Genomic DNA, 288358 nt, shown 5'->3' with positions numbered 1-288358 from the left:
GTGTATTTCTCACAATGCCCTAAGAGGCATTCTGAATGGGCCGGCTCTGCGTCCTGCAAACCATGCCTGTCAGCCTGCCCCAATGCACATGTGGCTGCAAAGCTATAACCCAGGCCCAATTTCCTGTCAGAACTGCGCATCAGAAAAGGGCAATGGACTAATCTGCCCCCAAAATGGGCTAAGTCAACAATGATGACCTCAAAACCAACTCCCCCACAACTCATGCCCTTGCACGGGGGAAAGAAGTGACAGAGAAAATCTCTCTCTCCCCCTTCTCAGCTGACCAGTGGGGTGGGTCCTGTTAAACGTGATCCATTGCTGATTGCTTGTTTGCAGCTCACCAAGGCTGCGAACCACGAACCCACATTTTAATCATGTTCCCTTCCCACCCACCCCCACAGGCTACAAGGAACAGGGATTCCACAGCAGCTGTAATGGCTGGGACAAGGGTGTTCCAAGGAACATGGCGAGAGGTTGTGTTTGGCAGCTGTGGCAGAAGGACTTTCCATTTTCACTTTTCTTTTCTCTTGTTTTTTAAACCAATGCGTGCGTCTGTTCAGCGGAGCGGAGGTGCAGAGCAGCAGATGGAGACCTTCACTGATCCCTTTTAGAACCAGCGATGAGGCAAACATGACGTGGGTTAGGACTGGCACAGCCAGCACGTCGTGATGGGCGGCCAATCCCGAGGAGGGAGGAAAACATTGGTAGAATGAGATGCTACTGTGGAAGATGGCACTTCGACCGGCGGTGAGAAGAGTGGAGATGCTGCTTTCTCCAGCCACTGGGTGTGAAGCAGCTGGAGATAATTGCCCTTCTTGTAGTTCACCATTAAAGGATACCAGCTGTGAACATCAAGATGAAGGATATATTTATAGATATATGTCCAGTATGTAAAAGCCAAAGCTGAGTGGTACCTTGTCTTCTGAGAGTCCTTTCTTCACTGTTTTGTGATAACAGGGGCTCAGCTCAGCCTCTCCTTCTGTGTGTGTTTATGATGCTCACTGAACCTCTGTCGTTGCAGATGCTCTGACGTTGTGCTTGTGGCTGCTCTAAATCATACTTTACTGGTGACCCAGGCTGTGAATATGCCCTACCTGCTTGTACCTGCTGAAAGAAGAGAAAAGACTGGACCTGCCATGGGCCAGCAACAAACTGGTTCTTAGAAAGAACTGGGACACTGTGGTGTGACGTGTGCTTTGTGTGGGGGGTGGGTGGGTTGAGGCTTGTGCTGTCTAATGCTAACGGTTTTAAACTGCTATTTACAGAGACTAAAATGCCCATGAAAGAGACTTGTGGATAAATAGCACCATAATGTGGAAGTTAATATACTTACCGTGTGTGTTTTGTTGCCCATGTTGCATACTATAGTGGTCTCGGTCTCTCTCCCAGTGGACAAGTGCCCATATTTCAAAGGCCACTGCAACAGATGGCACTAACTGGACACCATGTTAGCAGTCTTAGCCACAAGGCTAAGGGTGTACTGGGGCACGGAAAATTAACTACCCTTTCAAGCCTAGAGTGGTGGTCCCTCCAGGTCAGGGTTAAGCCATACTGATATTGTGAAGCACTGCCACTGGCTAACCTTCAAATAGATGCAGCAGAAAGAAAGGGCTTAAGTCTCCAGGCCCCTCCATCCAGCACACCAGAATGAAATTCATGTGAAGACTGATGGCCTGATGTTCAGAGGGGCTGTGGGTGTTCAGCAGTTCTGAATATCAGCCCCTTAGGGCATTGCGAACAATGGACAGAACCATGTTTGCCAGTCACTTTCCATCTATGAGAAGATGATGAGAGGAGCCATTCAGCAACAAAATCATACTGCCATTGCCACCTTTTGGGAACTATCTTTTCAGCAAACTAGTTAAAAATTCCCATAGCCTTAATCGAGATGCCTCAAAACAGAGACACGTCCAAGTGCAAGATTGCTCAGTAACTCACTCTCTCTCATACACATCCCTCTTTGTTTCATAGGTAAGATAACCAGTGGGAGAGGGGCTAGGGCATGAAATCCCACCTCCACATAGCTTTCTATCCAGATCTCCCACTCCCTGTTTGCTTTTGGATCATGCTGTCTTTTTTCAAAGCCAACAGATCTGTTCACTTAGAATGACCTTTATTCTCGTTATAGAGAACAAAGAACAAAAGTAAAGTCTCTATGATGGAGCACTAGTGACAGATGTGGACACCCTCTATAAAAGTCTGCACTGGACTGAACACAAAAATGGCTGCCTGGCTCTGCAGAGAGCCAAGTCCTTTCAGATTTAAAGTGGTAGTGCTCAGAAAAACCAAGAAATAACAGTTACATCGTTAGATACACCACAGCTAAGCCCCTCTCTCCAGACTCAGATGAGGCCTGCATTTTGTAGACCTGTATGTAAATAACTACCACAGGTAGCATGGGAGGGACAGTAACCTAATTTCAACACTATTGTCACTACAAAGCAGGTAGCTCAGACTGTCTCTAATCTCAAATGTTCTTCTCCCAGTTGTAACTGGGCGGCTTGTCTTCATTGAAGGATGTGTTCATTTTTCTTCTGAGAAGCCAGGATTTCCCTCCTCCCCCCACATCACCCTCACATCCTCCTGCTCCTGTCAGGGTTTCACCAGTGCATTTCATTCATCTTTTTCTGGATTTCAGAAATAACTAAGACAGCTCCTCAGTGCATCCGTCAGAAAGCTGTCAGAAGGGGAGACACCGGTCTACTCGCTGCACTTCTCTCTACTCAGAAAAAATCACTTCTCCCACGGTCATGGAGCAGGCATAATTTAAGGCAGGGGTCGGCAGCCTTTCAGAAGTGGTGTGCCGAGTCTTCATTTATTCACTCTAACTTAAGGTTTTGCATGCCAGGAATACATTTTAACGCTTTCAGAAGGTCTCTTTCTATAAGTCTATAATATATAACTAAACTATTGTTGTATGTAATTAAATAATGTTTTTAAAATGTTTAAGAGGCTTCATTTAAAATTAAATAAAATGCAGAGCCCCCCAGCCCGGTGGCCAGGACCAGGGCAGTGTGAGTGCCACTGAAAATCAGTTTGTGTGCCACCTTCGGCACCCGTGCCATAGGTTGCCTGCCCCTGATTTAAGGTCCTACTCCCACTGACTTCAACAGAAGCTGGAGACAGATTATTATTTTCTTAGTACCAATCAAAATAATTCAGGCTTACCCATCATCTACATCAAAACCTTCCTATTCCACAGAGCTGATCCATCTCTCCTTCGGTCCACTCTCTCAGGCAGGTCTACACTGCATTCTAAAACCCACAGCAGCCAGTCTCAGAGCCTGGGACTACACACTCATGTTCACACTACAGCGCTAAAAACAGCTGTGTAGACATTCGGGCTCAAGCTGGAGCTTAAGATCTGAAGCCCATTTCCCTCCCAGCCTGAGCTGTAATGTCTACACTGCTGTTCTTAGTGCCACAGCATGAGCCCAAGTCATAGACTTTAAGGCCAGAAGGAAGCATAATGATCATCTAGTCTGACCTGCACATCACAGTCCACAGAACCTCTAACCATTGACTCCTGTAATAGGCCCATAACTTCTGGCTGAGTCACTGAAGTCCTCAAATCTTGATTTAAAGACTTCACGTTACAGAGCATGCCCCATTTACTCTCATTCAAACCAGCAAGTGACCCATGCTGCAGAGGAAGGTGACACCCCTCCCTGACTCCTTCACAACTCCAAATGTAGCAATCAGTTTGACTCACCAGCCAGTCACCTGGGAAAGAATTCTCTCTAGTAACTCAGAGCCCTCCCCACCTAGTGTCTCATTTCCAGCCACTGGAGATATTTGCTGCTAGCATTCACAGATGGGCCATATGCCATTGTAGGTAACCTCCTCATACCACCCCCTCTCTAAACATATGAAGCCCAGTCTTGAAACAAGTTAAGTTTTGTTGTCCCCAATGTTCCCCTTGGAAGGCTGTTTCAGCACTTCACTCCTTTGATGGTTAGTAACCTTTGCTTAATTTCAAGCCTAAATTTATTAATAGCCAGTTTATATCTATTTGTTCTTGTAGCAACATTGGCCCTTAACTTAAATAACTGCTCTCTCTTCCTGGTATTTATCCTTCTGGTGTATTTACAGAAAGCAATTATATCTCCCCTCAGCCTTTGTTTTGTTAGGCTAAACAAACCAAGCTCCTTAAGTCTTCTCTTATAAGGCAGGTTCTCCATTCCTCTGATCATCCTAGGAGCCTTTCTCTGTGCCTGTTCCAGTCTGAATTCACCTTTCTTAAACATGGGAGACCAGGATTACACACAGTATTCCAGATGAGGCCTCACCAGTGCCTTGTGTAACGGTGAGAACACTTTTCTATCTCTACTAGCAATACCTCGCCTAGATCTGGGCTCTGAGACTTCCTGCAGTGGGCTTCAAAACACAGTATAGACTTACTCAGACACTAGGCATGGGAAAATAGATCAGCATTTCAGTCAAAAAACTACCCTGATGGGCAATAGGTTGAGGATCTGTCAGACATGGAAAGGAAGGAGAGTGAGTTCAAGACTCCAGGAACCTTCACTGAAATTTTCTAAGTCTCTTCCATTTAAACCTGGGGGCTGCTAGCTCAAGTACTTTAGCTGATCTCAACTGCCTTGATATCACACATGGAGATTGCAAGGAGACTATCTACCAAATCCTTAATATAAACAATGGATTTTATGTAGTTATATATTTATTAGGCCCAATTTTTGCTGGGCTGATATATTTTAGGCACACACAGACATTACCTGATGTGTAAGTACCAAGCTAGGAAGATCTCTAACCAGCCAACGCGCTCACACAAATGCAGGGTTTACTTGTGAAAATGTAGATGTTCAGCTGAAAATGTATCTACATCACATGGGGAAGGGGGACGCAGCATTTGATTAACTTGGGAGGGTGGACAAGCCTGTTTCGTCTGGTTCTTCAAGCAAAACTAGCACAAATTCAGAAAAAGGAGTAGTACTGGGGACAGATCACTCAGGATAAGATCAAACAGCAGTGCATTGGCAGAAGATCAATCAGATTAGCTTTTCTTGCCATAACAGAGCTGCCTGAGCTAGCCCTTCACATGGCCTGGCTGAATTCTAACAATAACACTATTTGCCTGTAGATCTCAGAGCACTTAATGAATGTAGGCATCATCTCCAATTTACCAATGAGATACTGAGGCACGGGGAAGTCAAATGACTGACCAAGATTATACAGCAAGCCCATGGCCTTGGCCTGATGCCCTATGCATTGGACCACACTGCTAAGCTAAACACCTAGCATTTTATACCCTTTATTAAAGATAAATAAATATCCTTTATTAAAATGGGGCTGTTGTGCATGGCTAGAATTTGCCTCTCAGCTCTGTACTGTAGAGAAAAGCTCTGCAGAGTGGAGCAGAGAGGGAAGTTTTGCCCTTAAAATTTTGGAGGAAGGTAGATTTAAAAACCAAAACACAAACCCTAGAGAGGTTTAGTTTTGTTTTTTTTCAGGTTTGTTTGAGTGACAGGTGCCAGTTTTTGCTTCTCCTTAACACACTGCTAGGAGTGATTAACAAAGATTAACACGCTGCTAGGAGTGATTATGCAACACTCAGAGGTAGAGAGACGGTTACTTCACTTTGCAAGTTCCACAACAGCAGCATGTTAAAAATCAAGGCCTAGTTAATCATTGGCGAACTACACTGGAAATGTTACCAAAGTATCATGTGAATCACCTGCATTAATGCCAAGTGATAAAAGCATCAGGACTATGATTACTACAGGAATTACCCACAGGAATTCTCCTCAGAATTTGTGTCTTTCTGGTAATTTATACCAACTAGAATACATTACTGCATGGCGGCTCGTTATTCACTGATCAATATTATAATAGTCCCTTGCACTTCTTAGCTTCTTCAGTCTCACAGAACTCTACACATATTAAAGAATTAAGCTTCAAAACACCCTGCAAGACAAGTGTAGCAGTGTGGATTTAGGGCTTGTCTTCACATACAGGGCTGCAGCTGCACCACTGTAATACTTCAACGAAGACATTGCTATGCTGAGGTAGTTAATCCACCGCCCCGAGAGGTGGTATCTATGTCGGCAGGAGAAGCTCTCCCGTTGACATAGCGCTGTCTAAACGGGGGTGGGGGGGAGAGGGGTAGGGGAGGGGGTAGAGAAATGTAACTATTTCACTCAGGAGTGTGGCTTTTTCACACCCCTGAACAATGCAGTTATACTGATATAGGTGTGTAGTGTCGACTTGGCCTTAGTCCTCACCTACTGTGCTACAGAATATGATCCCCCTTTTACAGCTGGGAAAACTGAGGCCTTGACCTCACCACGGTCAGAGAGTGAGTCTGTGGTGCACCCAAGAACAACTCCACTGTCATGTGCTCTGGCCACTGGGAATAGCTCTTGGTCTGGGTACCTAGCATCATTGCAACTAGTGGTTGGCCCAGTTCAAAGGGTCAGTGATTCAGCTGAGGTGAGGGATGTAACTTAGAGCCCTCTGGTTGTCAAGAGTTTCACTAGCTCAGAGATGAGACAATAGTACAAACCCTCCAGATGCTGCTCTTACCTTTGGAGTCTGAATTTTGCATGCTTGCTTTGGAAATCAGTATGGAAAACCTCAGTGTTGTAAACAGACCAGTGTTGCCACAGGACACTAAATTGTCCACAGACATGTCTCCTGTGACACCAGGTACCAGACTCTAGATCCAGCCAACAGATGCCTCTGGCACAGCTGTTGGGTCTGACATGCTGGAGTTCAGGACACCTCAGAAAGTCTTTTGGTACCAAAAGGTGAGAAAGGATTTAGCGGCTTGTCTGCGTTGCTGAGGTTTGGCGGGTCTCTTTTTTGTCTAACGTTCGGTGTTTTCCATCAGTGCATTCTAGCAAGGACAGGAAAATGGGATTAATCAGGGGATAGTTGCTATGGAAATGCTGAACTCGGAGGGGCTGCCTTGTATTTTCTGAGACTGCAGCTTTTTAATTATGCCTGTGTCTTGGCTGCTTTTATTGCGTTAGTGATGTTGGCATAGACAGCATCATGCATTGCATAAGCAGGCTACAGGATGTATAATTTACATGCAAGTTCTGAAGTATTTAAGACAAGGCGACACTGAGCCTTGCTTGTGACCCACAAAAGGCAATTTTTTTTTTGCCTAGCACCTTAGATTTGCTTAATCAGTTTTAATCAGATCATTGGTCAGATCATTCCAGCTGGTGCCGTTTATTGTTGATGCTATTGATTCTCAATGGCGACTAGAGAACAAGCACAGAATTGGATTTTCCTCAAAGTACCACAGTTCAAATAAATAATCGCCTCATTCCTATCTAATTGCTCTGACTAAAAAATGAGTCGGTCTTGTTTTGGAGACAGTACAACCTGAAGGAATGCAGCCAGGATGGGAGTTAGGACACCCGGAGTTCTGCCACTGATTAATTATGTGGCCTTGGAACAATTGCTTTACTTCTCTGTCTCATTGTCTCCCTCAGCTGTAAAGTGAGGCTAATACCTCATCGACCACTTGTGAAGACTGACTAGATAGGGCCAAATCTTGCTTTCAATTATACAGCTCCAATTCCCATTGCACCATTAACCCTCCAGAGCTGAACTTTCCCAAAGTTGAGATCTGAGGTTTTAGTCTGGGCCACTGTATGGGGCAGGGCCAGCCATGAAGTTTGGGTCTGGATCCAGATGTCCCAATGTTTAGAATGGAGGGTTCTAGTCATTCCCATCTCCCTCCCACTCCCCGCAAAAGAACACTGAGAAGAATGAGCCTAACAAAGTAGCTGCACAATTCTCCCTTAAATCTAGAAGCAGGATCTGAATGATCCCCAATAGCCTTCCTGTCCTGTCCAGCTAACTGCAGCATTGTGAATTTCCTATTCAAGCTTAGGTAGGGACTAAGCTGCGTGTTCTGCCATACAAACAACGGTCTTCGTAATCACAGCACTATCCCTTCAACTCCCTTCTGAACTGGGCTTCTTTGGTTTGCAATTGATATTTGCAAGGCTTTCAGTACCCCCTGCAAGACCAGCAGTGACAACCTTCCCTTCCAGTATAGGATTATTAGAACAAGGAGAAACACTGCTTCCTAAGAGTGTGAGCAAGGAATAGAGCCTAGCAGAACCAACCCTACTGTATGTAGTTCATTGGAAAGAGCTGAAAACCACTCCCTTTTTGGATAGCACTCAAAATCCTCCCTTAGGCCAGGAGTCCTCACTGAACCCCACAATTTCTAAGCGTTAGGCTTTCATCAAAGTCCCAACGTTGCTCATAAACAGAGAGAATTTCAAATACTCACAGAAGGGAAGCTAGTGTCAACTCATAAATGAAAGCTAAATATTGATCCTGGATTAAATTCCTGTAATGAAAAGAGTCATACAGGGAAAACTCTTATAGAAGTGCTCAGTTGGAGGGTGTTTTTTTTTCCTCCACATGAGTGAAGAGGGTGTTTTTTTGTTTGTTTGTTTGGTTTTGGGGGGGGGGAGCACGAGGGCTGGATTCATCACCCGAAGCTTTTATGCCTCCTTCTGAAAAAACTGCAGCAGAGGAAGGGTGCCTCCCCCAACCTTCCAGCAGGCAATGTGGGTTTGATCTTTCGCCTTCTTGTTAGTGGGAGAAATACAAATGCTTCATTGCACTAACTCCTGCCACACCATGTTACTAAGGTTACCTGCAAAATGCCCAGCTCCTTGTGAGAAAAACTAGGAAACAGGAACCTCAGTCACATTTTTAGTGCTTCCACCAAAACTCTGCCAAATATTTCCTGAGACTATAGTCTCAGTGAAGAAAATTCCAAAAGCCTATGACTTTGTCTGCTGTTGATCTCTGTATAATCCAGCTGTTTATCTGATCTACATTTCTTATGTGCATAGCGCCAGGGTATATAGATGTCATTTTCCCCTTTATAAATACGAATGTGTTTGTGATAAAAATTTTACAAGGTGGACAGCATTTGTATCTTCTGCATCACCATTTGCTTGAAGGCATAAGACTGCACCAAAATGTTGCCTGTTGATATTTCTTAACATAAAAATAAGGGCTTTCAAAGGAGCTTTATTGCCATGGTTCCTTGGTATTTGTAACTCTAGTTTCTTTTTGCCTATCCCAATGGTCCTGTCTACAAGGGATCACAGTGCCACTGTTGCCACCTCCCATTCAGTAATGAATGCTTGGACCAGACATGGATACGGTGGTGTTCCAGATTGCCATCTCAAGGTATTCTCACATCTGAATGGCAGGTGGCAGCCACTGACTAATATAAGAACTCAGTGGATCTGGACATCTGGCAAATTAATCCATTTGCCTGAAAAGGTTGAGAAGCACTGTTCGAGCACACAGGAAAATGAGAGCAATGGTTATAAGTGTAGGATCCCTCTGTCCGTGCTACATCCTGGACTTTCTTTAAAAAAATGCATGCACCTTAAGTTTGTGAAAGGAGATGCACAACTGATTAAAAAGCCCTCTAGGTGCTGATGTAAATTGTCCTTGTGCTCATCTCTCTCCACTGCATGAAGCACGCAAGATCTTTTGGGAGAACTTCTGTTTTAAAGCACTGCAAAGATCACATATATTTAAGCTGGAGAACCACAAACCAGTCAAAAAGCCAGGTTTTACTCCAACTCCATTTCCATCATATTTATTTGGGGCATTGCAGCTGCATATCAAAATACACTGTGCCACTCCATTGTAGTTATACAGAATATCATAGCAAATGATAGTGAGGGTAGAAGTCAGGACCTTCTGTGCCACAAACACAAGTCTTTTCCCATTTGAGCCAAAAGAACACATCTGTTGGATGTACAGCAGTAATAAGGGCTTAGAGACACTTGGGATCCAGCCACTAGAAGACATAACCTTAAGACTCAAATAGGTGAGACATTCCATCCTGGAGAAAACAGTGCTTTCTATTATTGACAATATTTCAGTAAACTTGTACATCCAGCTTTTCTTCACATTCAAGCAGACACCTATACATGTCCAGGTAATGCTGCAATTCATTGTCCAAATTAGGACCACAGTATGTGTTATGTCCCCTCATGTGCAACTGATCTGATGTGAAATCAGACTGTACCCACAAGTCAGTTTTCAATGATTTCTAATGACCTCCACTGTACACCTAAGACCCATACCTTTTCCTCTTGATCATATGTATTTATTGCTAGGGCTAAGCTAGGATTAACTGATCGGTATTCCTGTGCATCAGTGAACAAGCCAAAAGAAAACTATATGTCCTGTTTCCTTTCCAGGATGAAAGAATAAAATGTTGGGGGGAAAATCTACAGTGAAGACAAACAAATAACTATTAGGAAGGTCTCCACACAGATTCAAATTGTGCTTTCATTTACACTGATAATTCACTGAACCAAATTCTTCTCTCAGCTACAAGGATGCCATTCTGAGTTGATTGGGAATAGTATGCTTGCAACTCAGAGAAGAATTTGGTCCGTTTACTTCACTGGAGTTGTTCTGGAATTACGCTAATATAACTAGTTGCAGAACATGGCCTATAGTGGGCCTTCTGAAAGATTAACAAGAGCTCCTGAAGTGAATGCCTTCAGCAAGTATTTACGCAAGTGCTGCGGCCCTACATGGGAGAGGGTAAAATTCTTTGCTACCAAATAAAAGTTGGATGCTGCTCAAGGAGCATCAGGAAATAGTCTTTTAATCTGCTGTTTCATATGTTACATCCCAAAAGGCAATGGCTGGGTATGTCTGGTTTCTCCTCTCTATAACCCTCAGGAAGCTAAGAGGTTTGCAATGCAATGGTTAGTCTTGATTTTAATTCATATATATATTCTCATACACTCTGTACATATAAAGGGTCCAAACTGATTGCATAGAGTGCCAAACGGTTTGAAAAAAATTGTATGCCTATTTATATCACAAAGTATGTTACTGTGACTTGCTGTGTTTTGATACTGTGGATTTTTTTAGTTAAATATATTCTCTTGCTGTACAGTTTGAATGGAGTGGAAGAGATTCTCTCTATACAGCCTTGAGACACTGTATTCTTATTGGGTTGAAGTTAACATGAGCCCTTCTCTTCCTACCCACCAGTTATAAACATGGTAGCTCTGAGTAAACATAAGTATACACCCATGATGTCTGAAGGGAGACTGGGGACATGGCCCAGCGTTCTCAGGCATTAATGAAATGAGGCCATTGGGCGAATGCAGACTTGAATGCTGGGTGGCCAAACTGCCACACAGGGATACTTTTGCTGTTTCCCTCCCATCTAACATAACCTGAATCCACAGCCTAGAAATCAAAGATTGAGAAAGACCCATTAGCTTACCTGGTCCATCTCCCTTGCGGACGAGGGGGTGCTGGGGTTCAACCCTCCCTGGGGAGGAGGGGAACCACACCGGCCTCGTCTCATCGTCCGAGGGCCTCTGCCCTCGGGACAGCAGTCCACTCCGGCGGTTCGGGCCCTGTGTGCAGGACCGAACAACGACACAGTTAAATAATCGGGGCCCAGCCCTTGGGTCGGGTGGGGCACCAACAAACACAGTAACAGTTAGCTCTGGCCTTTGGGGCAGGGCAGAGCAGTGGCAAAGTCAATGGGGGCCCAGCCCTTGGGTCGGGCGGGACACCAACAAACACAGAAGCAGTTTATCAGCTCTGGCCCTTTGGGGCAGGGCAGAGCAGTGGCAAAGTCAAAAGGGGCCCAGCCCTTGGGTAGGGAGGGGCACCAACCAACACAGTTACAGTTAGCTCTGGCCTTTGGAGCAGGGCAGAGCTCTTGACACTAGGTGGGAAGAGGGGGAGTCTGCCACCTGGTTACGAGTGGCAGGGGGAACGCAGGCCCTCCCACTCCTCTGCGTTCCAGCCCGGGGCCCTGGTAGCGGCCGTCACCGCTACCGGTGGTCAGTGGGGATCCTGACTGAAACACACTGACATAGGCGCAGGGCCTTCTGCAGCCTGATTGTAGTCAGCTGCCCCCGGGCTACTTCCAGCCTCTCCCCTGGTTCCTACCTGGTCCGCTGGGGCGTCCAGCACCATGGGTTCCTCCCAGTCAGGGCCGGGCGGTAGGTCCGGGAATACCTCCGGGACGGCGGGCCAGGTCTGGTCTGGCGGCTCCTCGGGGCCGTAGTGGGGACGGGGTAGTTCTGACAGCGCCTCGTCATAGCGACTGCTGGGCAGCTCTGGTAGCTCCTCGTCGTAGCGACTGTGGGGTACCTCCGGCAGCTCCTCGTCGTACCGGCCTCAGAGGCTTCCCGGTGATGAGGGTCAGCAGGCACGTCTGCTCCTGCCGGCGGCCGAGCCCTGACAGAGGGCTGGGGCCCGGCTTTTATCCTTCCGGGTCGCCGCCTGACCCTTCGAGGGGCGGGACTTCCTCCCAGCGGTTCCGTCCTGGGGGCTGATTGATGGGGCTCAACCCTCCCTGGGGAGGAGGGGAGCCACACCGCCTTGCTACACCCTGATAAAGGCAGAATTGTTCCCTATGGTGCTTTCATTGTTGATTTGTCCAGCTTTGAAATAACTCCAGCACTGGGGCTCCCTTCCCATGGGAGATCAGTCCACAGTCTTACTGAGCCATCTCTCTGTAGGAAGATTTTCCTACTAGCCAACCTAAGTTTACCATTGCTCAGCAAACAAAGACAGGCAGGGGGCTGTTTGATTGGTGATTGTCACAGTTTAATGAATCTGTATATAGGGAATGTTCAACTATCAGAGTTGTCCATAACAACTCCTTATCAAAGATCCTTGTCCACAGTAATGTCCATATTAACATACAGTGTTTATTAGGCATGCTCCAGACAGGCAGCAAGGAATTCACCTTCCATTAAAGGAAAATCCACTAGGGAGCCTAAATAGGTTGACATGGACCCTTCATACATAATTCACCTTTTGATCTGTGAAACTGATTTTCGTGGTCATGTACAAAGAGTCGTGTCTTTGGGCCTAGTTCGCAACTCGCTTGCATCTTGCACGGTCACTTACACAGGGCAAAGTGGATGTAAAATGCTGATTTGGTACCACCTGGTGCTCCTTTTGCACAGGTATAAATGACTACATAGGCTGCAAGGCAGTGGAGAATCAGGGCCTCCATGACTAAATATAGACATGGAAGATGGAAAGAGCCGAGGTCCACCAATGCCTTGCGCTTGCACAGAAAAAACAGTCAGGTGTGATCCCCTGTTTATAGTAACTAATTATCCTTATTCAATGCATAGGGGAAAGGGAGTAAAAACCTAGAAGATATATTGGCAGGGATCTAAGACCTAGCAAATGTTTTGGCTCTTAAATACTCACACATGATGTCTCTTGGCTGCCAGTTCTCATGTGGTTGTTTGGATGGCCTTGAGCCTGCTCATAACTTTGGCTGTCTCTTGCCCTTGGGTATAGGTGCCACGCGACTATAGGTTTAAACAAGCTGCTTGCATAACAACAAAGGTACTGCCTTTGCAAGAAGTATCCCCACCTCCTAGCCCCGATTCCTGCATGTGAGCAGGAATTGCTACCGTTCAGTGTATCATCCCATACCCCCAGGCCAAAACTTATGGAAAGGTCTTTCTCAACAGTGTTGCTGCATCACTTCCGGTTGCTTGGAGTGCTGTTGTGAATCGATGAGTCTCTTCTGGCAGTTTTGCATTTCTCCAAGGGCTTAGGTTTCTCATCACAGAAATGATTCCTGTATGTGTGATGGGAAAGAGCTTGTGACTGACACACACACTTTCATACACAATATCCCATTCAACAATACTACATTAAAAGAATGCTAGGGGGGCAAATGAAGCACTCAAAGCTGCCCCTGCAACCTTAACTCAGCCCTCTTGTGCGTATGCATTATGATAACCTCTTTAATCACGCTATCCTGTATTATTTTTCCCAAAGAAACCCTGCCCTGTTTGGTTTGCAGAATGACTGGTGCTCAGGGAACAAGGCAGTTAGTTGATAATTCCTTTTGTCCTCATTGGTGAACATGTGGTCCCATGCCTCCTGCTTTTACTGCACACCTGTGCAGAGAATGAGGCAAGTGTGATATGCACACCAACCTCATTCACACTGTACTATACAACTGGAGCAGTGAACAAGCCAGGCAGCTTTGAAACCTCGACCAATTTGCTACACAATTTACTTCAGAGCCCTGCCTGATTCCACAATCACCTCAACTGATCATAGATCACAACCAGGGGTGGCAAGTTATATGGGCCCAGTGTGCCTGGGCTACAGCAAATTCAGGGCCCGGGGACCTGGCTTCACCAATGTTCAGAGTCAGGTCTCTCCCCCAGCCCCTCCTGCTACCTGGTGCACCTCCCCCAGAGCATCCCTGGGCCCCACCTGTGTGAAAGTAGAATGAATTAAATTGTAAAAATAAGAATGGATTAAAGAAATGTTTTATGTACCTTTAAGCAGAAATAAGAAATGTTGAAATACAGGTGCCAGGAAAAGACAAATTAGGCATAAACAAGGGTGCTAATGGCGAAACATTAACAGAGGATCGGTAATAGTGAGTAAGGAAATAAGATATGCATGCCTAACACAGGTAAACTTATCAGATTCTGCTTCCTTTGTTTTCTTGTTAAGTGCTCGCCCTTTTATCTGTATAAATAAGATAGTTTGTGTCTTGCATGGTGCTCACATTATCTGGGTGTTATTGGCGGGCACTGTGCTAATAAAACAGAGTGGTCTGACAAATTGTGAGTCCTGATTCTAACTTTGACAATTTGGAGGTTCCACCGAGATGGCAACCGTCTTCACTGGGGCTGTGTGATTCCTGACCATTTTTGTAGGATGACCGTGGTAGCCGGCACCTGGGCATTTGGCCCAAGCGGTCCTCCACTAGAGCAGAAAGGCGCACAGCCACAGTGAGGTCTATGCCATCGAACCTGTTGGTTCCCACTCTGTTCTGGTAGGGATCCCGGGATCTGACATCAGGAATCTGGTCAGGTAATTATTTCTGTGTTTTGTCAGGACTGAGGACTGTCCTGTCTCTGTGTCTATCTGTCCTCTTGTGGAGTGTTTGAGTCTGGGTGCCGTCTCCGTCCGGGGATAGGCCAACCAAGGGGTTCCTGTCTCCGCGGTCTGAGTGAGTAGAATCTGCACAGTCGCAGCCGCACTGCACTCCCTGGTGTGAAAGCAAGGGTGACTGAGGCAGTAGCCTGTGGGCTCCTTTTATGTGTTGCACAGGGCATCGCTCTGACGAACCCGAATTTCCTTCTTGTGTGATTGGTGTGTGAAGTCCTCCTGTATGGGTAACCAGACACCTAAGTCGGGACAGTTCCCTAAATGAACGCCAGCTCATTTTATGTATTTAGGATGGGTCCGGACTCCTGTAAAAAAAAAAGGGTCCAGACTCCTGAAAATTTCTGGAAAAATGGTCTAGGCTAACTCAGGGGGATCCCAAAACTCAGTGGCCACTGTTAAAATCTTGGAACAAAGACTGAGTATACGTCTTAAAGGACAAACTCAGCCCACCTAAAACTAAATTGGCTAAAGGAGAGGTTAATTGTTTCATGCAGTGGTGGCAAGAGGCAAATCATAGGTGGACAAAATCAAAACTCACCTCTCAATTATTCAAATAATAAGTTAAAAGCTTTATTAAAAGCCTCTTCTCCCACCACCAGACTGAGCGCTCCCCTTTACCCCGTTCTCCAAACCCCGGATCGATCCAACCCACTTCATACTCCCATCTCATTGTAAAAAGGACAAAAAGCCCCTTGTTCTGTTCCCCTTTGTTGTCTGCCTCAGAAACTGATTCTTTAGTGTTCCACTACCAATTCAGCAAGGAGGGTGGGCTCCTCAACTAGCCCCCACCCTTCCTGGTCCCTTTCCTTGAACATTTCTTTCAAAATTGTGAAATGACCACAATATCACTCACAAACGGTTCATTGGAAAAAGCAGGATCAGGCCCAGACAAGCAGGCAAGCAACAGATAAAGAAACAGGTTGAAAGCCCTAAGGGAATAGTGTCAGGCCTAAGAAAAGCAGTAAGTGCAGGCATGAACCTCTGGAAAAATACTTAAAATGGTGAAATCTGAGGTGATAAAGGTGTCATTTTGGGACATAAACAAGTGATTTAAGAAAAGAGAATGAAAAATTAACTCTACAGAGGCTGAAGAGAATAAAGCAGTTAAACTTTGTGGAAAATGTTAAAAAGACCATGTTAAAGAGAGAGAATTCTTGGTTTCTTTGCAGCCATTCTGAAGGGAAAATGGGCCCTTTTCCAGAAGAGTGCCTGTAAATAATCCATATATATATATATACAGCTATGCAAAAACAAAGCAGTGTAAAAAAAATGTTAAGGAAAAGAAAATGTGTATATATCTATTTGTCTGTGAAAATATGTAAAGTTCTAAGAATCTAAACCAACATATCTGGTTTGTAAAACTCCTGTTCTGTAGGTGTAAGATAAATTGATTTTGTTTTTGTTTTTAATGCCACTAAAAATTCATTTGACTCTTTAATTCAAAGTTGCAAAACTGACAGACCTTTTTGCAAGACACAGGTAATTAGTGTTGTTTGGCTTTGGGATTTAGCATTTAACCCTTAAGGGGTAACTTGATTCTTTACAAAAATTAAAATGTTTTTTAATAAAGACCAAGTCATGGCTGCAATAGGGCAGTCAAAATCAGGAGAATAGGTAGAGATTCTGGAGTCTTTTTGTTTGTTTGGTTTGTTTTTTTGTAACAATAGCCGATAAGAGCTGTAATGAAAGAATAAGAAATTAACAGTGACCCTCTGAAGCAACAGCAGAGGTAAGGTGCACAAAACAAAAAGAAGCAATGTTAAAAACACTGAGCCTTAAAATGACTCTGTGTAATCAGACTGTCACTTTGATAAGAGTACATGAAAACTTTGTAAGAACAAAACAAACAGTTACACCTTATGTAAAAATTAATATGGCTAATGTTTTTGAAAAGTTATAGTATAGAAAGAATGTGTGTTTTCCCTAGGACATGTGCAGTGTATATTGTAGAAAGGGATGTAAAAAAAAATGCAAATGAAACGTGCTGCTGAATTAAAATCCTATTAGGGCTTCAAGAAGAGCCGCAATAGGCTGTGTTTTCTTTTTCAGGCCATGTCTACATCTAAAATTTTGCAGCGCTGGTTGTTACAGCTGTATTAGTACAGCTGTATAGGGCCAGCGCTGCAGAGTGGCCACACTTACAGCAACCAGCGCTGCAAGTGGTGTTAGATGTGGCCACACTGCAGCGCTGTTGGGCGGCTTCAAGGGGGGTTCGGGGAACGCGAGAGCAAACCGGGAAAGGAGACCAGCTTCGCCGCGGTTTGCTCTCGCATTCCCCGAACCCCCCTGCAAACCGCAGGGAAGGAGACCTGCTTGCTCGGGGGTTCGGGGAACGAGAGAGCAAAACCGGGAAAGGAGACCAGCTTCGCTGTGGTTTGCTCTCGCGTTCCCCGAACCACCCTGCAGACCGCAGGGAAGGAGACCTGCTTGCTCGGGGTTCAGGGAACGAGAGAGCAAACCGGGAAAGGAGACCAGCTTCGCCGCGGTTTGCTCTCGCGTTCCCCGAACCACCCTGCAAACCGCAGGGAAGGAGACCTGCTTGCTCGGGGTTCGGGGAACGAGAGAGCAAACCGGGAAAGGAGACCAGCTTCGCTGCGGTTTGCTCTCGCGTTCCCCGAACCACCCTGCAAACCGCAGGGAAGGAGACCTGCTTGCTCGGTGTTCGGGGAACGAGAGAGCAAACCGGGAAAGGAGAGCAGCTTCGCCGCGGTTTGCTCTCGCGTTCCCCGAACCACCCTGCAAACCTCAGGGAAGGAGACCTGCTTGCTCGGGGTTCGGGGAAGGAGACCAGCTTGATTACCAGAGGCTTCCTCAGGTATGCTGGGATACCTGCTTATTCCACGGAGGTCAAGAAAAGCGCTGGTAAGTGTCTATACTTGATTACCAGCGCTGGATCACCAGCGCTGGATCCTCTACACCCGAGACAAAACGGGAGTACGGCCAGCGCTGCAAACAGGGAGTTGCAGCGCTGGTGGTGCCCTGCAGATGTGTACACCTCCTAAGTTGCAGCCCTGTAACTCCCTCACCAGCGCTGCAACTTTCTGATGTAGACAAGCCCTCAGATCCCTGTGTGTTAAGACAGAGTCTCTGAGCTCTGCTGATGGCTTTGAATCCAAAAGCCAAGCCTGTGTTGATGCAAATTACTTAACTGATAAAGAAAGGTGAGAACTGCCAGCACAAAAGAAGCTGCAAATAAAGAACATACCTGGTCAGCAAACAAACTGCCTACATAAAAGGAACATTAAAATAACTTTAATGTTAGTAAGTACCCCTGCAACAACTTGTAGTGTGTATGATTTTTGGAAAAATCCTTTAAAGTAATATGGTAATGATGCTTCTCAGCTATTACCTGTGAATAAACTTAAAGCTTAACGCAGCAGGAAAAACATTACAAACTTGGTCTGCTATATCAGAGGAAAAACTTGAGGTACACCACCTCATGAATTTAATAACTAAACAGTGGAATAATTTCCGCATAACCCTTAAAAAGTAGAACCCATTAAAACCTGGCCTTCCTATAGAAAAAAAACACACAAGAAAATATGGGGGTAATTCCTCTGTTTTGCCTGCAATCAGCAAGGGTATTTGTAAAGGAAAGGAATCTTTTATGTACTAATCAAGGCCACCCCAAAAGGGATAGAAAAATGTTATTTTTGTCTTTCAGATAATCCAAAGTACTGTATAATGGGCTATGTGTATGTGTTAATTCTTGGGGAAAAGTGTTTAAAAAGTGTTAGCAACTTACCAGAAGACAAATGTAAATGTAATGTAAGTACTGTGTTTACCAATAATCACATTTACTATTTGCCACAACAACAACAACAACAAAAGAGTCTCAGCTTACTGTCAGCACTGATTTAGCTGAGTTCTCTATCAATCTTGGCATTGAATGGCAAACAGTTGCCAATCATCTGTTAAAAGGTAAAAAGGTAACATGGTTCCTAAAAAAAAATAAAAAAAAATGTGGAAAACGGGACTATTCATATTATACACGCAAATGGGGACATGTTAAGAATTGCCACTGCAGAAAAGCATAACAGCTTACCATTGGTATAACATATTTTCTGGATGGTCTCCCACAACTACTGGCATACTAATGTAACTACCCCTAATTGTTTTTGGTTTCAAATTGTATGTGTTTAATTGAAATGTTTAAAATGTGCTGGTGGATAAAACAAATGTATATAAAGCTAAAGCCACAGGCCCAAATCACCTCCCAGTATTTTCTATTACGTGGACTAAATAAGAAGTGACACTGGCGATTAATAATCTTAGTGTCAAAAGGGGGATATGTAGGTTGATATGTAGGAGCAGGATTTTATAATGTCCCATAAGAATTAATGTATAATTTGATTTCATCCTGCTAGCCACCTTTTTTAAATAGCAGAAAGAAATGACCCCCTGGGACTATAAGATTCTGTTTTCTCATATGCATTACAAATTGGGCCCTCTCTAACTCTTTGTTTTAAGATTTAGGTAGTAAGAGACAGGATTCTCTATTGTGTCTATGTTAAGTAAATTAGAGAAACATTGAAGGCCTGGGTCTCAATGTAAATTGTCTTAGTTATCAATTGTAAAACTTAGCAAGGTTTAATTTGCAATGCTTTTTTGTTCTATATAAAATACTACTGTTTGTATTCTCAATCTATTTGTGTGAATGAGGAATGTATGCATCAGGAAAAGATAAGGTGTGAAGGCCATTGTTACAGCCAGAGTCAAGGGACGGCTGTTAAACTGTCTGGCATCTCAGAGTGGATACATGCTTCGCAGTGTAAGAATGCACCACCCCCAGTGAACCAATCATCACCTCAGGACCACGCAGAGTCAATTTTTGACTCCAGAAGAAGACGTAGACGAACAGCCTGCGATACCTTACAATCTACACTCTCGTAAGGGTTGCCGGAAGCAGACTACATAAAGCAAGGCCCAAGAAGAAGCAGTAGTGAGCCTAGCGCCTGCTGCCTGGTGGACATAAAACTGTGACTGCAGTTCCCTCAGTTGAGGTTGTCAGAACCAGAAGGGCCCTGCCTCCAACATGCGCCTCTGGTGGTGCCTGTTCCTCGGCTGTTGGTGTCTTAAGGTCTGGGGAGTCCACAATAACAATTCTTTTATCCAGCAGCAAGTGTGGATAGCTCAGACCCTTATTATTTCTAAATGCTGGGTCTGCAGCCACATCCCAGCCCACTCTCAAACTGGTGTTCCTGTCCTGGCTATCCCACTCAATTCCCCAGACCTCACTGGAGGACCTTGTCCATTTAACACAATATGGAACAGTAATGACACCTGGGAAGAGGCTATTGGCAGTTCCTTTATCTCACTTGGGGGAGCAATACACCAGGCAAAAAGGCTCCTAAGGTTACAATCAGTAGTTAAAATAATGGCAAATAAAACCAGAGAAAGTTTAAGAGCCCTGGCCAAAGAAACAGGGGCGATCTGACAGGTGGCCCTCCAGAACCATCAGGCATAGTGCTGGCGGCCAAAGGAGGGACCTGTGCTCTCATTGGAAAACAATGTTGTCTGTTTATACCTGACAATACCAATGAGGTAATAGATCGCGCTAGCCACTTAGAACAAATTGCATATCTTTCCCAAGTAGAGCTGAGTTCTTTATGGAAGGGGCTAAGTAACCTGTTCAATTTCTCTGGTATAGGAAACTGGTTGTTTCAAGTAGCCCTAACTATCCTGTTTGGAATCTTATGATTTTTGTATGCTTTCAGTTAATCTCCTGTTGCATCCAAAATGGTGTAAGACATGCCACACAGATAGCTGCCCCAAACCAGAGTGCTAATAGATGATTCTAAATATCACTGATGAAGAAATAAAGAATGATTGATTTGTGGAACCGGTAAAATTTTGGTCATGGCATGAGCTTGACCAAAAGGAGGGATTGTGAAAGTAGAATAAATTAAATTGTAAAAATAAGTATGGATTAAAGAAATGTTTTATTTACCTTTAAGCAGAAATAAGAAATGTTGAAATACAGGTGCCAGGAAAAGACACATTAGGCATAAACAAGGGTGCTAATGGCGAAACATTAACAGAGGATCGGTAATAGTGAGTAAGGAAATAAGATATGCATGCCTAACACAGGTAAACTTATCAGATTCTGCTTCCTTTGTTTTCTTGTTAAGTGATCGCCCTTTTATCTGTATAAATAAGATAGTTTGTGTCTTGCATGGTGCTCACATTATCTGGGTGTTATTGGCGGAGCGCTGCGCTAATAAAACAGAGTGGTCTGACAAATTGTGAGTCCTGATTCTAACTTTGACACCTGCCACCCCCATGAGCTTTCCCCAGAATGTCCCTGCCTGCCCTGGGCAATGGGCGGCTGCCCTGCTGCTCCACGCTGTGCTCCCTTGTTGGAGCAGCGCTGGAGGCAGGCTGAGGTGGTGCCTGTGCCACCATCTGCAGAGGGAGGAAGGGAGGAGGTGCAGACATGATGGCAGCCCTCCCTCCCCCAGCAACCACCACAGGGGAAGCGAGGGGGCTTCCTGGACCTGAGAGGGGCCCGGCTCCTAGGAGCACATCCAATGACAGTGCCGGGTGTGTGCTTGTGGAGGGGAAAAGGGGGCTCCTCTCCCAGAGCTCGCTGTTACCATGGGGGAGGGGGCAGGGGGGAACTGTGGAGTCCTCCTCTCTGACCCCAGGGCATCCTGCCTGCATCCCACCCCAGCCCCACTCCACCCAGAGCCTGCATGCCCAGCCAGAGCTCTCAGCCCCCCCCACCCTCTGCCCCAGCTCTGAGCCCCTCCCACACCCCAAACCCCTCATCCCCAGCCAGAGCCCTCACACCCCCACCCTAATCCTCTGCCCCAGTCCTGAGCCCCCTCCCACTCTCCAAATCCCTTGGCCCCACTCCATTAATTTTGTTATGTGCACCAATATGCAGGTGCGGAGGGGTGGACTTGGACCCGTTCTGGGCACCACCAAATATTATACAAACTTGCCACCCCAATCACAACTATCTACTCATCAGACCTGAAGTGTCATGTTCCACTTCATTTATCCCTCATCCACATCCAATAAATCTTGAGACATCCTCTATTCAACAGAGATTTCCACACCTTTAAAGCACATGCATCATCAAGGGCACATTGATGGAGTTTTAGTTTTTTTATTTAGCATAATCCAGTGTGCCCGTGTGAAATACTACATTTAAACCATGAGAACAACATCAAATCTAATCTAGTTTTCACTGGATCAGAGAAAGGCATTTATGCTATAGGGCACAAATTAGGCTCTGATTTATGAATGTTAGAAAGAAACTTTCCTTGCAGGCAGGCAATTCCGTAACAGTCTCCTGCATGGTTTCTTGCACCTTCCTCTAACACAGCTGGTACTGGCCACCAGGGCTAGCCTTAGGGGAAATGGTACCCTGGGTGCTTGTATTTTGGCATCCCTGGTCCCCACAGAAACCCCTGGCTCTCCACCCCTCCATCATCCCAGACTCTGCTGCATCCCCCCGGTGCTTAATTTGTATTGAAGTTAAGCACTGACTGGGCAGCCAGAGAGTAGCAGCTGCAGGCAGGGCACCCAGCTCTGAAGGCAACACTGCCGCCAGCAGCAACACAGAAGTAAGGCTGATATAATATATGGTTTATTGCCACCCTTATTTCTGCACTACTGCTGGTGGCACTGCTGCCTTCAGAGCTGGGCGCCCGGCCAGCCGCCACCACTTTCCGACCGCCCAGCTCTGAAGACAAAAAAACTGAGAACTGCTAAGTTACAAGAAATTTGTTCACAATGTGTCACGTCATGTGATTTGGGCAAAAAACATTTCAAGCTCAAAAGGCTATACAGAACCACAGATCTTTCTGTACATCATAAAAGATGCCACTTCCTAGAGCTAGTCTCTTATGTCTGCTCTATTCGACTAGTTTAATACAATGCCACAAGAAAGGATCATTTATAGATCGGCTTTCCTTCTTGCTGGTCTGTTATAGCAGAGTTAATATTTTAAAACAAAGAGGATAAAGACTTATTTTACCTGTTTTGTTTTTGTATTTGTAACTTTAAAAGTAGGATGTAAGTACAATAACTCCTTGCTTAATGTTTTAGTTATGTTACTGAAAAATGCGACTTTAAGCAAACCGATATGTGACAGGGTCAGGCCAGATGGATACAGGACTGTGTTAGAAGGCAGTTATATTAGTCCCAGATTAAGTAGATCCCTTTTCCCTGGGTAAGGTAACAAGGGCAGTTCCAGAACAAGCAGGAACTTGCTGGAACCAACTAAGGCAAGCAGGATAATTAGGACACCTGGCACCAATTAAGAAGAAATTGCTAGAATCAGTTAGGACAGGCTGGCTAATCAGGGCACCTGAGTTAAAAAGGACCTCATCTCAGTTTTTACTGTGTATATGAGGAGCTGGGAGCAAGAGGCACTAGGAGCTGAGAGTGAGAAGATGTATTGCTGGAAGATTGAGGAGTACAAGCATTATCAGACCAGGAGAAAGGTCCTGTGGTGAGGATAAAGAAGGTATTAGGAGGAGGCCATAGGGAAGTAGCCCAGGGATTTGTAGCCTTTGTGCAGCTGTACCAGGAGGCACTCTAGATAGCTTCAGTCCACAGGGCCCTGGGCTGGAACCCAGAGTAGAGGCAGGCCTGAGTTTCCCCCAAACCTCCCAACTCCTAATCAGACACAGGAGGAATTGACCTGGACTGTGAGGGGAAAGTCTCTGGGCTGTTTCCTGACCCACATGGTGAATCTCTGAGGCAAGCAAATCCACCAATAAATACAGGACCCACCAAGGTACAGGAGGAATTTTGTCACAGATGTTAAGTGAATCCAATTTCCCCATAAGAATTAATGTAAATGAGGGGGTTAAGTTTCAGGGAAAAAATTTTCACCAGACAAAAAACTATATATTATATAGATCTACACACAGTATATGTTTTAAACAAACAGTTTAATACTGTTCACAGCTATGATGATTGTGAAGCTTGGTTGAGGTGGTGAAGTTAGAGGGTGGAAGAGGGAGGGATATTTCCCAGGGAATGCCTTACTGCTAGATAGACTGTTAAATGCCCATCAGGGATGGTCTAGACAGTATTTGGTCCTGCCATGAGGGCAGGGGACAGGATTTGATGACCTCTTGTGGTCCCTTCCAGTCCTAGAATCTATGAATCTATGCTAAATGATGAACTAGCACTTGGCTGAGCCCTCAAGGGTTAACACATTGTTGTTAATATAGCCTCTCACACAAGGCAGCATGAACATGAGGGAGGGGAGACAGCATAGCAGACAGAGACAGACACACACATTGTGTGTGGGAGAGAGAGATGCACACTCCCCCATTAAGTAATCTGACCCACTCTTAAGTGCATTGTCTTTTTAAGTGGATCAGGAAGTTGAGACATCAGCTGCTGCCCCAAGCTCTCTCTGTCTCTCTCAGTCAGTGTCCCTGCCCTGCTCTGTATGGAGAAGGGGTAAGTGGGGTGCAGGAGCAGGGGGACACCCTGACATTAGCCCTTCCCCCACTCCCCCGCACAGCAATCAGGAGTCTCTGGGAGCAGCTCCAAGGCAAAGGGCAGGAGCAGCATATGGCAGTGGGGGGGAGGGACAGCTGAACTGCCAATTGCTAGCCTGCTGGGCGGCTGCAGCACAGGGAACTTAGGGGAGCGAGGAGCTGATAGGGGGACAGCTGGTCCACCCTGGTTACAAGCCCCCACCAGCTAGCTGCAACAGGCTGCTCTTCCTGCAAACAGTGGACAAAGCAGGCAGCTGCCAAATGAAGTTGGAAGGGAGCATTGCACAACTTTAAACGAGCATGTTCCCTAATTGATCAGCAATGAAAATATGTTAACCGGGACAACTTTAAGTGAGGAGTTACTGTAATCTAAAACAGAAGCACACTCTTTCACACATTCCAGTAAAATAGGATGGACACTGCTTCATCTCCTACAGGAATTTCCACTGTCTATAGCTGTGGAATTGGAATCTCAAGAAATTAAGACTTAGAAAACATATTCACAATAACCAGTCAAACAGAGTACAGAACACACAGCACTTGCTTTGCCAAGGTTCTGCTGTTATAATTGTATAACTTAGCAACCACAGAGCAATTTCTCTGTTGGCTAAAAAATAAAAAAGCAATAATAAAATATATAAACAAGTACAAAAACCATAGCATAAGTGGTATAAATTTTGAACTTGGACATACACTGTCTGCTGTTAAACAATTTTTACAAAAATAATAATTTGATTAGGCTAATCAGTATTGCAAAAATCGATTCTAGTGCTCATTCTGAAGAAATTATCTTTATTAGGAATTAATTTGTCAGGAAATTCCTCTTGTGCAAACCCATACATTCTAGCTTTAACGACATTACACATCTTCAATGTCTGTGTCAGAATCAGCAAGAAAACATGTTCTCTCTCACAACACATGCTATATATAGCCAACAGGAGTCTGCCATATGTGATTGTTACTTCAGGATACAAAGACTGTATGGTAGAACATAGAATCATTCTTTATCCCTCATGACAGCAACAAAACATTACAATGTTTGCAGACAAATCAACACAAATATAGTGCTGCTCCAAAACTCTCAACTGCTAAACTACAGCAGGAGCTGGGGACAGATCCTGCAACTTTCATGAGTTTAATGGGATTAAGTGTATGTGTAAGGAGTCCTGGCAGAGTAAACGTTTCAGGATCAAATCTTTGGTTCCTGCTGATAGGTTGCTGCATGCTCCCAAGAATAAAATAAGGGAAGGAGAAAATCCAGGCAGACAGAGGGGAAGATGGACCCATCTTGTACCAGTGCAGAGAAGCTGAGAGACGGTAGTCGCTGATAAAATTGAATGTGATTTCAGGCATCAAATCTGAAACATATGTCTGAAATTATTAGTAAAATATACAATAACAATACTCCCCTAACCCCTGCATTCCCCTCCTGTGCCCCCTTCCTCCTCAAGCCCTCCTGTGCCCATGTGGGGGAGCAGAGGAATGTTTGGAGGGGAGGGGGGCGAGCAGCAATGCCAGGTGCTCTGAGTCACCACTTACACTCCCACCCCAAACGATCCACCATGGGGAAGAAGCAGGGAGAAATCTGGGTGCTCCTGCACACGTCACCTCTGTGAGTGCTCCCCCCCCAAACTCTGCTCATGTGCAGCACTTCTGTGTGTATATCTATGCTGCACATGGCATTCCCCCAACCACGCGTCCCACCCCTAAGGCCAGCCCTGCTGGCTACAACCAGAGAGAGGTATGGTTGTGACTCAGACCTGTGGTCCATCTATTATCCTAGGACTTAGGGACTAAGTGCCAGATTTTAAAAAGGTATTTAGGGCCCTAAGGATGCAGATAGCTGCTATCTGGATTTTCAAAAGCATTTAGCATCTTCAGGAGCTAATTACCTTTAAAAAGCTGGCCCCAAGTGCCTGCCAAGTTTTCTGTTTATATTATCCTAATGTGTTAGAGCTGTTAATACAAAACACGGCCACGGCAGAAATTATTTTTCACTCCTTATGTGCTTGAAAATGGTTGAACTATTTTCGATAAAACTTTCTGAAAAAGCTCATTCCCTGACTGACAGAAAGTGTGTCAAAGTTCAGGCCAAAAAGGTGAAACTTTGAAAAAGTTGTAAGCTACAAAGTGACCCTTCACAATGGAAACACATAAGCAACTTTAACAATAGGCATTGTTAAAGTGTCATTTGTTACAGAGCTACATGTGTACACACACATACCTGCATAGCATTTCTTGGTGGGCTCTGAGTTGGTGAGTTTTTTTTTAACATGACTGTTTGAATACCTTTTGCTTTGCCTTCCCTGCATTTATACGTAACAAGCCTTAATGTCACATTTTGGCTGGGGCAGCAGTTTGTGGCAGTTTTCTGAGCCTTCTATGGGGTATCTGATGTGGGATATTTAAAAAAAAATCTATTCCTTTGAAAGTGCCTCAGCTTGATCTCACCTGTAGCTTCTCTTCCGCCTACCTGTCAATGTTCTCAGGCAAAACCATCCAGGTGATTAGAAATTTGCATACATTTGGAATTAGAGCAGTTGCTGATGGGGCTTGCTGCTCAGCCCAGTGAGAGTGGAGGGAGAGTACCGTACTCTAGTTCTGATTTGTGTGAATAAGGTGGTCATTGTAGGGGGTCCTGGCCCTTCTCCTCTAGGGCGATAGTCTTCCTATCTCCTTCCAAACTTCTGCTTCATTTTATTAAACAGGGGGTGGCATGGAAAAAGTGGCTTGGGTAAAGCAATAAAGGGAAAATCTGGATAGGGAGGAAAGAGGGGATTTGGAGGAGTGGCAACTAGATTTTAGAGGATTTCCTTTCTCCCTCCATCCCCCTTCTTTGCTCCAGAGTCAAATTCTTCCTCCACCACCAAACACACTGATGACACACCACATCCTATGAAAAGGACCACACAGATTTTCTCCTCAATTACTGGCACCCTCTCCCCATACAGAGCCTCTCCCACCAGTCATTACTGGTTCCCCCAGAAACACAGATCCTCTGTCTCCATCAATACTAGCGTCCCTCCCACATACCCATATTAACTCAAAGGAGAGGGATCAGTGTGTATCTCCCACTCTGTTAATCCTGGGGTCACTCCCACTCAGATTCCCTCTCTCCATTCCCCCGTTAATATTGGAATCCCAGTCATACACAGACCACACCAGTTGTGGGGGGTCCCCAACTCCATTAAAAAAAAAAGCCACTTTCAGATTCTGCTGCAGCTCTCTGAGCTTCAGGTTCCTTTCCAGTTGTTCCTTTCCCTGACTCTCGTCTTTGTTCTGTCTGAGGCCAAGGAGGGTGGCGGCTCAGAAGAACATAAGAACGGCCATACTGGGCCAGACTTAAGGGTCCATCTAGCCTAGTATCTGGCCTTCTGACAGTGGCCAATGCCACATACTTCAGAGGGAATGAACAGAACAGGTAATCACTAAGTGATCCATCCCCAGCTCTTCACTCCCACCCTGAGGTCATCCTGGACTTTCTTACATGCAGCACTGAGAGTTGGAGAGCAGAGAACAAGACGGAGTACTCCCAGAGCGCTCCCATTCCAGCCCTTTACCAAGGAAAGGGAGCTCTGCCTGTTCCATAAGCTGAAGGAGCAAGATATCTCTCAGCTTTTCCCCAGAAGACAGGGGAGAGGAGAAGGCATCCCTACCGCCCTACGCCTAGAGGAGACTGGAGATCCCATAGAGTTGGCAGCCCTGCGTTTGTAATGCCAGGGGTGACTCAGACTTGCCTGCAGGGCTGGCTGTTTCCCCCGTTTTAGTCCTTGACTGTTTCCATGCTGAGTTCTTGGTTCCTCGGCTGCTGGGTTGTTTCCTCTCAAATTGTCATTGATTGTATTTATTTGCCACGTTCCCCCACAGTGCAGGAAGTTGCTGGTGAGAGGTGGCATGTGACTCTGGCACAGGCTGGGAGTTCAGGAACTTCCTGCCATAAGACCCAGAGCAGGTCCCTTCTGAAGAGCAGGTTGGGTGCTGTGGGCAGGCAGTTGGGTTGAGGGAGGCTGGCTCAACTGTCTGGTGGAAATGCTCTTCAAACACACTGGGAGGAGGGGGGAGGAGAAGATGGGAACATAGGGTGGGCTCATTTCACAGAAGGAGAGAGCTATGCTAGTGTAGGCCACGGGTGAGAAGGATTTGGGGGTAGTGGGCATGTGGAAGTTTGCTCACCCTTGATATCTCCCAGTAATTTAGTGAGGATATTTATATTCATCCTTAAGTTTCTACAAGATAAGACAGGAATCCTGCAAGTGAGGCTGAAAGATTCAAGATGGCCTCATCTCAGCAGTGAGTCAGAGGGAGAGCAGCAGCCAGCGCTGTGACATGCATCTGCTTGCTGCCCACCAGCCATCTGCTTGCATGGACTCAGCTGGGAGGAAGATCAAGCACTCACAAGGGGGAGGAAGACTGTCCCACTCTCCCAGCTGTGGTCTCTAAGAGTCCACCTAGGATGGGCTGGAAGTAACACATTATCTGGCAGGCTCTGGAGTTTTTTGATGGTGCGGACCCCATTTAATCAGCCCTTGCAAGCGGCACTGGAATGCAGACTCTTCAAAGAATGTTGTGGATTGCTGGTCATCAAGACAAGGCTCCAGTGTGAAAACCAACAGAGGCTCAAAGACCCCATAGAGTGGGCTGCTTAGGAAAAGGCTCCTTGGGCAGAAAGTCTGATACTCTTCTTCACTAAGAAAACTAACGGAGGAGAGGGAGGTGCAGACTTTAGGAAACCCCAAGTGTCCCTATAAGACAGGATCAATTCCAGCAAGCAAGTCAGAAAGTCAAATTGCCCACCTTGGATCAAAGTGTTTAGTAGAAAGTATGGTGTGACCTCACAATGCTGTAAGTGAAATCAAATTCCACATTAGACAGAAGCCCCAGAACACAAGCTAACCTCCGACAAAACCCAAAGTGCCCAATTCAGATCTGGTGTAAGTAAATGCACTTTCACTAGAACAGTCCTCTAGCTCTCTACTGCTTTAGGAGAGTTTTCTGTTCTTTGATTCCTATAGATTGTTCACTCCACAAAGGGCTTTCGCCCAGGTCTTGCACAGGGATTCAGTAATTTCCCCTTAGTATCTAAAGTGCTTTGGGATCAAATTTGATATATTAATATTATTGCACTTTTAAAACATCCCTACGGAAACACAACAGAATTCATTGCAAGGTATAGGAATGGTTATCTTGAGAGAGATTTTTTAATGTAGTACCAGTTGATTATTTCCCCCTGAAGTTATAACATGTATATGATATGCCAACACCAGAGCCGGCGCTTTCATTTAGGCGGCGGGCGGCGTTTTGCCAGAGGGAGCGGCAGGCAGCTCCAGTGGACCTACTGCAGTTGTGCCTGCGGAGGGTCCACTGGTCCATGGCTCTGCTGGAGCTTCCACAGTCGTGCCTGCGGACGGTCGGCTGCTAGCGCGGCTCTGGTGGACCTCCCGCAGGCACGACTGCAGCAGCTCCACCGGACCCACGGGGCTGCGAAATTGCTGTGCGCCTAGGGCGCTAAAACCCCTAGCGCCGGTCCTGGCCAACACTAAAATCTAAAGATAGTGGTGGAGTTGATAGAATATAATATATATATTCTATATCTATTATACGTACACACCCTGTCAGTTTCACCTGTGTGCCTTTGAAAAAATTGTATGCAAAATTATTTGAAGAAAAAAAGAACCACTTTAACATGAAATTAACTTGCAAGGCCATACTTAACTTGATGGTGGTTCTCTGTCTGTAATGCACCTGCATCCCTCCTTGATGGGAGGAGGTTCTCATTATCCTGCAGACTACATCACATGTAACAGGGTCAGTCACCTCGCAAACACCACCTCATGGCCTAGGGTGCCACTGCAGTACCCTGCCTCACTTTCCCCTTCCCTCGGGCTCCTTAATAACACCACAAAGGAGTGTGTCCAATAACAACACCCCTTCTTACAGTCTGGTTTAACAACATAAAATAAAGTCTCTTCTCTCCCAGTCTCACACTTGTCACAGCCCCTCCTCCCTGGCGTCTCTCCATCTTCAAGCTGGGCACAATTTTTCAGCCCTCTCCAGGCTCCGGTCAGCATCTCCCCTCAGCCCACTCTGAGTTCCTTCAAACACCCCCTGTTCTCTTCTGAGTATCCACTTTTAGGCCTTCCTATCTGTAGTCTTTCCCTGCTCCTTATCTCTGCAGAAACTCCTGGGCCTTTCTTACCTGGTAATTCCCCCACACACACACTTATTGTGTCCAAGTGGGCCTTTGCATCTAAATCTTTCTACCAAGCCAAACATCTCATGCTCTCTGCAGCCTCTGCTACAACTGCCTCTCTCAGTTCCCCAAAAAAGACCAGCTGCCCACTATCTGTCTCCCTTGCAAGGCTATTCATGAGGCACAGTTGTGCTAGACCAGCTGCCTCTTAAAGGGTCCAATCCACCCTGTGACACTGGGGGGAATGAAATGATACAATGAGGGCTTGAGGGGGGCATATAGACCCCCTGGCACTGGGTTAGCAGAAGCCAGGAGCTTCTGTAATTCTCTCTAGAGCGAAGAACCGGTTTATGGCAGAAATAATCACCTTCTAGCATACCAGAACTCTTCATTTTAATTTTAAAATGTTGACACCTGCAAAAAAGAAAGAAAGTGCCTCACTCCAGGTCACCCAATGGGGCATTAAGAGTATCCGTGGATATTTTTGCAGATAAAACCTGTTACTCATAGACTAATAGGTCAGAAGGGACCAATCTGATCATCTAGTCTGACCTCCTGCACAAGGCAGGCCACAGAACCCCACCCATCCAATTTTATAACAACCCCTATCCCAGGATCGAGTTATTGAAATCTTCAAAACTGGTTTGAAGACCTCAAGCTGCAGAGAAACCACCAGCAAGCGACCCGTGCCCCATGCTGCAGGGGAAGGCGAAAAACCTCCAGGGCCCCTGCCAATCCGCCCTGGAGGAAAATTCCTTCCCGACCCCAAATATGGCGATCAGCTAAACCCTGAGCATGTGGGCAAGACTCACCAGCCAGCGCCCAAGAAGGAATTCTCTGCAGTAACTCAGTTCCCATGTCATCCAACATCTCCCTGCAGATCATTGAGCAGACCTATCTGGTGGTAATCCAAGATCAATTGCCCAAATTAACAATCCTATCATAACATCCCCTCCATATACTTATCAAGCTTTGTCTTAAAGCCAGGAAAGTCTTTTGCCCCGACTACTTCCCTCGGAAGGCTGTTCCAGAACTTCACTCCCCTAATGGTTAGAAACCTTCGTCTAATTTCAAGTCTAAACTTCCTAATATCCAGTTTATACCCATTCGTCCTCGTGCCTACATTAGTACTAAACTTAAATAATTCCTCTCCCTCCCTAACGTTAACCCCCCTGATATATTTATATAGAGCAAGCATATCCCCCCGCAGCCTTCTTTTGGCCAGGCTAAACAAGCCAAGCTCTTTGAGTCTCCTTTCATAAGGCAGTTTTTCCATTCCTCGGATCATCCTTGTAGCCCGTCTCTGAACCTGTTCCAGTTTGAATTCATCCTTCTTGTACATGGGACACCAGAACTGCACACAGTATTCCAGATGGGGTCTCACCAACGCCTTGTATAACGGTACTAACACCTCCTTATCCTTGCAGGAAATACCCCGCCTGATGCATCCCAAAATCGCATTTGCTTTTTTAACAGCCGTATCACATTGGCGACTCATAGTCATCCTGCTATCAACCAGCACCCCAAGGTCCTTCTCCTCCTCCGTCGCTTCCAACTGATGCGCCCCCAACGTATATCCAAAATTCTTATTATTAGTTCCTAAATGCATAACCTTGCACTTTCCACTATTGTATTTCATCCTGTTCCTATTACTCCAGTTAACAAGGTGGTTCAGATCTTCCTGAATAGTATCCCTGTCCTTCTCCGTGTTAGCAATACCCCCCAGCTTCGTGTCATCCGCAAACTTTATTAGCACATTCCCGCTCTTTGTGCCAAGGTCAGTAATAAAAAGGTTAAATAAGATCGGTCCCAAAACCGATCCTTGAGGGACTCCACTAGTGACCTCCTTCCAGCCTGACAATTCACCTTTCAATACGACCCTCTGGAGTCTCCCCTTTAACCTGTTCCTTATCCAACTAACAACTTTCGTATTCATTCCCATCTTTTGCAATTTGACTAACAGTTCCCCGTGTGGAACCGTGTCGAACGCCTTACTGAAATCTAGGTAAATTATATCTACCGCATTTCCTTTATCTAAGTAATCCGTCACCTTCTCAAAGAAGGAGATCAGATTGGTTTGGCACGATCTACCTTTAGTAAATCCGTGTTGCAATTCGTCCCAATTACCATTGACCTCTATGTCCTTGACTACTTTCTCCCTTAAAATTTTTTCCAAGACCTTGCATACTACAGACGTCAAGCTAACAGGCCTATAATTACCCGGATCACTTTTATTCCCTTTCTTAAAAATAGGAACTACATTAGCAATCCTCCAATCATACGGCACAACCCCCGAGTTTACCGACTGCTTAAAAATTTTCGCTAACGGGCTCGCAATTTCACGCGCCAGTTCCTTTAATATCCTCGGATGGAGATTGTCCGGGCCCTCCGACTTCGTCCCATCGAGCTGTTCAAGTACGGCCTCTACCTCAGTTGCGGTAATATCCACTTCCATATCCACATTCCCGTTTATCATCCCTCCATCATCCCAAGGTTCACTAGTCTTATTAAAAACTGAAGCAAAGTACTTGTTTAGATGTTGGGCCATGCCTAGGTTATCCTTGATCTCCATTCCATCCTCAGTGTATAGCGGCCCCACTTCTTCTTTCTTTGTTTTCTTCTTATTTATGTGGCTGTAGAACCTTTTACTATTGGTTTTGATTCCCTTTGCAAGGTCCAGTTCAATGCGGCTTTTAGCCTTCCTCACTTTATCCCTACACGTTCTGACCTCACCAAGGTAGCTTTCCTTGCTGATCCTGCCTTTCTTCCACTCCCTGTAAGCTGTCTGCTTTTGTCTAATCCCCTCTCTGAGTTGTTTGCTCATCCAGTTTGGCCTACGACTCCTGCCTATGGTTTTTTTCCCCTTTCTTGGGATGCAGGCTTCCGACAGTCTCCGCAGCTGCGACTTAAAGTAATTCCAGGCCTCCTCCGCATTCAAATCCACTAATTCCTCCGTCCAATCCACTTCCCTAACTAATTTCCTTAACTCTTTAAAATTAGCCCTCGAGAAGTCAAAAACCCTAATCCCAGATCTACATTTGTTTATCCTTCCATCTAGTTTGAACTGAATCAGCTCATGATCACTCGAACCAAGGTTGTCCCCTACCACCATTTCTTCTACGAGGTCCTCACTGCTCACCAACACCAAATCTAAAATGGCATCTCCTCTCGTAGGTACTTCAACTACTTGATGAAGAAATCCATCCGCTATCACATCCAGAAAATCTGACCCCTATTATTCTTGCAAGTACTCGTCCTCCAGTCTATATCTGGAAAGTTGAAGTCCCCCATAATCACACATTTCCCCTTTGTGTTTACTTCATTAAAGACATTAAAGAGGTCTCTATCCATATCCCAATCAGATCCCGGCGGTCTGTAGCACACGCCAAGCACTATCTCAGGGGAAGCTCTAGTTGCTTTTTTACCCAATGTGATTTTCGCCCAGACAGACTCCGTCTTATCCATTCCATCGCTTCTTATTTCGCTACAGTTAATGTCATCATTGATGTACAAGGCTACTCCACCACCTTTGCCTTTCTTTCTGTCTTTCCTAAACAGCACATAGCCTTCAATACCCGTGCTCCAGTCATGAGTACTATTCCACCAGGTTTCAGTTATCCCTATAATATCCGGTTTCACTTCCTGCACTAGTAACTCCAGTTCCTCCATCTTGTTACCTAGACTCCTCGCATTAGTGTACAGGCCTTTTAATTTTTGGCGTTTGGCATCAGTGACATTCTTTCCCCCGTCGTGCAGAGACCTTTTACCACCAGCATCACCCGCTACTCTGGTTTCTCCACTATTCCTCCTTGGATCAAATCTTGGGACCACAAGGGTATCCCCTCTCACTTTGTTTACTTTCCTTTCCAGGTTACATTCCGGCGTGGAGATCTCCCGAACATCTCCCAACCATCTCCCCCAACTTCCTAGTTTAAAGCTCTCTTGATGAGGTCGGCGAGCCTCCATCCTAGAATTCTATTTCCCTCCTTGCTTAGATGAAGTCCATCCTGAGCGAACAGTCGTCTATCCGTAAACTCTTCCCAGTGACCGTACATCCCAAAGCCCTCCTTATAACACCACTCCCTAAGCCATCTGTTGATCGCCATAATCTTGTCACTCCTTCGTCGCCCCGCTCTAGGAACCGGCAGAATCCCACTGAAGATCACCTGAGCCTCGATGTCTTTGAGCCTCTTCCCCAGTCTGGCATAGTCCTCCTTGATACAGTCCAGCAAGTAACTAGCCGTATCATTCGTTCCCACATGAAGGATAATCAACGGATTCTTTCCCGCTCCCGCTAAGATCGTATTCAGCCTCAGGTCCACATCCTGTATCTTAGCCCCTGGCAGACAGCACACCCTTCTGTTCTCCCGATCAGGTCTAGTTACAGGCCTATCCACTCTTCTCAGTAAAGAGTCTCCAATCACGTAAACTTGCCTTTTCCTGGCGACAGTGCGATTCTGCAGTCTATCCCCCACAGCAGGTGGTCGCAATTCCTTATGATTTGTATTCGCCCTTACAGTCCTCCTAGGGCTCACACTTGGTGTCGCCTCCATCGACTCCTCCCCTCTTTCTGCAGGACTAGCTGCTCGCCTCTTCTTCCTCGCCCTTTGTCCTTCAGCAGCCTGCTGTGCTCCATCTTCATTTCCCAACTCAGCAAACCTGTTCCTGAGTTCTATGTCTCCATCACTGGCCCGTCTTTTCCTCTGCCTGGTTCTCCTAGTCACATGCTGCCACCGTCCACTTTCCTCACCCAGCAGCCCCTCCTCAGAGTCCTTTGGTCTTGCTTCTATCCGCTCGTCTGAGCTTGTCCCCTGTGCCTCATCATGTCTGTGTTCCATCAACTGCTCAAATCCCCTTCTAAACTCAGCCAGAGTTTCCACTTGCATCTCCAGTCCTCTGACCTTTTCCTCCAGCAGCTCTATCAGGCGGCACTTCATGCAGGTGAAACTCCTTTCAGGTGCTCCCTCTAGGACCATGTACATGCCGCAGCTACCGCATCCAGTCATCCTCAGTGTGTCTGCACCTGCTACCTCTGCCTCCATCGTAGCGCTCCAACTGTGTGCCTGGCAATCCACGCCTCTCACCACTCTGCAGGCCACCAACGAGGGTTGGGCTGCTCGCAGACCCCTGCCTCTTCCCTAGTCTGCCTTCCTGGTTCCTCTGCCTTGGTCTCCCCTGAAACCTCCCCCTGGAAACTCCCACTGAAACTCCCCTGTTAGCCGCTCTGTTCGCCGCCTCCTGTGCCGCTGCAGCTGACTGTGCCTGGTGTTTGTGTGTGAGTGAGTGTGTGTGTGTGCAGGCTGCTAGGGGCTGTGTGCTGGGAGCGAGGCTGAGCCCTGAGTTGGGGGCGGGGCTTACCTGATTAGGGGTCCTATCAGGTAAGCCCCGCCCCCAACTCAGGGCTCAGCCTCGCTCCCAGCACACAGCCCCTAGCAGCCTGCACACACACACACTCACTCACACACAAACACCACAAACTACACAAACCACAAAAACCTGCTCCTCCAACAGCACTCCCACTGAAACTCCCCTGTTAGCCGCTCTGTTCGCCGCCTCCTGTGCCACTGCAGCTGACTGTGCCGCTGCAGCTGCCTGAGTGCCTGGCTCCTTATATAGGACCCCTAATCAGGTTCATCTTGTTGGTATTTGAGGCCATTTTCTTTATGTATTCACCAGCACTATGGGTGTGCACATTTTTATTTGCAAGAATAGTCAGGGAAAACAAAAGCATCCTGCACATGTGCAAGAATGAATGCCTGCGAGAGTACACGTGCTAGAAGCACTCATACCTAGCCCTAGGAGGTGGGGACAGAGAATGTTTCCCCCATCCTGGAAAGCTTTTTGAGATTTCAAACATCCTGCATCAGGACAACCGTTCAACCCTTTCAAAGTTTCTTGTGAAAAAACAGAGAGGAGACCTATCCCAGAATATACCACAGCTCAGTAGCTGGAGCACTCACCTGAAATGTGGGAGATACAGGTTCAAGTCTCTGCTATGAATCAGGTAGTAGGGACTGAAGCTGGGGTTTCTCACCTCATAGCTAATTGGTCTAGCACTGAACTATTGGCTACTCTCTTTCCCTTATGCTCTGACTTTGATCAGAAATTCCATCCCGGACCTAAGATCCCTTTCCCAATGAGAGTTTCATCAAAAATGGTATGTTACCACCAAAAGCTTTGCTTTCACTGAATAAGCATTTCTGAGAAAATAAAAGTTTTGTCAAAAAATCCCTGACCAGTTCTACTCATATCTCTGTTCCGCACAGTGGATTCACACAGTTACCAATTCTCATGGATATTTTGTAAACAGAAGGGATTCCCAACTATTTCTGAATCTGAAGTTATCCAGTCAGGGAACGGAACTATTGCTGTGTGACTGCAGTAATCAATCATCTGGCTCAGATAACAAATAGCCAATGACCGAGTGACCATTGCTTGAAACAATGTTTGGTTAAAACTCATTCATGCTAATAATCCACCGAACAATTATGAACATTGAACAAACTTGTACAAATCACAATCTGTTTGTGGATAATTTTCTAACAAAAAAATTAGCTGTAATGATGAAAGTACCAAGTTCTGCTTTGTACCTTGGCATCTGCTTCCTGTGTGATTTCATAGTTAAACTACCTGTTTACTGACAAAAACAACTGTCTACTCCTGTTAGCCCTGCTGAGCCAACATATCTCTAGAGGAATGAGCTGGATTCTATTCTCATCTGCAAAATGGCCGGCTAAGTTCTGATTGCAGAGCTCTATTAGTTGTGGTAATGCAGAGGTAGAAAAATACAAGCCTTGATTATCAGATCCCAGGCTGTGTGTTTGCAGGACTGGAAATTAGAAAAATCATCATTGACACAAACTGAGAAAAACTGATGCAGAAGCCATTTAATAAACACGGGACATCTTAATGGTTTTCTAAGATGGCTGCCCTTTGCAATTTGGTTTTCATTTTCCACACTCCCTAGCTTGAAGGACACAAAAAATCCCAACCTTAGTTCAAAGAGGAAAACACAAGGTACAACCCTAAGATGGGTGGGTCATCATCAGGATTTGAACCCAAGACCTTCAGCAGAGACTTCTACCATGTGAGTTAAAGGAGTAACTCCATTATCAGAGAGCAGAAGTAGACTGTTATCCTCTAAGACTATAGCTACAGTGGAGCTAGAAGCTGTAATTTCCTACTTGGGTAGACTTATCCACAGTAGCTCTGATCAAGCTGGCTTACTGAAAATAGAAGTGTAGTTGCAGCTGCATAAGGGGCTAGCTGCCAAAATCTATGCCTAGGGTTTCAGACAGGATTGTACTTGTGCTGCTGCAGCTACACTTACTATTGTTAGCTTGTGAGAGCTAGTGCAGGTACATCCCCTGAAGCTGGAATTTACACCTTCTAGCTGTAGTGCAGACATACCCTTTGTGAACCAGCCACTAGAGGAGGGACGTCATACATGCTGTGCAAGTGTGCTACAGAAGCATAGACTTTCCCATGGGCAACAAAACAGTGACTCATAAATTGGTCAAACTAGCACTGTGTCGTGATGTTGCATTGTTAAATAGGAACCTTGCAGTTTTTTGTCTCACATTCTTAGTATCCTAAAGGTGTCAGCTGTTAATGTTTCCTTCCCCAAATCCAGCTAACTGACCCTTGATCAACAGGGATATTTAAAAACAGAGAACCCAACCCTGCAAGGTCTCCTTGCAGAGACCTCCTGTGGAAGACTCTAGGAGCTCAGCATACTGAGTGCTTGGAGGATGAGGCCCCAGAGGCAGGGCTCTAGGCCCCAGCATGCCAAACACGTGCTTGGGGCGGCATGCCGGGGGGGAGCTCTGCCGGTCGCCAGGAGGACTTAGGGTGGTGAAATGTCTAGAGCCGCCCCTGTGAGGCCCACATGTGGTATGGATGAATTATGGTGTACCTAAGTCACAGCAGTTGCCAGAATACCTGGGGCAGTGAGGGAAGAGATGTATTTAAATTCTAAATAAGCTGTTGTGCAAAAGTTATGAGCTGAGTTTATAGACCTAGTGCTGGCATTACAGTCACTGCGCACAACCTGGCCTCATAATGGGGAATTTCAGCTCCAACCATTTAGTACTTGAGGTGGTTATTGTTTATTGAAATGGAACAGTTGTCAGTTCAAATTACATTTATGGAGCGCTGCCTGGTTTTATTGTGTTATTAATTTCCCTCCGCTGCAGTCACATACACAGAAATTCCAGGGCCTGCCTCTCTTTCACTGCCAGCCGGTCTTTATTTATTGTTTCAACTTTTAAAAAAAAAAATTATGATTTTACTTTTCATCAAGACAAAGAGTTGGGCCATTAACCACCTTTTGGGTGAGGACGTATGCAACAGTATCCTACGAAAGGCACGTCTCAGAGCAAGACGCTCTAGGCAGGGGCGGCTCTATGTATTTTGCTGCCCCAAGCAGAGCAGTCAGGCGGATTTTGGCGGCGTGCCTGCAGATGGTCCGCCGGTCCCGTGCCTTCAGCGTACCCACCGCTGAATTGTCGCCAAAGCCGCGGGACCGGCAGACCTCCTGCAGGCATGCCGCCGAAGGCAGTCTGACTGCCGCCCCTGCGACTTGCTGCCCCAGACACACACTTGGTGCGCTGGTGCCTGGAGCTGCCCCTGGCTCTAGGTTACTTGTTTATGTGTATTACAATAGCATCTAAAGTCTCTGTCTGCGATCAGAGCCCCAGGAAGCTAGACACGGTACAAACACAGAGCAGGTGACAGCCTTTTTGCCAAAGAATCTAAACAGACAAGGCAGATAAGGGAAGTGATATTACAGCCCCATTTTACAGGAACTGAGATGCAGGGACTTGTCCAAGCTCCCATAGGAAATGCGGGCTGTGGCAGAGCTGTGAATTGGACCCAGTGGTCCTGAGTCCCAGTTTAGTGCCCTAATCGCAGACTCCCTATGCATACATGTGCATGGTCCTCTTCACCTCATCACAGGACATTGTGTACTGCAGAGGCTTCCACTAGGCCTTCGTTGATTTTATTTTTCAGTTCCTTTGTGACCCAGTTCCTTATTTTAACTTTCCTTTCTTCTGAGTCAGGCATTTCTACTTCCTCAGTGACTAACACCAGACCAGGATCTTTATCCCGAGATGCAGAACAGTGATCCCAACCACTTGGGGTCATTAAAGATCCCATGGCATTTTTGCAACAGTAGGAGAGTTAGCTCGTGTATCCCTATGGGCGATAATATTCTGCCTACTTGAATTCCCTCTGCACGTTCCCTAGGATGGGGCATTCTTCTTCATTCTCTCACCTAAACTGCTGTAGTTCATTGTTAAATAATGCCGTGTTCCTTCCCACAGTTGGCTATGTAACCTCAGTGGCAGAGTGGATGTCATCTCCCTCCTCTCAGAGCTGGTCTACTAGGAGATATTGTAACAACCTATTACTGTAGCCTTCATCACTGCAGCCCAAATGCTGCTGGCAGCCTATAGGCAGAGCCGCCACATCTCCATTTTGTGAAGACTAAAATGGCTGTAAGTTAATAGGGGCCTCTGCCCCCAGTCTAGGCTGCAGGGCCCGTCCATTGGCATTTTCTTTGTGCTGTAGGAGGAGCTAATGCTCATTTTTCTCCTGTTCCCTTGGCAGTCAAAACACGACTCCCACAAGCACTGGTGGACTAAGAGAGGAATTGGCCCTCAGCAAAGAAAGCCCCTAGCTTTGGAAAAGCAGGTTTGGAATAGTCTGGATCCTCCCCCACCCCTGGCTTTGACAGAAATAGAACCTAAGTTCTCTGGAAGACACCAGGCAGCCTTCTTCTCATCCCTTGGGACTGAGGCCCAATGCATGCCACACATTTAGTCTTAAACCAGCTGTAATCACAATCATGACACTACAATGGGGATATGTTCCTTTTATTGTGCTTATTCCTAGCATGACTCTGTGCCAGGAAACTTGAAGAAAATTGAATTAAAAGTTCTGCATTCCTGGCCACTACCAAGACCTTTTCTATTCCTTCCCCCCGAATGGAAAATGTTTGCCGTATGCAAAGAACCTCCCTTCTGTCTAATTTTAGAAACAGAGCATGTTTGTCCTGGCTTCCAGCTGTCTCATACTCAGTAAGTCTCATATAGGCAGCCCCTGTGAAAGTTCCAAACTTGCTGGCTTTCTTTCCCTCTCCCCTTTTGAAACCCAGTACAAGAGGTTTATTAATAAAAACATCTCATGGGAGCTTTATGTGAAAGGACATTTGATTATTAGCAATTTAAAACTGGTTGCATATTTATAAAGAAATTGTGTCTTGGCTCCAGCTCCATTAAACTGAAATTAAATTCTGTTTTGTTATGTTAGCTTTTAAATAGCTGCAAAGTGAGTTTCAATAATACTAAGACCATGAACACTCCTAACTGGTATGAATTGGAGAAAATGGATGCTCCATCTACAGGATCTGTCTAAAACAACGAGGAGTCCTTGTGGCACCTTAGAGACTAGCAAATTTATTTGGGCATAAGCTTTCGTGGGCTAGAACCCACTTCATCAGATGCATGGAGTGGAAAATACAGTAGCAGGTATAAATACACAGCACATGAAAAGATGGGTGTGACCTTACCAAGTGGGAGATCAGTCTAATGAGGCAATTCAATTAACAGTAGGATACCAAAGGAGGAAAAATCACTTTTGTAGTGGTAATGAGAGTGGCCCATTTCAAACAGTTGACAAGAAGGTGTGAGTAACAGTAGGGGGAAACCAGTATGGCTACTTACCAACGGACTGGAGATTGAAATCTTCTAGCCATAAGCATAAACCATTACAAGTATAACATGGCTGGCCATTTATCACAGTGGCATGTGAATGCCTACAGAGTTAAGAATTCAGGTTTGCAAAATCTAGATGTCTTGAAGTCACAGGCTCAGAAACCACAGGACCTTGTAACCTTCTGAGGCTGATCATTATCATTTCATGCTATTTACTAATGAGGTGCCTTTCCAGCAATACCCTGAAACCAGAGGACCTGTCATCTCAGATCAAGCCTTGATACCTCTTTTTGCAGGAGTAGGTTTTTACTCTGGTGGCTAGAAATTTCCCCTCCTGCCCCTGGCGCAGGGCAGGCCCCCACGAGAGTTTTTTGGGGCACCTGGAGCGGTGTCCTTCACTCGCTCTGGAGGCCCCGGAAAACTCTTCTGTTCCGGGTCTTCAGCGGTGAGGGGTCCTTCCGCTCCACGGCAGAAGGACCCCTCGCCGCCAAATTACCGCTGAAGCGGGACCTCCTGCCAAAGTGCTGGGTCTTCGGTGGTAATTCGGTGGTGGGAGGAGCCCCCACCATGGGTCTTCGGGGCACTTCAGTGGCTGGTCCCGGAGCGGAAGGACCCCCCACCGCCGAATTACCGCCAAAGTGGGAGCTCTCTGCCACCGAAGACCCTAGGCCCCCTGAATCCTCTGGGAGGCCCTGCCCTGGCGTGGCTGCCTGTCTCCACTCCAGAAGAGGCTATATTTATGGTTATGGAGCCAATTATGTCTCAGTTCTAGAGGGGATCTCTCTCTGTTAGAGATAAGTTGTAATTACAGAAGAAAGTTACAGCAGATGCTTACACTGCACCTGCATGTGCCTATGCTAGGGCTAGAGGGTGCCAGTCTCAGGGCTGGAAATAAAGCATCCTTCATTATCAGTAATGCCACTTTGTTTTTCATCTTTCTGTAAAAAAAAAAAAAAAAAAAAAAAAGCAAGGAGAGACATTACAGCCTGCCCTAGGTTCTGCTGCTAGCAGCTGGTTACATTGGATGATGTACAGGAGCTCTTTAGCACATTCGTTTTCAGCCCCTCAGGAAGCTCTCAGTAACTCACCATGAGCTCTCTTTGTTCTGTGTTTGTACAGCACCTAGCACAGCGGGGTCCAAAACTAGGTCTCCTAAATCCTTGAGGGGGACACTTAGGAATCTGGGGCAAAATCAGTACTTGGTCCTGCTAGTGAAGGCAGGGGGCTGGACTCAATCACCTTCCAGGGTCCCTTCCAGTTCTATGAGATAGGTATATCTCAAATTATTATTTATTTAAATGCTGCTGCAATACAAATAATAAATAACAACAACAACGGTAATCTGATCCCAAAAGGAAAAAATTCTGGGTGATCCTGTGTTATAAATAGGGAGATTGCTTAGTTCAATGATTAGAGGGAGGGGTGGGAGTGGGAGCTGCAGGACTCCACAGTTCTGCCACTGACTCACGGAGTCAATGAATACCTCTGGCCCTGTTTACACCTCTATAACATGGAGAGAAAAACTAGCTTGCAAAAGTGTGTTGAGAATTTGTTGAAATGATTGTTCCTAAAGCACGTTGATGTCCTTGGATGAAAGGCACCCTCTGTAAGTGCAATGTTTAATTTCCACTGCACCTAACTGAGCCGCAGATTGCAATTTTTCAGGTCAAATTTGAGCCACCTTGCCAGGCACCCTGCCGATCTTGGGTATGGCTGGTCCAGATTCAAACTTTGCAGCCCAGGCCCATCTGTGTTGTTATTGTTTATTATTTGTATTACAGCAGGGCCTAGGGGCCTGTGTCATCACCAGGGCTTAAATAACTGCATCCGTTTGTTTCCTGAGCCTTTCTTTTCTCTAGCTCAAAAGGGCCCATCTGGAGTTCATCCGAAGGTCAGCACTTCCTCAGCGGGACACATTGTGAAAATGGATTAAGCGGCTAGAAGGATGATTAAAACCGAGGGCTTGTCTACATCACAAAGTTGCAGCGCTGGTGAGGGGGTTACAGCGCTGCAACTTAGGAGATGTACACATCTGCAGGGCATCACCAGCGCTGCAACTCCCTGTTTGCAGCGCTGGCCGTACTCCCGTTTTGTCTCGGGTGTAGAGGATCCAGCGTTGGTGATCCAGCGCTGGTAATCAAGTGTAGACACTTACCAGCGCTTTTCTTGACCTCCGTGGAATAAGCAGGTATCCCAGCATACCTGAGGAAGCCTCTGGTAATCAAGCTGGTCTCCTTCCCCGGTTTGCTCTCGCGTTCCCCGAACCCCTGTGCAAGCAGGTCTCCTTCCCTGCGGTTTGCAGGGGGGGTCGGGGAACGCGAGAGCAAGCCGCAGCGAAGCTGGTCTCCTTCCCCAGTTTGCTCTCGCGTTCCCCGAACCCCCGTGCAAGCAGGTCTCCTTCCCTGCGGTTTGCAGAGGGGTTCGGGGAACGCGAGAGCAAACCGCGGCGAAGCTGGTCTCCTTCCCCGGTTTGCTCTCGCGTTCCCCGACCCCCCCTTGAAGCCACCCAGCAGCGCTGCAGTGTGGCCACATCTAACACCACTTGCAGCGCTGGTTGCTGTAAGTGTGGCCACTCTGCAGCGCTGGCCCTATACAGCTGTACTAATACAGCTGTAACAACCAGCGCTGCAAAATTGTAGATGTAGACATACCCTGAGAGACGCCCACTTGGAATGAGTCGTTCCCAAAAGCCTAGTGATCCACATTCCTATTGAAATGATGGATATTTATCCTGTCGCTGCTGGCCTCTGTCTGCACAGGGACAGCCTCGCTTGTCTGGCATGGGCTTTGAATGCTGCAATTTGGATTAATCAGTGATGGGTATATTACATTATAATAAGCAGGCTCTCCTTGGCAGTACACATCTGCTATGTGATTCAATAAATACTGTGTCTGTGGTAATGTGAGGAAAAGTCCTTCAGGAATCCCTCGTGGCATCATTTTCCCTGTTCCACTCACAGTAGTCAGTTGTCTGTAAGTTATACCTTTGCTTCCTTACTGCCAGACTGCTCCACCTTGACATGCTGAAAGTAACCTACTGCGCAGGCAGGAAGCCCCATTGAAACTAATGAGACTCCTCATGGATTTAGGTTTTAAATGTGAGTGGGGTGGCAGAATCTAGCCCTTTATTATTATTATAGCACCCCAAGGTCCTAAACAGGATGGGGACCTGCTGTGCTAGACACTGCACAAACACAGGAAAACACAGGCTAGGACTCCAAGGAGCTTTCAAATTAAGATAAGGTGGCCAGACAGCAAGTGTGAAAAATCGGGACGAGGTGGGGGGTAATAGGCTTCTATATAAGACAAAGCCCCAAATAGTAGGACTGTCCCTATAAAATCAGGACATCCGGTCACCCTAGATTAAGAACATTGACAACTAAAATCTGAAAAACAGGAGTTACACTTTCTGCCTTTTCTGGTGACTAAATGCACTTTTCATTTCATAGAACGTGGAGATGGTTGGAAAAATGTCTACCCTCTATTTGATGGGAAATATTGTTGCTTTCTCAGTGTTCTGTAAGCACTGTACAGCATATTTGCCGTGTGGTCTGGCTTGCCTTTCTGCATGAGAAAGACCTTTCTCCTGGAAGCAAGAGAAATTCCTAACGGTATATTCTACCTGGTTTTCCTGAAAAACTGAGATGTAAACTCCAGGCCTTGATCACTTGTGGTCCTTAAAACTCTCAGGGCATTTTCTGCAGGACTAGGGGTGTTGGTTTCAGTATCTTGGACAAATTCCAATATAGGTGTAACGACTAATTGAAAAATTTCCATCAAACCCGCATTCACAAGCAAAATAGGTTTTCACCAAAGAAATGTGCATTTCATTGAAAAACCAAAGCCCCAAACCCTCCAGTTTGGCAATGCTGCCATGGTGCCTCATAGGAGCTGCAGTTCAACAGCCTCATGCCCCCAGTTTTCAATATGGGCCAAGTTCCCTGACCAGATTTCAGCTTCCATGAGTCACTATGACCAGTTACACTGCAGTGACTCTGCAAGAGAGGAGACTGTGGGCTGGTCCAGACTGGGGGGGGGAAATCGATCTTAGATATGCAACTTCAGCTACGTGAATAACGTAGCTGAAGTCGAATATCTAAGATCGGATTACTCACCCGTCCAGACGGCACGGGATCGATGTTCGCAGCTCTCCGTGTCGATTCTGGAACTCCATTGGGGTTGATGGAGTTCCAGAATCGATATAAGCGCGCTCGGGGATCGATATATCGTGTCTAGATGAGACGCAATATATCAATCCCCGAGCAATCGATTTTAACCCGCCGATACGGCGGGTAATCTGGACGTGGCCTGTGGTGCACCATGGTAGCTGCAGCCCAGCCAGGAAACCCAAGCCCACAGGAGAGAATAGAGCCTTGGAGCACCTTTACTATGGTTCCCATGAGACACCATAGCAGCACTTCCAAGTAATAATTTCTGGGTTTTGGCCTAAAGTTTTTGATGTTTTCAGCCAAAAAATTTCAGATTTGGATGCTTGGTCACAAAAAGTCAAAATTTTCCACAGAAGAAAAACCCATTTTCTGACCACTCCTAATAGGTCACCACACCTTTCCTACCTAAAGTTCACCTGAAGAATTACATATGGAGGGGCTTTGATGGTGTTCCCAAGAGCAGAATTTGGGCCATTGTATTCATCTATTTATGGGATTTTTCTGCACTTCCTTGATTCAAATGTGCACTGTTAAAAAGTAGCTTCATTTCACCCCCGTGGCTGCTTTTCAGTGGTTAATAAAGCTTCTTCTTTCTTCCTTTATTATTAATTTATTATTATTATTATTATTATTATTTTATTATAGCTATGCAGCCCTATCACCTTATGCTGTGAGCTGAGAAGCTTAACAATGTCAGGCTGAGTCAGCATTAAACTTCTAAGGATACAGCCACACAACCAAAAAAAACCCCACAGCCACGAGTCTCAGGGCTCAGGTCAGCTGACTCAGGCTTGCAGGGCTTGACCTGTGGGGCTAAGAATAGCAGTGTAGACATTTGGGCTCAGGCTGGAACCCAAGCTTCGAGACCTTCCCCATCACCAGGTTTCAAAGACCGGCTCCAGCTTGAGTCCGAATGCCTACATTGGTATTTTTAGCCCTGCAGCATGAGCCCAGTGAGCCTGAGTCAGTAGACGCAGGCTGTGAAACTCACTGCTGTGGCTCTTTTTTCTGTTGTTTAGATGTACCCTAAGGTGCTACAGCAAATGGTGGTAATGATTTAATAGGCAATATTCTTTCCTATGATTTAGTGCTTAACCAAGGCACCAGCACAGGGCTGTTCTTCAGATGAGCTAACCTGGTCAGTGAAGGTCCCTTTTTTTTGTACGAGTTTAGCCCCTCTGTCCTAACCAAATTCCAGTTTGGAGAATAACATTTTGCCTATTAGATTCTGCAGAATCTAGCTGGAAAAGCTATTTGTCCATTTCATATCCTAAGATGCTCTCTACTCTTGTTGTGCATGATTAATTGCTATGCTTCACCCCATATGTGGCTGCATTTCAGTGATGGATGAAGCATCCCTCTGCAGTTTGAAAAGTTCTGTGGCTTCCTTCTGGATGCAAAATATTATATGAATAAGATTGTTATTGTTAAAAATAATAATCTGGCTAATTTAAATGCAACAACAGTGCAAACAAAAAAATAAATAAACTCAAGCTGTGATGAAACATCACAGGGAGAGAATGACAAACATGCCAGCCTTTAGCCTGGCAGATTGTCTCCAGGCATTCAGACAAGAAAATAGCACTGTTAGATGCAAAGGTTCAAGAAACTGAAGAAGCAGATGAGAATTAAGGAACAAACTCATCAAGTGTGCAATAAGAATCTTATTTAATATCATGAGCTTCATCCGTTACAAGCTCTGCTCTTGTGTCTGTGATTCTGCACTGGACACCTCTCTCTTCAGTGGCTGTCACCACTGGGGCTGTTTTACGCCCCAATAATGCCGCCACAGCTGAGATCAGGACTGTTGCAAACTAAGCCTCCTTTTAGGTATCAACTCCCCTTAGTTGGTAGTTAACATCGTAAGGGCCCAGTAGAAAGGAAAAAGAGGCATTGGTCACACTTTTTGGCATGGGCCCGGAAAGTTCCAGGCTGAGCTGGTAAATTTTGCAGCAACACTGAGTAGTAATGAAACCCAAGCCTATGAAAGTGTCAGAGCCATCAGTAGAAGGGAGGGAGGAGTGTTTGTCTTGCATCAGTGTTTCACTTAATTCAATATATTAAGCTACATAAAAATCATTTCCCACTCAGGCAGAGATCTCTGTCTATGGTGCATTCTTCAGATGAGATTAACTGGTATCGGAAGCACATTCCATTGAGATGTGACAGCTGGGGAGGTGACACATATTCTGCACAACAGGACTGAGAATTAGCCATGTTCACTAACATAACCGACTTCCTCCCTCACGTGTTTAATAGCGCTACAGAGTCCACAGCTCACAAATTGCCAAATCTGTTAGCACACCAGAGTCCCACGCTGATGTTAACAGACAAATAAAAAAAACAAACCTCCTGAATAATATAGCTCTATAGTTACCTGCCGTGCTTGATATTATAGTTCTCCCTTGGCATCCAGATGTTCTTTGCAGCCAAAGGATTTTTTTGATACAACAATATGTATTTTGTAGAGTCAGACTGCCAGCGTTAGCCCTGATGTACTAACGGAAGTCAAACAGTTTGTAAAGGTATGGCTAGACGGCATAGTAAATCCAGAATCATGTCACCCACACTTGCAAACCCTTGTGTTTCCAGGCTCCCACTTGAGCAGCCACACTGCATTGCTATGCATGCCACATACTGGTGCAGCCATGAGTCAGGCGCTGCGGCTTCTGGGGGTGTACCCAGAGTTCTTCCCTCCCTGATTAGCTGTAGCCATTCTAGGACTTGATTCATGGTGTATTGTGGGAGAACTTTTCTGTCCACCCCATGGCTCTCGACCCAAAGTGCTCTTAACCAGCACTTGCAAAGTAAAATATCTACTATAAGTGACTTGGCTCTGTGAAACCTTTTAGTGAGAGAAAAAAAAATAAAATTCCAACCCCCTTCCAAAATAATGGTTGTAATATCATGGGAGCTACTCTTGGATCGTTGTTTAAGAATCTCCTTTTAATGTTAGCCCACTGTGCATTTGATATGAAAATTTTCTACCAGCACCAGGCGATGGATCCAGAACTGGTGGGTGACCGTCTCTTGCTGTCATTTCCCCAAAGGAGGCTGGCTAAAACAATGTTCCCAAAATAATTGCCGGCTGTGAGACAATACGCTTCCCAAATTCCACTAGGGCTGTCAGTGGGACTCATGTGCCCACAGTTTGTCCTCCACAAGAAGCAAATGAGCACACAGGCCACAGAGAGTACTACTGCATCATTACACAGGCTTTGGTGGCCACAGAGGCAGGTTCATGGGCACAAACATGGGAGGTACTGGCCGGATGCATGTTGCCAGGCTTTTGCAGAGACCTTCACCTTCATGGACAAGCAAGGACGTTATTCCCTCCAGAAGATGAGATTATTATAAATGTAGCCTCTGTTCTCACTGTTATTCAAGAGACCTCCACATACCCTCTTCTGCCATGGTTTATGAAACGGTCCCTTGGCCTCAGAAGGCCTGGCAATGCAAAGTTCAGTTAAATGCTCAGTAGCTGCTGCAGGATGGCCGTGGAATACACATTTGACAGGAGGAAGTCAAGCTGGTGCTACCTTCAGAACCATTTGGATGCCAATATTGCCAATGTCATCCACCATATTGTGGCCTGATGCGCACTGCACAATTTTTGCAAGGTAAAAGGTGAACCATTTCACCCAGAATGGATCAAGACACTGCTGGATTGGAGCAATGTCACATGCAGACAGAAAGTACACCTATCATTACTGGAGTGGGATGCCCACAAGGGCCTTTTGCACCCACATCATGGGTCTGCATGGTGCTGTAGACATGGAGAAATGATGTACTATAGTCTTCTCACATTTATGTTATCCCACACATATCCCAGAATTTCTAGGGCCAAAGCAGCTGATGAATTTAATTAAAATGGTTCATGTAACCTTGAGAATTGTTCTTGTTTGCAAACAAAACACTTTGTTATTTAAGAGCATGTTTCAATTAACAAACCTTAATGGCAGACCAGCTGCCAACAAGAGGCAAAAGCCATTAAAACAAAATAAGTGCAGAATATACATCCCAAGCACAAAAAGTGCAAAACTGCCAAACTATGCTACAGTCTCATGAGACATTATGACCCCTGTGTTTTCTTTACCCTTTCTGGAGCATTTTGCACATATGGGACTTGGTTGCACAGGAGCAGACTGTAGTTCTGGGTACATTTCACTGATCCATGAACTGGTAATGTGATGGGGACTGAACACAGAATGTCCTGCTGCATTTCATCCTTTATTCTTTTCTTTCTCCCATATAGGTTGAGCATCCACTCCCCCAGATTCCTAGTCCCTCGATTCTGGCAGGGCCTGCCAAGGAAAGTGAAAGAGCACATTATTGTCTGGCCAAGAGAAAAAACAGGACTTCTATCATTTTTAGAGGTTGTGTCACTGTAAAGTCACAGGAGGAGGCTTTTTATCATTTGGTTTTATTTTATTCATCCTTTTTCAACTGTCCTATTCGGAAGCTCCAGAAAACCATGACCCAAGCCAAGAAACATTATGATAAGAAGAATAAAATTAATTAAATTCATATAAAAGTCTCATTAAATTATTTTCCCATGGCCAGGCGGAGGTATCCTGTGAAGGAATCTGAGGGGTAGCCGTGTTAGTCTGGATCTGTAAAAAGCAACAAAGAGTCCTGTAGCACCTTATAAACTAACAGATGTATTGGAGCATGAGCTTTCATGGGTGAGTACCCACTTCGTCAGATGTATGTGGTGGAAATTTCCAGGGGCAGGTACAAATATGCAGGCAAGAATCAGTCTAGAAGGAAGGAATCTGTTACTAGATTAGCTTTTACCATCCTTTCAGGCAGGGCAATCTCTGGAAGATGCTTATCTGAGTGGCAGTGAGGGCTTCTGTTCCAGGCCAGCGGAGGAACACCATCCATCTATGCTAAGGAATTTTTGTTGCATCTGGTAACTAAGCAGCACACCTACAAATGGAGGGGCTCATGAGCTACTGAGCCTGCCCTAGTAAGTATGCCTTACCCTGGAATGTAACCAACATTTCTGAGTGAGAAGTTTGCCTGCATCCTTAGTCAGGTATGGGTGAAAATTGGTGACAAAATCAGTAAGATGCTCATGTAGGATGGAGACATATACACTGCTGCAATTTGGACTGATAATCCAGGCAGCCCAGGATATTTCAGCTGTGCTGAGAGGTCAACTCAGTGGGGCTGACTTATAAACAGAACCATACATGCGGAAATATGAATCAGTGCTCAGTAAGGCTAATACCCCAACGTGTGCTTACAATCGAAAAGTTAGTGTGGAGAGGAAGGGTTACATGCCGAATAGCTGTGACTGAATGAGGAGGTTGCTTCTGGTTCCTGGAAGTCGAGTGGGTAGTTTGGGAACAGAAGGGCCGGGATCCACAGGCCCAGGGGACTGTGGAATAGCACTGACGAACTCTTAGAATCTGAGCATGGCATCCCAGGCTTCTGCCACCACTACACTGCAAAGCTAGTGGGCTTGCACATGTGCTACAGGGGGACACAGACTCTGACCCATACCTCTGGGTGAGTAAGGGTTCCACTTGTGTCAGAGAGCTCTCTGTGTGGACAGTGGGGGGGGGGGGTTGGCTGGAATAGAGTCAGAGCCTGGGTTCACTATGCAGCATAGACATACCCTAACAGAATTCATTAATGACGGACATTTCCACACAATAGGTCTCATCATCCAAGACTTTGTCTATACAAGATGTTTTGAAAACACCAATACGGATGCAGTCCACAAGTGATAGCAATGATGGGAGCCCTAATGTAGACGAGGCCCCTACACCCACTAGTGTTGTTAACACCATGTCATTCAGATATGTGCTGAGCAGGGTTACTTGCTATGGTGTTAAAATGCCAGCAGCAGTAGAAGCCCAGTGTGCACCAGAGCTTCCAACATTGTTTCTGCCAGCGGAGCTGTACTGGTGTTACCAGCAGTTGGAACTTTTAATGGAAAAAGTCTGGTGTAGATACAGGAAGGCGGTCAGGGGATGCTGGAAACATTTTACTGATATGCAACACAAATGTGCAGGGATCTTTTCACCCATCACTGAAGTGCAGCCATCTCTGAATGGGAATGCGGCAGCTGTTAACAGCAAACAGCAACATTACACACCATTGAGGAGAGAATACTATAGATTACTGCCACACACTCTACTTGAGGGTACCTGGCAGCTTCAGCTATTGCAAAGTGAAGCTGCCTGCCTTAAAATAGGTCAGACTAAGACGACACATATTACTTCTGTACTCTGCACTGGCTGCCAGTGCACCTTCTGGTGTAATTCAAGGTACCAGTTACTGTCTACAAACCCCTCAGTTGTCTATTATCCCAGAGCTTCCTTTTCCCCCATTCCTCACGCTGATCCGTGTGCTTGAAAGGTATGCATCAGCTGCTTGTCCTAAAGCTACCGTGTGGGGGTGCCAGGAGAATGGGGAACACCTTCAGGTAGGAATTGACTCCCATTAGAAACACATCTGAGCTAAAGCCTGATCCTGTTCAGATAGATACCCTGCAAAATTGTCTGTTCAGTTTTCCTTCCTGCCCCCGACCTCCTATTTTTGTCCTTGGCTATTATTGTTCTGCTGGCTTCCCTGTGCTGCTCATTGGACTGGGCAGTGCCCTTCTCAGCAGATGCTTGGATGCTCACTCGCAGACCAGGATGTTCCACATGGCCACGTTTGGATACCCTTGTTGCCCCATTTCTATTTCTGACAAGTGCCAACAAAGCCACCCTTTAGCCAAGTTAACTTCAATTGAATACCTGACTCTTTATTTAGGGCAGGAGATTCCTGATGCCCTCTGTGAGTAAACCAATCTCTAACATCAGGGGAGCCAAGCACAGAGCAGGCAACTGCTTTGGTGGCTGGATCAAAGACACAGAGAAGACTGCGATCTTTATCCATTCCAAAGCAGCGTCACATAAAAGCTGGTAAGGATCATTGTAGTTGACAGTCCCCAACTACATATACACAGGGGTCTACTAAGAAGCAGCAATTCAGAATAACCACAGGTGTTCTGTTACACAATGCACAGTATGATCAATTCTGCTCAGCTCTGATGGTCTTGACAAATAACCACAAATGGGGATTCTTTCCTACAGTGCTCAGAATGGATGTATCTGAAGTCAATGGACCATTAAAATAATCTGTCAGGTATGCAGCTGGTGTCACATATGCTAGAATCAGAGCTTGGTCTGGCCAATGACCCACATGCAAAGCTGGGTATTATTATCACTTCCAAGATGGAGCTGGAGGACCTAGTACATTGCACTGCTGCTCTGCAGAGGCTCAAGAAAATGCTCTGGGTTTGCAGTGTTGAATTTGTGCTTGTTTACACAGGCACAGTCAGGAAAGTTAAGGCGAGCCAACCATAGCGTGAGGAAGTCAACGTGTAAGTTAAAACACATTAACTCATTCAGGAGTAAAGTGCTCTTAGTTCACTAATCCTTCTCCAAGGAAGAGAGCTTCTACCTGTTAGTTAATGCACTTTACCTTATTTACATTGACTTCACACCTTTAATTGATTTGCCTTAACTTTTCTGAGTATCCCAGGTAAACAAGATGAAGAGAGCAATGAGACATATGGAGAGGGTGAGGAAATATCCATATATGTCTAGTCAGGGCTGGCTCTGGCTTTTTTGCCGCCTCAAGCTAAAAAAAAGCGGGGGGGGCGTCTGGGAACAAAACAAGAACACAGCACGGCTGGAGCGGCAAAGGGGTGGGGGACGGCGTGGCCAGCAAAGCAGGGAAAAACAAAACAAAAAACCCTACAGGGTGGCTGGAGCCGGGGAGCAAAGGGACTCCCTGTGCTGCAGAGTGAGCGCCTGGTCTAGTGGGAGGGAGGGGGAAGGAGCGAGGGGGAGAGAGAGAAGGGGGGTGGCCAGCGCTTCAGTGGGGCACTCACCCTGCAGCCCCTCCTGCCGCGCCACCTGCCAGAAGGGCTCTGCACCACTCCAGTCGGGGGAAGGGAAGGGCACGGGCTGCCCTGCCGAGTTTGCTGCAGGGCGCTCCCCTCCTCCACTCTGCCGCCCCCTACAGGGCAGCAGCAGCAGCACACAAAATAAAAAAGCATCCTTGCCGCTCAAGTACTGGGCGGAAGCTGCCCCGTAGAATCTGCCGCCCAAGCACAAGCTTGCTCGGCTGGTGCCTGGAGCTGGCCCTGTGTCTAGTTGCCATAAGAAAAGACCATGCAAAGAAGTAATTCTATAAGGAATCAAAGCCATAGAAGAATCACTTTGACAGTACACTCAATGAGTTCTCAATAATTAGTATATGCTAGTTAATTTTCATTTCGCTTTCCATTTGCCAGTACAGTTTTGGTCCAATTCCATTAAAGTCTTCAGAACAATGAAGGCTGTGACAGAGATGCCACAGAAGCTCTAACTTACAACTAGCTTACCTCAGCTGGCAGACAGAGGCACTTGTCATTTGTGCTTCAGGGGAAGACTTTAGACATCTTTTGTTTTTAATGACACATTTTATCATTGGCCATTTATTTAAGTATCTAGAGGTGCATCCATCCCAGGTCATTAGTGATCAAAAGCTGTTGCCATCTGACAGCTGTTTGGTGTCAGTCCAGCTCATAAAAAAACAGCGGCTCCATGAACACCAATTGTAAAGCTTGGTATCAGTCTCCAGAGAGAGGCCATGGCACAAAGAAACCCATGAGAATGAACCACCCTCCATATTTAGAGGCAATTGCTCCAGATCAGGTGCTTTGGCGGGGGCTAGGGTGACCAGATGTCCCAAATTTATAGGACCAGTTCTGATTTTTGGATCTTTTTCTTATATAGGCTCCTATTACCCTCCACCCCCATCCCGATTTTTCACACTTGCTGTCTGGTCACCTTAGCGGGGGCAGGGCAAAAACGATGTCTTCAGGAAGGCCGTACTGCTGTCGCACATACTGTAGCTGTTCTGAAGTTAAACAGAAAACTAGTTTCCTGGGCCCTCAGCCCACCACCATCACCTGCCTGTCTCTTGACCCGATTTTTCACATTTACTGTCTGGTCACCCTAACATCCTGAAAGTCTGCAGGGACACAGTTAGGCCCCACCCAAAGTTTAACTGGATCTCCTGACTTGGTTATAGTTGTATTTTAGATGTGGCCTGAAGAGAAGACGATTTAAGTGGCTGTGTTCATTAGGTTTGTGCATTAGCACAAAGGCCTGTTACAGTTTCCAGAGGGTCCAGCTCTTTCATTTAGCATCACATGGAGGCCATGCTTCTCCTGTGGCCCACAGAACGGGATATTTTGGCAGCAACTGCATTCTGACGCCCATGAACCTATTAGAATCACACATCACTTGAGATGCAAAGCAGTTATCTGTGTTCAGTTGTATTACGTGAACCATTAGTAAATGAAATCAAGCCATAACAGAGGCATTTCTGTTACTGTGGCAACAGTGCTGCCAGCTGGAACGAATGGGGCTAACCGACGTGTGTGAAAAAGTGACACACAGATAGAGCAAGCATGAGCATGTCTGTTTATGAAGTCATATTTAGATAGACTTGAGACATGCCGGAGGAATGCTACGGGGTGGCTGTTAAAGTTGTCCGAGGGTGTAAGAGGTGTAAAGATCACTCTCCAGAGAAGAAAGCAGGGCTCAGTGAACACTGAGCAGAACAGAGAATTGCTTACTGCTGCTGAGACAAACTCTGGGTTCAGCAGTGTTCAGCAGCCAGAATGAAAAGAATACTGATGTACTCAAGCTCACCTTGTGTCACCACCACAACCGGGGCAGAGTAGAAACGGTTGCTTTAGCTCTGCCCATGCCATACCAGGCCAGTGGCAATAGCAAGACATTTTCCAGAACTGCCACGGTTTCCCAGCACTAAATTTACACAGAAAAATTATGCTGTGGGGGAGAGACAGGGCTGAAAAGTTTAAATAAAAAAAAAAATAACAACCACCTTCTCTCTCTGTGTTCCAGAAAAGGGTAAGAAAAGAAAACCTTTTGTTTACAGTCATTTTTAATTGTCTTATGAACCTGACAGAGTTCTTCAGGCACACATGGTACCACCCTTCACCAGACTTGGAGTCTAGGGAGCGCATTTTCATAACCTAATGACTACATTTGAGCCATCACTTTTGTTCTTTGTTCTCGAGTCTTTGTTTGCCTGGATACTGCAGCAAGCGCCTTTGTTTCTCCCCAGAAGGTCTTGTCTTGTCAGGGCGGGGGAGGAGCAGCAGAGTAAAAATAGACAAAACCAGGACCTTAGACTCAACTGGGAAAAGAAATAAATATGTCACTAGGCCTGGAAGCTTGTCAGATAATCACTGTTAACTCCGCGAGTGGGAGCCTAAACTACCGGATGCGTGTGTGTTTATCAATATTGTGGTAAGGAACAATAAAAAGGAGACATCTCCTCCAAAGCACAGAGGTGCCAATGGCTGATGAGTTTCACAGGCATGTCCCCATGTCCTCAGCTGCCCCTCACACTTCCCTTCTGCCATATCCAACAAGATGCTCCTCCATTCTGTTTTGCTGGAAATGCCAGATATGGGCTGTTCCATCTCTGCTGCAACTTATGAACCTCTCACCTCTGTTTGAAAACTGAATGCTGTCGACTTTGTCAGCATGGCTTTCCAGTTCAACTATTTGTTCAGGTGTTTCAGAGCCAAAAAAATACATGCTGATATAATAATTGGAGATATACCAATCTCCTAGAACTGGAAGGGACCTTGAAAGGTCATTGAGTCCAGCCCCTTGCCTTCACTGGCAGGACTAAGTACTGATGTTTGTCCCAGATCCCTAAGTAGCCCCCTCAAAGACTGAACTCACAACCCTGGATTTAGTAGGCCAATGCTCAAACCACTGAGCTATCCCTCCCTCCCCAACATGAGCTGTACTGCCTGTTGCTAGAAATGGACTACCAATGCTAAAAGAAGAACAAAGCATCTGAACTCCAGGCCTGGATTTTTCTGTAAACTTCACTGGCCAATTACTGAATTTCATGGAATCTGCATCCCATTGCCAAAAGCAAACTGTTCCATCTGCTCCAGTAGACACCATGTAGCGCATAGAGCCTTTGACCACTGGACTAAACTGTAAAGATGCAGTGGATCCCGTGTGTCCCTGGAGCACAGCAACTGGTGCACAAGTTCTCAGACACCATACCCTGATCATTTTATCACAGCTTCCAGCTGCAACCATAGTGTTTTCATGATTCACAGCCATATCAGAAATCTTGGCTGAATGACCTTGTAGTGTGACGAGCAACTGGCCATTGCGAGTAGAACAAATTTTCACCAAGCAATCATCTGAACCAGTACATATTCTGTGTCCAGTCCTATCAAATGCAACACAGTAGACTGCAGAGAGCTGGCCAAGAATCTGCCTATGCATCCTTACGTGCAGATACATACTTTCTGGAAATAATGTTCTATATGTTGCATACTCAGTTAATTGTTTTGCACGATTTTCTTCTGCAAGGTTTGGTGGAGGGTCACCCTCAATCCCCACTTTGGAGGCAGTACACAATGATAGCAGGTCTTTCTCTTCTCTAGCAAACATAGATCTCACCGTGACAAGAGCTTGTTAATCCACATGCTTCAGGGCACAAGCAGATCACCGAAAACTGGCAGGGAAACAAGATCCCCTCATTTTCCTATTACACCCATAAGAGCCATCTTCTGTATTTGGTATAGTGTCAGGACAAGATAGCTATTCCAATGGACCAGAGGCTGTAACTGCAATGCATGTGGGACACCCACTAATGTCAAGTGGAGCCATGTGGAGGAGTTCTGGCCAGAGATTAGCTTGCTGCAGCAGGCACTCTCTCCCCCCTAAAAAGGGTCCAGTTCTTACTATTCTACAGAGATACTAATATCCCTTGGCAGCCTATGGGAAGCACTTTGCATTGGAAGAGGTGCACATTTGGTTCCCATGGGCCCCGGGACAGCAGCAGACCTGCTTCAGTTCTTTGGCACCTCTAGTGACCTTTTTGGATGAACAAGAAATAATGCTCAACTGCAGAGATTGTCCTATGGACCCCATTTCAGCCAGAGGACATTGGCTGGGCTAGAGGGGAAGAAGTGAGAAGACTCTTCTATATAGGACCCTTCTATGAACAGTCAGGCTACACACTCACTGCATCATGGAGGTATTTGATATGCGGGAATTTTAAGTTGTTTTTAAAGGGACATTATCAGATTTAAAATCATGTTGGGTCACAGCATGTTACCTTTTCTCAGGCAAATGGTCCCACTGGCTCCAGTAGGACTATCCACATGAGCTAGAGGTGCTCATCTGAGCAAGGGCTGCAGACTCAGGCACACAGGTTTTGGGGTTTTTTTTCTTTTAAGCAAATGCTCCTACCTGTAACCAAGAGCATCTTCAGATTGTTAAAACTGAGGGAATCTTAAACAGCTAGTTTATGTTTCACCAGTTATGCTGGTTGCTTCCTTTGTGGGGTTTTCTCAGCTCCAAAAATGAAAATAAGCTCCTCAGTTTCACTTTTGTCTGTAGTTTTGTTTCAGTCCAACCTGAGCTTCCCATGCACTAACATGTTAGCTGTTTGGGACGCAAGACTGCCCATGAATGTTTATTTTAAAACTTCTTTCCAAGTGGATTTTATTATCGGGTTTTCCAGAAACATTTTTATGGATCTAGTGTTTTGTAAATTTGACATAACAGTGTCCCTTTTGTTTTATTAATTAAATAGCCAGACTAGAACAGTCCATTAGTCCATTGAGTCCAGTGTCCTGCCTCTGACAGCGGCTAATGTTGTAACTATCAGAGGAAGACAGGTCTCAGATTGAATAATCAGGAAACTCCTCCATTTTCAGTTTGTATGTACAACTTGATTATTCTAACTCCTACTAAGCAAAGTAAAATTTCTCCAAAGAGTCAGAGGAATCATAGAACTGGAAAGGACCTTGAGAGTTCATCTAGTCCAGTCCCCTGCACTCAAGGCAGGACTAAGTATTATTTAGAGCATCCCTGGCAGATGTTTGCCTAACCTGCTCTTAAAAGCCCCCAATGATGGAGATTCCACCACCTCCCTAGGCAATTTATTCCAGAGCTGGACAGTTAGGAAGTTTTTCCAATGTCCAACTTAAACAATCCTTGCTGCAATTTAAGCCCATTGCTTCTTGTCCTATCCTCAGAGGTTAAGAAGAACAATTTTTCTCCATCCTCCTTGTAACCACCTTTTATGTACTTGAAAAATGTTATCATGTCCCCTCTCAGTCTTCTCTTTTCCAGACTAAACAAACCAATTTTTTTAATCTCCCCTCACAGGTCATGTTTTCTAGACCTTTCATCACTTTTGTTGCTCTTCTCTGGACTTTCTCCAATTTGTCCACATCTTTTCTAAAATGCAGTGTCCAGAACTGGACACAATACTCTAGCTGACACCTAATCAGCGTAGAGCGGAATAATTACTTAGCATGTCTTACTCACAGGACTCCTGCTAAAACATCCCAGAATGCTGTTTGCTTTTTTTGCAGCAGTATTACACTGTTGACTGATATTTAACTTACGATTCACTATGACCCCCAGATCCCTTTCCGCAGTACTCCTTCCTAGGCAGTCATTTCCCATTTTGTATGTGTGCAACTGACAGTTCCTTCCTAAGTGGAGTATTTTGCATTTGTCCTTACTGAATTTCATCCTATTTACTTGAGACCTTTTCTCTAGTTTGTCAAGATGATTTTGAATTTTAATCCTCTCCAACTCATCCAAAGCACTTGCAACCCCTCCCAGCTTGGCATCATCCAAACTTTAAATGTACTCTCTATGCCATTATCTAGTTCCTTGATGAAGATATTGAACAGAACCAGAACCAGATCCCTGCAGGACCCCACTAGTTATGCCCTTCCAGCATGACTATGAACCACTGATAACTACTCTCTGGGGATGATTTTCCAACCAGTTATACACCCACCTCATAGTAGCTTATCATACAGATTTCATAGTGGCTTTCCAAAACTGTTTTCTTTGGAACAACCAGCTCCTCCACACAGCTTCATGGTATTCAGACTAATTAAATACAGGTGCAAGCTAAAACACTGGTTGCAACAATCTGTCATCTGACATTGTTGCAAGGCACATCTAGGCAACAGAAATACAGCAACTTATATGGACTTCAATTTAGCCCATGTTCATACACTCAGATAATTAACCTGCTTAGTAAATGCATTAACAGGTTGCACGCATCATCTAATTATCAGTGTAAAATAGTTCTGTACTGCCACAAGGCAAGTTTTTTTCTGACCTCAGTTGTGATTAACTCATGTCCTGAACCAGGAGGAAACGAGAGGCCTTGTAATTTTATCTTGTAACTGCACATGCTATTCTTATGCACATCCGTGTCCTAAGCCTTTTTTATATCTCACTAGGCCAGTCACACATGACAGAACATCTCAGGAGTTATTAAAAGCTTTGCCAAGTTCAGACCCTTCTACTCCTCTCACATTCCAGGCTCTGTTTTCTTTTCCTCTGACTTCCTTCTAATTGAAAGCAGCTTTAGCCCCTGGAAGACAGTTCTGAAAGAGCAAGAATAATTGTATGTGCTTGTACCAGAGAGGATCATTGGTGCCAGCTGGCAAAGGGTTCGCTGCTCTGTGTCAGCAACTCTTGTCGGGCCTGACAAACTCACTACACCTAACACATAGTATTTATCTATAAAGTGCCACTTGAGATCTTAAGTGAAAGCCAGGATCACGCTGATCATTCATGTCATTGTGAAATGTATGTCCTGATGGTATTTAAAAAGTTATGTCTGTGAACTGAAAAAATGGCCTTATAGTCTGTGTCAAGGTGTTACTCCACAGCAGAGGTGAAAAACTGGTCTTCTGCCAGACCAGAGATGTTTAGCCACCTATCTGATGAAATGTCAGTTAGTGTCTCCCTCATAATCACTAGTCTGAGCTAAATGCAGATGAGCTTTAACATGAAGAGAAGAACAAGAAGGGGTTGGGGGAGCTTTGTCTTGATGGTGCACTTCAAAGGTTGGTGAGATTATAACTGGGAGACAGGGACGGCACCCTGTTATCCTGCACCTGAAGAAGCAATCATCTTCATCTTACATCTGTGAAAACAGGATCCCAACCTGTCCTGGTTGGAAATGGTGCAAGAAAGCTCTGGGTGAGATCAGACTGCTGTCAAACAGATGGTTAGCCTGTTGAAGTGGAGTTTAGTCTATAGGAAGCCTGCTACACTTTTATTTTATATGCAATCATTTCTATTTCCACTTATTATCCTTACTCACAATCTCTTAAATCCTTGTCTTTGATGATAAAGGTATGATGGTTTCACTGCATGTATGCCTCAGTGCTGTGTTGTGATAAAAGACCTGATTCTGAGTTGTGCCAGTCAAGCTATGTGTGCGCTGTTCCTCCAGGGACAGCAAACCTGGTGATTTCAGTGAGTGTCCAGTGACAGGTGCTGGGTACTACAGAGGGATGCTTTCAAAGGGGCTTGGAGACTGGGGTACCTATTATTACCTACAAGGCAATGTAAGGGCTGGCAGAGCCCTGAGGAGATCGTTTGAGTGGCTAACAGGCTGATGGAGTCAGGGACCTGACTCCCAACTAAGCACAAGCAAATCTCTCTCTCATTGAGGTGGGAGTAATAAGGTGACTCAGTCTTGGGAACCCTGAGAAGCCATCAGAGTGCTCCAGGCCACTGTACTGTCACCAGTGGGAGAAAACAGAAGGTCCTTGACATTTCTGGTGGAATCCCCCTTGTTGTAGTTTGGTGGCTTTGGCACCTGCATCCTCATGTACTCCCAGCCCGTGCCCAGGCACAGTTTCCATTGTCCCTCTATTTCTCCCTGCTCTCATCTTGTTTCCATGTTGTCTGAGTTTCTTTCTCCAATTTTTGGCCCTTTTTCTTCTTTTGTTCCACATCCTCCACTGACTGCTTCTAGCCCCAACTTCCCTGCTCACCTGGGGCCATGTGCTGCTAGGATTGCCGACTTTCTAGTCACACAAAACTGAACACCCTAGTCCTGCACCTACCCTAAGGCCGTGCCCCTTCCCCGCCCCTTCCATGAGGCCCCACTCACTACATTCCCCCTCCCTCAGTGGTTCGCTGTCCCCCACCCCCACTCACTTTCACTGGACTAGGGCTGGGGATTGGGGTGTAGGAGGGGGCTCTGGGCTGAGGCAGGGAGTAGGGGTGCAGGAGGGGTGAGGGCTCTGGCTGGGGGAGTGGGCTCTGGGGTGGAGCCAGGGATGAGAGGTTTGGGGAACAGGAGGGGGCTCCAAACTGTGGGGTGCGGCTGAGGGATTTGGATTGTGGGAGGGGGCTGCAGGTTGAGGCAGGGGGTTGGGGTGTGGGAGGTGGTGAGGGCTCTGGGGTGGGGCCAGGGATGAGAGGTTTGGGGTAGGGTGACCAAATGTCCCTATTTTATACGGACAGTCCCTATATTTGAGGCTTTTTTTTAATATGGGCTCCTATTACCTCCCACCCCATCCTGATCACCCTAGTTTGGGGTGCGGGACGGTGCTCTAGGTTTGGGGGGTTCAGGGCTGGGGCAGGGGGTTGGGGCTCGGGGTTGGGGCATTGGCTTACCTCAGGCAGCTCCCAGTCAGCAGTGCAGCGGGAAGGAGGCTAAGGCAGGCTGCCTACCTGTCCTGGCACCACGCTGCACATGCCCTGGAAGCAGCCAGCAGGTCTGGGTCCTGGGGGCGGGGCAGGAGATTCCACACAGTGCTCTCACACACAAGCACCAACCCGCTCCCCAGCTCCCATTGGAGTGCGGAACAGGTGCATGGGGCGGGGGAGGCACACAGAGCCCCTGGCCTCCGTGCTTAGGAGCCAGACCTGCTGGCCGCTTACAGGGTGCAATGCGGTGCCAGCCAGGACAGGTAGGGACTAACTTGCCTTAGCACCATAGCACCGCCGACCGGACTTTTAATGCCCCAGTCGGTAGTGCTGACTGGAGCTGCCAGGGTCCCTTTTCAACCGCATGTTCCGATCAAAAACCAGACATCTGGTCACCCTCTGAGTGTTGCCCACTGTGGACTATCCAACAGCGGCTCCACGGGGAGGTCACTCAGCATGCATGTGCTCCTGTGACTGGACTGTGGGCTGAAGTGAAGCAGAGCTTGGGCCAGCAGATTGAGCCTGAGCCTTGTACCCATGAGGTGCTGCTGTTGGCCACAGTGCTAGGCACTGTCAGTGTAACACATCCCTGTGCTGCAGACAGACACAATTACTAGATAAACCTCACACCTGCAGACACCTGCAGAGGTAGGACAAGAAAACTGACCTTCAACTCCAAAAGCATAGGTCTGTACATTTAGTCCTCTAAGCAACCTACTAATGTTGTTAGTTATTTATAGGCCAGCCACCAGAAGAAACCACGTCTTCCCTCCCCCTGCACCCAGTATATATTAGAGCAGGAGCAAGACCTGCCACATAACGCACATGGTAGGGCATGTTCACAATGGGCCTGGATTAAATCCAGTATCAGTCAGTTTTCCTCTGCCCTTACTACTACTTTTCTGCTCTGTACCAACTCTGTCCCCCTATAAGTCCCACAGAGACATGCAGGCACAGCGTGTCCCACATTCCGCTCTGCATCCAGCTCCTGGGGGTTTCTCTTGGAATCCAGCCTCTCTGCGGTTCTTGGCTAGCTGTGAGGCTGATCCTTCTCAACAGAGTCTGGCCACCTCGTGGTTCAGAACCCTTCCCCTGACCTGGCTAAGGAAAAGGATATGCAGTGGGGAGGGAGCGCATGGGAGTTGTAGTTCCTTGCTTAGCAGATCCAGTGCATATCAGTGGCCCAGTACTATAGGTGTGCACTGCAAAGCACACCTTTCATTCTGCTCACTAAAAGCAGAGGTTCCATGGCATGCAGGTAACTCTGGCCCCAATCCCACTGAAGCCAATGGGAGGAGTTTTGCCATTGACTTTGACGAGACTGAGATTTGGCCCTATTAGTCAGTTCCACGGTAAAATCATTGAACCCCAAATTCACTCAGTTCCATGGCATGCACTTAACTCCTCCATAGCATTCACTGTCTAGTCCACCAAGCTTTCCCCTTGGGGCAGAGGCCTGCATACAGCAAAACCATCCTCAAGAAGCCACTACTAAGCCAGCATCAACATTGCACATCTGCCCCCTTTAAAATGGTGCCCTGACCCTACCACCATATGTTGTTAGCAAGTGGAGAGAATGCCAATTCCAGCCCTAACTGCAGCTTTTTTAAGATGGCTCTGTTTTCATTTCAGAGGAGATTGGTTTAACTCTCGCATACATCACTGACAGGACTTTTAAACAAGAAATATTTGTATGTATTTTGGGGGAAAAAATGCATGAGAAGAAAGGGCCTCCAAGCTTTCTGAATTCCCACGGATCATCCAAAGTGAACCATAGGGCGTCAGCAGTTGTCTTTGGAGGGATCATTTCCCTTAGAATTAGAACCTGAAAATCACTCCTAACTTCAACACAACCTATTTATTGGCAGTACCTGGGGGAACTGCTGTCTGAGAGAAAGACAAGGGGCTTTGGCTTTAGGGCGTGTGTTTCTAAAGAAGCCAAAAGTTGCATCTGTACGGCATGGAAAAGGTAGAGAGGGGAGTGGGGAGGAGAGGAAGAAGGTAAGAGAAAAAAACTAGTTTTTTTCCTTCTCTTGCACGTTCAGATGTTCCATGGCAGTTCATTTTCTACACCCTCATCCGCGTGTGGGAGCGTTAGTCCTCCCTGCAGCAAATACCTTGGGTAAGTAGCGTAAGCCTCAGCAGACTGCAGTTCCAAGAGCATCTACAGCTCTTATTTCTTTCTATATCTTCCTCCGTTTGGTTCACTTCTGAAACATCTTATTTTAAAGTCAAGATTACAAATAGAACATATCGGTCATTCTCATAATTAAAGCTATTGTAGGCCGCCCACAAGGAGTTACCTCCCTTCAGGAGATCTGCTAGAGTGGGAACAATCACGCCAGCACCATGCAGAGCCAATCACAGGAGTACTTTCTTTCCCACTCCCTTTTTATAATGCACAGATGTAGTGCTGGTGACAGGTGCTGCACTGACAGTGCCGAAGAGTAATGTCCTTTGTTATCCCTAGAGTTGCTCTTTACTAAGGAGAGACACACACCACGTTCTTTCACTCTCTCTCCCACAGACCTTAATTTTGTTCCTTCTTATTTTCTTTTGAAAAAGGAGGATCTTGTTGATTTCTGTGTATAACAGAATATTATATAGAAATCTATAATAATATATAGAAATATAGTATAATTCCAGTTATCCAAATTCCCTTTATTCAAAGTAATCCTAGTTACCCAGATCCGCGGTGTGTTGCCCACGTTGGTTAAGGGACACTTCCATTTATCTACATGCCTAGTTATCCAAAAGTTTTGGATCACCCCCAGGCCCATCAGATAAACAGGCGTGTGCTGTATATAACAAGAGGGGAATTCAGAGATTCCAAGTCTACCATTCAAATCAGCATTCAAAGCAGGTTAGTGAGGCAGTGTGATCTAATGGATAAGACAAATTGAACTGGGAATCAGGAGACCTAGCTTTACCACTGGCCTGCTGTGTGACCTGCAGCAAGTCATTTAACCTCACTGAACCTCTGTGTCACCTTCCACTCTTTGTCTGAGATTGTAAGCGCTTAGGGACAAGGCCTCTTTGTGTGTGTTTGTACAGCTCCTAGCACAATGGGGTTCTGATCTCAGTTGGGGCCTCTGGGCATTACTGGAATAAATTACAGGAGACAGGGCAAAGCACTAGAAAATCAAAAGCATCAATTGTGTCCTGGCAAAGGAGACAGGATTATGGAATAGATCAGTGGTGCCCCACCTTATTACACAGGAAGGCCACATAAACCTAAGCGCAACCTTGAGTGGGCCAAACAGATTCTACCTATTTTACTAAGATTTAAAGTCACCTGTATTGATTTATATTTATATTTAACTGACGCCTGAGCCCTGCTGGCTGGGACTGACAGCCAAAGCCCAGCTGCCTGGGGTTGACAGCCAGAGCCCCATGAAATACTCTGGTGGGCCCGTGGGCCATAGGCTGGGCACCCCAGGATGAGATGATGCAAGAGGCTGATAGGTACCTCCTCAGATGTTTTCTCCAAACCTTCCCATGATGGAATTTCAGCACATGCCTCTTAATAAACTGCTCCATAATGAGCACAACTTTGAAAATGTTTCTTCTGGGGCCAACCTGACATTCCACATTTCCCCATCACTAATGGAAACCTGCCTCAACTTGCACTCTCTGGGCCCTTGCTAGGAATTCACACCAAACATTGTCCGGAGTTGAGGTTTGTGTTCCCCAACCCCATTGTTTGTCCCCCCTCCCCTCTGCACAGCTGGGTTCTGACTGAGACCAGAAGCAGAGGAGCCAGGACACTACCAGGAAGGCTTTTGCTCCCACCATAGTTCCAGTAGAGCTGGCTGAAATTCTCATTTTAAATATTTTTTGACAAAAAAAACCCATCAAGTTTCTGGAGGAAGTGTCAGGTTTTAATTACATTTTTTCAGATATTTCCATAACTTTGTTTCTGTTTTCAGTAGTCTGGTTGTTGTGGGAGGCAGCCATCATTTTGAGTTGGGTTCAAAAGTAGCCTACCTCACTGGTAAGAGACACCATGCTCTTATGGAAACTTTGGTTCTTTTTCCTTGACTTAAAATTAAACAGTCAGACACATAGACAGTACGGCCCATATCCTCTAAGGGGTTTAAGCATCTAACTCCCACTGAAATCAACGGGAGTTAGGCACCTAAATACTTTTGAGGACCTGGGCCTAGCTACCTGCTGAATGAGTGAGCACCCGTGTGTATAACACCAGTTCACATCCCCATGTCTATCTAGTGGCCCTCAGTTGAAGCGCTTACTGTGAAGATTAAAGAACATCTTGCAGCTTCATGTGAGACCAAGGGAAGTCCATTCATCTCCATTCACAAGAGTCACTGGCATGCCACATGTACTGAGATACTGTAAAGCTGTGTAAGGAGAATACCACCGTGGAGTCCACAGTATCCCATGGGTAAAGGTCTGTGATGGGGTGAACTCAGCCCGCACTGGATGGGGAAGGGTTAACTCCTCACTGTAGGTAGAGGAGCCATGCCCCCACATCCCTACCGGGCATGCTCCAGGAGTAGCAGCAGTATAAGAGGGAGCAGCCCAGCTCGATCTGAGCTGACTCATAGGCACCGACTCCGTGGGCGCTCTGAGGCTGGAGCACCCACAGGGAAAAATAAGTGGGTGCTCTGCACCCACCGGCAGCCAAGCTCCCCTCCCTGCCTCACCTCACCTTCACCTCTGCCTCCACCTCCTCCCCTAAGCATGCCACGTCCCTGCTCCTCCCAGCACTTGCTGCCACCAAACAGCTGTAGCAAGCTCCTGGAGGGAGTGGTGAGGAGCGGGAACATGGCATGCTCAGGGAATGAGGCAGGGCCAGGGAGAGGATTTGGGGAAGGAGTTGGAATAGGGGCAGGGAGAGGACGAAGTTGGGGCAGGGACTTTGGGGAAGGGGTTGGAATGGGGGCGGAGTGGAGTCGGGGCAGGGCCGGAGGTAGAGAGGGGGTTGAGTACCCATCAGCACCAGTAGAAGTCAGTGCCTATGGGCTAACCGCCAGAGAAGAAGGATGCTCTTTGCTGGCTCCTGCCCAAGAACCACTGGAGCCCCAGGACTGCGGACGCCAGAGGCACCGAGACCCTCACAGATGCCCAGCTACCTGTGGACACCTCAGGGAGGTCTGAGCTACAGGGAGTTGCACCGGCCGAAGAACCCAGAGACCCCAAATATGCCCAGATCACAGACTGGCATGACAAGGTAGGAAGTAGCCCAGGGGGAACAAGCCATTGTCCTGAGGCCGGTCAGAGTGTTGCAGATGGATCCCAGCTGACCCAGTGACGGGCTCACTCGCCACTGCAAGGTCCCTGAGCTGGGAGCCAGTGAAGCAGGGAGGTCCTGGGTCCCTCTACCTGGCCGCCACCCCTTCCCCCCTGGGTGGCGTCCCACACCTCCCCTATCCCAAGCAGAGCTTGACCATACAGCCTCACTTGAAGGGCAACTTTATTGACTCTGGCAGGTAGGCCATACAGTCATGCCCAGAAGGCAACTTTATGGACTCTGGCCACTAGGCCATACAGCCACGCCTGGAGGGGTTTCTCCATCGACTTGGGCCGCTGGACCTGGCTGCCAGAGAACTCAGTGGATCATTAATGACTCTGGCCACTAGCCCTTACTGCCCTGTAGCCCCAGGGTATCTCTATTGACTTTGGCTATTGGGTCTTGCAAACCCCAGGGTACCTCTATGGACTCTGGCCACTAGACCTTGCTGCCTGGCAGAGAAGGCCTACCACCCGGACGTGGGTCATGTGACCTTATTGCCCTGTGGAGCAAGGTGATTCCATGGACTCCAGCCAGTGGGCCTTAAAGCCCTGTGGATCAGGGCATTTCTATGGACTCCTGCCTTTAGGTCTCATGGTCTGGAGACCGAGGGTCGCTTAAAGGACAGAGTGAACTCAAGCCAGTTGATTCTCAGAACCTGTGATGCAAAAATAGTCCCCCTGAGGGTGGAGGGAGAAGTGTAAGACTGAAGATAAAAACCTGCCTGTAGAAAATAGACACACCCACACACATCAGCGGGTTGCTCAGAACAATAAAAAAGACTAAAATAACCCCACCTTGTAACTTGTGAAGTCTGGTATTCAGAGAGCTATGCACCGGCTGGGATTGCTCAGCCCTGAAGCATCTGGGCTGCAAGCATAGTGCCTCAGTGCATCTCGAGCTAGGAAAAGGTGAGAGCGCAGCTGAGGCAGCCATTTGGCCTACGGGAAGGTCTCATATTTTCCTGCACCAGATGTTGCCAAAGTGCAGCTCACAAGCAAAAAGGCCCTGTGTTCTACATGTGGCTACCACAGCTTTGTCACGGAACATGGCCTGTGAGAGACCACAGGTCCTGACATGAAGTACTGCCACCTCCAGAGGTTTAAACAAAAATTTGGAATTTGGCTTAAAAATCTCAACATTAGAAAAACTTTTGGGGCTCTATTTGATTTCTGGTTTGAGCCCTTAGGTGTCCCATTACAAGCTTTTTCTAGTTTTCATGACTGTAGAAAACTTTCTTTTTTAAAGAAAATGAAACATGAGAGTCTCACATAGTCACATGACTCCAGGACCCGGGGCTTTAAGAAACGCACCAAATAAATAGAGCGTGCTTTGCACTGCAATGGTGAGGGCTGGCAACACTGACAACACAATGCTTCAGCAGGACTGGAACAGATGAGGCTGTGTGCAGCTCCATATGATGTAGCCAGAAGGCTTCCAGGAAGCTGCCAGTATGACCATTAGTTGGGCAAAACTGCCTACCTGCAGGGGAAGGACACCATTCTCCAGCCTACTCAGAAGTAACATTGACAGGCCCCATGTAAGAACCAGATCCATCCCGTTACAGACTGGAGGATGAATTTGCCCAAGTAGCATCCACTTTTCATTTTGATCTACCCTTATTTTGCTACTGATGGGCTAGAAAGATCCACACGTCACACAAACAGCATTTCAGAGATGAAAGAAAGTCAGGTGTCCGATTTGAGGCTGGACTAGAGTGCAGAGTCACATAAGGAGGGAATAAAATTTATGAGAGAAAGATGGTCACTCCGACCCCCATGTCCAGAGGGCTCTGGTAACTCTACCAAGCTAGGTATTGCACAATAGATAGCAAGGTCCAGATAGAGGGGACGTTCTTGCTCTCTCTATTGCCTCCAACCGGTACAGCATAGCAAAATAGCATCACCTCCCAAAGCGCAGCACATGTGTGCTGGTCACAGCTCTAGCAGGAAGCCAGGCAGGATGGGGGGTTGGTTTTGTACTAGGCAGAAGCTTTCTAGTGAAGCAGGGAGGTGCTCTCAGGATACTATTTCTTCTAGTACAGTGCCTTGTTCAGAAGCAACTGTGTGAGTCCTTGTCGTTGTCACATGACACCTTCCATTGTGGCCTCTGAGGACAACTAATGCGCTCAAGTGAGTGGGAGGGAGAACCTCTATGGGCAGGAGGACAGCTTAGTATTGGTATTCACTCAGATCCAAATCCTCAGTGGTATTCACGCTCCTAACGCCCATTGAAATCATGAAAGTTAAGTATCTAATGACCCGGAGGATCTGGGCCTCAGCCCTTGGCCTCTCACAGAACATTTAGCAGCTGCAATCACCTTTGGCCATTACTAACCTAGTCAGGATATAAGCTGGGGCCTTGCTGGTGCCACACTCCAATGCCAGCCCCTAAACCATCCATCCTCATCCCTTTTTTTTATAGGGACTTACAATACCAAACTCATGTGCTCTCTCTTTGGAGGGTCACTCCTGTTAGCTGGGCACTCCAAAGCTGCTCTCTGGGCAATCCTAGGCCATTAGAGGGTATACTCAAAACTGATATGGGGGGCATTTGATGTCGGGGAGAGAAAGAAGAGAATGGAGGTTGATGAGAGGGGAATGTGGAACATAGGAGGGAGAGCAGCTGACTACACAGAGAATAGGAAAGGGGGAAGAGAAGGGGGAAGACAGGCAATACACTGTTAGAATGAGAAATTCAGTCTCTACCTTCCCCGAACTGGCAAGGGCCCTCTGCCACTTTCCAGACATCTGGGATCTTGTGTAAATCAGGTGTGGTTCATGCATTCCCGAGGAGACTAGGGACTCCTTTTAGTCCAGAACTATGAGTTTATCTCAGCCAGGTGAATTCCATCATCATTTCTTTCAGCCCAGGCCCAGAGTAAGGGATGAATGTTTCAGATCACAATGCCTTGGTAGATATTTTCATGGGTTAATACAAATGAAGCATTGCCATCTCTTGGCTTTACTGTGCAACAGCAGACATCTGGGAGGAAGTGTGCTTTAAGCCAGCAGGGATTATGGATCACTGAAAACACATCATGGGTCAAAAATGCCATGGGCTGGTGGACATTTGATTCAATTGCAGATGGGTCAAAATGCCCAAGTTTCTCCTACTCAGCTGGAAAAGCGATTATTTTTAACATGTGCTTTTCTAGTTTTTTGCTGGGTTTTTTTTGGGGGGGTGGGGTGGATGGTGAAGGGTGTGACCAAGTTTCTTCCACCCTGGGCCAGGCCCCTGCACTCCCCCAATCCTCTGGTCTGCAATAAGTGTTCCACCTCATCAGCCCAGTCATAAAAGGTTCAGCTCCAGACAGTCTGACCTTTCTAGGATTGACCCAAACAAGCTTCCGCACAGGTGGTTTAAGGCTCTGCTCCTTTGGCAGGCTACTGTTAAGCTTTAGCCCCAGCTAGGTTTACAGGCTAATGTGGAGAAATAGTCCCACCAAAGGTGAGTCAGCAGCATTAGGCCCACCCTCCAGGCAGGGTCGAGCATGCAGCAGTCACCCAGGACCCTCTTTTCTTTAGCCAGCCATGTCTCCAGAAGCAGAACACTAGTGGTCTAGTCCCCCATCAACTTTGCTATTTCCCCCCCTTTTTCAGCTTCTCCCTCCAGCTCTGTGTGGCAGGGTGAGACCACCTGTGCCCTCATTAACCCTGTGTTACCCAGTGTGGGGTTTATATACTCCAACAGGTTGGGGGAGTTGTGAAAGGTGTTATGGCACATTATTAGGCGGCCAGGGGAAGGAATACCACACTTCAAGCCAGACTTGCTGGTTCAAAACCAAAGAGTGTAACTGACGTGTTACCCCAGCGCTGGTCATACATACCAGGAACCAAAAGGTTAAGTTATAAGGCTTTGCCAAGCTTGCTAAAGTCCTCTTATGGAAGGTGCCTTAGGAGCCCTAACCCCTCCACCAAACAGTTACGTGTCCTCCCTACTTTACAGATCACAAAACTAAGACACAAAGGTTACGGCCTTGTCCCATGTCACCCAGTGGCAGAGTCAGGACTAGCACTCAGATCTCCCAACACCTATGCCGACGCTGTCCGCTTGGTTTTAAACACCCTAACAGCACCTTAATGAAAAGGTCTGAATGTTAAAATAATCTGAAACCCCCTACACTCACACCACAGTTCTAAGGGTGTTTTCTTCCTTGAAGGCTTTTGGGTGGGGCCACTACCCAAATCTGCTCAGCCCCCACTCCCCCACCCCGTTCTCTGTGCACGTGTGGGCCTAGGAGCTGCCCACATGCCACCCTTCTGAAAAGCAAAGTAAAGGCCCAGCGCTTTCTGATGGCAGCGTGATGCCCATATTCAGGGCACTACTGACAAGCCATTTGAGTTCCCATCTCCCCACTCCAGCCATGTGCCAAAGGGAGAGGGGTTTCTGGGATAAAAGTGATTGCAAGCTGCACAATGCCATTCCTCGCCAGGTACAACAGTTGTGCCAGAGACACAAGTGACTGATGACATTTCATCTAACAGTGGCTTGAGTGAAAGCATTAAAGGCACTGTAGCCCATGCCTCAACCAAGGCATGAGGTGCCTCTATGCCACACTGCTTCGACAGTCATGTCTACACACCAACCCCTGAGGAATCTGCACTTGGGAGTCAGCGTGAGCAAAGATGTTAGATCAGCTGGTTGCTCCATGGGTAATTACAAGTGACAAGCTAAACATCACCTTGTCAGCTTCAATTTCCAAGTAAGATGCTGTTGGCCAAGAGAGTCAGGGCTCTCTAGGTCATTCTACACTCTCAGCTTTCAGAGTTAGCCTGACTCAAGGCTCGGACAAAGGCAGCCCAATACAAATAAGCCCTACAGTTCCACTGGTGGGGGGGAGAGTGATAAACACTTCCCAGTTATATCAGCGCAGCACCCATATTCTCACAAGTTTTTAACACATATCACAGGCTAACCTGCTAGCTTCTCCCCCTTCTCTCTTACACTCTGAATGAGTGCCTGGTGCCAACCTCAGGACTGTTTAAGAGGAGGGGTTTTAAAACTGTTTGTTTCAGCTTTCTAACTAGAGAGGGGGGTTAAGAACGACTGTAAAATTTGCCTGTTAGTGGAAATGTAGAGCAATACCCTCAGTTTTCAGGAACTTACTCTATAAGTCTTCCAGTATACTTGGCCAGAATTTAACAAGGTGCATGAGGTGTTCAGGCAGGCTGGAGATTTGAGAGAGACAGACAGCTGAAACTTCCCTTTGGAGAATGCAGAGGATCGAAGCAACTACAGGTAGGCATGTTTTCTGCCCTCCAGCTGCCGCCTGCTCAAAACTGCAGCCTGGGCATCAGATTTGTACGTAGCACTTTGCATTTTCAATTTCCAGCATTACCAATCCAACCTGAGTCAATCTCTCCCCTCCTTCAAAACAATCATGATGGAAAAATCTCTCATGATGTAGTAAAATATAGATTTAAGGTTTTTTTATTTGCCATCTGGTTTGAGCCTTTAGGGTGCACTTCACATCCTTTTCCAAGCTCCTCTCTACAACTATGAGGTCAGGAAACTTTTTTTTGAAATGAAAGCTGAGATTCTCACCTGTTTCCAGGAGCTATGGTTATAAATAGAGCATCAAATATCCCCAGACTTGTGCTAAAGAGTTGGCAATACTGATATATTAGTAATTCTCAGGGCCTGCATGATGTAGTTAAGTACTGTTATTCCAGAGTTCACTATATGGTGTGTTACACAGTTTTACAAGTTTCTTCTTAGCATGCAAACAAGTTTGCAGTTGTTGGAATAAATGCTGTGTTAATTTTCTGATACAATTTTGGGGACCTTGGCAAGCAGCAAGGGAGTTTGAGCTCTCAGTGTTTTGAACTAGAGTCAGTCCTTGAGGCAGAATTGCTCTCAGGGAACTGAGTATTGGTGTTTTGGCCAAGAACCCTAAAAGGCAACTGCGTGCATGCTGTTTTTGATCACCTCTGTTCAAGGACTGGTGTATATCAAACAAGTTGTACTAAGGATACCCAGACTGCATCACTGATTTCGCCTCCAGTGGGAGCACTTAGTAGAGCAACAGTATTTTTACCACTGTTGCACAGATGGGGAAAGAGAAGGGCTAAGGGGTTTGTGTAAGGGCATGGTGATCTAATGGATTGAGGTTGGAGCTAGGAGTCAGGAGATTGGGCAATCATCCTATTCCCAATGCTGACCACCTGAGAGCCCCTGAACACTGGTGCCTCCTCAACACAGTGAGGCTTGTTCTGCTTATTGTGACAGACCCAGACCAGTGGGGTACAGGAGTCTGGTTCTATTGGCTTCCAGGACCTCCCTCCAGCCTAAGGGGAAGATCCACAGGTCTGTAGCACCAAATGTTTTCGTGGGAAAACTAATGAAAAAAACAGGATCAGAGTGAGGTCATAGGGCTAAATGAAGGGAACCTAATGGGGACACCGAGCAGAGAACCCCGGACAACGCCCACTGCTCCTCGAAGGCGTCAAGGGAGCCAGTGGACGCTGCCCAGAGGAACTCTGCCTGGATGCGTGATCGGATGGAGGAGCAAAGATAGGCCCCACAGTCTCAGGAAATCCTGTCCGCCAACCTCCTTTCCCTGGTTTTATAGATGGCTAGTTTGGCCAGGGCCAAGAGGAGGTTGATAAGGAGATCCCGCGACTTTGTGGGGCCACGGATGGGGAGTGTATAGATAAACAGGTGAGGGGAAAAGTGCAACCAAAAATGCAATAAGGTATTCAAGAGGAGCCGGAAAAGGGGCTGCAATCTGGCGCACTCTAAATAAATGTGCGCCAGGGTCTCCATCATGCCGCAAATGGGGCAGGTGTTAGGGACAGGGGCGAACCACGCCAAGTACACGCCTGTGCTCACGGCCCCGTAAAGGAGTTGCCAGCTGACATCCCCGGCAGGCCTAAGGACCAAGTCAGAGTATAAGCTGGCCCATCGGGGCTTCTCACCCTCGAGAGGTGGCAGGAGGTCCCGCCATTTGGTATCAGGGCGGGACGCAAGGGTGAGGTAGTGAAGAGTGTGGAGCACAAGCATGTACAGATGTTTCCGTGGCGAGGTCTGGAACAGAACCGGCTGCAGATCATGTAGCCGGCTCTGTCATAAACAGATAGCTAAGGGTTAATGTCTCTTTCACCTGAAAAAAAAAGTAACCTGAAGCACCTGACCAGAGGACCAATCAGGAAACCGGATTTTTTCAACTCTGGGTGGAGGAAAGTTTGTGTCTGAGTTCTTTGTCTGTCTGCCTGCCTCTCTCTCAGCTTTGAGAAGTGATTTCTGTTTCCTGCTTTTTAATCTTCTGTTTCCAAGTTGTGAGTACAGAGATCATAAAAACAATAAGGGTTATTGTTTTTCTTTTGTATTTACATGTTTATAGCTGCTGGAGTGCTTTGATTTGTACTCTTTTTGAATAAGGCTGTTTATTCATATTTCTGTTAAGCAATTGATCCTGTATTTGTCACCTTAATACAAAGAGACCATTTGTATGTACTTTTCTTTCTTTTTTATATAAAGCTTTCTTTTAAGACCTGTTGAAGTTTTTCTTTAGTAAGGAACTCCAGGGGAAGTGAGTCTGTACTCACCAGGGAATTGGTGGGAGGAAGAAGTCAGGGGGACATCTGTGTGGGTTAGATGTACTAGCCTGACTTTGCATACCCTCTGGGTGAAGAGGGAAGTAATTCTGTTTTCCAGGACTGGGGAACGGGGAGGGTGGAGTCCCTCTGTTTAGACTCATGGAGTTTGCTTCTGTGTATCTCTCCAGGAACACCTGGGGGGGGGGGGAGAAGGGAAAAGGTTTATTTCCCTTTGTTGTAAGACTCAAGGAATTTGGGTCTGGGGGTCCCCAGGGAAGGTTTTTGGGGAGACCAGAGTGCCCCAAAACACTCTAATTTTTTGGATGGTGGCAGCAGTACCAGGTCCAAGCTGGTAACTAAGCTTGGAGGTTTTCATGCTAACCCCCATATTTTGGACGCTAAGGTCCAAATCTGGGACTAGGTTGTGACAGGCTCACAGTGAATGGGCGGGAGGGCCGACTGGGTCCACGGGGTAGGGGCCCGATAAAAATGTCCACGGGGCCAGGGGTGGAGCGTGGGCGGGGCGTGCCCTCTCGCAGGACCTGGTCGAGGTAAGTCCAAGCAGCAGGCAGTAAAGCAGCCTTCACCTCCTGAAGTACGTGCTGGGGAGTATGAGGTCTGGAGAGCCCCATGTGCTGAACGAGCATCAGGGGATCCAGCCAGTCTCCCCGGTCGTAGTCCAGGAGGTCTCCGACCCTGGTGACTCCCGCCAAGACCAGCCTCTGGCGCACCATGGGGGACTCCGCCACCTGCACACAAAGCTGAGGATTGTGTAGCAGGGGCTCCGCGAGGAGGTCGGCCCCCACGGTGGCCGCCATGGACCTGGTCGTTGAAAAGAGCTTCCAGGTCCGGAGGAGGTCTTGGTAGAAGACTGGCAGCCCAGAGAGGTCTCGCAGAAGACCTCTCGGATGGAGGTAAAAGAGCTGCCAGTCGTATTGGAGCCCTCGGAAGCAGAGGAGGAAGGTGTGCGCCAATACGCTCCAGGCCGGACTACTTGCACCATACAGGAGTCTCTGCAGGGCCTGGAGGTAGAAGACATGGACCTGAGTGCGTAGGCACTTCAGGCCCTGCCCCCCCTCCTCCAAGGGCAGGTGGAGGACCCCTCCAGAGACCCGGTGCATCCCTGGCCAAAAGAATGCCAGAATCGCCGTCCAGAGGTTGGCCAGGAAATCCAGGGCCGGGACCAGGGTGTTGAGCCGGTACCAGAACATGGACAGGACCAGTTGATTAAGCACCAGTGCCCTCCCCCGAAGGGAGAGGCACTGGAGTAGTCCTGTCCATTTCTGGAGCCGCTCCATCACCCTACCCTCCAAACCGTGCCAGTTCTCCGGCAGAGAAGGATGTGTGGCAGAAAGGTAAACGCCAAGATAGAGCAGCGGACCCGTGCTCCACCGGATGGCCTGAAGCGTGAGTGGGAGGGAGCTCGCCTGCCACCCGTCCCCGACCACCAGGCCAGAGCTCTTGACCCAGTTGACCTGGGTGGAGGAGGCCGCCGAGTACACAGCCTGGCAAGCCTCCATTCGCGCCAAGTCGCCCAGGTCCTGGACCACGAGGAGCACATTGTCTGCGTACGCCGACAGGACCAGCCGCAGCTCCAGCTCCCGAAGCACCAACCCTGTCAACCTCTTGTGGAGAAGACAGAGGAAGGGCTTGATCACCAGAGCGTGCAGCTGGCCCGAGAGGGGGCACCCCTCCCACACTCCCTGCCCGAAGCTGACCGGCTCGGTCAGGGTCCAGTTGAGCCTGACCAGACACTCCGCAGAAGCGTACAGTACCCGGAGAAAACCCACAAACTGGGGTCTGAAGCCGAACGCTCGCAGAGTGCTCAGGAGATACCCGTGATCCACCCTGTCGAATGCCTTCTCCTGACCAGGGACAAGAGGGTGAACGACAGACCATCCCTACACCCAATTCCAGAAGGTCCCGGACCAAATGCAAGTTATCAAAGATCATGCAGCCCGGGATGGTGTAGGTCTGGTTTGGATGGACCACATCTGCCAGCACAGACCCTAGCCGCATCAAGATGGCCTTCGCAATGATTTTGTAGTCCGTGCTGAGGAGCGAGACGGGACGCCAATTCCGTAAGTTGCGGAGGTCCCCCCTCTCTGGCAATAAGGCGAGCACGACTCGCCTGCACAAGAGAGGGAGGACCCCGCTCTGCTAAGACTCGGCCCAGATGGTGACCAGGTCTGGGCCGAGGACGTCCCAGAACATGAGGTAAAACTCCATGGTCAGCCCGTCCATGCCTGGAGATGTATTGGTGGGCATGCGACGGAGGGCTTCCAAGAACTCGGCCAGAGTGAGAGGCAGCTCTAGCCGGTCCCGGTCGCCCGAGCTGACTGTCGGGAGTCCGTCCCAGAGCACTCTACAACCATTAGGATCGGTCAGATCCAGGGAGAAAAGAGTTGCGTAGAAGGCCCTGGCCCTCTCACACATCTCCGCCGGATCTGTGAGGGGGGTGCTGTCCTCCGCCAGGAGGCAGGTGACGTGCTTCTTGGCCCCCCTCCTTTTCTCCAGGGCGTAGAAGAAGCGGGAGCCGCGATCCATCTCCCGAAGGAGGTGGATGCGGGATCAAACAAAAGCATCTCGGGCCCGATGGTCTTCAAGGGCCCGGAGCTCCTCCCGCTTCTCCCGGCACGCTCCGCAGAGGGATGGATCCTCAGGGCTGGCGGCCAGATGCCTCTCCAGCTCCAAGACCTCCCTCTCCAACTGCCCTATCGCCGCATCCCTCCGTCGTCTGGCGCCCCAGGTGTAGTCACGGCAGAAGAGCCAGGCGCGCACCTTTCCCAGATCCCACCACCGCCGCGTCGAGGAAAAGGCGCGCCTCCACCCTCGCCAGGCCAGCCAGAACTCCCGTAAGGATGCCACGAAGCCCACATCCTCCAGCAAACTATTATTAAGGTGCCAATAGGCCAGCCCCGGCCTCTCTGCGCAGAGAGAGGCCGTCACGGTGGCAAGGTGGTGATCCGAAAAGGGGTCCGGCCGAACGCTGGAGGAGTGGGCCCGTGAAAGGTGGAAACGTGACAAGTAAATACGGTCCAGCTGGGAGTGGCGCAACCGATGGGCCTCCACCCGGACGAAGGCAAACGTCGAGACGTCGTCCGGGTGGTGGTCGCACCAGACGTCCACCAGGGAGTGGCATTCGACAATCTCCCGGAGGACATCCGCGGTGGCCGGGCACTGCTCGGTCCCCGAGCGGTCCCATTCCTCGAGGGTGGTGTTAAAGTCCCCTCCCAGGACCAGGCACTCACGAGGATCCAGGGAGCCGAGGAAGGCGGACGCCTGCTGATAAAAAAGCAGCCTCTCTGGGCACGATGTCAGGGCGTAAACATTGACGAGATTAACCACAAGCCCCTCCATGCGGACCCGGAGGTGCAGCAGGCGACCCGGCACAGCCTCGGTGACCCCCAGCATCTTGGGCCGTAGGTCGGGGGAGAACAGGGTCACCACTCCAGCCGCGCAGACCGAGAAGTGGCTAAAGTAGGCCCCGTCCCCCCACTCCAGCTGCTAGCTAGCTTCAGCAGCCAGATCCGTATGGGTCTCCTGCAGGAAAACCACAGAGTACCCCCTTCCCGGAGGAAGGAGAGCACCTGGCTCCTGCAGAGACCCATCCTACAGCCCTGGGTGTTTAAGGTGGCAAGGACGATCGGCGCCATGAGGAGGGCTGGGGGGGATCCTCGCCAGCAGACACGCCCACGGCCTCCAGCAGGCCGCGCAGCAATCTGTGACCTACCCCATAGGTGAGTAAAGAGTCACGGAAGACACGGATCTGCCGGTAGGCCGCGGCAGCCTGCTTCCCGGTCCTCTTACCCTCCCCCATGAGGGCCCTCGAGGCCCGGAGGACCTGATGGAAATCCCCCCACCGCTGGAGCGCAAGATGGACTTTGTTCTGGGAGCCACGGACGTCCTCAAGGAACTCCCACAGCTCCTCCCTCGCGCATGGGGGGGCGGGATCACTGATCGATGACTGTCCCCCAGTGGGGCCCCCGTCACAGCCCCGTGGCCCACCGAGGTGGGCAGGCAGGGGGCAGACCCCCGACGTGGCAGCAGATGAGCCGACGCGACCCGCCCCGCTCCCAGATTCAAGAAGGGGCGGTGGAAGGAGAACAGCAGCCCCTGGAGGGTCAGGACAGGAAAAAACTAGTGAAGCTGCTCCCTGGGGGGTATTCCCAGGGGCGGCACTGGCATCACAGGAGGTGGGGGGGACAAGGACAGGGCTAACAGGAGTAGGGCGGGGATCAGGGAGAGAAGTCAGGAAGGAGGTAGAGGCAGGATCCGGAGCCTCTATATTTGAGCCGCCGGACAGTAGCTCCTCCTGGCCAGGCTCAGGGATCTGGAAAGTGAGAAGGGGATCCCTAACGATGCCGGGCTCAGCCACTGTGGCACGTGCGGCAGCCTCGGCATCCAGAGATAGATGTTGGTCAATGGGGTCCCTGCTGAGGAAGGAGGGCGGGCCCTCCACAACCAAGAGGGACACCCCCTGGGAACCGGGTCCCGGCAGCGGGGCACTGGCCGTCGCCCCAAGGGGCTCGGTGGCCGTCAACAGAGTGCCACTCACAGCCAGGTTGATAGAAAATTCCAGGGGACCCTCAGAGGTGGGAGCAGAAACAGCGGGTAGGGGAAGGGAACCCGGGGACAGAGGGGATGTAGTGAGGTTGCCCAGATCGAGGCCTGCCGGCAGAGGGTCGTCCTCCCCCTGCGTGACCGGGGTCAAACCCAGGGCCTCGATCTCCATGTAGATGGGAGGGAGATCACCGGCAACCACCCCAGGGCCCTCCCCGCCAGCACCCGAGGCGATACCCACCGCGGCACTCGCAGAGGTGTTGAGCGGGAAGGCGGCGAGAGAGACTCCCTCGGGGGCTTCCACGGGAAGGTACCCCGGAGGATGGGAGGTGTCACCCTGCGGTGCTGCCACGGCGTCCCCAGCCGGCACCACAAAACGGGAGTCATCAGGGGGCAAGGCGGAAGACTCGTCATCGGTGCTCCCCTTCCTGCTCTTCCGGGGGCCCTCCGAATCCGAAGGAGGTAAGGAAACTCAAGCCTTCTGCTTGCCCCGTTTCCCCTGCACTAAGGACCAGCCCTCCATGGCATCATCCGGGGGCTAACAGGGGTCAGCTCGGGGGGCAAGGGCAACGGCTCAGGGACTCGGGGAGGCAGTGGTGGGACAGCAGAAACTGAGGAGGATTCCCCATGGGACGAGCCCTCTCCCACGTCCGGCGGTAGCCCTGCCACACCCTCCTCCACAGAGGTGGACCGAGAAGGAGGAGGAGGGGCAGCTTCGGGTGCCGGGCAGCCAGGGGGACCGGCGATGACAGGGCCGGTGCCTTGCCAGAGCTCGAGGGTCCTGGACGCTCCACCATGCTGGGCCAAGGGACAGTCCCTCCGGACGTGCCCCATCGCCCAGCAGAGGTAGCACCGGGCCTCCCCCATTGAGTAATGCACCCGGTAGTGGGCTCCCTGGTAAGGGACCAGAAAGGACCCCTCAAGCGCCTCTCCGCCACGCGCCGCCGGCAGCAGTTGAAGCTGCACTTGCCGGCGGAACGAGAGAACATGACGGAGGGCGGGGTCCTTGCAGCCCAAGGGGAGAGGGCTGATGGCAGAGATGGGGTGTCCCAGGGCAGAAAGGGCGGGCAGCAGGGCTGCATTGGGCAGGAAGGGAGGGACGGAGGTCAAGATTAAGCGGACACCTAGCTCTTCCAATGGCTCCAGGGGAACGAACACGCCCCCCACCGCCAGGCCCGTCTCTACCACCTCCTGGGCGGCAGCCTCCGATGCCAGGAAGAAGACCACCTTCCCGTACATTTTGGAGGCCGCCACGATGGCCGTGGGCCCCACTACCCTGGCCAACGCCCGCACGTAGGTCTCCACGTGGGGCGAGGCGGGCACCAGGAGGCAACGTGCTTCCTGGTCAAAGTGGGAAAGGGGCCCCGGCCGCTGTAGATGTTGGCGGAAGCAGCGGTCGGAGGAGCAGCAGCAGGCGGGGGGGTCGCCGCCACCTGGGCGTACGCCCTGGGGGCCGGGGGAGGGACACCTGCAGAGCTGGTGGAGGGAATAGCGGGGAGGGATGCCGCAGCCGGTAGCGGGGCTGCGGCAGCGGGGGCAGTCTCCGCCATGGAGGGCCTGGCCTTTCTAGCGGGGCCCTTACCCTTCTTCCCACCCCGACCCTTCCCACCGGCTGGGGGGGCTCCCCCCGAATCAGAAGGGGCGAGAGAAGTGGCAGCAACGGAGGTCTCCCCAGTACTCGCCGCCGCCGGTGCCCCAGCAGGGGCGGTGGTAAGTGGATCAGCAGCGGCGGTCGAGGTAGAGGCTTGGGCAGTGGACACGGGGGCAGGTGGAGGAGGGGCCGTGGGAGCATCGCGAGGGGTCTCCCCTGCCGTGTCCCCCGCCATAACGAGAGTGGGAAGGGGGACAAACAGACAGGGGAGGGGAAGAAGAGGAGGCAGCCACCCCTCCCCGTTAGGCTGCAGGCAAGGGAGGAGGGCGTCAGAAAGGGAAGGCTAAAGGGGCGTGGGGAGCAACCAAGGACCTAAGGGTGGGAGGGTTTCAGGGCACCGACGCAGAGGGGGTTCCAGCTCCTCTAGTTGCACTAGGGGATCAGGGGGGACAATGGCAGGGGGGGGGTGCAGTGAACAAGGGGAAACCAAATGGGGAAGGGCACAAGCACCTGGGAAGGGGCATGGGCGCATGGGGGGGGGGACCGATCAGGGCTGGGGAAGCACAGGGTGGGGGGGCGGGAAGGGCAAGCTGGGAATGCGGTAGAGGGACCACGGGGACAGCTACAGGGCTGGGGCAGGACTATCAGGGCCGCAGAGGGAAATGGGTGGGGCAGACAAATGTGGCAAAGGGGAGTGGGTCAGCCCAGGGGGCAGGGGGGATGTGCTCACAGGCACTTGTGCCAAAAAGTCAATGGTTGGCTGCTGCTGCTGCAGGCCCAAATGGTGGAAGTGGGCATGGTGAGCCAGGTGAGCAGCTCAGACCCAGAGGCAGGAGTCCAAAGCAGAAGGAAAACAGCCAGCGGGGGTGGTGGAGGGGGCAATGATGGTGGTGGGGGCGGAAGTGGACATGGATGGACCGGGGGCAGGCTCCACGCCACACCCCTGGTGCCCCAGCAGACACCGTCCAAACCCCCACCAGAAGAGCACAGTTCGAAAAAGACTCGGTCCAGAAAAGCCCCCTCCACAGTGGTCTGCATACGGTCTCCAGCAGCGGGTGGCCCTCTTCTCCTTCCTCTATTCCTCCAGGCACCAACAGCTCCCTAGCAACAGCCACAGCAGCTCCAGGTGGTGGTAGTCTGGTGTCCAGGCAGGAGGGACCCCGTTCAGAGGGTGGTGTCCTCAGCAACAAGAGCTGGGGTCCCTCACTCCCCTCCTCTCTGGAAAGCAGGCCAGCAGCCCCCCCGCCCTCCAGGGGCTGTAGGTGGAGTATCAGCAGTAACTGAGGTGGGGGGAAACCACTAGCCAGCCAGCAAACTGACAGCAGAGAAAGGGGCGGGTGGTGGTGTCTAGCCCAGCCAGGGGAGCAGCAGGAGCAGGAACAACAACAGCAGCAGCAGCAAGGACCCAGTGCCCAGCAGGAACAGCAGCAGCAGCAGCCCTCTCCCTCCTTCCTCTACAGCAGAACGGCTAAGGGAGAACCACTACTGGCCTATTGGCATCCAGCGGGGCCTCCCCCAGCCTAAGGGGAGGACCCACAGGTCTGGGACACCAAATAATTACGGGGGACAACTAATGAAAAAAACAGGATCGGGAGTGAGGTCATAGGGCTAAACGAAGGAAACCCGATGGGGACACCGAGCAGAGAACCCCGGACAACGCCCACTGCTCCTCGAAGGCGTCAAGGGAGCCAGTGGACGTCACCCAGAGGAACTCAGCCCGGATGCGTGAGCAGACGGAGGAACGGAAATAGGCCCTACAGTCGCAGGAAATCCCGTCGGCCAACCTCCTCTCCCTGGTGTTGTAGATGGCCAGTTTGGCCAGGGCCAAGAGGAGGTTGAGAAGGAGATCCCGCGACTTCGTGGGGCCACGGATGGGGAGCGTGTAGATAAAAAGGTGAGGGGAAAAGTGCAACCAAAAACGCAGGAAAATATTCAGGAGGAGCCGGAACAGGGGCTGCAACCTGGCGCACTCCAAATAAACGTGCGCCAAGGTCTCCTTCTCCCCACAGAAAGGGCAGGTGCTAGGGACAGATGTGAACCGCGCCAAGTACACGCCCGTGCTCACGGCTCCGTGAAGGAGCCTCCAACTGATATCCCCGGCGGGCCTCGGGACCAGGGCAGAGTACAAGCTGGCCCACCGGGGCTCCTCACCCTCAAGAGGCGGCAGGAGGTCCCGCCATTTGGTATCGGGGCGGGATGCGAGGGTGAGGTAGTGAAGGGTATGGAGCACGAGCGAGTACAGATGTTTCCGTGGTGCGGTCTGGAACAAAACCGGCTGCAGATCATGCAGCCGGCTGGCAGTGAAAGGGTGAGGGGGCCGATTGGGTCCACGGGGCAGGGGCCCGATAAAAATGTCCACTGGGCCTGGGGTGGAGGGTGGGCGGGGCGTGCCCTCTCGCAGGACCCGGTCGAGGTAAGCCCGAGCAGCGGGCAGTAAAGCGGCCTGCACCTCCTGAAGTACGCGCTGGGGAGTACGAGGTCTGGAGAGCCCCATGCGCTGAGCGAGCGTCAGGGGATCCAGCCAGTCTCCCCGGTCGTAGTCCAGGAGGTCTCCGACCCTGGTGACTCCCGCCGAGACCAACCTCTGGCACACCATGGGGGACTCCGCCACCTGCACACGAAGCTGGGGATTGTGTAGCAGGGGCTCCGCGAGGAGGTCAACCCCCACGGTGGCCGCCACGGACCTGGTCGTTGAAAAGAGCTTCCAGGTCCGGAGGAGGTCTTGGTAGAAGACCGGCAGCCCGGAGAGGTCTCGCGGAAGACCTCTCGGATGGAGGTAAAAGAGCTGCCGGTCGTATCGGAGCCCTCGAAAGCGGCGGAGGAAGGCGTGCGCCAATACGCTCCACGCCGGACTACCCGCACCAAACAGGAGCCTCTGCAGGGCCTGGAGGCGGAAGACATGGACCTGAGCGCGTAAGCACTTCAGGCCCTGCCCCCCCTCCTCCAGGGGCAGGTGGAGGACCCCTGCAGAGACCCAGTGCGTCCCTGGCCAAAAGAACTCCAGAATCACAGTCCGGAGGTTGGCCAGGAAACCCGGGGCCGGGACCAGGGTGTTGAGTCGGTACCAGAGCATGGACAGGACCAGTTGATTAAGCACCAGTGCCCTCCCCCGAAGGGAGAGGCACCGGAGTAGTCCTGTCCATTTCCAGAGCCGCTCCGTCACCCTGCCCTGCAAATCCTGCCAGTTCTCCGGCGGAGACGGATGCGTGGCAGAAAGGTAAACGCCGAGATAGAGCAGCGGACCCGCGCTCCACCTGATGGCCTGAAGCGCAGGTGGGAGGGAGCTCGCCTGCCACCCGTCCCCGACCACCAGGCCAGAGCTCTTGACCCAGTTGACCCGGGCGGAGGAGGCCGCCGAGTACACAGCCTGGCAAGCCTCCACCCGCGCCAAGTCGCCCGGGTCCTGGACCACGAGGAGCACATCGTCGGCGTATGCCGACAGGACCAGCCGCAGCCCCAGCTCCCGAAGCACCAACCCCGTCAACCTCTTGCGGAGGAGACAGAGGAAGGGCTCGATCGCCAGAGTGTACAGCTGGCCCGAGAGGGGGCACCCCTGCCGCACTCCCCGCCCGAAGCTGACCGGCTCGGTCAGGGTCCAGTTGAGCCTGACCAGACACTCCGCAGAAGCGTACAGCACCTGGAGAAAACCCACAAACAGGGGTCCGAAGCCGAACGCTCGCAGAGTGCCCAGGAGATACCCGTGATCCATCCGGTCGAACGCCTTCTCCTGATCCAGGGACAAGAGGGCGAACGACAGACCATCCCTACACCCCAATTCCAGAAGGTCCCGGACCAGATACAAGTTATCAAAGATGGTGCGGCCCGGGACGGTGTAGGTCTGGTCTGGATGGACCACGTCCGCCAGCACGGACCCTAGCCGCATTGAGATGGCCTTTGCAACAATTTTGTAGTCCGTGCTGAGGAGCGAGACGGGACGCCAATTCCGTAAGTCGCGGAGGTCCCCCCTCTTCGGCAATAAGGCCAGCACGGCTCGCCTGCATGAGAGAGGGAGGACCCCGCTCTGCAAAGCCTCGGCCCAGACGGTGACCAAGTCTGGGCCGAGGACGTCCCAGAACACGCGGTAGAACTCCACGGTCAGCCCGTCCAAGCCCGGAGATTTATTGGTGGGCATGTGACGGAGGGCCTCCGAGAACTCGGCCAGAGTGAGAGGCAGCTCTAGCCGGTCCCGGTCGCCCGTGCTGACCGTCGGGAGCCCGTCCCAGAGCACTCTGCAAGCGTTAGGATCGGTCGGATCCGGGGAGAAAAGAGTGGCGTAGAAGGCCCTGGCCCTCTGGCACATCTCTGCCGGATCCGTGAGGGGGGTGCCGTCCTCCGCCAGGAGGCAGGTGACGTGCTTCTTGGCCCCCCTCCTTTTCTCCAGGGCGTAGAAGAAGCGGGAGCCGCGATCCATCTCCCGAAGGAGGTGGATGCGGGATCGAACAAAAGCACCCCGGGCCCGATGGTCTTCGAGGGCTCGGAGCTCCTCCCGCTTCTCCCGGCACGCTCCGCAGAGGGATGGATCCTCGGGGTTGACGGCCAGACGCCTCTCCAGCTCCAAGACCTCCCGCTCCAACTGCCCTATCGCCGCATCCCTCCGTCGGCTGGCACCCCGAGTGCAGTCACGGCAGAAGAGCCGGGCGCGCAGCTTCCCCAGATCCCACCACCGCCGCACCGAGGAAAAGGCGCGCCTCTGCCCTCGCCAGGCCAGCCAGAACTCCCGGAAGGACGCCACAAAGCCCGCAACCTCCAGCAAACTATTATTAAAGTGCCAATAGGCCGGCCCCGGCCTCTCCGCGCAGAGAGAGGCCGTCACGGTGGCAAGGTGGTGATCCGAAAAGGGGGCCGGCCGAACGCTGGAGGAGTGGGCCCGTGAAAGGTGGAAACGTGACAGGTAAATACGGTCCAGCCGGGAGTGGCACGACCGATGGGCCTCCACCCGGACGAAGGTGAACGTCGAGACGTCGTCTGGGTGGTGGTCGCGCCAGACGTCCACCAGGGAGTGGCGGTCGACAATCTCCCGGAGGACATCCGCAGCTGCCGGGCACTGCTCAGTCCCCGAGCGGTCCCGTTCCTCGAGGGTGGTGTTAAAATCCCCTCCCAGGACTAGGCACTCACGAGGATCCAGGGAGCCAAGGAAGGCGGACGCCTGCTGATAAAAATGTAGCCTCTCCGGGGCCGATGTCGGGGCGTAAACGTTGACGAGATTAACCACAAGCCCCTCCACACGGATCCGGAGGTGCAGCAGGCGACCCGGCACAGCCTCGGCGACCCCTAGCACCTCGGGCCGTAGGTCGGGGGAGAACAGGGTCGCCACTCCAGCCGCGCAGACCGAGAAGTGGCTAAAGTAGGCCCCGTCCCCCCACTCCAGCCGCCAGCTAGCTTCAGCGGCAGGATCCGTATGGGTCTCCTGCAGGAAAACCACAGAGTACCCCCCCTCCCGGAGGAAGGAGAGCACCTGGCTCCTGCGGAGACCCATCCTACAGCCTCGGGTGTTTAAGGTGGCAAGGATGATCGGCGCCATGAGGAGGGCTGGGGGTGATCCTCGCTGGCAGACACGCCCACGGCCTCCGGCAGGCCGCGCAGCAATCCGTGACCAACCCCGAAGGTGAGTAAGGAGTCACGGAAGACACGGACCCGCCGGTAGGCCGCGGCGGTCTGCTTCCCGGTCCTCCTACCCTCCCCCATGAGGGCCCTCGCGGCCCGGAGGACCTGATGGAAATCCCCCCACCGCTGGAGTGCAAGATGGACTTTGTTCCGGGAGCCACGGACGTCCTCGAGGAACTCCCGCAGCTCCTCTCTCAGCGCATGGAAGGGTGGGGTCACTGATCGATGACTGGCCCCCAGTGGGGCCCCTGTCACAGCCCCGTGGCCCACTGAGGCGGGTAGGCAGGGGGCAGATCCCCAACGTGGCAGCAGATGGACCGACGCCACACGACCCGCCCCGCTCCCAGAAGCAAGAAGGGGCGGTGGAAGGGGAACAGCAGCCCCTGGGGGGTCGGGACAGGAAAGAACTAGTGAACCCGCTCCCTGGGAGTGATTGCCAGGGGCGGCACTGACATCACAGGAAGTGGGGGGGATAAGGACAGGGCCAACAGGAGTAGGGCGTGGATCAGGGAGAGAATCCGGGAAGGAGGTAGAAGCAGGATCCGGAGCCTCCATAGGTGAGACGCCGGAAGGTGGCTCCTCCTGGCCAGGCTCAAGGATCTGGGAAGTGGGCAGGGGACCCCTAACGATGCCGGGCTCAGCCACTGTGGCACGTGCGGCAGCCTCGGCACCCAGAGAGAGATGGTGGTCAATGGGGTCCCCGCTGAGGAAGGAGGGCGGGTCCTCCACACCCAAGAGGGACACCCCCTGGGAAGCGGGTCTCGGCAGCGGGGCACTGGCCGTCGCCCCAAGGGGCTCGGCAGCTGCCAACAGAGTGCCACTCACAGCCGAGTCGAGGGAAGATTCCAGGGGACCCTCAGAGGTGGGAGCAGAAACAGCGGGTAGGGGAAGGGAACCCAGGGACAGGGGGGATGTAGTGAGGTCGCCCAGATCAAGGCCCGCCGGCAGAGGGTCGTCCTCCCCCTGCGTGACCGGGGTCAAACCCAGGGCCTCGATTTCTGCGTAGATGGGAGGGAGATCACAGTCCACCACCCCAGGGCCCTCCCCGCCAGCACCCGAGGCGATACCCACCACGGCGCTCGCAGAGGCGTTGAGCGGGAAGGGGGCGAGAGAGGCTCCCTCGGGGGCATCCACGGGAAGGGACCCTGGAGGAGGGGCGGTGTCACCTTCCGGTGCTGCCACAGCATCCCCAGCCAGCTCCACACAACGGGAGTCATCAGGGGGCAAGGCGGAAGACTCGACATCGGCGCCCCCCTTCCTGCTCTTCCGGGGGGCCTCCGAATCTGAAGTATGTAAAGAAACTCGAGCCTTCCGCTTGCCCCGCTTCCCCTGCACTAAGGACCAGCCCTCCATGGCATCATCCGGGGGCTGGCTAACAGGGGTCGGCTCGGGGGGTAAGGGCAATGGCTCAGGGACTCGGGGAGGCAGCGGTGGGACAGTAGAAACCGGGGAGGATTCCCCCTGGGACGGGCCCTCTCCCACGGCCGGCGGTAGCCCCGCCACACCCTCCTCCACAGAGGTGGATCGAGAAGGAGGAGGAGGGGCAGCTTCGGGTGCCGGGCAGCCAGGGGCACCGGCGATGACAGGGCCGGCGCCTTGCCGGGGCTCGGGGGTCCCGGACGCTCCTCCGTGCTGGGCCAAGGGACAGTCCCTCCGGACGTGCCCCATCGCCCGGCAGAGGTAGCACCGGGCCTCCCCCGTTGAATAATGCACCCGGTAGTGGGCTCCCTGGTAAGGGACCAGAAAGGACCCCTCGAGCGCCTCTCCGCCACGCGCCGCCGGCGACAGTTGAAGCTGCACTTGCCGGCGGAACGAGAGAACATGACGGAGGGCGGGGTCCTTGCAGCCCAAGGGGAGAGGGCTGATGACAGAGATGGGGCGTCCCAGGGCAGAAAGGGCGGGCAGCAGGGCGGCATTGGGCAGGAAGGGAGGGACGGAGGTCAAGATCAAGCGGACCCCCAGGTCTTCCAACGGCTCCAGGGGGACGAACACGCCCCCCACCGCCAGGCCCGTCTCTTCCGCTTCCTGGGCGGCGGCCTCCGATGCCAGGAAGAAGACCACCTTCCCATACATTTTGGAGGCCGCCACGATGTCCGTGGGCCCCACCACCCTCGCCAACGCCCGCACGTAGGTCTCCACGTGGGGCGAGGCGGGCACCAGGAGGCAACGGACGCCGTGCTTCCTGGTCAAAGTGGGAAAGGGGCCCCGGCCGCTGTAGATGTCGGCGGAAGCAGCGGTCGGAGGAGCAGCAGCAGGCGAGGGGGCCGCCGCCACCTGGGCGTACGCCCTGGGGGCCGGGGGAGGGACACCTGCAGAGCTGGTGGAGGGAATAGCGGGGAGGGATGCCGCAGCCGGTAGCGGGGCTGCGGCAGCGGGGGCAGTCTCCGCCATGGAGGGCCTGGCCTTTCTAGCGGGGCCCTTACCCTTCTTCCCACCCCGACCCTTCCCACCGGCTGGGGGGGCTCCCCCCGAATCAGAAGGGGCGAGAGAAGTGGCAGCAACGGAGGTCTCCCCAGTACTCGCCGCCGCCGGTGCCCCAGCAGGGGCGGTGGTAAGTGGATCGGCAGCGGCGGTCGAGGTAGAGGCTTGGGCAGTGGACACGGGGGCAGGTGGAGGAGGGGTAGTGGGAGCATCGCGAGGGGTCTCCCCCGCCGCATCCCCCGCCATAACGGGAGCGGGGAGGGGGACAAACAGCGAGGGGAGGGGAAGGAGAGGAGGCGGCCACCCTTCCCCGCTAGGCTGCAGGCAGGGGAGGAGGGCGCCAGAAGGGGAAGGCTAAAGGGGCGTAGGGAGCAACCAAGGACTAAGGGTGGGATTGTTGCAGGGCACCAATGCAGAGGGGGGTTCCGGCTCCTCCAGTTGCACTAGGGGAGCGGGGGGGCAACGGCAGAGGGGGGAGTGCAGTGAACAAGGGGAAACCAAATGGGGAAGGGCACAAGCGCCTGAGAGGGGGCGTGGGCGCATGGGGGGGAACCGATCAGGGCTGGCGGAGCACAGGGTGGGGGGAAAGGGCGAGCCGAGATTGGGGTAGAGGGACCACGGGGACAGCTACAGGGCCGGGGCAGAACTATCAGGCAGCAGAGGGAAATAGGTGGGGTGGACAAATGTGGCAAAGGGGAGGGGGTCAGTCCAGTATGAGGGGGGAGGTGGGGCACCCACAGGCACTTGTGCCAAAAAGTCAATGGTTGGCTGCTGCTGCTGCAGGCCCAAATGGTGGAAGTGGGCGTGGTGAGCCAGGCGAGCAGCTCAGTCCCAGAGGCAGGAGTCCAAAGCAGAAGGAAAACAGCCAGCGGGGGTGGTGGAGGGGGCAACGATGGTGGTAGGGGCGAAGGGGGACACGGATGGACTGGGGACAGGCTCCACGCCACACCCCCGGTGCCCCAGCGGACACAGTCCAAACCCCCACCACAAGAGCACAGTTTGAAAAAGACTCAGTCCAGAAAAGCCCCCTCCACAGTGGTCTGCATACTGTCTCCAGCAGCAGGTGGTCCTCTTCTCCTTCCTCTCCCCCTCCGGGCACCAACAGCTCCCCAGCAACAGCCACAGTAGGCCCAGCAGCTCCAGGCGGTGGTGGTCTGGCGTCCAGGCAGGAGGGACCCCGCTCAGAGGGTGGTGGTCTCAGCAACAAGAGCTGGGGTCCCTTACTCCCCTCTTCTCTGGGAAGCAGGCCAGCAGCCCCCCCCCCCAGGGGCTGTAGGTGGAATAACAGCAGTAACTGAGGGGGGGGGGGGAACCACCAGCCAGCCAGCAAACAGACAGCAGAGAGAGGGGTAGGTGGTGGTGTCTAGCCGAGCCAGGGAAGCAACAGGAGCAGGAACAGCAGCAGAAACAGCAGCAGCGAGGGCCCAGCGCCCAGCAGCAGCAGCAGCCCTCTCCCTCCTTCCTCTACAGCAGAGTGGCAGAAAGGAGAGTCAGTACTGGCCTATTGGCATCCAGTGGGGTGGGCGGGCAAAGCCCGCCCACTTCTAAAGGGCCTCCCCCTAGCCTAAGGGGAGGACCCACAGGTCTGGGACACCAAATAATTACGGGGGACAACTAATGAAAAAAACAGGATCGGGAGTGAGGTCATAGGGCTAAACGAAGGGAACCCGATGGGGACACCGAGCAGAGAACCCCGGACAACGCCCACTGCTCCTCGAAGGCGTCAAGGGAGCCAGTGGACGCCGCCCAGAGGAACTCTGCCCGGATGCGTGAGCAGACGGAGGAACGGAAATACGCCCCACAGTCGCAGGAAATCCCGTCGGCCAACCTCCTCTCCCTGGTGTTGTAAATGGCCAGTTTGGCCAGGGCCAAGAGGAGGTTGAGAAGGAGATCCCGCGACTTCGTGGGGCCACGGATGGGGAGCGTGTAGATAAAAAGGTGAGGGGAAAAGTGCAACCAAAAACGCAGGAAAATATTCAGGAGGAGCCGGAACAGGGGCTGCAACCTGGCGCACTCCAAATAAACGTGCGCCAAGGTCTCCTTCTCACCACAGAAAGGGCAGGTGCTAGGGACAGATGTGAACCGCGCCAGGTACACGCCCGTGCTCACGGCTCCGTGAAGGAGCCTCCAACTGATATCCCCGGCGGGCCTCGGGACCAGGGCAGAGTACAAGCTGGCCCACCGGGGCTCCTCACCCTCGAGAGGCGGCAGGAGGTCCCGCCATTTGGTATCGGGGCGGGATGCGAGGGTGAGGTAGTGAAGGGTATGGAGCACGAGCGAGTACAGATGTTTCCGTGGCGCGGTCTGGAACAAAACCGGCTGCAGATCATGCAGCCGGCTGGCAGTGAAAGGGTGAGGGGGCCGATCGGGTCCACGGGGCAGGGGCCCGATAAAAATGTCCACGGGGCCTGGGGTGGAGGGTGGGCGGGGCGTGCCCTCTCGCAGGACCCGGTCGAGGTAAGCCCGAGCAGCGGGCAGTAAAGCGGCCTTCACCTCCTGAAGTACGCGCTGGGGAGTACGAGGTCTGGAGAGCCCCATGCGCTGAGCGAGCGTCAGGGGATCCAGCCAGTCTCCCCGGTCGTAGTCCAGGAGGTCTCCGACCCTGGTGACTCCCGCCGAGACCAACCTCTGGCACACCGTGGGGGACTCCGCCACCTGCACACGAAGCTGGGGATTGTGTAGCAGGGGCTCCGCGAGGAGGTCGACCCCCACGGTGGCCGCCACGGACCTGGTCGTTGAAAAGAGCTTCCAGGTCCGGAGGAGGTCTTGGTAGAAGACCGGCAGCCCGGAGAGGTCTCGCGGAAGACCTCTCGGATGGAGGTAAAAGAGCTGCCGGTCGTATCGGAGCCCTCGAAAGCGGCGGAGGAAGGCGTGCGCCAATACGCTCCACGCCGGACTACCCGCACCAAACAGGAGCCGCTGCAGGGCCTGGAGGCGGAAGACGTGGACCTGAGCGCGTAAGCACTTCAGGCCCTGCCCCCCCTCCTCCAGGGGCAGGTGGAGGACCCCTGCAGAGACCCAGTGCGTCCCTGGCCAAAAGAACTCCAGAATCACAGTCCGGAGGTTGGCCAGGAAACCCGGGGCCGGGACCAGGGTGTTGAGTCGGTACCAGAGCATGGACAGGACCAGTTGATTAAGCACCAGTGCCCTCCCCCGAAGGGAGAGGCACCGGAGTAGTCCTGTCCATTTCCGGAGCCACTCCGTCACCCTGCCCTGCAAATCCTGCCAGTTCTCCGGCGGAGACGGATGCGTGGCAGAAAGGTAAACGCCGAGATAGAGCAGCGGACCCGCGCTCCACCTGATGGCCTGAAGCGCAGGTGGGAGGGAGCTCGCCTGCCACCCGTCCCCGACCACCAGGCCAGAGCTCTTGACCCAGTTGACCCGGGCAGAGGAGGCCGCCGAGTACACAGCCTGGCAAGCCTCCACCCGCGCCAAGTCGCCCGGGTCCTGGACCACGAGGAGCACATCGTCGGCGTATGCCGACAGGACCAGCCGCAGCCCCAGCTCCCGAAGCACCAACCCCGTCAACCTCTTGCGGAGGAGACAGAGGAAGGGCTCGATCGCCAGAGCGTACAGCTGGCCCGAGAGGGGGCACCCCTGCCGCACTCCCCGCCCGAAGCTGACCGGCTCGGTCAGGGTCCAGTTGAGCCTGACCAGACACTCCGCGGAAGCGTACAGCACCTGCAGAAAACCCACAAACAGGGGTCCGAAGCCGAACGCTCGCAGAGTGCCCAGGAGATACCCATGATCCATCCGGTCGAACGCCTTCTCCTGATCCAGGGACAGGAGGGCGAACGACAGACCATCCCTACACCCCAATTCCAGAAGGTCCCGGATTAGATACAAGTTATCAAAGATGGTGCGGCCCGGGACGGTGTAGGTCTGGTCTGGATGGACCACGTCCGCCAGCACGGACCCTAGCCGCATCGAGATGGCCTTCGCAACAATTTTGTAGTCCGTGCTGAGGAGCGAGACGGGACGCCAATTCCGTAAGTCGCGGAGGTCTCCCCTCTTCGGCAATAAGGCCAGCACGGCTCGCCTGCACGAGAGAGGGAGGACCCCGCTCTGCAAAGCCTCGGCCCAGACAGTGACCAGATCTGGGCCGAGGACGTCCCAGAACACGCGGTAGAACTCCACGGTCAGCCCGTCCAAGCCCGGAGATTTATTGGTGGGCATGCGACGGAGGGCCTCCGAGAACTCGGCCAGAGTGAGAGGCAGCTCTAGCCGGTCCCGGTCGCCCGTGCTGACCGTCGGGAGCCCGTCCCAGAGCACTCTGCAAGCGTTAGGATCGGTCGGATCCGGGGAGAAAAGAGTGGCGTAGAAGGCCCTGGCCCTCTGGCACATCTCCGCCGGATCCGTGAGGGGGGTGCCGTCCTCCGCCAGGAGGCAGGTGACGTGCTTCTCGGCCCCCCTCCTTTTCTCCAGGGCGTAGAAGAAGCGGGAGCCGCGATCCATCTTCCGAAGGAGGTGGATGCGGGATCGAACAAAAGCACCCCGGGCCCGATGGTCTTCGAGAGCCCGGAGCTCCTCCCGCTTCTCCCGGCACGCTCCGCAGAGGGATGGATCCTCGGGGCTGGCGGCCAGACGCCTCTCCAGCTCCAAGACCTCCCGCTCCAACTGCCCTATCGCCGCATCCCTCCGTCGGCTGGCACCCCGAGTGTAGTCACGGCAGAAGAGCCGGGCGCGCACCTTCCCCAGATCCCACCACCGCCGCGCCGAGGAAAAGGCGCGCCTCTGCCCTCGTCAGGCCAGCCAGAACTCCCGGAAGGACGCCACAAAGCCCACATCCTCCAGCAAACTATTATTAAAGTGCCAATAGGCCGGCCCCGGCCTCTCCGCACAGAGAGAGGCCGTCACGGTGGCAAGATGGTGATCCGAAAAGGGGGCCGGCCGAACGCTGGAGGAGTGGGCCCGTGAAAGGTGGAAACGTGACAGGTAAATACGGTCCAGCCGGGAGTGGCACGACCGATGGGCCTCCACCCGGACGAAGGTGAACGTCGAGACGTCGTCTGGGTGGTGGTCGCGCCAGACGTCCACCAGGGAGTGGCGGTCGACAATCTCCCGGAGGACGTCCGCAGCTGCCGGGCACTGCTCGGTCCCCGAGCGGTCCCGTTCCTCGAGGGTGGTGTTAAAATCCCCTCCCAGGACCAGGCACTCACGAGGGTCCAGGGAGCCAAGGAAGGCGGATGCCTGCTGATAAAAACGTAGTCTCTCCGGGCCCGATGTCGGGGCGTAAACGTTGACGAGATGAACCACAAGCCCCTCCATGCGGACCCGGAGGTGCAGCAGGCGACCCGGCACAGCCTCGGCGACCCCTAGCACCTCGTGCCGTAGGTCGGGGGAGAACAGGGTCGCCACTCCAGCCGCGCAGACAGAGAAATGGCTAAAGTAGGCCCCATCCCCCCACTCCAGCCGCCAGCGAGCTTCAGCGGCCGGATCCGTATGGGTCTCCTGCAGGAAAACCACAGAGTACCCCCCCTCCCGGAGGAAGGAGAGCACCTGGCTCCTGCGGAGACCCATCCTACAGCCTCGGGTGTTCAAGGTGGCAAGGACGATCGGCGCCATGAGGAGGGCTGGGGGGGATCCTCGCTGGCAGACACGCCCACGGCTTCCGGCAGGCCGCGCAGCAATCCGTGACCAACCCCGAAGGTAAGCAAGGAGTCACGGAAGGCACGGACCCGCCGGTAGACCACGGCGGCCTGCTTCCCGGTCCTCCTACCCTCCCCCATGAGGGCCCTTGCAGCCCGGAGGACCTGATGGAAATCCCCCCACCGCTGGAGCGCAAGATGGACTTTGTTCCGGGAGCCACGGACGTCCTCAAGGAACTCCCGCAGCTCCTCCCTCAGCACATGGGGGGGTGGGGTCACTGATCGAGGACTGGCCCCCAGTGGGGCCCCCGTCACAGCCCCGTGGCCCACCAAGGCGGGCAGGCAGGGGGCAGATCCCCAACGTGGCAGCAGATGGACCGACGCCACACGACCCGCCCCGCTCTCAGAGTCAAGAAGGGGTGGTGGAAGGAGAACAGCAGCCCCTGGGGGGTCGGGACAGGAAAGAGCTAGTGAACCCGCTCCCTGGGAGGTACTGCCAGGGGCGGCACTGGCATCACAGGAAGCGGGGGGGACAAGGACAGGGCCGACAGGAGTAGGGCGGGGATCAGGGAGAGAATCCGGGAAGGAGGTAGAGGCAGGATCCGGAGCCTCCACAGGTGAGACGCCAGAAGGTGGCTCCTCCTGGCCAGGGTCAAGGATCTGGGAAGCTGGCAGGGGACCCCGAACGATGCCAGGCTCAGCCACTGTGGCACGTGCGGCAGCCTCGGCACCCAGAGAGAGATGGTGGTCAATGGGGTCCCCGCTGGGGAAGGAGGGCGGGTCCTCCACACCAAAGAGGGACACCCCCTGGGAAGCAGGTCTCGGCAGCGGGGCACTGGCCGTCGCCCCGAGGGGCTCGGCAGCTGCCAACAGAGTGCCACCCACAGCCGAGTCGAGGGAAGAGTCCAGGGGACCCTCAGAGGTGGGAGCAGAAACAGCGGGCAGGGGAAGGGAACCCAGGGACAGGGGGGATGTAGTGAGGTCACCCAGATCGAGGCCCGCCGGCAGAGGGTCGTCCTCCCCCTGCGTGACCGGGGTCAAACCCAGGGCCTCGATTTCTGCGTAGATGGGAGGGAGATCACAGTCCACCACCCCAGGGCCCTCCCTGCCAGCACCCGAGGCGATACCCACCGCGGCGCTCGCAGAGGCGCCAAGTGAGAAGGGGGCGAGAGAGGCTCCCTCGGGGGCTTCCACGGGAAGGGACCCCGGAGGAGGGGCGGTGTCACCTTCCGGTGCTGCCACGGCATCCCCAGCCGGCACCACAAACTGGGAGTCATCAGGGGACAAGGCGGAAGACTCGACATCGGCGCCCCCCTTCCTGCTCTTCCGGGGGGCCTCCGAATCCGAAGCATGGAAAGAAACTCGAGCCTTCCGCTTGCCCCGCTTCCCCTCCACTAAGGACCAGCCCTCCATGGCATCATCCGGGGGCTGGCTAACAGGGGTCGGCTCGGGGGGCAAGGGCAATGGCTCGGGGACTCGAGGAGGCAGTGGTGGGACAGCAGAAACCGGGGAGGATTCCCCCTGGGACGAGCCCTCTCCCACGGCCGGCGATAGCCCCGCCACACCCTCCTCCACAGAGGTGGACCGAGAAGAAGGAGGAGGGGCAGCTTCGGGTGCTAGGCAGCCAGGGGCACCGGCGATGACAGGGCCGGCGCCTTGCCGGGGCTCGGGGGTCCCGGACGCTCCTCCGTGCTGGGCCAAGGGACAGTCCCTCCGGACGTGCCCCATCGCCCGGCAGAGGTAGCACCGGGCCTCCCCTGTCGAGTAATGCACCCGGTAGTGGGCTCCCTGGTAAGGGACCAGAAAGGACCCCTCGAGCGCCTCTCCGCCACGCGCCGCCGGCGGCAGTTGAAGCTGCACTTGCCGGCGGAACGAGAGAACATGACGGAGGGCGGGGTCCTTGCAGCCCAAGGGGAGAGGGCTGATGACAGAGATGGGGCGTCCCAGGGCAGAAAGGGCGGGCAGCAGGGCGGCATTGGGCAGGAAGGGAGGGACGGAGGTCAAGATCAAGCGGACCCCCAGGTCTTCTAACGGCTCCAGGGGGACGAACACGCCCCCCACCGCCAGGCCCGTCTCTACCGCCTCCTGGGCGGCAGCCTCCGATGCCAGGAAGAAGACCACCTTCCCGTACATTTTGGAGGCCGCCACGATGGCCGTGGGCCCCACTACCCTGGCCAACGCCCGCACGTAGGTCTCCACGTGGGGCGAGGCGGGCACCAGGAGGCAACGGACGCCGTGCTTCCTGGTCAAAGTGGGAAAGGGGCCCCGGCCGCTGTAGATGGTGGCAGAAGCAGCGGGCGGAGGAGCAGCGGCAGGCGGGGGGGCCGCCGCCACCTGGGCGTAAGCCCTGGGGGCCGAGGGAGGGACACCTGCATAGCTGGTGGAGGGAACAGCGGGGAGGGATGCCGCAGCCGGTAGTGGGGCTGCGGCAACGGGGGCAGTCTCCGCCATGGAGGGCCTGGCCTTTCTAGCGGGGCCCTTACCCTTCTTCCCACCCCGACCCTTCCCACCGGCTGGGGGGGCTCCCCCCGAATCAGAAGGGGCGAGAGACGTGGCAGCAACGGAGGTCTCCCCAGTACTCGCTGCCGCCGGTGCCCCAGCAGGGGTGGTGGTAGGTGGATCGGCAGCGGCGGTCGAGGTAGAGGCTTGGGCAGTGGACACGGGGGCAGGTGGAGGAGGGGTAGTGGGAGCATCGCGAGGGGTCTCCCCCGCCGCGTCCCCCGCCATAACGAGAGCGGGGAGTGGGACAAACAGCGAGGGGAGGGGAAGGAGAGGAGGCGGCCACCCCTCCCCGCTAGGCTACAGGCAGGGGAGGAGGGCGCCAGAAGGGGAAGGCTAAAGGGGCGTAGGGAGCAAGCAAGGACTACGGGTGGGATTGGTGCAGGGCACCAACGCAGAGGGGGGTTCCGGCTCCTCCAGTTGCACTAGGGGAGCGGGGGGGCAACGGCAGAGGGGGGAGTGCAGTCAACAAGGGGAAACCAAATGGGGAAGGGCACAAGCACCTGAGGGGGGGCGTGGGCGCATTGGGGGGAACCGATCAGGGCTGGGGGAGCACAGGGTGAGGGGAAAGGGCGAGCTGAGATTGGGGTAGAGGGAACACAGGGACAGCTACAGGGCCGGGGCAGAACTATCAGGCAGCAGAGGGAAATAGGTGGGGTGGACAAACGTGGCAGAGGGGAGGGGGTCAGTCAAGTATGAGGGGGGAGGTGGTGCACCCACAGGCACTTGTGCCAAAAAGTCAATGGTTGGCTGCTGCTGCTGCAGGCCCAAATGGTGGAAGTGGGCGTGGTGAGCCAGGCGAGCAGCTCAGACCCAGAGGCAGGAGTCCAAAGCAGAAGGAAAACAGCCAGCGGGGGTTGTGGAGGGGGCAACGATGGTGGTGGGGGCGAAAGGGGACACGGATGGACCAGGGGCAGGCTCCACGCCACACCCCCAGTGCCCCAGCAGACACAGTCCAAACCCCCACCACAAGAGCACAGTTTGAAAAAGACTCAGTCCAGAAAAGCCCCCTCCACAGTGGTCTGCATACTGTCTCCAGCAGCGGGTGGTCCTCTTCTCCTTCCTCTCCTCCTCCGGGCACCAACAGCTCCCCAGCAACAGCCACAGTAGGCCCAGCAGCTCCAGGTGGTGGTGGTCTGGCGTCCAGGCAGGAGGGACCCCGCTCAGAGGGTGGTGGTCTCAGCAACAAGAGCTGGGGTCCCTTACTCCCCTCTTCTCTGGGAAGCAGGCCAGCAGCCCCCCCCCAAGGGGCTGTAGGTGGAATAACAGCAGTAACTGAGGTGGGGGGGGGAACCACCAGCCAGCCAGCAAACAGACAGCAGAGAGAGGGGTAGGTGGTGGTGTCTAGCCCAGCCAGGGAAGCAGCAGGAGCAGGAACAGCAGCAGAAACAGCAGCAGCAAGGGCCCAGCGCCCAGCAGCAGCAGCAGCAGCAGCCCTCTCTCTCCTTCCTCTACAGCAGAGTGGTAGAAAGGAGAGCTAGTACTGGCCCCAGGAGAAGCAGGTGTCTGCTCCCTGAGTGACCAGAGCAGGGGCTGCACTAGAGTAATCAGGAACCTGCTAGAACCAGTTAAGGCAGACACGTTGATTAGAACACCTGCAGCCAATCAAGGCAGGCTAATCAGGGCACCTGGGTTTAAAAAGGAGCTCACTCCAGTCAGGTGAGGAGGAGCCAGAGGAGAGGAAGTGTGTGTGAGGAGCTGGGAGCAAGAGGCTCAAAGAGCTGAGAGTGAGAGGGTGTATTGCTGGAGGACTAAGGAGTACAAGCGTTGTCAGACACCAGGAGGAAGGTCTTGTGGTGAGGTTAAAGAAGGTGTTTGGAGGAGGCCATGGGGAAGTAGGTAAGGGAGTTGTAGCTGTCATGCAGCTGTTACAGGAGGCTCTATAGACAGCTGCCATCCACAGGGCCCTGGGCTGGAACCTGGAGTAGAGGGCAGGCCCGGGTTCCCCCCAAACCACCCAACTCCTGATCAGACACAAGAGAAGTTGACCCAGACTGTGGGGAAGATCACTGAGGTGAGCAAATCTACCAATAAGTGCAGGACCCACCAAGGTAGAGGAGGAACTTTGTCACATTACCTACTGCAAATGGGTTGTGTGTGTATGTACAGAGGGAAAGTGAGAGGACAGACAGATGTGAACATGTTAGAGTATGTGGTCTACAAAGGAGCGCTTGGTTATCCATGGTTTCTCCTTGTCCAAAGCAGAGATCAGAGACAAGGGTATAAAGAGGGGATTGACAGGAGCCGCAACACACTGGGAAACAGCTTGAGTGGCAGTTCCTTTGATTAGGATTTTTCCAGACAAACCATACTGGGAGGTTGTGAGTGCAGTAGCCATTGTCCCTGACTGTGGGCGAATGAAAGCTCTAATCCCCACAACCCAGACATCTGGCAGCCAAGATCCCTACAGGTTTGGCTTCGGTTTGCCTCCCAGATGAAGTCTGATTTCCCTTTAATGTAAGCTCTTCTCCATCCCCCAGTTTAGGGTCCAGTGCTCCTCTTACTTACACCCAGTGTTACTCCTGATACTGGTGTATCCAGGAACAGAATCAGGCCCTTAATGAGCAGGTGCTCACCGCAGGACAGGTCCCGACCCTTCAGTTACTCCAAGGTTTGATGACCTGGAATGAACACTCCCTTTGCAAACAAACATGGCTGGTTTTCATATGCCTTTATTTGGAAGTTATAGGCTCTTTACAGCCACTGTGCGTTGGTGTTTCAATACAGTTCAGATTTACTCTGCATCAACCAATGACCAAGGGGAGGGGGCAAGGAATACCTCACAGCAACAGTTCCAGCCTCCAGGAAGGCATAAGACATCCGGGGAAACAATCTGCTTCTTTCGAAGCCACAAAGCAAGGAATTGAGTTTACAAAACAGACTTTAAAATAATATACATATACAGGAGCAATGCGAAGCTAAACTACAGCTAAACTGGTACATATCTAGGCTGCTGCTTAAAGCCCTTTCCCCAAAGCTGGAAAAGGACATTTTAAAAACTAAAAATACAGGGTTGTTTAAAAAAAAAAAAAGATTCCATGCATTAAGTTGTAGTGTTTTGTGCAATTAAAAAGGAATGAAAATAAATATAACTTAAAAACCTTTTCCATGACACTAATGGAATAGGGACAAGTTCGTAAGGCACTTCCACAGGGGCTACTCTAAGCAGCATAGGAAACCTGGGCAAAAAGCTGAACAGTGCAACCATTTACAACTGTACGCTCAGAACTACAGACCTGTGCCTGGTGAGATATGAACTGAGAAAGTCTGACGAGATTTTAACTTCCATAAGAGAGACTTGTGCATGGCTGGGGAACAACAGATGACCGAGTTGCGCCCTCCCCCGGCCACACACACACACACACACACCTAGTGCCGCAGTGAAGGTTCCTTCCAGACAAAGAAAGTTGCACTCATCTAATTATTGCAGAACAGGCTGATAGCATCACTACCGGGGAAAGAGATGAGACAATGGTCTTTCAGAGTTGGGGGGTGGGGGGAGAGAAAGGTTCATAAATTCTGCCAGACTCCTAGCTAGCTTGTATTATTCAGGGAGAAAAAGCTGCAGGATTGTTCATGATCCAAGCTCAATACTGTCCTTATGTCCTAAGTTCTGGAGAACTCCAAGCTCTCCAGGAAGACCAAGAGGCACCAACGGCCTTCCCCTCCCACGTCAATATCTGACCTTTAGCAAGCTAACTCTGCTGCAAGCATGCTGCTTAGCTCAAATGTTCCAGGAAGCTAAAAATGAGCCTCCACCCTAAATAGAGAACTGGTTGTTTTCACAAGCCTTGAAACAGAAAGGCCACGTCTACATCCAATTTAGGTAGAGCAGATTAGGGAACTATTTGTGAAAACCAGAGCTGGATTTACTGAGCTACGTGGGTAACAAGGAAGGTGTGTGTGTGGGAGGGGGGGTTGCCTTAAATCCTTGCGTCTTACCAGTAAAACTGAGGCGATAACCTTGAGAGCTGCCTCCCTGCCCTAACTCCCTCCATATACTGCTGTAGATATAAGAGCTCTCAAACGCACACCACTAGGGGCAGGTTCTTTGCACATATGAACAGGGTTGACTCTGGCTTTTTTGCAGCCCCAAGCAAAAACAAGGGTGCAGGGCGGCTGCAGCGGCAAAGCAGGGTTAAAAAAAAAACACGGCACGTCTGGAGCGGCAAAGCACGGGGGGGGGGGAACCACGGCGCGGCCGGAGCCAAGGTGCAGGGGGACTCCCTGCACTGCAGACGAGCCCCGGCTAGCGAAGGGGAGGGGGAGGGAGCAGGGAGGAGAAGGAGAAGGGGGGCAGCCAGCGCTTCAGCGGGGCACTCGCCACGTGACCTCGACTGCTGCGCCACCTGCCAGGAGGGCTCTGCACCGCTCCGGTGGGGGGGAGGGAAGGACGCAGGCTACCGTGCCGAGTTTGCTGCAGGGCGCTCCCCTCCTCCGCGCCGCCGCCCTCTACAGGGCAGCCGGATTGGCGAACAAAAACAAAACAAAACAAAACCGTGGCCGTGCCACCCTAGGATTGGGTGGAATGCCGCCCTGTAGAATCTGCCGCCCCAAGCACAAGCTTGCTTGGCAGGTGCCTGGAGCCGGCCCTGCACATGAAAGAAACCTTTTAGATCAGTTAATGCAATTCTGTTTGAGATGTAGCCAGGACTGGTTCTAGAAGAACCCATAAGTATGCCTGGCATTTGCCAATCGTAAGGGCTTGTAACAAGGATACTACAAAAGATGCTCAAAGGCATTGAAAAATAATGGAGACCACTCCCCTTGTGAACTCTCTTCTGACCCAGATTTACCAGGGGTTCCCATCCCTTTCTGCACACTTAGCAGTATTAGCCTTACACAGCGCAGAGGACAGCTAACTTGATAATTGCTAGGAAATATCCTCCAACATTGAAGCCTTTTTAAAGTTTCACAATGGTCTCTATAGCCACTTTCACTCTCCTTCAGCCTCATCTGAGGCTTCAAGACACATGGTAGGCCACCATCCCAGGTTAGGAGGGCTGGAAGTTGCTCCTATAATGGGAGCAGGATCGCTGGAGACAGAAGAGAAATCTCTTCTTTGTTGTCTTGGTTCAGACTATTGGTTCCACAGTATTCCCAGTCAGTGCTGGCCTAGGAGGTCTGAGCATCAGTCTCAGATCTTCACATGCCAGCACATTGCCCTACTGCTAAGTTGCTCAAAGGCGATTTCAATTTGAAGACAGGCCCATGATAAACATCTACAGCTGACAACGCCAGCCCACCTCAGTGGTTAGAGGGAAGCTCATCATCCAGCACCAAATAGGTTAGTAAGAGCCACAGTCACACCAAACTTGGTTATTGACAAGAACAGACTTCGCAGTTCCAATGGCCACTCGAAAATAACAGAACAATCACAAGTGGGTAACAAGGTTGCTCGAAGAGAGAGAAACCTAGATCTCCTAAGGATTCCAAACCTCTAGCTTCCTAGGACGAAGGATGTTATTAAACGTAACTAAACCGCTCCCAATCTGGTATCCCTGCCTTCACCTTCTCCAGAATCTGTGTCTTCCTTATTCCATAAACCCTAAGACACTTAAAATGGCAATCTAAAAGCTATGAAGCCTTGACTGCTTTGAGGATGGTGTGTTACCAACACCAGCCACTAGAGGACAGATGATCCTTACAGCTGAATAAATTCTGTCATTCACTTAGCAGGAAGGGCTTTAATTACACAGTTCAGGAGCAACAGAACTCAGGGTTCGGACACCATCTTTGTTCAACTGGAGGGCGCGTCAGCTGCACAACTGCTCACTACGTACGTTCTTGTTCAAAAGAGATTGACTAAGAGCCAGAAATGCTATGGAAAGCGCATGCGTTCACCTAGCCAACCAGACCACAGCTGCTCGCTGCTCAGGCGCCTGCGACGAGCGACACGATCTGCTCCCATCTATAGAGCAAAGCCAAGGTTTCAAGTTCAGCATTTGTTCTGGCAGGTGATCTACATATGTACAAAAACTAAAAACCACCTTAAATAGGAAAGTTATAGCTTTAACATGGGCAAGGGGGCCTTGGAAAGTGTCTTGTAGTGCAGTTCAGAAGAGTCAGTTTGGGGGGCAGGATGCTGGGTAGTGGTGGAGTTGGCCATATGGCTTTAATGCAGGTCCTCGCTCTGTGACAATTCCATTAGGATCTCAATGAGGTTGTCCAGCCCCCAGAGGTAGCCGTCCTCTCTGTTCCCTTCCACCCACGGCACGTTGTGCTGGAGGAATTGTCCCTCTGGCAGTGGTGTGGTTTTCCCAAAGTCGATCATCCAGACTTTGGCCTGTTCCTTTTGGTCATGAATGAAGAGGAGGGAGCTCCCAATTACCTGCAGAGAGAAAAGACACCAGTATTCATGCTTCCAGTTTTAAACAGACATATATGCCAGTCAGGATATAGCTGCTTTTGCCGTCATCACACTCCCATTATCTAAAACTGCACCTGCAATATTTTACGCTTGAGTTTTTGCATGTGCAAAAACTTGGATTTGTGCACACCAGCTGTATTTGCACATGCAAATCAGAAATGTAAACTACTGGATTTACTCACAAGTCACAGATTTTGTGCATGCAAGAAGCTTTGCCAAAGAGAGGAGCATGAAACTTTGGGCGCATAAAATTGCAGCTACAAACTTCAGAAGCCAAGTGAAGGTTCCTGGCAGGGGGAAGACATAGAGCTTGTCTTCATGGGGACACTCAGGGAAGTTAAGACTGAAGATAGGAGGTTAACGCACATCAGTTAAAGTACACAAAACCACTGAATGAACGCTGCCATTCAGAAGTAAAGTGGCCTTACTGCCCTTAATCCTCCTATTTCTAGAGTCTTCAAAGGAGGATAAAGCTACAGCAAATGTAGGCCACTTTAAACGAGAGCATCCACTCAGGAATTCATGTGCCTTCATTTACGCCCATTAACATCATACTTGCATTTGTCTTAATTTTGGGGAGTCCCTGTATAGCCATGCCCTTTGCACCAGCATTTAGAATAAGGCTCTCCACAGCCCAAGTTCTTTATGGATGATCAGTGCCTGGAATTAAGCTACACTCGCTGGGTCTGTATCCTATGATATACAAACACCACCTCAGCAATTGTGCTTAAGTTCTTGAATATAAGTTATGCATGGACAAAATGTCCCCTCCCTGACTGATGCTTCATCTAGTAACACTTAGAAAAGAGACTGGGGTAGGTTTCACCAAGGCTTGTGGCCTCTGTAAGTCTATCCGGATAAGTTACAGGACAGTAGGGTAACAGTCCTCCCTTCTGTGAGCTGCTGCCACTACTACAACAGGCTGTTTCACATTGTGATAAGCCTTTGGACAATTAAATCCTGTCTGTCCTCAGCGTGCGTGCGTGCACCTCTCCCACTGAATCCAACAGGAGTTTGGGAGGGCTTCCGTGTGTAGAATTTGGCTGTGTGTTACTTTAAGAAAGCCTGCCTGAAGAAGGTAATCCTGCTGCAGCTTCCCCTCCTGGGGGAATCCCTACCAGACCAGCCAAGGAGGAGGTGGAAAAGAGCTCACACAAACTCATGCAGAGGAATGGCCCCCTCTGCACTTCTCCTTCCTTTAATACCTGGCCTTATTTCCAGTTTGGCTAGGTGCTGAATATTCACAGAGCTCACTGACTCCAGTGGGAGCTGTGGGTGCTCAGCACCTCTGAAGAGCCTATGATAGTTGCTTCCCCTACTGGGCCAAGACAGCCCAGGTATGCGGATTTTCAGATCCCACTGCCTGCTCCGCCTAAGGTATTCCCCAAGGTTCTGACCCAGTGCCGGGTTTGAGTCTGTTTTTACATCAATACTGTGTTTCAGTTGTGCACATGGACGCCAGGATCACATTTCGTAATCCTCACTGCATAGTTTTGCCTCACATAGCTTCTGCTTTCCCAGTTAAAAAAGAATTCAGTGAGTGCAGAGGCCTCAATTCAGGAAAACACTCAAGAAAGCTTTCCAAACAGAAACATTTTACAGAGTCAGGGCCATAATAATGTGTCTCCCATAAGTGCAGTTGTTTGATGGACTCTGTACTGACTTGCACTATTGCTATTCATGGTAGCAATGGCTAGCGCAACCCCTACAGGAGCAGCAAAAGTGGGCACTTTCAGCTAGCCCCTCGAATAAGAGACAGGGAATGCAGACGAGACTTGGAAGCTAGCAGAGAAAGACTCAGCCAATTGTAAGAAGCCGTTCTTGAACCACGAAAGGGACTGAAGAGAAATTTGTTAGCTGAAAGGGTCCAAACAGGAGAAATTAAACTAACAAGACCATCTGACCAGTCACCAGACTGGTCAGAAGATGTTCCCTATTAATCACCAGTTCGAGACAGCATTGGGGAATGGGGGGAGTGCTGGAGCCTAGCATGTCCCCTGAAGCAATCCCCAGGAAAGAACAGTGATGCAGTTCTAGAAGAATTCAACCAATGTCAGCATTTCAAACAGAAGTGCTACCACGTTTGAAGCATCACCCATTTTAGGTCTGCCTATAGAAAAAAAGGTTTTAAACGGAAGCACGTAGAGTTTGTACAAGTTGTTATGAATTTACATTTGTGAGGAGGCTTTCTCCCCTCAGTGCATTGGAGCTTTCCTAGAGACAGACGGGTCTGGGAATGAATGCACATCAGCAGCACTTCTTTCCACTCTCATAGCCTCCCTTTGCCCTGAAGGACCCATTTCGCTTTAAAGAAGCTATTCCTGCATAAGTGCTTCAGTTTCATCTCTTTGGTAACTGGGTTTTGAAAAAGGCCATGGAAAATGCTGACTTTTCAATATTTATTTTAGTCCCAAACCAGATTGTTATTTTGAAGTTTCCTGTGAAATGAAAATTCCAAAAGATGTCTATTTGGAAATGTCAAAAGGTTTTGTTTCAACATTGGCTCAAAAAACAAACAAACAAACACACCTGACATTGCTGCAATCTAAATATTTAATTTTGGTTTGTTGAACTGACCCAAAACTCTTTGTTTCAAGTAATTTAAACATTTCAATTGCCCTGAGACTTGTGATTCAGGTGCAAAAATGTGTAGGGAAAAATATGGAAACTATTTTCTGACAGAAAATCATTCTGACAGAAGACTCCTGACCAGCTCTTGCCAGCAAGCTCTATAAGTGCTGTTTTGAGATACTCTCCCAGCATCCTTTCAGGCATCTGGAACCATGTTTAAATAACTCATGATGCTGGAAGCCAACCATTATCTGGAACTTGCACTTACGTAGACTTTAGCATAGAGATATCATATTATATTTTCTATGATAGAATAGCCAGGAATATTCCTGAAGTCACATATAAGCATAAAGATATTGAACAAACATTTAAACATGAGCTCCTGGACTAATAAAAATTGATGGTCATATAATTTAAAGGTAGCTTTCACTTAGTGTCAGATGTGACAAGGTTACATCAAAGTCGTAGGTCATATGATCTCTCTGCAGGTATTAAGCAGACAAATCTATGAAAATACACATTTGAGAATAAACTCAAGTTTTAGAAATGTATGAGTTCTAACACTGACAATATCCTTTTCTTGGACAGAAGCTACACAGTACCCATAGGGACAGATCTAGCTAAGCATTGTCTCAAGAGAGAAAGGCAAGTTCTACCTCGTGGCATTTAAAGAATGGCGATGTTTCCAGGGTGTCACGGATCCCCTTCAACCGATTAAGGTAACCGTTCTGGAATGATAAAGAAAATAAGCTATAAGTACTACTACAAGTTTAAGTCTTTTCAAGCAAGTCAGTAGTAAGACCTAGAGAGGGGCGTATTAGACTAGTAACATGGTGAATTTCTGGAATTCTTCAAAGTCCCCTTGCTAATCACAGCAATGTTCCTGGTTTAATCCAAAAAGCAGGCTAAATTATAAATATTCTAATACATACAGTACTGGCTAACCATGCTGCCAGCCCCTCTTCTAAGAGGAGTCAAAACAACCGCTCAAACTCTGTCTCTGGTGGGAGGTTGCAGAGGGGTGGACTTCAGGAGGTTAGCAGTTTGACTGATTAGATTCACCTCTCATTAGCCCAAGCCTTAAACAGTGTCAAAGTGATTTGAAAGAACTTCAAGTCCGCCTGCGTACATGGGAGCAATTTGGCCAAACCAGAGCTGGGCAGCGTCATTCACAGAACCAAGAATAAACTCCAGTTAGCTAATGTCAAAGTAAACAGGCAGGTTTGAAGTCGGCAGCGCTAAGAGTCAGGCCATATAGAGTCACTCGCTAATAGGCTTCATATGGTAGGGCCTAAAATGGAGCTAGTTTATCAAATTGTATATTTCACCCAGTGTATGTAAAACATGTACAGCTAAACAGCTAGTTCACCTAGCAACACGCAGCAGCACCATTTGGCATATGCAGGATACATGGGTTTGCAGCACTCAGGCCCAGGAGAGGGATGGCTACAGACAAGATGGTCCCCTCCCCAATGCCCCTGGATGGCAGGGATACTGGGCACCCTTACAGCCTGCCTTATGAGGCAGCTCACAGTATAGGAAGGAAATCTTCTCCAGCCAAGCAGCCAGAGATCAGAAGTAAGAAACAAATGGAAAGGTCTGGCCTTTCTTCACCAGCCCCAGCCACTACTGATGGGAGCTTGTTCCTCACATCCCATGCCTGCAGCCTCTTCTCCATCTCTACAGCAGACTTCCCCTCCCCTCGTTTAGTCAACCAGCCTACCCTTCCGCGTCTGTCCTCCGGCAGTGGATGGTTTCGTAATCCTAGTAGCTGTCTGATATAATCAGGCTGCCTAGTGCAAAGTCTGAGTGTTGCCATTACAGCTAATAGTGTGTTCTCTCCTAGCCTCTGCCTACCCCTGCACCTTCTCCAGGCTAGGAAGAGGTCTCTACTTTGCCCTTCTGGTGCTATTTTCCAATAGGCTTGGCACAGCAGTGGCAAGATTAATTCTGTGGTCCTTAGCATTAGGCAATACATCACCAAGGCAAGAGCCTAGAGGAGGAAGGAGTCCACTCTCGCACCTGGCAGGCATTTGGGCAATGTCGTCCTAATGCAACTGCTGACTCACCAGAATGTTACGGTTTCCTTTAGTGAATTCTCTGAAGGCCTCTGTGACCTGTTCCTTTGTTCTTGTCTTCTTGAAATCCCGGTTCACTGTGCCATCTTCTTTCTTAAAAAGGGAGACAGAAACCCAGACACATTGTCATGAGAGCGGGCAGTTAGAGGAGGTGACTTGTGTTTGAAACACTGTTGGGCATGTCATGAACCAGACTGCAGACTGGCCTCCTTGAGGGCAAGGGGACAGGTAGTCAAGATTCAAGTAAGTGCCATGAAATAATAATAAACACCTACTCTTTCATAGCACTTTTCAGCTCAAAGTTTTTTTTATAGAGGGAGATAAATATCATTATCCCTATTTTACAGATGGGAAAATAGAGGCACTGAGACGTCACCTAGCAGGGCCAAAGCCAAGATTTGAACCCAGGTCTCCCAAATCCCAGTCTAGTGCTCTATTCTGTAGGGCACAATAGTCCTCTGCTTAGAAAGGGTCAGATGTAGTGACTGTTTGCCTTACTGAAGAGGTCAGCTGACATACTGACCTGCTGTTCAGCTCTTGCAGCCAGCCCATTACTTAATAAGGAATCTGAGCAGCAGCTCCCCAGTGTCACAGAGACTTACCAAGGCCACTAATGACATAGGCAAGTTACCATCCGGGGACCGTAGCATTGACTAACCCCAAGTGCAGGTCCTAGAAGTAAGTACCACTCATTTTTTGCTATGTAGCTCCCGAATTCCTTCTCCCCGCTTTCTCTGACCAGAATGTCTAATAGCCAGCGGCTGCCTCCTATTGTATTCTTGCTTCAAGAAGAAACAAGCATTAAAGTCATGCTAGAAAACATCTGAAGATGGAGGAAAGGGAAACGTAGACATTTCCTAGAAGGGGACACAAAAATCCCTGGGTAGCCAGTCTGATTTGAAACACTAGGGCAGCTTTTGGGTGGGAAGGCATAATGCAGGCTGCAGCAGCTCACACATAGGCCCTGGGCAATACCTGCAGGGCCGGCCTTAGGATTTATGGTGCCCTAGGCGAGATTATTAAACTGGTGCCCCTGTGCCTGATCTGCTCTTAGCAACACAAACATAAGCTTACAGTATTGGAAAACTTGCCACATTCACGTTATTAAAACCAGTTTAACTTAATGAAGCACACTGTAATGCTGATGGACTAGCACTAAAGAAGCAGCACTATAGAAAAAATTCTGATATGACAGAATGATGCAAATAATATTTTTTTTTAATTTATCAAAATTTTATTGGAAATTTATATGAAAAGGTATTGAAACAAAGATTTGTTTTTAATTAAAAGCAATCTTTCTGGCTTTTTTGGCTGCAAAATCAGTAATAATGTCATCGTATGACAAAGACAAAGTCGTGTCTTGTTCGATTGGAAGAATAGCAAGACCAGTTAAGCGTTCCTGACTCATGGTAGAGCGGAGATAGTTTTTAATGAGCTTTAGTTTTGAGAAACTCTGTTCTCCTGATGCTACTGTTACAGGAATTGTCAGTAGAATACGAGTGGCAATATACACATTAGGATATATGTCAACAAGTTTGCGGGTATGAATAAACTGTACAATGTCCATCACCGATTTTGCATGTGGCAACATTGATGACAGTGTACTCAATTCTTCGTACAATTCAAGTCCATTTAAATCAAAACTATCACCGTGCTTCAGGAGGCTCTCTAGGTTCTTGCACTTTGTCATTAGTTGCTCTTGTTTTCCTATTTCGTTGAATTTAGTTATGTCATACAAAAATCCAAACTGTTCATGGTGTACTTTCAAGGTATTAAACCTTTCATCAACAGCAGATACTGCTTTATCCATCACAACATTAAAAAATTCAACCTCAAATTTCTTTTCTGGATCGTCTATGGGAATGATCTGTTGTACAGATTCTTCACAAAGAAGTGTCCCTGGCCTTTTAAACTCATATTAACTATGTATTTACTTTATGAAAGTTGGAGAAAACATTGTGAAAACGTAAAACATTGGCTGCCCAACTTCTGGGCTGGCAAAAGTTATACTGACTCACAGGGAAAAAAAAAAGCAGGAGAATCTTAGTACAACATATGGTCACTTTATACCAGAGGTCGGCAACCTTTCAGAAGTGGTGTGCCAAGTTCACTGTAATTTAAGATTTCTCGTGCCAGTAATACATTTTAATGTTTGTAGAAGTTTCACGGAGTCACCGGGCGATGCTCTGGAACTGCTCCCCACAAAGCCAGTCAGGACTTTGGGGAGCCTCCTGTTCCTTGGAGCAGACTTGTTCAGGGCAAGAAGCTCACACGTCTTCATCTCCTGGGTCTCTCCTTGGAGCATTCAGCATCCTCTGTCCCTCCGTGCGCTTCCCACAACGAGCCCGCCTCAGTGGGGTCGTGGGGAAGCCACCGGGTCCTGCACCCCCACTTTGCAGTCAGATGTGACTCTTAGCCAGCCAGTAAAACAGAGGTTTATTCGATGACAGGAACAGGTCTAAAACAGAGCTTGTAGATACAGCGAACCAGACCCCTCGGCCGGGTCCATTCTGGGGGGCAGTGAAACAGACCCCCCATGTCTGCACTTCACTCCTCGACCCCAGCCAGCTCCAGACTAACAACCCCTCCCAGCCCCTCCTCTCTCCTCAGCCCCTTTCCCGGGCCAGGAGGTCACCTGATCCCTTTGTCTCCAACACCTTCAGCTGGCACCTTTGCAGAGAAGGGGTCTAGGCCATTAGTTGCTAGGAGACAGAGTGCCAGGCATTTAGGTGCACTGTCCCTTTGCTCTTCAGCAATCACATGCCCTTATCCCACCACCTAGATACTTAAGAACTGCATAGGGGACACTGAGGCACCAACACAGTATTCAGAGGAAACATCAAGAACATTCCCAGTTCGTCACAAGAAGGTTTCTCTCTATGTCTATATTATATAAATAAACTATTGTTATTATCTGAGGTCTTGGCCACCGGTCCTGCTCAGGCCACTGCCAGCTGAGTAAATGAAACCCCAAACTGGCAGCGGGCTGGTGGCTGGAACCCTAGACAAGGATCCCAGGCCCTGCTCAGTCCGCTGCTGGTCTGGGGTTCTGACCACCAACTCCTGCCAGCCAGGATCCCGGCCGCCAACCCCCCCTCAGCCCGCTACCAGCCTGGGATTCTGCTCACCCAGGCTGGCAGGAGGCAGAGTGGGGCTGGCGGCTGAGCTCCTGACTGGCAAGGGGCCGGCAGCCGGAACCCCGGAGTAGCAGTAGGCTGAGTAATGCTGGGACCCCAGACTGGCAGCAGACTGAGCCACTCAACCCTCCACCGGCCCTGCTCAGCCCGCCACCAGCCCACTCAGCCCGCTGCCGGCTGAGTGAATGGAACCCCAGGCTGACAGCAGGTTGAGTGGTTCAGCTGGCCTGCTCAGTCCACTGCCAGCCTGGGGTTCCTTGAGGGTCCCCAGGCCAGCAGCAGGTGCTGAATGGGGCCGATGGCTGGTATCCCAGCTGGCAATAGGGCAGCAGCCGGAACCCCAGAGCAGAGATGGGCTGAGCCGCTCAGCCTGCTGCTGCATACCATCAAAAATCAGCTCACCTGCCACCTTTGACACGTGTGCCGTAGGTTGCCGACCCCTGCTTTATACACTAGTAAGAAGATGAGCATATTACAGTTGTTGGAGGGTTCTTATCAGGAGTAACAGGCTATATGAAAGTCAGTCAACATTTTTTGTTTCTCTGATGAAAACTGGCCCACTCCCTGCCTTTAACCAAACCTGTCACTAATAATTGTCAACAACTTAATTTTCTGTTTTTGGCTAAGATATTGATTTTTAAAAAAAAAAAATATTGAAATTGGATTCAGGATTGTTAGCAAGAATTTTTGGCAAACAAAGTTGTTAAATGACAATCTAAATGGCAACACAGTACTGCTTTCATGCTTGGCTCACCCCCCAGCCTGCTGGTCCAACAGCTGCATTAGACCCCAAAATCCACCTCTTGGGGTGCAGAGTGGCAACAGAAGCAGCAAACCCTCAGGTGCAATCACACGCCAATGGGCACCACCACCAGCCTTACGGACCATGGTGAAGTTAGCACAGCATCTGATCTCAGACAGGTCACCCATGGAGCCACAGCAGCTCATCTTGCCCTGTGCAGCTCCCCCCCGGATGAGATGGATCGCTGGCAGCTGCCAGCCCGGGGAGAGGTGCTTCCCAGCTAGGGTGGCCAGATCCAGATGTCCTGACTTTATCGGGCGAGTCCTGATATTTGGGGCTTTGTCTTATATAGGCACCAATTACCCCCACCTAGAGTGACCAGACAGCAAGTGTGAAAAATCAGGACAGGCAGTGGGGGCGGGGGGAGAGGGGGTAAAAGGAGCCTATATAAGAAAAAGACCCCAAAATTGGGACTGTCCCTATAAAATAGGGATATCTGGTCACCCCACCCCAAGTCCTGATTTTTCACACATCTGGCTAACCCCAGCCAAGCCCTGTGTGACATTACAATTCTGACTGCCTGCCAAGGAAGTGAGTTACTTTCACTTTCATTCCTCAGCAGGCAGGCAGCCAGCTGCCTCCTCTCCCCTCCCCCGCAGCACCTCACCCAACCCAGCCCTGACGGAGGGGAGGGAGGAGAGAGAGGGGTGCTCCTGGGGAGGAGGGAGAAAGGAGGGGGTGCTCCATGGGGCGGGGGGAGAGAAGAATGGATGTTATGGGAAACAACAAAGGATACTGGTTCCAGAGCCACAGAGCCTGCCTCACCTGACCTCAGCCGGGGGGAAAGAGTCACACTCACAGGTGAGCTCCTTTCCCACCCCCACCCCCTCCCCTTCCCAAAGACCCCAGCAGCCAATCCCATTCCTCAGACTGTGCTGCATTCGGCTCTCTCTAGGACCCAGCAGCCCTGCTTCTACACTGTCTGGGCTGCCTGCAGCGTGGTGCCCCCAGGGAGAATGAGGCCCTACGCCGCTGCCTATTCTGCCTATGCCTAAGGACGGCCCTGAATACCTGCTTTTCTCCCTACTGAAAACCACAAAAAACAGTGGGTCTGCAGGAGACCCGGGTCCCCAGCCCATTGATAATGGCCAAGAGTCGTAAAAGACACCTGCCTGTCAGCTGTTTATGATCACCTCTGTGTTCAAGGACTGATACGTACAATGTAAAAACTCAGCAAGCTGTGTACACTCTTCCCTCCCGCTCCAGCTGAGCACCATGGCTACCTGAACATCTCATCTGCTCAGACTGCACCCAGTCTAGCCCTAGAAGGGACTCAGATGAACTGGCCTGCTTTCATCTGCTCCTGCTCAGCAGAGGAAACAGGCACATGGCTCAAGGCCAGATTCCCATCACTTGGCAGCGAGCGATACTTTGTTCCAGGAAGGGTCCCCTTGAAGTCAGCTACTCCACACAAGCAAGGATGTTAGAATCTGCCCTGGAAAGATTTCTTTAAGCGACATTGTCAGACAAAGGTCCACACTGAAGGCTTCTGACCTATGTAGTTGACCGTGGGTTGAAGAGTCAGGTCAGGTCTATCATTCAATACCTTCTCTCCTCCCAAAAGCCACAGAGCAGGCAATAAAAGGAGTTGCATGAAAAAAAAGACACAGAGGTCATGAATATGCATCTCCAGCTTTTACCCTTGACCTAAACAAAGTCCGATGCAGTGAAGAGGTAAGTGTTTTTCCTTAAATTTCTCACCATTGCTATGAATGGTGCAGCTCCACAGTGGTAGGAGGTAGACAGATTGCCAGCATGTTTCTCATTCGGTCATCTAGGCCTGTTCTAAGTGAGGTGGCTGTGGGGCACCCATGGCTGAGCTAGTCTATTGAGATTATGGAATCCTCATCACTGAAGGCTTTTAAGAACAGGTTGGACAAGCACTTTTGAGGGATGGTCTCAATATACTAGGTTCTGCCTCCGTGCAGGGGGCTGACTAGATGGCCTCTCGAGGTCCCTTCCAGCCCTACATTTCTGTTATTCTATCAATAGCAATGGTGGGAAATTTGAAGAGAAAAGGTTTATGCAGACACAGCCCAAGAGCAACATGAATACATCCCAGGATTAGAGTTAGCCATGGTTAAGTGCTCCATTTAATGGAGCTCTGCGCACAGCACGACAGAAATAGCAAGAAGCCTCTGCTCCAAGGAGCTTACAGGCTACCAGGCAGCACAGACACATGGAGCGCAGTCTGACAGCAAGGCAATTGTCAGATGTCAGGCACCAATAGTGAATGAGCACAATATCCTTGCATGTCTGCATCAGATGTGGGATTACAGCACACTTCCCAGTAGAACTTTGTCCCCAAAAGGTTCTCTTCTCCTATTATTCTGTTCCCAAAGGTCTTAGGGAAGGAAGTATGCAAACTACTGGAAGTTAAAAGATTGGGGTTCCATTCCTGCTCTTCTACAGACTTTCTATGGGATCTGTGCAAGTCTCTTAACCTAACTCTGCTTCTGTCCCTTAGCTACAAAATGGGAATGAAGAGTCTCACAAACAAATTAAGAAAGCTACTGTGATGCTAAGTCACTTTGAGAGCCTCAGACGCTCTATAAATGAAGAGCATAGATGGGGTTCTTTCATTGTTTGTCCAGGTTCTATAAACCACTGGGTAATCAGAATTCCCTTTGGGACCTGCACTTCCTGGCTGTAGAGGCTAGTTTTAAAGTGTGTCCTATACACACAGCTTTGTTTCCATAGTCTAGTGCTCCATGAAGGATGACTTGTTTGCAACGGATGGGAGCCGGAAAGACATCCTGTTATGCTGGGGAAGATGAAGTAAGAATGAAGAACTGGATCAGAAGATGAGGGAAGGAACAGAGTACAATGAATATCCTGTCCTGTAGCTTTAGACATCCTTATAAAGCCTTCCCGGGGCGTTCCAAGTAATCAACTGAGCACCATTCCCAAAGAAATGGAAGGTGAAAAATGTGTGTGTACAATGCATGAATTGTGGGGGCGAGCAGACTGATCATGTAAATCAGTGTGCCAAATTTAGTCAGTAAATGATATGCAAATGTAACCCAAGAGTATGCACATTATGTAAACTGACTTAAGCAATACTAAAACCTACAACTAAAGATGATGAACAATCTTGCTTGCTAAAGTATGCTCAGTAGAGTGGATCTGTGGGACGTTACACCTGTGCAGGAAAACTACTGTTTGTGTGAGTGCAATTGGGAGCCATTTATAATGCATAAAGTCCTAAGTGCTTTGGGACATGACAGCCTGAGATCATCTCAGGGCCTGTGCACCGTTGCAGGTGGCCAAGATCAGAGAAACTGTGCTGACAGAATGTGTGCTCTCCAAGAGTGGGGAAGTACCTTCAGAGGAGGTTTGCTTGCTCAGGAACTTAATCCGTCTTGTTGTCCAGAGGGAGAGTTCCCTGGCTGCTATGCTATATATGCTATACCTCCCCCGACCCTGCCCCTTGGAGATGACAGATACCAACCTGGAGAAGGGCTATCATACTAGTTTCACATGTAAACTACAGTACAGCCTTGCACAAAGCATTCAAGAAGGGAGGTATATGGTTATGAGTGGAGTCTTACATGGGGCTATAAATAAATGAAAGAGTGGATGGGCTTTGAGATAAGGCATTAGCTCAGTTTCAGGAAAGCCAGCTAGAATATTTATAATGCTGCTCTTATAATTATTCCCCTCTTGAAGTTTTCCCTGAGCTGCCAGGCAGTGCTGTGGTGTTTTCCACAGGCTTGACATTTACAGGTGTTCTAGCCCCAGGGAGTTAATCTTTACAAAGAAGAAATGTAGGGCTGGTTGATGGGCCATAGCAACTGGGCTTTCCCTGCCACCCACCCCCACTTTAGCACCAGTTTTGGCCTATGGTAACTTTAGCATCAAGGCTAACTTGTTTCTTCTTTGGAATTCTAGAACTTGCAGTCAGCAAGATCAGGTAGCCAGGTTCTTTCTCGAAGGGTGTTTGGGTGAGATTTTCAGGAGTCTAAGGAAGTTAAGTCAATGGAGTTTGTGTGACTATATAAATGTGCATACAGCAGTACAGCAGTGCACTATGCGGGGCATATACTTCTGAGAGTCACTGATGCCTCAGGGTAGTTTTAACTACCAGTAGAAATGGGATCCATCTTGAGTTTTACCCTGGTTATTTTGATAAAATCTGGCATTCCTAGCCTTTTCAATGCAGGAAAGCACCACTGTCCCTATTGTCCAGACAGAGAGATGCAGAGTGGGTAAGTGACTTACTTACAGTCACCCAGCAAGCTGGGGACGGAGCTAGGAATGGGACAGGAACTGGTTTCCCAAATCCCAGTCTTGCGGTCTGCCTACTAGACTCCATTGCCCTCCTGCTGAAACTTGATACATTCACTAAGGCTCTCTTCATGCAAGTCTCTTGCTCCACCCCACAACACTCTGCCTATCGGTACTTGTAGCACAAGATCCTCTGTATCAAGATCTCCACTACAGACAACTTACAGGGTAGATTACTCCAGACAATCCTGTTTTTCCAGGAAGATGTCCATAGTGAGAAAGTAGAGAAGGAAAAACCAAGAACCATCTCTCAATAAAACTTTCCTAAGGCCATGTCTACATCTAAAATTTTGCAGCGCTGGTTGTTACAGCTGTATTAGTACAGCTGTATAAGGCCAGCGCTGCAGAGTGGCCACACTTACAGCAACCAGCGCTGCAAGTGGTGTTAGATGTGGCCACACTGCAGCGCTGTTGGGCGGCTTCAAGGGGGGTTCGGGGAACGCGAGAGCAAACCGGGAAAGGAGACCAGCTTCGCTGCGGTTTGCTCTCGCGTTCCCCGAACCACCCTGCAAACCGCAGGGAAGGAGACCTGCTTGCTCGGGGGTTCGGGGAACGAGAGAGCAAACCGGGAAAGGAGACCAGCTTCGCCGCGGTTTGCTCTCGCGTTCCCCGAACCACCCTGCAAACCGCAGGGAAGGAGACCTGCTTGCTCGGGGGTTCGGGGAACGAGAGAGCAAACCGGGAAAGGAGACCAGCTTCGCCGCGGTTTGCTCTCGCGTTCCCCAAACCCCCCTGCAAACCGCAGGGAAGGAGACCTGCTTGCTCGGGGGTTCGGGGAACGAGAGAGCAAACCGGGGAAGGAGACCAGCTTCGCCGCGGTTTGCTCTCGCGTTCCCCGAACCACCCTGCAAACCGCAGGGAAGGAGACCTGCTTGCTCGGGGGTTCGGGGAACGAGAGAGCAAACCGGGGAAGGAGACCAGCTTCGCTGCGGTTTGCTCTCGCGTTCCCCGAACCCCCCTGCAAACTGCAGGGAAGGAGACCTGCTTGCTCGGGGGTTCGGGGAACGAGAGAGCAAACCGGGAAAGGAGACCAGCTTCGCCGCGGTTTGCTCTCACGTTCCCCGAACCCCCCTGCAAACCGCAGGGAAGGAGACCTGCTTGCTCGGGGTTTCGGGGAACGAGAGAGCAAACCGGGGAAGGAGACCAGCTTCGCCGCGGTTTGCTCTCGCGTTCCCCGAACCACCCTGCAAACCGCAGGGAAGGAGACCTGCTTGCTCGGGGGTTCGGGGAACGAGAGAGCAAACCGGGGAAGGAGACCAGCTTCGCTGCGGTTTGCTCTCGCGTTCCCCGAACCCCCCTGCAAACCGCAGGGAAGGAGACCTGCTTGTTCGGGGAACGCAAGAGCAAACCGGGAAAGGAGACCAGCTTCGCCGCGGTTTGCTCTCGCGTTCCCCGAACCACCCTGCAAACTGCAGGGAAGGAGACCTGCTTGCTCGGGGGTTCGGGGAACGCGAGAGCAAACCGGGGAAGGAGACCAGCTTGATTACCAGAGGCTTCCTCAGGTATGCTGGGATACCTGCTTATTCCACGGAGGTCAAGAAAAGCGCTGGTAAGTGTCTATACTTGATTACCAGCGCTGGATCACCAGCGCTGGATCCTCTACACCCGAGACAAAACGGGAGTACGGCCAGCGCTGCAAACAGGGAGTTGCAGCGCTGGTGGTGCCCTGCAGATGTGTACACCTCCTAAGTTGCAGCGCTGTAACTCCCTCACCAGCGCTGCAACTTTCTGATGTAGACAAGCCCTAAGTTTCCCCTTGAGGCTTCAATAGCAGCTTCAAGATACTGAATGCCTGTTCTCAGCAGGGGATGCTTATCCAGCTATGAAGCAAGCAAAGTAATACAATTCAGCAACATTTGCTCTGTGTAAAACTTCAACTTAAAGGCAGAGGGAAAGATCTATGCCAGTAACCAAAGTGAATGTCAGTTCTCTAGATTGGGGGTGGGAGGAATCTAGGAACTGAGGGATTTAAGGAGAATTACAGTAATTAGAGGCAAAAGACTCAATTAGATGAGTCCATCCCCTTGCAGTATCCCTATATATAATCCTTTAGACCAAGCATGCAGCCCAGAAAACTATCAACAGATAAATACACTTAATCTTAGCATGAGGACAGAGAGAAGCAACAGACAAATCACCATATGCAAGATTTAGTCCTAACTGATCCAGCTACTTTTTAGTTTTAGTTTCATAAAGTGCACCAGCTAGACAGTGACAGTTACAGCAATGGAAATGGGTGAAGGGTTGTTCAGATTAAGGGCTGATATAGGGAACTGTCTCACTGGGTGGAGGGAGCAAAGAGGAGGGGATTTAGTGGTGTTTTGAAGAGGGCTCGGAAAGTCAGTGAAATGGGACAGTTCTCAGTAAGGTGTCAGTTAAGAATCAGCCTCCAACAGAACTGGAGGGGAAGGGGAAAACTGAGCAGTGGTCAGAACTGATGGAACAGATGAAGGAGTATGGATTGTGGCCAGATGACAAAAGTTTTTTAAGGGATAGGTAGCCACTGGTGGAGGCCTCTCAGGAAGGCGGCTATGTTGCAGCACATAAACCATGCTGAAAAAAATGATTATTCTTACTTTAGCCCCTTTCAGTCAGTCCCTGAGTGACACAGACAGATACAAATGCAATAGCACCCGCTAGTCATGAATCTTGTTGCATTGATTCAGCCTCAGAAAGGCCTCCTCTTCTCACAGTGGGATCGCCTTCATTGCTCAGCGTTTGTCCAAGGAAAAACATTTGCTAGGAGCATGGGTTGAAGTGGTCCAGTGACAGCAGTTCAGTAAGAAGGTGCTTTTCAATGGGGCACTGTCTTTGCACCAGAATGTACACTTGCATTTAGCCCAGCACTTTCCAAGTCTCTCAACCTTGTGGTTGCGAAGCCCTCCCTAATGTAAATGGACGCAGTGACGTCTGCCCAGTTATGCAGACAGCTTGAAACAGCAGCTGTGAGAATGTTGACTGAGTTTTAAATCCAATGACTAATGACAATACAAATAATCTCCACGTCAGCCTTTTCCCTGCTGATCAAAGAGTGTTAGGAAATGGAGCTGTTATTAGGAGGATCTCCACAGAGTACTGAAGGAGCAGCTGGGGTGTGGATGTCAGTTGCAGCGAGTGCCACTATTCATTTTAACCACCACTTACCACTTGTTTTAACCTCAGCTTGTTTTCATCAATCTGACCACTGGTTAGTGGAGCTGAACTCTTAATCCCTTCTGCCCTTCTCCCCAGTTCAAAGCAGGGTTTCCTTCATTTTAATTCAGTTCTACCGCTATTCAGTGTTTATCTCTAGTAAAGGGTTTGAAAGCACCTAAGATCCATTAACTTGCCATGAAACTTAGGCTTCTAAGGCCTGATCTACACCTAAAAATGTCATCAATCTAGCTACATCGCTAAAGGCTGTGAAAAATGTTGTGCCCTGTGCCATGCAGTTAGGGTGATATAACTTCCACTGTTGAATTCTTCCATTAGCCTAGCTACCACCTTTTTGGAGAGGTGGATTACCTACATTGATTACCTACCCCTTCTGTTGAGGCAGGATGCATCTACACTATGGTGCTACAATGGCATAGCTGCAGTACTGTAGCTGTGTCGCTGTAGTGTGGACATACCCTCAGTCACTTAGGGCTTGCCTTCACTGCAAAGTTGTAACTTGTTCCCCATTCACACATACTAACCCTTCACTTGAGTGTGGTGCTTGTAAATCAGGTTGGCTGGCCCATAAGGGGGCTCAGGCTGCAACTCGAGTAAGCAGAACTCATTAGTTGCTAACATGACCATCCTATAGTGTGGCTGAAGGCTAGTTCCACTCATGTGCCACTTGTCCTCCAATGCCTTCCCATAATTCCTCTCCTCTAACCACCAGTCCTCATGAAGGGACAGACAAGTTCTTCCACAATTCCCTAGGAGCTAATTCATAGAGTGGTTCTGCTTACTGCAGTGCCAAGGACCGTGAGACAGCCCCCAGAATTCTTAGACCCTCACACGAGTGAGTGCAGCACCTGAGTGGACAAAGCAGCTTGCATGCTATTTTGCAGTGTGGCTGCTCTCACTCAAGCTAGGCTAAAATTGAGAGAAGTAACTCAAGCACAGATAACTTAAATTAATTCTGCAGTGAAGTCCTTCAGCACTTTTGCAAGAGTTACCCATCACGTTTAAAGAGACAGAGCATCTCATTACATGGGAGAGGAATCTCCACAGCCCCTGATCATGATCATGCCTTGATACTGCAATCTGAGATGGGCACAAACTAAAACCCACATTCTGGTTTGGATCAATATTTCAGCTCAGAACTTTAACATAACAATTTCAGACACCAAAACAGATACCCTGAGCTTTGGTAAAGTTCAGATCCATATAGGCTTTTGCTTCTCTTCATTATAAAGACTGTCTCATGTACTAGAAGGATTGGATCATGTTTTTGTCTGTTCCTCCCCACCCCTCTCCCCCAATCTACTATAGTTTTAATTTCATAGATGCAATTAGGATCACAGCCTCTGCATTCTGAGAAGTGCTGCAAAGTCAGTTAGACACGCTGCCTCTAGAGGGCAGCTTTAAACTCCTAGGATGTTACACAGCAACTATTAGTCTAGGGCAGAGGTGGGCAAACTGGCGGCCCATGGGACCCTCCTGCCCCAGGAGGTTAGCTCCTGGCCCCTCCCCCGCTGTTCCCCCTTCCCTGCAGCCTCAGCTCACCCCGCTGCTGACACAATGCTCTGGGTGGCGGGGCTGGGAGCTTCTGGGGCAGCACAGCTGCAGAGCCCAGCCTGACCTGGTGCTCTATGCTGCATGGTGCGTGGCTGTAGCGCCACCAGCCACTGGTGCTCCAGGCAGCGCGGTAAGGGGGCAGGGAGCAGGGGGGGGTTGGATAGAAGGCAGGAGAGTTCAGGGTAGTGGTCAAGGGGCAGGGGTGTGGATAGCGGTTGGGGCAGTCAGAGAGCGGGAAGCAGGGGGGTTGAATGGGTGGCAGGGGTCCAGGGGGTGGTAGTCAGAAAGGAGGGGGGTTGGATAGGACGGCGGGGGGCAGTCAGGGCCAGAGGTTCCAGGAGCGGTCAGGGGACAGGGAGCGGGGGAGGGGCAGATGGGGCAGGGTCCCGGGGGTGGGCTGTCAGGGGGCAAGAAATGGGGGAAGGCAGGCCACGCCCCCCTCCCCTAACTAGCACCTCCATACAATTTCCAAAACCCGATGCGGCCCTCAGGCCAAAAAGTTTGCCCATCTCTGGTCTAGGGCCTGGTCTACACTTACAAGTTGGGTCCGCATAACTACGGCACTCGGGGTTGTGAAAAATCCCCACTCCTGAATGCCATAGCTAAGCTGAACTAAGCCCCAGCAAGACACGGCTATGGCAATGGAAGAATTCTTCTGTCAATCTAGCTACTGCTATTTGGGGAGGTGGATTACCGACATCGATGGAAAAAATCTCTTCCATCACTATATGAAGGATCTACGCTACGGCGCTACCGTAGCAAAGCTACATGGCCTAGCTTTTCAGTAGTTAGAGTTCCTAGCCCTCGAGTGCCACCCGGGACGATGGCACTCAGTGAAACATGAGTAAAATGTGCAGAGTTTTTACAGAGGACTTATTTGTCAGGCAGATTTTCCCAGTTTACTTGTGCCTTTATCACAACATTTCACTCCTCTCTTATACAGCCAGATCTTGAGAGATTGGAAGGGGAAGGGGCAGAAACAAATTCTGCTTTGAATTTTCAGGTCACGGAGTTGGATCCCAATTTTGTTTTTTGAAATTTCTCTAAAGTTTGGAAGGGACTCAGTTCTCTGTTATTGGGGCAAGTTAGGACCCAAAAGTTTAGTCAAAGTTTGCATGCTGTTTTGGGTGGAAAGAGCAGTTTTCCAAGGCTCTCCCTCAGAAGCCATAAGGTGGCACAGGACATCTTGAAATGCCATGAGCCTGCCTCAGAGAGATCGTTCTGCATGCACATTTCATGAAATTTGGCTACAGAAACTTCATGCTACTAATAGCGGTTGCGGGAAATTAATACTTCTCCCAGGTTGGTTTTCTCATGAACCCTGCCAGTGACCAGTGTTATGACACAGAGACAGGTCAAGCAACCTCACCTTTATTCCCTCGATTCTGAATCCCAGGGTTGCTGTAGAACTAATGGTCTCCCTCCACTGCATGTATCGGGGCTTGGTTACTGCATGCAGGGCATTCTCCTCCTCGGTCGGGGCATTGGGGTCTACTTCAATCATCTTCTGATACATGTCCTTCCGCAGGCTTGGCTTCTTTCTGGCCTTTGTTAGCTCTTCCTCCAAATACGTTCTGCAAAGGAGGTGGAAAGATTATTAGCAGTTGATGAGTGTGGTACAGTTCCAATGTATTGTGGTCACTGTCTGAATATGTTAATAGCACTAAGAAGGGATGGCTCTCCTTACTAAGGGACTGATCCCCCAATATAGTCTGTAACAGGAAGTACAAGTGCCTTCAATTCCCACTGACTTCACTTGGAAGTGAGGGCACGCAAGGTCCTCACGGGACTAAGACCTAAAGAGGCAGTGTCGTATGGGCAATTTCCAAAGAACAAGAACCTCCAACACCTGGGGTTGCAATAAATATGTATAGAGACCTCCCATGCCCAGGAGCCTCAGGTCATGTAACCCATGAACAGATGTTACAAATAAAAACTCAACATTAGCGACCTTAGACGAGGTACAAGAAAAGTCCATCAGCTACCTTCAGTTACACCAAGAAAGAAGATACAGAAGGCAAATGCAGCATGCACAGAAAAGCTTTTTTATTTCCAGAAATAAAGAAATGTGAAGACATTAACCTACATAAAGACTTGTTTAACTGATCCTGCACAGTTTAGTACCCCAAGCTTCCACCCTGTTGCAAATACTTCAGACATTCTGAATTTACTCAGGATTCAAAATTAATATGGCTAAAATCAGATTAGTTTCCCCGCACTGCCTATCCTTGGGGCCCCACAGTTCCCTCCTGACAGGTGCGAGTGGGCTCTGAAGACCCAGGCAGGCTGGTAACACCTCTGTCAGATCTATTCCAACACAGATACCCTCCTCTCACTGCTAAATATCTAACAGGACTCTGGGACATTAGATGGTGTCTTCTTCTGATCAATAGGTAGAGTTGATGTAACAGAGAGGTGACTCTGTTGGGATTTGCTGAAGCAAGTCAAAGATATCAGAGAAACAAATGACCAGGTTCGGTCCTGGATAAATACTGGATAAGCTTAGGATGCCGCTGATGTGGTATTTAAGAGTTGTAGGTTTTCTCCACCAACGGACCTGTCCTGCGAGGTAGTAAGCACCTCTCCTGCACGGTGCAACGTCCAAATCCTGACACGTCTTCCTCTCCCTCATTCCAAAGATCAGCCTTCAGCTAAAACTGTCTGGGCCCTCACCACTCCAGTTACTGTAACCTCTTCTGTGGCCCTTCCCACAACATCCCCTCCAGCCAGGGCTGGCGCTTCCATTTAGGTGACCTAGGCAATTGCCTAGAGCGCCAGGATTATTGGGAGGCGGCATTTTGCCGGGGGTGGTGGCAAGTGGCTCCGGTTGACCTGCCACAGGCATGCCTGCGGAGGGTCCACTGGTCCCGCGGCTCTGGTGGACCTGCCGCAGGCGTTCCTGTGGATGGTCCGCTGGTCCCGCGGCTCCAATGGACTTCCCGCAGCCACGCCTGTGGTAGCTCCACCAGAGCCGCAGGACCAGCGGACCCTCTGCAGGAACGCCTGCGGCAGGTCCACCGGAGCCATGGGAGCAGTGTGCGGGGCGGAAAAATGGCCATGCGCCTAGGGCGCCAAAAACACTGGCGCCAATCCTGCCTCCAGCCCATACAGAAACGCAGCCGGCAGGATCATTTTCCATGACCATTGATCTGGCCACTGCACAACTGCATGAAGTTTTTGCAATCACCTTCAAGGCCCTACCTAACTTCCACTCAAGCTTCAGACACCAAATCAGTGTCACCAACAAGAGGGAGAGGTTTTCTCTCTCACTCAACCCTTCTCCTCTGGAACAAGTTAGGAGCAGATCACTCAAGGTTTGTCTTGGATAACTAGTTTGAAATGCTGAGCAAACCTAAACAAGGAGTTATTCTCCCAAGCTAAATGAAGCTTTCAAAATGTGCTCTGTCAACTGACCATGTACCATGGAAACTGGCACAATTCAAAAAGCGCGAGAGAGAAGTTGCTACATCTCGACACTTGACTGTTAACAGCAGCTGATGTTCCCTTTGAGAATCAGCTGACATGCTCTGACTTTTGTTGAAGTCTGTCTTGTTCTTTTTGGTACATGACCCTGCCCCCTCACCGCACACCACGGTGTGCTGCAGCAAACAGGGTATTAAACAGGATGTTTTCACACAGAGCTGTTTTGAGATAGCTTAGTTCGTCTGGCGTTAGTCTGTTTCAGTTGGACTATCAAGGAGGCACAACCTTCTTCCCACTCCTGTAAAGTACAGAGCAGATGAAGACGTGTAACTCTGAACAGGTCTGTATAATTCATAATGGAAAACAATGAGACAACTGGGTGGGGCTGGAGTGCGTGTTCCTCCATTGGACATATATGTCCTTTTCCATAGATTTTATTATTCTGGGTCCCATTTATCTGAAATCCTGTTCTCTGAACAGACATACAGAGTGTTTATTACCCTTGCTGTGGATTTTGGCCAGTCATCCACAGTGATAACTGTGATAAATCAGGGGGACTGGCAATGAAGTCTTACAGCTGTTTCAAGTCAGCCTCCAGACAGATGTAAGCTGCCACTTCCTAGAGAAACCTGCGGGTGGGAAAAGGGCAGGCCCCTATAGGACAGGGTGGAAATGCTGAGATAGCATCTGTTCAGTCACAAGCAACAGCTATGACCTGCCTTTGGATAAGTCTCTCTCAGAACAAATACTTTTGCCACCATCTGTTGAACTAACAAGATCTGCTAAGGAATAAACTCTGTGCAGGGTCTGGCATTCCCACTGCTCTTTACCACGGCCCTGTTGTCACAGTTCACAGCACTGATTTGTGCTCTATAGGTAGGCTTAGAAGGATTTTTATCGGCAAACGTCAATTTCACTGTGCATGCGCGCACACACACACATACACACACAAACTGATAAAAAAAATCTTTCCATCGACAATCATCAAAATTTACAGCTCAGCCAAGTAAGAAAAATGGCGCTTGAGAACTTACTAAAGTCTGATTTAAGGATTTTTACTTTACATATTTTGCCGTGTGATGTTGACAATTTGTGTTTTAATGGTTATGAAGATCGAACTTTCTGTATCTCAATATCTATTACCATTAAATAATTATTTCTGACATCTCCATTTTTGCCCTACCCCCGGCCCCAGAATTTCACACCTCTGTGAAAATTTAAATAGCTAACAATTGAAAAAAATGCTTACAAATACACATTGGTGATATTATCCATCAAAAAAGACGGTTACTCACCTTTGTAACTGTTGTTCTTCGAGATGTGTTGCTCATATCCATTCCAGTTAGGTGTGCGCGCCGCGCGTGCACATTCGTCGGAAAACTTTTACCCTAGCAACTCAGTGGGCCGGCAGGTCGCCCCCTAGAGTGGCGCCACCATGGCGCTCCATATATACTCCTGCCGGCCCACCCGCTCCTCAGTTCCTTCTTGCCGGCTACTCCGACAGTGGGGAAGGAGGGCGGGTGTGGAATGGATATGAGCAACACATCTCGAAGAACAACAGTTACAAAGGTGAGTAACCGTCTTTTCTTCTTCGAGTGATTGCTCATATCCATTCCAGTTAGGTGAATCCCAAGCCTTACAAAGGCGGTGGGGTCGGAGTGAAATGTGGCAGAATAAAACTGCTGAGCCAGAGGCTACAGCCTCTCTTGACTGCTGAACCAGGGCATATTGCGAAGCAAAGGTATGGACCGAGGACCAATGGAGCTTCGCGACAGATCTCGTGGGTAGAAACACGAGCCAGCAAGGCGGCAGATGAAGCCTGAGCCCTGGTAGAATGCACGGTGATGTGGCTTGGGGAAATATGAGCCAAATCATAACAAGTGGGGATGTCCGCCATCACCCCAGATGAGATCCTCTGAGAGGAAAACAAGCAAGCCCTCCCTTTGGCCCGCTACCGGGACAGAGCTGGGGCACCTTAGGAAATGGTTCTGTCAGCACAATATAATGCGAGCACTCCACAGATGTCCAAGGAGTGCAACGGTTGTGCCCATTGCGTTGAGCTGTGGGTAACATGAAAGGCCAAAACCACCTTAGGGAGGAAAGCCGGGTGCGGTCATAACTGCACCTTGTCTTTGTGAAACCTAGTGTACGGCGGAACCCCCGTAAGAGCTCTGATCTCAGAGACCCGTCTGGCCAAGACTAGGTTGAGGTCCCAGGTCGGGGCTGGGCGGCGCACCCGAGGGTGCAAGCGCTCCAAGCCCTTGAGGGACCTCGAACCCATAGAGCGTGAGAACACTGAACGACCATCTTAGCCTGCTGGAAGGTAGAGATGGCTGCTGAGTGTATCCTCAGCGATGATACCGCCAGGTCCTGCCGCTGAAGGCCAGAGGCAGGCCAAATAGAGGGGATCGAGACCTCAGCAGGAGCAAGATCGAGCGTATTGCAGCTGTAAAAGAAACGCTTCCACCTGGCCCGGTACGTTGACCAGGTGGAAGGCTGCCTGCCACCCCGACTCAGGTACGCAGCAGCCACCGTGAGGCGAAGAGGCTGCAGGTCCGAGAGACGAAGCCTGTCGTTGCCCTGAGTGATGAGGTCTGGGCTGACAGGCCGAGCAACGTGGTATGTCAGTGCTGCCTGGACCACTCTGGAGTGATCATGATGATGCGCGCTCTGCCCCTGCGGAGTTTGAGCAGGACCTAATGAACCAGTGGGAACAGTGGGAAGGCATAATGCAGTTGGCCTTTCCACGGCATCAGGAATGCGTCCAAGATCGATTCCGAGGAGAGACCTTGGAAGGAGCAGAACACCTGGCATTTCCTGCTCTCGCGGTGAGCGAACAGGTGTGTGTGAGGAAACATCTCCACTTCCGGAAAGCGGGACGCCTCACATGGGGCAGAGTGATCACTCGTAAGACAGGAAAGACCTGCTGAGTCAAAGAGTCAAGACGTTCCGAACGCCTGGGAGAAAGGACGTCGCCAGCTCCATCGAGTGGGCCATGCAAAAGACCCGGAAATGGATGGCCTCCTGACAAAAAAGGGGGAGGACTATGTCCCCCCTGAATACTTATGAAGCACCTGGCCGTTGTGTTGGCTGTAAACACCGAGATACAACGGCCTCGCAGCTGCCGCTGGAACCCCTGGCATGCCAGGCGGACTACTCTCAATTTTTGGGGCATTGAGGAGGAATGCCAGCTCCCTAGAAGACCAAAGGCCTTAAGCTCAGAGGTGACTATGAACACTCGAGCAGAGAGATGAGGCGTCCGCCGTCAGGGGCAGTGAGCCGGACTTGGAGAGGACGGAGGCGGAGCTTGGCGTGTTTGGTTACAATCTTGCGGGCAACCATGGACCCAGGAGACTGAGACAAGAACAAGCTGAGGTCGTCGGGAAAGCCTTCAGACCTCAGATGATTGTTGCCATCGCCTAAAATCTCAGTTGCGATAAGCAGGCTCCGGCTAGGTAGGAGACCAGGATAGCCCCTAGGGAGCCCAACCTCTGCGTGGGGACCAGAGTGGATTGCTCTATAATAAACAGCAGGCCTTGACCTGTGAATAAGACCGTGGCGATGCCCACGCGCTGAGTGGTTTGTGTCTCAGAGTCTCCGTGGATAAGCGAATCGTCCAGATACGGAAAAACGCATATCCGACATCAGCGACGGTAGGCGGCGACTATGGCCGTAAACCGGGAGTATTGACAGTCGGCTATAGAGCGGAGGCATCTCCCGTGCGGAGGGAAGATGGCATCGCGAAAGTACGCGTGCTTCATATCCAGGGCGGCACAGTAGCCCCCAGGAGGCAAGGATGGAATAATGATTCCCAGGGATACCATGCAGAACTCCAACCTTATCCTAACCCGGTTGAGTCCGTGCAGGACCAAGAAGGTCTGAGACCTGTGTTCGAGTGGGGGACTAGGGCATAACGGGGGTAAAACCCCTTACCCCTTTCGTCCGCTGAAGTGGGACAGGGCTGGAGCAAATTAAAGGTGGTACCTATGCTCCATCGTGCGCAGGACCCAGCGATCTGAAAGTAACTGGGGCCATGCCAGGAGAGAGCGGGATCGGGATCCCGTCCTGCGACTGGTACACCGCCCTCAGGTGAACCTTGGAAGGTCCGTCTTTGGTCCCAGTGGTAATTGCGAGGGACCTTGACTTTGGCTCTTTAGGGGTCCTGACGTTCGTCTGCGACCACCTTGGCCCTGCCGTTTGCCAGAGTTCTGCCTCTGGCTAGGCACAGAGTATGGCGGCTGGGGCCAGAAAGGCCTGCGTTTTGTCGCTGGCGTATACATGCTGAGACGCATTAGGACCCTATTGCCCACCAGACTTCGCAGTCTGGGGCTGTCTCTGCCGCGAAGATGCCTTTACCAACAAAGGGTAAATCCTGAATGGCATACCGCAGCTCCGGCCGGAGGTTTAAAACCTGAAGCCATGAAATGCACCTCACGGCGACACTCAAGGCCAGAGTGCCGGCCGCAGAGTCTGCTGCGTCCAACGAGGCCTGGAGGGACGCTCTGGGAACCTTCTTTCCCCCCGTCCTCCAAGACGGCAGCGAACTCCAGGTGGAAGTTTTGAGGGAGAAACTCCTTCACTCAGGTGCTATAATTATCGCAGCTAAGCAAGGCTTGTTGCTTTGCTACCCCGAGCTGCAGGGCCCCTGCAGAGTACACCTGGCGGCCAAGCCTGTGCATTCGCCAAGCCTCTTTCTGCTTCGGGGCTGGCGCCCGCTGGCCATCATATCAGGATCGTGGTCCTGAGCATAAAATCTGCGCATATGGGATGACACGGATGCGTGTCCGGACGGCCATGGAGGTACTAAAAGAAGGCACAGGCAGAGTCTCTGACTCACTCGGACCTTGCCCAACTCGGCACCGGGGACCGGCACCGGGAGGCGTATCGGTACCTGGAACGAGATCCAGACCCGCAACCAGAACGGTGTCGGGAGGTCGACCGAGATCTCGAGGCTCGGAGAAGGGCTACAGGAGTCAAGGTACCTGCCCCGGTGCCAGAGGTCGGAACGGTGCCGATAGCGGGTCGGCGAACGGGATACCGACCGGTGCAGCGAGTGTGACCAGTACCGAGGAAAACAGCACCGGGACTGCCAGTGGTGTCTGGCGTGCCGACAGGACTTGGAGTGTCTGCGGGACCGTGATCATGAACGGTGCCGCTCTGCTGTGCTGACAGGGGACAGTCCCCTGAAGAGACTGTATTACCCGTACCGGCGGTGCCCGGGTCAGGCAGCACTGACTCTGTCATGGCACTGAGAGCCCTCGCCGTTGGTAACATCTCCGGCGTGAAGGGAACAGCAGGCTCAACCACAGTGCGTACTGGGGAGCTGTCAGGCACCGGATTCGACGGCCCTCGTGGGACCGGGATCCACGGTACCGAGGTCATCAGAGCTTCGGTAGGTGTCGGTGCCGGGCGAACCGAGTTAGATAAGCTGTCTGGCTGCGGTGCCGTCAGCACTGAAGCAGCGGGAGTAATACGCTCAACCACGGCGCGTGCCGGGGAGCCGTCGGGCACCGGATTCGATAGCCCTTGTGGGACTGGAATCGACGGTGCCGATGTTGTCGGTGCCTCAGAGGCGTCGGTGCCGGGCAATCCGACTTAGACTAGCCCTCTGGCTGCGGTGCCGTTGGCATGGAAGCAGCCGGAGCAGGAGCTCAACCACGGCGCGTGCCGGGGAGCCGTCAGGCACCGGATTCTACGGCCCTTGCGGGACCGGGATCGACGGTGCCGACGTCATCGGTGCCGCAGCAGGCGTCGGTGCCGGGCGATCCGACTTAGACTAGCCCTCTGGCTGTGGTGCCGTTGGCACGGAAGCAGCCGGAGCATTAGCTCGACCACGGCGCGTGCCGGGGAGCCGTCAGGCACCGGATTCTACGGCCCTTGCGGGACCGGGGATCGACGGTGCCGACGTCATCGGTGCCGCAGCAGGTGTCGGTGCCAGGCGATCCGACGTAGACGAGCTCTCTGGCTGCGGTGCCGTTGGCACGGAAGCAGCAGGAGCAGTAGCTCAACCACGGCGCGTGCCGGGGAGCCGTCAGGCACCGGATTCTACGGCCCTTGTGGGACCGGGATCGACGGTGCCGACGTCATCGGTGCCGCAGCAGGTGCCGGTGCCGGGCGATCCGACTTAGATGAGCCCTCTGGCTGCGGTGCCGCTGGCACGGAAGCAGCAGGAGCAATACGCTCAACCACGGCGCGTGCCGGGGAGCCGTCAGGCACCGGATTCTACGGCCCTTGTGGGACCGGGATCGACGGTGACGACGTCATCGGTGCCGTAGCAGGTGTCGGCGCCGGGCGATCCGACTTAGACGAGCTCTCTGGCTGCGGTGCCGCTGGCACGGAAGCAGCAGGAGCAGTAGCTCAACCACGGTGCGCGCCGGGGAGCCGTCAGGCACCGGATTCTACGGCCCTCGTGGGACCGGGATCGACGGTGCCGACGTCGTCGGTGCCGGGCGAGCCATCTTAGACGAGCTCTCTAGCTGTGGTGCAGTTGGCACAGAAGCAGCAGGAGCAGTAAGCTCTACCACGGCGCGAGCCGGGGAGCTGCCAGGCACCGGATTCCGTGGTCCTGGGGGACTGGAATCGACGGAGCCGAAGTCATCGGTGCCTCTGCAGGTGTCGGTGCCGGGTAACGCAACTTAGGCGAGCTCTCTGGCTGCGATGCAGGTGGCACGGAAGCAGCGGGAGCAGGGGGCTCAACCACGGCGCGTGCCGGGGAGCCGCCAGGCACCAGCAGGAATCGTAGGCTCTCTCGACCTCGGGAGAAGGGAGCGGTGCCGAGTCGACATCGGTGCCGGCGACGGCCGGTGCCGAAAGGCCTTGGTAGTACCGGCGGGGTCCGGTGCCGAGGAGGCGCTTCTGCCCGCCGCTTGAACATCGCTCGGCGCCCAAGGTGGAGGGGTAAGTGAAAGTCCCGCACCTTTTTGTTCTCGGCTTAAAAGCCTTGCAAATGGGGCACTTATCTGTCAAGTGTGATTCCCTGAGGCACTTCAAACAGGAGTCATGTAGATCTCTCTTCGGCCGCGGCTTCTGGCAGGCCGGGCCCCTTTTAAAACCCGGTGAGCCATGCATGGCTCCGGCACTGGGCTCATGGAAGGGGCTACTTCCTGAACCCCGCTAACTAAACTAACCATGTTAGCAAAGAAAACACGTATAACCATACAAATATATATATAAAAGGGTTATAACTGCATAATTATATACGAGAAAACGAGTAGCTAGGGAAGTGGAGGTCAGCTAAGCCGCGCTCCACTGTTCCAATGACCGACACGGGCGGTAAGAAGGAACTGAGGAGCGGGTGGGCTGGCAGGAGTATATATGGAGCGCCATGGTGGCGCCACTCTAGGGGGCGACCTGCCGGCCCACTGAGTTGCTAGGGTAAAAGTTTTCCGACGAATGTGCACGCGCGGCGCGCACACCTAACTGGAATGGATATGAGCAATCACTCGAAGAAGAATTATAAATACATAAAAATCAAATCTATCCCTTCTTCCGGTAGCAGACATTCAATAACCTTCACCTTTTGCTGCTTCCCAAACAGAGGACTTGTTCATGATATCAAGCCTTAATCTTCCGACTCATGGATTCCCCATCCTTACCCACAGGCCTTGCCCACAGCAGTAAGTTTCACTCTAGAAATACATATGAATCAGTATTTCACAAGCTATAATCCTCAAAGCCCGTTTGAAGTAGTAAAGATTCTAAAAGAATCATTTAACCTACCTGTGAAAATGCATCTAGCTCTGGGGCAGCCATTTAACAGTTTAGGAGAGCAGGTGGAATGCCACCCAGTTGAAATGCAGTGGGAATTCAGGAAGGCAGAATGTAATTACTACAATGTGAATCTGGCCAGGATACAGAGGTTATTCATAAAGTCGCACCACATCTTTAATAGCTACAAGGGATCAAAACCTTGATTTTACATCTTCAGAATAGCAGAACAGGGCCATCTACACAATGGTAGGAAATTGCTTTGACACAGACTGAGAAAAAGTATCACCTTCTGAAATTCCACTCCCTATAGCAGAGGTGAGCAAACTTTTTGGCCCGAGGGGCACATCTGGGTATAGAAATTGTATGGCGGGCCATGAATGCTCATGAAATTGGGGTTGGGTGTAGAATGGGGTGAGGGCTCTAGCTGGGGGAGTGGGCTCTGGGGTAGGGTCAGAAATGAGGAGTGCAGGGTGCGGGAGGGGGCTCTGGGCTGGGGCAGGTAGGGGGGAGGGCTCCAACTGGGGGTGCAGGCTCTGGGGTAGGGCTGGGGATGATGGGTTTAGAGTACAGGAGGGTGCTCTGGGCTGAGACTGAGGGGTTCGGAGGGCAGGAGGGGGATCAGGGCTGGGGCAGGGAGTTGGGTGGCTCAGAGGTGCAGGCTCTGGACAGCGCTTACCAAAAGCAGAGACATGTCCCCCCTCTGGTTCCTACACAGAGGTACAGCCATGTGGCTCTGCTGCACGCTGCCCCGTCTGCAGGCGCTGCCCCTGCAGTTCCCATTGGCCGTGGTTCACAGCCAATGGTAGCTGTGGAGGCAGTGCTTGGGGTGGGGGCAGCATGTGGAGTGGAGCCCCTTGGCTGCCCTTATGCATAGGAGTTGTAGCGGGGTCATGCTGCTGCTTCCAGAAGCTGCGTGGAGTGGCCCTGCTCCCTGTCTGGAGCTCCAGAGCAGGGCAAGCCCCAGATCCAGCGGGAACTCGAGGGCTGGATTAAAATGGCTGGCGGGCCAGATGCGGCCTGTGGGCCATAGTTTGCCCACCTCTGCCCTATAGCATAGTTTTTGGAAGTCTCTCTGCCAGCTACTGTCTCAATTCAATCCTGTTTTGTACTAGGATCCTGTCAGAGTCCAAGTAGTTTGGTATGGCAGATTGGATACCCCAGCAAGACACAATGCAGCAAATAACCCTGCTGTATCCCTTCACTCTTTAACATTTCACATCCAGAGACTAGTTACAACAAAGCTGTTCTCTTAGGCAGCTAAGGACTAGCTCTCTGCAGATGGGCCATGCTTTCTTTCTGTTTTGCCTATGCCCAGCCAGTGGTTCTCAATGAGCGCTTTACTTCCATATCTCAAGTAGAACCCAAAGGGGCGTGTGCTAGAGAGAATATGTGAGACAGGGTTATGTATATTTCTCATGGGACCTTACTAGGCCAGTTTATATCTGTTTCAGAAACCAAGACAGGACATTACCAGAGCCTTCTCTCTTTTAAAACCTCACCTAAAACAAAGTGGCGAAGGGCTGTGGCTTCAGTTAGCACAGGGGTAGGCAACCTACGGTATGCGTGCCAAAAGCGGCACACGAGCTGATTTTCAGTGGCACTCACACTGCCCGGATCCTGGCCACCAGTCCAGGGGGCTCTGCATTTGAATTTACTTTTAAATGAAGCTTCTTAAACATTTTAAAAAACTTATTTACTTTACATACAACAATAGTTTAGTTATATATTGTGGACCTATAGAAAGAGACCTTCTAAAAACATTAAAATCTATTACTGGCATGTGAAACCTTAAATTAGAGTGAATAAATGAAGACTTGGCACACCACTTCTGAAAGGTTGCCGACCCCTGAGTTAGCATGTAACTTTTGGGTGCGGGGAGGGAGCAGGCAGTGTGGTCTGAAATACTCACCCTCTGAGCATAGCGAGAAGTCCAGAGTCTCTTCATCTGTGGATACCCTTCCCTCCCCGTCTCAGTCTCCCCTAGGCTTTATCCATCACCTGTGCCCCTACGAATCTGACTTTAGGCTGAAGGCAACTGGAGGAGGCCGATGCCTTCCAAAGCAAGGCAGTATTGCATCCCGCTTGGAAAGAAAAAGGGTGGCAAGGCGTAAACAAGCACTCTCTGCCTGCACCCACAACACCGTATGGAGTACACTATCTTCACAGCATTGCCAGAATGGGAAAACCCACAGCTCCTGCTTAGAGGAACGCTTTAACCTTCTGGGGTGCAACATATTTGAGGAGATAAGCCTGAACCAAAATCCCATTTCTGACAAGCCAGAGTATACGTCTCAATCCTTTGGCTTGGACCCTTGCTCTCTAGATTCCTAAATCCTCTGCTAGCCACTGAACATTGTAAGTTTCATGTAGCAGCAATTATGGCTATAAGCCTTGTTTTGTATTGTGGTAACACCTAGGGACCCTGAGCAGCTATGTGTTAGGAGCTGTATACAGCTGGAAGTAGACAGTTCTTTCTTTATTATGCTAGCATGTGGAGGCCACAGTCAGCAAGCCAGGTCTGATGTAACAAACAGCAGTCACAGCACCCCAGCTGTCTAGCCACTGTCGAGATCCTGCCCCGGAGGCATTAGGAGTTGAAAATGCAATTTGCTTTCTTCATTGAATCTTCGTTGGTAAGCTTTAGTGTGCACCTTGTTGCACCATTATGTATATTTTAACACAAATGCTGTTTTGACTCCACTGCATTGCAGATCTCCCCTGAAAGTCAAGCTCTACCTACCTGCTTAGCAATCACATGCAGATGATTTTGCCTAATTCCACCCACCAATAACAGTGTGGCAAAGGGATATACAGCCCCTTTCACAACTTCTTGCACTGCTGTAGCCTCCCGGCTTGTCAACGACACCAACACAGACCAGGCCTACCGTCACTGCCAGTGCAAGCAAATTTTAAGAAAATGATCTTCCGTAACCTCCTTGATGAGGATGTGCTCTTTTGGGCAAAGCATTGGTTAACCCTGCTCAGAATATTTTTCTACTTGTTCATGCAGTAACTTGAACTTCATTCCCCTTCTGTGAAGCAGAGGCCAACCAAAACAGTGCAGCAGAACAGCCTGCCTCATTTCAGAGATACAAAGAAAAGCACATGGGCAGAGTTACTAGGACAGTGGGTTTTCTTGAGAACAAGATTTAATTGTCACCCCAGGGGACAGACCCAGTCTCCATTTCCTCCAAGTTACACTTCAACCCATGCCCGAGTGCTGGGGGATGAAGTGGGGGAGATGCTGCTAGCTTGGAGACCGCCAGCATTCCATTACCTGCATTCCTCCCCCTCTGGAGGGGAGTATGGGTTTTGTGTCTGACAGTCTAACATGCCAGTTCGTGTTTCACATCAGGATTTCAAAAGGGGAAGAAGAAAGAAAACAAGAAATTCCTCTCTTCCCACAAGAGCTGTCAGCTTTTCCAGAAAACATAAGCATCTCTACCACATCTAAGCTTTAAGCCTGTCCTTTATGGGGATCTAAAACCCAAGCTAGCTAGTGGTTTATATCTGGCCTGAATCTGCATACTGGCTTTGGGTTTCAACATAAAAACTTAAGAACCTGATCGTGCAATGCTTGCCCATGTGTAATCCTTACTCGTCCAAATAGTCCCAATGAAGTCAACAGGACTAGCTCCATGATTAAGGTCTGCATAGCTAAGTGTTTGCAGGATTGAATATTAATAGTTCGTATATGGATTCCAAGAAAGACTAGGATACGTATGCTCACCCTTTATGAAAGGCTTCAGGATTCATTGATGAAGGACAGAGTAGAGCAGGGGTTCTCAAACTGGGGGTCGGGACCCCTCAGAGGGTCGCAAGTTTGAGAGCCATTGGAGCAGAATATTATACGCTGTATACCAAAGAGCATGCAAGAGCAAGTGAGAAATAAGGGAAAGGACTAAAAGCTGTTAGAAGAGGAGCGCGTGAGGCAGAGAGATACAAGAAGGCTGTCAGCTAACACCAAGTCCTTCACTGCAACTTGAATGGGCTAGAGCCCCACATGGAATACACATATGCCCTGATGTTTTCATTGGGGCATCTCCCAGAACATTGGCTGTCCAGATAGATCTTGTCCCAGCATGCTAGAATGTACTTTGATAGTGTAAAACATAGGGGGTAAATGCTGTTCTTCCTTCAGAGAGGGGTGCAACTCCCTGGTGCTCTTCACCCCAGAGCCAGAGCTGGGTATGTGACAGCACTGCTTGTGTTTTGGTCTAGGTGTGTGATGGCTAAGAAATGCTACCCCTCCTTGGACTTATGGCAAACTTATGGTGGGAGCTCCCAAGCAGAGCTCTCTCTCTGTGTCTCACCTCTTCTTAAAGCTGCTTCATTCAAGGGTCTCTATTCTGACCCCTATACAACTCCTGAAATGCCCCTCCCTCCTTAGATTGGTGCCCCTCGTGGTTAAGAGAGCAGGGCAAGGTACTGTCTCAAATGCTGCCATCCCCAGACCCTTGGAACAGCAATGGGCTACTAGTGCAGACTGATGCAACACCAAGCAACCCACTTTCACAGTACACCACAGAGTCACCACCATGTGACTGCAGGAGTCTGTTCCACCATTTCTCAGGCCAGGTTTCCTCTTGTGTCTCCCACCTCCACTCGCTTGGCTTCCCTTTCTTAAGCCCTGGGCAATAGTCATCCATGGCCAAGTGAGCCTGTCAGAGTAGCCAGTTTGCTCTGGATATTCTTTACTCGGATATTATGTTGCTTTAAGCACCGGATTTGGATTCTTGAACTCAGGCTGCTCCTTTCTGCTCAGTTACAAGCCAAGGCACCTAGCGGCACTAACCTGACTCCCATCTTGCAGTCCATAACGCAGGGGGAGTCAAATTCAGCCAGCAGGTCTTCCATCTGATTGTACCGCTCCCCATCCTTCACCACATCCCCATGGTAGGCAGGAACAAAGGGCTTAAGGACATCGTTCATCAAGTGGTCCAAGCAGCGCTGCTCAGATTCACAGTGCTTCTTGAGTATCCTGCCATTGGCTGCAGCCTTGAAGCTACCTGAGAGACAAAAGGCAACACAGTGTTTACTTGGGTGCAGACCATTCACAGAGCGGAGCAGGCAGATAGTCATGAAACCTCCTGCCCCTGCTGACATCCTCACCCAGAACAATCAAGGTATAATCATAGATCATAGATTATACCTTGGGGGGTATGGGGGGGGAGGGATAGCTCAGTGGTTTGAGCATTGGCCTGCTAAAGCCAGGGTTCTGAGATCAAGGTATAATGAACTGCTATTGAGTGTTACATAGTGTCAAAGGTTAACAGGATCTGACATGACAGACCTCAAGTGAGAGTCAAAGCTACATGTACTACTCATTTGGGGGGGACTGCTATCACTCCTTCCCTGCCCCCTCAACCACTGCCTCTAAGCATAGTAGCTTCCAGGGACTGATAAAGGAGAGTAACACCCCTGCACATTGCTAAGGGGCAGGGTTTAAACTTGGAACCTTCATCAGCCGAGCACAAACCTTTACTGCTGGAATGATAGTAGTAAGTCCAGCATCTGGCAGCAGTGATAGCACTACACTTAACAAGCATGCTACACTGGGATCTCCTTCATCTCCACACTATGATTCAAGGTGAGCACTTAATGAGCGTCACAGAGACAACTGAGGCCAACACAGGGAGCTGATTAACTGAACAATCAGGAGACTTCCCAACACTTCATTAGTCTCACACCCTGGAGGGTTCCCTTGATAACATGGCACAGCTCAACCTTCATACCTGCATGCCCTGCTAGTTGAATCCAAGGATACTTTTTCTTGAAGGACATAACAAAGGGAGACCACTGCACCATATTTTTGATCTTCCGCCATGACTTGCTCTAAGGAAACAGAGAAAGGCATATAGTGGGTCAATTTTTTGCTGTTCATAAAGCTGGCTTAGAGAGCAAGTTTGTGGATTTGGGGAACCAGGGAAAAGAAGGCCAACACAGAAAGGTGAAAGAGAAAGAAGCACAGGGAACACTGCTTCTCCCGTTTTTCTTCTGCCCCTGTGCCAGGCTGGGCTAGAAGCAAATAAGTCATTGGATCTCTATTATCAGCTCACATTGGCATAAGTCAAGAGTGACTCCATTGAAGTGAATGGAATTTCAGTTTTACACTGGTGAAAGCAAGATCAGAATCAGGCCCACTGGCTCAGGAGAGCACCTATCTGCATTATATACAGCAGAGTCACCTGCTATCCTTGGACAGGCTGTCAGCTCATTTCTGGGGTGCACCTTGGACAGCTCGTGAGTTAGAATTCTAGGAGTCGTCGTAAGATTTTACAGGTATGCCAGCATTAGTCAGGCTGGCAAAACTCCACTTCAGATCCACAAGTGAGAAGCCTATTTTTGTTCCCACTGAAAGACAGCTGCTTTGGTCATTAAGTATTGAGTCCATGAATGTCTGACTGACGAGCCAAACCCAGAGTCAACACATTTGAGAGAACAGTTTGCTTCTGACATATGGTATTTGTTGTTAGATAGATTTATTAGTATAAATACTTGTGTGTACCAAGCAGGATTGAATTCAAACATAGGAAAGCCTCTTTCAAAGACGCAGTCTTTCCTGAAGAAAGTTGTTTTCCCTAGATTGTTCTGATGGAACACACAGCTAATAAGAGGCAGAGATATTTCTTATCTCAACACCAGAAGGCTGTGCAAACAATCCGTGCAGTCTATATACAACAACAACAACGGAAAAATGCCTAATTGCACAAGATGAGACAACCAGTGCTTTTGTCCTGGTGACTCGAGAGCAATTGAGTTCAGCTTGGAAGTGCACATTAAAGTTACCTTCATTTGCTCAACCTTAAAAATGCACGTAGGAGAGTATCTACCTCATTCCATACAGTCTGAAGAACCAAGCTTCATTCCCTATCCATCTGCAAAGGGTGAATGAGTGATCCAACATCCCCAGTCCTTAGGGCATTTACTTGGGGTGAAGTCACAGGCCAGAGCCAGGCAGCTAATATTGTAGCCAATGCATTTGAGGAGAGGGAATTGATCTGGGTGCAGAAAACAGATTAGTTTTTAATTTCCTAAGCCATCCCACTGAAAGTTACCATTATGAGTTTGGGGCCACTGCACTCATCATGGTTGCTAAGACCATTTATGTGAAGTCTTAGCAACAGAGATACACAGATGTGGGGTGGCCACTTATCTGAAGCTCTGAACTCAGTTTTCAGACAGCAGGTTCTCCTACTATCTTGGTGTGACTGTACAGAGTGCAGGGGCATGTGGCATTAGAAGTTTTAACATTAAACTGCAAGAAGCATGCACTAAATTATGCCATTTCAGCATGGACCCAAGTAAGGGGAAGTGTGAAGCTGCTTTGCCTCCTGGGGTAGCCATATGCAAGAGAGAACAGGCTGCACCAGATTTTAGACTGACCTTCCAAAGGGAGTAAGGATGAGGTAGGGCCAGGTACCTTTGCAGGACACAGTGAAAGAGCAGTCCCTGCACTCCCCGGGGTGTCAGGCTCTTGCATGGGATGCACAATGAAGGGAGGGGACAGGGAGGAACTGGGCATACCATCTCTCCCACCAGAGTGCATGGATTGGCCACTCACCCTTCCAAGTACTTATTGGGGAATCAGGGATGTCAGTCTGGTCCTGTTTATAGACCAAATGTTTGTCAAGGAAGCTTCCAAAACATTAAGATCACCTGGGGCCTCTGTCTCTCTTGCACTTTGCTGTTCAGGATTTATTTATTCAAGCTGCAACTTTGCAAGGTTGGATCAAGAATGCAGAAGGCAGCTCCCTACCTGACATGTGGATGAACGCTTTCTTTCCAAGTAAAATGCCAGAAGTTGTGTGCTTTGGCTGTTCTTTGTTCTCTCTTGGCAGAGTGCACAGGGGCTTTCCCCCTCCTTTTGTTTTCAAAATAGTAACACTGAGTTCTGACTGTCACTGATTAATTGATTTATTTATTTATTTAAAAAAGGACTCCAGTCTGCAAGGGAATTAGGCTTCAGATCAATGTGACCCAACTTGTCTAAAATAAAAGGGGGAATCCTCCCACCAACGCAGAAACATAAGTCACTCAGTCCCAGGATACAAGCCAAGGCAACGACTGTTCTCAAGCCAAGATTTTGTTTTTCGGTGGTTAGAGGTTTATAGCAAAAGCCTTGAAGTATTTCAAAGCATGAGCTAAATGATGCCAAGTGACTCCTGGAGTAGTGAGTGGTGGCCATCTCAATGCCTTCCCCAGCAGAGGCTTTGAGAGGTATCCAGATAAGTCCTGCTCTGTCAATTCTGTCTTTCTTCTCCTACACCAGACCCGAAGGCCTTATTGGCAAAGAAAATAGAGTTCTCACAACTCTGGGATGGGCTAAACCTCTGCCCCTGGCAACTGTTTAACCTGGTGTGCTAACTAGAGGGCACTGAACTGACAGAGCGCACTTTCTATTCAGTTAAGCAAGATAGGGATCTAATGACCAGCTGACCCAGAGTCCAGTGTTGCCTGTCCTCAGCATGTCTACAAGCACAGTACATTCCCACTACTTTACACCCCCCCAGGAAAGGGTTCTGATCCAGATCTAGGACAGGAGTTTGCAAGCCATACTTAAGTGCACAACCCGTTTTCAGAGTTACTGCTTTTCCAGCAGGCTTGCACATACTAAACAGTACCTCAAGCCCTGCCAAGCAGTCAGACCTTCATCCAAGCAAGGAGATGCGACGATAGGGGAAAAACCTAAAGTGTTACTGAGTGGCCTTGTATTTCAAGGGGAGGAGATGTTTACTTGGAGCAGCTGTGCAGAGGATTTTGAGTAGAGCGGCAGTGTTTGTCTCAAACTGCAGAAGTCAGCTCCAGTTGAATTCAAATGACCCTGGTGAAGCAGGAGTATACTTGTGTGCCTATGACTTGCTAGAGTTTTCTATGGGGATATTTGGGAAATTTCATGCCATGATTTGCCGCATTTCAAGTTGGCTCTGGTGTGTGGGAATAATCACCCTATTATAGGCTCAGCATTTCAAATCTCTGCGACCTACCCAATGTCACAGTCCACCCCACTTCTCAGTAGCCATTTCTACCTGGTTTCTCAGAGGCAGAAATTCACTTGAGCTCTCCCAGTACAGAAGACAGACTGTGCTTAGTCTCTGACCCTGCAATTCCTTTTGGAGCCGTCTTTATTTTACATTTGGCCTGAGATAAGCACTTCTCAGCTTTACAAGGAAAAGTTTGCTTCACCAACAGAGGTCTCTTGTGCCATCAGCCCAAGGCCTACAGTGTATTATTCCCAGCCCAGAATGCCAGAGAAGTTTGTTTTGCTGGCTAGAATTGTATTGGTTAGGTGAAAAACAAGTGTTTGGCTTCTCTGTTACTGCAGTGGTTAACAAGCAAGAATGTTTGCCAGGGACAACTGCCCTACTAAATTGGGGACCTGCCTGACACTTCTGTCCACTATAAAATGAGATCTAACATCTCCTGGAGGAGACACAGGGATTATTTTTCTCTGTCAAGTTTCACAGTGACCACAAACCTTGCCATGGCCCCAAAATCCACAAACCTTCCCCCTCACGGAGGGGTCACTCTCCCAGTCCACTCTTCACCCCACAGCTTTCCCCTTCCCTATTCACATCTCCCACATGGCTCCAGGCTTGTCTGCCTAGGTACACAGCGCCCTCATCCAAAACACATCCTGATGCAAGAGGGGCTCCAGGCCCTTGGAGTGCCCAAGCATTCCCCTGCACACACACTCATGCACACACTCACTCCTGCTGGCACCTGCGAATGGGAACACAGCAATCCAGGCAACAAGGTTTTTTAAACAGGCCCTTTGGTGAGGTGTTCCATGGAAGAGCATCATCTCTGAGCTTTAACGTAACTGTTTGTTTGTGCTTCAGGAAGTTATTCCGAGCTAGGTATAAGATCAAGCCTACAGTTACCTGTGTAGGTCAGACTGCATATGTAGTTACTAGGAGAGTGTTACTTGCAGGTGGTTGCACAGATACTCTGAGTAAATTATTCTTTGGAACACCAGGAACCAGCCTATTTGGAAGAGTCTTGTGGTGTTATAGAGTAGTGAAGTGTCAGTTGGTACACAAGATGGTGGTTTTGGTGAAGTTATGCATATGTTTGACCATTTCATGAAGGCTTGTTTGCACTGCAGTCAATGGCACTATGCATGGTTAAAATGAAGCACATGTTTAAGTTCTTTGCATGATCAGGGTCTATGACATGCACAGCCATGCTGCATGTATGCTGTCCTTAGGGGAGGTTCGGAAGAGCCAGTTCTCCAGTTAAAGGTGCAAGGGTTAATTTAATATAACTTTGCAGCACCACTAGAGAGTGCATAAGTGGGGCAGCTAGGGAAGGTGTTATACATTTTGTATTCTCTCGCTGCATCTAATCTGTTCTAACAGCAGCAGCAATTGCAGAGTGATTAGCTATTCTGTGCTAAACTATTCAGCAGTGATGAAAAAATATTCAGTGAAGAGCCCCATGGGGCAGGCTACGACACTTATGTGGCAGTGAGGCTAAATATTACAGCTATATAAGTAGACTCTCTACACTTACTTCTGCAAGAACTCTTAGTAGCTGCAGATTCACTACATCTTCTTCTGGCCCAATAAGGCAGTAGCTACTGACGAGCTTTCGTCTATGCATCTTCGGATGCTAGTTTGGGGCCAGTCCGGATAAGTGCTCTAGATGGGGAGGAGGGGTAGCTCAATGCCTTGCAGGGTCAGATGTTTAATTCTAGTGCTCCCTTTTGGCATATGGGGGAGGAGGATAGAGAAAACACTGTTTTATCTACTGTGTTTACCTTACTTATCGGGAGGCATAGGACAGGCTGTGGGCTTCCCCTATCTGTCGACAGAGCTTGTATGGAAAAACCAGACAAGAACTCAGTGCCAACGCAGAAGTTCAGAGGAAATATTTTGTTTCATTAGATTAAACAATACGTGACTGATGAGTTTGAGGTTTGCTGTATATTTGCCCTATGGCAGATGCCTCTTTCAAGCAGGTGGAGCATGACTAGTCAAAGGAGTTGCACCTTCAGAGACCCTCCTTCCCTCTCCCTTTCCTGATTTTGAGGGAGTTTTATTGTTATTATTTCCCTTACAGATTGCTTTGTGAGTAACTTCCCCTTACTCCATATTGAGCCAGAGATGTGTGGCAACCAGGTTAATTAGCTGCAATTATGGCATCCAACAGTTTTATAGGGCCAATTGTTCCTGCAAATTGCTTGAGTCAGGCTTGTACTGAATTATTTCCTTATTGTTATTTAATACGAGCACATTATGTTAGCCAAGACTGAAGTCGACCTCAGGCTTGGAAGAGGATCAGAGTCCAGGGGCACTTTCAGTCAGCGATTACTCCATATCCTAAAAACAAAGTCACTCCATTTAGAACGTGAAAGAGTCTGGAGTCAAAACAGACCGAGGGAGATGTCAAGAAGAGCTGAGGCAGTCTTTACAGGAGGCTGTGATCCACAGTCCAGTGCAGTGGTGCTGAGCAACCACTGTTTCCACTCACTTCATGGGAGCTGCAGATGCTTATCTCTTCTGAAAAGTCGGGCCCTAATTTTATTGAATCCATACTGGACAGAGTGAATGGATAAGGGGAGTCAAGGACAGAGGCAGGGATAGAAACCAGGTTCCTAACTTCACTTACAGACACTCCCTCCTCCTTTAGGATTTGACAGTTTACCCTCTGGGTTTCCATTTTCACAAGTAGACATGGCAGGAGGGAGTGAACTTGAGTAACTTCTAAAATTCATGCAAGAAACAGATACTGAATTTTACGTTTGCTGGGCAAGCAAGCTAACTAGTTCCTAGATAGAGCTTGGCAAATGTATGAACAGGATTACATACAGTGGGGCTGCCGGCCAGAGCAGAGGCCTGGACTCAGTGACCCAGGAGGCCCCTTCCAGTCCTACGTCCCTGTGTGCGGCACATTAACAGTCAACAATCCCCAGCATTTATTGAAAAACTGTCCATGGCCACCCATGCATTTAATGATGTCCTTAAAATGACCACTGCAAGCCATTCACATCTCGTGCAATGCTTGAAAGACTGCAGTGTGTAGAAAACCTGCCGAGAACTTTGTCCCCCACACTCCCTTCACGCACTCCCTACCCCCACCCCTTAGGCTTGGTAGGAGTCACAGTGTGCAGTGATCAAAATACCCTCAAGGGATCAATGCACACCTGCAGAGCAGCAATTCTCTCTGCCCCTTAGATTTAAAGTGAAAGCATCAGCCCCATCAAAAAGGAAACTCCAGCCATAGGGGTTGCTTGGTTGTATTGACCCACAAAAGCTTGTGCTCCAATATGTCTGATAGTCTATAAGGTGCCACAAGACTCTTTGTTGTTTTTTACAAAGTTCAGTGACTTTCAGCAGGACTTGGGAGTGCTTTTGGGGAAGGCGGGGAGCGGGGAGAGGAGGGTTCAGTTAAGCACATTTCAGGTTTAAAGTTAGCGATTTGCTTCCAGAACCTACTGCCTTGTCTCACAATAGAGAAGGGCAGATTTTGCACAACATTCATCAGAGTACTATAAAAAGCAGAGAGTGTTTGCCCACAGAGTTCACTGTATGTCAGCCTGTTCTGAGGCCATGGTACACGCAGCCAAGGGAAAAAAGGCCATTTAGTTTTCCATGTTTCAAAGAATGAATGTGTTTTCTTTCAGTCTTTAAAAAGTAGTTAAGGTTTCCCTAGTGATGATTGTTTCCCTTCATGAGGAAAAACCTTGTACCTCCTGAAGCGATAAGAAGGACAGCTTTATTCATTGTATAAGCCGCTGATGTGCAGATTGCAACAGCACAACCTGTATGCAAGCCCTGGCAGGCAGATGCTTCCGGCTAAATAGCTCATTTCTGCAACCAAGTTTGTTAACCTGTCTTCAGAGCACTGGAATGTTCTGGCACACAAGTGAGCAAAACAGTGTTGACCTAAAGAGACTTTTAATAGAAGACACTAGGGTGGCATTCCCGAAGGAATCTGTAACAGAGCTCAATTGTGCTCCTTCCTTTCAGAGTGGAGAATTTGCTATTCCTTCTTCCCAATCATGGGGAAAGAAGAGAGACAGTGATCTTATGACTTCTCTGGTTCCATCATCAGATCATTCCTAGTCTCCATCGGCTTCCATATTGGACATCCAGTTGGTCCAATCAGCAACTTTGCTGTCCCCTGCAATTGTGAGAGCCACAAAAAGGGCCCACACTCTCAACTCACTGGAAAACAGAAGGTAATGAACTGCCCTTGAGATCTTCAGCAGTTGACATTCCATATTATACCCATTGTGCCTCACCTAGGAACCCCTCCTTTCCCGTGTCTCTTGCTGGTATGGACGCACTGGCTAGAGATGGGTTTATTTGTTAAAGCACTAGTTCAAAAGGGAAAGGCTTCGGATCTTTTTTTTTTTTTTTTGTCTAGTCAAATAGACATTTAATTCATGCGTATGAGGGATTCAACCTCAGCAGTTCATTCAAAATCTGGTCCTAAGCAAATGCCAATCTAGTTCTTACACAGCACGCATCACTATGGTACATGCAAAGCAAAGATACTCTTATGACTAATGCCTGATTTTGCACAAAGGATCATCGGTGGTTAGCGTTAGAGCATTAGCCTGGGACTCTGGGACCCAGGTTCGAGCCCTTGCTGCACCACAGACTCTCTGTATGACCTTGGGCAGGTCACTCTATGCCTCTGTAACATGGGGATGATAGATGTGCCCTACCTTACAGGGGTGACGGGGGGACAAATACATTAACGATTGTGAAGTGATCAGATACTATGGTATAGTACCGAGGATAGATCTGCTCTCGCCACATCTCCCGGAGAGCCCATCATCGAACACAGAGATTTGGTACTGCATGGATATGGTAGTGTGTGTATTATTTCTGTGAAGTTAGACACTAGGCTTTTTCAGAGTCAGAATAATTCTACATTACAAGGGCTTGGTCATTCTGTCAAGCTGTCCTAAAGGGCCAATGAGCTTGAGTACCAACCTCAGGGCAGCCTGTTAAGAGAGAGACGACACAAACCCCAAATTGGTTATGAGTTCTACACTTTGATTTTTCCAACCAATCATCAAGTGTAAACTCCTCAGGCACTATAACAGCCTTAAAATGGAGTCACAGACAGTCCCCTTGGGTACCAGGATCTCTCTTGCCACCCGAGTGAGTCTGCTTTTGTGATAAATTGTCCCTTACACCACTAATCACAGCAATAGTTAGGTTGCTTCCAGTCCCAAAGGACCAGTCACTTACCCTAGGTCAATTGCACCTTAGATCTCACACCAAAGACACTTGTAGCCAACCTATTGAACTATATATAGATTTATTAATAGGAAAAGGAAACAAACAAGTTATTTACAAGGGTAAAGCAGGTAAACATACATACACAAATGACTTACAATCTTAAAAATCCAATGTAATAGAAATGTCTATGCTAAGCAAGCTCTATGTGTCCTTTAGAGCTAACCCAGGCTAAGCACTAGGGATCTTTTGCTTATGCCAATTAATCCAGGTCCTCCAGAGTCCAAGCAGCATAAAGATAGCTTCTCCTTGTTACGTGTTTTTATTCCCTTCCCCCCTTCTGCGCTGAGCTGCAAACTCAGCAGATGGGAGGAATTCACTTGCAAGACTCAGCTTCATGGCGGTGGGGGCGGTGGCGGTAGAGTAAACAACAAATCTTTTGTCATCTAAATATTACACTCTAATCAGTCTGATGTTGATAGGCCTTCCTTGTCGGGCAGGACATTATACCATCTGTTGGAGACCAGCTTTTCACATTAACTAATGTCTCCCTCCTGTCTGGTGATTTACACCGTTACACAGGCTTACAGTGCAAATGCTCAGCTATTACCTTACAATCTGGGATTCAGATTGTCTAAGTGAGATTAATGCAGCAACTCACAAGTATTCAATGAAGTCCAAACATATTCTGATAATTCTAATGTCTGTTTGAACAATGCAAACACACAGATGAGCAAGACTGATTTCATCTATGGATTTGTCAGTGTTCAACTGAGGCATGGAGATCTTGACATGATCTGGCACCTGATCTCCCAGCAACACAACCCCAACACAAAAATGACATAGGAAGGGGTGTCACCGATGCTTCTGAATACACCTTAGGGTCCCCGTGTCCTTGACAAAGCAGCAGCCACTACATTTTCCTTTCCTTGATATGGATGATCTCCCTGTCAAACTCCTGTAGAACTAGACTCCAGCATAATAGTCTCAAATTGGTCCCTTTGGCTCAGTACAACCATATTATTGAGTGGCCCGTTAGAACCTTACATTTTCTATTATACAGAGAAGACTTACGTTGCATAAGAGCCCAAACTATGGCATAGCACACGCTCAATGACAACACAGTTCTCTTCAGTGGGGGAGGGGGTCAATTTTTTACTCAAGGCAATGAGATGCCTCTTCCACCCACCCCATCCTGCATTAGCACTACACCTAATCCAATCTTAGAAGCATCAGTGCACAGCACAAAGGGTTTGCTGATATCAGGGCTGACCAAAACTGGCTCTTTAAGGACATAAAAGACGCTTTGTCTAAAGCCCTTTTCACAGGCCCGGCTTCCCCTTTTTTGTAAGGTCTGTTATGGGGCCACAACATCACTAAACCCCTTTACAAACCTTCAGCAACAGTTGGCCAGATTGATAAAGGATTAGACCTGCTTCTTGGTTTGTGGGGCAGGCCAATTCCAAATGGCTTTGGATTTAAAGGGTCAGGGCAAACAAACCCACTGCCCACCTAGTGCCCTAAATAAAGATAGCCTCCGTCTTGCATGACCTTGGCTTCTTGCATTATCTCGGACACCTTGACAGTGAGGTTGGCGTCTCTAAGTCTCTATAATTCAATTCCTGCATGGTTCTGATAGTCTTGCCAAGAGTCATTTGTCTACACAGGCCCTGACAAAGGTCTTTAAACCCTGCAGCTCCTCATTGACAAACCTCTGAAAGGTAGCCCCTGTATAAATTAACCCAAAAGGCATAATCTTAAACTCCTATAAACCAGATTCCTCTAAACTGACTTTTCTGGTGCAGCAGCATACAAGGTAATTTGTCTAAATAAATTTAGTCAATCCAGAGTACTTATAAATTTTTTATAAATCTCATGGTTTTATCCTTTTTAGGCAGCATCATAATAGGAGATACCCAGGTGCTTTCTGATTTAGAGATCACTCATGTCTAGCATGCTCTCCGCTTCCTCTTGAATTTGTCTTTGCATTTCACCTTTAGCCTGGTATGCTCTGCTAGGAACAGGGTGGGGTTGGGGCCCATTAGTTTTAATGGAATGCACTATTTTGTTAGTTAAACCTGGTCAGTTAGAAAATATCTGCCTGTGGTATTCCAGGAGGGCCAACATTTCCTGCTTTGGGGTTGGGTTCAAACTCTTCCAAATCTTGATACTCTAAGAAAGATATTGTCCTGGACTCTCCCTGACCAAATCAATTAAAGGGGCAGTAAATGTTTCCTTATCAGCAGAACAAATCATATTCTCTCTCTTATATGATAAGCTTTCAGTCATTTGACATGTACTATCTGCACAGCTCCCACCCACGCCAGGGGGTTTCATTACATCCTAAGTGATCTCATTCACTCTATCACCTCAAAAGGTCTTTCCCAACAATCGTGCATCTTGTTTTTCATCACTGAAATCAACACGAGGACCAAGTCACACATATCGAAAGATCTTTCTCCAGCATGCCTGGCAGACCAAGCTTTCCGAGACACCTGACTCAACTCAAGGTGCTGATGCACTAAGTCTATCGTAGACTTACGTCCTCTTCAAAACAAGTGACATGCTCTCCTACAGGCTGTCCTGACTCTTCCGTACCATGCTGCCAAGACCCTTAATTAAATCAAGGTGTCCCCTCACTTGTCTCCCATAAAGGAGGTCAAAGGGGGTAAACCCTGTAGCCTCTTGGGGTATACTCCTGTATGCAAATAACAAATAAGGGAGTGACATGTTCCACTCACTCTCTTCCCAGGTAACATACATCCTCAGCATAAACTTCAATGTCCCATTGACTCTTTCTACCGGATTCTACTGGATGATGGGTGGTGGCCTTCATATGTCTCGCTCCACACAACTCCCATAACTTTTTGAAAACAACAGACATGACATTTACACCATGGCAGGATGAGGTTTCCCTGCTAAAAATGGGAATTAGGTTCAGTAGCCATAGCTTCAGCTTCTATATTAGCTAGTGCTGTGGATTCCGGGTAGCCGCTGTCCACCACAACCAGTACATATTTCTTTCTATTCCTAGAAGGATTGGGTAGTGGTCCCATGATACCTTGAGACACTCAGGCTAATACCTCCTTAAGAATGGACAATGATGGCAAAGGCGCCCTGCAGGGTCCCTTTAACCCAGTGGTTTTCAAACTTTTTGTATCGGTGACCCCTTTTGAACACCAAGCCTCTAAGTATAACTCCCCCCTTAGAAATTAAAAACACATTTTTGATATATAACACTATGTTAAATACTAAATTTAAACTCTATTGCTTAAAATGAATTTACTTTTTCTCACTGCTTTTAAATTAAGACTAAAACACATATTTATCAAATTAAATATAAGTGGAAAAGTTATTTTAAAGTAGAGTTTTATTTTAATACTTGACAGCAATTTAAGACCTGAAGCAAGTAATAACCCTCCGCATGGCTGGGCTCCACCTGACAACCCCAGTACAGGGGTTGGGGCTCACAGCGTCCTGGATGCCCCAGCTCAGGGCTCACAGCCCTTCTCCTGGATGACTCGCAACCCCGCGTGGTGGTCGGACTTGGGGATCACAGTCCCACTCCTGACCAGGGTTGGGGTCTGGGATCACAGCCCCATGGGAGGTCAGGGCTTGCAGCCATGCGTCCCTGTTGGGGCTCAGAGCCTGGCGCTGGGGTCGGGGCTCACAGCCCGGTGCAGGGGTCGGGGCTCACAGCTCGGCACAGGGATCGGGGCTCGCAGCTGCGCACCAGGGTCAGGGATCGCAGCCATGCGTCCCTGACAGGGTTGGAACCCACAGCCCAGCACTGGGGTCGGAACTTGCAGCCACGTGTCCCTGTCGGGGTCAGGGCTCGCAGCTCGGGGTCGGGGTTCGCAGCCGTGCACTGGAGTCAGGGATCGCAGCCATGCGTCCCTGTCAGGGTCGGGGCTCAGAGCCCGGCGCAGAGGTCGGGGTCAGGACTCACAGCCGCACGCCCAGGTTGGGGCTTGCAGTCCTGCAGCTCCACACAGGGGTTGGGGCTCGCAACCATGCATCGCGGCCGGGCCTCACAGCCTGGCGCAGGAGTTGGGGCTCACAACTTGCAGTCACACGCTGAGGTCAGGGCTCGCGACCCCGCGCATAACTGGGTCGCAACCCCCCGAGGGATCGCGACCCCCAGTTTGAGAACCAATGCTTTAACCTCTTATGCTTCTGACATAAGAAGATTCTAACACTTTTTTACTGTCTCAAACAGATGAGGCCAACAGAAATTTTGTTGGAGCCTATCACAGGTTCTCTCCACCCCTAAGTGTCAGGCAAAGGGCAATCACTTGCAAGACTCGCCTTCATGTGGGGAAGAGGGGAAGAGAGCTAAAGAACAAAGTCTTTTGTCCTCTTCAGTGTTCAACTCTACTCAGTCTGGTGTGGATGAGCCTTCCCGGCCAGGCAGGACATAACACAGCCTGTTGGAGACCAGCATTTCACACTAATTCATGTCTCTCTCCTGTCTGGGGATATACACCGTTACAAAGGTTTATAGTGCGAATGCTCAAATAGTACCTTACAATATGGGATACTGGTGTTATAAGTGAGATTAATGCAGCAACTCACAGATATTCAGCAGAGTCTACACACACAATCTTATGATTGTAATATCTATTTTAACAGGGCTAAGGTGAACCAGACTGTTTTCAGCTATGTATTTGTCAGTGTTCAGCTGAGACATGGGGACCTTGGCATGAGCTGGTCCCCGATCTGCCAGCATCACACAAGATACAAGCGGCTCCCTTTAACCTCAGTGAGAGTGGTCTCCAGGTGGTGGAGGAGGAGGAACAGCCTCTCCACGAGCCCAGCCTCCCAGATCTTTACCCCTAGGATGTGCTCTGCCTTCTTAACTAGTCCTGCTGACCTATGAAGGCTGCTGCAGTAGCCCTGATGCTATTTGTGGAACCTAGTAACATCTGTTTGGATCCCTGAAAAATATTCCAGCATATTGGGGGATGGCAGCATGCAAGGCAGCTAGACTCCTTCTTCATGCCACCCATGCAGGAAAGAAGAAAACAGGCTGGAAAAAAATGCAGACATGAGAGAATGAGTTCTCTGGTATACTACAGATTAGAAGGAGATATAGCAGTTGAGGGAGCAGGCTGAGTATACACATTATCCTCCACATTTCTGTAAATTACTGTGTGTATACAGTCCAAGCCTCAGCTTCCTAGTTGTAATATGAGGACAATGATTCTTACCTCATTTACAAAGCACTTTGAGTATGTCGACATCGGATTTTGGAGCCCCTCGGAGCAAGCCTTCCAGGCTGACCCGGGTTGACAGACTTGGGCTAGCAGAGCTTGTGCTAGCACTCCAAAAATAGCTGTGCAGCCAGCACTTTGAAGCTGGGGCTCGGGCAGCCACGCCGCTCTGCTGGCTTAGGCGCCTGCACCGCAGCCATGCCACAACTTCACCGTGCTGTCTACACAGCTATTATTAGAGCGATAGCATGGTGGTCAGCCCGGTGTTGACAGGCTCACTCCCACGAGCTCCAAATGCCGTGTAGACGTGCCCTTTGACATCCATGGATGGAGAGCATCATGGAAGAGCTAGATATGATTGAATTTTACAGACAATAAGTCTAAGTCATAGGTTTTTCATATTGCTGGCTTCACTGTAGTGATAAAGCCTCAATACTTCCCCATTTCACAGTAGGAGAAACAGAAGCAAAGAAGTTATTTACCTAGGGCTTTACAGAAAGTTGAGGGTAAAGCTGAGATTAGAACTCAGAATTTACTGAGCTCCAGACCCATGAGTACATCTCCATTATAAATTTCCTCTCAAGAGAGCCCTTATTTTAAAATAACAACTGAAAACTTCCTAATATGGATTAGTCATAACTGGCCTTCCAGTAAAGCTGATTGAATTATTAATTGCAAAAGAGTTAGACAAGTTTAGCCTCTTTCTGTTTGGGAACCAATCCAGATTACAGTGACTGTATTTGTCATTCATTAAGTATACACTAATTTCATTGGCTAGGCAGTTCTCAGCCCAAGAGTCAGAGAAGTTCATGAACAGCCACTCATTATTTTAGGCGGCCATCCACATACTGAAGTCACATGGTTTTCCTGCTCCCTCAACGGATGGCAAGCTTTAAACTATCTGAACTCTATCAATCATAAATACCCTTGCTGGCAGTCAGAACTGCACACTCCAAGCAGCTATCCCCCGAAAAATCCAGGAGACCTGCAGCCCATTGGTGTGTAGTGCTCGTGAGTAGTAAGCAAAGCACAGAGCAGCTATTCACTTCAGACAGCTCCATTTTCCACAGTCGACATATGCAACACATTCTCCTGGGGCCTGACCCAACACCACTCATGCCAATGGAATCTATGCCATGGACTTTGATGAAGCAGCATTAGGGCTCTGGAGACTTGTTTGATTTCTTTACATCAGCAGCATTATGCACTACATCCCGTTTCTCCATCTCCAAGTTTGACTTCAGCTCAGCAACTGCCTCTGCTATAGTCTTTCTAGCTTGACATTAAAAAGCATGACCCAGAGACTAGGGCTGGTCCACAGAACAGCCTGAAAGTGCTGACGCAATATTGATTTCACCATTTCCCATTGTCATTTTATCTGCCCTGCAAGGACACTTCTTCCCCCCCACATCCCTCACCAGCCTCACCCAAATCAACCAGTAACTCAACCCCTGGCCACTCGGCTAGTATAGACTCTGAACTGGAATTACACTGGGTTACCATCTGAGTTTTGAGAACAGAACTCATCCCTTCTTCCTGGGAAATGCTTGTTTCAGCTTCAGTCATATTTGTGACTAGAATAGCTGAACTAAAACATCAAGCTGATATGCAATTTCAATAGCCCCAAAAGAGTCTATGGCTGCAGTTTGAAAGCCACATGACATTCAGCTCTTACAAAGCCACCCGGAAATTTTCTAGGTGGATAGCAACTCTAACAGAGAACAGGTTCACGGTAAGAAGCCTACCTGGAGTACGAGAGACAGCTGTGCATTTGGAGGGGAGATAGCTAGCAAAGTGGTCAGCTGTGGGGAAATGCTCGATGTTGCTGCTTTGTATTGTACATGTGGACACTGCTGCCATGACCAGGAGAAAGCATAAAGTGTACAAGTGCTCACAGTAAATGCAATGATAAGAGAGTCAGAAGTACCTCTTAGATATTTTGAATGTCTTTCTCATTTTGTAGTGGGTGGGTTTTAATGGGCTAGTTTGTTTAACCCAAAACACTGATATTTCTTTACAGATTCCTTAGAGATATTTGGTCAGGACCATGGAAGATGAGATAGCCAGTTGGCAGACAAGTCCAATATGAACTACTAATACTTGGACTTGGAGTTCTGTGCTAGCTTCATATTCACTTCTGGATGCAGTTCAAAGTGTTGCCAACTAGCTATGAATGCATAAGTGGCTGAGAATTTAGGTAGTAGGAAAGACTCTCCCCCTGTGTATCACTATAGCAGTCATTCCTGGAACGGAAGTCCCCAAGGTAAGGCATTCTTGGTGGATTGCCGTCATCTTTGGAGATTACTCCTAGTCCTCAGGAACTCCACAACAACTCAAAATGGAAGTACAATATTTTGATTTAAAAATATATTTCCATTCAAGATATTTTGTGCAGTTCATCCCCATTTAACCAGGCAAGTCCATTAAACTATTTGCCTTTAGCTAAATTTCATTCTATAAAATAAAGATAAATCCCCAACAGAATGAGAAATACTGAATGAGCGTTTTCAACGATTCACACTTTTTTGGAAAAAAAGGGAATTTTTACAGCATTTGCTCTGCTGTGAATCACAAGTTTACCTCAATCACTTTTGCTTGGAACAAGCAATTCAGTCACAAGGCCATGTGTTCACCCACATGCATTGAGCACATGGAGTGTAATAAATGCATTTTTAAGAGACGTGGATTATGAATTTCACAGACATGATTGAACCCTATGAATAAGTAATGATGAATGGCCCTGACCTCTCAATTCCTTTCAAGTTAGCTGAGCTCTTTGGTTTATATTTGGAGTTATGAGTTCATGTTTGGACAGCACTTTGAAGATTTAAAGTGCTATTTAAGCTTTGATTGTTTCTCCCACATTGGAATGGCATCAGCAAATGCTTTGATAAGTGGAGTGAAAACTCTCCACTTCCATGGTAGCTTCTGTAAATCAGAATCTCTGCTCAACAGCTATTTTGTAACTCACAGTAGTAGTCTTATAAGAACAGGGCACATGGGAGAGATGAGTATGGCCATGGAATGGGGACAAAGGTCAAGGCGACAAATGGTCATCCTGGCTGGAGGCCATCAATAGGGTATGTACTTTGTGCCAAGCTCAGAGTCTATTTCTTTTAATAAGCAAAAGCCTCCCCTCACTGAATACTGAACACCAACGTAGGTGAATAACTTGTCACTTTCCAGATGTATTCCCAGATAGATGTTTAATCCTGCCCTGACATAGCCATGCAAGTGGAGCTGAGTAGAAGAGCAGGATTAGCCCCTCATTTGGCAATGGAGCCACCCAGCTGGTGCAGGGCAGACCTACAAACTGTCAAGCATACTCTGCTCTGGAAAAGAGTTGCATGAATGTCTGGAGCCTTGCCACCCTCAGCTACGTGGGTGCCTTCTTGTCTCATCACTGGCAGGAGCCAGTCCTCCCCTAGTTTTCTTGAACATTAGGTTGCATTCTTGCCATGCTCTGCACAGTGTGGGGTTTGCGGAAGAGAGAGAGAGACATTCCCTGTACACTCTTCCCGCAGTAAGACCACTGCGCAGTACAGAGGACAATTTGGTCCCAGACTTGCTGGACTCCTGCAGGAATGGGCAGCCTGCTTTGTGCCAGTCTGGCTTGCTCCTTGGATTCCTCTTCTATTCTCAGAAAGGAAAGTATCTCAGTGACATCGGAATTGATTGGCAGGTTGCAGAAATGGGCAGTGTTTCAATGAGACATTTAAAGGAAACCTGGACAACTGACAAAGATCACTGCTTCTTCACGACTGCCAGAGATTAAGACTCAAATGGGCACAACGTTCAGGTTTGGCCCAATGTCTGCTATGTTGTACTGATTCGCAGAAAGCATCCATTTGACAGGTCAGGTAGACCCTTCTAGAAATCCTTTACAGGCAATAATGGTCAGATATAGGTGTGACACTGCACCCCATAATCTATCATAGAGATATTATGATATGATTATGACATAACTATGATGTATTTTATGCAAGATAGGTCATGTAAGATATCATTGAAAAGGTTATGATTTACTGAATATGATTACCCTACTTGTATGGATGTATCAGTTTTGTATCTGAAATTAGGAAAATTGTCTATGTATTTATTACAAATGTGCTTACACATGGGGAACATCTGCTAGGCAGAATGCACTCAGTCTAAATGGGTGGCTGGGAAGGGCCCATTCAGGTTAAAGGGCCATTAGGAGAAAACAACAGGCCTTAGAAGAAGCTTATCCCCCACCCCGGGGGGGGGGAGAGGAGAGGGAGGCAGGGATCCTGAGGATGCTACAAACAGCCTCTGACTCATGGCTCCTATGACACTACCAGCACACGTGATCAGGTCATCTGGTGTTGGACACCACCTTGGGATACCAATATTTTTCCAGGTTTCAGAGTGGTAGCCGTGTTAGTCTGTATCAGCAAAAACAACAAGGAGTCCTTGTGGCACCTTAAGCCCATGAAAGCTTATGCCCAAATAAATTTGTTAGTCTCTAATGTGCCACAAGGACTCCTCAGTATTTTTACACTGACTGGTGTGGGAACCAAGCTTTGAAATAAAGGGTTCCTGCCATATACAAAAGCTATATAAGGCAGGGGAGTGACATCATCATGATTCTTCACCGACTCCCCACCCAAAGAGACTTCTGGAAACACCTGAGGAACAAAGACTGAACTGAGGAGAAGTGCTGAACTCAGGCCAAAGGGATTTTTAGCCAGTGAATGAAATACCTGGGGATTCCACGCTGTAAGTTGGTGCATCTTGCCTCTTAAGAGCCTGCAGCCTGCTTGCATCATAATTTAGGGTGAGAATTTGCTATTCATATCTGATCTATGTAGTATATTAAGCTTAGTTTGCATGTTTTATTTATTTGCTATTTAATCTGCTTTGATCTGTTTGCTATCCTTTGTAATCACTTAAAATCTATCTTCTGTAGTTAATAAACTTGTTTTTGCTTTGTCTAAAACCAGTATGTGTGGAAATCATAACTCAGGGCAGAAATCTGTTGTATATTTCCTCTCCACATAGAAGGAGGAGGCAAATTTCATGAGCTTATGCTGTACAGTTCTCTGTGCAGCGCAAGATGGTATAATTTGGGGTTCACCCTCCAGAGAGGAGGTGCATGCCCGAGGAACTGGGAGGTGCCCTAGCTGTGCCTCCCCAGGCAGAGCTGATCACAGAATCTGTATGTAACTGCAGCTGGGTGTGTCCCTACCTGTATGTGTGCTGGTAAAGGACAGGCTGGAGCTTGGCAGCATAGTCACATCAGTACATTGTAAAGGGAGCCCAGGCTGGTGGGTCGGGGGGTGGGGCGCTCAGCAGTATCCCAGTTCCAGGTGGCACCCCAGGGGGAACCCATCATAATAGAGGTCAAGCCAAGAAAATATATCTGAAGCTCTGTTACTAAGTAAGTGGCCTGATTTTCAGAGTGCAGAGCACCCAGAAGTTCCCATTGACTTCAACAAGTCTCTGGAAGCTCAGCACTCTCTGGAAATCAACATAATTTATCTAGGTACCTAAAGATAAGCATTGCTTCTAGAACCTAAGTACCCATTTATTTTTTAAGTGACAGATCAGGAGTTTTCACCTCAGCAGAAACTGAAGCCACGATACCTTACTTTGGTAGGGGCCCCAATTCCCAGATTGCAGCTGGATTTAGACTAGGTGAACCTGTGTCTTTTGTACCAGTTGTCACATCAGCTGTATATATGCACAACCATCAATGGTGAATGTAGAAGTTCTACGTGCACAAATGATGGACTATTGAGCCCCTCGATCTAAGCCTAATTTTTCCTGTGCTACAGACCATCTGAATCAAAGATGTGCAAGTGAGAAAAACACTAGTAACACACAGCAGTCACATTCCCACCCTAACTATAGATTGTATCTGAATTTTATCAGGAGCCAAGTAAATACATCTATGAGTAAGAAGCAATTTTTCTGGACCCATGTTCCATCTCAGAAGACACAGATCCTTTGATTCTCCTCCACCTTTTCAGGTGGCGTGCACAGCAACAGGGACCTCAGAAGTCGAGAAAATTGGTTGAGGAATCTTATTTCACATAAGTTTATTTTTGTCCAGACAAAATGTACAGTTCACTCAAGTGGGTGAAGAGATGCTTAGTGCCAAGAATGATATATCTGCAGACATCCCCACTGCCCCGCCAAATGGGAGCAGTATTAAAACATTAAGTGCTGGTGGAAGGCATATAATTGGATAGAGGATGTCAGTTTCCAGCAGCGTTCAAGTAGCACAGTATGTGTGGTGGAAGTACAAGCTTCTCCATACTGGCCTGGTAATGTAACTCATCCCAGACCTGGAGGGATCACCTCTTGACCAGGGTTTGAGCAGATCGGTCTTTGGCACCCCTGCTGGCAGTCTTGGGGCAGGCAGTTAGAACAAATTGTAATATTGGTTGCAACGTGGACATCTGTCCACTAGAAAGAACTCATTTTAGATCAGTTTCCATAAGAGTTGCCTTTCACATTCACTCCTAACCAGGGCTGGATTTAAACCCAAGAGGTCAGGTGAAGGATTCTTTCACACTGCCTATCCCCCAGCCTTCCAGCTGTATTTTGTGCTGAACAGAAAAAATGCACAAAGCACTCTTCTTTTCAGTACACATTAATCAAAAACTGCATTGTAGTCATGTGGTATCAAAGTCCTAGCATGTCAGAATTTGTATTTTTTCCATAAGCCATTTAATTACAGGGTCTGAAGGACTGACATCTCACATGGTCTGCCAGTAACTACCATAGCGCTCCCAATTTCCATGTACAGCAACTTCAAATTACTGGGGCTAGATCCTCAGCTAGGTAAGCTATCATATCTCCACTGAGTTCATTTGAGCTACCTCAGTTTACACCAGCTGAGGATCTGGACCTCATGGTCATTTTTATATAAACCTATTTGCTCCCAAGGCCTTTTATACCAGCACATTCTTGGAAGTAGGTTTAGTTAACTCAGTGGAGACAGTTGTTAGAGGAACTTAGTGGAAGAGTCAGAAGGACCGATCCTCCATCAGCTCAGTATGTTGTGTGGACACCAAGGACCTTTCGGACTAGGGAAGAGAGACGTTTCCATGAGTGGCAGACACACCAAGTGCTCCTTGACCTAAAAGCAGAAACGCTTAATGTGGAGTCATATCAGCAGTGGTCAGATCTCAGGGACAGCCTCATATCAATTCGTTCTTTATTGAACTAATCCTTTAGAGACTGAGGATGTCCCTCAAACACAAACACACGCACACAGGACATTTGTTTATTTGGGAGTCTTCAGAATGTCATGTCCCAGGTTAAGACTAGAATCCTTGATCCAGTTTACTGTATGCAACACCGACTGTTCAAACGGACATGCTGCTCAGCATACGCGTTAGTATTATTGAAATCAATGGCAAAAAGCTACATTAACACAAGTTCAGGTTTCTTGCTGGTAGGTTGTCCCCTTACAGAATGCTGAGCTGAGCAAAACTCAAACTGCTGAAAACCTGGAAATGCCCAGTTAAGTTGCCCTTGCAAGTTTAACTCTGCCCTTTTTCAGCAATGCTCCAATATGCCCTGCTAACACACACAGCTTTACTCTGACAACTCCATAGCTGATGAAGTGTACAAGATCTTCACCTCCTTTTATAACCCATTTTCTCTCACCCATGGGACTCCATCTAACACTGGTAAAGGACCAAAAAAAGTGAGGGGAGGGGGAAGTTATCCACATCACCTTCCCTCTCCTCCCCTGCAGCTAGCAGAATGGAAATTATCTGAATACACTCCGGGCGCTGTGTGTTAGGTGTACCTATTCTAAATGGTGGAGACAATAGTTGGGCCTCCTTGGTAAAGGTGTACTTGGGATATGAGGACAGGGGTGGATTACCTTGAGGTGTGTAACAGAGCCGTCATCGTAATAGGCAGAGATCTGTGTTTGATAGCCTCTGAGGTGCATGAGCAAAGGGAACAGCTGTATGTGTCCCTCCAGGAGGAGATCATTTCAATACAGAATTCCGTACATTATAGAATTAGCAGGACAGATGGGTGCCCCTGCCCCTATTCTCCCCCAGTTCCCTGGCCACTTACCCCCATGTCCCTCTTCCTAGTGTCCCACCATTCCACTCCTACTAACTCAATGGTCCCCAAACGGTGGGGTGCGCTCCCTGGGGGTACAGAGGAACATTTGGAGGGCACGCAGCAGGGCCCAGACCAGCCCCTGTAGGTGGCAGGGAGGAAGCACCAAGCTTCCAATCCCACTCTGCCCAGGCAAGCTCTGCCCCTAACCCCATTCAGTCCTAGCCCAGATCCACCCCCAGGTCCAGCTCTGCCCTCATGCTCTCTCCACCCCCAGAGACCAGCTCTGCCTCTAGTCCCAGCTCCTCCTGTATCCCCAGTTCCACCCCAGCTCTGTCTTCAGCCCCAGCTCCACTGCTGAGGAAGCCTGGGCTGTGCAGTAATGGGGGGGAGGGGACGCAGATAGATTCCATTAATGGTAAGGGGGGTATGACTGGAAAAGTTTGCGCACCCCTGTACTAACCCCTAGGGCAGGGCTCCCTCATCTGAGCTCCCAACCTTCCTACCCTCCCCAACCATCTATTCTCATTTATCCCCCCCGAATGCTGCAGCCCCAAACCCTTCTCCTCCTATTCCTCTACTTCTCAGCCTCCAGTACCACTCCTAGGAAGCATTCATCTAATTTTCCCCCAAAGTTACTTGGGTTACATTCCCCACAAAATAAAACTGCCACCCTCGACTCACATTGTAGCAACCTCCAGCCACTCACTCCAGGACTCCTTTTGTCTTAGGTGGGAGGTTGGGATGAATGTGTCCTTAGTTATGTTAATTGAAGGGTGAATTTACGGCAATCATTCTCAAGAAGGTCGGTGATTCATCCAGTCTTTAGTACCTCTCAGTTAAACAGTACAAGGTAGCAGAAGGAAACCTTTTTTGGGGGGGAGAGGGCATGTCTGTAACTCATGAACCACTCAGTCACTTGACCCCAAATTTAGATCACTAATGCTATTGCTCTGTGCTTCCATGTGGCACACCAAACTCCAAAGCAGTTTGAATTACCGTTCAGACTTTAAAGCACTTACAAGGGTTCAGCTTTAAAGTAGTGCTTCTCAAACTTTTGTCCTGGTGACCCCTTTCACATAGCAAGCATCTGAGTGCAACCCCCCACCCCTTATAAATTAAAAAACACTTTAAAATATATTTAAAATATATTTAACATCATTATAAATCAGTGGCCGGGGTGGGGGCTGACTGCTCATGACCCCCCATTGTAATAAGCTCACAACCCCCTGAGGGGACCCAACCCCCAGTTTGAGAACCCCTGGTTTAAAGCATATAAAATGGCAGGAATGGAAACTCTCTAGCCCTTTTTCTGTCTGGGCACATGCATCCTGTATAACATGCACATTTTCTTAAATAGTGTTCTCAGTTTGGGTGTCCGAGATTTAACGGGGGCCATGCACGACCTTGGCTAAAACTCGACAGATTGACTATTTTGATCCATGTCACATCAATAGTTTGATCTCTAGCTCTGCGCAAAACACCCATCTAAAAACTTTCTGAAGAATGGGTATTTTTTCAGGGCTTTTTTTACTGCAGTCCCTAGCTCAAATGACCCCAAGTTTGGGTCTCTAGTCTTACCCTGCACCCTCCTGAGACACACCAGATTTAAAGGAATCTTACTAAGCATGTCAATTTTAGAGGACTTGGAAAGGTCAACCTTTAAACAGAGGTTAAGCGGCAACCCTACCTCTAGTGGAGAAGTGTCATGACCGCAAAGGAAGACATCTACACAAATAGGCAAGTAAAACAGTTATCCTTGCTGAACAAGGGGAGGGCAGTAATGATATTCAGATGTGGTCAGAGAGCTGTGGTTTCCCTTTAAATTGACAAACATGGCAGATGAGCAGGCAGCACCAGCGTGGGGAAGGCAGGAGCTGGGAGAGGAAATTGAGACAAGCCAAGATGATTCTCGAGTTGCTGGCAAATTGGCAAGAGGGTTTCCTATACTTCCTCTCTTACTTTGCCTTTCAAGGCAGCCTGTCTGCTTTGGGTTGTCAATTCCAACTACTCAGGCAGGCTTCAATGCATTTTAAATATAGTGACGAGCTCACAGATTCTGGTCTCCATGGAGCAAAAAGGAACACTGTCAAAACTGACCAACCCAAAACATAATTAAAATTGTACTGAACACCGATGGCTAGTTTCAGCTGAACTCACGCTGACGCATAGAGATACAGCCAAAAAGACAATCAGAGAACTTTAACCCTAAACACCTAAGGAACTTGAAAGAAAATCACTCTGTATGCAGCTCCTATGTAAGAGAGTAGAATCTAAAGGGCAGATGCCCAGAACCACCACCCAAAAACTTCTCCCCAAAAAGCCACTGATTCCTGTATGCAGTATCCCAGCAAGGTCAGGTGAAGGGGACAATGATAAGTGATTCAGCATGCTCAGGTTAAAAAAAAAAAAAAAAAAAAGACCCTGAAAAAACTCAGAAAGGAATTTACTGCTTTAACTCATGTTTACAGTGTTCCACTGGGTGCTAAGGAGGAAGTGGTTTCTGTAACCCAAAGGGGAAATGCTCATCTGAAACAGGAAAATGGAACTTTCTTTTGAGCATTAATAATGGAAAACTGTCTGCAGGGCTGCTTACACAACTGCAGGCCAGTGCGAAGAGAAAATTCCAGGAAAATGTTACCATTGTGGAGTAAGCCCATTATGGATCACCTGTAATAAAGATTCTGCTGGGGCCAGATTCTGTCCTTAGCGACACCTCTGCAACCTTACTGAAGTAGGAGTATGTGAAACTAAGAAGTAGCACTGCAACTGGAATTTGGATCAAGTGCTGCTACTTCCATGGTGTAGATCTGGAGTAACTCCACTGGCTTCAAATTTACATAAGTGTAAGAGTGTGGTATGGATATTGACAGAACTAAGGGCCAAGTTCCAGACTAGAATCCAGCACACTCTCCCACTGTTGCATTGACTTTGCTGGAAGAAAGAAATTTGTAGCTCTTGGATGCGGCCTACAGGTGTAGCAGGAGAGTGATGCAGATGCAGAAAGCTATGTTTGATCCATTAGGAATGAGGTGGGGAACATTTAATCATCTTCTCTCCTTATCTACTCTTATTTTTTTCATGTGTCTCAGCAACAAATGTTGGATGAAACTTTAGGCCTGACTAGGTATTTTAAAGGAGATTCCATCTTGCATAAGCAGCTGATCAACATGTACTGAGGAGGGTGTGAGTGAAAGGGGCTAGCAATCATCATTGGCATGCTCTCCCAAACAGAGAGCTACCTTGTAGGTCAGTCCGTGAGAGAGCAGCGTGTTGACCCTGGAGAGGGCTGAACACACAGCTGCTGCTCGGCAGTGGAGATGGTGAGACTTCTCTTTCGTTAAAGGGAACAGAACACAGCAAGCTTCGGATACTAAAAGGTAAATGATACAGCTGACTGTTCACTTAAGTTTGGCCAAAACTGGGGCGCTAGTTTCAGCAAATGAAGTGACAAGTTATTTTCACCATTTCCAAAAGTGAAATATGATTTACACACTCTCAAACCTTTCTGCTTGTTCCGAGGAGCTACAAGAGCATTTGGGGGAACGATGTACAACTTAACAAATATGGTTCAGGTGTTCTCTTACAAAATAACAAAAGGTGTTTTTGCCCCTTAAAACACAAGACATGGCTGACCTTAGACTACTTAAAAAGAGAGATGTCTCCCATCTCCAACAGAAATGCCAATGTCTAGCTCTCAACGCAGCAATTACTGTGGGGACTATGGTACACCAGCCAAGAAGCCAGAGTTCTTGGAGTGAAGGAGTCATTAAAATTAGGAGAAGCTTCTGCCAATACTGGAATTAATCCATTTATTATATGAAACCTCATCAGCCACAGTGAGTTGTCCCATCTCTGTTCACCCCCTGAAGAGGTGCTGGAATGGAGACCTCTCCCTCTGCAAAGCCAGCTGCCGCCTGGCACACTTTCCAGTTTGATATCATTGTATGGACAGGTGGGAAGGAAAACGGACTGGATGACTTCATACTCTCTGTGCTCACAGCCAGTAATGATGACTGTCTCTAACCAGTACAAGAACAGCATCCTTAGCTTTCGGTGGTTTCGGACACAAAGTGATACAAGATTGCTTTTAGGGACGCATGTGAAGGAATAGTTAGCCTCAATAAAAATGTTAATTTCAATGTTTTGGAACAAGAGGATTAAACTAAAGTATATTAAGCTCTTTGGGGAAGGACCCTGTCTTTTGTACAGCACCTGGCACAATGAAGGTCTGATCCATATTGGAAGCACCTAAAGGCCACAACCATTACTGGATCTGCATTCTGCCTGAGAAAAAAACTGCCTACATGGAGACAATGTGAAAGAGCCCAAATATTAATAAGAGACAAACAAAACTTACAGTGCATGGCCCAACCAGAACTGGACTTTGGGTTTCTTTACTCCAAACTGAAATAAGAGATTCGATGCTGTCAGAAAGCCCATACTTGATGGGCAAAGTTCCCCTTTCAGAGGGCAACCCTGCTTATATCTCTATACAGCCAATGCATTTTACAACTGCGGTTGGAGCATTTTTTGGAGGCTCATAATAGCTTCTAAAAGGCACCCTCACTGGTTCCAGCTTCCTGTTGCTTAAACTTTACTACAAAACAATATAAATAGGTCTTCAATATTTATTTATGTTTGATGCTGTACAGCAGGACCTGTGTTGTTAACCTAAAAATAGGAAGTGCTGTTGCAGCTTTGAAGAAATGGAGTGTTTTTCCTATATTGATATTAGCACAGTGGCCAAGTGCCAGCCCTTCTGTTCTGCTTGAAGGCTGGTGAAATTCTTTGTGAAGCTCATAAATTACTGCTTTGTTAGCACACAGCAGGCTACAGTGATACCAGAAAGCCCTGGTATTTCCCTGTTCTCAGCCACCACACTAGGAGGGGGCGGGAGGGAAGGATGTTCAATGTTGCACTTGATCACTGTACTGAAACTGACAGGCGAGCCTGCCTATTAAAGAGTAGTGTGGTGGTTGGTTGCTAAGATACCACATGACGTGCAGCCAGGCTTTACTTCTACATTTTTCCATTACACTGTGTTGGTTGGAGCTTGCAGAACAGGAGTCTCTCTCCCAAGAGAGCTAACTAGAGATCAGCAAGAGATTGTGAGAGCCCGCAGGGCATACTACCTGCGATTTACATTACATTTAAATTAGAAGGTATAACAGAGCCAGAAACCGTTCCAGTTCATACTAGAAGATAATGGGGGCTCTGGTTATTGTCTGCACATACACCCCTCACTACACACTGAGTACCAGTAAACACTAAACATTAAATTGACCAGTGCCGGATAAGGTGCAAACATAACGTAACCCACACTCCCAACTTGGCTTTTTATAGTGTCTGGAAGGGCAAGTTATTATGACTAATATGGGGATGAAGTGGAACGGGAGGGCGGTAAAAGTACAAGTAGTGGAGTTAGACTCCATGACACTGTAGGCAGCTAGCCAGGGTGCATCAGCTGACCTCAAAGGTCATGAAAATGACTAAGGAGAGTGATTATCTGAAGCGAAGTCGACCCTAGCCATACAGAACTTAAGAAACATAGATGGCCAGATTCTGCGCTGTGCCTCTCATTGTACAGACCACAGGACTCTGAATCCAAGGGGATTCGGCTTTAAGCTGCCTTTGCACTTCCTGAGGTAATGGGCTGCTCCAGAACTGGTGCAGTTCCTGACACAATCAGATCAACTCCAAGGGCTACATTAGCTTGCAAGGAAGAGCTGGGCCAAAATCATCCTGAGAAAACCTTTGTGATTTTGATTATTTTTTTCTGTTTTGCATCAGGATGAAACCAAGACCTTTCTAAGTTTCTACAAAAAAAAAAAAAGCAGACCCAACTCCCACCCTAGAGTTAGGGGACTCATGTGGGGTCTCCCATATCCCAAGCGAGCGCTCTAACCAATCGGCTGCTCTGGAAGAGAGATGGATGGACAAACACGCGTACACCCTTCCATCCTAGACCTGAGACCTTTCCCAACTAAAGTTTTATCCAAGTCCTGACCAACTCTATCTACAGATGCCCACATGACTGCCCATGGGCTCCTCTAAAGAGGAGAAGCCAAAGCACCAACTGATTCAGGCACTCCCCCCCACACTCATCTGCTTTCTCCAACCCTCATCATGCCCCCATGCCAGGATTCATGCAAAAGGATGCCATACAGCTGGTTAAGTTAGCCCTGTTTTGAATAATTCCCCAGAAGGCCAGAGCAGGCGCTGCAGTGGGGGACAGAATCTGTCCCTAATTGCCTTAGATTGCACCCTGAAACAAGCTGTCCCTCATCGGTTCATAGTCTAATTGTCAACTCTTCAAGGCAAGGACACTTTCTTCCAGTGTTTGCTCTACCAAGATAGAAGTAAGACAAGGAGCCAGAAAGGAGTCTCTGGTTCACCATTGCGTTATGCTCTGTACAGCAAAGCAACAGCTGCAGCCAGCACCCACTGTAGCTTCTAAGCTATCAGATTGTGTCCTACATAACATGTAGGAAAAACAAGACTGTTTATCCAGGCTAGGGGTGCTGGGGGCGGGGGGAGGGGGGCAGGATCCCCTGGCTTGAATTAATAACAACAAACCATACATTTGATTGCTTTGTTCAATGGCCTTTCGCACCCCCACTAGAAAAACTGTTACAGCACCTGATAGCAAGAGAATTTTACCTGCTAAAGCTCGCTTCCTCTCCCTCCTCTGATCTTCCCCAGCAAATCCTTATCTGAAAGGAGAGCAGCCCTTTTCCAGAGCTGGTTAAAAGAAAGCAGCAGTTCTGCACACTTAAAGTTTGGAAGGGTTTGGCCCTCTACACTTTTCTAAAGGGAAGGGCAAAACTACAGCCACACCCCACATCTTGAGAGGAGAGGATCTCGGTGCTCATGAAACAAAGAGCCAGAGCCAAGTATAATACATGCAGAGACAGTCCAGGCTTCCCCAGAACACAACCAGTGCAATTCAGACATTAGTTCTGAACTGCTACCAAACAGAGATTGCCAGTTTTAGTGAACAAGTGTTTACTAGGAACTAGGCTGAAACCATCACTCACTTGTGGCCCAAGCCAGCTCTGAATCCAAGGGCCAAGCTCACCCATTGTATAAAGCAGGGGTTGGCAACCTTTCAGAAGTGATGTGCCGAGTTTTCATTTATTCACTCTAATTTAAGGTTTCACATACCAGTACTACATTTTAACGCTTTTAGAAGGTCTCTTTCTATAAGTCTATACTATATAACTAAACTATTGTTGTATGTAAAGTAAATAAGGTTTTTAAAATGTTTAAGAAGCTTCATCTAAAATTAAATTAAAATGCAGAGCCCCCCTGGACCGGTTGCCAGGACCCAGGCAGTGTGAGTGGCACTGAAAATCAGCTCGCGTGCTGCCTTTGGCACACGTGCCATAGGTTGTCTACCCCTGGTGTAAAGCCACTGCCTGCAGTAAGTTACACAAGATATTTGTTTGCTCCAAGCCTCTAGAGATGGACAGCTGGCTATGCTACCAACCCAGTATTCTGATGAACATGGGCAATCCAAGATTATTCTTCATTTACAAAGAACAGTCACTCACCTGCTCCAAGTGCAATTGAAAATCCAAGAGGCTGGAGAATGCCCCCTAAAAGTCAGAGTCTTGCACTTCTCCCTTTGTTAGAGTTTCATCAGATTTGGCCTAGAGTTATTCCTTCCTCTCTACCACAGGAGAGCTGATATACTGTCATTAATAACACGACCTGCACCTCCATACTGCCCACAGCCTGGAAGTGGTAAATGCTGTCATTGCTGCTGCAGATTTTTTGCTCTGCAGATTTAATTCTCTATGTTACTTTTTGGTAATACAGAAATATGACGAGACCCCAGCTGAGACTGGAATGCCATTGCACTAGGCACTGTACAAACACAGTCAGAAAACCCTCCTTCCAGTCCCTAAGACAGACAAATGGTGGGAGAACAAAAGTATTAATTCAACAATCCTGAGTTACCTTGTAAAGAAACTGCCCTTTCTGCAGAACACAGGGCATTTTAGAACTCTAGGACTGTTCCATACCATAACAAGGTCTGTGACTCCAGAAAAGCTGGGGAAGAAATTGAATTAAGGCTGCTTAACCTGACAGACATTTGGGGCAAGATTTTCAGGAGTAACCAGTAATTTGGGGTGTCCAACTTGACACCTTAAACACCCACCCTCTTTAAACTGAGGCTGATTAGCTCTTTCTGAAGATCTGGCCCTTTAAGATCTCACATTGGGTACCCAAAAGTTCAGACAGCTACAAAGTCATGAGTTATTTTTGAACACTTGTCCCAAAAGTGTTATTGTTTGCACTGTGAACAACATGGTTGTACAGTCACATTACAGCCTCGGCCATGATTGTAGCAATCATATATGGGATGTTAGAACCAGGTGACATAGCTCTAACAACAGAGGGTTAGATACATCCTTCTAAGGAAAGAGAATCAGGTATTTACAGGAAAGAAGTTCCACCACTCTTGTCACATGTAAAGTAGTAGATTTTAAAAGCTACAAATGGAAAGCTGCATTTGCATTTTTTGCATGACACTGATTTGAATGCTATGTATAAACATCAAGACCCCTTGCCTAAAAAAAACAGGAAGCTAATGGCAAAAAAGCCCTTTCCCCCTCATCATTATACCTGCAAAGATTATGTTCCCTTGAGAAATTCTGCTTTCTTCCTCCCAGATCAGGCAAGGATATTCAAACAGTGGCAGGCCAATGGAGCCCAAATTATGTTGCATGAATAAGATGCATTATCAATTAATGATAGCAGCCTAGGCAACTGTCCACAGATACCGTAGGCCAAGAAAAAGCCAAGTATCTTAACCCTCTGCTCAAAGTTGAGCAATAGTAGGACCAAGTCAAGAACATTCTCTTGGATGAATTGGAATGATAGAGCCAGACAGATATATTGCTCTAAGTATTATACCAGAATAATACTTGTTTTAGAGGTAAGCATTCTGACCATTTCCTAGGCCAGATACACTGGAGCTGACCAGGTATTCTCAGTTATTGACAGCTGACTTGGTATGGCAAAAAAGAACTGCCACATGCATTGCCCAAGAAGGACAACTGCAATTTATGTAGCAGTAATTTCTATTCAGAGAAATATAGACACATATGCAAATGTCATGGCTACATACATTTGTGATTAAAAGTGGTGTGTAAATGTATATGCAAGTTAGGTGCAGCCCTCAAACACCTGGCAAGTGACTAGCATGTCCCACAGAGTTGCAAAGTTTGGACACCCCTAGCGTGGAGTTACCAAGAAGTACAGAATGCAAAGACCTGTCCCTCTGAAAGCCTTAGGGAAATGTAGAGATCCCCCATCCTCAGCAAAGTGGCACCAATCGCATTAAATAGAGCCATGAGGAATGGGACCAGAGTTAAAACCCAAGGAGTCATGAGCTAAAGTTGAATATTTTTTAAACTTGAATATTTGTGCCTAGATACTGAGGTGATGGATGCCCTAAAAAGGCATAAAACAGGGTCTTTAACATGAGTAAATGTTTGCTTAACATGGTCCAGACATCTTACAGGCACTTTATATACTATTGTGGAAGGACTAGAACAGATCCCTTCCTGTTGCATACAATGGCATAGGGGATAGGGTGTCAGCAGATGCCAGAACTCCCGTCCAATTCAGTCTATAAGCGGCTGTATGACTTCCATGTAGTTAAGTTCAATCACACTGGAAGGTAGATGTGTATGTGCCAGAAATGGTGTCTTGCTAATGAACTGAGGTATCCAAAATAGCCAGCATGTTGGAAGTACTAATAAAAAAGGTGTTGGATTTAGAGTTGTGTTTGAGGTGTTAATTTGTGCTGTACACCCTATACATCACAGAGACTGTTAGATGTTGAATAGGAACTGGCTGACTTCAGAGAGACTGCTAACTAAGAAAGGGTCACCTGTAACATCTGGAAAAGAAGCAGCACTTTAGCAAACAGTTAAAAGAATTAGAAATAAACTGCTCATATAGAAGGGATTGAGGTGTTCATGTACAGTTCGAACTGCTTCCAAGGATAGGAACAGAAGTGTTAACAGAATCAAGACGGGACAAAATCACCAGGGAAACTGCTGCAGTATTTTCTGCTACACAGTTATAAGAGCTGGGATTTGGGATTAACACTTGAATTCACTCAGGAGAAAGTGCTCTCTTTTGCAAATGGAAAATTTTGGAGAAAGCGACACAGGTAATGTATAGGGTGGAAGAAACTTTGGCTTTTCCTTCACAACCCTGCTGTTTCCCTAGACAAGAAGGGGTACAATATACAAAAAGGTAACCCAGTTGAAATAACTGATATTGAGACCTGGGTTTAATGAGTCAGTTCTAGGTCTGTTTGGTTCTGCTTCCTATGCCTTCCAACTAGAGTCAATTAAAAACATGTATTCAGACGGGTCTGCCCTTTACATGTAGGCTCTGCTCTGCGATCTAGTTGATTCCCAGCATTGCGCTGGGAGTCATGAGACCTGGGTTGTATTCCCAGACTGGCATGGAGCCCTGAGCTATTCACTTAACTGTTCTGCCTCAATTATTCCATTGCAAAGTAAGAATAGTGCTGATTTACCTCTGTGTGCTGCCTTGAGCTCTAGGAGTAAAGAGGGCTGTATATGTGCAAAACATTATATAGAGCAAGATTCTCAACTGCACCAGAGAGCACTGCTACCCAATACCCGTTCAGACAGTTAACAGGTTATTGTCATTGAAATAGCCACCTCTAAGGTTGACAGATCAACAGGGCAGCCTTACTTTGAAGTCCTTCAGGAACAGAGCCCCACATATGACTGCAGCCTTTATTTTTTGGGAGCAGAGTTCAAAATCCATCTAGTCTCATATCCCATTCCAAAAGTGATTAGTCAGCTGTTTAAGAGGAAGGTGCAAAATACTTTGCAGTAGGTAGATATATAAGAGTGTGCCCAGGAGGAGAATTTTGTCCTGACACCCATTAGATAGTCATTGGCTTATTCCCTGAAACAGGAGTTTATATTCTTTCCAGAACTCTGTTGTTGTTGTTTTTCTTGGGAGTTTGCTCAGTCATTGCTGTAACTAACCCGAAGTTGTGGTCTTGACACAGGAAACACTTGCTGAAGTTTTCTGGCTTGTGCTATGCAGGAGGTAAGACTAGATGATCACAATGGCCCCCCTCTGGCCTTAAGCTCTAGCTTCTCTTTTGAGTGACCCGTCATAGTGTACCGTTGGTGGGACATCAGTGTTTGTTTGTAGACACTACTGTTGTTTGTTACTTGAATTACAGTAGCACCTATAGGCTCCAATCAAGGCTGGGGCACCACTCTACATTGCACCAGATGCCAGTTCCTGCCCCAACCAACTCATCAAAATAGACAAAACAGTAAGCTCTATCCCCACTTTATGCTGGAAACTCAGAAACAGATTAAGTGACTTGCCCAGGGTCATTCTGGCAGTCTGCTTCTTGGTTCTGCTCCAGACCCAGATCTCCCTACTCCATCTTACAATTGCCTGTAACTGTAACACGTGCAATTCAGGCAGGCTGATGTCTGAACGACTCCCAACTTCCCACTCTGTCCCATATTTGTATGCAGACAGCGTGTGCTGCATTATCACTTTGGCACACTCATTCCTTCCTGGGCGAGACAGGCCAAAGCTAAACTTTTCCACTGAGATGGATAAACAGAAAGCCTTTGCCTATTCCCCTGTAGGGAAGCTTAGCCCAGGAAGTTACATGAATACAGCGGCATGCAGGATGAAGTTACTAACATGCCTTCAGCTACAGGACATGTATGAAAGCTCTCTGCAAGAGATCAGCCAATAAGCCACTACATTTCGGGCCAAGTTCTGCCCTTTTGTGCGTGACTCCATCCATAGGAGTTCTGCCCTTTTGTACTAAGACCTAGTCTGAGCCCTTCTCAAATAGTATGGTGAATATGGTGAATATTTTGTCAGTAATGCCCCCATTTTATACCTCGTCCTCCAGCCTAGTTTCCATCACCCCAAAAGTCTCCTGAAGCTCTACATTGCTTTCATATATTGACCCATACAGATTGTGCCCAAGAGCCCTGGGATATTATAAGATTAGTACATACATTCCAGGAATGCTGGAACAATTTTTATAGTGAGGGTGCTGAGAGCCATTGAACCAAATTGTAAACCCTGGATATAATGTAAACCACTTCAAGCCAGGAGGTGTGGCAGCACTCCCAGCACCTATAATAAATTCTATTTATAGGATAGACTATCCCCCTGACCACGCCTTCTGGAACTAATGTTAGAAGTCCTCCAAACACAGATATTTTGATATTTCACAGGATGTACAAGCAAAATATGAGAGGTTTGTCTTAAAGGGAGAACCCCCAGGCCCCAGGGATTTACTGACAGTCATTTTTGGCTCTTATTGCAATAAATCCATTCAGCAGTCTGCCAAAATACCAGGAGAGAGAACACTGAGCCAAGCCTGAACAGGAAAAAAAAAAGAGAGTGCATCCTCTGATCAGATTTCAGTTTTGCAATTCAGTTTAGAAGCACTAAAGGTGGTAGCACAGACCAATGAGAGCACTGGTTAATTGTATATTAGTTTTTGACCTCATGTAATTCAAAGCCCTGCACAGTTTCTCTGCCTCCTGCAAAGTAAGCACTGGTCTATTCTGCTAAAAGTTTCCAGAAATAAGGGTAAATCTACACGCAGCGCCCTTCAGACTTCAAAGAACTTGGTAAATGTTAACTAGTTAGTCCTCATCAACCTTAGACAAGTACAGAGCGTATCACCCCTGTTTTATGGATGGGGAAACGGAAACAGATGATACGTCTCCACAGCAGGCAGCAGTAAGTCTTAGAGCCCAGGTCGACAGACTCCGGCTGCTGGCTGAAAATAGCTGTGTAGAGGTTGCAGCTTGGACTAGAGCTCTGGAGCTGCAGCCGCCTCCCTAGGTTTCAGACCCCGTGTGCCAGGTGACAATATCTGGAGCAAGGTGCCGGCCCAGCTCTGTGGAACAGGAGCTGCCACTGTGGGGTGAGCATGGGGCAGGTTTGCTCTCCAGCCGTTCCCCACCTCCACCCTCAGAGCCTCCCCTCCACATTACTATGGTGCCAGGGCACAGCGTGCTGCTGGTAGTGGCTGGTGCCCCTGGGCACTTCAGTATGGTGCACCCCTTGAACCAGAAGGCTCCCCCTTCCCCCTACAATAAGCTGTAGTCAGTTATGGTCAGAGCTGGCTCCAGGCACCAGCGAAGGAAGCAGGTGCCTGGGGCGGACAATAGAAAGGGGCAGCACTCCCCCTGTTACTGGGGCGGCACGTCCGGGTCTTCGGCGGCGGGTCCTTCAGTCCCTCTCTTCCTCTTCGGTGGCAGCTCAATCAGGGTTTTGTGTGTGTTTTTTTCCTTTGCTGCTTGGGGCGGCAAAAAAGCTAGAGCTGGCCCTGATTATGGTGGATCATGTAATCTATCCCAGTGTGAGAGACTCATCTTGAGCAGCAGCACAAGCAGCCACCTGGTAACATACATGAGGATCCAGAATAGATAAAGCATGGACCTTTGTAAGAAGCTTCTACAGAGAGTTTGTGAATGCAATCAAGATTTAAGCAGGCTATTGCTGGTTCATGGGTGCAGTCTGATTTCCAAACAAGGCTAAGTGTGAATATTTGTGTCCATTGAGTCAGACAGGTTGGACAATTACTCTGCAGTACATTGGTGACGGATACATTTTTGAAATTTCAACAGGAAGGATTCCCCTTTTGTGTCCTCTTCATCTCCTCCTCAGTTATTTCAGTTCAATAGTTATTGTGGAGACACAGTTTATATAATGTAACTGGTGCCACCCTGACTCATCAATGAGGATAAAACCCCTCGAGAGACCAGACTGAATAACAGGTTTCTGATTAAGGGACATAATAAACAATAGCAGCATCTCTGTGAAAGACACAGGGAGCTTTTCTGCTAACAGGTTGCAGAAAGAGACATGATGACTGCTGTTTCTTCACAAAGAGAGTTCTTGGACTTTAGGAAGGTATAGTACACAAGACAAAACTCTCAGTTTCAGCAACTTGTGGCAACTCCTTTAGCTGGAAGTACTCAATGTAGACCACAAACAGAGGGAGATATGAGCATATGCACTTAGCCAATAGCCAGCAGATTCTATCTGCATGAAGAAACAAAGCTGTGCAGAACTGTATACCCACACCACATCTATTGTGTTACAGGTTAGCTAGTGTTAGAGAAGCACTGACAAGGATTCTGAAGCCAGGATTTGACCTAGGGTGACCAGATGTCCCGATTTTATAGAGACAGTCCTGATTTGGGGGTCTTTTTGTTATATACGCTCCTATTACCCCCACCTCTATCCCATCACGATTTTTCACACTTGCTCTCTGGTCTCCCTAATTGGACTTCACTGTTCCAATGTGGGTTTGCCTCTGGATTTTAAGCCTTATTTTCTATTGCTGAGATTTAACATCTGCTATTTCTGTAGGACCCCCCAGAAACTTCTCAGCAGCAGTTTAACAGACAGCTATTTAGCACAGTGAGGGTTTTAAACTACAAGACAGCCATGTTAATTTTAGCTTCATTCCGCAGACTTGGGCTACGTCCAGACTACCCGCCGTATCGGCGGGTTAAAATCGATTGCTCGGGGATCGATATATCGCGTCTCATCTAGACGCGATATATCGATCCCCGAGCACGCTTATATCGATTCCGGAACTCCATCAACCCCAATGGAGTTGAGGAATCGACAGGGAGAGCCGCAAACATTGATCCCGCGCGGTGAGGACGGGTGAGTAATCCGATCTTAGATATTCGACTTCAGCTACGTTATTCACGTAGCTGAAGTTGCGTATCTAAGATCGATTTCCCCCCGTAGTGTGGACCAGCCCTAATAGGAGAAGTGGGAAAGGGAGAATTGGCCACCAGGTAAGGAGTATTTTAAAGAACACTAGAGTAAGAAATGGAGAAGTGTTTAGAATTTTAATTAAACAGCATTATATCAATCCACAAACAGTAGGTGAAGTCCTGGTCCCATTGAAGTCAATGAGAATTTTGCCACTGACTAAAATAGAATCAGGTTTCAGCCAGCAGTTTTGGACTTAAACTTAGATCTAGATCTGTTTCATTCAAATTAACCTGCACTTTCACATACACTCCGCCAGCATAGAAAGACATTGGCTGGTATGGAAAGGCCCCTTTGTTCATTTGTCAGAACCATACTTCATTCATAGCTTTTAGCTATATAGAAGGAATATTCAAGGCTCAAGCAATTCAGCCAACAGCTGAGCAAGTAGCTGACTAAATCCATGGCAAACAAAACTGTGGCTTCTTTGGGAGGGGGAGAAGCTTTATCATACATCATTCCTGATGGCCAAGAGTCTTCTTTATTGCTTCTCTAGCTTGAAGTTTGCCTTAGCATCCTTAATAACTGATAACAATAAACACTATTATGAGTATATTTAATTATCAGCTGCAAAAACAGCAGCCACATTAGCACTAAGGCTCTTGTATCCAGCATTCAAGACAAGTACAATCTCCACCCCCAGAAGTTTGGACAGTTCTGGAAACAATTGACCATATAAACAATACCTTTATGTTATCACTTTTTGTCATCAGGAAATAGTCCACTGGTTTACCCCTTTGGACTGTATGATGTTAGCATCCGCCCCACTGCCCAGTACCAAGAATTTATAAACTTTGGTGCATTGTGAGGCATATGTCTGCACAGAGCCAGCTGTGAGCTTTGTTCTTATAGTTCAGCTGAAAGAAGATCTTGATTAGCAAGTAACTTGCTATCGCCTCCTCTACCCCTTAACAGCAACACACCTGCAGAAATCATTAGACTGCCTGAGCTATTTAGTGTAACAAAAATTCTTATTGTATACAATAAAAAATGTGCAACTGGACCACACATAATAGCACCTCCCTTAGAAAGACATTAGATTAGATTAGATACTAGCACTGCCAAGTACTTTAGACCTGAGATAAACTGGCAATCAGTATTTTGATTCTCTCATACTGTATTTTCCATTGTGGGTATTCTCCTTCTTCCATCTTTTCAAGTGGGGTAAAGGCTTGTCTACACTTGAAAATTAATTTGGATTAAGGGGGTAAATTTGAAGTGCAAGAGCTATTCCTGCATAACTCTACGTGTGGACACTCTTTTTCTGCAATAAGAACAGTTATTCCTGAATATTCTGAATTATTCCTGAATCACTATTGCAGAACAAATTCATGCATAGAGCAGCACTAAGAGGTGTTCGGCTACCACAGTGATGAGCAAAGTATCAGTGCCAGGATTGCTAGACAGTGGCCCTGCCAAAGAAGGGTCATCCTATCCTCACAATGCCACACAGTCATCCTCTGGCTTCAGCTTGTTTCTTGCCCCCTACACAGTAAGGTTCTTCTAGGCCTGGTAGAGATGCGGGACGCAGACAACAGAACGTTCAAAGATTTAGCCTCTTAGATTGATGACAAGCTGTATTTTTCCATTCTATGTCGTTCCTCCCCAAGCCTACCCATCATACCTGAAGTTGACTCCTGCTGCACAGGACATAGCACTAGATCTAGATATGCTTGTATTGCATAGGAAGTCAGACCTAGAGGATCACAATTGTCCCTTCTGGCCTTATGAATCTCCAGAAAGAATACCACTGGTTTCACCCCTTCTGGAAGAGCCCGGAACTATCTCACGCCCTGATCTCAGACAAAGGAGAATATTGCTCTCTTCACAGTAAACTGCATCTGCCTCCTTAATCAGTGTGGCAAAGGGTCATTTCTCTGCTCTCCTCCTCAAGTAACCAACGCCTATCAGCCCTTGGCTTTCCCTTTGACTTTGGGTTTCCTTTGTTCTTTGCCCTTGCTGCCAATGGGACAGTCACACACTATCACTGTCAAGACGGCCTTCATTTCCCTGGTGGCTTCTTTCACTGTTAGATGCTAGGGATGGGCAAATGGAACCCCAAATTTCCCAGGCAGCAGACATACCAGCTACATAAATATGGCTGAATGTTTCTGACCAATTTCCATGCAGTGGCTGACAGTGGCCATCAGGAGCGAGGAGAACTGATTAGGATAGAAGGCAAGTTTCTCTCCCCACTGCCCAGCTGCCAGAGCCTCTTACCCTGGTCTGGTGGGCAATGTGCCAATGGGCCTACCAGCCAGCTCTCCAAAACACAGGGGAAAAGAGATAGGGAGTAAAAGGCTATTAGGGTCCTGCAGAAGATGACTACAGCTGGAATGAGGAAGGAAGCTCGTGGCCTGCTGGAGAAGGGAGCATTAAGGAAGGGCTGCAGGTCTGGGACCAGGAGTGGCTGATATTTGGATCAGATAATATTCATACTGTGGGGATGGAAAGCTAGGACATTCCTCTGCTACATGGCCATCCAAATGCACTGCAGAATGCACGCCCTGCTCAGCTGAATCCATGCGCGTGGCCATTTATTTTCTACTGAGGTACTATCCTACCTGGCTGCCCCAAAAGGCCCTCAATCAGTTCAAAGGCTTTTCACAAAGTTTGGTTCAACTAATCTCAGCTGCTACTGAGAAAAAAAAAATCTCTGGTTCTCATGCCAGTAAAACCTCAAATGAGGTCAATGTGGAGGAGGAGGTGAAAGGACTGTGTAAGATATGTGCACCAAGCGAACAGTGATAATGGTGCCAATGCTCATCTGTAACAGGAGCAAGCAAAGTAGCTGCAGGGTTGTTGCTCAGAGTGTGCGACAAAGATTTAAAAAAAAAATTTTTTTTAGGAAGTCTTTTCATCATGAGTGATTAAATCCTATCAGGGGAAACAGCTTTGCCTCCTTATTAATGAGTATGTCATGAATCTGTATACAGAAGATAGCCCGAAGTGGTCACACAGCCTTGCGGATGGGATTACAATACAATACACTAAGGGACTGATTTTCAAAGGTACTGAGCATCCTCTCCATCTATTGATTGCAGTGGGAACAATGGGTGCTCAGGACTTCTGATGATCAGACCCTTATCTTCCTTTGGAATGCTGCCCTTCAGCATTCAGACTCATATTTCTTTTGTTTACGTGAATCTAATTCACGTAAACAAAAGAGAGCACCATCCACCACAGTATCTAGATGCTGTTGAGCACCAGCCACCCCCAATAACTTGTCCTGATGACTCCCTACCTTAGACCAAAATCCCCGTGCCAGTTGCTCCGCTCCATTGCTGCTGTCTCTCCCTTGAGCCCCTTGCACTGGTATCCAGCCTTCCATGGCACTTCCTCTACCCAGCGGCAGCCCAGAATGTGGAGTCCCATGGAGAGAAAGCACCACCAGCTGTGTGTCCCTCCTTTTCTCACTCCCAGTCTGTAGTGCTCCGAAAACTGGTCCAGACTGTGTACTGAAAGGTTCATGCTTCTCAGGGGGCAATTTGTTAAGCTATGAAATGGTTTTCAAGGAGGTTTCCTGGATCTACTGTAAATGGCTACTGCTATTAATCAATTTTACTGCTTAGTCACCTCTGTCCTTCCAACCTGTGCCAAGTTAGAACTGTTATTTCACAGCACGTACTGTACTGAGTAGCCAGTTCCTGTAAACTGTCTGCTCCACTGCAAACCACACATTGTTTTCTGAATTCTCTCGTTCTCTATTTGACTGAAAGGAACAGGCTTTACAGTCACTTACAAATGAGAAATAAGAAAAAAAGAGTTAAATGTCATTTTAAGGGCTGGTCTATGTGACGGAATGGGGGCATGTGCTCCTAGGAAAGTGGGGAGTTAGCCGAGGGTGTGAGCACAGGACTGTGCTCCAGCACTCTGATCCCAGCACTGACACTGTCTGTAGCTCACATAGGCCAAAATTTTCCAAAGTGGCCACTAACTTGGAGTAGCTCAGATGTTCAATCAGTGGTGCACACTCACAAGTCCAGCTGAAATCAATAGCAGCTGCACATCACCTCCAACAAATCAGGCCCTGTGTGTCTTTAGTTAGATACAAAAAATAGAGATATCCAAAATCAGTGGACACTTTAGAAAATGTTGACCTGAACATCTGTGCCTTTATTTTCCCCGCTGTAAAATGGGAGAAATTGATGCTCGCTTAAATTGTCCAATGAGGATGATGTACGGTAGTTAACGTTTAGTTAGTGCTGTTAACATTGGGAACAGAATCACGTTAGCTATAACCGTGTGTTTGTTACTGGCACAAATTTTCTACCACTTGGTAATGTGCTGCCAATATTTTAGTACAGGGTTTCAACCAAAATGTCCCCACCTTGGCCTGTGATAATCCCCGTGTACCAGGGTTTACATGTTCATGAAGAGGAGGGACAAGAGATTGAAGGGGTCTGCTCATTTGTTTTCTCATGTAAATGAAAGTGTTTACTCATAACTGTAATTAAAGAGAGAGGCAGCACCACAGGGCAAACAAAACTTATATTAAGCTGCATGTCACCAGAAAATCTTATACTTTGTTCCTTAAAAAAAAAAAGTCTACCAAGCATATCAATAGTATAATGGAGCGTTTGACTTGTGTGATTTGTAAGTGAGGATGGGGGAAAACTGAAGATCTTACTGGCGGACCCTGGGGGATCCTTCCCTGGCAATTAAAAAATCTAAGTTTTCTGCGTATTAGTATTGTGGTAGGACTAAATGTAAACAGGAATCAGGGCCCCACTGTGCTAGGCCCTGTACAATAATATAATGCCCCAAAGAGTTTACAGTCTAAATACCTAACGCCTTGTGAAATCTGGTGCATTTTGCTCTTCAAAAGCATTTTTATGAAGCTCCAGAGACAAAAATCTCTTGTTGATCCAGTGGGGGGTGATTGTCAGTGGCTGGGAAATCACTTCAATTTAGGGATGGAATTTTAACAAGGAGTACCTGGAAGCCCCCAAGAACCTGCTCCAACAAATCACTGGTGCCACTGATTTGTTGTCCATATCTGAGGCATCGACTCACTAGGGTAAGCAGTTCTCAGAAAAAAATCCAAATCCAGGAAAGCTGTGCTAGATTCCTGCTAGCAACAACCATCTTTAACACAATGGTGGTTAGCAAACACATGACTTCCATGTGTACAAGGACCAGAAGTGCTATGTATCGGTGCCGTTTTTTATTGCTTTTCTTTGACACTGGTGGGTGAAGATGGTGTGATGTCAGTTTCTTTACACAGTTCTCCTGACAGTTCTCATCCACTCCCCAGCTATCGAAGATGAAGTTAGGCTGAAGGAACAGCTTAGTTGAATTTCTGTGCCAGATGCAAACCCTCAGCCTGAGATATGCATTGCTTTAATCACAGAATTAGTAGCAAATTCTATCACATTTCTGCTCCAAAGTTTGGGTCCAGGTGAGAACTGGAATGTTGTCTTAGCCCATTATAGAAACAGGAGCCAGTTACCAAATGTGGATCAAGTCTCAAAGTTTGGGGCTGTTTGGATCCAGGTGTTTAGTTCAGGCCACTAAAGAGATACAAGCCAGCTGCCGAATGTGGATTTGGAACTAAATTTCCCCCAAAGAACAAGAGTGTTCGGAAACTGTAGCTCCTCCTGCTTTTGGCATGTTTACTCAGATGCACTGTCGGCTCTTTGGCAAATAGTCCATCTTTTCCTTTAACACATTCATATGACCACTTTCCCCACTATGCCCGTTGGCCCAGCTAGTCGACATCTTCCAAATCTTGCTGAGACAAAAGTCCCTGGGCTGGGTGTCTGATTTGTAATGAAACATGGAGGCAGGACATTCTGCCTGGCTGTAGGTTCTTTAATGAAAGCCTCAACATTGTTGCTAACCATTGGGCTGACCCAAGACTGGCCATTTTAACGTGGAGGCTTTAATGTCGATCTGGACTGTCAGTTTAAACATTCACCAGCTCTTCCCAGCACCCACAGGGAACAGCTGTTTTTCCTTTGGCCTCAGTTATTACAGAATCCTGGGATGCTTGTCATTTTAATAAAAAAAAAAAAGGCAAAAAGAAAAAGCAAAGTTCACAGTGGTCCAAATCTTGGAGTCCTCGTTCATTTTCTGCTTAGTCCCTACTCAGACAAAACTCCCGGGGACTTCAATGCGAGTCTTGCCTGAGTAAGGACTGAGGGAAAAAATTATGAGGACTTCAGGATTTGGCCCACTGGGTACTAATGGTGCCCACATTGCACTTAGGAACTGGTCAGAACATTCTACTTAATGGACCAGCAGCTGGTGTGTGTGTGAGAAAGAGACACATCCCCCTCTATGCCTGAGCCACAAGGAATACGGGTTTGTTATAGACACCCTCCTATTCTATACTACTTTCAAGCCTGACCTATTTGCTAAAGCTATAGATACTCATGCTTTTAGCTCTGGAGGTTGTTAGTTCAATTCCCTGTGTTAGCCAAAATGGTGACAATCAAATTTGTGTGTAAGTGTCTGTCTCTGTTAGTATGCGGTGGTATATGCATTCTACAGTGTGTATACCATACGTGCCTGTACATGTGCATACCATTCGTGTGTGTGTTTGCTAGTCAGTCTCCTATCTCTTGCTCTCGCAGCATATGAGCCAGCTGTGTGAGGAAATAGAGGCTGTGCTGTGAAAGAATGCTGATCTCCTGTAACAGAAAGCAATGTTCTGTTTCTTTTTTTTTCATACCCTCTCATTCCCCCTCAGGTTGTTTACAATTAACCACACTCATAAGAGGCTCTTCCGCCAGCATGTTACTGCACTTCAGGTCAGTTCAAAAAGGCTGCAAGAGAAATGCAAATCCAAAGAGGAAACCCATACACCCCAGTTTCTGGGTTGCAGAGAGATGTTTTTATCAGTTCTAACGTCCTTGCCTTGGCAAGCTGCCCTCAGAAGAAGGAAACGTAGAGTCCTGTCTTCTCTTGCATTAGAGGGTAGGGGTATGCTACCCTCCCCTTGCATGCCAGACAATAGATGCATTTTCTTTCATACACTGTTGTAACATGCACACTTATTTCTAGTGATGCAGAAAGCTAATGCAGTTCCTCCCAGTAGTAGATCCCCGGAAAGAAAAGGGACTTAACCCACTGGCCTCTGCTTCAGTTATTTTTTGGAAGTAGCTCCTGAAAAGAAGGGAGGCATATAGCCAGAGCTAGCCAGAGCACAAGCAGATGGAGATAATAATTGTGATCAGTTGTACAGACTTCCAGCCCTGGCTAGGCACAGAAGGGGTTAAACCCCAGCTGTGGAGTGAGTACCTGCCTCACCTTGGAGAAAGTGCAGGGCTGCCTATCATGGTGGGACTGTAGGGTTGCCAACCTGCCAGCATTGGCCTGGAATCTCCAGGAATTAAAGATTAATCTTTAATTAAAGATTATGTCATGTGATGAAATCTCCAGGAATACATCCAACCTAAACTGGCAATCCTAGGTGGGAGGGCTAGGGGACAGTAGGGAGCAGGAAATAAACAGGAGGCAATCAGAGACTAGCTCTGTGATACAGGCAAAATGGGTGAATGTGCATGAGTAGCAAAAGGTTTGGTAAGTGCTTGTGTGGGCAAGACCGACTGCAGGTTGGTAGGGGAGGCAATTTGCGTGGGTTGCCCAGGTAGCAGAGCAACAAGTTCTGACCTTGCTGGCGGTCTTCTTGATGGGAAGAAATAGAATCTCTCTCCAATCACAGAGGGGAATTTGGGTAGGAAGCCCTGGAACGCAGGGTGAAATAGAGGCCTTCTGGCCTGCTTTGGGGGGCCACTACTGGTGACAGGGGGAGAGGCTGCTTGGCAGGAATGGGTTTTGCTGGACCCTGGAAGCATAAGTCTCGTGTTTGCCTGAACCCCGTTAAAGAGGGAGGGCATGGAACTCTGATAGCCCTACGGCCATACTGCAGGCACTATTTTATATCCACTGTTCCAAGGTGCTGGGCAGATTACCCCAAGCCAGGAGAACGGCAGTGAGGTAAGGTAGCGAACACAGGGAACTCCTGTGCCCTGAGAGCAGAAGGCTCTGTTGCTGTAACCCATCTTTGTCTAACTGTCCAATATAATCTATGCTGTCCTATGTGACTCCTTATTGCCCTGCTCATCACTGGGAGGCTCTGAGGGGCCTAACCCATTCTGCCACTTGATTACCATGGCACACAATACCAACGCACTCACAGACGTGTGGAATCATGAGTTAATGTTTAAAAAGCACTGAGTGTTATTACTGAGCTGCAAAGTCCTGCTCATGTCCCCCAGTCTGGCCCACAACATGCAGTTGTTCCAATCCGGGTGTCTCCTGATGGCTAGCTTCAACTGTGTGGAGATGTGAATGAAGAAATAAAGCCATTGGGTCCCTTGGTTGAGACTTACCAAACTCATTTTCTCTTGTTCCCTGCAGCTGGATTTGAACCCAAGAGGTTGGGAGGGTAACGTTGTACAGTGTACAGACTAGCTCAGGTCCCAATCCAGCAAAGCTTGCACCTTGTAATATACGGGGAACCCCACTGAAGTCACACATGCTTAAGTGCTTTTTTGCACCAGGGCTTTACTGTAGAAGTTAAGCATTTGTAGTAGTATGACTGTCAGGACTGGGTATCTATAAAAAAAATTCAAATATGACCAAAACTAATGGACAAATAGCCAATCTCACTTGACCTTCCCTAGGGAACAGTCAAGTAGTCATAACTCAGTACAGCTTTTGAAAGGGGCCCTGAAATATCTTGGCATGAAGAGGCACTATAAACATTGACACTACAGTTGTTGTGACTGACCTGCACTTTACTCACATATGATCACTGAACACGGCACTTATCCTCTCTGAACCTTATTAACCAAGCCATCCTATCCTTCCCAAACCCTTCCCAGCCCTGTCGGTTTCCTTCTTTGGAAGTTAAAGTACTCAGTTAAACCAGTGGGGCTTTAAATAACACATCAGGACTCAAGTGTGTATGAAAACTAGCTTTGCTGAAATGTCAGGCTACTGATTAGTCAAAGTCAACAGACACACACATACGAAGTTAATATGATTTGAATATGCTATAGTAGTATGACTGCTTGGACAGTGCACAAATAACCATTTCCATTTAAGCCACTCTGTAGACCTAACAATTAACCCCATATAAGTACATTTCAGGTATGATTCATTCCTTCTTGCTTAATATAATTTATTAAAAAATACCTCCCATACATCAAATGTCTTCCCCCCGCCCTCCAACAGAGGCAAGCTGTGCAGTTTATACCAAATGTCAGATCACCTTGTTTTTTCCACGTTTCTCTTATTTTCTGTTGTGATAAAGCATCACCGTGGTACAGCCTCTCTAGTCACAACGACAGGAAAAGGGTGGGGTTTTGTAACTGAACTGAGCTGTTACTTATTTATGTAAGTTGGAGACTATGGGCCAGATTCTCAGCTGGTGGAAACTAGGGGAGCTCCACGGAAGTTAATGAAACGATGGCCATTTACACCAGCAAAAGATCTGTGCTCCAGAGCATATCAATACAGAGCCATTCAAGCCACCTCTTCTACGCTGATGTCCACAAAAGAATCATTCCAATAATGCTGTAAATCCTACAGGATGCCTCCATGAGCACACAGTTTTCTATGCTGGATCAGACCATTGGTTTGTCAAGACTAGAATTCTGCTTTCTGCCGTATCAAACCTCTACCAGCCTGGCCTGCTTAATTGGTAGTCCATGATACTCTTACTCTCAGGGAGTCCCACTTTTTATCCGTTTAGCAGTATAAAGGGCCCTTAAAGTGGGCATAAATTACAGTTACTTTAAGGCCCCTTTACACTGCTAGAGTGAAGTAAAGGCACCTTAATGTAAATGAGAATCAGGCTCATAATCTTTGTCAGCAGTTGTGCCACACTATCCATGTGGTGTGGAAATTCTGAACTGAAACAGGACATAATTACAAATCGTCGCCTGCATAACTACAAATGTAAAATATCAGAGGGGTAGCCGTGTTAGCCTGGATCTGTAAAAGCAAAGTAAATACCCATTTTGAAGTGGGTATTCACCCACGAAAGCTCATGCTCCAATACATTTGTCAGTCTATAAGGTGCCACAGGACTCTTTGCTGCTTTTACAGATGTAAAGTTCATAGATGTTGCTACTGTTTTTTTTAAATCCAGCCAGTTTTTGACTCTATGACAGCCTGCAGCAGTGAGTTCCACAGCCTGGCTATACACAGAATGAAGAAGTGTTTTATTTCACAGGTCTGAACTTACTCACTTTCAATTTCATTGAGCGTGCCTTTTCCTTGTCCTGCGAGGCAGGCTAAGTAGGAAGGAAGAACTGATTAGCTTTCACAATAACCTTAAATATTTCATTCAAGTCCCATTTCAGTCTTCTTTCCAGGCTAAATCGTAATCCTATGTCTTGCAATCTCTCCCATGTAAATCCTACCATCTTCGTTATCTGGACCTTTTCAATTTCAGCCCAGGGGTTGCAATGGTCGGGTGGACTTACAAAGCCAGGTTTCAACCAAAATAATCTTGAAATACCATTGCATTGATCACACAGATGTCTTGCGGGTTTGGTGATCTCTCAGATGACTTATTTAAACATTATTTACACTTATTTAAACATGGTGACTGTGGAAAGAGAGAGAGGGCAGCCTTTGCCTTGTTCCCTGTGGGTATTGCAAGTAGATGGCAAAGGGACTTTACAGTCTCAGAGGACACTACTTGCCCCTGGGATACCCACGGCTTGCCTTCATGTCTGCCAGAATGCATGCACATGGAAGAGACCTAAAGTGTAGCTAAGGTCTATTTAAAATAAGTTATTATATACAAATAATGTCTTCTTAGCTTATTAGCTCCCTGGGCCTGATTCTCCATTGCGCCGCACCTTGTGTTTGCACTGGTTTAGAGTGTGAAACACTGCCAAACCAGAATGGAAACGATTGACACTCATGCATTACTGTCAATGATTATATCAAGTGCAGGGCAATGGAGAATCAAACCCTCTGTGTCTAAGTCATTTACTGACACACATGGCTTTATACAGTTATGGCATTGCCCAACTCAGCAAGCTGGACTCTGCACAGACTAGTGCATCATATCAACAAAATTGTCAGCTGAGGACTGTCTGTCTGATGCCCTTGTATTACAGGGATTGATGTAAGAGGCAGAAAGAACACAACTATTGTCTAGAGTTTGCAAAGTTTAGCAATTAGAAGTCCTCTCTTGACTTCTAAATTGATCATCTCTCTTCTGGAATTCTTGAGAAGGAATAAATATGGAGAACACATGATTTCATAATATTAATTTTTCTGTCTAACTGCTCTTCAAGCCAGGGGATATGAACAGTGTGAGAACGAGGTACCTTGGAAAAGGACTAAGCAAAGGATGCTATCGTTTATCTGAACCCAAGCATTACATCTGTTTGGCAACGTCAGTCACTGGATTTAAAAGGAATCAACTTTCACTTAAATAATAAGTGATGCATGTTCAACAAAGCTCCAGTAGTGTGGGAAGCTTTCAGATACTACAACCACAGTGAAAAATTTGCTGCTTACTTGTATGTATTTTCAGATGCATTTACATTTTTCCTCAAGTTAATGGGGAAGATTGAATTAAGGTTTGAATCAGGTTCCTCATAATTCAGCCAGTTTCCCCTCTCACTGTGCTATGACCTTCCAATGACAGGAGCATATTCTCAGATTTTAATCCATGTGTATTGATGGCATCACATTTGCAGGGACAGATTTAAGGATAAATGCTCACTGGGCAAAGAAACGGGGGACTGGGGCCTAATTGTAGAATCTGGGATTGGGAGCTGGCCAGGGAGGGCTGTGTGGAGGAGAGCAGAGCTGCAGAGAGACAGACTGGCCAGAGCAAGTGGGAAGGTGCAGTCCTCTATCCCAAACCTGGACTGTGGTTGGGCCACAAAATCCCCTCCTCTCTCTCCTGCAGTAGGACTTATTAATGACCCTCCAGCTCACAGGATTCTCCCACAGGCCCAGGCCTGGCTTAGTAGATCAGACATTATCAGCAACCCTCAAAGGTGTAGCACACCTCTCCGCCCTTTACCAGAACCTTTTATGAAGAATTGAGTATATTAAACACATGTACTAGTAAACCAAGGACAGTTCAGGTGCAATGGTAGTATGACCCGTTCAAATGATATGGGCCAGTTTTTTCAGAGTTAGAGGTGCACAGATATTTGCATGTGCTTAGCTTGTGCATCCAAATCTCAGATGTGTGCATGCTGAAGTAGGTATTCACATGTCTAGGCGCCAGTTACACAGCTAACTGCTGTACATGCACAAGCACCAGATTGGGGGCATACCTCTGCTGCATGTGTGCATGCATGGATCACCTTGTGCAGAGAAAATCCATGTACTTAATGCCATTGGCGTACATGAATTTATTGTAACCTTTTGATTCCAGCTGTCATTAAATCATTTTAAAATCCAACCATCTTGCTGCACACCTGGCCCCCTTGGCTCTCCCTGCTAATCTCCTTCTTTCCCATCCCACATTGCTGCTGTTCTCCCTGGGTAACTTTCTCTAGGTATAATCTTGTGTAGCAGTCCTGCCCTACTCTTCTCATTTTTTCCAGTGCCTATTTCCCTTCAGTTCAATTTCTTATACCCCTTCCTCCTTTTCTGCCCCTTTCCATCCATGAAATCCCCTCCTTCTTCCCCGGTTCGCTCTTCCAGGCAAACACCTCCTCGGTAGCTCCCTCTTTGTCGACATTCCCCTCACTCCCCTCCCCCTCCACAGCCTACTCACACTTGTCACTCACGTACTGACATAAACACACATATACCCCCCACATGCTGACTGGGTCCAATCACATATATGCCTTGACTGAACTTGTCTGCCCGCTCAAACATGCAAACCCAAAGCGCCCACTCACTTCCCTTCCCTTCCCCCAACTACACACCCATGCACCCACTCACTCTCTGCCCCCTCCCGCAGCTCCACACCCACTCATTCATTGCCCTCTACAGTCCTACACTGCTCAATCACTGTTCTCCTACAGTCCTACACCCACTCACTCACTGCCCCCTACAGCCCTACACTCGCTCACTCACTGCACCCATGCAGCCCTACACCTGCTCACTCACTGTCCCCACGCAGCCCCACACCTCCTCACTCACTGCCCTTCGCAGTCCTACACCGCTCACTCACTGTCCCCTATAGCCCTGCACCCGCTCTCTCACTGCCCCCCACAACCCCACACTTGCTCACTCACTGCACCCCACGCAGCCCTACACCTGCTCACCCACTACCCCCATGCAGCCCCACACCTCTCACTCACTGTCCCCTATAGCCCTGCACCCACTCTCTCACTGCCTCCCACAGCCCCACACTTGCTCACTCACTGCACCCATGCAGCCCTACACCTGCTCACTCACTGTCCCCTATAGCCCTGCACCCACTCTCTCACTGCCTCCCACAGCCCCACACTTGCTCACTCACTGCACCCCACGCAGCCCTACACCTGCTCACTCACTACCCCCATGCAGCCCCACACCTCTCACTCACTGTTCCCCTACAGTCTTACACCCTCTCACTCCCTGCCCTCCTTACAGTCCTGCACCCACTCACTCCCTGCCTCCACAGCCCTACACCGCTCACTCACTGCCCCCACCACCCTACACCGCTCACTCACTGTTCCCCTACAATCCTACACCCACTCACTCCCTGGCCCCCCGCAGCCCTACACCGCTCACTCACTGTCCCTCTCCCACACAGCCCTACACCCACTCTCTCTGCTGTACTCCCTAACAGCCATATACCCACTCTCACTGCCCCCCACAGCCCTACAGCCCCTCACTCACTGCCCCCCCACAGTGATACCCCTCCCCTCTCTACACCCCTCCCTATGCACACTGCTATCCCTGGAGCCTCCGAGGGGCTGAGTGAAGGAATTGCTATAGAACATCTGGAAAAATAGTGTATTGGCTTATGAAGGGGAGAGCTGCAGCCAGGGTTTATGGGATCCACAATTGGTAGCAGCAGGTTCCAAAATGGCTTAATGGTTCCCCCCCCTTTTCACTTCCCTTCTTCACCTGCCCTTTCCCTCAGCTCCCCTCTGGCTGCACATCTAGCCCCCTTGGCTCTCCCTGCTGAGCTCCTTCTTTCCCATCCCACATTGCTCTCTCTCTTCCCAGAGCTGCCCCTGCTCTCCTGTTGCAGGTTTCCCCATTCTATCCCCGGTGGTGTTGACCCATTTTGCCTAGGCCTCCTACTTAGCACTGCAACCTTTTGCTGCAACTAACAGGCAGGGGCCCAGCTAACATTTGTCTTCTTACTACATCACTGTTGCCCAGTCTATAGATTATGTATTAATTATTTATACATTATATTTAATTAATTATATTGATAACTTAAGAATTCTGTGCCAAAGTTCATAGACCCAAAGCCTTACTAACTGCTGAAGCTAATGTCTTACATCTCCCATTAAACCCCACACTTCTGCAATTTACAGTTCTGCCATATACAGTCTTAATCTGCAATCAGGACTATGTTTTGGGGTCCATGGAAAGTTGCATGGGTCCCATAATAATATAGCCTGATTAATTCAAAGGTTGTGGATCTAGACCATTCTCTCCTGCTAACCTGAACTGAATGGTACAAGGAAGTCTAACATGTAACCTGAGAAGTATCTCAGCATTCTTTTCTTAAACATTGGCTGCCCACTAATGCTTAATTCTGGGGGCTCATTCCATGTCCATCTATTCCTGCAGGACCATTCAAATACCATGTAAATGATTTGGTGCCAATGCAGAACCATCTTGTTAAGAAACACATCACAGCTCTTTGGCCTTCTGTTGAAGTTAATATTGATCCTGCTTTCACTGAAGTACATGGGGAATTTTGACAGTCATTTAAAGGGAATCAGGACTGGGTCCTTTTTCATGCCATCATTATCACATTGGGTCATTACATTATCAGACAACAAGAAAGTGCTCTGGGACAAACAAAAAAAGCTGGCAACTACAGCTGGTCAAAAAAATTCCACTGAAACTGTTTTTTGACAGGAAATTAGGTTATTAACTAAAATTTTTGTGTGCTGTGTCTGCTTTCCACAAAATTTTTGATTTTTTAACTGAAATAACTAACACCTGAAAACTGAAATATTTCAGTCTGGCAATCCTGCTGTGGTGCCTTATGGGAGTTGTAGTTGCAGTTCCCATTCTGCTCTATACTAACAGGAGAGACCACAGTGTATCATGGGAGATGTAGTCTGACCAGGGATCCCAGTTTATAGAAAAGAATGGGCTCATGAGGCACTCAAACTACAACTTCTATGTGGCACTGTGCTCAGCACTTCCAAATCAAAATACTTCAATTTTCAGCTAAAACATTTTGGATTTAGGCCAACCTTCTTTGTTGGGGGTATTCAAGTCTCCACTGAAAAAAAAAATCAACCAACTCTAGTGGAAACACTTTCTGGAGTCTTTTGTGGCAAAAGTGCCACAAAAAACAATGCAATGCCAAAGGCTCATTGACTCTAGGGACCAACATAATGGACAAACTGTGAAATAGGTTGATGAATGTTTAAACCCAAACATGATAAAACCTTGGAGAACACGTTGTAAACAAAAGTTCAGCCCCCAAATGTTGGGCAAGGTGGGATCAAAAAGGTTTCTAACATCTCTGATTTCTATAAGAAAGATGAAAGAGAAAGAGTCGGGGACAGGGAGGAATGGAAAGAGGGGAAAAAGAAAAAGGAGTGAGATAGACAAAGGAATGCAAAGGGGGAAGATGATCAGAGAAAGGACAGTAGATGTATTTTAAATACTTTTTTCAAAGTCCTATGCAATAAATAAATCAACCTGTGGTGGATGGGTACTTTCAACCTTTCTGGTTTCATTTAAAAGTTCAGTTGAGGGGATGGGTCATTCTGTTCCCAACTGAGCTTGTAAAAGATGAAAGCAGCTGCAGGTGTCACTAAGATATACGGTCAGCCCCAGCTTCATTATTAAGAACAGGGGGAAAGAATTCAGTTATATTGCATCCCTCTGCTAGTAGCAAAATGGTACCTCTCTATTTTATCTCTCCCTCTCTTTCCCCCTGCCCCAGTGAACCTAGGTTCTCTAGAGCACTGCAATTGACAACAGACACCAGAGAATCCATCGAAAAGCTATGTCCCCATGTTAAATTACATGAGGCCTTGTCCTCTATAGTGACCAACTGCTCTGAGCCTGATTTAACCCCCTGGATGGCAATAGAAGTCTTTCCAGGAAATATTCAATGGCAAGACTCTCAGTGCCTTCGGTGCGCTTTGGATCAGCCCCAAGGTACATCAGGTAAACAATCCATAAGCAATGCTCCATTTAACTATAGAGGCCCCCTTGGCAGTGAATAGCCTGCTCTGGTCTGGGAAGAGAAAGTACAGTAATTTCAAAATAGCCTGCTGCACTTTTGCAAACCATCTCAAACCATTTTTTTTCCATTGATCAGACGATACTGGTCACTCAGACAGCTTCTCAAACTACTTCCTGTTCCACAGGAGAGCTCAGCAATTATGTTGAGAGAGAGAGAAAAAAAAACTGCTGAATTCTAACTTCATTTTGAGATGACTGGAAATAGCTAAGATGGACAGTTCTTATTTCTGGTCTACAAATGTGTCTGTGAATTTACTGGTGAAGAAAGATGCTGGATTGATTGCCCTGAAGTGTAAGCTCCTCTAGTATATCACAGGCAACCTTCACTTACACAGCCCAGCCAAGGTACCTCATCCCAAAACTAGAGACATCTACTCTAGGAATAAGAAGATAGTTCAGTTTTCACAGCTCACTCCATCCTTGGCCTTTCTCTGCTGAGACTGTCAAAGGAAGCTCAATCGTGTCAGTTGTGACGGTGGATTTTGTGTTATGGTCACTTGAACAGACTAGCATCTTTACTGGGTCCATCAGCTCTCGTCACATAAACCATCAATCCTCATTTAGTTTTTACAGACCAAACTGGGGAGTCTTTATTCAAACAAAACTTCCACTGAAGTTAATGAGAGATTTGACTACGTAAGGATTTCAGTATCAGAAACCATAACGGGGATGTCAAGGCTAGTGGTCAGAGCCAGGAGTCAGATCCAGAATCAGGAGCCCAGAGCAAGATAGGATCAAGGCACGAGTAGGGCTGAGAACAAGGCCAGAGCAAGATGAAGGCTGGAGCAGGACTAGGAACGGGGCTGGAGCAGGCTAAGGCTTGTGGAATCTGTTACCACTATCAGACAGAGGAGAGTCCCACATCATGAAGTGACACTGAGCAGACTGAAGTGCTGTTTGTCCTGTGAGACTTATATACCTGTCCTGGGGCACCAGCCCAGCTCCAGGCTTGTGGATTGGCTGGAGCTTAGCACAAGAATGACTCATGACCTTACAGAGAAAAGTGGGCGGGGTAATAGCTTTTATTGGACCAACTTCTGTTGGTGAGAGAAACAAGCTTGGATCCTCCCAAGGTCCCCAGAGCTCAGGCTCCACCCCGAGCCCAAACGTCTACACAGTAATTCTACAACCCCTCAGCCTGAACCCTGCAAGCCTGAGTCAGCTGATCCAAGGCAACCACAGGTGTTTAATTGCCGTGTAGATGTACCCTGAGTCTGCTTTCTGTTTCTGGATCAATAGAGGGTGAAGATATTTTAATTTGTTTTTATATCTTTTTCTTGTTATTAGAGGGAATGTCTACACTATAATTAAACACTTGTACCTGGCTCGTTTCAGCTGACCTGGGCTCAGGCTACAGGGCTGTAAAATTGCAATGTAGGTGTTGGGGCTCGGGCTACTCTGGGACCCCATGATGAGCAAAGCTCCCAGAGACCAGACTCCAGTCCAACTCCAAATGTCTACATGCAGTTTTACAACCCCACTGCCCAAGCACTGTGAGCCCAAGTCAACTGACACAGGCAAGACATGAGCGTTAAATTGCAATGTAGACATACCCTTAATGTTCAGGTTGTTTCACAGCTGAACGTGTAGAGTTTTGGGCACAGGGCCACTCATAGACATTTCCTATTTCTCACTAACATGAACACCCTGAACCAACCCACCTAACCCTCCATTTTCATGCCTTTCATACATTGGGTCATATTCATTCCTGGTATAAGCCTCTGCACTCAATGCACCTATACCAGAGATAAATTTGGCCCAATGTCATTCTGGTGCTTCAAAATTAAGTGAAACAATGTTCTATCATTCCAGTTGCCCAAGCATGATAGCCGTAGGTTCATATAACTCAGGGAAGCCAGTTAGTAGACTTTGCAGTCTGTGCTCTTCTGAGTCAACTTTTCTCAGTGGCAGAAGACAGACTGCTAAGTAAAGTGCATGGGCCGAATTTGGCAGTCAGAGGTGTGGATGCTTGTTCTATCAAGGTCAACAGGAACTGTGCATGCATCTGAAGGCAGATTCAGATTCATCCCTACAGGGAGCCACTCACATTATATATGAGCCAATACATTTCTAGACTGAGAGTGAAATTTGAGGCTGTTAATTATCCAGTATGAAATTTAGTATATTTTGAGGGTTGGAAGGGATTAGCAGGTATTTTCAGAAGTATGGTATTTTCAGGGGTATACCTAACATGTAAGACTTGTGCAGCCATGCTTTGAAGATGTTAAGTGCTATCACAGTGTTAGTATTTGCTTGGGCCAATGTTTACTTCTGACATCCCCATTCTGCTCAATAAATGTTGTCACTTAGTAAGAGTAATCATTATTTGTTTTGTAATGTGTGTTTTGTTACAGCTGGCAAAGCTGTTTAAACTGGTTTGCAATTTAATTCCCAAATAAGTTATTTCATTGCATAGCGTAGATGGAAAAGGTTATGCAATCATATGTTTTTGGATAATATCCAGTAAACTTATTTCCCAAGTTAATTTTATATCCTGGAAATGTTCTAACTGTGTTTATTAGGCAGTGCTAATCCACCCATGTGCTGGTGACCTCCAAAAGAACATATGCATGTAATATACAATGGGTACAATTTTCTTCATAGTTCTACTAGTGCAAATCCATCAAAGTCAGCATAACAGATGGTGTACCTGAGAACATAATTTGGTCCATTGACTTTAAAGGTGCTACACCTAATGTTGATTACTTTGATTTGTGGATTATTATAACTAAACATTTCAAGAGGCTCTAAGAAGACACTGAAAAGGAAAGGAGAAAGTCTTTATCTTAGAATGCAGCAAAGATGTATGTCCATCCATTATTAATGAAAGAGGCAAACAATTCAGTTTTTCAATTCAAGTGGAAAAATATTTCAATCTATTTAACCATCCAAAGTCCTTTAGTACAGTTAGAGAACAGAGCCATTGGAATCTGTCCAATGCCTTTGTAGCATTCAATTGTATGGCAGTTGCAGGATGTTTAGATAACCCTGCTTGATATTTTCTGGATATTGTCAGCACCTAATCTTGCCTGTAAATAAAACTATGCTTGATCGTCATAGATCATTGTGCAGGTGCAATTGTTTAGTTTGAAAGTCAAGATTTTTGCTAAAATCTTGCAATCTGCATTGAGGACAGATATTGGCCAACAACCTCTGTGCTGGTTTCCTGTTTAAGATTAACATAATCAGAGCTGCTTTCCTATCTCCTGTAGCTGCTAGCATCAAAGCGCTCTGAATGCACCTCTCTCGGTATCTGGCCCACCTATGAGGTTTTATGCACAGATGATCTGTCTCTCTCTGTGAATACCGTGCTATTCTATCAGGATATTAAACATACTCAGAGCAGAGTTAGTGTAGTGCAGTGGGTGCAATGTAAAAATACCTGCATTCTGTCTACCGTATACCTTGCACCCCTTGGTAGCACCATTAAAATTGCACTGGTGCATAAAAATACTTACAAACTTTCCTAGTGTAAACAGTTAATTAGGGAGACCAAAAAAGAATGTGAAGAGCAACTAGGAAAAGACACAAAAACTATCAGCAAAAACATTTTTAAGTACATCAGAAGCGGGAATCCTGCCAAACAATGAATAGGGGGCCACTGGATGATTGAGGTGCTAAAGGAGCACTCGGGGAAAACAAGGCTATTGCACAGAAGATAAATGAATTCTTTACATTGCAGAGGACGTGAGGGAGATTCCCAAACCCGAGCCATTCTTTTTAGGTGACAAATCTGAGGAACTGTCTCAGACTGAGGTTAATAGAGGAGGTTTTAGAACAAACTGATAAATTAAACAACAATAAATCCCCAGGACCAGATGGTATTCACCCAAGAGTTCTAATGGTATTCAGATATGATATTGCAGAACTATTAACCATGGTATGTAACCTATCACTTAAATCAGCTTCTGTACCAGATGACTGGAGGATAGCTAATGTGATGCCAATTTCTTAAAAAGGCTCCAGAGGTGATCCTGGCAATTACAGGTCAGTAAACCTAACTTCAGTACCAGGCAAACGAGTTGAAACTATAAAGAACAGAATTACCAGACACATAAATTGACATAATTTGTTGGAAAAGAGTCAACACAGCTTTTGTAAAAGGAAATCATGCCTCACCAGTCTATTAGAATCTTTGAGGGTGTTAAAAAACATGTGGACAAGGATGATACAGTGGATATAGTGTACTTGGATTTTCAAAGAGTTTTTGACAAGGTCACAACCCAAAGGCTCTTAAGCAAAGTAAACAGTCATGGGATAGGAGGGAAGGTCCTCTCATGGATCAGTAACTGGTTAAAAGACAGGAAAATAAGGTTAGAAATAAATTGTCAGTTTCCAAAATGGAGAGATAAATAGCGGTGTCCCCCAAGGATCTGTAATGAGACGAGTGCTGTTCAACATATTCATAAATGATCTGGAAAAAGGGGTAAGCAGTGAGGTGGCAACATTTGCAGATGATACAAAATTACTCACGATATTTAAGTCCAAAGCAGACTATGAAGAGTTACAAAAAGAGATTTCACAACACTACGTGACTGGCAGAGCCATAACTAGGGATTTTTGTGCCCAACGCAAGGGACAAGGCAGAACGTCTGACTCTTCGGCGGCAAGTTCCTCTTGGGGGGAAGGACCTGCCGTCAAATTCCCTCCGTTCTTCGGTGGCAGGTCCTTCCCTCTGAGAGGAACTGAGGGACCCACTGCCAAATTTCTGCTGAAGAACTGGATGTGCTGCCCCTCTCCCTTGCTGACAACCCGCAGCAATTCGGCGGCAGGTCCCTCAGTTCCTCTCGGAGGGAAGGACTTGCTGCCAAATTGCCACTGAAGGAGAAATTTTCTGCGCCCCTCACCTTCCATGCCCGAAGCAAGTGCCTCACTCACCTTGCCCTCGTTATGGCACTGGTGACTGGGCAACATAATGGCAGATAAAACTCATTGTTGATAAATGCAAAGTAATGCACACTGGAAAACATAATCAAACTATACATACAAAATGATGGGGTCCAAATCTGTTACCAGTTAACAAAGAGATTTTGAAGTCATTGTGGATAGTTCTCTGAAAACATCCACTCAATGCACAGCAGCAGTTAGAAAAGCTAACAGAATGTTAGAAACCATTAAGAAAGGGTTAAATAATAAGACAGAAAAATATCATAATGTCACTATATAAATCCATGGTACGTCCACATCTGGAATTCTGCATGCAGTTCTAGTCACCCCATCCCAAAAAATACATACTAGAATTGGAAAAGGGTGACAAAAATTAGTAGGGGTATGGAAAAGCTTCCATATGAGAAGAGATTAAAAAGTGATGACTATGGGGAGGGAAGATATGATAGAAGTCTATGAAATCATGAACTGTATGGAGAAAGTGAATAAGGAAATGTTATTTATCCCTTCACATAACACAAGAACCAGAGGTCACCCAATGAAATTAATAGACAGCAGCTTTAAAACAAACAAAAGGAAATAATACTTCACACAATGCACAGTCAACCTGTGGAACTCATTGCCAGGGGACGTTGTGAAGGCCAAAAGTATGACTGGCTTCAAAATAGAATTAGATAAGTTCATGGTGTATAGGTCAATGAGTGGTTAATGGCCAGACTGGTCAGGAAATGCAACGCCCTTCTCTGGGTGTCCCAAAGCCTCTGACTGTTAGAAGCTATGACTGGATGACAGGGGATCACTTGATAATTTCCCTGTTCTGTTCATTCCCTCTGGGGCACCTGGCACTGACAACCATCAGAAGACAGGATATTGGGCTAGGTGGACCATTGGTCTTACCCAATATGCCATTTTTATGTTCTTAAGGAATGATTTCTATTTTAAAGGTTTTATGTGAAAATCAACTGGAAATCCATCTAGCCCTTGGTTGAGGATTTGTTTGGTGCTAGTTCTTCTGTTATCCATATTTGTCCACCTATCTCCACATTTTGTCCAAGAGATAATATTGTGTAAGTTCCACATAGTTATCAGAGTCAGGCTGATTCCACTATCGCTGCCCCCAGGCACATGTACCAACAGGAAAGCAGACTGTTTTATTGAGCACTGAGGCTTGTGGCTGGGGGTTCCTTTATCTTGTTAGTTTTTATTATAGTCAGCAAAATCTGCTTAGTAGGTAGGTGTGGCTTGCTTTATGGCCTTTCAACCCAGTCAGTGGAATTCTTGACAGACAGAAGAACCCATTTCAACTGAAGTGTTGCCAACTCTTGTGATTTTATCAGGAGTCTCGTGATAGTTGGTGTTTTCCATAAAGCCCCAGGTGATTAATTGAGAATTTCCATTTTTATTTTTTTTTAAAAAGGAAGTTTCTAGCCCTCATGGCTGTGGATAAAAAGCCTGGAAATGTGACCCCCCATGTCCAACCTAAAGGCTCAAACCCCCTCAAACAAATAAAATGAACCCCATAATTATTATTTCTTTTTAAAATCTCATGAGTTTTTGAAAGACTGCAATCGTAATGCTGCTGTGTAGAGATCTACAGATCTGGGCTGAGCCATGAAGCTTGGCAAAACGTTATCCTTGATTATGCTGCAGCCCTTTAATGCAGAATCCACCCCTATAAAGGGGCCAGTCCTGTGTGCTTCCCTCCTCCCACTTAATGGGCTCCCTGATATAGCATAGAGCTAGCAGAATTTTCTAGCCCATCATTGCCTCCCGCTACCGTCCAGCATGGAGGCATGTCAGCACTAGAGTCATTGCCTGAATGCTACTGGACTCTGCTATTCTTGGTTGCTGCATTGGTTCCTTTGTGTGGTGCACTGACCCACCTATGAGGTTTATGCACAGATGCACACTGAATACTGTGCTACTCTATCAGGATATTCAACATGTTCAGAGCAGGGTTAGTGTAGCGTAGTGGATGCAGTGTAAAAACACCTGCAACGTGGCTACGCTATACCTTGCACCCACCATTAAAACTGCACTGGTGCACAAAAACGCTTACAAACTTTCCTAGTGGAGACAGTTCCAAGTACATTACTGCAGAGAGAGTTCTTTTACTGACTTATGCCAAGTAAAAGCTGCTGCTAAAACCTTAACATTACCACACAATAGCCTCCTGTTTCTCTATTTGCCCAAATCCGCCAAAGAGATGAGTCTAGGGGGCCAGATCTCAGCAGGGCCACCCGGGGGGGGAAGGCAGGGGGCCTCATGAGAGTTTTTCGGGGCCTTTGGAGCGGGGTCCTTCACTCGCTCCGGAGGCCCCGGAAAACTCTCGCAGGGCCCGGGACTCCGGAGCTGCTCCAGAGGTGGGGGGTCCTTCCGCCCCGGGACCCACCGCCGAAGTGCTGGGTCTTTGGCAGCAATTTGGCAGCGGGGGGCCCCCTGAATCCTCTGGGCAGCCCTGGATCTCAGCTGGCGTAAATCCCCTTCGCTGCATTGATGTCATCAAGTGATTTACACCAGGTGAGGGAACAGTCCAACCCATACAAGCAATGCAGAAAGGGCAGCAGTGACGAGAGAGCTCTGTGACGCTTCTTCATACAGCACATGCGTGTGCTCGTGTCTCTCTCTCTTTCTCTGTAGCTGGAACCTATGCAGTTTATACAAGCCATGGTGAGGTTCCAGCTAGCTGCCAGCTGCTGTGTTTCCCCTTTCCTGAGTCTGTTGAATGAGCCTAGTGTGAAGGTCTGGAGGAGTGAAAGTCTGCCACTCAGCCCTGCAAATTCAGGCCTTTCTGAAGATTTCCAGATCAGATTTCAGGGCCCCCGTGAGTTTAGGTTATTTTTCTAAATGAGCCACGGCAGTGCACCTTCCAGAGAAGCTGCCAGTTATGTAAAGCCCTTGCTGCTCCTATTCATTTGATACCACAGGTTTCAGTTTGAATCACAGCAAAGTGTGGTTGACCTCAGATTAAACTATAGTCCTTGTTCATGGCATTAGAGCTAAGGGTTTGTCAGCACAGCACTGCCATTAGGCGCCTCTGTCTTGCTGAGGGGCTGTCACTAACTCTGGGCCAGAGACAAGGGGACAGATTCCGTGCTGCCCCTCTTAAGGAGCACAGCACAGAAGATACGGCCCAGGAGACTGGGGATGGGGTGCAAATGTGGCTCTGCTACAGCACTTCTAATTCTGGGCAACTCCAGGCTCTGCAGCCCAGAATAACCAGAACACTTTGTGCTTGGCCATTCCCCTGACACATAGACACCACCCTCCCACCCAGTTACGCCTCCAGCTTCTTCCTCTGCAAGGGGCTGCACAGGAGGGCAGCACAGAGCTGCCGATATCAGCCCTACAACAACCCACACTGGGGAAATTCCCCAAGAAACCATTCTAGCCCTCGATGCCTCCAGATCATATACAGATTGTGGCCCCACAAATACATCTTAAATTTAAAACCAGCCCCCTCAGGGGAACTGGGTGGCAGGAAGGGGGCCTGGGCCTGCTCCCACAGAAGTAATTGGAAATGTTGTCATTGACTTCAATGGAAACTTATTTGGGCCCCAGGTTTGTAATGAGATCCAGAGGTTTGATTCTCCACAGCCAGGCACCTTGTGAAGTAATTTACACCAGTGCAAGATGTGTGTAAATGCTACCATTCTGATTTGATAGGGTTTTACCTACCATAGCAGGATTGCCAGTTTTGGCTGGACGTATTCTTGGAGGTTTCATTACATGACATAATCTTTAATTAAAGATTAATCTTTAATTCCTGGAGGGCTGGCAACTCTACTGCCTGTACTCACTTTTTAGCAGGTAAAGAATCAGGCTGAAACACCTACAAGAGGCTGATCCTGCAAGATCTCAGCACCTGGATCGTACACTTTGGATCTGGATCCAGATTGAAACTGCTGTAATGATCTGGGGGCCAATTATCAGTTCTGGCCATGATATGCTCAGTGCCAAAATTGAGAGGGAAGGCACAGGTGGCTTTCTGCTACCTTTCTGCTTCTCATTTATTTTTGGCCCAGCCTTTGGCATAAATCAGAGAAGCTTTTGGGCTACTCTGACTTACTCTCTAGGCTGCCTCTGACTCCATCACCTGAGAGTAACAGAAGCCCAACAGGGATTGGCCATGCCCTTTCTCCCAAAGGCACATTACTGAGGGATGACAGAGGGGGTTAGCATAAAACTGTTATTCCGGCTCTATGCTACCTGGTGAAATCCCACTGCTATCTCCAGTAGCCAGTTCCACATTGGCTACTCCTCATTCGGAGAGTAGGTCTACTTTGTTTTAAATCTGGCTTTCAGCAGTTTAGCTTGCATAGAGTGTCTACACACAAAGTTGCATCTGTTTAACTAAATCAATTTAACTTCACACTTGCTGTTAAGCTGGTGCCACTTCTGCATGCAGAGCAGGCCTTTGAGATCCTTGCATTAAAAGCTTTATATAGAGACTGGCAAAGATAAATTCTCTAGGGTGAGTTTTCAAACTGGTATGTGCAGATTTAGTAGCATCCTTTGTCAAAGGGCACAACAGCATTCCAGCAAAGGTCCAAAAGGTTTTAGTAAACATATTGTGAGATGCGCTGTTTGGTGCCATTTCCATGAAATATTGCTGTAATCTTGAATAATGAGACTGGCTCACATGGAGAGAACTGCTCCAGTCGGAGGGACTTAAAGGAGAATGAACTGTAGCAGTTCATTCCTTTCTAAGTTTGGACAGAGTTGAGAGGAGACATATGCCGAAATGAAGGGAAGGTTTGGGCAATGAACAGTCCTTAAACCTTCCACATACTGAGCATTTTGCTTGTACGCATGAAGACCTGAGTTCAGATGGCGAGTTAGGCAACAATTTTCAGCCAAAACTACTACTTTTTTTTTGCCAAATAATGCAGATTTGGGTGAACCAAAACTCCTGCTGAACTTGCCAAATTGTTCAGTCAAAAAAAGGAACCAACAAAAAAATCCAAAACAATCCAAATGACTTTTCATTTCAAAATTCATTTCAATTTTATTTTTAAATATTTAGTTTGTCTCAAAAGGATTTTTTGTTCCAACTTTTTGGTTTTCTAAAAATTTTCTTAAAAAATTGTTTTGTGTTGACTCGAAACAATTTTGTTTTTATTTTTTGGCATGGCCAGCAAACCAAGAAGTCAGTTATTTGCTCAGCTCTTTTCAAATGCCCATGTACCCTCAACTGAAAATGAGTCTAATGGGTCTTTTATTCCTAGTCCTCTTTTGTGCACCTCCCCAAACTCATGGCAGTTAAGCCATGCTCTGCTCCAGAGAAGCCCAGGGCTCAGGTAGCTGAGACACTGCTGTCTGCACACCTGCAACTCCAGATTGATGTATGGGAGAAGGCTGCACAGTGGCCATCTGGCTCAAGGCTAAGTTGTTAAACCCCTCCAGCCTGGTCTTGACTGGCAAAGAGGGTGTGTTTTTCAATCATGTTAGCTCAGTCAAGTTAGTTTAACCCCTTTGGGATATGTCTACACAACAATGGGGTGGGGGGGGTGACTGCAGCTGGGGTAGGCATACCTGCATTAGCTTGAATCTAGCAAGCTCAAATAACAATAGCAGTGAAGAAGCAATGGCACAGACTTTGATACAGTATGTACCCACAGTTGCACTGAAGCCTCTGCCGCCATGTTTTCGCTTCTATTGATAGCTGTGCTAGCTAGACGAAAGCAAGCGTGGGTATGCCTACCTGCACTGCAATCATACCTCCAACTGCAATGTAGATATACCCTCAGGTCTGGTCTACACACCAGAGTTAGGTCAACACAAGGCAGCTTACGTCGACCTAACCATGTAAGGGTCTACACTTACATTTCGCTACCGCTGACATAACTGCCCCACTACACCGACATCAAACTCCACCTCCACTAGCGGCTAGAGTCAAGGTTGAAGTAATTAGGTCGAAGCAGTGTCAGTGTAGACACTGTGTTGCTTATATGGACTGTTACTGGCTTTCAGGGCCCATCCCATAATGCCCCACACTGACCGTACAATCAATACAAGCGTCCCAGGTGACGATGCACATCACCGACACAAGGAGCAAAGTGTAGACACGCACAAGTGATGTAATTACTGTGACAGCTGCATGCTGATGTAAATTAGCTCGACTTGATTTTGTAGTGTAGACATGGCCTTAGATTAGGCCTAGGGAAGATGCACCATATAGTGTAAGGAGCTGAGATAAATTGATACTGTTAAGCCAGTGCCAATCCCTGTGTGGGCTCTCTGACTGCAGTTTAAAAGTGACTTTTTTCTGGTTTAGTTTGCGAGCAGTTTACAATTAAAATACTGCATTAGCACAGCTGCACCAATGCAGCCGCACCACTGTAGCACTTAAGTGAAGACGCTCTTAAGCTGATGGGAGAGAGTTCTCCTGTCGGTGTACTTAATCCATCTCCCCAAGAGGAGGTAGCTATGTTCAGAGGAGAAGCTCTCCTGCCAACATAGCACTGTCTACACTGGAGGAGGGGGGGGGGTTAGGTCAGTATAACTACGTCGCTCTGGGTATGGATTTTTCACACCCCTGAGCGATGTAGTTATACCGATATGGGTCTGTCATGTAGACCTGACCTAAGTCACCTGAGAGCAGGTTTAAGCTAGACTGAAATAAGGCATTCTGAAATCCAAATAGGCATGTCCACACAGGTGCTTGGACCTGTGTCACTATATTGACTTAAAAATGGACATAAATAAGCCAGCGTAATTTTCCCATGTAGACAAGACCAGCCAGCAGAGCTTCAGATGTTTTAGCCAGCTTCTTATTGCATGTTAAGGAGACTTTTCAATGACGTTTAACTCAAAAACAGAAAAGTACATCCTTTTTGCTGTCAAGACAGGCAGTGCCATGAGCACTAGGTTCACTTTGTTAGTTTTGCAAATTAATGAAATTCATCTCAGCTCTGTTAAAAACACAGGCAAAACAAACCTAAGGTTTGCCAAGAAGAAAGAGGGCAAAATTTATTAGGAATGAAGTTGTATTTTCACGTTCCTGGAGAAAATTACAAACAATGGAGCTGGGGAGAAAGCACTTGACAGTGTTTCATCAAATCACAGGTTTGGCATATATTGTGCAGCCTTTTAAAATGTTACTATAATTTAAGCAGCTACAAGTCAAACTCTGAAATCTCTTTTCTCTATTTGTTCTCTTCCCCTTTATCTGGAGCTTCCACCCCACCCTCTGACAGCAAGGGGTGTCCCTGCAGCTCAAGCCTAGCATGATGGGCCTTTAGCACTATGGTGATATATCACTGAAGTTAGAAAATAGAGGGTTAGGCCAAAAGAAATCTGATGAGGTTCAACAAGGACAAGTGCAGAGTCCTGCACTTAGGACGGAAGAATCCCATGCACTACTACAGACTAGGGACCGAATGGCTAGGCAGCAGTTCTGCAGAAAAGGACCTAGGGGTTACAGTGGACAAGAAGCTGGATATGAGTCGACAGTGTGCCCTTGCTGTCAAGAAGGCTAACGGCATTTTGGGCTGTACAGGTAGGAGCATTGCCAGCAGATCAAGGGACGTGATCATTCCCCTCTATTCAACATTGGTGAGGCTCATCTGGAGTACTGTGTCCAGTTTTGGGCCCCACACTACAAGAAGGATGTGGAAAAATTGGAAAGAGTCCAGCGGAGGGCAACAAAAATGATTAGGAGGCTGGAGCACATGACTTATGAGGAGAGGCTGAGGGAACTGAGATTGTTTAGTCTACAGAAGAGAAGAATGAGGGGGGACTTAATAGCTGCTTTCAACTACCTGAAAAGGGGGTTCCAAAGAGGATGGATCTAGACTGTTCTCAGTGGTACCTGATGACAGAACAAGGAGCAAGTGTCTCAAGTTGCAGTGGGGGAGGTTTAGGTTGGATATTAGGAAAAACTTTTTCACTAGGAGGGTGGTGAAGCACTGGAATGGGTTATCTAGGGAGGTGGTGGAATCTCCTTCCTTAGAGGTTTTTAAGGTCCGGCTTGACACAGCCCTGGCTGGGATGATTTAGTTGGGAATTGGTCCTGTTTTGAGCAGAGGGGTGGACTAGATGACCTCCAACCCTGATATTCTATGATTCTATGAAGCGACAGTAATTAACAATTTTTCTGTAGCCGCTTAAACACACTAGCAATTGCATTCCCTAGTACCTCCTCATATTGTGACCACAAGCCTTGCTTTTAATGCATAACCAATCATAACAACCAGTGATTGTCCCAAGCTGTAATATGAGGTATGTATTTTGAAGATCCACTCAAAGGTGAGGGGTACTTGGAGCTGGATTTTTTGGCTTGGCTCATTATAAAAATAGGGGTTGCCTCTGAAATTCAGCATCAGATCATGTTCAGGTTCCAAATCAGGGCCTGATTTTACTCTCACTTCCATTATTGTAAATCAGATGTAACTCTATGGATGTCTATGGGCCGAATTCAGCATTGACATGCACCTTGGGCAATCACGTGCACCAGTGCAAAATTAATGCAGAGTAGGTGTAAAATATTACTATTTGCATTAGGGAGAATTTAACACTCCCCTTGCATTCACTGGGCACTGGTATCAATGACTACAGAAGGGGCATAGCATGGCACGGCCTGATACAGTTAAACTGGTGTGGGAGAAAAATCAGGCCCACTGTTTCAAAGTTCAGAGAGTTTTGTGACTCTGGGGCACTTATTCAGGCTTGTCTCTAATTACATCCCTTGCTCAGCATACCTGACCTTGTCCCCAATAAGGATTTAGTTGTCATTTCTTATTTAACTTCTATGCTAACCTGCCATTGGATTTTTCACTTGATATTATTAAAAGATTAAGTGTTTGTCTCATTATCATTTATCCATTCGGTTAGGTTTCCCACAAATAGATTCTGGTCAGACTCGAGAAGATTAAAAAAATAAATAAAGATACAATCCAATTCAGGGTCTGTCTCTATTAATGTTTAAAATTATTACTTGGGATATGTAAACTTTGCTGACTCTGAGAATCTGGAATTTATTAAAGAAAGCATTAGGCATTGCAACATGTGATTGGATCAGACAGTCCTGATTCAGCTGCAGCTGTGGAAGAAATATATAACAGGAGATCATGCAGAATTATACATGTTCAGACTTAGGTCATCAATTGCCATAGAGAAGATAAAAACAAATGTAGCTGAGCCTGGAAAGAATGCTGCTAAAATTGGAAGAACATTTAGTGTGAGTGGCTTAGGATGCAATAGCTTTGATTCTAATTTAACAAAATCCACCAGCATAAAACATACCAACAGAGATTGCAGATTTATCTTTCTGGCCTGCAGATCACTGGGAAAATCAACCTGTCTTGCCCCCCACCTCGCCCCACCCCTCCTACAGCTGCAGGTCTGAACACTCTCTGCAATGTGTTAAATATAAACTACTGGTAATAGAAACTACATTATAGTTTCCTTATAGGGTTCCAAATGGACACCCCAGTAAAACCCATCCCACTCACAATAAGCCCCCCATGCCAGGGCTTGTGGGATGGACCTTATAAGACAGCTATGATTGTCCTGCACTCTGCTTGCAATGGGGGGATTCTCCTTTGGCCATCTTAGGGGTTTTTATGGCCACCGCGTGCAGCCAAGCCATGTACAAGGACTGTAGAAGGAGGGAGACTCCTCCCACAGTGCCTTGATCTGGTCTCCTTTTTAGCATGGGCATCGACCCCTTTGCCATGGTGTCCAAATGCCTCTTTAACAGTTCAGTGGGGGGAAGAGTGTTGCTTGGGTTCTGTTTTGTCTTCCTGCATATGCATTGTCCAAGCAAGGACAAACAGTTCAGGTTTTCCTAATCTGAATTCTCAGGAAGGCAGCCGAGTGAGAGGGCAGATGGGGCAAGCTCTTGCTTACTAAGGCAGGTGAACATGCTGGGCCAACTCCTGTGCTGACTTCCACTCTGTGCAACTCCATTAATAAAACCTGCCCCATTACTGACACCATGCAAAGGCAAAAGAGTCAAAGCTGCCACACATGGTCTTTGCAGTCCTGACAACAAGCTGTTCCTGTTATTGTTGGGTCTGATACGCCAGTCTCTATGCAGGCCAAGCACACGCACTCAGGCTGATGGGAGTTTTCCTTCAATAAGGACTGCAGGATAAGACCCACTGTGTTTGGTAACATCTAAGGGCCTGGTTTCAATGGTTGCAGAGCACCAACTAGTCCAGCCGAAGTTGAGGAGTGAAATCCTGGGCAAAAATTCTATTAGCTTCAGGGGGCCAGGTCTTTGCCCAATGGCAATGGTAGGTGCTCAACACTTCTGAAAATCAGACCTCAAGGGCAGGGAGCAGCTAACAGTGTACTTCAAATCCAACTCATTCAGACATGAGCATCTGACTCCAGAGACTGTGTTTGTCCTTTCTGGGGAATAAGGGATGCTTTCCCATTGCTTAAAGACCCCTATAGTACTGATTGTTAATGCCATTCCCATTTTGTAGTGCTCCTCAGATACTACCATACTATTTACAAAAAAAAAGTTTCAAGCAGCAAGTAACATACTACTCCCAAAATCATCCCTGTGTTTTAATCAGCAACAAATCTTAGATCTGAAAGAAAGGACTGAATGTTTCTTTAGTAGACTGTCTCCTTTTCCCTGTGTAATAATAAAAAATATTTTTACTATAAAATCTTCCTTTTTTTTCATAACAGAAATGCATGATAGCATTGCAAATAACCTTGTAGCAGGTGGAAGAATGACAACATGAGTCTTAACAACATTCAGATGGTTCAGATTTTAATTTTAAACATCTACGAAAAACTACACAAAGGCAAAAAGCACTGGTGCTCACCAGTAATAGTAACTTGCACTTCTATAGAGCCTTTTGCCTGAAGATCTCAAAGAGCTTTGCAAACATCCACTAAAGTCACACTGCAGCCCTGCATGCTAGGTAAATAGTGTCACACTCATATTGTAGAAGGGAAAACTGAGGTATATAGAAGTTGGGATCTACATATTCCAAATCTCCATTATGGTTCCCAACTTGACACTGGCAGCCTAATTTTCAGAGTTTCTGAATACCTGCAGGACAGTTGAAGCCAATAATATTGAAAATTAGGCTACTTATTTAGTTGCCTAAACAGACATTCAAGAGCCTATTTGTAGGCACCCACTTTCAAAGCTCATGGACATAATACTTAAATAACTTCTTGAATTACTCATAGCCATTGTGCACGCTGTGGAGAGAAAAGTCTATTTGGCTGGCATAGGGTACAATTTTCAAAAGCACCTAGTGCTATTTTCAAAAGTGACTTGGGCACTCATGAGCCTAAGTCTCACTAAAAATCAATAGGGCTTAGTTTCCTACGTGTTTAGGTCACTTTTGAAAATGGGAATTAGACTCCTAAGTCACATAGGCACTTCTAAACATTTCACCCATATTTTATTTTTGCAGTGTTTATTAGATATTAACATATTTCTTAGGAAGCTTTAGCTGAGTTCCATCTAATTAAAACAAATCAGAATAAGTGCACCAATTCACTCACTGGTATGGATAAAAAGTGAGCTCTAATAATTGTACAGGACTAATCTAGCTGAAGTGAGGTTTAATACCAGAAATAGATGCCGACATACTCAAGAAGTGCCACCCAATGATTGAAAGTGAGTGCTGAGCTCATGTTATCTCTTCAGGTAAATCTGTTCTAACTTGTTATAGAAATAACATGGAAAACATGACACAGGTCCTGGCTGCCGTTTGGTTGTTTTTTATCACTTTATGGTTCTGTAAAGATGTAGACAAAAATGTGAAAAGTCCCCACTAATTTAGTGAGCTTAAGTTTTGGGGTATCCAATCTGAGACACTTCACAGGTGCTAGGTACCTACAACTCCAGCAGGCATCAGTGGGATCTCTGAGTGGCTGGCCTGCAGTGTGTCAAGCTGGGCACCCAAAATGAGTGGACTATTTTGAAAAGCTGGTTCCTAATTATCCTTCGGGCACCAGAGGTCACAAAACTGTGCAACACAGAATTAGAATCCCAAATAAAGAGTTCTCAGAAACCTCCCCAGCTTTCTTTTATGAATGTTTTCAGTTTGGAATTGCTCAGAACCACCAGAGTGAATAAATGTGCTGGTAAACACATGCCTATAATAAAAGGGTGTAATATGTGCCATATAATCCCCATGCTACAGGACATGGAGGGGGTGAATGCAATAGAAATCCTTCTCCATTGGCTCAAAAACTGCTGAAGAGAGGGGAGCCAAAATTGTATCATACCTCTTCTTATGTAAGCACCTTCACTGTGCCACAATGCATTTGGGGGTATTCAGGGTTAGAGAACAAGGCCAGATGGGAAGAGCGTGGCAGGGGGCTCTGCACAGCACCATCCCCAGCAACCCCTCTGGGGAAATACTTGCTATTACACAGCTACTTCCTCATTAAAATGACATATTGGATGGGAATGAAAACATATTGAATTTGATTGATTTCTTTTATGGGAGCAAATCAGGAGTACTTCTGTCAGACAATGCTTTGGAACACCCTAGAGAAAAGGCAAGGGGTCTGCCTGGTGCCTGGCTGGAGCTTGGCACAGCTACGTTGCCTCATGTCAGAAATATTTTACAGTCACTGCCGTCAGGCAAACAAATAAATATATTCCCCTTTCTGCAGTAATCACATATGCACTTTCCAAAAGCTCTCACTATTTAGCTCACATGAATGGAAACTCCATACTCTAGGCCAGTGGCGATTACACGATGCTTGCTGAGAGAGCAAGAGTTCTGGAATGTGCTGCAAGTTTTGTGATTGCAACACTTCAGAGTCCTTCAGTTTCTGCACTAGTGCTGGGGAAGGCTAAGAAGAAGAAAGCTTAAGGCAGCGGTCAGCAACCTTTGGGACATGGCTCGCCAGGATAAGCCCCTTGGCAGGCCGGGCCAGTTTGTTTACCTGCCACGTTGCCAGGTTCGGCTGACCGCGGCTCCCACTGGCCGCGGTTTGCTGTCCCAGGCCAATGGAGGCTGTGGAAAGCGGTGCGGGCCGAGGGATGTGCTGGCCGCGGCTTCCCGCCACCCCCATTGGTCTGGGATGGCAAACCACGGCCAGTGGGAGCCGTGGTCAGCTGAACCTGCCGACGCAGCAGGTAAACAAACTGGCCCAGCCTGCCTGGGTGCTTACCTCGGCGAGCTGCGTGCCAGAGGTTGCTGACTCCTGGTTTAAGGGCATCTCATGCTACTTTTTCCAGCGGAAGCGGGGTGTGACAGACTCAAATCAGTGGGGTACAGGAGTCTGATAGAGGGGAAATATACTGTTCACTGGACGAGTAGTTTTCTGTTTCCTGAGTGACCAGAACAGGGGCTGCACTAGAGTAATCAGGAACCTGCTAGAACCAATTAAGGCAGACAGGCTGATTAGAACACCTGCAGCCAATCAAGGCAGGCTAATCAGGGCACCTGGGATTAAAAAGGAGCTCACTTCAGTCAGGGACGGGGGAGCCAGAGGAGAGGAAGTGCATGGAGGAGCTGGGAGCAAGAGGCGCAGGGAGCTGAGAGTGAGAGGCTGTGCTGCTGGAGAACTAAGGAGTACAAGCATTATGAGACACCAGGAGGAAGGTCCTGCGGTGAGCATAAATGTGTTTGGAGGAGGCCATGGGGAAGTAGCCCAGGGAGTTGTAGCCGTCATGCAGCTGTTACAGGAGGCACTATAGACAGCTGCAATCCACAGGGCCCTGGGCTGGAACCCGGAGTAGAGGGAGGGCTCATGTTCCCCCCAAACCTCCCAACTCCTGATCAGACACAGGAGAAGTTGACCCAGCCTGTGGGGAAATCTGCCAATAAGCGCAGGACCCACCAAGGTAGAAGAGGAACTTTGTCACAACTGGTGTCAAGAGTGGGATTAGGCGTGCACAGCACGGCGGAAGAAGGAGGGTGATTTAAAAAAAATAAAAAAGGAGAGGGTTTAATTTTTTTTCACCACAATGGATGACTTACTGCGGGCATTGATATAAGCTACAGCGGCCCAGCAGGAGGCTACCCGTGTCCAGGCAGCCACTCAACAGGAGGCAGTGAAGCTGCAGCAAGAGACTAATCGCCTGCTGGTGGACCAGGCTTCTCAAGACCGAGCTATGTTGCGGGAACTGGTAAACCAGGTAAAGACACTTACAGAGCTGAACCGCGGCCATGATGGGACGTAGATCATACAGGCCAGCCATTGGCTGCAGAAAATGATGTGGGAGGATGATGTAGAGGCATACCTTCTGGCCTTTGAGAGGACAGCCCTATGGGAGGCCCGGCCTCGAGATCAGTGGTCTGGCATCCTTGCCCCATTCCTGTGTGGGAAGGCCCAGAAGGCCTACTATGATCTGCCTGAAAAGGCTGCAGCAGACTATCCCCAGCTGAAAGCACAGATCCTGGCCAGATCTGGGGTAACAACTGCAGTGCGGGCCCAGTGGTATCACAAGTGGAGGTACCAGGAAAACAAAACCCCTCGGTCCCAATTGTATGACCTCTTCCATCTCGCACGAAAGTGGTTGCAAACGGAATCCCAGAGTCCGGAAGAGATACTAGAGGTTCTGGTCATCAACTGATACATGAGGGGGCTACCGCCAGACCTTCATGCTTGGGTAAGCCAGAACGAACCCTCTACCTATGATGAGGTTGTCGCACTGGTAGAGAGGCGAAGGAGAGCGAGGGAGCTGACCCAATCGGTTAAGGAAGAGACACCCCGGGTTAAACTAGCAGCACCAAGCCCTAGAGCTCGGGTGACTGGGCAACCAGGAGATCACAGGTGGAAAAAGAGAGGGGCTGAAGACTCACCAGAAACCACAAAGAGTTGGAGTACTGAGGGAGAAGAGGATCGTGATGTTAGACTGCCCAAACCAAGAGACCCGGGGAATGCCTAAGGCCCCATACAGGTGTTATGCCTGCGGGGAGTAGGGACATAGCTGCACAGTGTCCCAATGCTGAGGAGCCTATTCAGTGTAACCTGGGGAACTGGGCAGACCCATGCTCCCTAATCCACCTTGTGGGGGTCTCACTAACCCCACATATGTACACCAGACCAGTAAAGCTAAATGGGGTAGAGACCACAGCCCTGGTTGAATCGGGGAGTGCTATCACGCTTGTCTCGGGGAAGCTCATGAAGTGTAGTCAGCTGCTGCAGGCTAAGCGTACGGGGATAACATGCATCCATGGGACAGTTGGTTATTACCCCACCATCCCAGTAAAAATCAAGATTCAGAGGAACACTACTGGGGTAGCAGCAGGTATAGTCCCTAAACTCCCATATTCGGTGCTCATAGGGAGGGACTTCCCAGGGTTTGGAGACTTACTCCCAGTAGGAGAATTGGAGAAAGAGGGAAACCCTGAAGTTAGTGAGGCATCCACAGTAGACTGTCAACCCCTAGTCTTCTCTGAAATATCTCCAGATTTATTTTCCATTCCCAGACAGGGTAGAAAGTCAAAAATGGAAAGGAGGGCAGCTAAGGCCTTGGGAACCCGAATACTGACTCAAAGCCAGAGGGTCGCTCTTGTAGGTAGGTGGACCCGAGCAGCTGAAAAGGAGGCCACCCAAGGAAGAGAAGCACCCGAGTCTGACCCCCACCCTAACACTTCTGAACCAGTAGAGGCAACAGAGACTGGGCCCCTAGATCTTGGGCAGATTAGCCCCGGAAAAGGAAATTTTGGACGGGATCAGGCTGAAGACCCAAGGTACGACAACATTAGAAAGGAGGTGACTGAAATAGATGAGGTCCCCGTGAAGGGAAAACCCAGGGACCAGGACCCTACTTCATAATGAAGAAGAATCTCTTATACTGGATTGCACCGGTACAGGAACAGGAGGTACAGCAGATCCTAGTATCTCAGAAACACCAGAACGCTGTATTAAGTCTTGCTCATAGTCATCTTTTTTGGGGGGCACGTGGGGGTAGAGAAGACCCTGGTATGAGTCCTATAACGGTTCTTCTGGCCCGGAGTTCATGAAGAAGTGCGAAGATACTGTGCGTCCTGCCCAGAGTGTCAGCTGCACAGTCCCCATCCCGACCTGAGGGCACCTTTAGTACCCCTTCCCATCATAGAGGTCCCTTTTGAGTGAATAGCCATGGACCTAGTGGAACCCCTGGAGAAGACGGCTCGGGGCCACCAATATATACTTGTTGTTTTGGACTATGCTACTCGCTACCCAGAAGCTGTCCCCCTGCGGAACACAGCCTCTAAAATGATAGACAAAGAGCTGATGGGGATCTTTGCCCGAGTGGGGCTACCAAAGGAGATATTAACAGACCAAGGAACCCCACTTATGTCAAAGCTAATGAAGGACCTCTGTATGCTGCTCCATATACATACCCTGAGAACTTCAGTCTACCATCTGCAGAATGATGGGTTGGTAGAAAGGTTTAACCGAACCCTCAAGGCTATGGTAAGGAAGGTGGTAAGTCGGGACGGGAAGGATTGGTACACTCTACTACCCTACCTTATGTTCGCTCTCCAGGAGGTACCTCAGGCCTCAACTGGGTTTTCCTCCTTCGAGTTATTATACGGGCATCATCCTCGTGGCATACTAGGTATCGCCAAAGAGATTTGGGAAGAGGAACCCAATGAGGGGAGAAATATAACAGAACATGTAATGCAGATGCGAGACCGGATAGCCTGGGTCACCCCTATTGTACGGGAACATTTGGAAGAGGCACAGGAGGCCCAGAGAACCCATTACAATCGCCAGGCAAAAGTCCAACAGTTCCAACCAGGGGATCAGGTGATGGTGTCGGTACCCACGGCAGAAAGCAAGCTTCTGGCTCAATAGCAGGAACCCTATGAGGTGGCTGAACCCGTGGGGGAAGTAACCTACAAGGTGCGGCAGCCAGGACACCGAAAACAAGAACAGATTTATCACATCAACCTTCTGAAACCCTGGCATGCACAAGAGACGTGAATAACTGTCCAAAAAGACCTAACCCAGGAAAACAAGCCTTCCAAACAGGTGAGAGTGTCTCCCGATTTAACACCAGACCAGAAAAATGAGGTGTCTGAGATGATCTTCCAGAACCAAGATGTGTTCTCAACAAAACCGGGTCGAACAACTGAGACATATCACCACATTGTCACAAACTCCAGGGCCAAAATAACAATGAGGCCCTATCGGGTGACAGCGACCAAAAGGGAGGAAATAAAAGCAGAAGTAAAAAAAAATGCTGGAGTTGGAGATCACTGAAGAATCCCACAGTCAGTGGTCCAGCCCAATCGTGCTGGTGCAAACCTGATGGCACCACAAGGTTTTGCAACGACTTCCAGCAACTAAACAAAGTATCCCAGTTCAAAGCGTATCCCATACCTCGCATAGATGAGCTTGTGGACCGTCTGGGGAATGCCCGGACTTGACTACCCTAGACTTGACAAAGGGGTACTGGCAGATTCCCCTTGCGGAAGACGCAAAGAAAAAGACTGCATTCTCTACACCAGAGGGTCTTTTTCAATATACTGTCCTCCCTTTTGGACTACATGGGGCTCCAGCTACTTTCCAGCGCCTCATGGACAAGCTATTACGCCCGCATAACAGTTATGCTGCTGCCTACTTGGACGATGTGGTCATTCATACCCCAGACTGGGAAACCCATCTAGAGAAGGTGGAGGCAGTCCTTGATACCTTCAGGCGAGCTGGCCTTACAGCAAACACTGCCAAGTGCGCTGTAGGGTTTACAGAGACCAAATATCTTGGCTACATTGTGGAAAAAGGTCTGGTAAAACCCCAAGTGAACAAGTTGGAGGCCATCCAAAACTGGCCCCAACCACATCGCAAGAAACCACTCCGGGCATTCCTAGGTATAGTGGGGTATTACCAACGATTTATCCCCCACTTTGCCACAAGGGCAAGCCCCCTGACAGACCTAGTAAAAGCTCGTGGACCTGATCTGGTGAGATGGTCTGATGCAGCAGAGGAAGCATTCACAGACCTAAGGACTGCCCTCTCCAGTAACTCTGTACTGATAGCCCCTGATTTCACCAAGGAATTTATCCTGCAAACAGATGCATCGGAAGTAGGGTTGGGGGCCGTTCTATCACAGATAGTCTGGGAGGAGGAACACCCAATTCTCTACCTCAGTAGGAAACTCCTTCCAAGGGAACAAAAATATGCAGTGGTGGAGGGAGAGTGCCTCGCCGTAAAATGGGCCATGGAAGCATTGCGCTACTACTTGCTCGGGCGCAGATTTGTCCTCGTGACCGACCATGCCTTCTTCAATGGATGCAGCAGAACAAGGAGAAGAACACAAGGGTGACCAGGTGGTTCTTATCCCTCCAACCTTTCCAGTTCCGTGTGCAACACAGAGCAGGGAGCCATCACGGCGATGCCGATGGCTTGTCACGTGTGCACTGTCTGGCATCCCAAGCTGCCCAACCCCTTGGTGTTGAGCAGAGGGGAGGGATATGTGACAGACCCAAACCAGTGGGGTACAGGAGTCTGGCAGAGGGCAAATATACTGGTCACTGGATGAGTAGTTTTCTGTTCCCTGAGTGACCAGAGCAGGGGCTGCACGAGAGTAATCAGGAACCTGCTAGAACCAATTAAGGCAGACAGGCTGATTAGAACACCTGCAGCCAATCAAGGCAGGCTAATCAGGGCACCTGGGTTTAAAAAGGAGCTCACTCCAGTCAGGTGGAGGGCAGGGAGCCAGAGGAGAGGAAGTGCGTGTGAGGAGCTGGGAGAAAGAGGCGCAAGGAGCTGAGAGGGTGAGGGTGAGGGTGAGGGTGAGGGTGTGATGCTGGAGAACTAAGGAATACAAGCGTTATCAGACACCAGGAGGAAGGTCCTGTGGTGAGCATAAAGAAGGTGTTTGGAGGAGGCCATGGGGAGGTAGCCCAGGGAGTTGTAGCCATTGTGCAGCTGTTACAGGAGGCACTATAGACAGCCCAGGGCTCTGGGCTGGAACCCAGAGTATAGGGTGGGCCCGGATTCCCCCCAAACCTCCCAACTCCTGAACAGACACAGAAGAAGTTGAACTAGACTGTGGGGAAGATCACTGAGGTGAGCAAATCTGCCAATAAGTGCAGGATCCACCAAGGTAGAGGAGGCACTTTGTCACAGGGGGTTTAAAAGCCTTCGTTTTCACAAAGGGAATAGTTAAAGGATGTTCTGACAAACCGAGCGTAGCTTCTCTCTGGCTGCTGAATTATAGAGGAATCAAGGATTTTGCTTGGATAGCAGCGACTCAGCATATAGTGATCAGCACATGGTGATAGTGAGCGATAAGAAGTTGCAGCAGTCTTTTGCTTAAGAGTCAGAGTGGAGAATTAACCAGCTGCAGGGGGGCAGGTCACCTGCTGCAAGACATGAGTAATTCCATTGACTTCAGCAGCAGGAGTTACTCAGATCCTGTGGCAGGAGAATAGGGCTCCTCTAGCAAAGAAACACATGCAGGGCCATATACTCCACTGAAGGCAATGGGAGTTACACCTACCCTGCGACAGGACGATCAGGTGCCTAATGAGGGTGAAATCCTCTGCAGGGGCCTGATCATCCCCTCTGCTGTACCTGTGCAGCTGCATTGTCTCCAGTGGGAGTTGAATGGGCACAGCTGCTGGGACAGTAAGCCCCTCTCCTCATCTCCTAAGCAAAGAGCCTGTGTGACAAAAGAAAGGAATCTTTTCCATTATGTAAAGCACTGACACGTCTATGGGGTGGCTGCTAGATAAACCCAGACTGGAATAGCAGCTGGCTTGTAGGATATGTGGACCCACTGGGCACACTCCCTCGCCTTCCCCAGCCAGCCCACAACCACACTGCGAGCCCAGAGGCTCTGTGGAGCACTACTCTGCGGCACACTGGTTTGCAGATTCCCCTGGACAGGCTCTTCCTCCTACATTGCTTAAGAAGTGCAATACCTCTGCTGCCTTTTGAGCCTTGCAAGCTTGCACAAACGGGGTTGGGGTTTCCCCCAAGCAACTATCTGCAGCCCAGTAAAAACCATGGCGCCAGAAACCCGCACACAGTTTATGCTTTATTTAAACCTTGGGAGGGATTACTATAAAAAATTGTCTAATTTACTTATTGTCGTTTCACTGAGAATCACTATCACACTCCTTTATAATATCTTCTATGTCAATCTTCTCTAACACCATTCATTCTGCAGGGCCCCAATGCATTTTACAGACAGGCAGTTTACCAAGTAGACAGGAACAGGAGCGGTAGGTCTCTCCTCATCAGTTGGGGGCAGGGGGAGAGATCTGTGGAGGTACCTAGCTATAGAGTTACATAGAAAACATCATTTCTAAATGTATCTTGTCTCAAAAGGAGGTGACTAACCCATCCACATTCTTCATGCTAAACAACTTAATGTTCCCAATCGTTCGTGGGATTAATGTCTGATTAGCCGACCTGATAGCGGGGATTGCAAAATACACATAGACAGCAACATATCTGCAAAATTAACGCAGGATGAGTTCTGAAGTCCAGCTGAAGGAAGTTGCCTGCCCTACCATACAAAGAACCCAAAGAGGAACTACAATAGACAGCCGGACATCCCAGATAGCTTTTCTAGCCACATAGCCTCCAGAAAGGAAGAGCAGCAGTGAGCCTGTTGTTTACTGAATCTGTAAACACCCAGCATGAAGCTTACAACCCCAAACATACCTCCACTGAGAACCACTTTCCTGTTGCTCATTGCTACCTCCTTTTCAGGTGCCGTAACCTTTCCCACCCACACAAATATCACTAATTGCAGATGCACATACTCAGGCCCAGATGGTATAATTCAGCACAACACCACTGAGCTCAACTGATTTACATCAACTGAGGATTTGGCCACCAGGGTTTATCTTGTAAGAAAATGTTAGTATGATCCGTAGTCGCAATTCCTTATGCAAGTTCCTTCACAGTATATTTCATTTCCAGATGGTTACGCTTTGTCAAATGGAAATTGGTAAACCCATGAAAACAAATGTGTGTATAACCGGAGACCATTCAAGTAGCCCCCTTCTGTTTTCATTATGGATTCTGAAATGTTCACAGTGAGAACATGGAGTTAGGGTTTGGGCATGTTTTGTTATTTAAGTAAATCAAGAATCTGCAGAAAACAACACTGGATTACCAGGCATTTGCTCACAATCCTGGTGAGATGTTCACTATAAACTGCAAAGCAGGGGATCAACCCCACAGTGGAACTGCATGTTATAGTAGAGAATCCCCACAGAGGCTGCAACCCAGCAAGTATTATCGGGATTATCCAAGCAAAAAGAAATACTGGCTAACCTTCCCCAGATTTTTGGGAGACACTTTGGACTAGATTCTGGTCTCACTTAGATTGGAGTAATCCCACTGAAGTCAATGGAGTTACTCTGGTATTCCACCAGATTTAGATCAGAATCTGGCCCTTTGATAATACAAATTAAGCATACCTATGCTAGCAAACTCACTGCTAGACAACTGGGCCTGACCAAAGTTACTGAAGTTAATAGGGGTCTTTCCATTGACTTCAAAGAGCTTTGAATCATGCCCATTGTCAGCAGTGGGTCCTGCTGAAACAGGTTAGGAAACCCCTTGTCCACAAAAAGGATGAAACAAAGCTTTCTTTGACACTTTTGCACAGAAATCCGTTTTGAGACTCAAGGAAGCTGGTTTTGTCCCGTCCACACTAGCACTCAACTGTCTGCAGCATAGGTTCAGCAGGGTTTATTGTTGATAACAGTTGTCAGTGATGGACAACGATTACTAAAGCTAACATACACAGAACAAAAATTTGTCAGCTAGAGGAATATCACAAAACAAAGAGCCCAGAGAGTGACTCATAGGATCTAAATATGTCAAACTATTTGAAAACATTAAGAGCTACAGCATTCATTACTTTGCCAACAGTATTTCTGCCCAGCTGCTTCTCTGTCCTCCGCAGAATTGGGCCTGGATCCTTACTATGGGAAGAAAAAGGCAGCCAAAAAAAGGTGGTTTTCATTTATGTCTCAGCCTGATAGTTGTTCACAAACCGCACAGCATCCTTTCTTCAGGGGCTTGATCCTCTATTCAGTTTATGTTCTACTGTACTCATACCACTGCCATCAACAGGAGTTTCACTGCCATGTGCCTAAGGCTGTTTAAACATAATGGATCGAATCATGAGGGAGGCTCCAGATTTCCCATTAGAGAGCCCTCAGATCTCCCATTAGAGTTAATGAGAGTTGTGGGTGCTTTCAGGATTTGACAGTTTAAAGGCTTTGGTCCTATATGTTAAAGCAATTAGTGGATCAAGCCCCAGCTACATTAAAGACAGAATTTCGATCTCTGAAACACTGTGACATTGCTCCTCTAGGACAATTCGCCTCACAAAGCTCAGGATGAAGCATTTGAGAGTGAAGGAAAAAGCGTGCTTTGTCCAGAGGATCCAGCCAAGGAACAATCTTTCAGAGGAGATCAGGTGAATCCAGAATCTGACCATCTTTAGGAAATGCTGCAAAACCTTCCTCTTTGAAAAGGTCTTTCCACCATCGCAAGAATGACACTCATAACACTGGCACCTCCCCTTTGTCCAAAAAACCCCAAGCAATCCCAAACCAACCTACCAACTAAACCCCAAAATAAACCAACCTTAAATAAACATATAAATAAAAATAAATTAATAACAAATGTTAGATGCTACTGTGAGCAAAGTTTTTACTCCAAAAATGGAGAAGTGCCAGAGTCCATGAAATGTACTAGGGATTTCATTATTGCTATTCACTTTATGTGAAAGGTATGCAAATGCCACAGCGGTGGGCAGCAGTATAGATAGATAAAAAAGAAAGAAAGAAAGAATTCGGAAGAGGAAATGTGCAAGCGAATCAGGGGAAACTCCTCAGACGCCATTGAAGTTATACTAGTGTAAAACTGGTGCCAGTGAAAAGAAAAAGAACCACACCATAGTCTGAAGTTAAAAGAATAATAAATAGTTCTAGGTAAATTCTCTGCAACCAGGCTTGCAGTCCTTGGTTAGGAGTTTTGCCTAAGTACTACAAGACTGGGCATTCCAATGGGTTTTGCAAGCTCTCTCCTAAAAGCAGGTGATGACCATCAACACACTGTTATCTGTGTGTGTGTGTGTGTGAGAGAGAGAGAGAGAGAGGGAGGGAGAGAGAGAGAGAAAGTTTCTCTTAAACGACTGCAATCATCTTCTAAACACCTACCAATCATATGATCTTAGCCAGGTCAGAAAAAGTTTGACTCTGGCTTTGTCTTTCAACAGGGCTTAATAAGCACACAGGCTTTGTGGTTAATGATGATGGCTAATGAGGCAGCACCCCAGTTGAAATAAAGAAGGGCAACTGGCAGGTCTTCTACTATAATTGCCAGGGTGATGATGCATCAGAAGAGTGGTTCCCAAAGGATCTGGGGCAACAGTACCCATTTAGCAGACCTCAGCTACCCCAGTCTGTGGATCCTGCCTGTAATTTACCTGCCTGCAGCCTAACGCAGATGAGCATGGTGAGCAACCAAGTTCCAGGATGGGGGAGTTAGGATGCAGGAGAAGCCAGTGGGTGGGTTACAGTTAGGGAGACTGGTCCCCGGCCCAGCATTAACAGAAGAAGCCATGGTGAAGTCTGGGGCACCAGCACTAGAGCCAACACTGGGGGCCACAACCCCAGGGGAAGCTGCATTGGGCAGGACTTACCACTCTGGGTTTGTGCTGGTCCAGGGTCTGCAGGAAGGGCTGGGCTTGATCCAAAGTGCGCTCGGGGTCACTGGAGATGTCCTCCTCAGACTCTTCCCAGGATGAGGAGAAGCCAGTGGAAGAAGCGGAAGAGGAAGACAGCTTCCTGATGGGCATGTTCACTCGGGGGCTCTCCCCGGCCTCTTCCTCCTGACCCCCTAGGTCAGTAATGATGACAGCGGGGATGCTGCTCCCACAGCAGCCCTCCCCCGGGGGTTTCCCCTTTTGTTCTGTGAGTGCTGCCGTCACCAGCAGCTGACGGTCTCCAAGGTGGTCCTGCTGCAGCCGGGCACAGGCTTGATCCACTGCTCCCAAGGAGCTCCCAGGCACTGGGCACAGCTCCTCCACAGAGCCAGCCCAGGCCAGTGGACTCCCAAGCTCCCCCCAGCAGCCAGTCCGGGGGGGACAATGCTGCTCTTCACCCCTCCCTTGTTCCGGGGCAGCTGAAGAGTCCGAGCCTCGCAATCCGCAGTTCTCGCTCCCCTCTTCTGTTGATGCGGAACCCTGAGTTTCTAGGGCTACCCTGCCCCGATCCATGATCCCCGAGCCCTGCACGCTGTGGGTCCCCTCTCCTCGCTCCATCACCCCAGAATCCTGCACGCTATGGGTTCCCTCACCTCGCTCCATCACCCCAGAGCCCTGCACGCTGTGGGTTCCCTCACCTCGCTCCATCACCCCAGAGCCCTGCACGCTGTGGGTTCCCTCACCTCGCTCCATCACCCCAGAGCCCTGCACGCTATGGGTCCCCTCTCCTCGCTCCATCACCCCAGAGCCCTGCACGCTATGGGTCCCCTCTCCTCGCTCCATCACCCCAGAATCCTGCACGCTATGGGTTCCCTCACCTCGCTCCATCACCCCTGAGCTCCGCACTCCACTGGACTCGCTCCTCCGCTCCATCACTTCCGAGCCCTGCGCTGGGTGAACCCACTCCCTGCTCTCCATCACTCCTGATTTCCGCGCTCCACTGCTCCCCCTCTCCATCACTTCTGAGTTCTGAGCCCTGGGGGACCCGCTCCACTTCGCCGTCTCCTCCGGTCCCTCCTGTTCGCAGGACCCGCTGCTCTTTTCCATCTCCTTCGTTCCCAGCTCTCTGGGCATCCCACCGCCCCTCTTCATCTCCTCTGTACAACGCGCTCCGAGAGTGCTGCTCCCCCTCTCCATCTCCCCGGCAATCTGCGCTTCACAGTGCCCACCTCCCCTCTGCGTCTCCCCGGAAACCTGCGCCCCGGGGGACTCACGCCTCCTCCCTGTCTCTCCTGGATCCTGTGCTATCCCCCTCTGCGCCGCCGGCCAGGGAAAGGGGCTTGTCCGGACCTTCTCCTCCTCCTTCCTGGGCGCTTCCCGTGGGTCTCCGCCGGGGGGCCGGCTGCGGCGGGGCGGGATGGGGGTCGGCGATCTCCTGCCCAGCCGCGGGCTCTTGAGGTGTGGGGTGGCGGAGCTGCTCGCCTGGATGTGCGCCTCGAAGAGCCCCACTTTCTGGTTCACCTGCACGTTCTGCAGCTCCCAGTGGCGGGGCCGCGACGGCTCTTCCCTTCCCAGCCAGCTCGGGCTGCTGGGCCGCCTGCTGCCCCCGGGAGTCCTGGCGCTCCCCAGCTCCTCTGGCGGCGGCTGCTCCCCCGGGGGAAAGAGGAAGGTCGAGCTCCTCCGGGGGCAGCCGGGGCTCCCGGCGCCCGGGCTGAGCGTGGGGCAGCAGGCGCCGTGCGGCTCCGGGACCTGCAGCACCTGCCCCCGGGGAGGAGGCGTCTTGCTCCGGCTACCGCCGCTCTTCACCTCGTTGCTGCTATTCATCATCACCAGGCTATTGAGCGCATAGCAGTACACAGCCATAGTACTGAGCCCGGGCGCTCGCGGGGCAAGCCTCCTCCTCCTCCTCCTCCTGGGTCAGCCTCTCCGGGGCAGCCGGGGTCCTCCCTGGGCCGGGGGCAGCACCATCGCCTGGGAAGCCGCAGGGGGGCGGAGGAACTGGTCTGGCCCTTGCCCAAAGCTCCATAAACAAATCAGCTGAGGAGAGGAGAGAGAGAGAGAGACATGAGCCTGGAGCCAGGAGCAACAGCGCTATGGGCATGGGGCAAGGCACAGAGGCTGCAGACTCGGCCCATGAGCAAAGGGTGAGTGTCTATGGTTTGCTTTGTTGTGGCCCTCCGTGTGCTAAGAGTCGCTTATATACATGTATATCTACTGCTTCTCCGTGTGTGTTCGCCTCGGGGCCTGAATCTACTTACTGTGTATGTGTCTCACTGTATCTGAGTGTATCTCCACGTGTATGTCTATTTACTCTGTCCGTGTGCAGATCTGTAGCTTTGTGTATGTTCGGTGTGTCTCTGCAAGACATGGAATAGGCCAGATATACTTATGGCTACTACTCAGGTGCGTATTTGTATGTCTCTTCATCTGATTACATCTCTTCATGTCTACTTCATTGTTTGGAGCAGTTTCTGGCTGGCTCTGTATAACTTCTGCCTGTGTATTTCTACTGCCTTGTGCATGTGTTATCTGCACTTGTGTGTGCGTGTGCTACATCTATTCGCATTAGCTGATCAAAATTCTTCTGTCAAAACTGATGTTCAGTGGAAAACTGGGACTTCAGCTAAACAAAATCTTTCACAAAAAAGTGTCTGCCTTCTGTGGCAAAATGCAACTTTTTGTTAAAAACGCACACTTCTTGTAGTTCAGCTGCCTCATGGCTCCTATCTTCTCTATAGGCCCGCTCTCCAGCCACACTATATCTCTCAGGATGGACTCTCAGCAAGCGGGCAAACTATTGTGTCTCATGAGAGGTGTAGCCTGGCCAAGGAGCCCAGCCTATAGAAGAGAATGAGGGCGTGAAACACTCAAACTAGAACTCCCATAGAGCAACACAACAGAATTTCTAAATAACAGTTTTCAAGTGTTGACTAAAAGATTTTGGCTGAAATATGCGCTAAGTACTGGTGTGGCTTTGTCTGTGCTGTGGGTATGTGTGTATATGTCTGTCCTCCTATGACAGGAAGATCAAATTAGATTCTGCTTCGAGAATGTTTCTTTTAAGTGTGGATAGGTCTATGCCTTTGTGTGGCTTTGTTTATTATGGATCCATGTGTCTGCTGTTCGTTCTGTCTGTGTGTGTGCATCTGTATGGCTTTGTGCAGCTCCACGTATGTTAGATCTAGATGTGTTTACCCTAAGTCTGTCCACGCTGTGTGTATAAGAGCGTGTATGCATCTCTTGAGTTAGTCTTACCTATACTCTTGGACATGTCTAGCTTGTGTTCCCTGTATAGACATCTGTATGGGTGTATGCTGCAGCTCTGTGTGCTTTTGTGTGTCTGTGATTCTTCCTGTGTGGGTAACCCTCTGTCCATGTGTCTTCATCTGTTTATATTAGCTCGGTGTGTCTCTTTGTACGTGTATGTATGTATGTATGTATGTATGTATGTATGTATGTATGTATGTATGTATGTATGTATAACTAGAATTACAGCCTTCTTTTCACGTTGGAGCATTTGAATTCTATGTATGAAAAATATGCATGAGTGTGTTGTGTGTATGTGTAAATGTTTATTTATATGCACGTGTGCGTACACAAGCTGTAGATGTGTCTTTGAATGGACCTGTGTGCAACTGTATGCTTGTGTATTTCTGTGTGTCCTTGTGAGTCTATATGCTAAATGTTTTTGTATTGTTTTGTCTTTGTATTAATATTAATTAAAAGGCATCAGTTCGCTCCGGGGTATAATTTGCAGCGGTGTGCATGTACATCGGGGTGTCCTGGCTATTAGCTCGGTGCCTATGCATCTCTAGAAGTACAGCCTGCTGCTCACACCGGGTCATGTTGTGAGAGTGTGGAAACGGGTGAGCGTCTGGGTGCGAAGATGTGGGGGAGGGGGGTGTACATGCCCATCTCTATCGGAGCGTTCAGGAGAAATACATCTGAACGCGCCTATCCTGCTGTATACTGGGAGAGCCTTTCATGCTTAACTCCTGTCCGGAGATGCCCTGCAAGGCGGACGGCTGAGCAGTTTTGCTGACAGCTTTGCTTTCCCCTCCCTGCAGAGAGCTCCTGAGCGCACACAAGCCTATTGGTATTTTTCTTGTACATATTTGCAGAACGACCAGTTCACACGTTTCACAAAAAATGAGCTAACTGCATTTTGCCACCACAATAATCTTTTCAAACATGCATTTGCTGCTACCGTTCAGCTCGCCCGAAAAGGCAGCTATTTTGCTCCTGCCTGCAACATAATGCACTGGCTAATGCCGGGGAGTGAAAATACGACAGTTACTCATTAAAGAGTGGAGAAGAAGGCTTGAAATGGCATTTGCAGGGAGGCACGTTTGAGAAACATTGTGGAACTTGTGCAATTTATTTTTTTCCCCATGGTCCAACCCTCCTGCCTTGCCGTTCTTCCCAAATAAAGAGAGATCCGCTTAATCGAGAGAAAGCCAAGGGGGGGGGGGGAATCGAAAAACAGTCCAGCCTTACCTGGTATATCAGGGACTCATGCAGACTTCATAGTCCTGTTAGTTCACAACCCCTTGAAACACCCGCAGGAACTGAGACACGCACAAAATGCTCCAGAAATCATTTCCTCATCCAGATCAGGATTTTAAACTGTAGCCGTCTATATTATATACGAGAGGTTTTTAAAAATGGGCTAGTTTCTTTTTGTGTTGAATCGTGGGGCTTGCCGTCACCGATTGGTTATGTTGCTAACTGATTCTCCTTTCCCCGCCAACCGCGCGAGCAGCCTTGTCACTTTCAGCTTTGCAGTTTCTTGAATGTTTGTTCAATGTGCGATTAAAGGCGAGCGAGCTAGGGAGGGGCGGGGGGTAGGAAGGCAGGAAGGAAGTTGTGAGCCTGTCTGGGGTTGAACTCAGCGGAACAAGTTTCTTTCTCTCTCTTTTTTTTTTGTGTGTGTGTGTGTCTGTGTGTGTGTGTGTGTCTTTCCTTTCTATTGCTTGGCAGGACCGCTGGAGGGAAACACTAAAAAAAAAGTTTCCATTGTTAACTAGCAAAAAAAAAAAAAAAGTTTCTTCTTCTGTGGGTTAAAGATACACGATCCATTTTCCAACCTCAGCTTGATCTTACTATGTATATCACTTGCTGCACTATTTTAAACCCTCAGCTTCAGTTCTTTTTCACAGAGAAGATCCTAGGTCATTGCCTAACCCACACATGGGCTGCTATTTGCATCTAGTACACAGGCTTCCAAGGCTCATGAGGCAGTCCTAGGATAGGTACCAGAAATAGTCATATTGTAAGAAGCTTCAAAACAAGGTGGGTTCAAATTAATTCTCTAGCCTAAGTAGCATATTTTATAACCTTAGCTTTCAGGATTCTAATGCCAGTACTTGGAGGGTTAAATGCACCTCTGTGCAGAGGGCCTGCCCGTGGCCAGTGTGTTTAAGGCTATTTTAGTCCCACCTACATCCTGTTTTGAAGCCTTAAGTGGTGCCTAGGCTTGTCTTGTGCTGTCCTTGTGCCCAGGGGTGCATTTCTCCCAAAGTGAGGACATGACTTGGACTAAATTCTCCCCTCCCCTGCCCTGCCCCTTGTTGGTTATTTGCATCCGTACAAAGAGGGTGCAAACAGTTACCTTTCCAATGGGGTAGTATTTTACTACCTACTTTGCCCTGGTGGAAATAACTAAAGATGCAGGGCTATGGAGAATCGGGATCCTTAGGGTAGATCCTCCGCTGATATAAACTGTCATAGCTCTGTAGTAACTTCACTTAGCTTAGGATCTGCCCCCTGTATTTCTGTAGGATAGCATCTTAAATGTGGGTCTAGAAGGAAGGCTGTCCTTCCTGATGGGAGATATGTGATACAGGTATCCCACACTCAGCTCCTGCAGGGCTTATGCACAACTCCCATTTGGCAGCAAGAACAGGCTCTTGGCTATGAAAAGGGGCGATATTTAAAATCAAGATACCTAATTTCAATATAAAATCCATAGTGGAGGCAAGGCACTGCAGTTTTTACCCTTGTGTAGCTAAGATAATGTTGGCTGGTGGTTATAGGGTTGACCTCAACTAGCTACACTGAGGTAAAAACAACCCATGACTTGTCTCTGCTAGGATTTCATACTGAGATAGCTATTTCAATGTAAAACCATACCTCTTTTTTGCAGTAAAGACATAGCCTCTGGAGTGAACAGGGGGCAGAAAGTTCTCTGAACCTGCAGAAGGAGGTGTGGATTGCCAATCTCACAGACACACAGATAGACAGAGCGAGCACATTTTTGTTTTTCTATTCCAAGAAATCTTATTTAGCTCTCTGTGCAGGAAAAGAGAGTATTAGACTCTTTCCACAAAAAGAGCAACTTTTTCTGCAGCGTCTGAGCCGAGGCGGCTCTATGTGTTTTGTCACCCCAAGCACGGCAGGCAGGCAGCTTTCAGCTACGTGCCTGCAAGAGGTCTGCTGGTAACACAAATTCAGCGGTGTGCCTGCGGGAGATCTGCTGGTAACACAGATTCAGCGGTGTGCCTGCGGGACGTCTGCTGGTAACACAGATTCAGTGGTGCGCCTGCAGGAGGTCCACCGGTCCCTCGCCTTCGGCATCCCCACCACCAAATTGCCACCGAAACCACAGAATCAGCGGACCTCCCGCAGGCATGCCACCGAAGGCCGCCTGACTGCCGCCCTCACGGCGACTGGCAGGCCACCCCCCGCGCTGATGCTTGGAGCTGCCCCTGATCTGAGCTCAGAGGGGCCTAGTCTTTCAAGGACTTAAGCATGTGGGTAATCTTACTCACATAAGCAGATACACTGAGTTCAATGTGAGTAGAGTTTGCAGGATTTAACTCCCAGTCTATGCCGTGTGTGTGTGTGTGTGTGTGTGTGAATCTGATGTATTCTGCAATGGCATGTTCACATGTGTGTTGATATGTATCCATATAGCTGTGTGTGCATATTTTAGACTACTACTTAGGGCTTATTTAGACTAAGGATTTTGCACAAGTTTAACCATATTAGTGTACCTACACTAGTAGAAAGCTCTAATGCAGACCCACTGCTCTGGTGCAAAATGCAACTTGCCTCTGTGTGACCTACCCCAGGGTAAGTGACTAGGGTAAGTCACATGAGTGCAAGCCCCATCTTACACCCGTGCAGCACATCTACACTGCAAGTTTGCATTAGTGCAGCTACATTTATACAAAAATCCCCAATGTAGACAGCCTAAGAGTACTGTAATATTATTTTAGAGTGAGAAAATCTGACCTCCACATCTAAATTTCTTCTGCGTACATTACATACATCACTCTTTTAATCATACAGGGAGTGGTTTATAAAAATTGAAAGAAAAGGAAAAAGTCTCTTAGAAAAAAAATAACTTTTTGTGATGTTTAGATAAGGCAAGGAAATTATAGTTTCCAGCACTGGAACCACATAGTGGCGATCGTTATATAATGGAGAGCAGATAAAGTTCAGTGCACTAGTTTTCCCCTCAAGTAATCTGCAGAAGATAGGCCTATGCTGTACATCAGTTAGACTAAGTGGCAATCACAAATCTAACCAGGTCACAAAGGTAGACTATTGGTCCTATGGAGTCATATTCTTGCTATGTAAAAACATGAAGGAGTGGGGAAATGATATTTCTTTCATAAGATAATCAGCTCTGTTATTATTATTTTATTATTTTTTGTTTATTATTTTATTACTGTAATACATGGGAGCCCCAGTCATGGACCAGAACCCCACAAACACAGACTAAAAAGACATTCTCTGTTCTAAAGAGCTTACAATCTAAATGCCTGTATAGTAAAAGTAAAATTCTTAAAAAACCACAAAAGGCCTAAGTCAGTGGCAAACCTACCATTGACTTCAGTGGAAGTAGGACCGGGGTCCAAATCCTTCACATCTAAGTTTATACCCACTGCTTCCAAATACAATCATTGTACCGCAGGGGAGACACTGAATGGACTGAGAGGATAATAAACAAGCACCTGAACCTACAAACCGTTACTCATGAAAAAAGTCCTTACTCACATGGAACATTGCCATTGAAATTAACAGAACTACTCACCTGAAGAAAGGTTTGCAGACCCCAACCTATATATTTGGGAAGCAAAGTGGAGAAAAATAATGAAAGCAGGCCATAGAGCAGAAGGTGTGTAAAAGACTCCCACTGACAGAGGATGGAAATATTTTAGGAAGAGAAACTTCATGATTCTCGAAGGTAATGATATTGTAGTATTTTGTATGTACAGTGCAGTGATCAGTGACTTATACATATGTTCTAAAGAAGACTACACTGTAAAGATAGCAAAACTGATATAATGCTCCCCCTGTCTATTTATATTTCATCCTGTCTAATAACAACAACAACAATCCCAAAATATCCTCATTCCTAATGGAATTCTGTCCCACTTCTGTTACAAGATCCATCCCTATTAAATAACCAATCTCTGCAAGGCTCTTGAGTGATTACTTAAGAAAGTTTTCACTGTATATTAAAAATGAGTGTGCCTGTCACTGTTTATCTATCTCTGCAACCAGGAATGGTGTTTATAGCCACCCAGTGGTAGGTATTATCTTGTTGATTCTTCCAAGCAGAATGTCCAGTTCTACAACAATAGGAAATATGAGTATGTAAATAAATGTGGAGCAATTCCACAGAAATCAACAGACTTACTCCACATTTACCTCACTGTAACTGAGAATGAATTTGGCTAATATTTTATTACAAAAAAAAAACAAAAACTCATACATGACCTAACAGGAAATACAAGCCAAAACTAACCTTGTGGGTTGGCAACTCTTCATGAAGCATGAGTGTTCCTGTCACAAGAATGATACACTTCTGATCATTCCAGGGAGATAGAGTGGGTTGGTGGGTGACACAAAGGAATGGGAATAAAGATCTAGAATGTTATTCAATTGTACTCGTCTTTTGCATTGTTTCAGTGTCTCAAGGGGGCCAGAAAGCAGACACCTCCGGCCAGCTGAGAATTTCTTTGGCATGGGACAGCTCTCAGCTGGGTCATAGCTAGCTTACCAGATGACCGAGCCAACATCTTCCCCCTCACACACATGTATTTGGCTCCCAGCACGGAGAGAATATTGAGGTGGGAAGAGGGTGTGGCTGGAACATTGTGCTCCAGCTCTTGTTCAGCAGGCATATCTGCCCAGATCATCAAAGGTATTTCGGTGCCTAACTACCATTGGCTTCGGTGGGAGTTAGGTACCAAAATAGCTGTTAGAATTTAGAGCTGCCTCTGGGCTCCACTAACCTACACTAGGACTCAACTCAGTATAGAATCACTGTGAGACTCAAGGAGTCAGCTGTGGCTGTTTGAAATCTGCCTCCCTCTCTGCTGTGCCAAGTAGAAGCCCAGTGAAGCAGAGAATCTGATGCAAGGATTTCTAGGTTCTGTTCTTGGCTCCACTGCTGACTTGCTACATGATCTGGGGATGTTATTTTTTTAAATATCTTTCTGCCTTAGTTTACCTGTCTGTGAAACAGGTATAATAATATATACTATGCCTCACAAGGTTGTTTATGGCTCTATATCACTTGATGTTTGTCACATACTGTGAGATTCTTGGATGAAACAAGCTATGTGCAAAGTATTAGTAGTAGTATTCTAAGAACATGGGGCTGGATGATGTGTTATAGCTCTTGTAGCAGGGGGTTGGCAGACTCTGAAAGAGCTCAAGTACTTTGACATCTCTGGATGAAAGGTATTATACAAGGGCTAAAGAATAGAAATTATGTATAGACACACATGCAGCAAGACAGGGAAAAAGAAATTTTGCACTAGGCTTAGGCACCCATCATAGATCTGAGATATTACTGTTCTGTTTGGTGCAACACATTCATGCTGGGGCGGGGGGGTATCTTCATTGTTCCATTAGGTAACATTCTAAAATGCGTGCGTAAATGTAATTCTGTTGAGTTCTGTATAGTTGTTCCTTATTTAGCCTAATGTGAGAGAAGAATCAGGCCTAGATCTGTAGTATGTGGGTGTGTCATAAACACATTTTACTGTTCTGCAATAGATTAGCAAGTTGACCCAAAGTTCCTACTTACTATTAATAATAATATGTGTACAGCTGTATATCTGTGGTGTGTCCTATGAGTCAGCATTAAGGTTTCCTTTTTTGCACAGTCCTTCCAAAGAGCATTACAAAAACACAATAAACCATGCGTATTTTTATTTCATTAAAAAAAAGATGCAAACGGAATATATCTCCTTCATTATTTCTAAGGCTACTAAATGTTGCACAAAAGGGCCTGGAAGAGGGTTTAAAACGCCAACTGTTCAAATACTATTTCAGTGTCTGGAAAGGTTTTTCTTGGTCATTGGTCACAATTATTCCATTGGACTGTGACCATGTAACCATAATTGGACAGCTTTGCATTTGTTTTAGATAATTTTTATTATGGCAGGGAAAAGGCAAGCTGTATTTTTTTAGAGTCTGCAACATGTCATATGAGGTTTTTTTCACCGCTGCTGGCTTGGTTGCTCTCTCTGCTTTTGTGAAATACAATGGATATATATTACATGACATGGCTGAGATAATCCACAGTACCTTTTTAGGGATGAGCTGAACAGGAAATCACAGGAAATGTTGTCAAAGTTTCCATTCTCTGTAATGAGCTGCCTCTGCTTTTGGAGGGAAAGAAAAAGGGGGAGGGGGAGGAACTTAGGAAGATTTGGTTTATAATTTTAGATCCCACAGTGGGAGATGGACATTTAATGCATTTAATTAAAAATAAAGCAGCAAGAAGCCATGCGGGAATCTACTGTTACATACATCTGAGGGCCTGTGGCATAATACATTTTAAGGATTTACCAAAATATTTGTAATAAAGCACACACCACAAAAATAACAGCTATTCTTCACACTCTCTTAGGTCTGTGAAAGGAAAAATGTCCAGATTTGACTCAGCACAGCAGATTTTAATAAACTGGCAGCTCATGGGTGATTATTAATAATTTTGAAAACTAAGGTAATCAAGCGATGAAAATATCCTTAAATGAGGCTGCTGGACAACAGTGTACTCTTTTCTGTATACAGTACTTCTCATTGACAAGCAACAAATTGCAAAGGCCAACGGACCTCTGACCCTGAAAGACAGCTTGGACTACAGCACTCATTGCACCAGTCCTTAAATGTAAAAACAATTGGCCCAAGCAAGAACATCTTCCCCAGCTCAGATGAAATCCATATTCTAGTTCAAGCAGGGAAAGCCACTGCTTTTCCCTGAAAAACCAGAGATGGAAATAACCAAAACCTCTATGGAAATAATAACACGTACACCCTGTAGTGAGGGGGCATGGTCTCCCTCCCTGACGGACGGGGAGAGAACCGCAACCACCCCTTGGTGGGCAGAACCAGGACACCCACAGCCACCCCACCGGAAGCAGAGGAGCGGGGCAGCAACTGGAAATATAAAAGGCAGGCTCTCCAGCTCAGCTGGGGCAGAGCTGCCAGAGGAGCAGGACGTCTCCCTCCTGCTGCTGGAGCCCGGACCTTACGGAGGCTGCTACAGTGCCAGAGACCCAGAGGGCTGCCGGAGCTGCCAGACACTGGGGACACCGAGGTGTGTTGGGGCTGCCACTAGCTGTTTACCCGAGCGAGACCGACAATACCCTGGAACCCAGATATCCCCTGACTGGGAGTGTAGGAAGGAGCCCATGGAAGCCGAATAGGGTTCAGCCATGTTACTGACTGCAGGCCAGCCACTGTGTTGCGCCGATTTCCCCACTGACCCAGTGGCAGATCACTCCACCATTCTTAGGGCCTTGGGCTGGGATGCAGTGGAGCAGGTGGGCCTGCATCCCCCTCCCCCTGCTGCCCCACCTTTAGGCCAGGAGGCCTGCATTGGTCTGACACCTACCTGAGATAGGACGCCAGATGGTTTTTCTGGCTCTTTCCATCTCCTGCCAGAGAGCTAATCCCCCGTAGACTGCTGTGTTGCTCTGCCTGACTGCAGGCCAGAGCCCTTAACTGATTATGGTCCCGTCCTGATTGAGGGCTCCAGGCCTATAAACTTACTGCTATTCTGCCCGATCATGGGCCAGGACCATTAACTGTGTGCTGCCCAGCTCTGGCTGAGGGCCAGGGGCTCACAGAGCCAATTGCTGCCCGGCCTGGTTTGGGCCTATCAACAGTCGACTAATTCCCCCCTGAACAGAGTCACTCTAGGACAGGGGTCAGCAACTTTTCAGAAGTAGTGTGCCGACTCTTCATTTGTTCACTCAGATTTAAGGTTTCACATGCCAGTAATACATTTTAACATTTTTAGAAGGTCTCTTTCTATACGTCTATAATATATAACTAAACTATTGTTGTATGTAAAGTAAATAAGAGTTTTAAAATGTTTAAGAAGCTTATTTTAAAATTAAATTAAAATGCAGAGCCCCACGGACTGGTGGCCAGACCCCAGGCAGTGTGAGTGCCACTGAAAATCATGCATGCCATAGGTTGCCTACCCCTTCTCTAGGAGCATTGCAGCAATAGGGTGTGGTCTCACTCCCTGACAGACGGGAAGAGAACCGTGACTGCCTTACACAACCACACACACATGCACATGTACACGCGCAGTCAAATATGGAATGGGAGTGCACACAAGCTCTGACCCTGAGCAAACACTCATTCAGCGTGTACATTCACACAGACATGCACACATGCATATGCTCCTAGTCTGAGTAAACACACCATCACAGTATGAACACATTCATGTGTTCTACCCTTGCTCCACTACCGGGGGGCGTGTTATAGTGGGAACCTATGCGTGCGTGCACACACACACTCAGGTGCACACACCTGCACATGTTTCCACCCTCCTCTAGAACTGGAAGGGCTGGCAATCTTGAAAGGGTGCTTCCTCTCACAAGATTTCCAACCCAATACTGCAGATTCACAAGATTCGACTCATTCTGAGAAGGTGGAGGGCTTGGTGTAGCATTTAGTATGGGACCAGGAGTTAGAGGGGCTATTCCCAGCTCAACTGCTGACTAACTCTGTGCCTTTAGGCAAATCATTTAGGCCAACATTTTCAAATCCGGCTCCCTAAAGGTAGGCACCTAAATCCAGATTTAGATGCCTAAATAAATAGCCAAATTTTCAGGGATCTGGCACACCCACAATTCTCACTGAAGTCAATGGCTTTTCACCAGGGATGAATCTGGCCCATGGTGCAATTTTGCTTCCATGTTTCAGCAAATGCTGCATGATTACTTATTTTTCCTTTTAAAAATGCAAAGAAGTTTTTATGTTCTGTGAAGATCATAATAAGCAACTTGAACCGAAATGTCTAGAGAGTAATTACAACCAACGAAGGTGAAGCTCTGGCCCAGGAGTAAACATTAGCCACCCATTTCCACAGCCTGTTGAATCAGACCCGAAGCAGGTGGTCAGATTAGACCTCATGAGCTCTGGAACACTAAACCTGCAGGATGGGAATTACTTCTCTGGCACTTCTTGGAGAACTCCAGGGGGTACTGGAGAGGGGTTTTCCTTTAGAGAACAATACAAAAACCTGGATGGGGGGGTGGGGAAGAGAAGTTTGGCTCCTGATCTTGGGTGACCAGATGTGCCATTTTTAAAGGGACAGTCCCATTTTTGGGACTTTTTCTTATATAGGCGCCTGTTACTCCCCACCCCCTGTACCGTTTTTTCACAGTTGCTATTGGTAACCCTATCCTGATCCCACAGCAGAATTCTTGTGCTTTCTTCACTCTTTGCTCTGCCTTTATCCCTTGCTCTCTTCCTGACACACCCCTTCATCTGGACCAGATTCTCCTCTGCCACAGCAGTGTGATTCCCTTTAATCTCCATGGGAGTTGTGATAGTGAGACTGGGAGAAGTTGGCCCACAGGAGTCTATATGCTGCTGTACTAGTATTGGGCCAAATCCTGAGGCCAGTCAGCTGTCTCTCCTTTATTGTCATGTAGGGGAATCTCTCCTGCTAACTCAGAAAACACTCAAGGTGATGCAGTGAAGGATGTGAAGCAGGTGTTCAGCCACTCCATGGTGGCAAGTTCATGCAAATAAGCTCTTTGTGCCCCTTCTGATTGTGCCTCCATGGATCCGGATCCCCACAATCTTGCATGCAGGAAATGTGGGGCTGTCTGGTGAGGGGGAAAGATAGACTGGATGGAGCCCATATATAGTGCTTGTGGAGGGGGAGACTGGGTGAGCTACTCTGCCCACACTCTCATTGCCAAGGTGGGACAGAATCCTTTGGTCCCAAAAGGCCCCTTTGCCAGCTGATTGCTCCACTATTACAACTGGCACAAATGCTGCTATTTCTATACCCCAATCTACAGGTGCCTCCAAGAGGTGGCAGAGGGATTGATTTGCAAATGCTGAGACTTGCGCCCACAGCCATAGAACCTAAGACCAGTTTTAAATTTTGATCCTTTAATCTCCACCCACAGCCGAATGAGGCTCTGTTCTTACGATCGGGCTCCTCAGAAGCAGGAGAGGGAGAGCTGGACAGAACACTACAGATTAACTACACAAGCGTTTCATTTGAGAAAGGATTTGGGTTTGCCAATTTCATGACATTTTCTCCTTTCACTAATAACACCTCCCACACTACCCGGATTGTGCAGCTTCAGGGAAATGTTGGATCTGCTTACTGAGAGCAAGCAAGGAGAGATTATGCACAGATCACTAGTGAGCCTGAGGGCAGCTTGGTCCTGTACAAGCCAAGGGTGAGGACAGAACAACATATACCAGCCAACACTTACCCTTTCCCATCCAAACCTCAAGCAGAGGGAGAGACTTAGCTAAAAGGAGCCACAGAAATGCCTCAGAAAAAGTCCATTTTGATAGTGGAGACCACCACTGTCCTGAGACACCAGTCTTTTGGGAAGGGGGTTGTTGGCAGACATATTGAATTGGAACTGGGATCCACTCCCCAGCCATGCTCCCAAATTTCTGCATCCCTCTGCAGAGTAATTCTTGGAGCGGACAGTGAGTGCACTTTATGAAGAAACCTTGTTTCCTTCTGTTTTATGTATTTGACATTTCCCAAAAAGAACAAAATGTTGGAATAACTAATTACTTCCCCTCCCCGCCCCATCTGTCATTAGGAGAAAGTTTACTGTACAGCTCTTGGTACATGTTGCAAATGGGGTGGATGGTGCTGAACAAAGACTTTCAGTAAGTAGTAAAAAAGGTGGCATTGGAGTCATAATCGGGGATCACCACCAGGGAATCACCCCCCATTTGTGTTGTTTGGAAAGGAGATCTGTCAAAAGATCATAGCAGACTGTATGTAAAACCCAGGCGGCTGCACTGGTGACTGATGGGGTGGCACTTTCTCTGTGAGCCAGAGAGAAATCAGCAGATGGTGCTAGTAGTGAGAATTGTCTTGTGGGAGGTGCAGAGCCTCATTCCCCTCTCACTCATACTATTGTGAAGCGGAAGTAGCTGTACTGAAGGTATAAGTGAGAGGAGAATCAGGCCTGCTGACTGTTGGATGGGACTTAAAAAAAGTGTGAACTTCTAGCCCCACTGAAGTAAAGGGGAGTTAATGGGACCTGCATTTCATGAAAGTCTTGCCCATTTAAGACCACCAGCACGTTCCCCATGAATAAGGGATTGACCCCAGCATCCTCACCTAATCCCAGCTGAGACATTTACATTTGCCTAATGACATCATCACTGGGGTTTCAAAACAACACATTATTCTTCACACTCCCCGACCTAAAAAGGCCTTGAGGTAGTTGAGTGTTGCTGTTGCATTCACCAAAAGATGAGAAGTGATCACCATAGATAGGGTTTGTAAAGGGCTTTGGGATCCTCTGGAATGATGGGGGAGATCTGGCCCAGGAAAACACATGATTCATGAAGATGATGTCAGTGGGGCTGTGGAATGGCTCCAGAGGATAACAGCTCCCTGCTTCTGATCTCTCACTGAAGCCCCTTCTTTGTAACGGGTTTTACTTTGTTCCTGCGTCATCACACCCATCTCCTTATTCTCAAAGTGTTGCTTTGGTTCTGAGAATTATCCCGACAACCCAATTCGCCAGTGGTGTAAATCAGAAGTAATAACCCTGCAATCAAAGGAATTATACTAGGGGAAAATGGAGGCAAATGAGAGAAGAATCAGGCCCCAAGCACTCAAAGTTAAACCAACAAGGATGTAGAGGGATGGCTGGCTATCCTAACAGAAGGAATTTCACTCTTCCCTCCTATCTCTTTGCAAGTGCAGTTAGTCCTTCCAGTAGCTGAGTATATGCTCTTCCATGTCCCAAGTTAATTTGTAGTACATGATTAGTTTGCAGCTATGTTTAAAATACTTTATTTTAGCTGAACAAGGGTATTGACGGCCTTGCTGGCCTCTGGCCAGGCTGACTCTTCAAACAAAGATGCAGTGCCCACCGCCCCCATATTAGTTTTCTTTCTGGAAAAATTAAATCTTCATTGGCAGGAATCAGGGCAGGAATCTTAGGACCTAGGGCCTTGGCTACACTGGCACTTTACAGCGCTGCAACTTTCTTGCTCAGGGTTTGGCTACACTGGAGAGTTGCAGCGCTGGTGGTGGGTTTACAGCGCTGCAACTTACCATCCACACTTGCGAGGCACATACAGTGCTGCATCTCCCTGGCTGCAGTGCTGGCTGTACTCCTGCTCTGCCTGGGGTTTAACGATTGCAGCGCTGGTGATGCAGCGCTGCTTCGCCAGTGTGGCCACCAAAAGCGCTGTAATTGGCCTCCAGAGGTATTCGGAGGTATCCCAGAATGCCTGTTCAGCCACTCCCAACAGCGCTGCAAATGTGGCCACACTGCAGCGCTGGTAGCTGTCAGTGTGGCCACACTGCAGCGCTTTCCCTACACAGCTGTACGAAGACAGCGTTAACTCCCAGCGCTGTACAGCTGCAAGTGTAGCCAAACCCTCAGGGGTGTGAAAAAAACACCCCCCTGAGCGCTGCAAGATACAGCGCTGTAAAGCGCCAGTGTAAACAGTGCTGCAGCGCTGGGAACGTGGCTCCCAGCGCTGCAAGCCAATCCCCATGAGGAGGTGGAGTAAGTGCAGTGCTGGGAGAGCTCTCCCAGCACTGGCGCTGCGACCAGACTCACACTTCAAAGCGCTGCCGTGGCTACATCTGGAAACTCCATATTCCTGGCAAAGAAAAAAAAAACAAAACACATTGGTGCTAATATTAGAGCTGTTGACCTATTTGCCACCAAGAAGTTAATGACCCAAAAAAGAAGACCGTGCTGGGGGAACTTTAAGAACCACAGGGTTTAGAACCTAAGTTTAAGTCAAAAAATGGGATGCGTGCAGGTTAGAAATGGTGCCCTTTGAAAGCAACCAACCATTAAAAGAGTCGTCTATGCTCAGTAATAGTAATGGCCTGGGACAATTATAAAAGTAACCAGGGTAAGGGTGCTTTTTCCACACCATATTATCCTGGCTTATGGTACCTAGAAGTTTCTTTAAGGCACAATAACAATTGGAAACAAGCACTAACTTTGCGTTCTCACTAGAGGCATGTATTTGCAGAGCTCTCTATCTATGAGAATCTAAAATGATGGGAGTTGTCAATAAAAATAATGACTGAGGCTTGAAGTGTCTCATTGATACAAGCACTTCAGAAGCCTCCCTCAGGCTTTAAAAACAACCTTAATGTTTATTGCAAATGGGGGAGTCTCCCTCCAAATGAGCAAATGGTGCACACAAAAGTTTCCCACTGTATCACACAGAGAAACCAGAACTTCAGCTACATCATGGGAAATTTGGAGACAATGGAATTCTTCTGCTCTGAGAGCAGCATCACTGACATCAGAATCTGTCCCAGAAACTGTTGCTCGTGCAGTGGACTGGAGTTGCTGCTAAAGATTATTTACTATTTAGAAGCCAAAAAGAATAAAAGATCAATGAAGATTGATTATTTTCAAGGCAGCACTTCCATCTATAATGGAAACAGGACTGTGTTTCAGTGGATCACATTTTAGCCATGTTAGGAAGACAGTTATGATGCCCTTTGTACTCATGATAGGGAAGAGGCACTAACAGATATACATTTGTTGGCTGCATTTGCCTGGCAATTGAATACAAGCTGGGTCTCTCCTGATATCACAAGATGGGAGATGTCTAGGGTCAGTGGTACAACTAGCTTTCCATTTAAAACCTGATGTTTAACCCCTATGCTAACTTCACCAAAACTAAGCCAAATTTTTCATCCTTGATCTCATGACAGAAAGACCTTTTTCAAAGCAGGGGGCAGTCAGCCCAGGCATTTGTCAGAAAGGGTATCTTGGAAAAAGGTAGGATGAGATTAGCACTTTGTGAGGAGTTTCTTAATTTTTTCCCCCAAACCCTGTCTCAACAGTGGATGAGCTAGAAACCCTCCCTCTGGTTTATTCTTCAATGAGGAATAGTGCCTTTGATATTATTTTAAGAAGTCTGATGGGATAATTTTGGAAAAATTCATCTGGTTTTATTTTTCCTAACTAACTTTCAAACACTTTAAATTTAGGTACAAAATACCAACAAAATAAACCTAACAAGATCTTTTGGGATAAAACATCACTTGGTTACATGCAAACCAAAATAGGTTAGCTATCACAGTACTCACTTTTCCAGAGGGTTACAGAGGGATGGGATTACAGTAAAATATTTTACCCTAATAAGTTTAAACATTAACAAGTCTTAGGAGGTAGCTGTGTTAGTCTATATCCACAAAAACAACAAGGAATCTGGTGGCACCTGAAAGACTAACAGATTTATTTGGGCATAAGCTTTCGTGGGTAAAAAAGAAGTGAGTTTTTTACCCACGAAAGCTTATGCCCAAATTAATTCATTAGTCTTTAAGGTGCCACCGGACTCCTCGTTGTTTTTTTAAACATTAACAGTTATTGAAACTTTTTCAATGAGTAAGTGTAATTAAGCTATTACAACAATTGGGATGAGGCTGTAGTAGCCCCATACAGATCTAGTGAACCCATTTCATACTGGGGTCAACAGGAAAAATCTATTCCACTAGAAGGAACCCAGAAGATCTAGTCCCTAAAATTTAAACAAATGCCATTCTCCTCATCAGCCAGAGATCTTTTATCCTGTCCATTAAATCAGAGCTGTTGTTGAATGCTAGACACACTCACCTTGGTTGATTCTCTTTTCCGTGTAGTAACTGTCTGGTCAGCAAAGAAATCCCACAGTACAGTATTTGTCTGATGTCTGAGGAGAGCAAAGCACAAATACCACTCTTCAGTGAGGCACCAGTATCGAGCAACACACTGACCTGAGTTATGGTGGTGTATGAAATGAGTGTGCCAGACCTCTAATTCATTTTTATGGCATTTGACATAAACAAAACAATTTGAAATTAATGTCTCAAATCAGTCCCTGGTGTAATTCCACTGAAATGAATAATGCCATAGCACAGATGACTTTGGCCAGCTATGTGGCATTTATATTGAAACTGTGGATCCCAAAGTTCTTCACAAATGTCAGATTAAACAAATCCTGGGCCTCATCCACAGCCCATTTAAGTCCAAGGAAGGACTCCCATGGATTGCAATGGGCTTTGGATCAGGTCCTATATATTCTATAGGGACCACTTCCCTGATCTCTGAAATGCAGCCACCTCTGGGTTAAACACTGTTGCAAAATCTTTCTTTGTGACTGATCTCAGAATTAAATTCAGACTCAACTCTCACACTGTTTGCCAATACTAGCCAGGAAGCATTTTTTTTCCACACTTTCCTTTTTTCATCTGTGCTATTCAAAAAGCAGAGTGAGGATTTACATACAAGCCACTAGGTAGTCTGTCCGATTCAAATTAGTTCCATGGGTTAGACAGTTTTTCCATTTCACAGTTCAGGTAACGATCACAGACAGCCTTCCCTGCTAAGGGACAACTGTGTCGGCAACAAGATGAATGGGTTACTAATAATACTCTGAACTTACAGTCACTGGCATATTTCATCCAAGAAACTCAAAGCATTTTACAATGGTGAGTCTATTAGTCTCATTATACAGATAAGGACACTTAAGGCAAAGAGAGTTGAAGTACCTTGCCCAAGGTTACACACAGAATGATGGCAGATCTACGCTGAAAACTTACAATCAGCATACCTACATCTCTCCGGGGTGTGAAAAATCCACTGGGCAGGAAAGTCCCAAAGTGAAACTGACTAAACAGAAAGTGGGAGTGGCCAGCCCATTTTCCCTGCCTAAGGGGAAAAGTGAAAAAAAGACCAAAACAAAAAGTAAACAGCAGAGCTGAAGAAGTGTGAAAGAGATTTTAAAATTTGTCATCCATTTTTCTTAAAAGCAAAACAAACCCTGGCCCCAGCCACAGCCTTACACTCTGATCTGTGCAGGGGACCTTTAAGGTGTGCCTACACTGCAGCAAAAGCCCCGCAGCATCACAGGGGCTGGCCTGGCTCAGCTGATTTGAGTTCGTGGGGCTCAGGCTGCAGGGTTATAAAATTGCTGTGTAGACATTCCGGCTTGGGCGGGAGCAAACCCGAATAACTACACTGCAATTTAATAACCTGCAACCTGAGCCCCGGGAGCCTGCGTCAGCACTCTGACTTTGTTCCAGCAAAGCACTTACACATGTGCTTAACTTTAAGCACATGGGCAGCCCTATGGGCTTCAGTGGAATTACTCTGTGATTAAAAGTAAGCACATGCACAAGTGCACAAGTTGCTGGATCAGGATCAGAATGCTCAACATCTTGCAGGCTCAACCCCATAATTTTCTTTAAAATTCCATAGGTTTTTGCAATAATTTATACAGAACCATATTGGTTTAATTCCAGGATTTTTCTAGCTCAGAACATCCTTCTTTGCATGTTCGTATGTTAGCGGCCACATCTCTGTGATGAGTTTCAGAATGTGAAGTCAAATAAATTTACCCTGGAATGTGAGAGAGAAACTACTTAGGGGAAGAAAATGGTAAGACAAAAGAAAGCAGCAAAGGCCTTAATGACAGTGCTGACGAATTTACCTCACTCAAGGTATTGTCACTGTGATGTTGCAGTTTTGCTGTCTAGGACCACATAGATCATCCCACAGCATAAGTGCCACCATCACTCAGTGTAGACAAGGAAGCGTAATTTACAAATGTCATGGTGTCTGATGTGGCTCACAGCTCAGTGTGCTGATATTAGGTCAGACTGTCAGAAAACAGGGCAGACGCCCCCCAAACTGATGGTATATTCTATAATTAGATTCCATCAAGCCAGTAACAAATGTGCACTCCTGGATTACTATATTAGTCTCACCATGGAGCCACTCACAGTCCCCTTAGGCTCTCCAATGCATCCTGCCACTCCGACAAGCTGGACTTCTGTAATGAAAAGTTATTAAAAACCAAAAATCGCCACACATTAAGTTACGCCCAGCCCCAAAGGGCCAATCACTTACCCCAAGTCAATGGATGCTCTGGATCTCACACCAAAAACAACACTGATAGCCAATCCTTTAGTAAACCAACTCATTTCTTCGCTAATGACTTTAGTAAGAGTCATTAGCGAAGAAAAAGAAATGGGGGTTATTGAGAGGTTAAAGCAGGTGAAATACATAACAGGTGAGTCAGACTTTGTAAGTTCAAATGATAGCAGTGATGTGGTATCCACTAGTTTCCCATAAGTCTCTCAGGGTTGCCCAAAATGGCTTGTGGGACCTGTCTTGTATCTGGAACGTTCACTGACAGCATCCAAATAGATCAGAACTGCGGAATCACTTCCTTCTTATAATTGAAAACAGTCTGGCAAACGTTTCCATCACAGCACAGATCTACAGATTTATTGTTGTTGAACACACAAAGATCATGTTTCTTCATTTACATTTCTAAGGCTCCAGTCTCCAATGGCTATACATAATGTAAACACATTAGCCAGAAACAATTTTTCATTAGTTTTCATGCAGCTTTAAATGTGAATTGACTTGTTGTGTAAACACTAACACACATTTCAGTCTAAGGCTAATTAAGTACAGGATACAGACAAATGAAAACAATACAATCAACCTCTCTTTTGATTTCTATCAGCACAAGTGAATTGGTCTGAATACATATTGATACACTCAACCCTTCTTTGATATTCATAAATAAGTGAATTGCCCTATTGCCATGATCTGAGCTGGTCTGTCTGTGTTACACATCTGGTAACCCATTTAGACATCAGAACAAAATAAGGGCATTAACCTTCCTTCAAAATACCATGACAGTACTTTTCTTGTCCATTAGTCTGTGTTATAGCAAACCCCATTCAACTATTGCGAGTCAAATCCTTGGTCCACAGGCAGCTTAAGTGGCTAGGATGAGTATGGGGGCTCTCTGTGGGACACATTTTGGGGGGAAGGAATCTTTCCCCAGCTTGCTCTCCAGCCACTTATTCAGCCTCAGAGCTCCATTACCTGCAGCCAGTGCGTTTCTCTTCCATGAGGAGGAAAACGACCAGTCTAATAGTGGATATGTACGGGGAGATTTTGACAAACCAGTAAAGTGCCTGAAACCACTATTGCTCATTGCTAAAAGTAATCAAGTCATTAGGTCATAAATTGGTCATGCAGCAGCCTTAGCATAACCAAGGCAGGAGTGGAGGGGGTTTTAGGTGCCTCAGACCGGGAAGCTTGACCCCACATCCTTCCTGCGAAGAATGTTGAAATTGCCGATATATATATTTTAGATAAACAGGAAGCGTGTCTATAATGTACCCTTAGGAATATGTCTGTCAGGGTCCCAAGGCATGGACATACTGAAAAAAAACACATATCTGGTTAACTGACGATCATAAGGAAACCTCTTGCTTGACCTTTAAAAATAGCTTGCTTAGCAAGTTTTCTTTAAGGGATATGTCATTGTATTACTCATGTATAAATAAGGGAGAAAAGTTTGAGGTGGGGGGACTTCTCAGAAGGGGCTCTTCAGGGACTCTCCCTCTGGATGCATCTTGTGTTCCCCACCAGCTACTGCTTTGCCACTTGAGAGCTGTCACACTCAGCTTTGGTAATTATCAAGGGTTGGGGGTGTTTTACTAACCTGTTGTGGATGTGTGTAAATGCTTGAGACTAAGTAAAGTTTAGCTTTAAGTGAAAGCACTCGTGTTGTCCTATTTGTGCCAGCCATCTGTCTGTCGGACAGCCATGTCTCCCCCGATTTATTTCCTGCCACCTCACACAGAGTAAAGGTTACCAAGAGCTTTGGGTTGGAAGAACCCCAGGTAACAGATGCACTGGCTCTGTCCTCACTCTCCCCCAAACAATCCCTTTCTACTGGGATGCAGGGTTCTTCTGCAGAGCAAACTTCATGTATGATTGCTATTTGTATTACAATAGCACCTAGAAGCTAGGTGAGGGATCAGGGTCCCTTTGAGCTAGGCACTATGCACTCACTTGTTTAGTAAGAGCCAGTCCCTCCCTCAAAGACCTTACAGTTTAAATAGACCAGACAGCAAAGGAAGAATTCTTATCCCCATCTTATCAGATCACACAGGCAGTCTGTGACAGAGCTTGGAAATAATAACCTAGGCTCTTATTCAGTACCTTATCCACAAAAAGCCAGCCTTCCTCAATTCTTCTGAATCCTCCTACTTCCTTCCTGCAGTGGGTCTGGTGGTTAAGGGCTCTCCATGTCCTCAGAGGAGTAGGCTTGACTGGACCTTTGCTTTGTAGGGGGTATCCATTCAAGGAATGGGGATAATCAGAATAGCTAGATTAGCTCGACATTGAGGTTAGAAGTTAAACTCAGACCTATTGAAAATATAGGGACATAACCATTCCAGTGGGAGAAACTTCAACATTTAGGCTATGTCTATACTACAGCTTACGTCAGCAGAACTTACATTGCTCAGGGGTGTGAATCCCCGCCCCCGGCCGAGTGACGTAAGTTACACCAACAGAAGGGCCAGTATAGACAGCGCTATGTCAGCAGGAGAACTTCTCCCGCCAACATAGCTTCTGCTGCTCACGTTGGTGATTTTATTATGCCAACATGAGAGCATAGAGCACCAGACACGCTGTAACAGCGCCACTACAGCGCTGTATGTGTAGACATGACCTTAGTCTACAAGGACTTCAGACCCCATCATTCATAACTGCTGAATATCTCCACTTTAGAGGCTGGCTGTTTTGACTATAGGCTATAGTCACTGTAGAACTGGTTGCATTGACTACAGGCCAAATCTTGCAACCCTGACTCAGTTCGGAGTTCACCAGGAGTTTTACCTGAGTCAGGATGGCAGGATTTGACCTTATAAAAATATTTTCATGCTGTGCTTCTGAGCCATGAAAATATTTTAACAGGGGAAATCATTTAACTGACATTTAAGATGGTTGCTTTGGATGAAACCATGAAATGAATCGGAGACAGTTAGGGAGCCCTCAGCAAGAGGCCTGAAATAAACAAACATGAGATTAAACAGCTCTGCACTAGGCTACAAAAGGAATTTTGGAAGGAAAGCAGAGGTGGAGTGAGAAGGTATTTAACAGCTGGCAGTGAGCTTGGAGAAGTGGTGATCATTCATCTTCATTAAGGACAATAGTCACTTAGCACTTCAATACCACTTTTCATCCATGGATCTCAAGGCACTTTACAAAGGACAGTGATGCCAAGTCAACACTACAGACCTATATCGGCATTACTACGCCTTTCAGGATATGAAAAATCTATACCCGAGCAACGCAGTTATACCGACCTAACGCCCATATAGACAGTGCTATGTCGATGGGAGAGCTGCTTCCGTTGACATAGCTACTGCCGCTTGGGGAGGTGGATTACCTGCCAACACGGGAGCTCTTTCCCACTGGCATAGAAACATCTTCCCTTAAGTGCTACAGCAGAGTAGCAGCATGAATGCAGCTATGCCGATGCAGCGTTTGAAGTGTAGACTTGCCCTTTGTATCATCACATCCATTTTACAGATGGGGAAATGGAGGCAAGGAGAGATGAAGGCCAACAGTTTCAGAACTAGACACTGCTTTTTGGTGCCTCTGTTTTTGGGTGCTCATCTTGTGATACCAGATTTTCAGAAGTGCTCAGCCCCCAAAGCTTCCACTGACTTCATGCAGAGTTGTGCCAGCTCAGCACATATGAAAATTAGGGTCAAGGTGTCTCAAGCTGGGCACCCAAAATGAGTGGCCATTTGTGAAATTTTGGCCTATGTGACTTGCCCAGGGTCCACAGGAAGCCAGCGAGTCAGACCCAGAGCTGGGAATAGAGTCCGAAGCTCAGTCACCAACACTTGCTGTCTTTTTCTGAACACAGTGAAGATATAAACCTGCTTTTTTGACATTCAGCTTGGAACCTGTTTGTAACTTCAGAATGTCTCCAACTGTCCCACAACCAGCCCAACCCTTTTCTCACTTGTATATTAGTATTGCCGCTTTGTTCGCTCCCTCATTGCTGCTTTTCTAACATTTCCCACCAGCCCATTATGGGGCAAAAGACTTCATTATATTTGCATTGTCTAGACCTCATCTCCTGTCTCCATCCTTATTTACTGAAGGCAATTACTACTATTTGCACTGCAACTGTGCCTGGAGGCCAAGGCTCCATATGCTAGGCATTGAACAAACATATTAAAGACAGTCTTAAAAGAGCTTCTGACTGGACTGGAGTCAGGCGAGTTATCTGCTCAGCCGCCAGATTATCCCACCTTTGCTATGAAGAAGGCCACCCTCATGTAAAGAGATTCTGACTGCAGTAGAGTACTGAGACAGATGGTGATGTGAGCATCACACTTTGCTCCACCCTGCTTGCTTGCAGTACACTGTCTTTTCTACTGTATTTGTTGTCTCAGGACCCAACATTCTCTGAGACTTTGTGCAAACAACACTTTGCGCATCGGATGTGGGGGAAAAGCAAATACAAAGGTTCAACAAATACTTGGGATGCAGACTTGCAGGTTGTATTCAAATGAATGTTTATGGTTTACTCATTTGCAATATTCATTCATATCTAGTCCTCACACAGTCCTATTCCAGGTCACTAACTTTATATACTGCCTTCCTAAATGCCCCCAGCAGTTTCAGTTCAGCATGGCACTCTTCTTCATTCCCCGGCCTTAACAGCTGGGTAGTGTTGCTGTGAGTTGTTAAACAGCTACTGTGTTCTACACCAGCACTGGAAGAAGTTATTTTAATATAACCTTGCCACACAGGAGTGGCCTGAGGCTGAACTGTTAGGCTGAAATTCATCCCAAGGCAGAGGGCCAGCCCAAGACCTATGCACTAATTAAGTCCTTCTTTATCCTGATCTCAGATGCTTAAGTGGTGCATAGGACTTGGGCTGGCCCTCTGCACGGGGTGAATTTCAGCCTGAATGTGTGTACAGTTTAATCCCTATAGAAGTGCAAATTACTACATATTAGCGTGAGTATGAATGCTGCAGTCATATCATTGTGACAACACATCAATACTAAGGTGATTTAGATGAAGTATAGCCCAGCTTTTTGGGAATGGAAATAGTCCAGCCTTACTGCACTTATGAAAAATAATAAATGGTGACCATGAAAGGAGGTGCACAACTCATTAATTAAGTGTTAGACTTCCAAGTATCCAGGACAACCACAGATGTTAAGATTAATTAGCTAGTTTGCCCTTCTTGAAGTGATCGTGTCCATCACATGGGAAAATAATAAGTAAAGTTTCTTATGGTGAAAATGCTAGAAGAGTTTCCAGTTTCTGTTTTAAGTTTGTATTGTGGTAGCAGGTAGGAACCACTGTTAAGTTGCACTGACTTCTGCACTTAAAGCATCCATTCAACCTCTGTTTTATAAAGACATGTCCTTGGTTCTATTTCTCCTACAGTTTCAAGGTACAGTAGGAGAAACTAACAGCATGAGTCAAAACTGATTTAGTTAAATCAGTACAAGCACCTCTGGAGACACTCCTATTTCAGTTTAAATTAGGCATAGCTGGTTTAGTTTACATTGACTAGGAACAGTTTTAAACTTAAGTAAAATAAGCCACTGTGAAATAAAAATAGCAGCTAATCCGGGGTTTGCACCAGCTTCATTAATTGGCTTAAAAAGCAATCTAGTTAGACTAGTGCAACTTCTGTGTTTAGACAGAGTCTAAGAAATAGTATGACATTTAATCCAAAGGAATTCCACTGATTAACGTGGAGAAGTAGGTGAACTTCAGAGAGGGGAAGCAAATATTAAAATCAAAGGCCAGATTGTTATTTTATAAAAGTCAAAATATCCCCCACAAAAACAAAACTTGATAGCTCAGATTTCCTACCATTCTTACCATCAGTTCAGCTCCACCACCAGTGGTACCAAAGGGCCCAATTCAGTAAGATACTCTAGCACATGCATAACTTCAACCATTAAAGTCAATAAGGCAACTCTTATGAATAAAGTTATGCACATGCTTAAGGACCTTGCGGAACTGGGTCAATGAGGGGAGCCCTAATGTGGACAGGACATGTCATTTGAACCTGCTGCTTTAAAGAGGTGAGACACAGAAAAATTGGGTGCTACTATAAACACACTTCTAATGTGCTTATTGGTATATCTGAGCGAGAACCTTCAGATGAGGTTTATTTAAGAAATCTTGGTGAGATCTAGTGCACCAGACAAAAGCAGTGAGGTTAGAAAAGAGATGTAGCGCTGAATTAGACATTAGCATATCAGAATCTGGCAGACGGAATGCAATTTCGAAACAATAGTTTTAAATAGTGCCAGGAATTTTGCAAGAGACATTTTACAGATAAACTCCCCATAAAGGAGAACAGTCAATTAATTTCACATATGTTTGATAAAATACATCTCAGAGTAGCGGTGGCTCCAGGTACCAGCGCTCCAAGTACATGCCTGGGGCGGCAAGCAGCAGGGGGCACCCTGCCGGTGCCTGCGAGGGTGGCAATCAGGCAGCCTTCGGTGGCTTGCCTGCGGGAGGTCCACTGGTTCCACAGATTCAGCGGCAATTCGGCGGCGGGTATGCTGAAGCCACGGGACAGGCGGACCTCCCGCAGGCATGCTGCCAAATCCGCGGGACCGGGACCTGCCTACCATGCTTAGGGCGGCAAAAAAGCTAGAGCCGCCCCTGCCTCAGAGAAAGTCATGAAAGGTAACAGACTGCAAAGCAGTAATGTGTATAACAATAGGTTCTGCTGCAGATGGAAATCCATATACAGAAGGCCTCTGCCCCCTAGTGTGCGTTCTAAGGATCTCTTATAGGATACAAAGAGACTACATCTACACAGCAACTGGGAGGCTGCTTCCCAGTGCCAGTAGACAGACACACACTAACTTGAGCAGAGCTAGTGCACTAAAAATAGCGGGGTGGCCACAACAGTACGGGCTTGCTGCTTGAGTACGTACAGGATGTTGGGCAGGATTGCATGTGTGGGAAAGCTCCCTCCCAGCTGCTATGTAGGCTTACCTAGAGCTATGATGAATACTAACGGATAAACTTGAATTCCTAGGTCCAGATCCTTCCCTCCATTTCTGTGCGCAGATGGCACTGTGACTAGGCAGATCCCACCTGAGGATGGATCCCATCCATATCATTACTAAGAACTTTTTTTGTATAGTGTATATTTTTAAAACTTGTACTTTATTTTATCCCAAGGTTGATGCTGCTCCCATTAAGACAATGGGAGTTTTGCCATTGATTTCAGTTGGAGCAGGCGTGGGCCCAAAATCCTGCTTGCCTTACTCATGTGCATAATCCTGCCAGCTTCACTGGAACTAAGGTAAACAGGATTTGTCCTTAAATTGGCAAAGCCAAGAGGAATCCAAAAGCTTCAGAGGGACAATACTGATTTTTCCAGTCTATGACATTCACCCCTGAAGGAGTCATTTGATTTCTGTCCAAATTTCAGACACGCCGCTATCCGGTTAATGTCCTATTAATGAACAAAATCGTCAGGAATTTACAGAAAGTCTTGCTGTGGGTGTCACATTAAAACACAAAAAAATCTCTGTCAGCCAGTAGTTCCCATGAGTGAGCCTCTTACAGTTCTTAGAATCAAAACTGTTGATGGGAATCAAAACAATTCTGGGAAGGGCAAAAGTAACTTGACGACTTCATTTCGCATGCTGTGATGTAAAGGATAGAAATGATCTAGTAGAAGTATCCTTAGCTTTGTTACTAACACCTTACATTAGTAAAACTGAGGGCAAGACTCTCTCCTGTGCCAAGATCAACTCAATGCAAAGAGCAGAGTGGGCAGTCAGGGTGTAGATGGTATTGCCTTGATGGCTCTTATTTGAATAAGAACAACTGAAATGGGTACAGTGTCCCAAACAGATGCATTCCATTATGTGAAACTAGAAGGTGTAGTACAGGGTTTTTTAAACTTTCATACTGGTGACCCCTTTCACATAGCAAACCTCTGAGTGCAACTACCCCCTTATCAATTAAAAAACACTTTTTAATGTATTTAACACCATTATAAATGCTGGAAGAAAAGCGTGGTTTGGGTTGCTCGCAACCCCCCATGTAATAGCCTCACGACCCCCTGAGGGGTCCTGATCCCCAGTTTGAGAACCCCTGGGCTAGCAGGACTGACCTGTGAGGATCATTTAAAGGAACTTGGTATGTGAGCTGTAGCCAGGGCTGGCTCCAGGCACCAGTGAAGGAAGCAAGTGCCTGGGATGGCCAATAGAAAGGGGCGGCACTCCGTCCGTTGTTGGGGTGGCATATCCAGGTCTTTGGCGGCAATTCGGTGGTGAGTCCTTCACTCTCTCTCTTCCTCTTCAGCGGCAGCTCAATCAGGTTTTTCTTTTTCTTTTTTTTTTCCTTCGCCGCATGGGACAGCAAAAGAGCTGGAGCTGGCCCTGATTGTAGCCTGGCTAAAGTAGAGATGTGAATGTTTATACGTATCCAAAGGATATAAAAACCAAGGAGAGGAGAGGAGCCTTGGGCCAGACTATACCTCCTTGTGCTAGCCTTGTCAGTTGCCTCAGATTCCATATCAGTAATTGAGGCTTGTTCACCTTTGCAAAATACTTTGATATCCTTTGGTGGAAGAAGTTCATGAGCGCTAAGTATTAATTAATGTGATATTGCATTATCAACTCCATGTTGTCTGTTTTCCAGTCCACTCTTGTGATCCTCGTGTCTTAGAACCTTCTACAGCAATAGTTATTCATCTTAATCCTAAATACACTTGCCCTCAAACAAAAAGACACACACAGAGCTTGGCTGTAGACAATGCATCATGTGATGTGGTCTGGATGAAAGCTGGAGGCACGTAGGTAAGTATAGTCAGTAGGTTTCCGGTATAGGGTGGTGTTTATGTGACCATCGCTTACTAGCACTGTAGTGTCTAGGAAGCGGATCTCTTGTGTGGACTGGTCCAGGCTGAGGTTGATGGTGGGGTAGAAATTGTTGAAATCCTGGTGGAATTCCTCAAGGGCCTCCTTCCCAGGGGTCCAGCTGAAGATGTCATCAATATAGCGCAAGTAGAGATGGGACATTAGGGGACGAGAGTTGAGGAAGCGTTGTTCTAAGTCAGCCATAAAAACGTTGGCATACTGTGGGGCCATGCGGGTACTCATAGCAGTCTCGCTGACTTGAAGGTATAAATTGTCCAGACGGGCCAGTCCTCACTTATGGACAGCCCCCCAACCTGAAGCAAATACCGGCAATGACACACCATACAACAAAAACGCCAACCCACAAACCAAACCCTGCAACAAACCCCAGTGCCAACTCTGTCCATATATTCAAGAGACATCACAGGACCTAACCACATCAGCCACACTACCAGGGGCTCGTTCACCTACACATCTACCAAAGTGATATATGCCATCATGTGCCAGCAATGCCCCTCTGCCATGTACATTGGCCAAACCGGACAGTTTCTACGCAAAAGAATAAATGGACACAAATCTGACATCAGGAATGATAACATTCAAAAACCAGTAGGAGAACACTTCAATCTCTCTGGTCACTCAATAACAGACCTAAAAGTGGCAATTCTTCAACAAAAAAATTGAAAAACAGACTCCAAAGTGAAACTGCAGAACTGGAATTAATTTTCAAACTGGACACCATCAAATTAAGCCTGAAAAAAGACTGGGAGTGGATAGGTCATTACTGTTAATTGAATTGTCTTGTTAGACTGACTTCCCACTTGGTATGGCAACTCCCATCTTTTCATGTGCTGTGTATTTATACCTGCTACTATATTTTCCACTCCATGCATCTGATGAAGTGAGTTCTAGCCTATGAAATCTTATGCCCAAATAAATTTGTGAGTCTCTAAGGTGCCACAAGGACTTCTCATTGTTTTTGCTGATACAGACTAACATGGCTACCACTTTGAAACCTTAAGACAACAGTGGATCAGGCTCAGACTTTCTAAGTTCAACGCTATTCCAGAACACTAGGGGGAGCTCCAGCAAATACAGTTTGGGTTCTTTGCCTTTGCCTTCTGGTTTGAGTTTTTAGAGTGCACTCAGGTCACGTTTTCCAGATTTTCTTCACAACCATAAGAGCTGATTTTTTTTTCCTCCCCAGTGAAAACAGTCATGTGATTCCAGGAGCTGGGCCTTTAGAAGAAACACCAACTATCGTGAGACTTGCAATAAAATTGCAAGGTTGGCAACGCTGCATATTCTCTCAGCAAAATAGTGGCTTTTGTTGGTGTTTTTGGAGGGGGGAGAGCAGCTGGGAGAATGTGCCTTGAACACAGAAAAACAGAGATTGATTCAAAACATTTAGAAATGAGAGAACACTGCACACCCAGTCATGCCTATTTTATGACAAATGAAATTTAGGAGCTAAACACTTTTACTGCTGGCCTGAGTCCCGGGGCGGCTCTAGGTATTTTGCCACCCCAAGCATGGCAGACAGGCTGCCTTCAGCGGCTTTCCTGCAGGAGGTCGCCGGTCCCGCAGATTCGGCGGCACGCCTGCAAGAGGACCGCCTAAGCCGCGGGACCAGCGGACCCTCCGCAGGCATGCCGCCGAATGCAACCTGCCTGCCACCCTTGCGGTGATCGGCAGAGCGCCCCCCGAGGCTTGCTGCCCCAGGCACGTGCTTGGCGTGCTGGTGCCTGGAGCCACCCCTGCCCGAGTCCTTTCCTACTGCCACGCCAATTCTGAGCATTGGGCTTTAAGTGGGGTTTTCATATTTTGACAGGTTCTGGATAAGAGTAATGTTTATCAGTTCTAAAACATTTTAGATCTTTAGTGTCATCAGTTCAATGGGTTGGTCTGAATTACTGTTGGCCTCCCTACTAGTTGCGCATTGTTGTTTAGCTTGGATGGGATTACTGCTTTGATATGCACGTGCAGACCTCTGCCTAAGTAAATTGCTGATCCTATAGTCTAATCTGGGCCATCTGACCTTTATGCCTGTGCGAAGTCCCACTTCAATCAAACCTCAGCACTAGTGCCATTGTCTGAGTGTGTGGCTCTGGTTGCAAGATTATGGCCTAGGTGTGAGAAATTTTCTGTCCGATCCTCCACTCCACCCTACCACCTTGGGCCCATGCCACTTCAACTGGTTTAGGTCTCATATCTTGCTTGGCTCGCTGCTGTCTTATGACATCCATAACCACAGTATCTGCCATGTTATAAATATGGAAGTCAGTGGAACATTAGGTCCTACTTGGCATATGCATCAGCACAGTGTGGATGATCAGGGAACATTCAGCCAACTGTCAATCAGCAAGTGCCTCTTCAAAGTAGATATGGGCCTGAACAAAGTTCAGACTAAAACCCAAATGTCCCTAGAATCTTGGAGTGTTTTAATCCAGATTTTAGTTCTGTCCATTATAATAATAAGGCCAGCCATACTGTTCAGAGCTGGATCCCAAATTCAGAATGCGGGGTTGGATTTGAAACCACACAGCAGCATCTGGTATGCACACTAATTCAAAGAAGCAGCAAAAGAATGGATTTCCTGCTGTATGCCATTCCATGCCTGTCACCTGGTCAGCATCTCAGAGTTTGCAGTTCAAAAGGATGCAAAGTTCTGAAAGTCCAACAAATGTGCACACCCACCTCAGTGTCAGCCAGCGTTTGTATGAGAAAGATGTGCACCTTGATGTTACATGACTCCCCATTCCTTTCACAGCAAGACCTGCTGCTACAGTGCCCTGCCTCAGTTTCCCCACTAAATTCCTCAGCCTACTACAGGTGTACAGGTGACTTGCTGCAGTGATTTCACCCTCCAGCTAAGTCATTAACAAAAGTCCACCCTTTCTGGGGTACTCCTAATCCAAAAAACAAAAATAAAACAGTCTTTGCCCCAGTCTCCCACTGACCCAGGTCCTCCATTCTGAGGGTCTATCTTCTAAGTCCACTACTCTTCTGCCCATAACTCTGGGTTCAGCTTTGGCCCTTCCCAGGCTCCTTTCCACCCAGCCCCTCCTGGGCTCCTGTCAAGGTATGATTCCCCACTCTGAACCTTAGGGTCCAAAAGACGGGGTACCTGCATGAACCCCTCTAAGCTTAATTACTAGCTTAGAAATGATAGAGTTGCCACCACCCAAAAATATAGTGTTTTGGGACACTTTCTGGCCCCCAAACCCTTCCCTGGTGACCCCAAGACCCAAAACCCCTTGGGTCTCACAACAAAGGGAAATAAACCATTCCTCCCTCCTTTCTTCCTCCCAGATTCTCCCCTCCCTGGGTAACACTGGGAGATCCCTGTGATTCAACTCCTTGAATCTTAAAACAGAGAGGAAATTCACCTTCCCCCCCTTCTCTCCCCCTCCCAGACTCTCCCTGAGAGAGAGACAGTGATCCTAACACAGAGAGAAATCAGGCTTTTCCTCCCCCCCTTCTCTCCTTTCTTCCACCAATTCCCTGGTGAGACCAGACCCTGTCTCCCTGGGGTCTCACACAAGAATTAAAAAAACAATCAGGTTCATAAAAAGGAAAAGCTTTTAATTAAAGAAAGAAAAAAAAGTAAAAATTGTCTCTGTAAAATCAAGATGGAAGATGTTACAGGGCCTTTCAGCTTATAGACACTAGAGAGAATCCTCCCCCCAGCACAAATACAAGTTGCAGCAAACAGAGATACAATCCTTCCAGCAAAATACACATTTGCAAATAAACAAAACAATTAAAAGACTAAACTGCCTTTCTAACTGGTACTTACTAAATTGAACAGAAGAGGCTGTTTCAGAAAATTGGAGAGTCTGTATACGTCTGGTCCCTCTCAGAACCCAGAGAGAGCAAAGAAAAACCCAAAAAGCACAAACAAAGGCTTCCCTCCACTGAGATTTGAAAGTATCTTGTCTCCTGATTGGTCCTCTGGTCAGGTGTTACAGGTTTACTGAGCTACTTAACCCTTTACAGGTAAAAGAGACATTAACCCATAACCATCTGTTTATGACAGCTCCTTTCCCAAGCAGCCACTCCCAGGCCTTCCTACTTCAAGCCTTCCACAGGACTCTGCCTGCCTCATGCTTTCCTCCAGCCCACCAGAGCTTTATGCTCTCCCCTCCAGCCAGCTCTCTGCTGCTGGATTGCCTTCCTCTTAAGTTCAACTTCCAACACAGCTGTAGCAGAGAAAGGCTAGTTGATCAGGGCTGACTGACTCTTAGATAGGCAGACCACCCTGATACACTTCAGTAATTCCGAGGGGGCCGACCTCCTCGCGGAGCCCCTGCTACACAATCCCCAGCTTCGTGTGCAGGTGGCGGAGTCCCCCGCGGTGCGCCAGAGGCTGGTCCTGGCGGGAGCCACCAGGGTCGGAGACCTCCTGGACTACGACCGGGGAGGCTGGCTGGATCCCCTGACGCTCGCTCACCACATGGGGCTCTCCAGACCTTGCACTCCCCGGCGCGTACTTCAGGAGGTGGAGGCCGCTTTGCCGCCCGCTGCTCGGGCCTATCTCGACCGGGTCCTGTGGGAGGGCACGCCCCGCCCACCCCCCACCCCAAGCCCTCCGGACCTTTTCATCGGGCCTCTGCCCCGTAGGCCCGACCGGCCCCCCCGTCCCTTCTCCACAAGCCGGCTGCACGACCTGCAGCCGGTCCGTTTCCAAACCGCGCCGAGGAAACAGCTCTACACGCTCGTGCTCCACACCCTTCACTTCCTCACCCTCGTGTCCCGCCCTGATACGAAGTGGCGGGACCTCCTGCCACCTTTGGAGGGTGAGGAGCCCCGGTGGGCCAGCCTCTACTCCACCCTGGTCCCAAGGCCCACTGGGGATATCAGTTGGCGGCTCCTCCATGGGGCCGTGAGCACGGGCGTGTACTTGGCGCGGTTTACCCCTGTCCCGGACACCTGCCCCTTCTGCGGCGTGAGGGAGACCCTGGCGCACGTGTATTTAGAGTGTGCCAGGTTGCAGCCCCTACACCGGCTCCTCACAGCCATCCTCTTACGTTTTTGGTTACACTTTTCCCCTCACCTCCTTTTGTATGCACTCCCTATCCGTGGCCCCACAAAGTCCCGGGACCTCCTGGTCAACCTCCTCCTCGCCCTGGCGAAAAAGGCCATCCACGCGACCAGGGAGGGGAGGTTGGCCGACGGAGACTCCGGTGACTGTGGGGCTTGCTTCCGCTCCATGGTCCGATCACGCATCCGGGCGGAGTTCCTCTGGGCGGCGTCCACTGGCTCCCTTGACGCCTTCGAGGAGCAGTGGGCGCTGTCCGGGGTTCTCTGCTCGGTGTCCCCGTTAGGTTCCCTCCTTCTGACCCTTTGACCTCACTCCTGTCCCTGTTCTTTTATTAGTTGTCCCCCGCACTCAGTGGGTTCTGTGGCCCTGTGGTTCCTCCCCTTAGGCTGGGGGAGGATCCTTCAGCAGTGGGCGGGCTTTGCCCGCCCACTTCCCAGACACCCAATAGGTACACTTCAGTAATTACTTGAGAGGTGGCAGGTTTCCAGGCTATGACAAACCTACTAAGGGTCTTGAGGAACATGGTCTGTGTAGTCTAAAGTAAATGTTCCAGAAACCCACACCAGAGACTGAGCCTCCTGCATGTCATCTAGGTAACTGAAGAGGTCTTTAATGCTATTCTGATAGATAGTGTTGTGCCTATTGCCACTGGAGAGCCAACCTAGCATCTCACTGTTTCACTTTTATCAGAAATCACACTTCCAGCTATTATTATACCTCCTGACATTAAATAGCCATGACTCACTGCCTACACCTGGACAACTATAACAGTTTAGGACAGATCAGGAAGGTCCAACTTTTGCTCTCTCCTATGAGGGCAACCCCTATGAACGTCTCCCTGTGTTTAGAAAAACAGTCAGCCAGCTGACAACAGTTTCTGGAAAGAGAATGTGACCTTCTGCACTGCAAAGCTGAGGTTTCGTTTGCCAGATCTTCATAAGAGCCACTTCTCTCTATATTATTTATGAAAAGTGCTTTAAGGAAATGACTGCACAAATTTGTTTGTTAAAAAAAAAAAAAAAAAAAAAAAAAACCAGCAGAATGCCTTTTTCCAGAGCACACACTAATATGGATTGGGCAGTTAGTAGAAAGGATTCTTTAGCTTCCTTTAAGGTCAGATGCTTCTTGAGGGATGTATTGAGAAATAGCATGTGAAGGGACTCCCAGGCTGAAAGCTTCTTAGCAGGCACTCTCAAGGAAAGGGTCTGACAGGCCACATTGTCTTAGAATTATTCACTCACATACCAAAGAGACACATAGCTAAAGCCGATTTTTTTTCTGCCGAAACCAAATATAAAACAGACAACACATATACTTGGAGTGAAGCAGGATGAACCCTACATGACCATAGTACAGTAGTATTGTAGTTAGGGTTGTCACCTGCCCAGGTTTTACCAGGATTGTCCCTTTTTTGAAGTAGCTGTCCTGGAAAATCTGTAAGGGTGCTCAGCACACTGCCAGTTGTCCAGTTTTATGGGCTCAGGAAATCCAAGGTTTTTGTACTTCAGTGATGGTACCCCTACTGCCATTTTGCAATTTTATTGTGAGTCTTGCAATATTTGGCATTTTTCTTAAAGCCCCAACTCCTGGAATCATATGAATACATAAGGATCTCAGCTTTAATGTAAAAAACAAAATAAGTTTCTAGTTCTGATAGTTGCAGAGGGAAATAAGAAAATGTGGCCCAAATGCACCATAAAGGCTTAAAAAAACAGAAGGCAAATAAAAAGCATCTCACATTATTTTAAATGTCATAATTTTAAAATTAATCTTGTGTTTTTAGGGGGTCTGTCTCATGATTTTTGAGCACTTATATTTGGCAATACTGCAGAAGTCTTTGTTCAATCTCCCTTCTTCTCCTGCAGCTTTGGGAGCGCTGTTGTTGGGGAGAGGTAGACACCTAGTTTGATAATCCCAGGTGCTTTGTTTACTCTGGCGACTAGAACCAGACAGAAGAAAGGAAATCAAAGGGTCAGTCCAGAAAGATAAGACAAGAAGGCAAAGGAGTCAGCAAAGGGCACAGTTTTTAAAACTGCCAGACAATACTGTGATCATTTAAGATATATAGCTAGAAATGTCCCAAATCAGAAGAAACCAAGAGTGAGGCAAGCAAGGTGACAGGGCTCTGGGCATATATACTATAGTGCCAATTACCATAATAGCTAGTAATCATTTCTTATGTAGGTTAAAACTGCATGGTGAGGTCCTTGGTGAACTTAATGGCATTTTCTCCTCTAAGTTCTTGGTTCCCCAGATAAGGAGACTGCTTGGGGAATAGTCTTTTTAAAACCTCACTATCTTGCTGATTAGGATCCAAATAATTTGTGAAGGAGAAGAATATTGCAGAATCTCCCGAAAGTGGTCAGACTTACTGTAGAGTGAATTCTTCCAGTTCTATGGAGAGTGAGCCCACCTGCTCTAATGGAAAGTGAATTCCTCCAGTTACTTTTGTACCTGCTAAGACAAAACAGCTTTGGGTTTGTTGGTTGGTTGAGTTTTTAAAGATAAAAGCTAATGCTAAGTCACATAGCAGCTTGCAGTGCCAAAATCCTCTGAACTGCCCGGTTCCTTGCGCAGTCGTTTCAAAGCGAAGTATGGGTCAAACCACAATAATACCTTAGCTAGGCTAAACCATGGGGACCCAAACAGCCCAGGCTCCGAAGCTGCTCTAAACCAGGCAAACTAATAAACCCCTACACATCCCCGGACCGTAATCACTAGCACGCGCTATATAACCCAGACACCGGCTGGAGAAATAAGGAACTCCGCCCACTCCGCACGACGCCTTCCCATTGGCTGGTCCTCAACACCCCTCCTCTCCATTGGAGGAGAGGCTTCGGGGTGGGAAAAGCAGGCGGTGAGCGACAGCCGACTCGGCTAATCAGAGACCGCGCTAATCCTAACTCCGCGTTCGGAAAGGGAAGGCGGAGGAGCCAATGGGAGCGGAGCGGGGTCGGGTTTTGCCGGGGCTGGGTAAATAAGCTCACCGAACTCGGAGTGGTGCGGAGCCGGGTGCTGCAGATGTGGCTGGGGGAGAGCGCTGCGCTGGGCCGGGTAAGGCTACCCCGAGCTGCGGGAGCTTCTGCGGCTCGGGCCGCCCGAGCTCCCCTTGCACCGGCTTCCTGGAGCCAGGCTCTCGGTTCCTGCTGGCGCTGGTTCCCCCCAGTGCGCTGCCGCCCGGGCCGGAGGCTCTGCTGGGCGGGGCCGGGCCGCTGGCGGGTGGGTGCCTGGAGAGCTCGGGCACTGCCCTGAGATACACAGCCCTGAGGTGGGGGCACCGTGCTCCGAGGGGGCCCTTCCTCGGGCCCGCGCTGTAGGGGCAGGAAAGGGACAAGGCAGCCGGGGCAGTCCTGGGGCTGCGGCTCGGGGCCTCTGGTAACGTCCCCCTACAGCCCTCCCTGCTGAGCAGGGCTGGCGGGTGACCCCCGCCCTGCAAGTCACAGCCCTGCAGGAGGCTCCCAGGCCCATCCCCTTCGCTGACCGACCTGTCTCTCCTGCCTCGTAGCCGGGGCGGTAGAAGTTGGGTTATTGGGCTCAGTTCTCTAGGCACTTTCCTGGTGTCCGTCCCAGGCCGGGGTTGGCTCCTTGTCCCTGCGTACACACTGGCAGCGTGAAATCGCCGCCTTGGTAGGAAGGATGTGGACTCGCATGACGCTTAACTATAGGTGCGGAAAGTAGGGGGTGTCTTAGCATCCGTTGACTTGAAGTGGTTTCTGTAACATACATTGTTTACAGTTTTGTTCAATGGCTTTCAGTACCCCCGCTATAAAAATTGGTCCAGCACCCATGAGCTTAACCCCTGTCTATATTTGCTATTAAAAGCAGTATTGGCAGGTCCTTACTTCTGTTTTCTAAAGATACCTTTGGTTAAGGCCAAAACAACTTTAAAAGTCTCTTACTCTTTATACTGTTAGTTCAGATCTGAAACAGCCAATGACCAAAACTAAACCAGTTAGTTTCACACCAGCGTTAGTTTTATTTTCTGTTGCTGATGTCCTAGTCTTGTGTTGTGGTGTTTGGCTTGAGAAGACTGCAGGACAGCTAAGGAAAAATTGTTTTAGAGGAATTTTTTTGAAAACACTGGAGCTAAATATTAGTTTTTGCACAGCCTCATTCTTCCAGAATGAACTGATGTTAACATTGTTCCTTTCTGAATATTCCCTTTTTCATGAACCTTTTTTCTTTTCAAGCACTATTTGTCTGAGGATCTCCAAGCACTCCTTGAACATCTGGCCTCACATCTCCACTGTAAGGAAGGTGAGCATTTGTCCCTGTTTTCTAAATAAGGAAAATGAGATATGAATATATAGAGTGGCTGGCTCCTGGGTCCTAGGACAGGGATTGGCAACCTTTGGCATGCAGTCTGCCATGGTAAGCCCCTAGCAGGCGGGGCCAGTTTGTTTACTTGTCGTGTCCACAGGTTTGGCCGATCACAGCTCCCACTGGCCACGGTTTGCTATCTCAGGTCAATGGGGGCTTTGGGAAGCGGCATGGGCCAAGGGATGTGCCAAAGGTTGCCGATCCCTGTTCTAGGGTAAGACTGAGGCGGCGCAATGAATTAAACCCAGGTCTTGATTCTTAGTACTAAAACAACGAGGAGTTCAGTGGCACCTTAAAAACTAACAGATTTATTTGGGCATAAGCTTTTGTGGGTAAAAAACCCACTTCTTCAGATGCATGGAGTGAAAATTACAGATGTAAGCATAAATATACTGACGCATGAAGAGAAGGGCATTACCTTATAAGTGGAGAACCAGCGCTGACAGGGCCAATTCAATCAGGGAGGATGTGGTCCACTTTTTCTGCTCTCATACTGGAATTTCCAGGCATGTAGGGAGAGTGGACTGCCACAGCTCACAGTTTGCTCTGTGGATCTGAGACAGAGTTTGCTCTCTTAAAAATGTACTGAGGGAGGTAAGAGGAGGCTGGGGAAAATCTGCTCTAAGTCATGCATACATCATTCATCTTGTCAGTATTTGAATTCATATCCTGTCTGTCAGAGCAAAAGTCTGTCAGGCTTTCCGCCTGAAGGGAGGCATGTTTGGTCAAAGCAACAAGACCGAAATGTTTAGATTCCTTGGAACCACAGAGCCAAATCCAGGGGTGGATGATGATGACAAAATATTTTTATTACACCTTGGTGCCCTAAAAGATATTAGAGTCCATTGTACATAGCAGAGATAGTCTTGCTACCTGGTTGGGTGGGTGCCTGAAGAGTTTACAGCAGGGGTAGGCAACCTGCGGCATGCGAGCTGATTTTCAGTGGCACTCACACTTCCCAGGTCCTGGCCACCAGTTCGAGGGTCTCTGTATTTTAAATTAATTTTAAATGAAGCTTCTTAAACTTTTAAAAACCTTATTTACTTTACATACAGCAATTGTTTAGTTATATATTAGACTTATATAAAGAGACCTTCTAAAAACGTTAAAATGTATCATTGGCACGCGAAACCTTAAATTAGAGTGAATAAATGAAGACTCCGCACACCACTTCTGAAAGATTGCCGACCCCTGGGATATAACATGAATTTGGATATAACGTGGTAAAGCAGTGCTCTAGGGAGGCGGGGCTGCGCACTTCAGTGGATCAAAGCAAGTTTAAAATAACAGTTTCACCTATAATGTAACTTTTTTTTGGCTCCCAAGGACAACATTATATCGAGGTAGAGGTGTATAATATCAGTATATATGGAACAGAATTGCTGGTCTACACTGGCAGGAGATTTATTAATTGACTTGAAAGTTATGAGACCTACTTATACAGTTCTCTTTGGTGATAATTAGGTGAGGAGTCCTAGATTTTTCTAGCTATGTTTAGCTCAAGAAAAAAAAAAAGATTCTGAAGGAACAAACAGATTTTTCTTAAAGTTTAGGTTGCAAGCGTCACTGTTGTTGGTAAATACACCGAACAGGGAGAGGGGAATTAGTTTTTAGAAAATTACCAGGAAAACAAATACAGAGGTGATGTTACTCTTACAAATTCCACCCACAAAAATAAGCCTCACCTATGCAAGTCACCAAAATGACAGGAGGCTTGCAGTAAATTGCATAGATAATCAAAGCATGATACTGAGCGATGCCTAGGCCCCTCTTCAGCAGGGCCTGATTATATCCATGTCCTCCACTGGGCTCCCTGGGGTTGGTTACATCTTGATTAGGAGATACTACGTGTCCACTGACTCCCAACCACCACCCACTTATGGCAACAAAATGAGATATCAATCATAGTAAACTGAGAGCTTCTCCCGCCGACATGGCTACCACTGCTCGTTGGGGGGTGGTTTAGTTATGTTGATGGGAGAACTCTCTCCCATCGGCATAGAGCATCTACACGAGCAATCTTACAGGGCCCAGATGCATCAGTACAGCTGTAAGCTCTCTCTTGTAGACATGGCCTTAAATGTTGATGGTTAAATCATCACCACTGGGTATCTGAGTTAACACCTAGGGCAATTCACACCTCGGAGCTATTGTTACAGGCTCAGTGGACTGGCATAGACATCCCTGCTTCAGTTACACTGTTACAGTTGTTTCTGAGTCCTAATAGGAGAGGCAATAAATACTGTAGGTGTACAGTCTTTCATCCCAAGAATCCTAGAGTGCTATGTAAACCATATGCCAACAGCAACATAGTCAGCTATCTCGGAGATGAATGGTGGCAATAAACCAGCATATTTCTAAAGAGCAAGGAGAGGTGAAATCTTGGCCTAGAATCAAGTAAATTTGTCTACTAGGAAATTCTGTAAAGATTTTTAAAGGTCCAAGCAGAGCAGACCACACTTAATTTTAGTGGCTCAGCCAAAGGTGCCCCAGCCTAACCTTCCCATTAAGTCATACACGGTCGAGAATTCATCTGCCTTGGAATTAAGAAGTCAGTTCTAGGGGAGGAATGTTGGTCTTGTGGTGAAAGCACTAGAGTGGGACTCAGAAATTCTGGGGTCAGTTCAAAGCTCTGCTACAGAGCTTCCAAGGTGATTTTGGGTAAGACACTTCATGTCTGTAGGCCTCTGCTACCTATTTGTAAAACTGGGACAACAATGCTTCATTTCTCACACCCTCTGTCTTGTCTATTTAGACTGTAAACCAGGGGTCGGCAACCTTTCAGAAGTGCTGTGCTGAGTCTTCATTTATTCACTCTGATTTAAGGTTTTGTGTGCCGGTAATAGATTTTAACATTTTTAGATGGTCTCTTTCTCTAAGTCTATAATATATAACTAAACTATTGTTGTATGTAAAGTAAATAAGGTTTTCAAAATGTTTAAGAAGCTTCATTTAAAATTAAATTTAAAATGCAGAGCCCTCTGGACTGGTGGCCAGACCCAAGAAGCGTGAGTGCCACTGAAAATCAGCTTGCGTGCCGCCTTCGGCACATGTGCCATAGGTTGCCTACCCCTGCTCTAGTGGATAAAATAAACAGAGGTGTTCCTCTTCTCCATGTCACTTTGTTGTTTCTGAGTAGCAGCGTATGGAATCTGGCCAAAACAATGAGATTTGTGCTGTTAAACTCCAAGTTGTTGTCCTTCCAAGTGTCTTGCTCTTTCTCTATGAAACTATACAGCTGGAACAATGCTGGCTAACATAGTGAGAGAGAGCGCCTCTTTCAAGAAACTAGTTTTCTTACCATGCTTAGTGTGGGAGGGGAGTAATTCCCTAGGAAATCCATAAGGCTGTTAGATACAGTAAAAGCTTTTACTGTATCTGTCTGCCATGTTGGGGGAATGGGGGAGTTGTAAGTTTTTTTTTAAAAAAAATAAAATAAAATCCAGTTAACTAAGAGGATTGGGGCGTGGGGGTGTGTGGGCTCTGGGAGGGAGTTTGGGTGCAGGAGGGGGCTCAGGGCAGGGGGTTGGGATACAGGGGGGTTTTTGTGAAGCTGGATCTGGGTGGCACTCATCTCGGGCAGCTCCCTGGAAGCGGCGACCTGTCCCTGCTGCTCCTAGGCATAGGTATGGCAGGCGACTCTGTGTGCTGACCCTGCCCTGCACACTGGCTCCATAGCTCCCATTGGCCAGGAACTGCAGCCAATGAGAGCTGTGGGGGCAGTGCCTGTGGGTGGAGACAGTGCCACACCTCCACCTGGGAGACAGCTGGGACAGGTTGCTGCTTCCAGGGAGCCTCACGGAGCCAGGTAGGGAGCCTGCCAGCCCTGTGCCCACCAGACTATAAACTGAACTTTCTATGAAGATTAGAAATGCTGGTTTATAGAGCTTTCTGGTTGGTACAGGACCAGATAACACAGCTTTTACTGTACTTACATTTCAGCAGATTGGCTTAAATATAGCCCAGGCTCTTAGTGACCAAAAATTTACCACTGTCTGGTTGCTGCTTTTTGATCTATCCTGTGGGCATTGGACGCAGTCTCCTTTCAAGCAGACAAATGACGGCTCACAGCTGTCACTTGACAGAGGTGAAGCTTTGATTGGGCCATGGAAAATGAACTACTGTCTAATGCTTAGAGGTCTGTCTTCTCTCTCAGTCAAAGCACCGTGGTGAGGAGGAGAGAACAGCTGCAGCAGCCATGCACTCTGTGGCTAAAAAAGAGGACTTGACCCTCACTTGGACAGGGGAAGTGAAATTCAGGGCTAGATTAGTAGTCAACAGCTTAAAAGATGAAACAGAAAAAAAAACAAACCAAACCACTATCTAATTTCGTCTAGAGCATGATGCATTTTTCAATATGCGAGTTTTATCATGTTGTACTAAGAGATGTAGTCGCAACCCCTGCCAGAATATCCCCATTACAACTGTACTTCTTGCTTAGATTTCCAACTCGATGTCTGTGGCTTTTAGTTTGTATCATGGCTTTAACATTTTCTGTCTCGCCTCTTGTTGTATTTTTGTTTCTAGGCACTGTATGAGAAACTGATGATGATCATATTCATGAACAGCTCCGACAGTGAAGAGGAAGCCTGTAATGAGAGAACATCACTGATATCAGCGGACAGCCCCCCTGCAGCCTCCTACCAGGATGGCCTGCAAGCACCAGAAGCAGCAGAAACGCAGACATACAGGGTAGGTCTGCACTGCATCTAGAAAGAGAGAAAATGTGGTATGATGCCATTGCTGCTCTGCTGAATAAATCACTTAATGCCTTCTAGTGTATCCTAGGGTCAGCCAGGCCTCGTTTCAGGGGTACTGCAGTTTTGTGTATTTCTTAAATAACAGCAATAGTCTGTTCTTTCCCTGTTTTTTCATGCCCCTCCCCTCCCAGTTGCTAGAGCTGTGAGTTTAAAGCATGTCTGATACCTGTGACTTTCCTGAGGGATGTTCTCTCTAAGCTTCCTTGTTGTTTGTTTAAAGGGCCAAACTAGCTGCCTGAGCTCTTCTCCAGAGCTTCCTCAGTACTGGGCAAACAAATCAGATGTTAAATAGGATCTTATGCAAGTAATAGTGAAGCAACCATGTAATGCAAGGACAGGATTGCTGAGAGAACAGATTCAAATGGCTGGGCATCAGACCCTTCAGTTGGAATTTCCTTCAATTCCAATTGTGTGCATTGCCCTTCTCCCCCATTTTAAATGTCTGCAGATGTTTATGCTTTAGACTTCAAAAAAAAATCATTTTCCAGTTCATAGCATGTCTGACACCGGTGGTGATTGCACCTCTAGTCATGGGGCTTACATGTTCACTTCCACGTAGTCAGAACTTTCTGCTATAGTATAGGGTGTGACAGTGTGTCACCAGGAAATCTAATGAGTGAATGCTTTGCATGGAAAATAAAGAGGGTCTTATGCATACTCTAACTTCTCTTTTACAGAAGAGGCGTACTGGTGGCAGTTGTAGCCCTAGTGATGCTGACGGTGGTAATTCTGACTCGGGAATTCCAGTAAGAGAGATTGCTGTGGACGATAAGGAGGAGGAACTGACCCTGAAATATGGAGCAAAGCATGTGATCATGCTTTTTGTGCCTGTCACGCTGTGTATGGTTGTTGTCGTTGCCACCATAAAGTCAGTGCGCTTCTACACAGAGAAAAATGGGCAGTTGTAAGTAGGATCCTAAAAGCAGCGTGTGTGTGGCTATGATCTCTTGCATTACAAACACATTCTGTATCCATATACACAGAGATGCATGTACCCAGAGGCCTTCCACAGTGGGATGAGAACCTCTACCCACTCAGTTAGAAACTAACTCTGTAAACAGGCAAATACTTTATTCTTTTGAACTGGGCAAAATATACTAAGTTCATCTGACAAGAATGGATCCTAATGGACCAGTTAGAAACCAATGTGGGAAAAGGGCATTGATGTTAGAATAGGACTTAAACTGCTTTTACTCTGGCTACCTCAGAAGTTGTGGTGAGGTTGCTTCCCACCACATTATAGGAACTCTGGTTGGATTCCCTTTTTTAGGCACCAGCTGTCAGCAAATGGGATATAGCACACTCGGATGGATGGAAAAGTGTCTCTCACTGCTGAGTGATCTCTGTGGCTTTTAAAGACTCATGTTAATAGGCATAGAGAGAGAGTTCCATCCAGCCCTCTTGACCAGGACAGTGACTGAGGACACTTTTTGGGGCTGCAACATGGGACTGGAGGCACAGGCGCCGGTGGGTGCTCATGCCCCCTGCCTTGACCTTGCCCCTATTGGACCCCTCCCCAAATCCCCACCTCTTCCCTGAGCTCTCCGCGTTTCTTCTCCTTCTCCTCCTACCCCCTCCTTCCCAGCGCTTGTCACATGAAACAGCTGTTTCCTGGCACAAGCGCTAGGAGGGAGGGGGGAGAAGCAGGACACAGCGGCGCGCTCAGAGGAGGAGGTGGGGCGGAAGCAGAGGTGAGCTGAGATGCCCGGGGGGTCGGGTCAGGTTGGAGAGCTGCTGGTGGCTGCAGAGCACCCATGGAGTCAGCGCCTATGAGTGGAGGATGTTTCATAAGGGATTAAAAGGGGACTGACACTTCCCTGAAATATAGCTGAAGAAAACAAAGTGTTAGGACGTGTGAAAAATAAGAGACTCTGGAAATCAATGGTGCAGTCTTAACCTTATCACACACAAAGTACAGCAGAAACAGAAGGGTCCAGAGACAAGGAACAAAAATGACTAGTGGCCTGGAGAGACCTCTGTATGCAGAAAGAATGAAAAGTCTTTATTGAAAAGATGCTGAAGTTAATGGTCTCTTCCTTTAGTGATCCATAGGGTTCTCTGCTGTGGGTGCTCTCTAAGCACGCTCTGGAGATTGGGATTCCAGTGATCATGGGGGTCACACACAGACATTGGAGGACGCAGTTTATCTTGGTGGCAGTGTAATAGCATAGTATGTACCTGTCTGTGACGTAACGTCTCTTTTCTTTGCAGGATCTACACCCCTTTTAGTGAAGATACACCTTCCGTGGGCCAGCGTCTCCTGAACTCCGTGCTGAATACTATCATAATGATCAGTGTTATCATCGTGATGACCGTGTTCCTAGTTGTGCTGTATAAATATCGTTGTTACAAGGTAAGGTATTTACGCTGGACAAAATATACATCATAGTAATCAGTGAAAGTATCCCAAACTAGTTTTGAGAGGGCTTGTGTGTTGGTGAGAGACATAGGCATTGCATTAGTAGTTCTCCTAGATTATACACATCATAGGAATCTCCTTTTAGAGTAGCCATTACCAGCAGTTAAAGACTTTATTATCATCTCTCTTCACAGCGAGTGGGCATTCACAGATGACTAGACTGATGCTGGTTTTATTTTTTGACTGTTGGAAGCTGTTTAAGTTTTAGTCAAAGTTCTGCACTGAACAGAGACTGCATTTTTTCTGTTTCCATTTCTTGCAGTTGTTTTTGAAGTATGGTCAGTCTCTGGAATTTTGTAAGTACTTGAGAGAGTAAATTTCACATGTAACAGAGCAGTATGAATGCTCTGTCTAGGCTCCAGGTTAATCTGAGTTTATTTAACGAAATTTGTGGATTTTTCTACCCCCATTAGTTATCCTCTCCTATAAGTTAAAGGTCTGTGACTTTGTACTATAGTCTCCATTTTGGCTTGAATCCTGTAGCTTTGAGTGAAGAGGTTTCAGAGTTTAAACTCTGTCCAGACTGATATTAACAAATGAAGATGTTTTGATATAGCAGCACTGTCCCATAAGTTTCCTCTTTTTCAAGACACCAGCTTTCTGAGGAAGTGGATAGTTCCTGGCTGTGAGGATTGGTTTGGAGTCATCTATGGTGGGTGGGGTGGTGGGAGGAAGAGGAGTAGTTAGAGGAAAAAGCAAATTCAGTTCTTGTCATGCTGTGTAAAGTGGCAGCAGACTTCCCAGGAAGAGATGTGAGATTTCATTTATGGGATGGGGATGAGGGTGAGAGAGAGAGAACAATCAACAACAGAACTCTGTGGGGACATCAACAGGCTATGGGGGAGAAGGGGAAAGTACTAAGAGGTCAGGTGTGGAGGCAGAAGGACAATCTGAGCACAGTTGTGAAAGCCCAAGGAGGAGGTAATCAGCTGTGAAAGCAGAAGATAAGTTTATCAGGATAACTGCAGATAATAAGAGCCCTCTGGCTTTCAGGAGCCAGTCATTCATGATTTGAACCATGGAACCTACCTACCTACTATATTTTTTCACTCCATGCATCTGATGAAGTGGGTTATAGCCTATGAAAGCTTATGCCCAAATAAGTTTGTTAGTCTCTAAGGTGCCACAAGGACTCCTCATTGTTTTTGTTGAACCAGGGAAGTTTCAGTGTTGTGGAGAAGTTGGAGGTCAGACTGCAATGGATCCAAAAGGGAATTGGTGGAGAGGAAGCCAAAGCAACAGGGTGCAGGTAGCGTGCTCAAAGAGCTTGGAAAGAAAGATAAGAATAGAGAGAGGCTGAGGTAACTGGATAGTCCAGGGGGATCCCTCTCCCTTCCCTATGGAGTGCATGGTATATTGAAGGAAAGAGAGGAAGACAGTCAAAGGCTGGCAACTCGTGTAGGTCCCTGACAATACTGGTGCAGACAGCACTACACCATGAAGAAAAAGCTATCCAGTCATGTCAACTACTTTCTTGTCTTTCCATTGAACAGTTTATCCATGGTTGGCTGATTCTTTCATCACTGATGCTGCTGTTCCTTTTCACTTACATCTATCTAGGGTAAGTGCCAACATTCTGCTTGTACTATAGTAATTGAGTAATTCATTAAACCCTTGTTTGCGGTAGACGGTGAAACTTGACTAATTCATACCAAGAAAAATAATGGTGTCTCCATCTCTCAGCAAAGCCTAAAGAGTAGTTGTAGTGAGGCTGCCTGTTGCTCACACTTGTTGTCTTTACAAAACATGCTATGGTCCATCAGCTCGTAAGTTGACAAAATATTGTCAAGCAAACTAAGCCTCAGTGGACAACTATGGTTGCCTTATCTTTGCTTTTTAAAAATGGTTTACTTGCTAATTTGCAACAGAAGGCTCCCTGTTTGGAGAGGGTGCTATCACTGACATTTGCCACTTAAATAGTGAGCTCTCAGAATGGGCTGTTGGTGCAGTAGTGGCACCTGAAAGCTGGGCCCGAGAGTTTTTCCTGATGGTGGGGCAAGCTAGGGGGATACTCTGACTTGACAGTGTGCCTTATTTTACTCTCTCACATCTCTGCAAATTTTTCTTTCCCCTTAACTTCAGTGCTGGGTCACACCTCACATCTAGCTTGCTGATGACGTATTTATTTGTCTTGACAATTGTACCTTGGGCAGGACATTTCTCGTTTGCCATCTCTACTAAATGCTATTCACACTGCTGCACTCTTATTTTCAGCTCTATCTGGAAATTTTACTAACCTGAATGCACAATCCGATCGTTGTCTCTCACTGTCTGCTCCAAAGTGTAAGGCAATTCAGTACTTGTGTGCTATGTAGTTTGAGTAGCAGCCGTGTTAGTCTGTATCTGCAAAAAGAACAAGAGTACTTGTGGCACCTTAGAGACTAACAAATTTATTTCAGCATGAGCTTTCGTGAGCTATAGCTCACTTCTTCGGATGCATAGAATGGAACACAAAGACAGGAGATATTTATACATACAGATAACATGAAAAGGTGGAAGTATGCATACCAACAGGAAGAGTCTAATCAATTGAGATGAGCTGTCTTCAGCAGGAGAAGAAGAACTTTTGAAGTGATTGATTAAGATGACCCATAGAAGGTGTGAGGAGAACTTAACATAGGGAAATAGATTCAATTAGTGTAATGACCCAACCATTCCCAATCTCTGTTTAGGCCTGAGTTAATTGCGTCTAATTTGCATATTAATTAGAGTTCAGAAACAGACTCCAAAGAGACTACTGAAGTTTTTTTGTTGCAAAATTGCCACCTTCAAGTCTGTCACTGAGTGGTTAGAGAGGTTGAAGTGTTCTCCCACTGGTTTTTGAATGTTATGATTCCTGATGTCAGATTTGGGTCCATTTATTCTTTTGTGAAGAGACTGTCCGGTTTGGCCAATGTACATGGCAGAGGGGCATTGCTGGCACATGATGGCATATATCACTTTGGTAAATGTGCAGGTGAACGAGCCCCTGATGGCGTGGCTGATGTGATTAGGTCCTATGATGGTGTCACTTGAATAGATATGTGGACAGAGCTGGCATCGGGTTTTGTTGCAAGGATAGGTTCCTGGGTTAGTGTCGTGTTCACCCTATTGCCGTAAAACTATAGTGAACTGGAAGCAGCCATTGATGCAAGGCAAGTGGACAATTAGGGATGGGAAGCAATGATGGCACTTTCTGCTTTGGGTGAGAGCAACGAGTTTGTGGAACTGCTGCTGCTTCCAGCTGGGCCTTGTGATTGCTGCACCCATCAGCCCACATTCGACAGCATGGCCTTCAGTTTCAGAGTGACTAGCTATGGCCCTGCTGAGGAGTCTGATGTTGGGAATGTAGAGGCTCATGTTACAGATCTGTTGCAGTCCTTCTCTTTGGCAAGTGGAATTTTTTTTAATTCAGGACCTGACTTGCTTCGTCTTAGTCAGGCCTGAGATCTGCCTGTTTGACTAGTGCCATGAAGGTGTCTTGCCTGTCAGCTGCATGTTGCTTAGCTAAATCACCTTTGGTTTCATTCTGCAGCGAAGTGCTGAAGACCTACAACGTGGCTATGGATTACCTCACCTTGTTCTTTGTCATCTGGAATTTTGGAGCAGTTGGGATGATTTGTATCCACTGGAAGGGTCCCTTGCACCTTCAGCAGGCCTATCTCATTATGATCAGTGCGCTGATGGCATTGGTTTTCATTAAATATCTGCCCGAATGGTCAGCGTGGGTCATTCTAGGAGCCATTTCCATTTATGGTAAGGGTTGAATGTGACTGTTATAATGTCTGTCTTTAATGTGCAGAACCTATGCAGGAGGAATGACTGAATTTATGGAACCCCTTGGTGTGGGCAGTGGGCTTTACCAGGAGTAACCTGTCAGTAATGCAAAACTCATTGATTCGTTATTGGGAAATCCCAGATTTTTAGCATTAAGTAAAAAGGCTGTCTGTACCTGTGGAACTGGGGGAAACTTACCCCAGGTGACATTCTAAATAGTTTGGAGCATTGAAGGGGATAAGCTGGCTCACAGGAATGAAATGTACAAATGACATGAACTATATAAAAGACAAAATAATAAGGGTTTTGAAACATGAATAAAATATTCTATGTGTAGTCTGATCCTGTACACCTCAAGTACATTATAGTCTTAATTTAAGGAAATGAAGGCATATTTAAGGGCACTTATAATGTTAGCCAGCACATTTAAAAATCTTAACACTGAACTGGGAGACTGTATTTCAGCACAGGGGATCTTCAAGCAGAGACTAATTAATTATGAGATGGTGTTATGGTAATCTTACCAACTTTACATCATGACTGTTGTGCATAAAATAGCTCTAGATGCCATTTTGAAGAAAGATGGTGCGTGGGGGGGGGGGGGGGGTAAAGAATTGCCCGTTAGATTTGAAATGCACAGAAGATGTGGCTTGAGATCAGAGAATCTGGCCCTTTTCTCTTCACAGATCTGATCGCTGTACTGTGTCCCAGAGGGCCATTGAGAATGCTGGTAGAAACTGCACAGGAGAGAAATGAACCTATATTTCCTGCATTAATATATTCTTGTGAGTAATCACTTCTACATTTGAATGCTAATGTTTTAACTGGATTTATATCAATTCAAGCTTATAGCCACACTGTACCAATGAGCAGCATTTTCCTTAACTACTTGCTCTCAAAACTGCCAGAGTGTTTGTCATCTAAACTAGCATTTATAAAGGTGTTGGCTGATTCAAGTTAACTGGTGATCAACTAACTAAAACGGGGGTAGGCAACCTACGGCACGTGTGCCAAAGGCGGCATGTGAGCTGATTTTCAGTGGCACTCACGCTACCTGAGTCCTGGCCACCGGTCCAGGGGGCTCTGCATTTTAATTTAACTGTAAATGGAGTTTCTTAAACATTTTGAAAACCTTATTTACTTTACATACAACAATAGTTTAGTTATATATTTAAAGACTTATAGAAAGAAACCTTTTAAAAAGGTTAACATGTATTACTGGCACGTGAAACCTTAAATTAGAGTGAATAAGTGAAGACTCGACACACCATTTCTGAAAGATTGCTGAGCCCTGAACTAAAACTAGAATATGGCCACAAACCCTAGTCTAGACGTACCCTTAGAAATTGAGGAGTTTTAAATGCTGATTTACCAGTGTGTGTTACATGGGTTATAGGCCACATCTTTCAAGATACGAATCAGCCTATTGTGGTATTAAACACAAGCTATGTTGGAAGAACATTAAGGCTGCAAAGTCAAGCACTCCTATTTAGGAAACGTCAAAATAAAGGGTACTTGTGTACTTCGCATTATATAGCACTTCTATGTTCAAAGCATACATCCCATTGATTTCAGTTGAAGTTGTGAGGGCTCAACACTTCTGCAAATCGGACTTTAGGGTCTCAAGTTGGGCATGCAGAAAATGATGAATATACCACTTCGCTTTTCACAGGTGGTCACTTGGTTTTAAGTGACTTGCCCAGCATGCTGCAGGCACTCTGTGGCAAAGGCAGGGGTAGAATCTAGTTCTCCAGGGCAGCATTCAACTACCTGAACCGTGAGACTGTCCTTTCCTTTCTCTTCCTGCAATCCCGTGCCTCGTTTACCACATGCCTTCTAACTCTGCAGGAAATGAAGGAGGGGTACTTCAGACAACAGGCTCTTTCACTTTACAACTTTGATTCATCCTTGGTGCACGTCAATCTTGTGCATTGAATGAAGCAGGGTTCCAATAGGTAAAAAGTGATTATGCAATTAAAGACCATATGATGATGTAGCACAAGAGGGTTATGCGGTAAAGTGCTGGAGTGTGTCCATTGTGCATGCAATATTCAGAGACTTCAGCTGCTAACTTGTAAGAAGTCTTCACTGAGCATGTGTAAGCTAAGATTTTTCAGAAGCTTAAAACTTGGCCAAAATTGGGCAGATGTTCACATGAACAGGAAAAGGCACATCCTTAGCACAGGGTGGCCTGTCTGTTAAATTTAAAGTTCATGCTCCAAAGCATGGCAGTACTAGAACTTCTCAGATTTTTTTTTTCATATGAGCGAATAATAATTTTTCCTAGCCGCGTCTTGCAAACAGCTACAATCTTTTGGCTGATACTTTCCAAATAAAATTGAACCAGTGGCATGTGTCCAGTGTGAAATTCAGCTCAAGCCATAATATTTATAAGCAACTGAAAGCAGGGACTTATGGGAGATAGCAGACAACCTTTATAATGGGTGGTGCTACCAGTCTCACTAATAAGATTTCTGTCTTAGAAGGTGGTATGCATGAGAACCAATGTCTCCTTCACAGAATCAGAAGTCCTAGAGAGAAACTTAAATCATCTGATTTGTACTAATATTTTAGCAGGTGACCACAGGATACAAAGGAAACCCATTTATGCCTGCGTTGATTCCCTGCATACAACTTTGACATGGCATCTTTAAGGGTATAGTCTTATTTTATTAGCCAGTACAGGGCAGTAGCTGTTAGAGTAGTCTCCCAGCTACCTTCTTCTTCATGTCCAATGCCTTGGAGAAATTTGGCCTGCATGCCCCAGATGTTGCACTGATATGACCACACCCACACCAAAGAAACCTGTGTGCAACAATCCTGACAACAGAATTACTCTGTAGCATTCCTGCAGTCAGCCTCTGTGCTTTTTCTATCCTGTACGGGTACATCTCTGCCATTATCACGCTAGTATTTGAGCACCTTTCAGCAGTGCAATAAGCAACATCTCAAACATCTGTCATGTGGCTGGTTCTTTCTCATCCTCCCTCCAAGGGAAGAATTGCAGGTGCAGTGTAACTTTTTGTTGTTGGTTGTTACCCATTTTCATAGGGAAGCAGAGGGGAGCTTTCTATTGGTTCAGCATTTTCCCCTGCTTCCCCCCCCCCATTTTAAAAATATATTCTTCAGAAAAGGCACAATTACTTCAAAGGGCTTAGGACCTGTGCTGTTTAATGGTCTCACACCTCAGCTAAGACATTAAACCTGTATAGGAAGGTGTGGGGGTTTTCTTTATCGCTTATTAGCCTACCCAGATTTCCTGGGCTGACAAACCTCTTACCAGGTTCTACCCTAAAAGGGAAGTGAAATGCTTATGAGAATAAATCCCTAAGATAGGGGGCTTATTATGAGAGCAGTGATACTGTGGTACCAGCCATAGCAACAGAAGTTATCTGAATGGCACTGAGTACACAATGAACCTCTCTGGATACAGGATGTTCAGTCTGGCAGGTGGAAATTGACAGGCTAATATAGCTGCTCTTTAATGAAGCCTTTTCCTGGTTCATCCTGCTGCCATGGAGTGATTGGAAAGGACTCCTCTGGGATGTTGTGCTTTTTTTTTTTTTTTTTTTTTAAGCAAGGCTTCTGTTATGCTGTGGGAGGGAGAGAAGCAGTGGGAAAGGTCTGGATAAAGTCTGACTCTCAGCACAGCTAATCAAGAACTTCTTCCATCGGAGAAGGAAAAAAAACACAGACAGTAGCTCAACAAAGTTTATTTAGCCTGACATCCATGTTTCCATTGTAAGACCGCAGTCTGTGGAGGCTTCCTTGCTGCAACTGAGCCTCATATGGAATCACAGTCTTTATATCTGCCTTGGTGTTCTCATAAACCATAAGGAAACCAGAGCCCTAGTGTAAATCTCAAGTAAACTTCTGCCTCTTCTCTGATCTCAAAAGGGTCCCTGCCTTCTTTATTTTAGGGAGTCATCTCAAAAGTAAACCCCAAACCATCCTCTGCCTGCCCTTGGATATTCCCATTTACCTCCCAGGAGGCTTCCAACATCCCCCCTTACAGAAAAACAAGAGGGAAGGGGTGGCCAATCAGAAATAAAAAAACAGAAAAATCCCTCACCACCCTAGGTAGGTGGGTTGCAGCATTCTCTCGTTAACAAAGAATGTTACAGAAAACCTGCCACTATCCCTGCCCTTAGTGGCACTATTTCTTGGGCCACCTCTTTCCTTTAGAAGATCAAGTGAAGGAGATGAAGGGGCCTTAGCTTTCTGAGAGCCATAGAAAACAAAATGGTTTCCTTGCATGCAATAACTTGTGGTCTGAGTACTGACACGTGTAATATGCTGTCTCCATCCCCTCCTATCTTGCCAAGTAAATTACTAGAGAATGGGAATATGCCAACCAACATGTGGGTTTTGAGTGTGTTTCCCCAGGGTGATTGTTTGGTTTCTTTGCCTGCTGTGTAAAATTCAGGATGAAAGTAGAACCACTCAAGTATTGTCCGACTTCCTCTGAACAGTCAGTGACCCTACAATTCTCTAGACATGTAATTTCCTTTCCCTACAGCTGCTATGGTGTGGACAGTAGGAATGGCAAAGCAAGATGCAGCATCAAGGAGCCTTACTCAGCAGACATGGGATTCAGGTCAGTTTTGCTCTTAACAGAGAACTACATACTGTAGTTAGTGTCTTTTGGTTTTCAAATTGAAAATCTGTGGTGCAGTAAGTTTTTAAATTAAACTTTTGTGTGTTTTGCAGTTCACTTCTATTGCATGCTAGGCAGGACTAGTAAAACCTCACTGATTTGTTTTCTCTCTCTCTCTCAAATCCTCACCTGGCTTGTCAATAAAGATTAGCAGAGTGCTGCTGTAGGGAGGTCTGGTGTTAAGGCTTCATCACTTTGGATAAAAGCATTTTCTAATATGTCTTTAAGTGCAGTTAGTAAAACCCCAATTATCTAAATGCTTGGGGTACTTCTGGATTTTTCACATAATAGGGGTTGGATAATTCGTTTGCTTTAGAATGTAAATTTAAAGCAAAACTGCACATCTTAAAAATGAATGAGCTAAACCTGACATCATGAGGTATCTTGGAGCACGAGGGGGTTTTACTATAAATGGTTTTTCCCATTTAATCACTAAAAATAGCTGCTTCTGCTGCACTTCGGAAGCCAGTAGTAGCTCTCTTAAACAGTTTTCTTTTTTTAAGAAAGGAAACAAAACAAATGGACCTTAAGGCTTCATAACTAGGAACACTTTTTTATATTCAGAATAAACCAAGCTAAACTAGATTGGTCAGTGTACTGTAGGCGCTGACTCTGTGAGTGCTCTGTGGCTGGAGCACCCATGGGGAAATATTGGTGGGTGCAGAGCACCCACTGGCAGCTCCCCACCCAGCTTGCCTCTGCCTCCTCCCTGAGTGCACGCCATGCCCACTTTTCCCCCTAGCTCCCAGTTCTTGTGCTGCGACACAGCTGTTTGACACAGCTGGGAGGGAGGGAGGGAGGGGGAAGGAAGGGGAATGTGGTGTGCTTGCGGAAGAGGTGAGGCTGAGGCAGGGATTTGGGGAAGGGGTCCAATAGGGGCAGGGAGGGGGCAGAGTTGCGGTGGGGACTTTGGGGAAGGAGTTGGAATGAGGGTGGGGGTGAAGGATGGGGGGCGTGAGCATCCACCGGTGCTGGGGAAAGTTTGGCTCCTATGCAATGCACTAACTAAAGGTATGTCTACACTACGGGATTATTCTGATTTTACATAAACCGGTTTTATAAAACAGATTGTATAAAGTCGAGTGCACGCGGCTACACTAAGCACATTAATTCGGTGGTGTGCGTCCATGGTCCGAGGCTAGCGTCAATTTCCAGAGCGTTGCACTGTGGGTAGCTATTCCGTAGCTATCCCACAGTTCCCGCAGTCTCCCCCACCCGTTAGAATTCTGGGTTGGAGCCCAGTGGCTGATGGGGCAAAAATCATTGTCGTGGGAGGTTCTGCGTAAATGTCGTCAGTCATTCCTTCCTCCGGGAAAGCAACGGAAGACAATCATTTCGTGCCCTTTTTCCCTGGATTGCCCTGGCAGACGCCATAGCATGGCAACCATGGAGCCCGTTCATCTTTTTTTTTTTTTTTTTTTGTCACCGTATGTGTACTGGATGCCGCGGACAGAGGCGATATTCCAGCGCTACACAGCAGCATTCATTTGCTTTTGCATGATAGCAGAGATGGTTACCAGTCATTCTGTACCGTCTGCTGCCAGTGTAATTTGGCAGTGAGATGACGGTTATCTGTCCTTCTGTGCTGTCTGCTGCTATCATGGGTGCCCCCTGGCTGAGATTGGCCGGGGGCACAAAAGCAAAACTGGGAATGACTCCCCGAGTCAATCCCTCCTTTATGGTTTCTAAAAATAGAGTCAGTCCTGCCTAGAATATGGGGCAAATGTACTAGAGAAGCAGTGTACCAGAGAGTACAGCTGCTCTGTGTCAGATCCCGCAGAAATTATGAGCTACATGCCATTCATGGGGGGGTGCCCCTGCAACAACCCCACCCATTGCTTCCCTCCTCCCCCAACCTTCCTGGGCTACCGTGGCAGTGTCCTCCCCATTTGTGTCATGAAGTAATAAAGAATGCAGGAATAAGAACCACTGAGTTTTTAGTGACATAAAATGAGGGGGAGGCAGCCTCCCAGTGCTATGATAGTCCAGGCAGGACATTAAGCAGTGTGGGGGAGAGGAGCCCAGCATCCCGCTGCTATGATAGTCCAGGTAGGACAGAATCTTTTCTTTTCACCTGAAAGGGAGGGGGCTGATTGAAGCTCAGCCCCCGGTTGCTATGATGAAGACGGCTACCAGCCATTCTGTACCATCTACTGGGAATGACGGAGTCATTCCTATTTTCACCTAGGCGACCCCAGCCAGCCTCACCTGAAGCCAGCCAGGAGCACTCATGGGTTAATAAGGACGGTTACCAGTCCTACTGCACCATCTGCCACTGGGGAGGGGAGAGGAGCGAATACTTCTCTTCACTGCTGCAGCATCGCATCTACCAGCAGCATTCAGTAGACATAGGGTGACATTGAAAGAAGTCAAGAAATGATTTCTTTCCCTTTTCTTTCACGTGGGGGGGTGGGGGCGGAGTAAATTGACGAGCTATTCCCCGAACCACGTTGGACAATGTGTTTGAACCTACAGGCATTGGGAGCTCAGCCAAGAATGCAAATAGTTTTCAGAGACTGCTGGGGACTGTGGGATAGCTGGAGTCCTCAGTACCCCCTCCTTCCCTCTGAGCATCTATTTGAGTCTCTGGCTTCCCATTACCCTTGTCACACAGCACTGTGTAGCTTGTAGATTTTTTTTTCAAACGCTTTGGCATTTTGTCTTCCGTAACGGAGCTTTGATAGAACAGATTTGTCTCCCCATACAGCAATCAGATTCAGTATCTCCCATACGGTCCATGCTGGAGCTCTTTTTGGATTTGGGACTGCATTGCCACCCATGGTGATCAGAGCTCCACGCTGGGCAAACAGGAAATGAAAATCAAAATTTCACGGGGTTTTTCCTGTTTACCTGGCCACTGCATCTGAGCTGAGATTGCTGTCCAGAGCGGTCAGTGGTGCACTGTGGGATACTGCCAGGAGGCGAATACCATTGATTTGTGGCCACACTAACCCTAATCCGATATGGTAATATCGATTTTAGCGCTACTCCTTTCGTCAGGGAGGAGTACAGAAACAGATTTAAAGAGCCCTTTATATCGATATAAAGGGCCTCGTCGTGTGGACGGGTACAGCGTTAAATCGGTTTAACGCAGCTAAAATCTGTTTAAACACGTAGTGTAGACCAGGCCTAAGTGTAGAGCGGCAATCATGCTTTTATGTGGACTAGAAGCAAACTGTCTGGTGATGGGTAATACCAACATTGTAGTCTGCTTGCTTGCATTTGCAGCAACATGTTTAACAGTAATTGGGGGAGGGGGATCTCTAAACATTCCCGTTATATCACATACAGGGGAATGTGTTCAAACCATTTTACTTCAGCAAGGCAGGTTATTGTATGTTTAAAAGAAAAATGCTATATGAAAAGTGTAACAGACCTTGATGGAATCTGTAATCTTTACAGGCTAGTCAACTTCACTGCTGGATCAGTCTGGGTGATGTGCTGGAAAGATTTTTGTTGACTTCAGTGCATGCTGGATTGGGCACCATCATGTTAAAGACAAGAGAGGCATATGTCTGGGCAAGCTTAGTGTGGCCCTCGAATTCTGAATGAATAGCTAAAGGGGCCCCTGGGTATGATGGCGTCTTTACTATTTCTGATGATACTGTAGGGGCATGCACTCTTGACACAGCCGTTTAGAATCTGTATTTTATCCAGTCCTAAGGAACACTACAGTCTGTGTACATTGAGACTTCACCCACTCATCCTTGGTTTGGTATGGAGAAGCCACTTCCTAAGGGCTGCTTACTTCATGTTTCTCAAAACATGTTAATGTAGATACCTTCATTTTGTCTCTTCTTTGGTGCCTTTTTTGGCTGAACCCAGCTGAAGACGTGAGAGAGATCCATGACAATTCTGCATATGTGGAATCCGAAATCTCTGAGGCCAGGAGTCCAGCACCAACCCATCCAACCACTTCCTTATTAGAGGATCTGGAAGAGGAGGAAAGTAAGGCAAATGAGTTTCTTGAAAACTTGCTTTTAAATGGCATCCTGCTGTACACAGTAATAGTCAGATTCTCCCGCTCCTACTCACATTGGGAGCACCTTGCTCTCGGAGTAGTTCTATTGTAACTAATGGGACTATCTGAACAGTAAGATACTTTTCTGACTTGCATTCAGTCATATCAGAATCTGACCCAAAATGATTTTCATGCTGCAATACCTATTCTAAGCATACTTAGAACAGGAGGCTCTTATACCTAAGGGCTGGTCTTCACACAGTTGGGTTTATTTATTTATTTAATTTTGGTACCAATTTAACGATAGCCGTTTAGAAATTGATGTAACTCTATTTCTTTCTAAATGGATAGAGTTGTCAGGAGAACACCCCTCCCGCCCCCAGGGTGGATGCAGTTATAATTAAGGCTGTTTTAGTCATGGGTATTTTTAGTAGAAGTCATGGACAGGTCACGGGCTGTGAATTTTTGTTTGCTGCCCGTGACTTCTACTATATACCCCTAACTAAAACTTGGGCCAGGGGCTCTGCGGTGCTCAGAGGTGGGTGGGTGTGGGGGGGGGGGGAAGGGGGGGTGTTGGCAGGGCTGGCAGGCTCCCTACCTGGCTCCGACCAGCACATCCCTGTAGCCCTGGGGGAGCAGCAGCCAGGGGGGCTCTGTGCACTACGCCTACCACAAGCACCACCCTCGGGGCTCACATTGGCCAGGAACCACAGCCAATGAGAGCTGCGGGGATGGGGCCTGCAGGCACAGGCAGCATGCTGAGTGCTGCCTCCCGGCTGTTCCACCTAAGAGCTGCAGGGGCATGCTGGTGGGAGCCAGGGAGCCTCCTCTTCCCCTATCCACCCCAGGTAAGCACCACCATGCACCCCTGCCCCAGCCCTGAGCTCTCTCCCACACACCCAAACTGCTGCTGGGCTGCCCATGAGCCAGCAACAGCCGCTGCCAAATCATGGAGGTCATGTAATCCATCATCTCCGTGACAGACATTCAGCCTTAATTATAATTGGTATAAGGGCATTTAAAGTCTGGTAATCATAAACTATGCTGATTTAAGCACTTTTATCCTAATATAACTGCCTGTGCTAAGGAGTTGGACCCATTTTAACTATATCTGTGTCTAATCCAGTATAAACTGGTACAAAATCTATATGTAGAGCAGCCCTTACCGTGCAAATGTTTACTATTTTAATGGTGCCCATTGAGCTTGAGAAAGTGTCATGTTGTGTGGCATCCAACAGGCCAAACAATAGTAACGCTGGGGCAGGTTGGAGATTAGGTTTGCCAAGGGTGGGAGAAGGAGAGGAAATTCTTTCCAGTTGAAATCTTCCAACCAGGCCTAGGTAGTTTTGACAGAAGAAATGTCCTGGAGTTTTGTGCCTCTTTAGAGGAAAGTCCATTGGCTTCTGTGAAGTGAAAAAGTAGGTCGTCGATACAGGAAGGATCCAAATAACTGTGCCATGGAACACTTTAATGTTGTCAGCCTGGTGGTCTGAGTTGTTAGTCAAGAATAGAAATTTTGACCAGTTTTGCTGGAGGAGGGAGAAGGGATGAGTGTAAAGCAAGGAAAACAAAGAGAAACAGGAGCATTGATGTGAATTTTTCACTTTTAACAGGAGGTGTCAAGCTGGGCCTTGGAGACTTCATATTTTATAGTGTGCTTGTAGGGAAAGCAGCTGCCACTGCTAGCGGAGACTGGAATACAACACTGGCCTGTTTTGTAGCCATCCTTATAGTAAGTAAAACTGTACAAGTGGTGTTTATATTTAAAACAAAAAAAACTTTGTGGCATTGTAACATTGATGGACATATCAGTAACTGGTCACTGTTAAATATTTACTGCTGTGTAATATAGGGAGAAACCCACACGTGAATCTAACCATCATACTGTATGTAAAGGTGATCAGCATAGTCAGGCACTCTGATATCTAGGACAAGAATGTAATAGACTCTGGACTTTGCCTCCTGGGCAAAAAAAATCCTTAAGGAACAAATAAGGCTTAGTTTAACTAGAACCGTTACAGCAGCGTAGCTGTGCCTCTGTAGCAGAGTTGGGCAAACTATGGCCCACGGGCCTGTTGTGCCCAGCCCCTCTCCCGCAATCCCCCCCGCCCTCAAGCAGCCTCAGCATGCCACGCCACCAGCGCTCTGGCCCGCTGCTCCTGCTGGGCAGCTCAGGTGGTGAGGCTGTGAGCTGCTGCTCTGAGAAGCATGGTAAGGGAACAGGGCAGTTGGATAAGGGGCAGGGGGTCCTGGGGCAGTCAGGGGACAGGGAGCAAGGTGGGGTTTGAGTAGGGGGTGGAGTCCTGGGGGGGGGGCTGTTGGGGAAGGAGTGTGGATAGGGGTTGGGCAGACAGGGAGCAGGGGGGATTGGATAAGGGGCAGGGTCCTGGAGGTGGTTAGGGGTGGGGATGTGGATGGGGTTGGGGTGGTCAGGGAGCAGGGGGAGGCTGAATGGGGTGGAGGTTCTGGGAGGGGGCAGGGAACTGGAAACAGGAGGGTTGGATAGGTGTGGGAATCCTGGGGGGGGACATGTCAGGGGGTGGGGAGCAAGAGGGGTTGGCTATGGGAGGCGGTCCTGGGGGGTGGTCAGAAGAAAAGGAGCAGGGGGAGTTGGATGGGTTGAGGGTTCTGAGGGGGGTAGTCAGGGAGCAGGGGCCTGGCTGTTTGGGGAGGCACAATCTTCCATACCCAGCCCTCCATACAGTTTTGCAACCTTGATGTGGCTCTAAGGCCAAAAAGTTTGCCCACCTCTGCTCTATGGTGTCTGGCAAAGATGCTCTAAGACTATAGGAGAGAGCTCTCTCGTTGACTTGGTTACTCCACTTCTGTGAGAGGTGGTAGCTCTGTTGGCAGACAAAGTCCACCAGCCAACATAGCGTTGTTTACACTGGTACTTAATTTGGTGTAATTTACATTGCTCAGGGGTGTGGATTATAAATGGTAGTGTAGACAAGCCTTAAGCTCCATGCAGAAGCTGATGTGGACATCATGGAGCAGTGGAACAAGGATCTGGGGAAAGCAGTTAACACCAGCAGTTCAATTCTGCTTCAGTGGCTAGAGATCAGGGACTTATCACAATTAAGAGCGAGTACTGAGATCTCTGGGCTTGATTGGGTCAAACAATCTGCCTATGGAAACAGGAGCTGCTTCATGAAGATAGAAGAGGTTTGTGCTTCTCTCTTGTATTAGTAACCCCTGACAAAGCTCATCAACTTGTCAAGATAAAGAATCCTCATCAGTTTCAGGCTTTCAGACAGAAGTGTGTTCTGTTCCAGTGTTTGCTGGGAAGCAACAGAAATGCTGGAGACTAACTCCTCTGAAACAGTCTTCTTCATATGCACTGACCCTGTGGGTGCTCTGCACCCACCAGCAGTCAAGCTCCCTGCCTCTTCCCCTGAGCATGCTGGGTCCCTGCTTCTCCTCCCAGTGCTTGCTGCCATAAAACAGCTGTTTTGTGGCATAACAAGCTGTGGGAGGGATGGGGGAGGAGTGGGAACACAGTGCACTCAATGGAGGAAGTAGGGAAGAGGTGGGGCTGGGGCAGGAATTTGGGGAAGGAGTCCAATGGGGCAGGGAGGGGGTGGAGTTGGGGCAAGGACTTTAGGGAAGGAGTTGGAATGGGGGCAAGGCTGGGGTGGAAGGGGAGGAGTCGAGCACCCACTGGCACCAGGAGAAGTTGGCACCTATGGTCCTCTTCATTGTGAAGAAATTACCATGTTGTAGCTGTCATAGAAATCTACGAGCTTCAAGGTCCATGTAGACAGGACAACTCACCCCCGCAGCACCTCCTGCTGGTTACCCCTGGGAATTAGCTCGGTTCCAGCTCCAGAGCACCCTCTGCAGGCTGGTGATCCACCTGTCCTCTGGCTGTGTGTCCCTCCCTGGACCCGGTGCCCTTTGACATGGAGTGCTGCCCCCAAGCAGTCATCCCTTTCTCTGAGGGTTTCCCCTTCCTGAGGGACCCCCACCCTCTATCCCTACTTTGCCTCAGTATAGGCTACTGCCCAGTCTCCACCTAGCCCCTGTTCACTGGGGCAGACTGCAGTATCAGCCACTCATCATAGACAAAGGGGTTTGGACCTGCTGCCTTTGCCTACCCCTGGGTTGCTCCCTGCAAGCCCCCAGTACCTCTTGGCCTAATGCTAGGCAGCAGCCTGGGGCTTTCCAGGCAGGAGCTCCCCAGCCCTGCTCCACTCAAGGTACCTTGTCTAGCTCCCTGCAGCCAGGCCCTTCTCCCTCTCCAGCCAGAGAGAGAGACTCTGCTTGTAGCTCCCCTGGCCTTCTTATGAGGACCTGTTGCTCAGTTTGGGGCGTGGCCCCAGCTGCAGCCACTTCCCCAATCAGGCCAGCCTAAAGGCTGCTTTCTCCAGCCACAGCCCCTTCTCAGGGCTGTTTTTAACCCCTTCAGGGCAGGAGCAGAGGTCCACCCTGCTACAGTCCTGTTTCTCTGACTTTCCAGCTCCAGAATGGTCTGTGTTGTAGTGCTCAGCCATCCTCGTACAGACCTGCAGAAAGCACATGCAGAAAGAAACGATGTCCATTGAGAAGAGTGTAGGGCCAGCCCTGATGTATTTTTGTCCAAAGACCGTAAAGAGCCTGTGCTATCCATAAAGAAGTGGAAGGGATATGGGGATTCATGTGGCTGTAGTAGTGGCCTTAAACTGCCAGTTGCCTTAGATAAAGGAGAATTTTAGTTTCATAATGTCATTATTTTAAGTAACCAAATTCTCTCTTATATCTGAAGCTCCCAAGCAATCTAAATCTAAATTCTGCAATAAAGCTCTCCCTGGTTTCTGTAGCTCTTTGGCATCAATATAGGAATCCCAGTGTGGCAGTCTCTTATCTCCATTTTTAACACACTTTGGCAGTGTGACACAACTATATTGCATAAGTCATTGGGGGAAGCTGGAGGTTTTGGCAGCTGGATTGAGGGTGGGGAGACGCTTTAGGCTAGAATTTTCAGAGGAACTTAAGAGGGTACACCCATTTGAGAGTGCTAAGTCTTGGTGCTTTGGTACCTAGGAAGATGTTGAGTTGACTGGAGACTATAAAAGCACAGTACTGACAATTGCATTAGCTGGATGTTTCTGCCAAAAAGATCAGTGGTGAAGTAACTAACAATGGTAACATTTAAATTTATCTTGAGGTTTCAGAGGGAACTACCCCATTCATCTCCATCTGGCATGCCAGCCACCTCATAGCTATTGTTTGCTTCAGACTGCCTGTGGGTCAGGAAGAAAACAGTGAATCAATTACACTTTTTTTTTTTTTACTTTCTTCACAACCATGATAGTTAAAATCATATTTTTGTCGCACTATTCATCTGTACCCTGCCCAAGCTGGGAAAGCTAATGATCCAACCAGCAGACCAAATTCAGTAATGTATCCTGGTCACGTGCATGTTGTGCATATGCTAAGAAGCAGTACAAAATTAAAGCTTTGATGCTGGGCTGCATTTCTACAGCGAGGGGTTGATTTTGTGCCCCAGCTTGAGGCATGGGTTGCTGAGGCTTGCAGTGGTGTCTTACTTGTCTCCACTCCACTAGTTCTCATTTAAAACCTAAATCTTCCCCTCAGCTCTGCTTCATGTTACTGAAGTGAAGTTTCAGACTTGGGGGAGGCAGTGGAAATTTCACTCCACCCATCGCTATATAGTGAGGTGAAATTGTCCTTGCACAGGAGTGGACTTCCCCCAAAGAGCCTGCCATGTGAATGGGCAGGTTTGGAGCTTTCTTCACTTAGCGATGCTGGTGGTGAACGTGCCTATTGTAGTTTCAAAGTACTTAGGTATCTTTTTTTTTGATTAAAAGGCATATATAAACAAGGGTTGTGGAACCTGTGGTTTTCCTCAGATAAACAGGCTAGGTATGAACAGCTAGTCTTAACAGAAGATTTTTGCTTATAAAAGCCAGTAGAAATCTATTGACTTGTGCACTGCTCTGTCTTCTGGAAAAATTGGTTCATTTCCTAGTCCCAGTGTCTTGCTCTACATGTATGGAGGAGCTGTGTTGCAGAGGCAGTGTGTGCATGGCTCACTCAGCCATTCTTTGCGGAAGGGGTTTGAGAAAAATTTCCTTGATAAGAGGTCCCTGGAGGGGAGAGAGTGCAACACTGAATGACTGACTTGAATTAGGTTCTAATCAGCCTTAAAATTTAGCGATCTTGATTGAAAAAAGGGCTGGATCTGCTTATCACTGGCCATTGGATGTTCCCCGAAGTTGAAGGGAAACCTGACATCTTACTGTTGATAATTCTTTAAAGAAAAGAATTCAGACAATTGAATTATATGCCAAGAAAACAATACCCAGATGTTCGTGCACACTTTCTTTCCCTCTCTCTCTCAAAAACCTCCCAAAACTACAACTTTGGGATCTGATGAAGATGCTCTAGTTAAAACTGAGACCTTGGCCTGCTTTTCAGCTACCTATAGTGTTTACCCCAGAATAAGGAGAGAACTAGTCAGAGGAACCAGAGTTGGTTTGTTTTTGTTTGTTTTTTTTTCCATAGGCCTTGACAACTGGAAAGATGTTAAATATTTATTATGTGCTAATCTCTGTATGGAAAATGAAGCTTGTGTTTGTAGCTGACTATAATTTGAACGTTTATCTGTTACTGATCAATAAATGCTACATAAAGGTATAGAATGAAGATTTGAAATAATATGTAAATAAATTAACTTTTCAATGTTAGTTGTAGATTAACAAAAACATTTGGTGCCTCTCGCTTATCCTGCCTTCCTGGCTGAGAGCTTGTGATCTAGATTGCTGAGGGAATCCCATGTGTCCTCAAACTGGGTCAGAAAATAGTCTGTCACTGTGTGTGAAGTAGGGGACTACATCATCCTATCCCCTCTAGCCCAGGCAGACTTCCCTTTTCTATGCAGTATATAGTATATTGTTCATGTATTGTGGTGCCTATAATGAAAGCACTTCTTATGTGTAATGTCTTCCTTTGTCTTTGTTCCCCTCTATGGTAGGGTTTATGCCTGACTCTTTTATTGCTGGCTGTGTTCAAGAAAGCATTGCCTGCTCTTCCCATCTCCATCACCTTTGGGTTGGTATTTTACTTCTCAACAGACAACCTGGTGCGACCTTTCATGGACACCCTTGCATCCCACCAATTGTATATTTAAAGGTGAAGACAGATGAGTAAAATTTTTTTTTAAAGCCTTGCTGTGAAGTATGGCATTTTAAATGAGGAAGTTGTATAGTTTTACACTTAGTGCCATATATTTTTAAGAACTTTTTTTACAACTATCATGGGATACTTAATAAAATCTAGTAGCTAACATCCGGGGCTTTTTCAAGGGAGTTAGGCACCCAACTCCTATTGAAATTCACAGGAAGTTGAGTACCTAACTTACTTGGGCTCCTTGAAAACCCAGCTTTGGCGTTGGTGCCTGAGCAGTACTTGAATGCACTTGATATAAATGTCACCTGGGCCCAATTCTGGAAGCTTCACTAAAATCTGGATCTGGCCCTTTGTCTAAAAAAGTTGCTTACTATTACCCTAATGGGATGTGACAAATGAAATCCTGCTTTGTAAAAACATGTCCTTGGGTGGGATCTAAAAGCATGAACCTCTACAGGCTGAGCTAAAAGCTCAAAGACTGTGTACAAACTCATAAACTCCTAAGTGGATGAGCCACTCTAGAAGTGAGAGTTACATTATCCTATCTTTTCCTGGCAGTTAGTGTTAAGAAACATCTTTGTTCACCAATTACAAACCTCAGATGACCCAAAAGGTTGGAAAAATGACAGAACTTCAATTAAACTAGTTGACCTGTAACTTCCTGTGTGTATTCTTGGTCTGATTCCTGTGTGTAATGTAATCAGTATAGGGAGAACTGTTATAAAGAGATTCTTACGCTGACCTAGGCTTAACTTATCTCTTTTTTTTTTTTTTGTATTGGTTTAAATACTTTTTATGACAAGCTTAGAAAAACTATATAAATATTTAATGTAAGAGTGACTATTTTGGAAATACACTGCTACAGTTTGTATCAAAATGTGGATGTGATTTTGATCTTCAGTCTGTTAATCTAAATAAGGCATGACTGAAGTTGAATAAACAAGGCTAACATGACCCCATTTAAAACTATAGCGCTTGTTGCTAGCTAACATCACATGTCTGACTCAAGCTTCCTGTTAGATGTGTTAACCATTCTGTTTTTCAGTGTGTGTTTCTTCCAAAAGTCCATTTCTAAGTAATATAACTCCTTTGATTTTAGCTTGTGTCAAATGCATAAACAAGCTCTTATTTGTCATCAACAGTTAATCAATGTGCAAAATATAGTATTGTGAAAGGCTTGTGTGAACGAATGTGATATGATCCACAGGAGTAAAAATTAATGTCTGCAGATATTCTCTTTAGAAGAGGCACTGGATAATTTATTTTTAAAATTGTTTTTCCAATAGACTTGTTAAATCTAACCTACTTTGATATTTAAAAGGATGCTTATTTAATATCAATAATATTAATAAAGATTCATTCAAATAGTTTAAACAGTTTTAATGTGGGTGTTTCTAGGGATTTTATGCATCTCAACCTGGTTAAACAACTCAGTTCTGCTTTTTGAGTCTGTGTTGCTGTCATTTTTCTCACTACTGCTCTGTGTTACAAATGCTACAGCAGAGTAGTTGTTACTAAAAGCTGTTTCCATGAGAATCTAAAAATAATGAGCATACTTCTGTTTGGTTTTAAGGTTTGTAAGTGTTTTTGGTCTTTTAATAAAATCTCTAAATTTTGGGCCAGATTTGAATGTGATCACATCTAATTTTAACTTGATGAATTTTTTCCCTCAGATAAGTGTGGAGTGGGTGTCAGATCTTTATATGCATGTAGCCTGCAGGATTGTCTTCATTGTATTTGTGGCCTATGTATGTGAGAACAGACGTATTTTAGGCAATCTGAAATTGTAAATGAAGGAACGAAGGGGTAACTCATCTAGGGTAAATAGACATAACTCCACTGAGGCTGATGGAGCTGTACTGGTTATATCTAGGGCCGGCCAGAGAATTCAGGGGGCCTGGGGCAAAGCAATTTCGGGGGCCCCTTCCATTTAAAAAAAAGCTGCAATACTATATTTTTTACATTTCCAAATACATGATACTAACAAGTGAAATACAGTCAATAATTAATTTTTAATTTGAAAATACACAAAATACATTATTTAAAAACATTAAATGCTTTAATGGTATGTATACATTTGCAGTTACATAACGGGCTGTCGCTGGGTAATGGTTGGTGCCAATGGGCTGTCGCTGCCTGGGGGTGGCACTGCTGTTGCCCAAGGCTGGGTAGGGAACTAGGGGGTGTCTGGCTCAGAGGGGCTGGGCTCAGAGCTGGGGGTCAGGGCTGTGGGGGGTGGGGTTAGGGTGGTGTCCGGCTCAGAGGAGCTGGGCTTGGAGTGGGGGGTTAGGGGCGGTGTCCAGCTCAAAGGTGCTTACCATGCTGCTTACTTTTCCCTTTCTCGGATCTTCAGCATGCTGCATCCAGAAGTGGCCTGGGACAGAACTTAAGCTCCTGCCATTTGACTGCAGCTTGCAGCCCCGCCCCCTTACCATATGACTCCAAGTGGGAGAAGCTCAGGCCCCAGCAGAGCCACGCCGCTTTAGCCCTGTCAGGACCACTCCTGGAAGCGGTGCGCTGAGGTGCTGGGGGATGGGGGAAGGCAGAGGCGGGGGGAGCCTCTGACATTCTTGTGGGGGCCCGTGTGGGACCCGGGGCAAATTGCCCCACTTGCCACCCCCCTGGGTGGCCCTGGGTATATGAGCTGAGGATCTAGCCTTGAATGAGCACCTCTGCATAAAATGTAATATAATTAAAAGGCAACTTTTAACAGACTGCTTAGTTGCGCTGACAATATCCTCGAGGTGGGGTGGTGGAGTATACTGTATGTCTACACTAGAAGTGGGTTTAACTGTGCAAAAGTTTATATATAAACTTATGTGTA

The 288358-nt window shown here is 47.8% G+C and overlaps 3 protein-coding genes and 1 long non-coding RNA gene across 8 annotated transcripts in view; 2 read left to right on the top strand and 2 right to left on the bottom strand.

Moving 5' to 3' along the window:
• Positions 1-1200, top strand: part of STUM (stum, mechanosensory transduction mediator homolog) — a 178945-nt gene extending 177745 nt beyond the window's left edge. The window contains exon 4 of the mRNA XM_030557382.1: positions 561-1200. Coding sequence (XP_030413242.1) covers positions 561-601 — 41 coding nt within the window. The 3' untranslated portion in view covers positions 602-1200. The remainder of the gene's footprint in view (positions 1-560) is intronic.
• Positions 1201-101338: 100138 nt separating this feature from the next.
• On the bottom strand, positions 101339-224110 carry ITPKB (inositol-trisphosphate 3-kinase B). Of its 3 annotated transcripts, none has more exons than XM_030557379.1 (9): positions 223776-224110; positions 219932-221315; positions 219276-219886; positions 137928-138027; positions 136988-137201; positions 122429-122633; positions 108118-108219; positions 106705-106776; positions 101339-103438 (listed from the first exon to the last, which is right to left on the bottom strand). In XM_030557379.1, the coding sequence occupies exons 2-9, from the start codon at positions 221139-221141 to the stop codon at positions 103223-103225; spliced, it is 2730 nt and encodes a 909-aa protein (XP_030413239.1). In that variant the 5' UTR covers positions 221142-221315; positions 223776-224110; the 3' UTR covers positions 101339-103222. The 3 variants fall into 3 exon arrangements, with proteins under 3 accessions (XP_030413239.1, XP_030413240.1, XP_030413238.1); XM_030557380.1 differs by having other exon boundaries at positions 219276-219976; positions 220157-221315; XM_030557378.1 differs by having other exon boundaries at positions 219276-221315; positions 223776-224109.
• Positions 224111-236333: 12223 nt separating this feature from the next.
• Positions 236334-239379, bottom strand: LOC115648968. 2 transcript variants are annotated; one of them, XR_003999700.1, is made up of 3 exons: positions 239343-239379; positions 238367-238442; positions 236334-236381 (listed from the first exon to the last, which is right to left on the bottom strand). It is a non-coding gene; the product is annotated as an uncharacterized LOC115648968 (long non-coding RNA). The 2 variants fall into 2 exon arrangements; XR_003999699.1 differs by having other exon boundaries at positions 239281-239368.
• An 18085-nt stretch (positions 239380-257464) lies between these two features.
• On the top strand, positions 257465-287158 carry PSEN2 (presenilin 2). Of its 2 annotated transcripts, none has more exons than XM_030557375.1 (12): positions 257465-257589; positions 258721-258787; positions 263378-263542; positions 264288-264514; positions 265822-265963; positions 267523-267590; positions 269544-269764; positions 270472-270570; positions 274305-274382; positions 278268-278390; positions 280017-280135; positions 285380-287158. In XM_030557375.1, the coding sequence occupies exons 1-12, from the start codon at positions 257552-257554 to the stop codon at positions 285533-285535; spliced, it is 1503 nt and encodes a 500-aa protein (XP_030413235.1). In that variant the 5' UTR covers positions 257465-257551; the 3' UTR covers positions 285536-287158. The 2 variants fall into 2 exon arrangements, with proteins under 2 accessions (XP_030413235.1, XP_030413237.1); XM_030557377.1 differs by having other exon boundaries at positions 257477-257584.
• The last annotated feature ends 1200 nt before the right edge of the window (positions 287159-288358 follow it).

This window comes from Gopherus evgoodei, chromosome 3 (assembly GCF_007399415.2).
Source record: "Gopherus evgoodei ecotype Sinaloan lineage chromosome 3, rGopEvg1_v1.p, whole genome shotgun sequence".
Classification (NCBI taxonomy): Eukaryota; Metazoa; Chordata; order Testudines; family Testudinidae; genus Gopherus; species Gopherus evgoodei.
This window is presented reverse-complemented; position numbering and strand designations above follow the sequence as displayed.

Coding starts and splice junctions, on each gene's coding strand:
- ITPKB (XM_030557378.1), bottom strand. CDS start 221,141: ATGGCTGTGTACTGCTATGCGCTCAATAGCCTGGTGATGATGAATAGC. Junction 122,634..136,987: donor GACTGCAAGATGGGAGTCAG/GTTAGTGCCGCT, acceptor CCTCCTTTGCAG/AACGTATTTGGAGGAAGAGC. Junction 103,439..106,704: donor CATTCTTTAAATGCCACGAG/GTAGAACTTGCC, acceptor TTCTCTCTGCAG/GTAATTGGGAGCTCCCTCCT.
- PSEN2 (XM_030557375.1), top strand. CDS start 257,552: ATGTGGCTGGGGGAGAGCGCTGCGCTGGGCCGGGTAAG. Junction 265,964..267,522: donor ATAAATATCGTTGTTACAAG/GTAAGGTATTTA, acceptor TCCATTGAACAG/TTTATCCATGGTTGGCTGAT. Junction 267,591..269,543: donor TTCACTTACATCTATCTAGG/GTAAGTGCCAAC, acceptor TTCATTCTGCAG/CGAAGTGCTGAAGACCTACA.